Raw genomic sequence first — 287550 nt, forward strand, 5'->3', positions numbered from 1 at the left:
TTGGAGAAGTGCTGCGGTGGGCTAAGAAGACCAAGACTCTAGGTAAAGGGACACCTGGTTTGTGCAGAGGGAGGGCAGGAAGCCCCACAAGCTGAAGGACAGGAGAGGGAAGTAGCCCAGGGGAAGGAACCGCTAGTTCAAGCGGTTTACCGCTATCCCTAGGGCCCCTGGGCTGGGACCCAGAGTAGGGGGCGGGTCTGGGTCTCGCCCTCTCCACTCCCCTCCTCTAGGACACTAGTGGGGCAGTTAATACCCCAGGTGAGGGGTAAGAAATGGTGCCCTGAAACCACCCCCCCCCCCAAGAAGAGAAAGAGTGAGACCCATCGTAGTAGTGCCGGCGATTTGCCACACAACACCAGAGTCAGCTCAGGACCAGCACTTCGATACATTTATAGTGAAAACAAGGATAAGTTTATTATCAAAGAACAGAGATGCAAGTGACACTGAGTACGAATATTGGAAACAAATGGTGATACGTAAAACAAAATCATAACATGCTTTCTAGAGACTACATTTAACTAATACATTACTCTATTGTCTAAAAACATGTATCTCACCCAAAGTTCTCTTCAGAGTTTTCAGCCAAGCCTAGCTAAGACCCCTTTTCCATGAAGCAAAAGCACTGTCCTTTTATTCCCCCAATGAAGGTGCCAGGGTGTTTTCTTTCTTTCCAGTAAATCTTTGATGTATACCTACAGATAGGGTGTCCGTCACCATAACTGTCTCCATCTCCTCATCCACCCCACTGTTACCCTTCCTGTAAGCCCTAGATAATAACATAAGAACGGCCCTACTGGGTCAGACCAAAGGTCCATCTAGCCCAGTATCCTGTCTTCTGACAGTGGCCAATGCGAGGTGCCCCAAAGGGAATGAACAGAACAGGTTATCAACAAGTGACCCATCCCATGTCACCCATTCCCAGCTTCTGGCAAACAGAGGCTAGGGACATCATTCCTACCCATCCTGGCTAATAGCCATTGATGGACCTATCCTCTATGAATTTATAAGAACATAAGATTTATAAGAACATAAGAAATGTATAAGAACATAAGATGTATACCTACAGATGTGTCTGTCATCATCTCCGTCTCTCCCCAACACACACACACACTCACTGCTTATCCTTCCTGTAAACCCTTTCGTAAACCACCTACAGCTAGGGTGTCAGTCTCCACACACTCACCCCACAGCTGCTTTTTTCTTCCCATTTAGTTTCTTTTTAAAAATTCATACAATCCTTCAATTGCATTCAATCCAGACTGGTGATAGGGGGCTTACCATGAAACATACAATACTTAATTTACATTTCTTGTCTGAAGCCTGGTCTACATTACAAAGTTAGGTCAACGTAAGCCACCTTGCATCAAACTAATTGTACGCCTGTCAACACTTTAAGTTGTCTCCTACCAATGTAAGTGTCCCATTACACTGACATAGTAATACCACCTCCCCAAGTGGCGTTGAGTCATGTCTGATGTGCTGAGGTTGACGCAGCATAAATGTAGACAATGTGTTATCTGTGTTGACCCTAACAGTCCTCCACGCACTGTTCCACAATGCCCGACACTGACTGCTCTGGTCACAATTGTGAACTCCACTGCGCAGGGGTAACGTAAACTGGAAAGCACCTCACCCCTTTAAAACCCCTGCAAATTTGTGAAATGTCTTTTTCTGATTGTCCAGCTTGGCAAGCACCTAGCAGCTCTCCACTGTGTGCAACTGCCCAGCTGCCCAGGCCAGCTACATGGGGACTCCTTCCTGGAGTAGACAGGAGATATTGGATCTCCTGGCCTGTGGGGAGAAGAGGCGGTGCTGGTACAGCTCTGAACCAACTGTAGAAACATCAACATCTATGAGCAGATTGCTTGGGAGATGCAGGAGAAGGGGAAGGACAGGGACCAGCCACTTTTACAAGAGCTGCATGGTGGTGGGCAAGACCCCAACACCCCCGCACACACACCACCGTGGATACCTCCAAGAAGCCTGAGGCACAGGCCCCTGCTGTGAACAGCAAGGAGGAGAAGGTGGATGAAGAAGGGTATGGGGCACAGGCGATTGAGGGGATCCTGCTGTGCAGCGAGCCAGGACCTGTTTTTGACGGCCCTGCAGTCCAGCCCATCAAATACAAGTGAGACTGAACCAGGGGAAGGAACCTTGGGTAAGTGTGTAAATAAATTTCTTATTACAGGGATGGCACCCCCAGCTTCGCAGGACACCGATAGCCAATTTTCATTAATTAACTCGTACTAGAAGAAGTAGTGGTACAACAAAGAAAGGTAAAGTTCTTATCTGCTTTTCATTCCCCTCTAGAGTTAGGCGTAGGCAGGCGGCGGAATGCAGAGCAGTTTGTTTATGGATACAGGGATGTCCCTTGAATCCTCCTGAGAGATCTCAATGAAACTTCTATGCAGGTACCTGCAATATTCTCCCGAATGTTTCTAGGGATGGCAGCCTATTTCTTCCTCCGCAGTAGAACACTTTCCTACTACAGGTTTCAGAGTGGTAGCTGTGTTAGTCTGTATCAGCAAAAACAACGAGGAGTCCTTGTGGCACCTTAGAGACTAACAAATTTATTTGGGCATAAGCTTTCATGGGCTAGAACCCACTTCATCAGATGCATGGAGTGGAAAGTACAGGAGCAGATATAAATACATGAAAGGATGGGAGTTGCCTTACCGAGTGTGAGGTCAGTCTAAAGAGACAATTAAATTAACAGCAGGATACCAAGGGAGGAAAAATAATTTTTGAAGTGGTAATGAGATTGGCCCATTTCAGACAGTTGACAAGAAGATGTGAGTAACAGTAGGGGGAAATTAGTATTGGGGAAATTAGGTTTAGGTTTTGTAATCACCCAACCACTCCCAGTGTTTATTCAGGCCTAATCTGATGGTGTCCAGTTTGCAAATTACTTCCAGTTCTGCAGTTTCACATTGGAGTCTGTCTGTCCTCACCCACAACTATTTCAGATTTGGGGACAATGTATACCTTCAAGCCAGCAGGACTGCTATGGGTACCCGCATGGCCCCCAGTATGCCAAATATTTTATGGCTCACTTAGAACAACGCTTCCTCAGCTCTCGTCCTCTTACGCCCCTACTCTACTTGCGCTACATTGATGACATCATCATCTGGACCCATGGGAAGGAGGTCCTTGAGGAATTCCACCAAGATTTCCACAGTTTCCATCCCACCATCAACCTCAGCCTGGACCAGTCCACACAAGAGATCCACTTCCTAGACACTACAGTGCTAATAAGCGATGGTCACATAAACACCACCCTATACCAGAAACTTACTGACTGCTATTCCTACCTACATGCCTCCAGCTTTCATCCAGACCACATCACACGATCGATTGTCTACAGCCAAGCTCTAAGATACAACCGCATTTGCTCCAATCCCTCAGACAGAGACAAACACCTACAGGATCTCTATCAAGCGTTCTTAAAACTACAGTACCCACCTGTTGAAGTGAAGGAACAGATTGACAGAGCCAGAAGGGTACCCAGAAGTCACCTACTACAGGACAGGCCCCACAAAGAAAGTAACAGAACGCCACTAGCCGTCACCTTCAGCCCTCAACTAAAACCTCTCCAACGCATCATCAGAGATCTACAACCTATCCTGAAGGATGATCCCTCACTCTCACAGACCTTGGGAGACAGGCCAGTCCTCGCTTACAGACAACCCCCCCAACCTGAAGAAAATACTCACCAGCAACTACACACCACACAACAAAAACACCAGCCCAGGAATCAAACCCTGCAATAAACCCCGGTGCCAACTCTGTCCACATATCTATTCAAGGGACACCATCATAGGACCTAACCACATCAGCCACCCCATCAGGGGCTTGTTCACCTGCACATCTACCAATGTGATATATGCCATCGTGTTTCAGCAATGCCCCTCTGCCATGTACATTGGCCAAACCAGACAGTCTCTAGACAAAAGAATAAATGGACACAAATCTGACATCAGGAATCATAACATTCAAAAACCAGTAGGAGAACACTTCAATCTCTCTGGTCACTCAGTAACAGACCTAAAAGAGGTGATTCTTTAACAAAGAAACCTTCAAAAACAGATTCCAACATGAAACTGCAGAACTGGAATTAATTTGCAAACTGGACACCGTCAGATTAGGCCGGAATAAAGACTGGGAGTGGTTGGGTGATTACAAAACCTAAACCTAATTTCCCCAATACTAATTTCCCCCTACTGTTACTCACACCTTCTTGTCAACTGTCTGAAATGAGCCACTCTCATTACCACTTCAAAAGTTATTTTTCTTCCCTTGGTATCCTGCTGTTAATTTAATTGTCTCGTTAGACTGACCTCACACTTGGTAAGGCAATTCCCATCCTTTCATGTATTTATACCTGCTCCTGTATTTTCCACTCCATGCATCTGATGAAGTGGGTTCTATGAAAGCTTATGCCCAAATAAATTTGGTAGTCTCTAAGGTGCCACAAGGACTCCTCGTTGTTTTTCCCACTACAGTCAGCGATAACTTCAGCAGTCACCGTCACCTTAAACAGGCTAGCAGCACACAGGGCCGGGTGGCCTCGGTACATCAGCAGCAGCTATGCTTTCTCTGCCTGTGTTACCCTCAGGAGTGAGATAACAGCTTCCACCTCCATTACCACCTGTGGAAAATGGTGCCAATGTCCTATACTCCATTGTGTGCATCCCTGCAATTCCCTCACCATTTTCTCACCACTGGTGGCGGGTCATATTCACCAAGTCTAGAGCTGTGAGTAGTGTCATGATCAAGCACTCCAAAGCAGCAATACCAATAAGCATGTCTTATTTAACACTTTAGGGGAGCAAGAGAAGGGGGGATTTATGAATCTTAAGTTTTGCTTTTTGTACATACTATGCTGAATATAAATCTGTGTGATTTATCTGCAGTTCTGGCATTGAGGGGTTCCTCCTCCACATCAGCAGAACGACTCACCTGGATAAGGAGGAGAAAAAAGGGGACTTAGGAGGACATGTTCTTTGAGATCCTGCAAGAGGGAGCTGCATCAGACCTTGAACAGAGGGCCTGGAGGGTGAACATTGCAGAAAGTCTGGAGAAGGAAAGAGCAGAGAGGAGAGGGACCCAGGAGAAGGAGATGCACCAGGACATAATGGGGCTTCTCCGACAGCAAATGCAATGCAGCAGACCCTTGTGGACCTCCAGGTTCAACAATCGTGGGCCCGACTTCCATCGCACTTGGTAGAGAACGGCAGCTTAGCCCCTCCCTATACACACACACTGAGCATTCTACATGGTCTCAGGGTCAGCGTGCCTCCTCCTACCACTCCACCGTCGAAGAAAGCATGGACAACCGCAGCTGCACATACTCTGATCTGCGAGAGCCATGGTTGATGGATGTGTACCTACACTGTTCCTTTCCCTTGTTTATTTATTAAGGTGCTGTGACAGGGTGAACTCACCCTGCACTGGATGGGGGAGAATTAACTCCTCGCTGTGGGTGGAAGAAGTCATGCCCTCATGTCCCTATTGGGCATGCTCCAGGTGTAGCACCAGTATAAGAGTCTGTGCTAACCACTGGAGAGGAAGGATGTTCCTTGTAGGCTCCCACCTGGGAGCAGTTGGAACCCCGGACCGAGGAAGCCAGAGGCACTGAGACCCAAGCAGATGCTCAGCTGCCTGTGGACGCCCCAGGGAGGTCTGAGTTACAGGGAGTTGCGCTGGCTGAGGAACCCAGAGACCCCAAAGTTGCACAGATATCACAGTGGGAAGCAGCTGGGGGAATAGCCATTGTCCCAATGCTAGTCAGCGTATTGCAGACGGATCCCTGCTGACTCAGTGGCAGACACCCTCCCCACTGACAGGGCCCTGGGCTGGGACCTGGTGGAGCAGGCAGGGCCCAGGTTCCCCTACTCTGGCTGCCACACCTCCCCCCTGATTGTGGTCCACATACCCCAATGGGTCGCCAGGTCTTACTGCCCTGAGGCCCTGGGGAATCTCTATGGACTCTGGCCGCCAGCCAGGCCTTACTGCCCTGAGGACCCAGGATATCTCTGCTAGCCCTTGCTGCCCTACAGAGAAGGGCATTGACGTAGGTCACAAGACCCTAACACCCTATGGATCAGGGCGATTACATAGACTCCAGCCATTGGGCCTTACAGTCTTGCAGATCAGGGCAACTCTATTGACTTTACGCCTTAGGTCTCACTGCCTAGAGACAGAGGGCAGGTCGAAGGATGGGGTGACCTCATCCCGTACTGGATGGGATCTCCCCACCCCATCACAGGTGCCAAAAAAATTAAGTTAAAATGTATTTACTAGTATGTTCTTCAGACTGTTTGTCAGGTGCTGTTTTCATAACTAAATAAAACCCTTTTATTTCTGAATGAGATTCATCTTTATTAGTTTACAACACGTGGTGTACAGTGCCTGCTGGTGTTGTCAGTTAGCTTGCATGTGTGTATGTCCTTTCCATGGGCTGTCCAGCTCTGCGCAGAGAGCTGATTCAGCCGACCTCAATAGTCTTACCCAGCCCAACGCTGTTCAGGCTGCTCAGTGCTTCTGTCCTTCAAGCTTCGATGTTATTAGTAGATAGTACAGCGTGTTAATTCAGCAGACCTTGATGTTACTCATAAAGAAAGACCACAGGCACAGTTCAGTGGCAAGGGTGCTCGACCAAGTTTATTGTAAACAGAGCATGGTCCTAGTGCCCTAGCTCCGTGGTTACAGATACAGTAACACAAGTATGACCATTACAGTGGACTCAGCTCAGTCAGCAGCGGGACATTTCGCTGCCCCCTCGGCTGGACGAAGGGTTAAGGCAAAGTACCCTGCCATTTACAGGCTGAGGCAAACAACTGGAATACACAACACACACACAACCTTACGTATTTCATGACCTCTGTTTGTTACCTCCCCTTGCTCCTGATATCTCGGACAAAACATCCCTATTCCTTGTTCTGTCAAACCACCTCATCTTGTACGAGTTTGGGATGTAGCTGTACTAGCTGGAATATATTTACTTAAATAGCACGTGCTTAGTACACTAGCACCAACTTTGCCAAGTTCATGTACTGGACAGTGAACTTGTAAGCATCTGCTTTCCTACATGGTCTGAAGTTGGTTCATGGCCTCTAATCCTGCACCAGGCCCAGTGCTCCAGGCTCTCTCTCTCTTTCTACTACAGTTGGCAGTGAAAGTAATGGTCTTGTACGCTCACAGCCCATAGGACCAGTGTCATAAATATACAGCAGGTATATGATGGTGCACACCTCTCATGAGTGCCTCTTGTCGGTCAGTGCAACCTGCACTCTCAGCTCATGGTGTCCCCTGCTAGCTGTTGCCCTCGTCAGGTGATGCCTCAGCCCTCCAGCTGAGTCACACACAGTCTAAACACATGAAGGAATCCCTTCCAGGGTAATAGGTCCAACAGGGCCTGTCTCTGTGCCCTTGTTACTATCTTTAGCCCTGTCTCGGGGCTCCGTCCTCAGCCCCTTCTGGGCTAGCTTTAAGTTCGTGTCTGCCCTGGTATAGAGCCGTGCCCCCAGGGCTTCCTCCCTGGAGACTCTTTAAGTCCCGCCCTTCATTTGGGCGTCTAAACAAGCCTTATCTCTTTCCTGGGGCTTAGGCCACCCTGCCAGTGGCCAGGGGGGTGGGGGAACTTGGGCCCACCCACTAATCCAGGTCCTGACCCAGGGTCCTACAATTAGCAGCCAAGTGCTGCTTCCTGTAATAGCTGCTGCTGCTATTCCCTGGGCCACTTCCTGTGTAGCCCCTTCCTCTTCACTCTTACTCAGGGCTGAAGATCTCGACTCCTCTCCTTCCTCACCCTTCTGGTCCCAGCCAGCAACTGACCTGCTCAGGCCCAGCAGCTGCTTTTAACAGAGCCTGCTGCGTTCTGGCTGCTTCCCTGAAGCCTTTCTAGGCAAGTCTGGAGAGCCCACCTTCACTGCCTCTTTCCTGGAGTGGGGTATGGTAGCTGTACTGTCATTGATATATGCACAGAAGTGCTGGAAGCACCAAAACTGTTTCCAACAGGTTCCCAAATTGCAGCACCAGGTTGAGCACGGTAGCCACAGCATGTCACTGTGGCTTGCTGTTAAAGTGCTCTTCCAAAGCCTCCCCAAGCCGTATACCTCCTCGTTCAGCTCCGTCCAACAGCCCTTATGTCTGTCCGTTCAAACTCAGCAGGCAGCCGCCCCACCTCCACCCTTGTGGCAAGTTCTCCCCCTTTGCCTCACAAATATTATGCAGGATGCAGCAGGCAATTATAACCATTGGCATGTTTTGACATTCTTTGGTGAACCAGAATGTACATACCAGAATCAGGAGATTCCTGTAATCCCTCTGTACCCCCTTGTCAGTCGGTATTATGAGGTTCTTGGGTCCACCATCTAGTAATGGATCAATACCATTGTTAGGATGCTTTTGGTTCCTAATATACTTTAAAAAAACCTCTTTCATATGGTCCTTAAGGACTCTGCTGACCATAGATTTCTCCTTGTGTCCCTTTGCTTCCCTTATCAAATTTCTACGATTCTTAGCTTCTGATTTTTTTTATTACTATCAACTTCTCCATTCTTGCATTTGTTATTTTTAATTTTTATAGCTGGTTTCACTTCCCTCTAAACCAGGTCAAAATTTTAACCAATATGGCCTTCTCCTTCAATTGTGGCTTTTAGGGTCTCTAGTTAAGTGTTCTTAAACAATTACCAATTACCATTCACATTTTTCTGATTAAATTGTTCCTCCCAGCTGATTTGGCTCATAACTGTTTTCAGCTTTGTGAAATTGGTCCTTTTAAAGCACCTAGTATCTATATCACTGTTCTGGTCTTTATTCCGTTTGCACGTTATAAATGTGATCCAGTCATGATCACTTATAACTAAATTACCATTAATTTTTAGCTCTATAATCAGTTCCTCTTTATCTGTCAAGAGAAGATCTAACAGAATCCCCCATGCTGGAAGCAATACTTCTTGAATTAGGAAATTGTCATCTATAATATTTAGAAATTCTAAGGATGTTTTAGTACTGGCAGCATGAGACGTCCAGCATGTGTCACTCAAATTGAAGTCCCCTATGATCACTCAACCTTTTTTCCCTACACATTACTGATAGGCATGCAAGGAGCTGGTCATCCTGTTGCCTAGTGTGATTTGGTGCTCTGTAGAAGACAGCAACTAATCCCCCATCTTGCGCTTTATCTGTTAGGACATGGATCCACAAGCATTCAAGATCATTTTCTTGGGAGTTATCAGTGCCTTGGAAACAAGTAATACCATTTTTGATATACAGTGCCCCCACTTGCATATTTTATCCTTTCTAAATAGGTTATAACCATTGATTTTAACATTCCAATCATGGGACTCATCTCAGCAGGTTTCAGTAATACCAGCCAGATCCAATCGATGCTAATAAATGAGCAATTCCAATTCTTCTTGTTTCTTACCCAAATTTGTTTGTGACAAACGGCCACTGTTCCCAAGTCTCACAACTCCAGTTAATTCCAGACATCCCCCCTCTGGACAGAGATCGCCCATGATGAATGGTGGGAGGAAAGGAGCTTTCTTCATAAAGTCAGAGGAGGAGAGGGCCAAACCAGGTATCCAAATTTAACGGTGTAGTCTCGACTGCAGTTCCCTTTGTGACAAAGTGGGAACATTTTTAATGTTTTCTCTGAATACTGTGTGGGTGCCTCAGTTTCCCCTATGCAGTTCTTAAGTATGTAGGTGGTGGGATAAGCTGTGTAATTGTTGCAGAGCCTTAGAGGGCCAGTGTGATGCTGTCTGCACAGAGAATGGCCGACACCCTGTCTCCTGGCAACTGATGACCTGGGCCCCTCCTCTGCAAAGGTGCCAACTGAAGGTGCTGGAGAACAAAGAGGTCAGGTGGTCTCCTGGCCCGGGGAAAGAGACAAAGGCAAGAGGAGGGGCTGGAGAGTTCAGTTTTGGAGCTGGCTGGGGAGAGAGAGGGAGGCTCAGACCTGGGGTCTGGCCTCCCTTCCCCCAAGATGGATCTGACTTAGGGGTCCTGTTTCCTGTACCTACAAGCTCTGTTTTGGACTGTGTTCCTGTCGACTAATAAACCTTCTGTTTTACTGGCTGGCTGAGAGTCACGTCTGACTGTGGAGTTGGGGGGCAGGGCCCACAGGCTTCCCCAGGAGCCCCGCCTATGCGGACTTGCTGTGGGAAGCACATGGTGTGGAAGGGGATGTCCCCTAATGGAGACATTTCTATCTCCTGACTCAAGGTCAGAGGAGGGGAATTCTTTGTGCTCTCAGCACTCTATGCTTCCACTTGCACAACCAGAATTTCTACCTAAACTCCAGCTAATTATTTCCTTTGAGTGTTGTCAGGTGTTTGTCATACAATTCCCCAGAGGGAAAACAAAGAAGGTGTAATTGTAATTAAAAGACGCCAGCTTGAGACTATGTATAAATTCAGAAGCGCAGCAGAAACATGAAAGGAACCATAAGTGTGGCCAGAGGAGAAAGACTGAAGAGAAGGAAAGCTCACTGGATGTATTCAGAGGCAGAGAGACACCTGACACCAAAGTCTAAGGTAGGCGCACACAGCAGCTACTCCGTCAAGGAGTCCCTGCTAATTTTATAATACATTATTTGGAGAATGGGAGAGGATTGAGTGAGAGACACAAAACTCTGCTCAATGGGCCAGGAAAGATTTCTTGATGTTTCCCATCCCCGAGCTTCTCCTGGGGACCTTCTGGCCACCCATAAGGATCTACTTGAGGAACCAAGCATAGGTAGTTTCTAAATTATCCCACAATGACTTTAGTTTGTTTGCAGTGTCTTAAGTTATTGTAGTATCTCCCTGCTGAACAGGAGAATCATGAGACTCTGTTCATTCATGTTTGTGAAATGTTTTCAGAGCCTGGGATGGAAGAAGCTAAAGATATGGAGGCCTAGATACCTTAGGGTTGCAAAAATCAGGCCCTATCTCCCAGAGGCTACTGCAGCCGTACTGGGAGACTTAGGGTGCTAACAGTCTGGCAGCGCAGTGTTGCTCCTGGAAGCAGCCAGCACCGTCCCTGTGGCTCCTGGGGGGTGGGGGCAGGTGGTCTCCGCGCGCTGCCCCCGCCCCGAGTGCTGACTCCGCAGTTCCCATTGGCCTGCATCCAAACTCCCTCCCACACCCCAACTCCCTGCCCCAGGCTCAGCCCGGAGCCACCTTCTACACTCCAAACTCCTCAGTCCCAGCCCGGAGCCCGCACGCTCTCCCGCACCTCAACCCTGGTGAAAGTGAGTGAGGGTTGGGGAGAGAAAGTGATGGAAGAAGGGGGTTGGAGTAAACGGAGGCGAGGCCTTGGAGAAGGGGCGAGGCCTTGGGGGTAGGGCGAGGCAACGGTGTTTGGGTTTGTGCCATTAGACAGTCAGCAACCCTGGATACCATTGTGAATGGTCGCCTACAAATACCAGAGAGAGACAAGAGCAAATGTTATTTTCCGGTGCCAGAATCCAAACCCCAGTCACCTGCTGGGTGGTAGCAGCGCTTTGGAGAGTCACGATGGAAGCGTTTTCTGTTCAGCTTCCTTGGTTGGCAGTTTTGTGGAAGTTGTTTGCTTATTTGCACTTGGAAATTTGATGTTTAGTGTTTTTCTGGCATTTTCTTTTCTGAAGATGCTGCTTTCTGTCTGACCTTGACAACGAGCAGGTAATGCTTTCCTGGAATGTATGCCACGGCAAACTCACGTCTGATTAGAGGAATACTTGAAATACACAAGTGCTTAACAACTGGGGGAGTGGCAGGAGAAAGGGGGCTTCTTGGTAACAGGTCAATCAACAGAATTAGTTTAGCATCTCTGGTTTTCCCGATTTCAGCCCAGTTGAACAGTGCGTGTGAACCTACTCCCAGGTCAGACTGAGACAACAGGAAACTGGTCAGAGAAGGTTTCAGGGTGCTGATGCAATTCACACACAACACATGGGTGGAGGCTACAAGAAGGAATGTGTCACAGCAATCTGATCAGCAAAGCACCACAGCCCATTTGTCTGGTTTTAAGATGTACAGTCTTGTTTTAGAATAGTTGTCACCTGACCAGTACTTATAAAACCAGATGTGGTTATTACACACAGAGAAGGTCATTTTGTGGAAGGCACCACATGCTCCCAATAACTTGACCCTGCACACATGAACAGAGGTGGTGGGGTCATGCAGGCGGAAGAAGCAGTATAAAGGGGATGTCCCGGGGATGCATAAGTGGACACGCCAAATCCAGCAGAGCAACAAACCTGCATGCCCAGTCCTGTCAGTGTCCCACAGTTCAGCCCTATTAGTGTGTCCCACAGCTCAGAGCCCCCCAGCACCACTGTCCCTGTCAGTGTGTCCCACAGCTCAGAGCCCCCCAGCACCGCTGTCCCTGTCAGTGTGTCCCACGGCTCAGAGCCCCCCGCAGTACCGCCGGCCCTGTCAGTGTGTCCCACACCTCAGCCTCCCGAAGCGACTCTTGCCCTGTCCATATTTCACCCCCACAGTGCAGCACCCCCACAATCAGCCCAATATGTTCAGTGATATTCCTCCTACAGCTCCGAGCCACCAATTATCCTCCTGTTTCTATATCCCTGACACAATCACACAGGAGAAATGCCAATGTGTGGGTGGCTGTCGCCTCTATGGAACATTCAGTGTGGGGGTTGAGGAGTGGGTCTTAGTGGTGGGTATCCAGCAGATCTAGGATCTGAAGGTGCCGAGATCCAGAGCTCAGGATTGGCAATCATCTATCGTTAAAGTTAGAGCTCAATTTGAATATCCGGGTGTCAGGAAACAGGGTGTTGGCCATTCTCTGTGTCCAGACCCCTGCACACACCTGCCCTCTAGGGCTCTGCAATGATCATACACCCTTATCCCACCACCTAGATACTTAAGAACTGCATAGGGGAAACTGAGGCACCCCCACACTATTCTGAGAAAACATTAAGAACAGTCCCACTTCGTCACATCTCTCCCCCCTTCGAGACCGAACTGAGCGAGGTCACTTTAGCCAGTGACCTGGGGAAGTTCGACCCCACCAACATTTCCATGGATGCCCCAACATCTCTCCCATTCCTTAGCATCGGCTTGTATCAGCCCCGCACCCAGCCCTGTGTCTGAGGTGTCGGAGAACACTCTAAAGGCCTTGGCAAAGTCTGGGTTTACCAGATTTACCAGGCCCTGGATTAGAGCCTCCTTCAATGTACAGAGAGCCCCCTGGCACTGCTTGGTCCAGACCAGCTCGTCTGGCTTCCCCTTCTTACATAGCTCAGTGATGGGGGCAGCTAGGGAGCTCCAGTGGGGTACAAACCTCCGGTAGTACCCTGCCATCTCAGGTTCACTTTTACAAGCTGTACTCTCAAAGTTCTGTTGTCCTTCCCTTACCAACCTCTGCTTCCACAAGGAACTAGATGTTAAATTCACTGAGAGACTACAAGTCCTATCCAAAGTGTCTAGAGATGAGAGCAGACCTGCCATCCCCTGCATTCTCTAGAGATTAACTACCCAGCTGTTCTGCTCTGCAGACTCAGCTACCCAGTCTTCCCTCTCGCTGGCTGGGCTGGGGGTCACAGCTCCGCTGAGCCCTGTCCCTGGTTGCTCCATCCTTGCCGTGGACTCACTTCCCAGCAGCGCCTCTGGACCAGGGAAACCTGGTTGGCAGCCGACCTGCCCTGCCTGTGTCTCCCCCCATGCTCAGCGCTGCCCTTGCTGTCCCAGTGGAGGAAAGCAGCGAGCTGCATCAGAGCCAGCGTGAGCCCCCTCTCCGGTGTGCAAGGGAGCAGGGAGCATCTCTCTGTCCCACCCAGCCCCAGGGGGCTGGTTACAGGCAGGCAGGTATCCTGAGCCTAGCAGCTCCTCCCTCATGCCAGCCAGGTTATTTGCATTTTCACTGACAATTTCCATCTTAGCCAATTGGTTCCCTGGATTCAAATTCAAATCCTTGGCTGTTACAGGAGCAGGGTCTGGATCCGATCCCAAACAGTCACCCCCCAACAGGGTCTCACAGCTAATACCCTGGAGAACCCCAACGACCAGCAAGCCCAACCCCTCCTATGTCTGCACAGGGATCTGGGCCATAGGCAGGGCAAGGGGTTTCATCCCTGGGACCTTCACCCAGGTCACAGAGCCCCTCAGCATCTGGTGGGGCTGCACCACCCAGGGCCTGACAACGGTTCTCTCTGTCCCAGGATCTCGCCACCCCAGAAATGTCTCCCCATTGACCGTCACTTTCCGCTCCCACTGGAGGTCCGAGGGGCCTGACCCCAGGAAACTCCACACAGACATATAGGTTGGGGTCAGGAGTGGGAGCTATCCACCTCCCCACCCATCTGGCTGACGGAGTCTATGGCCTTGGGACCCAGCAAGGGAGCTAGACACCGGGGCTTTTCCGCAGGGTCCCCCTGGTTCAGGGTCCAGCCTGCTCAAAGGCAGTGAGGTGGGCATCCACACACACCCCCTCCTTAACCAGGGGCAGCAATTTAGTCTCGAGGTTCCCTGCGGAACTGGCACCCCAGGGGTCTATCCCCACTCACCCCGGGGAGGTCCCCTAGGCCGCTCTGCTCCACCACCGCCAGTTCATGCTGCTGCTGCTTCTGCAGCTCTTTCTCGGGCTCTCGCTGTCTCTCACAGTCCTCTTGCTCTCTTGGGCTCAGCTCCAATCCCGTCCGTCTTCGATCCCCCGATGGGGAACCCGATCGTGAAGACCCTCATCTGGTCGGGGACAGGAGTCTTGGGGATGCCTGGCTACCACTCCAGCTGCTCCCAGATCCTGCTGTAGCCCCATTTGGGTCAGGAATCTGTTCCTTAGAGTGGTCATCCTCCTCCAGCTGCACGATGAACTCTGCTTTGGTGAACTTTCCAATGCGCAACCCTCTCTTTTTGCACAGGGTTACAATGTCCTTCTTAAGGAGATGGTGACAGGCCATCACTCCGCTGTTCCCAAGTTGTTGTGGACTCACAGGCCTGTGTGCTCTCAGCTCCCCACGGTTTCCAGGGAGAACCCCTAGTGTGCCAGCCCTTCTCGAGGTCATCACCTCTTTGCCAGGGTCGAGCTGCAGACTCCTCCGCCCCTGGGACCGCTTGCTGCAATCCTTAGGGGAACTCTGTTACTGCAAAAGTCCTTCTCTCTCCCAGGGCCAAGCCACAGGCTCTTCCGCCCCTGAGACTGCTCACCGCAGTCCCCAGGGGGACCCCATTACTGCACAGTCCTTCTCGCTGGTCACACACTCCCAGGGGTTAACCGCCCCCCGAAACTGCTCCTCTCTGAGCCTTCAGCATGCCTGGTCCTTGTCAATCCCCTTTCGTTTTACTGCTCCCCAGTCACTTACTGCAGGAAGCGCCATCCACGGGGTGCAGTACATCCCACCGCTGCCACCAGTTGTCAGGAAACAGGGTGTCGGCCATTCTCTGTGTTCAGACCGCTGCACACACCTGCCCTCTAGGGCTCTGCAACAATCATACACCCTGATCCCACCACCTAGATACTTAAGAACTGCATAGGGGAAACTGAGGCATGCCCACAATATTCAGAGAAAACATTAAGAACAGTCCCACTTCGTCACACTGGGTATTTAGAGTCAACTCTGATTCTGGGCCCAAACTCTGTGGCTTTATGCAAAGAGCAAATGGAAACATAAAGGCCAAAGTGCAGCACATTACAGGCCTCCTAGCTGAGGAGTATAGGAAAAGTAGACATATGGTGCAGAAACTGAGAATGCCTACACGTGAAGGTAACATTATAAGGAGGTACAGGCCTTTGGTAATTGCCAGGACGCTTTTGGCCCATGTATACAACGCAGAAGGTTTGTTTTAAAAATATTTTTACACCTAGTGAAGAATAATTTCTAATTCCAAAACATGAGAGAACCAACATGGGGTGAGGCTGACCTGATTTTACAACACAGTAGATGTGAGGATGGGAGGGACTTTGGGGCTGGCAATCATAAACTCGTCACATTTGTGCTTCAAAGAACAGTTCCAGAATCAGTGGGCAGGACTAGACATAGATTCATACATTCAGTTATTATAAGGCCAGAAGGGACCATTGTGATAGGGGGTTGGACTAGATGACCTCCTGAGGTCCCTTCCAACCTGGATATTCTATGATTCTATGATCATCTAGTCTGACCCAATGTTCCCTCTAATTTTTTACATCCATGTGCGGAATTAATTTTGTTATGCGCATCAATATGGAGGTGGTGTGGTGGGGGTGGGGCCGAGGGGTTCAGAGTGTGGGAGGGGGCTCAGGGCTGTGGCAGAGGGTTGCAGTGTGTTGGGGGGGTTAGGGCTCTGGCTGGGGGTGCAGACTCTGGGGTGGGGCTGGGGATGAGGGGTTCAGAGTGCAGACTGCCCTGGGGTTGCAGTGGGGAGAGAGGACTCCCCTCAGCCCTCTCCCCGGCTGTGGTAGCTCTGGGGCCGGGGCCTGAGCCGGGGGGAGAGGCGCCTCTCCCCACTGCGCACCTGTGCGGCCCTCGATAGCCTGCTGCGTGGTCGTGCAGCTTAGAGGGAATTTAGGTCTGACCACCTGTATGACGGAGTCCACAGGACTTCCGTGAATCAAACTCTGTTTGAACTAGAACATATTTTGGGTCCAAGCTGTGGATTTCACAGCTAGATACCGATTTGATCTTGAATCTGTACAGATTTCCAGGATTGTTCAGGTCAAGGGTTATGAGTCAAAGCCATGACAGATATGGCCTCGGTTGTGAGGTTTGGTTCTGAATCCCAATCAGAATATAGTCTTTCCCAAATTGGAAGGGTTAGATGCTGTGTACTGCATCCAGCCCATCTCTAATTAGGAGACTACCGCTTAAGTTGATGTAACTTATGTCACTCAGGGGTGTGAAAACAACACCCCTCTTAGTGATGTAAATTACATCTACTTAAAGCCGGGTGTCCACACCACACTGTGATGGTGGGAGACCCTCTCCCACCAACGTAGCTTCTGCTTCTCACACTCTCCCATTGGCACAACACGTCCTCACTAGATGCACTGTGGCTGCACCAATGTAGCCTGATAGTGTAGACTTGCCCCAAACCTGAACTCATACATGCAAGCCATCCCCCGAGGGTGGCCACAGGGGCTTCTCCAGAGCTGTTTACAATTCCAGGGACAAGCAACCCTGCCGCTTGTCATTCCTGTAGGAGCTGTAGTAACCCTCCCCCAGGGCGCAGAACACAATCATACTGAAACTATTCATAAATGTCACACAATGGTCCCCACAGACAGTGCACTGTCACTGTATTATTATTATATATTATTAATTCTTACAGTAATACATAGGAGCCCCAGATGTCGACCAGACCCCACGGCCTTAGGCATGGTCCAAAACACCGAACCAAAAGATGATTCCTGCTCTATGAGCAGCTAAGAATAAGACAAGAGACAACAGCTGGAGACAGACAGAGAGAGGGGGGAGCACAAGGAAAAATGACAGGTTTCAGAGTAACAGCCGTGTTAGTCTGTATTCGCAAAAAGAAAAGGAGGACTTGTGGCACCTTAGAGACTAACCAATTTATTTGAGCATGAGCTTTCGTGAGCTACAGCTCACTTCTTCGGATGCATACTGTGGAAATTGCAGAAGACATTATATACACAGACACCATGAAACAATACCTCCTCCCACCCCACTCTCCTGCTGGTAATAGCTTATCTAAAGTGATCATCAAGTTGGGCCATTTCCAGCACAAATCCAGGTTTTCTCACCCTCCGCCCCCCCACAGACAAAAGAAAACCTGGATTTGTGCTGGAAATGGCCCAACTTGATGATCACTTTAGATAAGCTATTACCAGCAGGAGAGTGGGGTGGGAGGAGGTATTGTTTCATGGCGTCTGTGTATATAATGTCTTCTGCAATTTCCACAGTATGCATCCGAAGAAGTGAGCTGTAGCTCACGAAAGCTCATGCTCAAATAAATTGGTTAGTCTCTAAGGTGCCACAAGTCCTCCTTTTCTTTTTAAGGAAAAATGAGACGACACTCGTCAGGAAGAGAAGCCGCAATAGCAGCTGCCTGTTAGCTGCCAACCTGGCTTACACGGCTGTTTGCAGCTGCACCCAGTATGTATCATTTGGAAATGTAATTGCTATGATTTCACCCCTTCCCCCAATCTCTGGGTGTGTCCACACGTCAAGCTGAGGCCGTAATTCCTGGCTCTAGGAGGCAGACCCTCGGTAACTCTGATTGAATTAATGCACTAAAAATACCACGTAGCCACAGCGGTGCAAGCGGCAGGAGGGGCTAGCCACCCAAGTACATACCCATCCAAGACTCTAGCCACGTACTCAGGCGGCCAGCCCCTCCTTTCTGCTCATTCGGCCACGGCTACAGTCTAGTTTCAGCATGCTAGCTTGATCAGAGCAGGTATGTCTCCTCAAGCCAGAAATTACACCCACATCTCGAAGTGAAGATGTACCCAGAATACATGTTACCAGGCCCAACACTGACGCTGGCTAGGCCCCTCCCACCCAACTCAACACACAGTTCTCAATCCCTCCAGAGCCGGCTCTTTCGCCAGTGTGCAGAGCATGGGGCAGTACACACAGCTCACCCAGTCTGAATTCACGTTGCCGGTAGGATTTCGTGAGGAGAGGTATCAAATGCTTTGTTAAAACCTAGTTTTATTCTAGCTACTGCCTTCCCTTCATGCCGTCATACTGTAGTTCCGTCACATTCTAGTTTATATGTAGGGCCCGACCAATTTCACGGCATGAAAAGCATGTCACGGACCGTGCAATCTGATCTCCCCTGCTGCTGGGAGCCCAGGGCTCTTAGTTGCTAGTCTGGACATGCTGGGGAGGGACACGAGTTGCCCTTCCCCTGCATGGCTGCTCTTGGTGAGGAAATCAGACCCACCTCCAGAGGCAGCATAGAAATGAGGGTGGAACACCCTCACTTCTGCGCTGCAGCACGGCTCTGGGCGTCGGTTCGCTCCCCCTCTCCCCGTGGCTCCTGCCGCAGCTCCCAGCGCCAAGGCCTGGGCTTCCTCCCCCAGCAGCTCCTGCCAGGCTGGGGGCTTTTGCTCCCGGCGGCTGCAGCTGGAACAGCCCGGGCTCTGGCCTTCTGCCCCGCTCCACACACACCTTGCGACTCCTGCCATGGCTCCGGGCACCGAGCTCAGGGCTTCCTTCCCCGGTGGCTCCCGGGGCTGGAGGCTTCCACTCCTGCCAGCTGCAGCTGGAACAGCGTGGGCTTAGGGTCTCCCTGCACTCCAGCCAGGGCTTGGGGCAGCCCAGCCTGGGGGCTTCCACCCCCCAACCAAGGCAGCCCAGGCTCTGAGCTTCTGCTCCCTGTCACTCCGGCTGGGGCAGCCGGGGCTTAGGGCACCCCCCACCGCTCCAGCCGGGTCAGCCCGGGATCGGGACTTCTGCGCTCTCCCCCCAACAGCTTCTGCCACTGCTTCGAGCTTCCTCCACCAGTGTCTCCAGCCAGGGGAGCCCGGGCTCAGGACTTCTGCCCGCTGCTGCCCAAGCCGGAGCTCGAGGCAGCCGAGGCTCAGGGCTTCCACACGTGCACACACACCCCAGCCAGGGCTTGGGGCAGTCTGGGCTGAGGCTTCCGCCCTGGGGCTTTTTCTGGGGCTGGGGCACCCATTTTTCCAGGGGGCCCGCCCAGATTGGCCAGGGACCCCTGCCTTCATCTGTCACTGGCCTGGACTAGCAGCTAGGAGCCCCCGGCTGGGGCTCTCCTAGCAGCATAGGGGAGATCCTACTACCCACCTCCACCTCCGGGAACCTACTCTAACTGCAGGAAGCTCAGAGGCTGCTGCCTAGGCAGCACAGAAGTGAGGGTGGCAATCTTGGGACCCCCCCCCCCCCACAACACTTTGCAACACCCCCTCCCCCCCCCCACACACACACGATCCCGTTTTGGGTCGGGACCCCCTAGTTACAACAGGGTGAAATTTCAGATGTAAACATCTGAAACTGTGAAATCGATCAATTAAAAAACCCTCTGGCCATGACTTTGGTGGGGCCCTATTTACATGTTAATCCTGTAATGCTACTTATTGCTCCGTCAGCCCCTCCCAGCTCACAGGCTTTTCCTTTATATATGTGTCCATTACTGATTAGGGACTAAAGGCAGCTATTAAACTAATTGCCAGGATTGTTCTTTTCCCCAGTCCTCTGCCTACCTGGAAAATCTTGTGGACAGATCTCCTGATCTAACACCAATGAGTTGTAATGATGAAGAAAACTGCTGCTTAGAACACGTTGAGGAACCTCCTGGAGTCGAATGTAAAGGCTCGAAGGGGCAGATCAACCTCATGGATCAGGAAACCAACATCAAAGGTACATCAGGATACAGACATGCTGTAATGCCATGTCTCTGTTGTGTTTGGGAAATGGGAGTCCAGGAGAAAGCTGAGTGACTTTACATGCTTTGGCAGTCACATGCAAGAGCCCATCCATTAGCATCAACTTTTCAGTCTCTTTGTTTCTTCTCATTTACTATTTATATGTCTTACCCTCAGTGCCAGAAAAAGCAAAGGCAAAGTTTGCAATCAGGAGAAGATCACAATGCAGGCAGGGGCTTGGGGACAGGATGAGGGCAAAGATGATACGAATGGGTCCTTGCCTGCGTATCTAGGGAGTTTTCCTTTCTTCTTTTTGTAAACTGCTCCAATTCTGGAGGAGTGATTGCGACTCCGCAGTGCAGGTTCCACCGAGGTTTCTGTTTAAAGCTGATTTTTCAAATTGCTCTAAAATCCACATCCATAGGTAGATTGCCTTGAAAATAGCTATGCCACCCTAGAATTTGTGGTGCAGATTTAGGGTCATTTGACCAGGGAGTTCCCAAGATACAGGGCCTCCAAACTCATCATCTTCTAACAACACATTGTGCAGAGGGATTCAGAGACAACAGAGGGGAAGATCCAAACGTATATCGCCGGACTGCCCTTGTGGTGATCTAGTGCCAGCACCAGGCTCAGCTCCAAACAGTCATTATTAAAAGTTACTAGTTGTTTGAGTAACTTCTGCTGAGCAAACCACTTTTGGCTTGGGCTGTGAGCTGGCTCCACACTGAACTCCTCATAGTTACCAGCTTAACAAGCAACCTACAGAATATCCTCTCGCCTTGGGGAAAGTTCACTGGCCTTGGAGACTGTGAGTTTGCTTGTCCTTCTACTGACAACTGTTAGCTGTGAAGTAAACAGAAAGATTCTTTTTATCCAATATGATCTTGTATTCCCAAAGGAAGGCAAGCACCAGTCCCAGATTTTGCAGAGAAGAGATTTTGCAAGGTCAGTTGAGGTAGAGTTAAGACTAGAATCCAGGGATGACAGTCCCTAGACTTTGCCCACTTAGCCACACTGCCTTTTGCAATGCATGGGCTAGATCAGCTAGTCACCTGTGACTGAATATCAAAGTAATGCTTGTGTACAGTGAAGAAGAGAAGGGCTGCAAATATGATTCTTTGGTGAAGGGACTGGATTGGGATACAGAACCCCGGCGTACTGCTGCAGATTATTTATGTGATGTTGGGCAAATCACTTAAACCACAATCTTTCTGAGGTCCGTTTAAAGACACCCACACTGTGGAGCACACTTCAGTTCTGTGCCTGATTCCCCATTTGACCTTATCCAAGTTGTTTAAACTTTCTGTGCTCAGTTTCCCAGCTACAGTCTGTTTTGGCTGACAGTTTAGGAGACAATTTTGGCTGATTCGGCACTAAGAAGCCCTCTGAGGTTTTGTAGAATCATGATCGGTCACCCTCTACTCTGGTCGGAGGGGAGTCTGGGGAGCAGCAGGCCTGGGAGATAATGTATTTTTAGGTTGTAGCCAGGGTAAGAAGCAACAGGAGTTCTGCTATCTCATCCCTTCATTGGGAACCTTGCAGGCTGTAGCTGGGCATGTGAACCTCCTGGGGTTTGCGGGTGTGAACACCTGTGGTTTGTGGGCACTGACAAAACACGGAAGACAGAGTTACAGCCCCAGAGCTGCCAAGTTCTGTGCAGCTCCATGTGCAACATTGTATGCTAATCAGTCAATGAACTAATTTGTACATAACCATAAACTCTGGCTTTATGAAAGCTGTGTGGATTTAGTGCTCATGCAGTCCTGGTGAGTGAAACCCTCGGTTTTTCTACAGGGGAGGAGAAAGGCAAGCTTCCCACACAAATGGCCCTGCCAGTGTGCCCCATCCCTGATCTGGGGGTACTTCCTTTAAGGATCACAAGGTTGATCACTCCCCATGGCCCCAGCAGTTCTTGGCCTCTCTGCTGAGTCTGCAAATTGGTACAGAGCGCAGTGGTGAGTTTGGAGGTGGAACTGAAACCTACCAAACACATCTCATGTAGAGGCCACTAAACATCCATTAAAGGAGAACAACTTTTTATTTGCTCGATGTCGCCCTCTGGATCCCTGATTCTTTACCTCTGACCTCACCCCGCTCCTGTTTTTTCATTTATTGTCCCCCCGTATTCAATTGATGCCTGGGTCCAGCGGTTCCTCCCCCTTAATTGAAGGGGAGAACCTTTAATTTTGGGCGGGCCTACACTCACTCATCCCCAGTACTTCAAATAATACAAACCCTGTAACAGAGCTGCCCTGTCCTCTTCTTAAAGGGACAGCTCCCATTAACCAAAACACAAACACCGCAAATGCAACAATAAAATGAACACTAACACAACATCCAAATTCCCCATTTAATAATACACTTTGTAACATGACGTCATTTTAAGAATTATTCCCAGGCCTTCACAGTAGCTTACAGAGACTTTCATGAGTTATCATCAAGGTTCAAACCACAACTGCACAGCACAGACAGCCTACACCTCTGTGCTAGGTTTCAGAGTAGCAGCCGTGTTAGTCTGTATCCGCAAAAAGAACAGGAGGACTTGTGGCACCTTAGAGGCTAACCAATTTATTTGAGCATGAGCTTTCATGGGCTACAGCTCACTTCATCGGATGCATAGAATGGAACATGTAGTAAGAAGATAGATATATACACATACATACAGAGAACATGAAAAGGTGGAGTAAGAGGCTAATTAGTTAAGATGAGCTATTATCAGCAGGAGAAAAAAAACTTTTGTCGTGATAATCAAGATGGCCCATTTAGACAGTTGACAAGAAGGTGCGAGGATACTTAACATGGGGAAATAGATTCAATGTGTGTAACGACCCAGCCACTCCCAGTCTCTATTCAAACCCAAGTTAATGGTAGCTAGGTTGCATATTAATTCAAGCTTAGTGGGTGAGACAGTCCTGTTGGCTGCAAGGAGCAGTCCAGAGAAAGTGACACCAGGATCGGAGAACTAGCTGTTGGGTACCAGGGTTCTTGGGCTTTGCCTGTGGCAGCAGAATATGGTCCAGTGGTTAGAGACAATATAGTTAAATCTGCCGTAACACCACCCTTCTTTGGGCCGTTTGCAGGAACCGAAGCTAGGATCTCTAGATCGAAAAGCCTGAGCTTTTACCACAAGCCCTTCTAGTGACTGTTTTTAATACTTCTATGCACTGTGCAATCCTTATTGAAAGGGCCTCATTTCCTGGCCGTAAGGAAACCATTTCGTTCTCCGTCTTACAGATAACATAAGTAATAGGTTGGATAGGCAGAACTGCGACTAGAATCCATGTCTCTAAAATGAGAACCCACAATCTTTACTGTCCTGCCTTTCAGGTGAAATGGGCCAAATTATCTCCTTACGTAACCCATGCTAAAACAATGTGTATCTTTGTCCCTCCCTAGTGGCTAGGGGACATGTAGAGGTTTTTGAGTCTGTTTCTGCCATTCCCAATAGCAAAGAGGCAGTGAGGGACTAATGGTTCATGAACCTCTAGAACGGCCGCTCTTGGAACTGTCTCTCCTGTTCCTGTTGGGTCACAGCCTGGGCGTGCTGTCTGCCCAGAAATGGTAGTGACACCTGATGCTGCAGAGACTGGGCATGATGCTGTTTCTGCTGTTCCATCATCCTTTCCGGATGTCACCCACTCTCCCCCTCCTCCTTTGTGCAGAGACATTTTGAACACGAACCCCACCATTGACACCTTATGTGAGCAAGAGCCTTTCTCAACTTCAGCCACCCTGGGTTTGGTTTTATTAATGAAGACATTAATAGCAGGATATCTGTGGGTTCAGCTCTAACCTCCCTCAGCTCACACGCCAGATCCCCTCACTCCAGGGACGCCTCCAAATGGGGTAATAAACCACCTGTTGACTCATCAGGACAGCACTCCGAATCACGCCCTGCTAACAGGATGGGAAACATTGCCAGCCAGCACTGGGGAGCAGAGTAACCATGTATTTGGCCTGGTGATGATATTGGTACGACATTCATCTAGATCAGTGGTTCCCGAACTTGTTCTGCCGCTTGTGCAGGGAAAGCCCCTGCCGGGCTGGGCCGGTTTGCTTACCTGCCGCGTCCGCAGTTTCGGCTGATGGCGGCTCCCAGTGGCTGCGGTTCGCTGCTCCAGGCCCATGGGAGCTGCTGGAAGCGGCGGCCAGTACGTCCCTCAGCCCACGCCACTTCCAGCAGCTCCCATTGGCCTGGAGCAGCAAACCGCAGCCACTGGGAGCCGCGATCGGCCGAACCTGCAGACGCGGCAGGTAAGCAAACCGGCCCGGCCCGGCAGGGGCTTTCCCTGCACGAGTGCCGGAACAAGTTTGGGAACCACTGATCTAGCAGCTGCTCCTAGCCCAGTGGGTAAGCACAACGATTTTCCAGGTAGGCAGAGGACTGGGGAAAAGAACAATCCTGGCAATTAGTTTAATTGCTGCCTTTAGTCCCTAATCAGTAATGGACACATATATAAAGGAAAAGCCTGTGAGCTGGGAGGGGCTGATGGAGCAATAAGTAGCATTACAGGGTTAACATGTAAATAGGGCCCCACCAAAGTCATGGCCAGAGGGTTTTTTAATTGATCGATTTCACAGTTTCAGATGTTTACATCTGAAATTTCACCCTGTTGTAACTAGGGGGTCCCGACCCAAAACAGGATCGTGTGTGTGTGGGTGGGGGTGTGTTGCAGAGTTGTTGTGCGGGGGAGTCCCAAGATTGCCACCCTCACTTCTGTGCTGCCTAGGCAGCAGCCTCTGAGCCTCCTGCAGTTAGAGTAGGTTCCCGGAGGTGGAGGTGGATAGTAGGATCTCCCCTATGCTGCTAGGAGAGCCCCAGCTGGAGGCTCCTAGCTGCTAGTCCAGGCCAGTGACAGATGAAGGCAGGGGTCCCCGGCCAGTCTGGGTGGGCCCCCTGGAAAAATGGGTGCCCCAGCCCCAGAAAAAGCCCCAGGGCGGAAGCCTCAGCCCAGACTGCCCCAAGCCCTGGCTGGGGTGTGTGTGCACATGTGGAAGCCCCGAGCCTGGGCTGCCCCGAGCTCTGGCTTGGGCAGCAGCGGGCAGAAGCCCTGAGCCTGGGCTGCCCTGGCTGGAGACACTGGTGGAGGAAGCCCGGAGCAGTGGCAGAAGCTCTTGCGGCAAGAAGGCAGAAGTCTTCTGCTCCAGCCGGGTCAGCCCAGTTCTCAGGCTCTAGATCCAATGTGCCAGCCTTGGATCTGACAATCTATCAGAGCACTTTCCTTCTCCCCAAGTGACACCTGGTCAGTGGGTTTGCTCAAGTGTAGTCTGTTCAGATTTAGTGCCCAAGTCTCTTGATGACGCACAAGGAGAAGAATCCCACTGTCTCCTTTTTAGCTGTGTTTGCTTGGAGATGCTGACTGGTAAAAACAATAAAGAAGTATGAGTTACTGAAGTGTGCAGCTCTGACTGATAACCACAAGGGGCCAGATTCTCAGTAACAAAGCAAAGCGTCCAGGAAACATTTGGATCTGCCCACCTGAGAATTCTCCAGGCATGAGGGAGCTCTCAGCAGGCAAGCAGCCAGCATAGCCTGTCACTGAGCCACCCCTCTTGGGCACAGAGTGAAGAGGGTGCATGGCCAGGGCTGTGCTTCCCTGCAGTTATTCTCAGCTTCTATATGGTCGCACAGGGACTATAGCCAGCTGGCATTGATTGGAGCAGCCCCCAGGCTGCTTTAACCTACATCAGGGCGCAGGGTAGTATACTCACTTCTGTGCCAAACAGGAACAGAAAATGCAGCCCAAGGAGCAGATCAGCTAAGAAGGGGCCATTTAAGAGAGTCACTCTTTAGAGTGGAACTGCATATTAAAACAACACAGATTTCTTCTCCCACATTCATGGGAGAATTCTGGCAGATACACAACAGATGCCTAACTCATATAGTTTCTGTAGGTTGTATAAAAGAATCAAAGGTCTGTTCAAAGTCCTTTCCCTATCTGTGGTGAGTGGCAATCAAGATCAAGGTGTTCATTACAACTGATGTTCATTTATAGACTTTCATAACCTCAGTAAATGCTGTGCAAACAAAGATCTCTGTACCCAGCCTGTCTGCCTATGCAGGGATCAGCTCCAAAGTTCACTCTATCCCAGAAAGCAAACAAGGCTCCCAGAGAACAACACACCTGCTAATTCATAGCTCTGAGGCCCAGGGCACTAGCATAGCTTCTGGATTTAAGCAAACTCTGCAGAGCTCTGCATTGCCTGTGTGTGGCCTGGTGGGGAGGATTCCCCCCACAGGGCCAGATTCTCTTCTGCATCCAGCTTATATTGGGTACAGCAGCAGTGGGAGCGGTCAGGGAGTCCAGGTCCAGGCCCATTTTAGTGCAGCCCACTGGTCGTGGCTCCCTAGGGACTTTACACCATGTGGGGATTGCCCGGGCACTTTGTGCTCCTGCCACTCTCCCTGCCTGCCCCTCCTGGCTACTGACATGCCTTCTGCACTGGGGGGTTCCAGGGAGGGAGGCGTAGGAGACAGCTGTCCCAGCTGAGGAATTACTGAAGGCTTCTGCTCCCATCGCGCTGCTTGGGCACTGAGAATGGGCCCCTTGGCTGGTTAGCAGGTGCTGAGCTGAGGATCCTGAAGGATGAGCTAAAAACATTTGTTGCTCCGAAGAAAGAGTAAAATGTGTCCCTGGAAAAAGATTTGCTGCGTGGAGCTTCTGATGCTAATAAAGAGACTGAGAACAGGGTCACAGCCACTGGCCCTGAGCATTCCCAAGGGCTCTCACACATCCTGTCCAGCCCAGCCACGCCCTGGTTACAATGCAAACAGCCAAACAGACGGCGGGAGGGGGGGCAGCAGGTATGTTTATTTCTCTGTGTTTATGGATGCCTCCTCTTCCCCAGATTTTCTGACTGAAGATGATATTTACTGCTGCTGCCTCTCCAAGACACTGCTGTACACCGCTACGCCCGTCACCATCGGCTTCTACTGTCCCGCCGGGAGCCGTTTTAATTCACTGCTTGATAAAATTACAGGTGGGCTCAGGGATGCTTTGGGGTTTCCCCCCGCGGGAGAACTGGCGCTTTCAGACCTGCTAGAATACTTAGGGGGCACTGGGTGGAGCACGGCAGGCCGGCACGAGACAGGCTGCTGGGAGAGAGCGAGAGAGGAACACCAGTGTACTCCCGCCCAGCCTGGCAGTGAACAGGTCATTGCGTGCTGCAGCCTGTGACCTGTACCTGATCCCCGCATGCTATGGGAGGTCAGCTCCTCGGTGTCTGGTAGCGTGCTCCGAGGCAAGGGCAGTGAGTGTTCCCAGCAAGGGGCTCTACAGGCCCCTGTCCTCAGGGGGTTCCCCAGAACGTGGGCATGCTGCGCGTCGGAGCGAGGATTCATAGATTCATAGATTTTAAGGTCAGAAGGGACCATTATGATCATCTAGTCTGACCTCCTGCACAACGCAGGCCACAGAATCTCACCCACCCACTCCTGCAATAAACCTCTCACCTATGTCTGAGCTATTGAAGTACTCAAATCATGGTTTAAAGACGTCAAGGTGCAGAGAATCCTCCAGCAAGTGACCCGTGCCCCATGCAACAGAGGAAGGCAAAAAAACCCCAGGGCCTCTTCCAGTCTGCCCTGGAGGAAAATTCCTTCCCGACTCCAAATATGGCGATCAGCTGAACCCTGAGCATGTGGGCAAGATTCACCAGCCAGATACCCAGGAAAGAATCCTCTGTAGTAACTCAGATCCCACCCCCTCTAACATCCCATCACAGGCCATTGGGCCTATTTACCATGAATAGTTAAAGATCAATTAATTGACAAAATCATGTTAGCCCATCGTACCATCTCCTCCACAAACTTATCGAGTTTAATCTTGAAGCCAGATAGGTCTTTTGCCCCCACTGCTTCCCTTGGAAGGCTGTTCCAGAACTTCACTCCTCTGATGGTTAGAAACCTTCGTCAAATTTCAAGTCTAAACTTCCCGATGGCCAGTTTATATCCATTTGTTCTTGTGTCCACATTGGTACTGAGCTTAAAGAATTCCTCTCCCTCCCTGGGATTTATCGCTCTGATATACTTGTACTGTCCTGGGACCCCCACTGTTCCCTCGAAGCTCTGTGTGTGTGCGCACGCCCACAGATCCCCAACCCCGCGCACACAGCGAAACACCACGCACACAACAATTTGCACAGAAGAAATTTTTTGTGCACACGGCCTGTCAAAAATTAGAGGGAACGTTGACTGGGACTCTGGGCACAAAGGTGCTGTTGCCCTGGGCACGATGGCTTCATCAGACAAATGAAACACGATACTGCATACTTCTGGTTCCAGCTGAGGTATGTGGTTGACTGCTCAGTTTGTAACTCTGGTGTTCTAGTGTATATTGGTTTTGAAAGTGTCCATAATGGTAAAACTTATTTCAGTAAACAAAAGTTATAATTTTATATCAGTGTAACTGAAGCCGTGCTGAGGGAAGTATCAATATAGTTATATCCATTCCTAAAGGAGGTATTGCTGATTTTTCTGTATCAGTTTCTTTATTAGTTATAGCTTATTTTTGCCAAAATACACACTACCAATATAAACACTTTTAATCAGCTACCAAGTCACCTTTCAAAATGGGACTTAGGCTCCTCAGTCACTTAGGGCCAGATTTCCAAAGCTATTTAAGCACCTAAACATGCAGATAGGTTGCTAGGCCCAAATTTGTAAAGACATTTAGTAGGACTGTCAATTAATTGCAGTTAATGCCAGCAATTAATGCAAAGCAAATTAACTAGATTAAAAAATAGTTGCAATTAATTGTAGTTTTAATCACACTTAATAATAGAATACCAATTTCAATTTATTATAAATATTTTGGATGTTTTTCTATATTTTCAAATATATTGATTTCAGTTACAACACAGAATGCAAAGTGCACAGTGCTCGCTTTATATTATATTTGTTATTACAAATATTTGCACTGTAAAAAAGAGAAACAAAAGAAGTATTTTCCAATTCACCTCATGCAAGTACTCTAGTGTAATATCTTTATCGTGAAAGTGCAACTTATAAATGTAGGAATTTTTTTTACATAACCACACTCAAAAACAAAACAGTGTGAAACTTTAGAGATAATGTTGCCCACTTCCACCATTTTGAAGTGTTTGGAGGAGAGAAAGGTGATCAGGAACAGTCAACATGGATTCACTAAGGGCAAGTCATGCCTGACCAACCTTATTGCCTTCTATGATGAGATAACTGGCTCTGTGGATATGGGGAAAGCAGTGGACATGATATATCTTGACTTTAGCAAACCTTTTGATATGGTCTCCTACAGTATTCTTGCCAGCAAATTAAAAAAGTATGGATTGGATGAATGGACTATAATGTGGATAGAAAGCTGGCTAGATTGTCGGGCTCCACGGGTAGTGATCAACGGCTCGATCTCTAGTTGGCAGCTGGTATCAAGCAGAGTACCCCAGGGGTTGGTCCTGGGGCCGGTTTTGTTCAACATCTTTATTAATGATCCGGCTGATGGGATGGATTGCACCCTCAGCAAGTTCGCAGATGACACTAAGCTGTGGGGAAAGGTAGATATGATGGAGGGCAGGGATAGGGTCCAGAGTGACCGAGAGAAATTGGAGGATTGGGCGAAAAGAAATCTGATGAGGTTCAACAAAGACCAGTTCAAGAGTCCTGCACTTAGGAAGGAAGAATCCCATGCACTGCTACAGGCTGGGGACCGACTGGCTAAGCAGCAGTTCTGCAGAAAAGGACCTGGGGATTACAGTGGACAAGAAGCTGGATATGTGTCAGCCATGTGCCCTTGTTGCCAAGAAGACTAACGTCATATTGGGCTGCATTAGTAGGAGCGTTGCCAGCAGATTGAGGGAAGTGATTATTTCCCTCTATTCAGCACTGGTGAGGCCACATTTGGAGTATTACGTCCAGTTTTGGGCTGCGGAAAAGATGTGGACAAATTGGAGAGAATCCAGCGGAGAGCAATGAAAATTATCAAGGGGCTGGGGCACATGACTTATGAGGAGAGACTGAGGGAACTGGTCTTGTTTAGTCTGCAGAAGAGAAGAATGAGGGGGGATTTGATAGCAGCCTTCAACTACCTGAAGTGGGGTTCAAAAGAGGATGGAGCTCGGCTGTTCTCAGTGGTGGCAGATGGCAGAACAAGGAGCAATGGTCTCAAGTTGCAGTGGGGGAGGTTGGATATTAGGAAACACTATTCACTAGGAGGGTGGTGAAGCACTGGAATGGGTTACCTAGGGAGATAGTAGAATCTTCATCCTTAGAGGTTTTTAAGGCCGGGTTTGACAAAGCCCTGGCTGGGATGATTTAGTTGAGGGTTGGTCCTGCTTTGAGCAGGGGGTTGGACTAGATGACCTCCTGAGGTCTCTTCCAACCCTAATCTTCTATGGCCTTGTCTACATTTGCAGATGTAGAGTGCCGGGAGTTAAACCAGCCCTCGGAGACAGCAGCAGGGAAAGCGCTTCAGTATGTTCACTCTGTCAGCTGCAAGCTCAGTGGTGTGGCCACATTTGCGGCATTTGCAGCGGCATTCGGAGTGCTGCATTATGGGCCGCTATCCCAGAGAGCACCTCTTCCCATTCTGGTGCTGAGGCTTGTGGGAAGGGGGATGGGGGATGCAGGGCTTCCTGGCTCCTGTCCCAATGTCCCATGATGCATCGCTTTGCATCCCAGCAATCCCTGTGCTTCCGTCCACGTTTGGCGCCATCTTTCAACAGCGTTTGTACGGCGCACTCTGTCTTCCCTTTCGGTCTGCGGGAATGGAGCCCGAACTGCTGAGGAGCATGCTGATCGCTCTCGCCAGCACGTCACCAACTGCAGTCGAGTTAATCCTTAAGCTACAAAGTGACAGTGAGGCGTCCAAAGATGATGTCAGCTCGCATAATGCATACGACATGAGATGGCTTGTGGCATTCACGGACATGCTCACCGCCATGGAACGCCGCTTCTGGGCTCGGGAAACAAGCACTGAGCGGTGGGATCACATCGTCACGCAAGTCTGGGATGACGAGCAGGGGCTGCAGAACTTTCGGATGAGGAAAGCCACCTTTATAGGGACTGTGTGCTGAGGTCACCCCCACCCTGCCGGTGGAGAAGTACATGGCAATCGCAATCTGGAAGCTAGCTACTCCAGCTACCGATCGGCCGCTAACCAGTTTGGAGTGGGCAAGTCTACCGCTGGAATCGTGTTGATGCAAGTGTGCAAGACCATTAATCGCATCTTGCTCAGAAGAACCGTGACTCTGAGCAACATGTGTGGCATTGTGGATGGCTTTGCACAAATGGGTTTCCCTAACTGCGGAGGGGCGATAGATGGCACGCATATTCCAATTTTGTCACCAGACCACCTAGCCTCTGAGTACATAAATCGGAAGGAGTATTTCTCGATGGTTCTCCAGGCGCTTGTGGATCACCGTGGGTGTTTCACGGACATTAACGTAGGCTGGTCTGGAAAGGTGCATGACGCACACATCTTTCGGAACACAGGCCTGTTTAGGAAGCTGCAAGCCAGGAATTTCTTCCCGGATCAAAAAATCACCATAGGGGAAGTCGAAATGCCCATTGTGATCCTTGGAGACCCCGCCTACCCTTTAATGCCATGGCTTATGAAACCCTACACAGGGAGCCTTGACAGCAGCAAGGAGTGGTTCAACAACAGGCTGAGTCGGTGCAGAATGACTGTTGAGTGTGCTTTTGGCCATTTAAAGGCCTGCTGGCGCTGTCTGTATGGAAAGCTGGACCTGGCCAATGACAACATTCCCTACGGTTATAGCCACGTGCTGTACCCCCCATAACATATGTGAAGGGAAGGGTGAAAGCTTCACTCAGGCATGGACCGCTGAGGTTCAACACCTGGAGGCTGAATTTGAACAGCCAGAGACCAGGGCTATTAGAAGGGCCCACCACAGGGCGGTAAGGATTCGGGATGCCTTGAGGGAGCAATTCGATGCTGAAAGCCACCAGTAATGTTTGGTGCCCTGCACGGGAGTGAAGTGCAGTGGTTCCAATGCTCGTAGGCATCTGTGTTTGCTACGTATGATACACTGACTAGCAGCGCCTGTTGCTTTCCTGGGCTATGCTATCTTTTACTTAATGAAGAATGTTTCCAAAACCAAAAAATTCATTTATTGAAAAGAAACACAACTGCTGGAGAAACACACATGGCCTGACACATCTGTGCTATGTGGGAGGAGAGAAGGGGGCGGGGTGGGGAGCGGAACAGTCACAGATTTGTGTATATCCTGTTATCATACTCAGCCTTCCTGTCTGGAGTGCTGTGCAATGAGTGGTGCACTTCAGGCTGGCTAAAATGCATGGTGATGGGGGTTGAGTGCAGTGGGTCAGGGGTCCTAGTTTTCAGGGCTGGGTGGCGAAGCTACAGGTGTTGGAGGCAGCTGGTGGCGATAAGAAACCGGATGTTGGGGAAAATGGGTTGGAGGTGACATGGGGGCGTAAGAGAAAGAGTTTTGGAGTAAGGGATGGGGGGGGGGGGCGCGGGCGCGGATCTGCTCTGTTCACAGTGCTATGAGCGCCTGCATTGAGTCCACTTGGCGCTCCGTAATGCTTAAGAGCCGCTCCGTGGTTTGTTGCCGGCGATCCGCATTGTCCTGGCGGACCCTCCTTTTGGTCTCCCGCCGCTCCTGTACTTTTTGATTTTCAGTAAGGGACTGCGGCATGACTTCATGCAGAAGGTCCTTGCTTCTTCGTGGCCGCTCCCTGAGGCTGCGCAGCCATTCAGCCGCTGATAACAAGGACGGCTGGGATCTCAAGGTTGCATCTGTAAAATCAAAATGCAACATTTAAGAGAGGCAGCATTGTTCACACTAGTCAGAGCAATGATTTGGCTGAACGTAAAGACAAGCACAGTGCACACAATAGCATAATTTGCCCATCCCAAAGCGAGCGCACATAACCCACAAGAGCCCCGAAATGGTGAGTAACCACAGGGACAGGGGGGACTGATTGTTCCAGGGCCATACTGTCCTCTGCAGTCCTGTGCCTTGGGGAGAGCCAACAGCTGCAGGGGGCCCCTATACTCAATACTGTCCCCACATTTTCCATAGGCTGGGTTCGTCCTGGAAGATATCTCGCTGCTGAGGGTGACCTGGGAAGCAAGGGAGGGTCTTCTACAACAATGCGGCTTCCGCCCTGGCCCATATTCTGCTTGCCTGTGTGCAGCAATGCCCCCCCACCCCTTCACGGCACAGTGGTGCAGATACATTAGCCTTACTGGGACAAGGAGCACGGTAGCTCTGCCAAGGAACCTGCATAAACAGATTGCCCAGCTTCTGGATGAGACCTTCAGTGAGATCACTGAGGCCGATTACCGCGATGTGAGAGACTACACCACTGCCCTATTCTGCATCTAGGCATGCACGCAGACCTAACCCTTCTTTCTGCAACCCTCCTTGCCCCAACAGCCCGCACCCAACAACTCCCTTCCCAAAATAAAAGCTGCTTACCGGGCACCTCCTCTGCTATTTGTTCTTCCCCAAGCACCATCTGCTGTGACTGGCTACCTTCCTCTTGGCTTGAAAACAGCTGCTGGCTGCATGCATCTATGGATGCCGAGCTGTCCTCTGGCTCCTGGCCCCCGTCCTCCTCTGCACCCTCGCTCCCGCTTTCCTCCTTCTGCCATGTTGCATTCTGGGCTGCCACGGCCTCTGAAGTGTCCATGGTGCTCTTCGGAGAGGAGGTGGGATCACCCCCAAGTATCTCGTCCAGCTCTTTGTAGAACCGGCAGGTCGTGGGGATAGCTTTGTGGTAGGCATTCTGCAGCTCCTTCCCTTTAACCCTGCACTGCATCCTGGTCATGGCCCCCTTCTGTCATGGCCCTTGATAACTGCCCATTGGTATTGTAATTCCTATGGCTGGAGCGCAGCTGGGACTGGACAGCTTCCTCCCCGCAAACACTGGTGAGGTCCAGCACCTCGCTGTAGCTCCACACTGGGAATCGCCTGGCGTGTGGAGGCATGGTCACCTGGAAAGATGTGCTGACAGCACTCCACGCCTTGCTGAGCAAACAGGAAGGGGACTTTCAAAATTCCCAGAGAATTTAAAGGGCGGCTCTGATGGTTGGTCATCTGAGGGCAGGGCAGTAGACTTCAAAGTGATGACGAGAGTGGCTAGAACAGACATTGTGGGACACTTCCTGGAGGCCGATCAGAGTGCATTAATAGACCAGGGCGTCCACACTGGAGCGCAGAAAGTTCTATGCTTCTTGTGGAGGTGGATTACCAAGGGCGCTCCAGCCGCGGAGTCCAGGTGCTCTACGTGCCTTGCCAGTGTGGACACCTTATGAGTCAAGGCACCGAGGGCTGATTTAATGCACTCCAACTTGCAAGTGTAGACAAGGCCTATGATTCTTATTTACAATGTCACCTGAAAGTGAGAACAGGCATTCATACAGCACTGGTGTAGCCGGCTTGCAAGGTATTTACGTGCCAGATATGCTAAATATTTGTATGCCCCTTCGTGCTCCCATACACAGACAGCTAGTGAGCTGGCAGGGTTAGGTTTGTGCCGCCACAACGTATGTTCTTCCTGCCCAGTTAGAAAGGTTCAGGGATGCTGCAGTCTCTGACAAGGGGGCTGAACAGAGAAAGGAGGTTACTCGGACACTTCGCACGAGGAGGATTGTAATACATAACTAACAGTCCCCTAAACACCCTGTTATCGGAGTCAGGTGACAATCACAGCCCCCAGTCTTTCTGGGTTTTTCAGTGATTTTTGTTTCAACCTACTATATTCTGCAAAGTCTCTGTTTTCATTTCTATAAACAAACTGTGTTCTGCCTTCTTCACTGCCAGGATCCCCATGGAAACTACTTGGGCAGCTGCCTTCCAGCAATCTGTCCCCAAAGACATCACATTTCAGCAGCAAAGACAGGAGCTCATCCCACCTTTCTCACCTGAATAAAATGCACATTTCAGAGCTATATGGGGCCATGGAAATACTAGGCTGGGACCCAGATCCTGGAGACTTCAGTTCTTTCAATTTTCACTCAGGCAAATACTCACTGGAGTCCAAGACCCCAGGACCTCACACATTACATGCAATTTCCTCAAAAGCAAAACAAGGAAGTTAAATATTTTTAAAAAGCCTCCATTAAAACTCCAAAAGGTCAGGAAACACCACAGTTAAGATTCCAGCAGCAAAGTTAATTCAGCTACTTTGCACACCTGTGAACTGAACACAATGTCCCAGGGACAGTTGCATCAAAGCCATGTCCCCCTGCTCTGCAGTGTGATTCTTTGTGTATGCTGCCCACCACATGTGCAATGGTCTCTTCTGCTGCCTTATAACATTTCAAGCTCCTGTCTAATTTGCTGCCCACTGCCACACACCAACCCTCCTTGTCACCCTTGCAGTATGTGTGTTTGGGATAATTTCCCTGGGATGCACTGGCTGCATCTTTCAAGCTGAATCCATTTTATTTTTTCTGACTCTTCTCCAAATCGCCCTAGGTCCTTTCATGTTATTTCTCTGGCCTCCAAGTTTGCAGCACTTCCCTGTTTAAAATCATCTGCCATTTTTTCTAATATGCAATTTATCCCCTTACGTGAGATCATTAATGAAGATGTTAAGTTAAGTAAGACCAAAGCTAGCACAGATCCCTATGGCACCCTATTAAACAATTTATTTCAGATACCCAGCAAGACAACAAATCCGGGCCACATGACCTGTTTGGTAGGGCCTCCCCACCTCCCCTTAATGAGACACAGTACCATACAGCAGGGTAACCAGTTGTTTTTTCTGCTTCTCCAGCCTGCATGCTCAAAGAATCCCTTCAGAGAGAAGAAGAGGAGCTGAGAAAATCACAACTAAAGCCAAGAAGACCTGAAGGTTGGGGCTATTTTCTTCTCCTGTGGTATCTGGTCTTCTACCAGCCTGTGATCACTGAGGTCCACCTGAGGAGGGAGAACATTCAGTTCATCTTCATCAGGTTTAGTGCTTGGCAATATGCTGGCAGCGACAAGCTGTGGGCAGGGCTGGTCACCACGCTCTGTCAAAGCATCCGCAAGCACTTTGGTGCCCTGCCTTTGAGCTTTTACCACGTGATGGGGAAAAGTCCCAGATATGCCTCTGGCTTTAGCCAAGACGAATGGCTTCTCAACAGGCGGACCTGCCTTACACTAGGAGGCCTCGTGTTTGTCCTCGTGGCAGGCATAAGTCTGCTCTCCGTGGCCCTCTTTGTGCCAGGACTAAAAGACAGCAGGGCGTTAAAAGTCATCGGCAGTACTACCACCACCCTGTCTGGATCAGGAATATTAGTGACTGTTATCTCTGTGGTTAAGAACGTAGTTATCAGCCAGAAGCAGAAAATCGAGAAGATGACAGACAGCGAGAAGTTTAGCAGCCACCTGGGCTTCATGAGCCAAGTGAAGAAGGAAATTGAGATGCTGACCAGCTTTGTGTACTACATGGAGATCTATCAGAGACGGCGGCTGCGCATAGTGCTGGAGATCACCAGTCTGGATATGTGCTACCCAGAGAGGGTCGTTGGGGTTTTGAATGCAATAAACACTTTGCTCTCGGACACGAACGCCCCATTCATTTTCATCCTGGTGATAGATCCCAGCATCATTGCATCGTGTTTGGAACAAACCAGCTGCATGAAAGGAATGGCTGACAATGGGTACCTGTTCCTGAACCGCACGGTGACTTTGCCTTTTTCAATGCCAGAGATGGGCACAAAGTCCAAAATCCAGCAATTGCAGGATGCTGTCCAGAGCCGGGAGGACCTGATGTACAAAATCATCACAAAAAACATGGAAAGGGGAGTCAAGAACGTAAAGGGGGAAATGATAAACCTGGAAGATATGGAGATGTCCAGTGAAATGGACCAAAGCCAAATCGATGCTCATGCTATGAGGTATATTCATGAAGCATTTCATGCTCTGCACGATGAGACTGATTGTCTCTGTGCATACATTCCAGACAGCATTATCCAAGTGAAAAGGATAGTCAACACAATTCCCATCACCATCAGACTCATGCTCCAGCAGAACGTTATGAGACACACAATGTCTGCAAGGTCCGTGGCTGCATGGGTGGTCATGGCTAATCAATGGCCATGCCGCTTGAGTTGGGTGCTGCAGTGCCTTCAGGACAGGCAGCAGATTCGACCAATGGAGGAGGAGTTCAGGAACCACTCCCTATGGGGAATCTTCGTGGAAAACTGTAAAGAGCTGTACTCCATGCACAAAGTCCTCGAGAATATCCTGGCCTTGGATGGGGACCCAGAACAATTTGAGAATTTTTTGTCTCATGATTTTCCTTTCACAGTACAGGAGGCCAACACCTTTCTAAAGTCCACAATCAATCTGGACCATTCAATAAGGCAAAAATTGGGTCTAATTCGAGCAGTTAATTCACTGAATAAGGCCAATGATACAAGCGTAACTAAATCTGCCCAGGTGTCTAAGGGTGTGCAGTGTTCTGGTTTAGAGGAATGCAGTTAAACAATTGAAAAGACGTCCCTTATTTGCCTTAGAAAGGAAAAAAGGAAAAAGTTACCATCTATGAACTATTGAATGATTCAGTGAAAATCAGTCCGGTGCTTCTATTGACTAAATTTGCAGCTACCCTCACCTAGGTAGTTAAGTCAAAACTACTTAAATGCTGCCAGCTCTCACGTTTGAGGGTATACAGTGCTCATCTGAGCCAAAATAACAGAATAAGTCCTCCTTTTTAAGAGAGTCTAAACCGGCCCTCTGACATTGCAGGCCCAGATAATGGTGGCCTCATCTCAGCACAGCGATTCTAACTACCTGCGCGCAGCCACATAGCTAAAGCCAACATTTTTTTGAGTGGTTTCAGAGTAACAGCCGTGTTAGTCTGTATTCGCAAAAAGAAAAGGAGGACTTGTGGCACCTTAGAGACTCACCAATTTATTTGAGCATAAGCTTTCGTGAGCTACAGCTCACTTCATCGGATGTTTGAGTGTTCAACTTTAGGTGTTTTAAGCTGGGCACCCAAAACTTGCGGCAGCAAAAGTCAGGGCCCATTTTTGAAAACTTTTCCCTAAATATTTAAGTGCAATAAAATGTCACTCACAATTCTTGTCCCCCACAAAATTGCAGATGTAAATTTGGAAGCAACTTTTCAAAACCAGGCTCTAGACAAACACCAATTGTTTCCTCTAGTATTGTAAATACTAAGCCGAAGCTTTCCCTTAGCCACTCCCACACAGTTTGGCTCTCTTGGATGAAGTATTGAGCAGAACGTGCCCTTGACCAGATGTGGGGTGTGTAAGTGAGCGGTAACTTGTCTGAATTCTCATGTATACTCACGCCACTTTACAGTGCTCTGTCAGTATAAAGGGGCCTAAAGTGGGAGAAACTGATAAGGACCCTTTACACTGCCAGAGCACTATGTCAATAGGAATCAGTTTACTGGGTACGGTGTATGGAGATGTGTCTCTGCAATGGAGCAGGAGGCAGTGATCCATGTGTGTAATAGCAAAGGTGATAAGTAAGTCTGTGACTACGAAGGTTGGTAAATTTGAAGGGATGCTAGTATGCAGGTACAGTATGAAGGTGCCAAGTGTTGTAATTATGGTGCGAGTGTGCTGGTCGAATGATGATCAGCTGTGAAGGTATGAGCTGTGTGTGCACGCACACCACCATGAGTTACGTAAGCAGGCATCAGTGATTTGCGCAGCCCATAGGCATGAAGTGTCGTAGTGTGGCATTAGGTGCATGGAATTATAGCTCTCTACTGGTTTTAACATTATAGTCACCTATTAGCTCCATCTCTGCATCTCTCTCCCTTTGAATTTAGATGAATAGAGTGAAACAAGTCTCAGTCAGGCTTCTGTATAGAACACCTACCAGAGTGTCTCATTTCTTGCCTTATAATGCCATCATGTGGCCGGTTATTTTGCTGATTTAAAGCTACACAAAGCTCCATCCCCAAGTTTTTCTACTCTTTTACTACTTTATTATACTCTCGTTTTCTCTGTTGTTCCAACAATCAGTTTCCCAGCCTTTGGATGTTTGACTGTTTATCTTCCACTGGTACAGATCTGAGGAGCACCAGCAGCCTGTCCCCTCTGTGGAGTGGTGCTGCCCCTATGGGGATGTTACACTCACCCAGGAGGAGCAGAGAACTGTGATTCTGTTAAAGAACCTTTTTTTGCAGGTTTCCCATTGTCCATTGTGGCAGGGCACTGCTGAGGAAGCATGTTACAATCAGGAAATACAACGTTAAGGTTAAATGATCAGTCTCAACTCACTGAGTGCGTGCATTCAAATAAAGGCTCTCTTGATTTCATTGCATAGAACTTGTTAGGTATTAGAATGTAATATTATAGCATGGAAATGGAAAATTTAGGTCACAGATGTACAGATTTGTGTACATGACCTCCTAGTGCAATCCTGTGGCAAAGAGATCACACAACATGTGGATGTATTAGTAGGGGAATTTGAAGTAGGAAGAGGGAGGTGGTATAAAGCAATGAGGAGAGCAGTCCTAGAATACTTTGTCTAGTTCTTGTGCCCACACTTGAAAAAGGATGGTGAAAAATTAAAGAGGGTTCAGAAAAGAGCTATAAGAATCTCAGTGAGACTAAAGGAACTCAATCTACTTAGCCTATTGAAAAGAAGGTCACATCGTGATTTGACCGTGGCCTCTACATGAGAAGATATTTAATCTAGCAGACAATGGTAAAACTTTGCTAAGTGCCTGTGTGACTTAGGAGCCTAAGTCCCATTTTCAATATGTGGGGAGTGGGATCCTAAATTACTTGGGTACTTTTGAAAATTTTATCCATAATCTCATTGAAAATGGGATTTAGGTTACTAAATCACTTAGGCACTTTTGAAAACATTACCCCCATATGTGAATTTAAAGGACACAAGTCATGGAGAATTTCTCACATCCCTTTGCAAACTGTTGCAATGGTTAATTATGCTCATAGTTCAAAATGCGTGTCTTACGTCCTGTTTGAGCATTGCTGACTTCATCTTCCAGCCATTGGATCTTCTTATGATTGTGCCTGCTAGATTAAAAGGCCCTTTCCTATCAAATATCTTCTCCATATGTGGGTACATATAGACTGCAATCAAGTCTTTCCAAACAATCTGTCTCATCCACAAGTTGTTGGGCTGTCTGCAGGAATTACTGAATGGAATTCTCTGGCATGTTATTATTCAGGTCAGACTCGGTGATCACAGTGGTCCCTTCTGGCCTTAAAACCCGATGGAAGAGGGCGCGTTGCTGTAATATGATGATTATGTCTCAGCTGAAATATAGCAATTTTGTTTTTAGAGAACAAAACTAAGTAAGCAAATAAAGCAAAGCCTTGTGATTTCTGTAAATACATGTAAAGTATCCAATCCGTAGTGAAACACACTTTTAAACTCCATAATTTATACAAGAAAATATTTATTTTGATAGCTGTCTGTGCGCTGGTAATGCACCGTGAGCCAGGGTGTACACCTAACCCAGGAGAAGGCACAGATGTCTTCTTTGTTTGCTAGTCATTTGTCAGTCTGAATAAAGAATGTTGGAGAATAATTGTTCACAACCCTTCATGCTTTACTCCTGTATGTGCGGGATGAGTCGAGTCCCTTGCCAGCCATACCCAGTGAGCGGGGAACGGGATCTGCAAACCAGGCCTATTTAACTGCCTCTTCTTTAACAGGCCATACAGCTTGAGCATACCACAGATCATCTCCACAGGCCAACCCCAAGCTCTCTACAGTCAGCCAGGCCCCGTAGAAAATCTTTAGGGGTGAAGTTGTGGCCCTATTAAAAGTCTATGGCAGTTTTCCCTTTGACTTTAATAGGGCTAGAATTTCCTTCCACTTGTTTTCCTCTTCTCCACATCATCCATCCAGCCCTGCTACGCCATGCACTTTCTGTTAGTTTCAGCAAGGTGATTTCTCTGGCACTAGTCTGTTCCCAGCTCTCAGAGTTGGGATGGAGAGGTCTGATTTATTTACACTTGTGAAAGCACTAAAGCCACACCATGGGTCTGGAGGCAGATGTTGCCCTGGAGATCTAAACCAGATTCCTGCTGCTGTATCAAGAAGAAATGTGGCAGGCCCGGGGGAGGAGGCAGGGCCGGCGATTTGGGGAAGGGGCCGAGTTGGGGCGGAGCCGGGGGCAAGGAAAAAAAGCAGAGGCAGCCAAAATTTTTTTTTGCTTGGGGCAGCAAAAATCCTAGAGCCAGCCCTGCACGCAAGCAACTCCCTGGGGACGTCTAGGGCCAGCCCGGCCCCGGGGACACGCAGCGACCCCCCGGGGACGTCCCGGGCCAGCCCGGCCCCGGGGACGCTCAAGCCGCCTCGCGGGCCTCCGGCGCGTGATGGGTTAAAACCGGCCCCGCAGCCGGGACGGGGGGGGCGGGGCCGCGCTGTGGGAGCTTCCGGCCCCCACCGGAAGCCGCCGTCCAAGCCGCTTCCGGGACCCCGGAGGCCCCCGGCCCTTCCCCCTGCGCGCAGCCCCCGCGGCCGGAGCGGTGAGTGGGGGCGGGGCGAGCCCCCAGGGGGCGGTAACGGCGGGGGCTCCCTCGTTAAAGGGCGCCTGCAGCCCCCCCCCGGGAGGGGAAAGGGGAGAAGGCCCCCCCCTCCCCCTCGGTCTGCCGGGGCGCCCCCCCTCGGTCTCCCCTCGCCCCCTCGGTCTGCCGGGGCGCCCCCCCCCCTCGGTCTCCCCTCCGCCCCTCGGTCTGCCGGGGCGCCCCCCCCCCCTCGGTCTCCCCTCCGCCCCTCGGTCTGCCGGGGCGCCCCCCCCCTCGGTCTCCCCTCCGCCCCTCGGTCTGCCGGGGCGCCCCCCCCCTCGGTCTCCCCTCCGCCCCTCGGTCTGCCGGGGCGCCCCCCCCCCCTCGGTCTCCCCTCGCCCCCTCGGTCTGCCGGGGCGCCCCGCCCCCCCCCGCCCGCGGCCCACTTGGGTAAGAGAAGGAGCAATGGTCTGGCAGAGGAGGAGGCAAATGGGACTGGATCAGAAGGAAGGAGCAGGAAGGGGAGGCCAATATGGCTCCATGAGGCGCATGGGAATGAGCTGAAAATCGAAGAGGAATCCCACAAAAAGTGGCCATATGGACAGATTGCTAAGGGGATGTGGGGAAGAGTAGCACAAGCCTGCAGGGACAAAATCGGAAAGGCTAAGGCAGGAAATGAGTTATGCCTAGCAAGGGACATACAAAGGTAATAAGAGGAGTTTCTAAAAATACATTAAGAGGGAGAGAAAGGTGAAGGAAAGTGTAAGTCCGCTGCGTAGCAGGGAAGGAAAGCTAATAACCGGTGACATCAAGAAGGCTGAGATGTTTAATTTGTGTTTTGCGACATTCTTAACTAAGATGATTACTTGTGACCAGATTGTCAGTTTCAAGGTAACTGCACCTGTACTCCCTCTCTGTGGTCCCCCAAGGCACCCACTTAAAAGTTTCTGGCTCTGAGACATCACCTCTTTTGGACAGACATGCATGTCTTATTCTCTCTTGACCAGGGGTTTTAAGGCTGCACAGGTCCCTAGATTACACTGTGATGTCCCCAGCAAACCATCTGCCTGTCTTAACTTTCATAGTCCTTGGAGAGAAAGCAATCACTCAGCTCTTTCTAAGCAAGAATGTTTATTCTTTAGATAAAATGGGGGGGAAGTTACTATTTATTGGGCTACTTATCCAGAAGTCCCCTTTTTGTCTGTTGATTTGTGTAGCATCCGGTTTGAATCAGAATATATGAGCTTCCCTAGCCAGTGGTACCTCTCTGGAGATCTTATAACATGAGCGATTTGCCTTAATCATTTATTACTGTTTTCACTTCCTGGAGGAGCGGTGGTATCCATCTCCCCACCATGGAGTGTATACAATCCCTGGCCCACAAATGATACATAAACCATTTATATACTCAATATGATATGGTCTTCCATAGATATTATGGGAAGTTGCCTTGTCTGTCTCATCTCCTCCCTAAATAAGTGGGTGTAACTGTGGTGCTTGACTGGCATCCTAGAGGAATCCACAGGTTTATTCCCTGAATGGAGTTTAAGCCATTACCTTTCATAAGTTAATATTTCACCTATGCATGTAATAAACATTCTGCTAGCAAGTCAGCATACATCCCTCAAAAACTGTACAGTTGTTTAACAATCATCCTATATAATTTCTCCTGTTAGAACCTACAGGGTGAAGCTCCTGCTTTCCCCCTCTTGCCCTTGTTCCCCCAAAACCTTTGGGTGTGAACTTGAGACCTGGTCCTCCCACCCCCACCTTCCGTCTGGTTTTTAGGGAGGGTGTGTGGTGTCCATTTGTCCCTCAAGGTATCAGCTCCTCTGGCAGTGGGTTCAGTCCCCATGTATTCGTTGGACAAAAGAGAGAAATAAAGAGGGCTGCCTCCCTGTGAAGCGGCTCTCAACCAGATGTTGCTTTTACAGCAGAGGGGTTGGACAAGAGAGAGTCTTGAAACATCCCCCATAGCCAAATTCCTTTCTGGACACCTCCTCAGAGGTTGGGGCCCCGGGGGCTCCTGTGGCTTTACCTCAGCGTCTATGGGGGAATGGGAGGAGTATTGATCCCCCATCCCAATGGGGTGGCCTTTTCATCTCTGTATATTGAGTCAAGGAGTGCAACAGATTTTCCTCCAGCAGGCTCAGGGTCCTTTACATTTTGACAGGTCGTCAGGCAGTCATGGACTCTGGGGAGAATTTCCCCTTCTTTGCTGGTTGTAGTTACCATTGTCATCTCCCAAGCAGCTGCCTTACACTTGGGCATTTCCCACCCTTGGATAGATTGAGCAGTGCACTGCAGCTACTTCAGTGTCCCTACTTTTGGCTGGAGTCACTGTCATCCCCATGCTCTGTACTTCCACTGGCTCCCTGGAAAGAGTAGTCAGAGAAGTTATTTCCCTGGCCTGGGCTTCAGGACCCAGAGGGTTTCCCTTTAATTCAGTAGGTCTCCTCACTCCCCTGGAGTAAAAAGAAAAGGAGTACTTGTGGCACCTTAGAGACTAACCAATTTATTTGAGCATAAGCTTTCGTGAGCAACAGCTTACTTCCTCGGATGCATCCGATGAAATGAGCTGTAGCTCACGAAAGCTTATGCTCAGATAAATTGGTTAGTCTCTAAGGTGCCACAAGTACTCCTTTTCTTTTTGCGAATACAGACTAACACAGCTGCTACTCTGTCCCCTGGAGTAGGCGGCTATCTCACCCACCCTCTTCTCAGGTATTTGTTTGCATATACTGAGAAAGTAACCTGATTCCTCTTGGATACTGGCAGGGTGGATATGACCCTTCCCTTCTCCCACCCCCAACACCACCTTTTCAGCTACTCCTGTTAGCAGTGGGGGGTGAAGGGATAGCTCAGTGGTTTGACCATTGGCCTGCTAAACCCAGGGTTGTGAGTTCAATCCTTGAGGGGACCGTTTAGGGATCTGGGGCAAAAATTGGGGATTGGTTCTGCTTTGAGTAAGGGGTTGGACTAGATGACCTCCTGAGGTCCCTTCCAACCCTGATATTCTATGATAACACAGTCCCTTGAAGGCCTGGAGTTAGCAGAGGGGGTCTGATTCATCCCTTCTGTTTTTAGAGCCATATTATTCCCCAAAGCAAAGAATATGGAATATCTGACAGTACACTTACCCCTTGTGCCCCAGGCCTTCCTGAGTCTGTATAGAAACCTGTGGTGTAGGTTGAGTGAAGGCTCTTATACCAGGAGTTTTTAGCCACGTTTCACACCCTAAGAGCATTTGATGGGGTTTCAGGACATGAAGCTTAACTATCTCTCTTGGTATCTCTCCTGGTCCTGGTATCTCTCTATTCAATTAATGTCTCCCCATTGACTGCCACCTTCCATCCCACTGAGGGTCCAATGGGTCTGCACCTAAGAGGGTGCAGCATGACATATGGGCAGTAGTTTGGGGTGTGATTGGCTCAGCATGAACATTGTATGCCATCAGTGTACTATGTGACTCCCTCCCTCTGGAGATTGTCACCCAGTTAACTCTGTGAGACTGGGGTTGCAGCTGGCTTTTTGAGCATTGTACTGGGCGGAGCAGGCAGTCGCAGGCAAAGTGACATGGCTGATCACAGATGAGACACTGCTTTGTCCCGCCCATCCCAGGGCTTCCCTGCTGCCACATGTGGGCCTCTGCTTGCGCTCAGTCCCTGTGATCTGATCCCATCCCTTCATTGTTAGGTTTTCTATCAAACCCAGGCTGACTCTCCACATAGTGGCCTGCCAATTTCCCAACAACAGTTTTATCTCTATGATCTTTGTCCGCGAACCCTGGTTTTAGGTCAGGGTAGCAGAGTTTATAGAATTGTTTTAAGCCCATTATTTTGTAGGCCTCACTGACTGTGGCAACCTGCCACAACACTTAATACACTTTGGTCTCCCAAAGATATTGTAGAAAGTTGCCTTATGATGCTCAACACAATTTTAACAACAAGGGGGAAGGTACACAAGTCACAATAGGGAAAGAACATGTTAAAGAATATTTAGATAAGTTAGATGTATTCAAGTTGGCAGGGACTGATGAAATGTACCATAAGCCAATGGATGATGGGCTTAGGATCAAGCCTATGGATGATTACTGTGGCTCTTTGGCAATGTACAATGGTAAATTCTGGCTCCTTTTCAGGCTCAGGTTGGCCACCCCCTGAACTAGATGAATCAATCTTAGAGAACCATTCGTGATTATCTTCAAGAGCTTGTGGAGAAGGGGTGAGGTCCCAGAAGACTGGAGAAAGGCATTATGTTTGTGTCCATCTTTAAAAGGGGGAACAAATAGGACGTGAGGATTTATAGACCAGTCAGTCTAACTTCGATACCTGGAAAGATACAGGAATACATTATTAAACAATTTGTAAACTCCTAGAGGAAAATAGGGTAACAAGTAAGAGCCAACATGGATTTGTCAATAACAAATCATGCCAAAACAAACTAATTTCCTTCTTTAATGGGGTTATGGCCTATGGAACATAAGAATGGCCATACTGTGTCAGATCAATGGTCCATCTACCCCAGTATCCTGTCTTCTGACAGGGGCTGGTGCCAGATGCTTCAGAGGGAATGAACAGAACAGGGCAATTACCAAGTAATCCATCCCCTGTTGTCCAGTCCCAGTTTATGGCAATCACTGGTTTAGGGACACCCAGAGCATGGGGTTGCGTCCTTTACATCTTGGCTAATAGCCATTGATGTACCGATCTTCCATGAACTTATTTCATTCTTTTTGGAACTCGGTTATACTTTTGGCCTTTACAATATCCATTTTCAATGAGTTCCACAGTTGACTGAACACTGTGTGAAGAAGTCTTCTCTACGTTTTTTTTTAAAATCTGCTGCCTGTTAATTTCATTGGCTTCTTTTTTTGTGTGAAGGGATAAATAACACTTCCTTATTCACTTTCTCCGCACTATTCGTGATTTTACAGACGGTTGTCGTATTCCCCCGTAGTCACCTCTTTTCTAAGATGAACAGTCTTTTAAATCTCTCCTCAGATGGAAGCTGCTCCATACCCCATATCATTTTTGTTGTCTATCTCTGAACTTTTTCCAATTGTAATACATCTTTTTTGAGATGAGACGACCAGAACTGCATGCAGGATTCAAGGTGTGGGCGTATCATGGATTTATGTAGTGGCATTAGGCTATTTTCTGTCTTATTATCTATCCCTTTCCTAATGGTTCCTAACATTCTGTCCGCTTTTTTTGACTGCGGCGACACATGGAGCTAATGTTTTCACGAACTCCATAGCCGCTCCAAGATCTTTTTCTTGAGTGCTAACAAATAGTTTAGACCGCCACATTTTGTATCTGTAATTGGGATTATGTTTTCCAGTGAGCACTTTGCACTTACCATCATTGAATTTCATCTGCCATTTTGTTGTCCAGTCACCCAGTTTTGTGAGATCCCTTTGTAACTCTGCAGTCAGCTTTGGACTTAACTATCTTGAGTTATTTTGTATTGTCTGCAGTGCAGTGTTCACCTCCGTTTCCAGATCATTTATAAATATGTTGAACAGCACTTGTCCCAGTCCTTGGAGGACCCCGCTATTTACCTCTTTCCACTGTATAAATTGTCCATTTATTCCTACCTTTTGTTTCCTGTCTTTTAACTGTTTACTGATCCATGAAAGGCCCTTCCCTCTTATCCCATGACTGCTTACTTTGCTTAAGAGCAAAGAGTAGATAGCTTGACTTTTGACACAGACCCACATGACATTCCCATAAGGAAACTAGGGAAATGTGGTCTAGGTTAATTTACTGTAAGGTGTGTGCACAACTTGTGGAAAGACAAAACTCAAAGACTAGTTATCAGCGTTTCATTGTCAGACTGGGATAACATTGTCCTGGGTCTGGTACTATTCAACATTTTCATTCACGATTTGGAGAACGGAGTGGATAGTATGCTTATAAAATTTTCAGGCAACAGCAATCTGGTAAGGGTTGCAAGCACTTTGAAGGACAAGATTAGAATTCAAAATGACCTTGACAAACTGGAGTCTGAAATCAGTAAGATGAAATTCAATAAAGACAAGTGCAAAGTACTACACTTAGAAAGGAAAAATCAAATGCACAAAGACGAAAAGGGGAATAACTGGCTAGGTGGTAGTAGTGCAGAAAAGGTTCTGGATATTGTAAGAGATCATCACGTGAGCCAACAATGTGATGCAGTTGCAAACAACACTAATATCATTCTGGGGTGTATTAACAGGAGTGCTGTGTGTAAGACACTGGAGGTAGTTGGTCTGCTCTACTCAGCTGAAATATCGTGTCCAGTTTTGGGCACCACACTTGAACTGGAGAGAGTCCAGAGGAAAGCAACAAAAATGATAAAAGGTTTAGACAGGCTGACCTATGAGGAAATGTTGGGGGGAAAAATCTGGGCATGTTTAATCTTGGGAAAAGAAGACAGTGGAAATATGAGAAGTCCTCAAATATATTAAGGGCTGTTATACAGAGGATCATGATCAATTGTTCTCCATGTCCACTGAAGATAGGACAAGAAGTAATTGGCTTAATCTGCAGCAAAGAAGTTTTAGGTCGGATATTAGGAAAAACTTTCTAACTATAAGGGTGGTTAAGTATTGGAACAGGCTTCCAAGGTTCGTTTCTAAGAACAGGCTGGACAAACCCTTGTCAGGGATGGTCTAGGTATACCTGGCCCTGCATGGGAGGGCTGGGGAGGGGCTGAGCTGAACTAAATAAGCCCTTTAGATCCCTTCCAGCCCTACATTTCTGTGATTCTGTGAGACCTATTGGAAGGGTGGGGGCAGATTGTCCCATAGCTGCTACTGTGGGGTTCTTACACCAAAAAACCCCATCTTTTACTGGCTACTGGCATAGACAGGGAACTGGACTCGATGGACCTTGAGTCTGATCAATTTTAGCAATGCCTAGTTTCTGTATCCATTTTCCCATTTATGCAAATACATATCAACCTCCACCCATGAAAGGGATGAGCCTACATCATGGGCCACAGCAGGTAAAATCTATTTGGGGAATACTGAACCGACTTCTTTGCTTTGCAGTGAGTGGAATCGCTGACTCTGCTGTGCTCATCCAAATGGCAAAATGGGAAGATCTTTGGGTCCCAAGTTTCCAGGACTTCACAGAAAGGAAACTCTCAAAAGACACCCACCCAGGTGAGGAAGAAGTTAAACCAACTGAGAAAACATCTCCCTGCCAAGTATAAAGCTGGAATTCCAGCAAAACTATTGCAAGCACCATAGTTCTGTCTCACTTCATCTTGTTCAGAGATTTTAAGGCTAGAAGGGGTTAAAAGTGAAATAAACATATCCAGATAAAGAAGGGAAATGAAAGCAGCAGTAAAAAACAGATACAAGAAAAAATGAGTAAATTGTTGGCAAAGAGTCCTAGTCTGCAGTTAGGAAATGCAGATGATAAAGGAAACTAAAGGGATCAATGAAAAATATGTAGCCAGGATAATAGGACAATGAGATTTATTTATATGTGTCTGTCAGGAACAAAATTCTACAAAGGATATAGATCCAGTAATAGATAAAGAAAGCAGTGCTGTCAATCATAATACAGAAAAGGCGGAAGTATCAATAAATGTTTCTGTTCTGTATTTAGAAAGGAGTAGAATGATGTAGTCAGAGCTTAGCGTGATAATGAAATATTTTATATTCTATCAGTAACTAGGGAGGATGTTAAACAGCAACTATTAGACATGTTTACACCAGCAGGACCAACAATTTGTAATTAAAACAATTAAGTGATGAGCTCTCTGAACCATTAAGGTTGACTTTTAATGAATCTTAGTACACCAGGAAAGTTCCAGAGGACTGGAAAAAAGCTAATGTAACAATATTTTAAAAGAATAAATAGGATCACTTGGTAAAATAATATGGATTTTAATATAGCTAAATGCAAATGTATACACCTAGGAATGAAGAATGCAGGCCATATTTACAGGATAGGGGACTCTATCCCAGGAAGCAATGACTGGACAAGATGTGGTGGTAGTGGTAGATGATCAGGTGGACATCAGCTCCCACTGCAATGCTGTGACTAAAAGGGCTGATGTGATCCTAGAATGCATACAATTTTGAGCAGCAGTAGGGAAGCTGTTTTCCCTCTGTATTTGTCACAGGTGTGACCACTGCTAGAATACTGCGTTTAGTTCTGGTGTCCACAATTCAGGAAGGATGTCGATAAATTGGAGAAGGTCCAGAGGAGAGCCATGAGAACGATTAAAGGATTAGAAAACCTGCCTTATAGTGACAGACTCCGAGCTCAATCTGTTTAGCTTAACAAAGAGTAGGTTAAGGGGCAACTTGATTACTGTCTATAAGTGCCTACATGGGGAACAATCTAACAGAGAAAAGAATAACACAATCCAATGGTTGGAAGTTGAAGTTAGACAAGTTCAGATTGGAAATTGGCATACATTTTAAACAATGAGGGTAATTAACCGTTGGAACAATTTACTGAGGGTTGTGATGCATTCTCCATCAATGACAATTTTTAAATCAAGATTGGATATTTTTCTAAATGATGTGATCATTTGGCCTGGTTCTCTGGCCTGTGTTATCCAGGAGGCCAGACTGGATGATCACAATGGTCTCATCTTGTCTTGCAATCTATGAACTATATAGGCTAGTTCGTGTGACATTGTCCCAAACAAAATCATGGAAAGGCTGATCTGGGACTCAGTAAATAATTAACGGATTGTAGCATAACAGGGTTTTATGGATAGTAGGCTGTGTGTCTGTCACGAAAGTCACAGATTCCATGACTTTCCATGACTTCGGCAACAGCCGGTGCTGGCTCAGGGGCTGGGCTAGCAGCAGCAGTTTGGGTGTGTGGAAGGGGGCTCAGGGATGGGGCAGTGGGTTGGGGTGCATGTGAGCACTTACCTGGGGGGCGGGGGGGAGTGGTGGCGGTCCCTGGCTCCCACCGCCATGTCCCTGCAGTTCCTAGGCGGAGCGGCCAGGCGGGCTCCACGCACTGCCCGCACCCGCAGGCACCGGCCCCACAGCTCCCATTGGCTGCAGTTCCTGGCCGATGGGAGCTGCAGAACTGCCGTTTGTGGCGGGAGCAGCACACAAAGCCCCAAGCTACAGGGACATGCTGGATAGGGAGCTTGCCAGCCCCGCCAACCCCCAAACCCCCCAGCACCAGTGGGGGTCCTGGGCTACGCACCGCCACCCGCCTCCTCCCCAGCACCAGCAGGGGTCCTGGGCCACCAGCACCCGCAGCACCCCCATCCCGTCCCTCCGAGCACGCGCAGTCCCCTGGCCCAAGTTTTAGTTAGGGGTACATAGTAAAAGTCATAGACAGGTCACAGGCCGTGAATTTTTGTTTACTGCCCGTGACCTATCCATGACTTTTACTAAAAATACCCGTGACTAAAATTTAGCCTTTGGGACGTTGCACTCCAGAATGCCCCCCCCACACACACACACACACATGTTTTCAGGCACCCAGGGACCAGGAACCCAAAACTTCACGAGAACACCTAGGAATGACATCACAGGGTTTAAAGGTACTGGAAAGGTGTGTAACCAGAGACAAACAGGGGTTTTACATGTACTGCCTCCACCATGGACAGTGTCCAAGACTACTCCGGCAGTATGTTCAGGAGGAGGGTGTGACTTTGCACTCCATATGCTTTATAAAAATATGTTTATATGTGTCAATATGATGTAACTGGAATATGCTTTATGCAAAAGGTCTCTTGTAAGATATCATTACAGAGCTTATAATCTACTGAGTGTGGTCATCCTATTTGTATGTATGTATCATTCTTGTGTCTAAAACTAGAAATATGAAGTATAACTCTGAAGTCCTATTGTAATTATGCAAAGTGTGGGTCATTAATGATGGTTTAGAATGTTGATGACTCCCATTGACTAGGACAATTGGTTGTAAATGGCTCTGTTTACTTGCAAGCCTTCCTGTGTTTCTGTGAGTCAGGCTGGGAAGAATGGACGGTTGGGGTCTCACAGGACATGTGACTATGTCACCTGGTACTGGAATCCATCTTAAACCTGGTGCTTTTCAATTTAAAAGGAGGGGTGGGGACTGAGAGAGACAATATTCCCGCCTTATGCCAAAGCTATAAAAGGGGGTGGAACAGAACAAAGAGGGCTGCCAGTCATGAGAAATCCCCTAGTTACAACCTGAACTGGAACTAACAAGGACTGTACCAGGGGAAAGGATTGGGCCCAGACTAGGAAGGAGTCTAGTCTGTGAAAGAAGATTATTGGAACATCTCTGAGGGTGAGATTTACCTGTAGTCAGTGTCTTAATGTATTAGGCTTAGACTTTCGTGTTTTGTTTTATTTTGCTTGGCAACTTACTTTGTTCTGTCTGTTATTACTTGAAACCACTTAAATCCTACTTTTATACTTAATAAAATCACTTTTGTTTATTAATTAACCCAGAGTAAGTGATTAATACCTGGGGAAGCATACAGCTGTGCATATCTCTCTATCAGTGTTTTTTTTGAGGGTGGACACTTTATGAGTTTACCCTGTATAAGTTTTAAAAAGAGTAAAATAGATTTATTTGGGGTTTGGATCCCATTGGGAGCTGGGTGCTGGAGACAAGAGTACTTGCTGAGCTGTTTTCAGTTAAGTCTGCAGCTTTGGGGGCGTGGGTCAGACCCTGGGTCTGTGCTGCAGCAGGCTAGCGTGTCTGACTCAACAAGACAGGGTTCTGGAGTCCCAAGCTGGCAAAGAAAATGGGCTCAGAGATAGTTTCGGCACATCAGGTGACAGTCCCAAGGGGGTCTCTGTGACTGAACCCATCACAGCCTTAACAATAGGTCTTGTCAAATAAGTTTTATCATTTTTTGATGACATTACGTATTTGGTTTATAAAGGCCCTTGTATTGTCATAATATACTTAGACTTCTATAATGTATGTCTTGGAACAAATTTTGAAAGAGAAACTAGTTAAGGACAAAGGTAAACAGTAATTGGGCTAAAATACAACATGGTTTTATAAAAGGTAAATAATTCTCGACCAACCTGATTTCTTTCTTTGAGAAGATAACTGAATTTGTAGACAAAGGAAATACAGTAGATCTAATCTACCTGGATTTCAGTAAGGCATTTGATACAGTTCCACAGCGGATGTTATTAATTAAATTGGAGAAGATGGGGATTAATATGACAACTGAAAGGTGAATAAGGAACTGGGTAAAGAAAAGAATACAATGGTTCATACTGAAAGGTGAACTGTCAGACGGGAGGGAGGTTACGAGTGGAATTCCTCAGGGATCAGTCTTGGGACCAATCTTACTTAACATTTTCATTCATGAGCTTGGCACGAAAAGTGGATAAGTTGGGACATATTGCCAATACGAGGAGGACCGGAATATCATACAGGAAGATCTGGGTGACCTTGAAAACTTGAATAATAGAAATGGAACTAAATTTAATATCACAACGTCATGCCTTTAGGGACTAATAACAAGAATTTTTGCTATAAACTGGAGACGTATCAGCTGGAAGTAACAGAGGAGAAAGACGTGGGTCTGTTGGTTGATCACAGAATGACTATGAGCCACCAATGTGATGTGGCCGTGAAAAAGGCTAATGCAGTCCTAGGATGCATCAGGCAAAGTATTTCCAGTAGATAGGGAAGTGTTAGCACCATTATACAAGGCATTGGTGAGACCTCATCTGGAATGCTGTGTGCAGTTCTGGTCTCCCATATTTAAGAAAAATGAATTCAACCTGGAACAGGTGCAGAGAAAGGCTACTAGGATGATCAGAGAAGTGGAAAACCTACCTTATGAGAGGAGACTCAAAGAACTTGGCTTGTTTAGCCTAACCAAACAAAGGCTATGGGGACATATGATTGCACTCTATAAATACCAGAGAGGGAGAGGAGTTATTTACATTAAGTGTCAGTGTTGAGACAAGAAAAAATGGCTAAACTGGCCATCAGCAAGGTTAGGCTTGAAATTAGATGAAGGTGTCTTACCATCAGAGGAGAGAACTTCTGAAACAGCCTTCCAAGGGGAGCAGTGGGGCTAAAAAACTTAACTGGCTTCAAGATTGAGCTTGATAAGTTTATGGTGGGTATGGTATGAGGAGACTGCCTACAATGCCATGTGGCCCATCTTTGACTGCTGGTAGCAAATATCCCCAATGGCTGGTGGAGGGACACTAGATGGGTAGGGCTCTGAGTTACTACAGAGAATTCTTTCCCTGGTGTCTGGCTGTTGGTTCTTGCTGAAATGCTCAGGGTCCAACTGACTGCCAGATGTGGGGTCGGGAAGGAATTTTCCCCCCAGGTGAGATTGGGTTGGTTTTTTTTGGCTTCCTCTGCAGCATGGGGCATGGGTCACTTGCTGGTTTAAACTAGAATAAATGGTGGATTCTCTGAAAGTCTTTAAATCATGATTTGAGGACTTCAGTAACTCAGCCAGAGATTATGGGTCTATTAAAGGAGTGGGTGGGCGAAGTTCTGTGGCCTGTAACATGCAGGAGGTCAGACAGGATAGTCATGATGGTCCCTTCTGGCCTTCAAGTCTGTGACATTGTGATTTAAAAAAAAAAAAAAGGCATTATACAAAATCATTGTAGCCCATATTAAAAGGATTAAAAATTGGTTAATTGATAGACATCAAAATGTACATGGGAAATCATCATCCAGTCAGCTGTTTCTAGTGGGGTCCCACACGGCTTTGTTCGTGGCCCAGTACTATTCAATATCTTTATCAATGAAGTGGAAGTTGTTAGAGGGATTTCCCTTCACCCCTCCCCTGGTTCTTGTCATGCAGAAAGAAAGCAGAAGACCAGAAGTCCAAAGTGCAGCCAATGTGATGTTTATTGGGGTTAGTTCCAAGCAAACATGACCATAGCTCTACACGTCCGCAGAGTCTGTTTCCCAGGGTTCCATTCCCAGCTCTGACACTGCAGAGCATTTACTCCATGTCCCACTTCCCAGCTCTGACGCCGCAGAGCCTTGGCTGTGTCCCTGTTCCCCATTCTCATTTCCCATTCACCATTTTCCCTATTCCCATCTCCTCTTCCTTAGCAGGCCCAAATCTACCTGCAATGCAAACCCACAGTCCCACACATTACAACTTATGGTCATGTTCCATTTTGGGTCTGGGGTCTTCATCCCACCCCTTTTGTACCCCATGGGAGGGGCGAGGAGTGATGTGCTCCGGTCAGGGATGGGCATTTCTCTGGTCTTTTAGTGTTTTATACTTCCCCTCCCCCCCGCCAGACCCATTGCCCCTCCTGACTGGTTGCTTGACTTTGCCTCAACCCCTATCTCAAGGCAATCTTAAAGTGTGCTCTTGAGTAAGGCTTTCACTGCTCTTGTCTGTTCCCATTGTACTAACAAATCCATCTGACTAGGCAGAAGCAACATCACAGTGCCTTTGTCCCTTTTTTACACATTTTAATATAAGAGTATCAAAAAGTCAAACCCCAAATTCTATCCCAGGCTAACAAACAGACCTATATACTAACAGAAAAAAATATAAAATCCTTGCTGGTGACACAAATTGTTGGAGGGGTAAATAACATAGCCAAATGCAAGGTCACACACTGAGGATCAAAGAATTGTGGTCACACTTATAGACTAGGGGACTGTATCCTGGAAAGCAGTGACTTAGAAATAGTGATAGATAGACAATTAAACAAGAGCTACGAGTACAATGTTGTAGCTTAGAGGGTGAACGCAATCCTTGTATTCATAAGTAGGGGAATATCAGTTAGGAGGAGGAAGGTTCTGTTGCCTGTGTATATGGCATCAGTGAGACCATTACCGGATACTGTGTCCAGTTGTAGTGTCCACACTTCAAAATGAATGTTGAAAAATTAGAAAAGGTTCATTATAGAGCTACAAGAATGAGCCGAGGTCTGGAAAATCTGCCTTATGGTGACAAGCTAAAGAAGGTTTCAGAGTAACAGCCGTGTTAGTCTGTATTCACAAAAAGAAAAGGCACCTTAGAGACTAACCAATTTATTTGAGCATGAGCTTTCGTGAGCTACAGCTCACTTCATGAAGTGAGCTGTAGCTCACGAAAGCTCATGCTCAGATAAAGTGGTTAGGCTAAAGAAGCTCATTCTATTTAGTTTATCAGAGAGACTGTCAAGAAGGGATTCTACATGAGCAGAAAGTTTCTGATCGTTAACAGTTCTTTAATCTAGCATCAAAAGGAATAACAAGATCCAGTGGCTGGAAGCTGAAACTAAACAAATTCCAACTAAAAATGTGGTGCTGTTATTTTAACAGTAAGGGTAATTAACCAGTGGGAGAGTTTACCTAGAGAACTGCTGGATTCTGTATCACTTGAAGTCTTTAAATCAAGATTGGATATCTTTTTAAAAGATATGATATAGCTCATTATATGGGCTTGATGCAGAAATTGCTGGGTGAGGTTCTGTGGCCTGTGTTATGCAGGAGGTCAGACTAGATGATCTAATGGTCTCATGTGACCTTAATAGCTATGAATCTAAGGAAACAGTATGATCAATATACTAGTTCATTACTCACATGGTGACAGGTTTCAGAGTGGTAGCCGTGTTAGTCTGTATCAGTAAAAACAACGAGGAGTCCTTGGGGCACCTTAGAGACTAACATTGATTTGGACATAAGTTTTCGTGGGCTAAAACCCAAGGGGGTTTTAGCCCCCGAAAGCTTATGCGCAAATAAATTCATTGTTTTAGTTCGTTAGTGTAACCAGCAGCTGTCGTGACCTCAGGGTAGACCGCCGCTTTCCACCAACCTGACTGATTTCTGTTAAGAGCCCCTCCTTTCCCTTCATTTCTTTTCTCTGGGTTTTCAGACAGGAAGCTGAAGAACAGCTCTTTCCCTCTTATCTCCCTTGGGAAGGGCCCAGAGTCCTGGCTCCCAGTTTCTACGTTTATCAGCATTGTTTTATTTATTTGCATTTCCCCTTTCTCTGGGTTCATTTTTCCTGAGCTCAGGCAGTTACTCTCTCTTTTTATCCTAGCAGATGATGAGATTGCAAGTGAGAGCGAAGAGGATGACAGTCCTCAGCCGGAAGGGCCTGAGAAAGTGGAGCCTCATGGGACATTATCAAAAAGATCCAAATCAAATGTTTCCCAGAGTCAGCAGAGCTCAGAAAAGCAGCCCCAAAAGCCTGCAGGGAAGAGACGGGGTAAGTCTGCTCCCCAAGAGAGAGCTTTGGGAAAGCAGCAGAGAATCCACAAAGGGGAGGTGCCAAATGCGTGTCTGGAGTGTGGGAAGGTCTTTGGCCGGAAATCACATCTCATTAGACACCAGAGAACTCACCGGCGAGAGAAGCCAACCATTTGTAATGAGTGCGGGAAGAGCTTCAGTCGCAGCTCAACCCTCATTGAGCACCAGAGAACCCACACGGGCGAGAAGCCCTACAAGTGCACTGAGTGTGGGAAGAGCTTCAGCCAGAGCTCCCACCTCATCACGCACCAGAGGATCCACACAGGCGAAAAGCCCTACCAGTGCACCATATGCGGGAAGCGCTTCCACCAGAACTCGCATCTCCTGACCCACCAGAGAACCCACACGGGTGAGAAGCCCTACCAGTGTACCCAGTGCTGGGAGCGCTTCAGCCGCAGCTACACCCTGACCAGACATCAGCGGAGCCACACGGGGGAGCGGCCCTATCAGTGCCCTGACTGTGGCAAATGCTTCAGCCTCAACTCCACCCTCCTCAGCCACCAGAGAACGCACACGGGCGAGAAGCCCTACAAATGCTCTAAGTGCGGTAAGAGCTTCACGCGGAGCTCCACACTCGTCCAGCACCAGAGAACGCACATAGGGGACAAGATCTATACGTGCCCCTGCTGCAACAAGGTGGCCTGCTCTAGCCTGTTCTTCTGAGTCTGGCTGCGGGACCTGCTCCAGCTTGTCCTTCTGAGCCTGGGTGTCAGGCTCGTTCCAGCTTGTCCTTCTGAGCCCGGGCACTGGACCGCTCCAGCCTGCCATAGGATTCCTCTTTTCCTGTTTGTGGATGTATCCTAAAGAGCAGGGACTGCCAAGGCACTTTGAGATGCTTTTCCTGTAGGAACCACAGCGAGCACAGCTCCTCAACAGGGGAAAGTTCACACTTTGTTCACCTTTTGTTTTAGTTCAGCGACTTTCCCTCTTGTGCGTGTGCATGCTGGGGAATGTAATACTTCCCTTACATCTCCCTCCTGATTTCATAATACTGTGCACTTCAATGCATTTAAGGATCTTGGTTCTTCACACACACTAATGAAGTAGGCCTCCCACAGGTTTGAGAGATAGGGACATTTTAAAAATAAAGAAAGGGAGGTGAAGTGACATCAGTGAGTCACCAGCAGAGCTGTCAGCTCCCCAGCCAGAATTCCTCACTTATCCCATATTGCTGTCGTGTTCCCCAGACCTGGTTCTCTGTGTGAGAAAGGAGAAAAGCGAGGGGAAAGCCCCTTTTCGTGGGGTTTGCAAGCTCTGCCAAAATACATTTCTGGGGCTGTTTTGCTAATGAACCTCCCAGCCTTGAGGTTCTGTGGGTGTGGTGAATGTCAGTCCGTATGACCTTCACACAGGGCAAGAGTTTCTCCTTAGTTTCTTCTTCCTTAGTGGGCTAAGGCCAGTGACTAGGGTGTGGAGGGCTCTAAGGAAAGCAGACCAGCCCAAAGCAGAATAGCCTTCCAGAGTTAACACACCTGGAGTTTGTTCCCTGTTTCGTTGGTCGTGGGGAGGAAACCTTTTCCTTTTTGTACGTTATACCTCTTCATATTGTTGATAAAGAAACCTGATAATTAAGCTCAGGAGAGATGCAGCTGTATTCAGTTGTATGAGCATCTCTCTGTCTTGTTTGACCTAATGTGTTTCTGATAGGAATTGCTCATTGTTTCTTTAAAGCCCAAATGAATTGTGTGGACCCGCAATATCATAGAAAAGGCCTGGAAAAGTACCTGCTTCACTTCAGTTTGCAGCCTGCTAGAATGAACTTCAGACCAAAGCTCTGATTCCATTTACAACAAAGTCCTTGTGGAGCAAGTAAATCCAACTCTTTCCTCTGCGGTCAGCTGATCTGCAACTTCTTGAGTATTGTCTTTGCTGCAGAGTTCGCTCTTACCGGGTGTTGCCCCTAATCTCACCTCCCACACAACCCTCTCACACAAGTTAACTGTGCCTTCTGTCCCAGCTAGCTGGCCTGGGTACAGCTGCAGGTTGGAGCCTGGGTACCACTTTCACTTGGGCTAGTAACCCGCCCATTTGCAATGAAGATGCGGGCTAAATCACTCGCGTGCTGATAGTGGAATTATGGGAAGGCATTGGAAGACTGTGTGCCCTGAAGGACTGACAAGTTCTCCCACAATTCACTAGGAAAAAATCCGAGTGGCTGATCTTACTGCAGCTCAAAAAACCATGGGATATAGCTCTAGAAGTCCTAGCAACACAAGTGGGGGAGCGAAGCACCAGTGAGAACATTGTAATGTGGGTGTGGATTTATAGGGTGGTCACTCACGCCCGGCTGTTAATGACCCAAGCTAACTCTGCAGTGAAGACATACTCTAAGGATTTTTTTGAGCTGTGTGTTAAACCAGTGGTTCTCAACCTTTCCAGGCTACTGTACCCCTGAAGCTGAGACCCGCGGCATGGGGCTGAAGCCTGAGCCCTGCTGCCCAGGGCTGAAACATGTAACTTAGCTTCACGTGGCCCCAGGTAACTGCCCTGCTTGCCATCCCCTAATGCCAGCTCTGTACTTGCAACCCCCTTAAACCCATCCCACGACCCCCCTGGGGGTTGCAGCCCACAAGTTGAGAAACACTGATCTAGATGAGTTGACGTACCCCCTGGAAGACCTCTGCGTACCCCCAGGGATACACGTCTGGTTAAAAACCACTGTGTTAAACCATCTACATTTGAAAATGCTCAGTCACCAGCAGGGAGACAGTTCTGAAGGCAAGAAAAGCTTGAGTCTTGACTCAACACTTCACTGCCACCAGGGAACCATAAATGAGCCGCAAACTGTCTCCCTCTTCCTGGCAAGAACTCCAGCAGTTTTCTGCACTCCCTATGTGATCTTTAGCTACCAGCTTAGGACTGGCTTAAAATTATACTTTATCATCTACAAAAACATCAGCTTTGAGCGAGCTGCTAGAAAATGAAAATTAGGTGGTCCTGCAGTTATCAGAAAAGCCTGGAAGGAATTGAAAGAGATGCTTGTACAGGAGCCAGGATTAAAGGTCTGTATAAGTTGAAGGCCTGTACAAATCTTAATAGGTGCCTCGCAATTTGATTTTGGAATAGTGGGAAGAAAGCTGACAGTTTACAGTTTATGCTTTCAGGTCACAGAGATGCAGAAACTAGATGCACAAATACAAACAGAGCTGTTGGGATATTGCTTAAGTGCTAGGAGAAATTTTGACCAGAAAGCAGAGGCTGAAACAGACCCAGGTCTCTATAGCATATTACCTGTTCTATAAGAGTGCAAAGTATGATGATAAAGCTACAGATGTGAGAGAAAGCTGTGTCATAGCAATGAAGTGTTGCCAGCTGATGCCCTATCCATACTTGCTGCGTTAGAGAAAGAAGCTGAGGAAGAGAGAGATGGAGATATAAGCTTGGTGATCCCTTTGCACAGCAAGTGAAAAGCCACAAAGAGGGAAAACAATTATGAAAGGATGGCCAAAGGTAATGCACAGCAGTCAGCAAGAGACTATGGAGGTTACAGATATAAATGTACAGCAATGAATGGCATGATTGTTCATAGGCATAAAACTATTATACTGCAGTGACTTTACCAGTGAATGCTACAGGGAGGCTATTTGGGAATCATATGTAAAAGAAATAAACCCAGAGGCTTCTCAAATGTGAGTAAGCTATTTGTTCTACTTGAGATACAATCTACAGACCCATGATTCCCTGTCTGATACTACAGAGGCTATCAAATGGTCAGAGATGGGCCAAATCAAAACTCTGCATTGGAATACCCTGAAGTTTTGCGGAGGTTCGAATGTGGATCTGAACTGCTTGATTCAGGCCCAGCTATGCCAGTGGATATCATGGATTCTCATGTGGCAAAGAATAAGTGAAGTTCATTACTGATTATTGCTCTTTGCACCCTGAAATGTGAACATTTGAAAGTATCTTTGTAAGACATGGAATTCCAGATTAAAAACCCAGATGTTTAAAGGTTTTTAGGCAGTGTTCCATTCAGCATTGCAAGGCTTAAGGCCCAGATTTCTAAGGGTAGTTAGGGTGTCTAACTTCCACTGGGAGTTAAGGACCTAACTATCTTTAAAAATCTGGGTTTAAGTGATTTAGATGGCTAAATCCCATTTTCAAAAGTGACTTAACAGCCTAAATCATTGAAGGACATTGATTTCAATAGGAGTTAGGATCTGGGTCTTAAGTGTTTGTCACTTTTGAGAGTGTGAATTAGCCATCTAAGTCACTTGGGGTAGATTCACAAAGGGGACTTAGGTGTTTCAACACCTATTTCCCCAGTGCCCTTCCACCCAGTGGAATTCACAGCCCTAAGTTATGCATCCAGGCTCCCCAAGCATTGTATGGGGAAAGTTAGGTGCCTGATAAAGGGATTCTCAGAAGCCAGCAAGCTGAGCAGGGAGCCACCGTAGCCAGCCAGGAGTGAAATGCACAGGAAAGGGCAGGGGTTAGGACCCAGCTCCACAAAGGTACTCCCATTGTTCTGGGCCTTAAGGATCTGACCGACAGGTGGGAGAGATTCTCAGCTGTGGGGAGCTGCGGTGGATGCTCCACCTGCCCTGGGTGTGGCTCTTACCATCAGAGCCCTGCGCAGATACAAAATTTGTGTCCCCAGCCACACTGCTATCTGCAGAAATCGTCCACGGATATAAAGCGGATACCCGTGGGTTTGCAGGGCTCTAGTTCTGGCACTTGCTTGGGAGGTGGGAGACCTGTTTTCAAACCCTTGCCTGATTTGGAGCGGAGATTTGAATCAAGGTCTCTCATCTCCCAAGTGAGCGCCCATACCACCAGGCTATTGGGTATTCTGGGGTGGCTCTTTCTGGCTCTTCTGTTGAACCTGTTCCATTTGGTATTAAATAAATATTCCTGGGGCCAAAGGACACGAGGGAGAGGCTGAATAGCCTGATGATTAGCACACTTGCCTAGGATGTAGAAGCAGCAGGTTCAAGTCCCTGCTCTGGTAAATATACAAACTGGAGTCACTCCAACAGGAGAGGGCTCCAACCCAGAATAGCTTGGTGGTTAGGGCATTTTCCAGTAAGATGGGAAACCTGGCTTTAAGTCCTTCCTTCAAATCAGGCAGAGCAAGCATTTAAAACTGGTAGAAACTGGGTGTTTAGTGGGGACTTAGGCTTAGGTAGCAACTGAGTGGTGATTTTTTGAATGTCTGAGATGCCTAAAATGTTGGATTTATGAGCCTATATCCCTTTGTGAATATAGTTCTACACTTTGCAACAGTGGGCAGAGCAATAGCAAAATACCTTTAAGAAAGTGGGCCAAAGTGTTCAGTGCTATTAGAACAGAATGTTCCCCCCACAGAAATTAAGCAGCTTTCAGTTGGTGTAGATTTTAAGCATATGATTTCAACTTCTAACCATTTTAGATCAAATGGGCTAAACAGGAGCTTAGTACAGATGGTGAAGAAGTGGATGAAGACGCTACAAATCCTTTGGATCAGCTCCATGCATGCATTAGTAGACGAGGGAGAGTCACCAACTCAATTGTTGAGAAGAGGAATGAAAATTTACCTTCCCAGCAAGAAAGAAGCTAAACAAGACTCAGAATGAAGAGAGAATAAGATGAATGAGAACCAGAAAATTAAACAAAGTTACGTTGATTTTTCAAAAAGGAAAGGAGTACTTGTGGCACCTTAGAGACTTACCAGTTTATTTGAGCATAATAAATAATAAATAGCAAATAAATTGGTTAGTCTCTAAGGTGCCACAAGTCCTCCTTTCCTTTTTGCGAATGCACACTAACACGGCTGTTACTCTGAAACCTGTTGATTTTTCAGAAGAACACATTCTTCCATCATTTTAGCTTTGGCAACATCGTGCATCCTTGTGCCTACACCACAAAGAGGTGATTAGAAAAGCAGAGAGAGCTCCAAAATCCTCGCAAGTGTATAATGTGTTTGCTGCCCTTTGATTTAATAAACACGCCCTGAGCTCACAGATACGAAGTCTCCTGCAGATGACCCCTTAGAACTTGTCATTGTGGGACAGAATAGAGAAAAATGGAGAGGTTAATTAATCTGAAGAAGATAATACATTAAGAAACTCTTAAACCACTACAAATTAAAAGTGTCATAAGTCTTTACAGAAATAATTGTATAAGGAGGTAAACGCTTGCTGGAGGGTGAAGTGCAAGTTGCCTCTTCTGCTTGGAGAAGCAGAACATACAAAGTAGCTGATTTCTGAGTATGTGATGTTGAAATGTATATTGTATACATTGAGAGACAGGAAGGCATTGTTTAAAAGAAGGACGAGATAGTGATATAAATACTAGACTTAATAGATGACTCTTAGAATGTTAACAGGTATATGAGAATTTGGAGATGATCCTGAAGAATTATTGATCGAGGGCAAAATTCTGCCCTGGCTTCTGCACCATCCAATCCCCCTGAAGGCAGTGGGGGTTGTTAGGGCAGGACGTGCCATGTTGTTTTGAAGAAAACAATTGACTTGATGGTGCAGCTGTGAATTCAAGCTGAACAATAAACTAGTTATTCTTCTCACTCATGGTGTCGGTATTTAGAGAATGCAAAGAATGTCACACACCCATCCACAGACACCCCTGCAGGATCCCCATTCATCCCAGAGCCAGTCCAGAAAAGACTTCTGCTTACACCTCCTCCATAGTCTTGTGCCAGTCACCCTGATATAACTCATCCACTGTGTGTCTCCTCTCAGCCCTTCCTAAAATCTCACCTCTATCCCTGCAACAGCCTTCACCTCCAAACCTGCCAGGTAGAACAGCCATCTTGTCTCTCTGCAACATCTCTCTTAAGATCTCATCTGAAAACATGTCTTTGATGTTGTACCTTTGGCTTGTTACACAGGAATAACTCTGAAGAAACCAACATGCCAGGCCTCGCTACATATACAGTCAGCTACTGGTATTTTAATAGATTCCAAGGCCAGAGGGGACCATTATGATCATGTAGTGTAACCTCCTGTATTATTTTAGCCACAGTGTTGCACTAGGAACTTCTGTTCAGCTGATTAGCTGCCTTGACTCACAAATCTTTTTCAGAGTAACTGCCTCTGTAAATATGGCTGACATTCTTTGTTCTTAGATGTATACATTTACACTTAAAACACATATTGTTTGCGCCCAGTTTGCCAGCCTATCCAGATCACTCTGAATTAGTGACCTGTCCTCTTTATTATTTACCATTCCCCCAATTTTTGTGTCATCAAATTGTATTAGTTATGATTTTATGTTTTCTTCCAGATCATTGATAAAAATATTAAATAGTCACAATGTTGTGCAATACCATGTCACATGCCTTACAGAAGTCTGAGTATATTATGTCAACACTATTACCTTTATCAACCAAGCTTGTAATCTCATCAAAAAAGGCATCACATTCATTTGTGGCTCTGTTTGCCATAAACTCATGTTGCTTTGCATTAATTGTATTACCCTGCTTTAATTCAAGTCCCATATTGGCCATTCTATTAATTTGCTATAGGATCATTATCAGGCTGACAGGCCTATTACTCAGGTGATCCCATTTACCCTTTTTGACTATTGGCACAACATTATCGTTCCTCCAGTCTTCATGAACTTCCCCAGCGAGCTCTGCAGCCAGCTCTTTTAAAACTCTTGGAACCAAGTTATCTGGACCTGCTAATTTAAGAATGTCTGAATTTAGTAGCTTCTACCCTGAGATAGTAGTGGAATGGAAAGAGGGTTATCACCATATGAGACTATATCATCTGTTTCCCCCTAAATACAGAACAGAAATATTGGTTGAACACTGCTGCCTTTTCTGAATTATTATTGATAATTTTACCATTTCCATCTACTCATGAAGAAATACCATGGTCAGGCTTCTTTTTGTTCCTAATATATTTCAAAAGCTCCTTCTTGTCTTTCATTCTCCTGGCCATAGATGTCTCCTTGTGTCCCTTTGCTTCCCTTATCAATTTTTTACAGTGCCTAAGTTCTGATTTATATTCATTGCTATCAACTTCCCCTTTCTTCTTTTTGTTATATATTTATTTTTTGTAGTTGCCGTCGTTTCCCCTCTAAACCAGATTGGTTTTTAACCAGTACAGCCTTCTTCCTTGATTAGGCTTCTTGATTCCCACTTTTCTGATTCAGTTCTTCCTCCAGATGATTTGGCTCATAATTGTTTCCAGCTCTGGGTAACTGGTCACTTTAAAGTACCAACTCTCTCTGTATATACTACTGGTCTGTACTTTATTCTGCATACACATTATAAATGTGATTAAGTCATGATCATTTGTACCAAAGCTACCATTAATTTTTAGTTCTGTGATCAGTCCCTCTTGATTTGTTAAAAGAAAAGGAGTACTTATGGCACCTTAGAGACTAACCAATTTATTTGAGCATAAGCTTTCGTGAGCTACAGCTCACTTTATCGGATTCATACTGTGGAAAATACAGAAGATGTTTTTATACACACAAACCATGAAAAAATGGGTGATTATCACTACAAAAGGTTTTCTCTCCCCCCACCCCACTCTCCTGCTGGTAATAGCTTATGTAAAGTGATCACTCGCCTTACAATGTGTATGATAATCAAGGTGGGCCATTTCCAGCACAAATCCAGGGTTTAACAAGAACGTCTGGGGGCGTGGGGTAGGAAAAAACAAGGGGAAATAGGTTACCTTGCATAATGACTTAGGCTTGAATAGAGACTGGGAGCAGCTATGTTAATTGTATCCAATTTGCAAATGAATTCCAATTCAGCAGTCTCTCGCTGGAGTCTGGATTCGAAGTTTTTCTGTTGTAATATCGCAACTTTCATGTCCGTAATCGTGTGACCAGAGAGATTGAAGTGTTCTCCGACTGGTTTATGAATGTTATAATTCTTGACATCTGAGTTGTGTCCATTTATTCTTTTACGTAGAGACTGTCCAGTTTGACCAATGTACATGGCAGAGGGGCATTGCTGGCACATGATGGCATATATCACATTGGTGGATGTGCAGGTGAACGAGCCTCTGATAGTGTGGCTGACGTTATTAGGCCTTGTGACGGTGTCCCCTGAATAGATATGTGGGCACAGTTGGCGACGGGCTTTGTTGCAAGGATAGGTTCCTGGGTTAGTGGTTCTGTTGTGTGGTGTGTGGTTGCTGGTGACTATTCGCTTCAGGTTGGGCGGCTGTCTGTAGGCAAGGACTGGCCTGTCTCCCAAGATTTGTGAGAGTGATGGGTCGTCCTTCGGGATAGGTTGTAGATCCTTGATGATGCGTTGGAGAGGTTTTAGTTGGGGGCTGAAGGTGACGGCTAGTGGCGTTCTGTTATTTCTTTGTTGGGCCTGTCCTGTAGTAGGTGACTTCTCTGTACCCTTCTGGCTCTGTCAATCTGTTTCTTCACTTCCGCAGGTGGGTATTGTAGTTGTAAGAATGCTTGATAGAGATCTTGTAGGTGTTTGTCTCTGTCTGAGGGGTTGGAGCAAATGCGGTTGTATTGCAGAGCTTGGCTGTAGACAATGGATCGTGTGGTGTGGTCAGGGTGAAAGCTGGAGGCATGTAGGTAGGAATAGCAGTCAGTAGGTTTCCGGTATAGGGTGGTGTTTATGTGACCATCGTTTATTAGCACTACAATACCCACCTGCAGAAGTGAAGAAACAGATTGACAGAGCCAGAAGAGTTCCCAGAAGTCACCTACTACAGGACAGGCCTAACAAAGAAAATAACAGAACGCCACTAGCCGTCACCTTCAGCCCCCAACTAAAACCTCTCCAACGCATCATCAAGGATCTACAACCTATCCTGAAGGACGACCCATCACTCTCACAAATCTTGGGAGACAGGCCAGTCCTTGCCTACAGACAGGCCCCCCAACCTTAAGCAAATACTCACCAGCAACCACATATCACACAACAGAACCACTGGGGACACCGTCACAGGGCCTAATAATATCAGCCACACTATCAGAGGCTCGTTCACCTGCACATCCACCAATGTGATATATGCCATCATGTGCCAGCAATGCCCCTCTGCCATGTACATTGGTCAAACTGGACAGTCTCTACGTAAAAGAATAAATGGACACAAATCAGATGTCAAGAATTATAACATTCATAAACCAGTCGGAGAACACTTCAATCTCTCTGGTCATGCGATTACGGACATGAAAGTTACGATATTACAACAGAAAAACTTCAAAAATCCAGACTCCAGCGAGAGACTGCTGAATTGGAATTCATTTGCAAATTGGATACAATTAACTTAGGCTTGAATAGAGACTGGGAGTGGCTAAGTCATTATGCAAGGTAACCTATTTCCCCTTGTTTTTTCCTACCCCACGCCCCCTTCCTCAGACGTTCTTGTTAAACCCTGGATTTGTGCTGGAAATGGCCCACCTTGATTATCATACACATTGTAAGGAGAGTGATCACTTTACATAAGCTATTACCAGCAGGAGAGTGGGGTCGGGGGAGAGAAAACCTTTTGTGGTGATAATCACCCATTTTTTCATGGTTTGTGTGTATAAAAACATCTTCTGTACTTTCCACAGTATGCATCCGATGAAGTGAGCTGTAGCTCATGAAAGCTTATGCTCAAATAAATTGGTTAGTCTCTAAGGTGCCACAAGTACTCCTTTTCTTTTTGCAAATACAGACTAACATGGCTGTTACTCTGAAACTTGATTTGTTAAGACAAGGGCTAATAAAGAATTCCTCCATGTTGGCTGCAACACTTTTTGAGTTAGTTAGGAAATCATCATCTGTCATGTTGAGAAATTGCAAGGACCTTTTAGTACTGGCAGTAGAAGACAGCCTGCATGTGTCACTCCAATTGACGTTCCCCGTGAGTATGCAGCTTTTCCTCTTACGCACGATGGATCAGTGCGTAAGGCGCTGGCCATCCTGTTCTCGTGAGATTCAATGAGCTGGAGCAGGCACCAGCTAATACCCCATCGTGTGCTTTCTCTGTGAGGACATTGATCTAGAAGCATTCAAGATCATCTTCCTGCGGGTTGTCAGTGACTGGGAAACAAGTAATGCCATTTTTGAAGGGTGCCACTTCCCCTCCCCTTTTGCCCACTTTATCCTTCCTAACTAGGTTATAACCACGGATTTTAACAATCCGGTTAAGGGACTCATCCCACCTGATTTTAGTAATATCAACCAGATACAGTTCCAATTCCTCCTTTGTTTCCATTTGCATTCCTGTATAGGCATTTCTTATCATTTGATTCCTTGATGTGTTCTCAACATCTTCGGTTTGTATTAACTGTGAGGTGTGTGTGTGAGAGAGAGCGAGAGGCACACAGCGTGGGGTGTGTGTGTGAGAATGAGAGAGAGAGAGAAACAGCATGTTATGTGTGTGAGAGACAGTGTTTGAAAGACAGGGTGGTGGGTGAGTGTGAGAGACACAGTGGGGTGTGTGTGAGAGAGAGAGACACACACACACAGCATGGTGTGTGAGCGAGCAACACACACAAAGTGTGTGGTGTGTGAGCGAGAGACACACACACATTCCCCCTTTAAGTACACTGCCCTTTTAAGTAGATTTGCACTCACCAGGCTGAAGCCTGCTTCTTCAGACCCAGCAGCAGCCACCAGCAAGCTCCATCCCACATCCCACTCCTGAGCCGTGTTGTGTTCCCTCCCCCCCCACTCTGCGGAGATGGGATACATGGGAGGGGGATACCCTGACATCACCGTCCCTCCCCTGCCCCCACTCCGCTCTTCACAGCGAGCAGGAGACTCCCAGGGCCTCAACCCAAGGCAGAGGGCAGGAGCAGAACAGCAGTGCGGGGAGGGGCACCTGAAGGGCACGGCCTTGGGTAGACTGCTGGGCGGCCGTGCAGCTTAGACTGCCAGTCAACTTCTTCAGAGCGCCAGTTGCTCGTGTAGCTTTGTTCTGACCCCATAACAATTTTTCAGATTCTTTTTAAAGTGTGAACCCTGTACCATGATCGGGAACTGGAGGCGGAGGGCCCAGGTTCCCAGGAGGCATCGGTAGTGGCAGGCCACCAGGCAAGCAGGGAATGTGAGGAGATAGGCGGGAAGCCCATGCAGCCACACGGACAGAGCAGTGCACAGGGCTTAATAAAGTTCCACACATGCAACCTCGCTCATTGGTAGTGAAACACAGTGGCGGTACAGGAGGTGTGAGTTCTCTGCAGCTGGCAGCGGGCGCCATGGAACGCACTCTGAAGCGCCCGGGAGCCCTGGATTTTGCAGACAAAAACCTAAACAAGTGGCGGCCATAGAGGCAGGACAGACAAGGTGGGTGAGGTAATATCTTTTATTGGACCAACTTCTGCTGTTGAGAGAGACAAGCTTTCGAGCCACACAGAGCTCTTCTTCAGATCTGGGAAAGGTACTCACAGCGGCACGGCTAAATACAAGGTGGAACATATTGTTTAGTGTAAGTAGTTAACACATATTTCAGGGGACCATTCAAGGTGAAAAGAACAGGAGTACCTGTGGCACCTTAGACTCACAAATTTATTTGAGCATAAGCTTTCATGGTCTACAGCCCACTTCATCAGATGCATAGAATAGAACATATAGTAAGAAGGTTTCAGAGTAACAGCCGTGTTAGTCTGTATTTGCAAAAAGAAAAGGAGTACTTGTGGCACCTTAGAGACTAACCAATTTATTTGAGCATAAGCTTTCGTAAGCTACAGCTCACTTCATCGGATGCATACTGTGGAAAATGTAGAAGATCTTTTTATATACACACAAAGCATGAAAAAATACCTCCTCCCACCCCACTCTCCTGCTGGTAATAGCTTATCTAAAGTGATCACTCTCCTTACAATGTGTATGATAATCAAGGTGGGCCATTTCCAGCACAAATCCAGGGTTTAACAAGAACCACCGTGGGCGGGGTGGGGGGGAGAAGGGTAGGAAAAAACAAGGGGAAATAGGTTACCTTGCATAATGACTTAGGCTTGAATAGAGACTGGGAGTGGCTAAGTTACTAATAAATAAATAAATAAATAATAATAATAGTAAGAAGATATATATACACACATACAGAGAAGGTGGAAGTTGCCATACAAACTGTAAGAGACTAATTAGTTAAGATGAGCTATTATCAGCAGGAGAAAAAAAACTTTTGTAGTGATAATCAAGATGGCCCATTTAGACACTTGACAAGAAGGTGCAAGGATACTTCACATGGGGAAATAGATTCAATATGTGTAATGACCCAGCCACTCCCAGTCTCTATTCAAACCCAAGTTAATGGTAGCTAGTTTGCATATTAATTCAAGCTCAGCAGTTTCTCCTTGGAGTCTGTTTTTGAAGCTTTTCTGTTGCAAAATTGCCACCCTTAAGTCTTTTACTGAGTGGCCAGAGAGGTTGAAGTGTTCTCCTACCGGTTTTTGAATGTTAGGATTCCAGATGTCAGATTTGTGTCCATTTATTCTTTTGTGTAGTGACACCATCATAGGACCTAATCATAGAATATCAGGTTGGAAGGGACCTCAGGAGGTCATCTAGTCCAACCCCCTGCTCAAAGCAGGACCAATCCCCACCTAAATCATCCCAGCCAGGGCTTTGTCAAGCCTGACCTTAAAAACTTCTAAGGAAGGAGATTCCACCACCTCCCTAGGTAACGCATTCCAGTGTTTCACCACCCTCCTAGTGAAAAAGATTTTCCTAATATCCAACCTAAATCTCCCCCACTGCAACTTGAGACCATTGCTCCTTGTTCTGTCATCTGCTACCACTGAGAACAGTCTAGAGCCATCCTCTTTGGAACCCCCTTTCAGGTAGTTGAAAGCAGCTATCAAATCCCCCCTCATTCTTCTCTTCCGTAGACTAAACATCCCCAGTTCCCTCAGCCTCTCCTCATAACTCATGTGTTCCAGTCCCCTAATCATTTTTGTTGCCCTTCGCTGGACTCTTTCCAATTTTTCCACATCCTTCTTGTAGCGTGGGGCCCAAAACTGGACACAGTACTCCAGATGAGGCCTCACCAGTGTCGAATAGAGGGGAACGATCATGTCCCTCGATCTGCTGGCAATGCCCCTACTTATACATCCCAAAATGCCATTGGCCTTCTTGGCAACAAGGGCACACTTGACTCATATACAGCTTCTCGTCCACTGTAACCCCTAGGTCCTTTTCTGCAGAACTACTGCCGAGCCATTCGGTCCCTAGTCTGTAGCGGTGCATGGGATTCTTCCGTCCTAAGTGCAGGACTCTGCACTTATCCTTGTTGAACCTCATCAGATTTCTTTTGGCCCAATCCTCCAATTTGTCTAGGTCCATCTGTATCCTATCCCTACCCTCCAGCGTATCTACCTCTCCTCCCAGTTTAGTGTCATCTGCAAATTTGCTGAGGGTGCAATCCACGCCATCCTCCAGACCATTTATGAAGATATTGAACAAAACCGGCCCCAGGACCGACCCTTGGGGCACTCCACTTGATACTGGCTGCAAACTAGACATGGAGCCTTTGATCACTACCCGTTGAGCCCGACAATCTAGCCAGCTTTCTATCCACCTTATAGTCCATCCAGCCCATACTTCTTTATCTTGCTGGCAAGAATACTGTGGGAGACCGTGTCGAAAGCTTTGCTAAAGTCAAGGAACACCACGTCCACTGCTTTCCCTTCATCCACAGAACCAGTTATCTCGTCATAGAAGGCAGTTAGATTAGTCAGGCATGACTTGCCCTTAGTGAATCCATGCTGACTGTTCCTGATCACTTTCCTCTCCTCTAAGTTCTTCAGAATTGATTCCTTGAGGACCTGCTCCATGATTTTTCCAGGGACTGAGGTGAGGCTGACTGGCCTGTAGTTCCCAGGATCCTCCTTCTTCCCTTTTTTAAAGATGGGCACTACATTAGCCTTTTTCCAGTCGTCCGGGACTTCCCCCTATCACCATGAGTTTTCAAAGATAATGGCCAATGGCTCTGCAATCACATCCGCCAACTCCTTTAGCACTCTCGGATACAACGCATCCGGCCCCATGGACTTGTGCTTGTCCAGCTTTTCTAAATAGTCCCAAACCACTTCTTTCTCCACAGAGGGCTGGTCACCTCCTCCCCATGCTGTGCTGCCCAGTGCAGGAGTCTGGGAGCTGACCTTGTTCGTGAAAACAGAGGCAAAAAAAGCATTGAGTACATTAGCTTTTTCCACATCCTCTGTCACTAGGTTGCCTCCCTCATTCAGTAAGGGGCCCACACTTTCCTTGACTTTCTTCTTGTTGCTAACATACCTGAAGAAACCCTTCTTGTTACTCTTGACATCTCTTGCTAGCTGCAACTCCAGGTGTGATTTGGCCTTCCTGATTTCACTCCTTCATGCCCAAGCAATATTTTTATACTCCTCCCTGGTCATTTGTCCAATCTTCCACTTCTTGTAAGCTTCTTTTTTGTATTTAAGATCAGCAAGGATTTCATTGTTAAGCCAATCTGGTCTCCTACCATATTTACTATTCTTTCTACACATCGGGATGGTTTGTCCCTGTAACCTCAATAAGGATTCTTTAAAATACAGCCAGCTCTCCTGGACTACTTTCCCCCTCATGTTATTCTCCCAGGATCTTGCCCATCAGTTCCCTGAGGGAGTCAAAGTCTGCTTTTCTGAAGTCCAGGGTCCGTATTCTTCTGCTCTCCTTTCTTCCTTGTGTCAGGATCCTGAACTCGACCATCTCATGGTCACTGCCTCCCAGTTCCCATCCACTTTAGCTTCCCCTACTAATTCTTCCCGGTTTGTGAGCAGCAGGTCAAGAAGAACTCTGCCCCTAGTTCATTCCTCCAGCACTTGCAGCAGGAAATTGTCCCCTACATTTTCCAAAAACTTCCTGGATTTTCTGTCCACCGCTGTATTGCTCTCCCAGCAGATATCAGGGTGATTGAAGTCTCCCATGAGAACCAGGGCATGTGATCTAGTAACTTCTGCGAGTTGCCGGAAGAAAGCCTAATCACATCAGCCACGCCATCAGGGGCTCATTCACCTGCACATCTACCAGTGTGATATATGCCATCATGTGCCAGCAATGCCCCTCTGCCATGTACATTAGCCAAACCGGACAGTCTCCACGCTAAAGAATAAATGGACACAAATCTGACATCAGGAATCATAACATTCAAAAACCGGTAGGAGAACACTTCAATCTCTCTGGCCACTCAGTAAAAGACTTAAGGGTGGCAATTTTGCAACAGAAAAGCATTGGCCTGCTAAACCCAGGGTCATGAGTTCAATCCTTGAGGGGGCCATTTGGGATCTGGGGCTTGGTCCTGCTTTGAGCAGGGGGTTGGACTAGATGACCTCCTGAGGTCCCTTCCAACCCTGATATTCTATGACTGCTAACACCGGAGGGCTGGGCTACCCAAGTTTTGTGCCGCTGCAGCTATGTTAGAAACGTGTATGGTTAGAGCTAGGCAGCCCCTACTGCAGACACTGCTAGGCACATATAAGGGTGTTTCTAGCGGCATAGCTTAGCGTGGAGGTTTTTTAATGGTGGGGCCTGCCCCCTATGGGAGCGCAGAGGAACATTTGGGTGGGAGGGGCAAACACCAATGCAAGGCAATTTTTTAAAAAAACACTTTTTAAACTGACCCCCCCCCTTGAGTTACAATTTTTTGTTACTCTCCCCCCCCCACCGCAATCCAGGCAGCTGGGTGGTCACCTGAGGTGACTTAGAGGGCAAAGGTGGCGGTCCTTCCCTGAGCCCTGCTGCATGGGGCTGCTCACCCCCCTGAATATTCCTCCATGCCCCCCCCCATTTTAAAATCTCTAAAAACGGTTGTGAAATGGAAGGCAGAAATCGGGGGGAGCACGTAACCCTGCGTCTCCCCCCCACGTTGCCTATCTCAGATGGGGGGATGCAGTAGATGACATTATTTGGAAAGGGGCACACAGCCTAAAAAATTTTAAAACCACTGATTTGGTTCCTTAAGTTTACAGGACTAAGCTATATTGTGCTCTCAAGTCACCCACAGAACGGGTTACATCAATTTAACTTTCAGGGGAAAAAAAAAAACATTCCCTCCCTAAATGAACTCGTTCCATTGGTACGCACTTGTGGTAGGAGTAGGGTGACTAGACAGCAAGCGTAAAAAATCGGGACAGGGGTGGGGGGTAATCGGTGCCTATATAAGAAAAAGCCCCCAAAATCGGGACTGTCCCTGTCAAATCAGGACATCTGGTCAACCTAGGCAGGAGGGGATAGTTTGGTAAAGGTGGGGAGTGGAAGGCGAGCATCTCCAGAGAGCAGAGATAAAGTTACCATGTGTGGTCTAAGGTGGGTACTTGGGGGTGGAACCATAGAGGGCGTGAACTGGTGGGTGATGCTTTCCGGTTCCTGGCTTTGGTGGATTTGGGTCAGGTATGTTGTGTGTACAGCAACGAAGCAATGAGTTTTGTAAGTTCCTAGGGTGGCTCCCCGCAGCTCCCAGCCCCACGTTTAAGCCGAGGCAGAGGGCGGGGTTGCTGGATGGTACAAATGCAGCAGCTGAAGATTGCGCATAAATGCCTAGGTGCAGCTGTAGCACATACATAGCACGAAGCGTCAGCCCCGCTGATGTCCGTTTGAGCCCATTTCTAACCCAAAAGCAAAGTCGCAGCCAGCCCCCTCTGTAACATTAACTCAATACAACAGATTCCAGCAGCTGTTTCTTAGAAGGGTTCATTTGCATCTCCATTTTACATGGGAGAGTGTAAATACCTAGCTATACTCCCCATCAAGTTCCCTTCGTTTAGCCCTATGACCTCACTCCTGTCCCTGTTTTATCTTTAGTTGTCCCCCATACTCGCTTGGAATCCTGGTCCTGTAGATACTCCCCTTAGGCTGGGGGAGGTCCTCTAGTAGTGGGTGGGTGGATCCCAATAGGATCACTCTCCTGGAGCTATCTGGCCCGACCCTGTCACATAGGGCAGTCGGGCTAAGGTAGGGGCACTCAGGCCTGTTTGGTCCCAGTCCAACAAACAATCATTATACTTCAAGGACTTTACCCTGCTCTGGCAGCATAGAGAGGCCTTAAAGTGGGTGGAAATAGCCCTCTGCTAAAGCCCACTTGCTCAAGGGTCTCGCCACCCAGTGCCTGACACCCACGAGCCCCAGCTCTAGGGGACAGATTGGAGGTGGAGGGTTGGATACCAAGACAGTCAGGGGCAGATCTAACCTCTTCCTGCACAGATCTGTATGCAGTGACCTGTCTAAGGGACAGTATGTGCAAATTAGCTGTGAAAGGGAAGCCTCAGTATTCAACAAATCAAACCACCACTTACCTAAGTGCCTACATTTCAAGAAAGACGTGGTAGAGGGTCAGTGGCACTGCTATGGGTACCCGCATGGCCCCACAGCATGCCACCATCTTTATGGCTGACTTAGAGCAACGCTTCCTCAGCTCTCGTCCCCTAGCGCCCCTCCTCTACCTGCGCTACATTGATGACATCTTCAACATATGGACCCACGGGAAGGAGGCCCTTGACGAATTCCACCTGGATTTCAACAATTTCCATTCCACCATCAACCTCAGCCAGGACCAGTCCACACAAGAGATCCACTTCCTGGACATTACAGTGCTAATAAGCAATGGTCACATAAACACCACCCTATACTGGAAACCTACTGACCACTATACTTACCTACATGCCTCCAGCTTCCATCCAGGACAAATCACAGGATCTATTGTCTACAGCCAAGCCCTAAGATACAACCAAATTTGCTCCAATCCCTCAGACAGAGACAAACACCTACAAGATCTTTATCAAGCGTTCTTAAAACTATAATACCTACCTGGGGAAGTAAGGAAACAGATTGACAGAGCGAGACGGATACCCAGAAATCACCTACTACAGGACAGGCCCAACAAGGAAAACAGAACACCACTGGGCATCACATACAGCCCCCAGCTAAAACCTCTCCAGCACATCATCAACAATCTACAACCTATCCTGGAAAACAATCTCTCACAGACCTTGGGAGACAGGCCAGTCCTTGCTTACAGACAGCCCCCCAACCTGAAGCTAATACTCACCAGCAACTACACACCACACCACAGAAACACGAACCCAGGAACCAATCCCTGTAGCAAACCTCGTTGCCTACTCTGTTCCCATATCTACTCTAGTGACACCATCAGAGGACCCAACCACATCAGCCACACCATCAGAGGCTCATTCACCTGCATGTCTACTAATGTTATATATGCCATCTTGTCCCAGCAATGCCCCTCTGCCATGCACATTGGCCAAACCGGACAGTCCCTACGTAAAAGAATAAATGGACACAAATCGGACATCAGGAATGGTAACACACAAAAGCCGGTGGGAGAACACTTCAATCTTCCTGGACAGTCTGTAACAGATTTGAAAGTAGCTATACCTGAACAAAAACACTTCAGAAACAGACTTCAAAGAGAAACAGCAGAACTAAAATGCATTTGCAAATTTAACACCATTAATTTGGGCTTGAATAGGGACTGGGAGTGGCTGGCTCATTAAAGAAGCAGCTTTGCCTCTCCTGGAATTGACACTTCCTCATCTATTGTTGGGAGTGGACTACATCCACCCTGATCGAATTGGCCCCGTCAACACTGGTTCTCCACTTGTGAGGTAATTCCCTTCTCTTCATGTGTCCGTATATTTATGTCTGCTTCTGAGGTTTTTACCCATGAAAGCTTATGCTCAAATAAATCTGTTAGTCTTTAAGGTGCCACCGCACTCCTTGTTGTTTTTGTGGATACAGACTAACACGGCTACCCCCTGAAACGTGGTAGAGGGTGTAACTCTTCATTACAATGCTAGAGCCCCTTTCTGCATGGGCCACAGCCAGACGTTCCTCTTCAGGGACCTACCCGACTGCCCTCCATCCATGAGAACTACAAAAGAGAGCGGAGGCTGCCGAGCCTGTCACGGGACCAGCTCCTGTGTGCACAGCAGATGGATAGTTTTATGATGTAGCACCAACATTGACAGCCCCCTCTGTGCCTTCCCTGGAGTGCTGAGGGATGGGGCTCCTAAGGTAGACGTGTCGGCATGGTAGGGAGAAGAAGCAGGATCTGGCTCTGCAGACAACTCTTGGTGTGGCCTTGGGGAAGCCAGTCCCTGTCTGTTGTAAAATAGGGGTGATGATACAGCCTCACCTTTAGGAAGTGTTTGGCGCTCTGGCGGGGGAGGGCCACAGCAGTTGTATCAATATCCCCCCCAAGGCTGCATGTTGGTCCACCCCCTCAAAGGGCACTAGTAAGCCCATCTCCCTTGCTTTTGAAGGACTTGCCCTCTGTGTCAATAACCTCTGGGCAGTGGGATTCTCACCCATTTCCTTATCTTCTTCCTTTCCAGGGGCGGGGGGCTCCCCAGCTGCAGGCACCATTAGAACTCTCACGCAGAGGTGGGTGAAGAGAGGAAAGGAAAGAGAGAGGACGTTCGAAGTCTGGGCCAGTCAACCTGCAAAGTGGTCCTTTTTGAAAATGGGGAGGGAATTTACCACAGACAATCCCAGACTAAATTAGGAAACCCTTTATTTCAACCAAGAGTATTACAAGAAATCCATAAATGCGGTAAAACACACATCATAGTTCTCTAGGGTTTGATAACAAAGCAAGTACTGGCCTGATACCAGCCTTTCTAATAAAACTGAAATGAAATATATTAACTCTTTAATACCCAAGTGCTGGTTTACAGGAGATGTCAACATTCAGTTAAAGGCAGGTTACATGGTCTTTCCAAGTCTTTTGGTACCTAAAAACCATCCACATGAGGCAACTGGTCAGTGAGAAAGGAGGTGATCAGGAGCAAATCTCTTTGCTACCAGGCTCTGGGCAGAGGTAACACTCCCATTCGGTCGGAGTTCTAAGCACAGAAGAAGAGTACCTGGTTAGCTGAAAGTTGTGTGTCATGGATTCTCTCTATTTGCTTGGTTATAAAAGATGGAAGGTCCAGTGGGGGCAATTTCTTTGCTGCATTATCAGGGCTGCTGATACAGGCTGTGGCCCCTCTCCCTTTTAGAGCAGTGTTATTTTTTACCCTGGGGAAAAGGTTCTGTGTAATAGTCTATTTGTCCATGGCACAGTGCACCCTGGCAGGCTCAGATAAGTCCATTTATTTTCCTGCTCTCATTTTCAGACTCTGATTGAAAGGGCAGAAATGTGTCAATCTGATGGAAGTCTGAGACACAGGCCCCGTTCAAACATGGTAGCTCTTGGTGCCCCATTGGATTTGTTCTTTTGATGAAGTGCTTTCAATTTAAAATCAAGGCGTCTTTCAGAAAGATCTCTACTTTCCATAATGACAAGCAGCAGGAGTAGAAGAGTTTGATGAGGCATGGGAAGGATTTAGTAGGGGATGACCCTTGATGGTGCTGGGCCCACTTAACTCCAGACTTCAAGGGGAGATCAGGGATTCTATGAACCTTGCAGGAGGCATTCAATGCCTTTCAGGACTGGACTCAATGTCCAGTATTTTCAGACCGAGGTGTCTGAAGTGAAGCAGCTAAGTAAGAGTGCCCTGCTTTTCAGAGGGCCTACACACCCTCAACTTCCACTCAAGTCAATAGAAGCTTATCTGACCATGTTTACATTAGGTTCCCAGCATGGATTCAGGTGCTTAACTTTAGGCCCCCCACATCTGAAAATTCAGCTTCTGAGGGAAGCATCGCTAAGCTAGTGAGATCCCTGCTCTGTCCAAAGTTCCAGGGATGTTCAGTCTCAGCATCGACAATCTGGTCAGTGTTCCCCCATCTGGGGGTTTAAAACATCATATCACACAAGGTCCAAGAACACACAAGGCAGTTTTCCCACTGCCACCGACTGCCTTGCAATACGCATCGTGGCCATTTCAGAAATAGGACACCAGACAAGATGCTTTTGCCATTTTAAAGAGTCTCAGGGGGACAGTGAAGTTTTGAAAAGCAGCTGCTGCACATGCCCTGTAAGACACCTGCAAAAGGTTTCTAATATGGTGTCTACAGTATGACTGACATGTCATGGCTTCATTTCAGTGCACATCAAGTAACATCAACAGGAGATGCATACACCGCATCCAAGGGCAGTTAGACCTTCTGATGTGCCAGAGTGGGTTCTGCTCTGCTTCAAGAAATACGGCAGTGGAAACACCTGCCGGAAGGCTGAGCAGAGGGTTCGACTCAGATCCTTATTCTTAACTACTGAGTCTAGATTTCTGTGCTTTAATATGGGCTGCTGATAGTCCTACTGAAGATCCTCATGTAGCTCTACAGGGGTTTGCCTGACAGGTATTTTACACATCAAAGAGAAAAGCAGAAGGGCAAGTAGATTCTGAACAGGAATATCTGGGAGAGGAGACACAAGCATTTCAGCGGCCGAGCCACTGGACTGAGACTGCCCTATCAAGCTCACACCAATAGGTATGATGCAGAACTTCAAACCACTGTCTGGTTTTCTTAACAGCTCTTTTCGCCGGGGTAGTGGATGGTAGCGCTAGCTCTGCAGAGCTCCTTTGGAAAGGGAATTGCTTCAGATCTATTGAAATCTCACATTCTCTTCTTTGCCATGGACAAAACAAGTGTCATTTGTAGGTACCAAACAGACAGGAGGAGTCAGTGACAAATGCAGTTTTCATTTAATAGAAAACAGTGTTAACAAAAATACACAACAGAAAGAAATGACAAACATTAGCAAATAAATCACCATCCTTTGTATGTAGTGTTAATGCAGCAAATTCCTAATGTGATTCAGTTTCAGTGCATGAAGAGCTAAAATTTCTGCATCTCCAGCCTTGATTCCCATGCAGCGAAGTGCCCTCACAGCTCCCTGATAGATTTATTGCACTTAAGGAGAAAAAAAAAAAAAAAAAAAAGCTTAAGTTCTACCCAACAGCCCCCTCTCTAGGCTGTTTCTCTGGTTAGTTTATACAATAAATTTGTTAAATTACAGATTAGTACCATAGTTTCCTTCCGAGATTTCTCTTCACAGCAGAGCAGTAATCCACATATACAGAAATATTTATCTTCCGATAGCAATTTTTTGGGGCAGGTGGGAAGGTGTGTGTGTCTGCCATTCCTCGTGGATTTGAGCCAAAATGGTAATTCAAGACCTAATTTAACCTACCGAGTCTTCCTTCCTCTCCAACTCAAGGATAAAGATGGCTCAATCTCTTATGACCCACATCATTTACTCTAACAGGCCTTGCTACATGATAAAAAAAAGGTTTGCTGCATACCTTTGTTTCCCTTCCTTGATTGTTCCTCTTGCATGTGCTATATTGAAGCCTTCTGCCCAACACCTCAATGCTGCCTTGGAACTGCTGGTTCCTCCCTAACAGGCCAGCTCCTCTCTCTGGCTGTGGGTACAGGGGCAGGCATTCCATTCATCTGGATTACCAGTGAGGTGATTTGCACTCTGGTAATTCTGGCTTTCATTGTAATAGTGGCTTCAGAATAATGGCCTCTTTGGGTGTCACGCTTTGTGCAGGGTGTGGTATGTTGCAGTGGGACTTTGCAGACTAAAACAATGACCCATTCCACGCTCTCGATACCAGAGTGCTCGGCCAGCAGAATCTCGCAAGCCCTGGGACATTGAGAGAGAACCCTCCCTGAGAAAATTGAACACCTTTTCCAGAGCAACCAGATTCCTTCCCTTGGCAAGAAGAGTAAAGGAAAAGCACCTCTAACGGTAAATTCATCCTATCAAAGGTGTGACAGCCTCTGGGATTCTCTGTATTAAGCACAATCTATAGAATGGAGCATGTTCCACTGCAGAATTGAAAATTCATTCAGAAAAACCTTTGGTAAAAGGGGCAAATATTCTCTAAAGCAAGATTTTACACTGAATCAAAAGGCCCACTGACCAGCTAAATGAAAGCTACTTACACAATCATGAAAAGTCAAATTCCTGTTCATCTTTTAATGGTGTAACATGTCCCCTGAATCTTTCCTCAGCCAAATACAAAGGAGTTGGAAAATTCAAAACAGAAAGAGGGCAGTAACTTAAACAAACCAGGTGATCCTAGACTTCCTTTAATATAACAAAATGTAGAGGATCCAACTACTTCTACTGCATATTTGCCTCTGGCTCAGTATTAGATTGCTAGATGAATCCCCAAATGGAGATGACTGAGTCAGCCCCATCCCACCCTCTTTCTCACACTGTCAGTTCCATGCTATATGGCTTTGAGAAAACCTTGCTAAAGGGGGTAATTTGTTCTTCTCTTTTAAGCTTATAAAGTTAGGAAACTAGAATAGACTCAGCCATGATGATTCCTTCTTCCCCAAAAGACACACAACAATGTAAGGAATTTCACCTGAGCCTCAAGGGTATTAGCCTCTTGAATGCATCACAGGCAGGGAGCTCCCTGAAATGTGGATCTCACAAACGTGTTTGTGTGCACACAAGCACACTAGCTAGTTATGTCATTGTGGTGTTCTGTATAGGGTTTGCACGGGAAGGTATTTCTGATGGTGCTTTTTGGCAGAGTTCTGCAAACCAGGAGTAAAGTTCCAAAAAGGTTGCAGGTTAGACTAAAAGTAATTCTACATTGTTTTCTAAGTTAAATCCTGATCAGTACTTCGAAGCTCATGATAAATATATACCTAAAAAAGGAATTTAAAATAAATAACCATTGTGGCTGTGGATGCAGCCTGTCCTGGACAGCTTGTCTGGCGATACAAGTTTTTCAACAGGTGACTACAGCTTGTCAGTGCCACTCTTCCCAGGGACACAATCATGTGCAACCATTCTGCTAGCAGGTTTCCAGGTTAGAAAACAGTTTTCTTAAACTAGCCTTCAGAGACCTTGGACACTTGTAGTGTGTGGAAAGCAAATCCAGGCCTGAACCATGAGATTCTGGGTTTTTAATCTCCCATTTGAATTGGAGAATATTCCAATGAATAGTCCAATAGAATAGTCCAATGCCCATTCTCCAGGATTGAGGATATCTTCTCCTTACAAATTACTCAGTAACAGTGGTAATTCCAGAGAAACATAGAAAGAAAAATGTAAATGCATCAGTTAGTGTCTACAGAAGGTCAGAAAGTAGTGCCATTTCCATCAGGTGTCAGAGCTCACCTTGGAATCAGGTAGGGAAATCACTCTTTTAGTAAGATTTTCAATCTGTTCTCCTTCCCTTCCTGAATCATCTTGAAAATATCAGAGTCCTTCCTTGTAGGGCAGAGTCAAGAATGTGGGAAAAAGTGTCTAGGGCAGGAAATATCACATTGTTTTGAAAAAAAAAAAAACAACAACCTCTGTACTGCAGACCAAGTTCTTCTGAATCATGTGGAGTGGGAAGGGAATAAAGCTACACAGGCATTTCCCAAGACAGCCTCAGCTCAATGTAGATCAACCCAGAGGAACTGTGAGAAAGAACAAACACAAAGTCAGACATCATAGGAATTGCCAGACAGGATCAGAAGTCTTGTGGCCTCTCTTGTACAGTGCTCAGTACCAGATGCTCTTGAGGAACCTGCAAAAATCTCCATCACCCAAAGCTATCGACTAGCCAGTCCTATAAAGGCAGTGTGCTGCTAACCCCAGCAGTCAGTGGCTGGCTTGTGTCCTGAGACAGGAGGATTTATTTTCCTTATAAATATATTCCATATGTTATTTTACCCTAACTTATATAAAACCACAGAATGGAGTTGGAATAGCTCCCAGCCTCTTTGCCTAAGGCTACATCATCTACCACAGGAGTTTAATAACACCTGCTCTCAAGATCTATTTCAACAACAACTGACATCCAGCTAGGTACCCTACATTTCCCTTTACAATTTTATTTAAATTCAGATACACACACTAACTTGGAGCACAGCTCTTAAGAAAACATCATAACACACAGATGTAAACATACAATACAGTAACTCCTCACTTAACATTGTCCTGGTTAACGTTGTTTTGTTGCTGATCAATTAGAGAACGTGCTCCGTTTAAAGTTGCACAATGCTCCCTTATAACGTTGGTTGGCAGCCGCCTGCTTTGTCTACTGCTTGCAGAAAGAGCAGCCCCTTGGAGGTAGTTGGTGGGGGCTTGGAACCAGGGTGGACCGGCAGCCCCCCATCAGCTCCCTGCTCCCCTAAGTTCCCTGTTCACAATTGCTGGGCAGTTCAGCTGTCCCTCCCCCCACTGCTCTGTGTTGCTCCTGCCCTCCGTCTGGGAGCTGCTCCTGGGAGCCTCCTGCTTGCTGTGCAGGAGGGGGGAGGGAAGGGTGCTAATGTCAGGGTGTCCCCTTCCCCCCGCTTCTTTACCCCACCTCCATAGAGTGCGGGGGGGGGGGGGGGAAGGGCGGAGGAAGAGACACAACAGGGCTCAGGACAGAGGGAGCTTGCTGGCAGCAGCTGCTGTCACAACTTGTTGATCTACTTAAAAGGGCAGTGTACTTAGAGTGGGGTCAATGTACTTAAAGGGACAATGCGCATCTCTCTCTCTCACACAGGGTGTACGTCTCTGTCTCTCTCTGCCATGCTGTCTCCCCTTCCTCCATTCCTGCTGCCTTGTAGAGTGTGAGGCTACATTAACAATAATGTGTTAACCCTGGAGGGCTCAGTGGAGCGCTAGTTCATCGTTTAGCAGTAAGGCATTCCCTTGGGAATATCCCACCCTCTTCCTCCCTCTGACTTTACCACCTCAACCAAGCTTCACAATCATCATTGCTGTGTACAGTATTGTTTGTTTAAAACTTATACTGTGTATATGTATGTGTGTGTGTAGTCTTTTGTGTAGCGAAAAAAATTTCCCTGGAACCCTATTTACATTAATTCTTATGGGGAAATTGGATTTGCTTAACATCGTTTCGCTTAAAGTAGAATTTTCAGGAACATAACTACAACGTTAAGCAAGGAGTTACTGTACTAATCATCATCAGTTACCTAGATAAACCAAATCTCAGTGTTTGCAGTATTTCTTCCACTTAATATAGGAAACCCCTATAGAGTATGGCAGTTACCCTAATAATCTTATTTAGTAACAAAACCTCTTGAAAAGTTTTTAAGGGCAACTACTATGAAAATGCATTATTTGTGACCTCAGTGTACAGCACGTGCGTAATATTCTAAAGCAACACCTCTGGTGATGTCTCAATCTGCAGTATATAACAAATCATACAGGAATCGCATATGCTCCTAACCACCAGGGTTTAAACTACACTTTCTTTTTAATAAAACCTTTGATGCAGATGTATAGCACATTGAGTCCTTCAGAACATCACAACCTGGATTGAACAACTGGGGGAGCCCAGGAAAAAGGTCTAGATTGCTGGGCCTAGGGTGACCAGACAGCAAGTGTGAAAAATCAGGACAGAGGGTGGGGGGGTAATAGGAGCCTATATAAGAAAAAGGCCCAAAATATAAAATCTGGACATCTGGTCACCCTAGCTGGGTCCTTCCAAGGCCGTCTGTGACAAAGTGGAAATCATCTGTAATATTATTAGGAATTGATATGCTTGGAAGTATGCAGTGTACTTGTAGCTGTGTGGTCCCAGGATAGTAGAGAGAGACAAGGTGGGTGAGGTAATATTTATTGGACCAATAAAAGATATTATTTCCACTCACCTAGTCTCTCATGCGGGAAGTGACATACTTGAATTGCTACCCAGTGAGTGCAGAAGGATTAAAATGTTCCTGAGGTAGAAGAGGAGACATGAGGTGCTTGTCTCAAGTAACTATATGGGGCGATATGAATGGGTTGCTAAGGACTGGCTGAAACCAACCCATATCAAAGGAAAGACAACTGAACCCTAAAGTCTGAATAACTGACACCTAACAATGGGAAACTCCAGCAGGCAGAACCTTTGCACTCAGTAGGGATCCTGCAGGAGGAGGACAATGGACCGAAACGGTCAGGTGGCTGTGTTAAGAACTGGCCTTTGGAAGGACACAGAGCTCTCCCCTGGGACTGACGGACAGAAAGAGCGAGTCAAAATGGATTCTAGAGCAGCTTGGCTGGATAGAGCTGTGTCGTTGGCCAGTATGAACTCTGTCTTAGCTTGTACTTCTCTCTGCTAACTTAAGGACTTTCCGATGCTGTATGGCAGTTGACTAATAAACCCCACTCTGTTTTGAAAAGGCTGCCTGGTGTCCCTGCAAATCCTGCTGAGGTGTACTGGTCCCAGAAGAGGGCACAAGTCTCAGAATAGGAGACTACCACAGTGGAACTTGCTGGGCAGAACTCAAGGTGAGAAGCAGGAGAGCTGGAGCCCAGAGACAGTCTCAGAGGCATGGGGCCATGTGGCCTGCCCTTAAGGAAGATTGGGACCCCTTGTGGGTCTGGCACACTGAAGAACCAACAGTTCTGTTTAAAAGCTTGGGCACAGCACAGATCCTGTGGATCCGTGACACCATCTTAATGTCAGGTGGATTAGAGTCCAGTGGTCCCACTACCATAAAGAGAGCACTGAAAGGGCTCAGTAGCTCTGGGAGTGCGATAACGACCCAGGCTGCCCATTCAGGGTGAGGACGACGTGAGAGGTCAGTACCTATCTTTAAAAAAGGAATGACTACAGACCTGTCAGCCTAGCTTTGATACCCGAAAAGATATGGGGACACATTATTAATCAATTTATAAGCAACTAGAGGATAATCGGGTGATAAGTAATAGCCAACATGGATTTGTCAAGAACAAATCATGCCAGATCAACCTGATTTCCTCCTTTGACAAGGTTAATGGTCTAGTGGATAGGTGGGAAGCATGACATAAATGACATAATTTAATTTTAAGTAAGGCTTTTGATACAGTGCCATATGACATTCTCATAAGCAAACTAGGGAAATGTGGTCTAGATGAAATTACTAAAAGGTGGTGCAAAGACCATAATCAAAGAGTAGTTCACTGCCAAAGTGGGAGGACATATCTAGTGATGTCCCGCCCCCAGAGGGTCTATCCTAGGTCAGATACTATTCAGCATTTTCATTAATGACTTGCCTAATGGAGTGGAGAGCATGCTTATAAAATCTAATGATGATAGCAAGCTGCAAGGGGTTTGGAAACACTTTGGAGGACAGGATTAGAATTCAAAGTGACAGACAAATTAGAGAATTGGTCTGAAATCAACAAGATGAAATTCCATAAAAATAAGCGCGAAGTACAATGCTTAGGAAGGAAAAAAATGCACAACTACAAAATGGGAAATAAATAGCTTTAGATGGTCGTACTAGGGGTACGTAGGATCTGGGGGTTATAGTAGGTCACAAATTGAACAAGAGCTAACAATGTGATTGAATTGCAAAAAAGGCTATTATCAGTTTGGGGTGTATTAACGGGAACGTCTTATGTAAGACACTGGAGGTAACTGTCCCACTCTACCTGGTGAGACCTCAGCAGGAGTACAGTGTCCAGGTTTGGGCAACACACTAAGAAAGATGTGGACAAATTGGAGAGTCCAGAAGAGAGCAACAAAAATGATAAAAGGTTTAGAAAGCCTGATCACTGAGGAAAATTAAAAAAAAAAAAAAAAAAAAAAAAAGACAGACAGTTACCTTTTCTGTAACTGGTGTTCTTCGAAACGTGTTGCTCATGTCCATTCTCCTTAGGTGTGTGTGCGCTCGCCACATGCACCGGTGCCGGAAGTTTTTCCCACAGCAGTAGCCGTAGGGGACCGGCTCCGGCAGCCCCTAGAGTGGTGCGCACATGCTGCGGTATATAGGGGCCACCAGCTCCCCCCACCCTCAGTTCCTTCTTGCCGGAAATTCCGACAGTGGGGAAGGAGGGCGGGATGTGGAATGGACATGAGCAACACATCTCAAAGAACACCAGTTACGGAAAAGGTAACCGTCTTTTCTTGTTTGAGTGATTGCTCATGTCCATTCAATCTTAGGTGACTCCCAAGCAGTACCCGTCGGAGGTGGGTAGGAGTTTACGGACGTGTAGACTGCAACACAGCTCTGCTTAACCCAGCGTTGTCCCTGGCCTGCTGAGCGATGGCATAGTCGTCCATGAATGTGTGCACCAAGGACCACGTCACCGCTCAACAGATGTCCTGGATCGGGAAATGTGTCAAGAAAGCTGCCAAAGATGCCTGTGCTCTGGTCCAGTGGGCTCTGATGATTGGTAGTGGAGGGACTCCTGCCAGCTTGAAGCAGATCCGAATGCAAGAGGTGATCCATTAGAAATCCTCTGTGTGGACACTAGGAGGCCCTTCATCCTATCAGCTGTAGAGAAGAAAAGCTGAGTCAACTTACGGAAAGGCTTTGTCTGATCGAGGTAGAAAGCCAGAGCCCTTCTTACGTCCAAAGTATGAAGGCGCCTCTCTTCACTAGCCTCATGGGGCTTAGGGCAGAAAACCGGAAGGAAGATGTCCTGGCTCATGTGGAAAGTGGACACCACCTGGGAAGGAAGGCCGGGTGGGGCTGGAGCTGGACCTTGTCCTTATAGAAGACTGTGAACGGTGGTTCTGAGGTCAGAACTCGCAGCTTCGAGACTCGCCTGACCGACATCACCCCCACCACCAGGAAAGCTACCTTCCATGATAGGTGAGACAGGGAGCACGAAGCCAAAGGCTCAAGGGGTAAGCCTGAGAGCCTGGACAGAACCAAGTTGAGATCCCACTGAGGGGCTGGGGACCGGACTTGAGGAAAGAGTCTCTCGAGGCCTCTAAGGAACCTGACCATCATGTCGTGGGAGAACACAGCCTGGATTGGCCCCTGGATTGGCGGATGAAAGGCCGAAATGGCCGCCAGATGCACCACAATAGAGGAGTGCGCCAGGCTCTGGTTCCTTAAATGAAGCAGGTAGTCCATGATCGACTGCACCGAAGAATGCGAAGGGGAGATGCCCCATTCGGCCGCTGGATCCCTTCCGAACAGGCCCATTCATCTGGGTTCAGCCACACAGCATCCATACTGTAAGGTGGAGGGATGCGAGGTTGGGGTGCAAGAGTCGGCTGTGATCCTGTGACAACAGGTCCAGTCGGTTCAGCAGGGGCCGGGAGGAATCGCTGAAAAGCTTGATAGCATCCCGAACCAGTGCTGGCGAGGCCACGCTGGGGCGATCATGATAACCTGTGCCTTGTCCCTCTTGATTTTCGCTAGGACCTTGCTGATGAGCAGAATTGAAGGGAATGCATACAGCAGGAGGAAGGCGTCAGAGAGGGAGCCTTTGCCCAGACCCCCTTCTGGAGCAAAACTGTGGCACCTCCTGTTCTGCCTGGTAGCGAACAAATCCACTTGGGGAGCTTCGCACCTCTGGAAGATCATGCCGGCTACATCTGGGTGGAGCACCCACTCGCAGTGAGAGAAGAAGTCCCTGCTTAGGTGATCTGCTAGCATGTTCCTGGCACCCGGAAGGTGACATGCTTTAGATGGATTCTGTGGTCGATGCAGAAGTCCCAGACACAGAGTGCCTCTTGGCAGAGGGCCGAGGATTGTGCTCTGCCTTGCCTGTTGATGTAGAACATCGAGGTTGTGTTGTCCGTGAGGATTCTGACCACTCTGCAGGCCAGGTGTGGTAGGAAGACTGCACATGCTCTGCGCACCGCCCTGAGCTCTTTGACTTTTATGTGTGGCATCGATTCCTAGGGAAACCACATACCTTGGGTCTGGAGGGTGCCGAGGTGCGCCCCCCAGCCAAGGTCCGAGGCGTCCGAAACCAACTCGACTAAGTGAGGAGTTCTGACGAAGGGAACTCCTTCCAGGACTTTCCCAAGATCGGTCCACCATCACAGCGAGGTAAGTACCGTCGTGGGGATGGTGACGACCTTCTCCAGGTGGTCCCTGGACTGGGAGTAGACCCTAACCAACCACTGCTGCAGGGGTCGCATCCGGAGCCTGGCATGGCACACCACATATGTATACACTGCCATGTGACCTAGTAGGCGCAGGCAAACCCTGACTGTGGTCAGGGGAAATACAGAGACTTCTGCAATGAGGTCCATCAATGCCCTGAATCTCGCCAGTGGAAGGAACACCCTGGCGCAGATAGAGTCGAGCACCGTTCCAATGAACTCTATCCTCTGTACCAGAACTAACGTGGATTTTGTGTCATTCACCAACAGGCTGAGGCGACGGCTGGTGGCTAACAGCATTGTGACATCCCTTTGGACCTGGGATCTGGCTCTGCCATTAACTATCCCATCGTCGAGGTATGGGTAGATCTGGACACCCCAACGTCTAAGGTAGGCAGCCACCATCGACATGCACTTGGTAAATACCCGTGGTGCTGTCGCTAGGCCAGATGGGAGGACTACAAATAGATAGTGATTGGGACCTACCATAAACTGGAGGAAGCGTCTGTTTCCCTCGAAGATGGCGATGTGAAAGTATGCATCTTTCAGATCGAGGGTGACATACCAGTCTCCCGGATCCAGGGAGGGGATGATGGAGGCCAGGGAGACCATGCGGAACATTAGTTTTGCTAGGAAGTGGTTCCGGTCTCGCAGGTCCAGGATAGGTCATAGACCACCCTTGGCCTTCGGGATTAAAAAGTAGCAGGAATAGAACACTTTGTTCCTAAACTCTGGAGAAATGATCTCCACCGTACCTAGCTGCAGTAACCCCTCTACCTCCTGCTTGAGGAGACTCTCGTGAGAAGGGTCCCTGAAGAGAGACGGGGGTGGGGTGGGTGGGAAGGAGGGGTAGAAAGCAACTGAAGGGTGTAACCCTGCGCCACCGAACTGAGGACCCATCAGTCCGATGTTATAGATGCCCAAGCAGGGAGGAAAGGAGAAAGGCGGTTGGCAAAAATAAAGGGAGGGAGGATCCTGGGAACAGTCCGGTATGTTGCCCTTGGGCGTGCCCTCAAAACGAGCACTTGCCCGCCTGCTTATTGTGGGTAGAGCTTGACTGAGAGGCCTGCGAAGGCTGTTCTCTAGGATGCCACTTGTAGTCTCAGGATTTCTTATGGGGAGGCGCCTGGTGAGGGTGGCTCCCCTGGCCCTGAGGCTGCTGCAGCTTAAACCGCTTTAGGCCACGGAGGTTATTGTCCATCTGTTCTGCAAACAGGGCTTGCCCATTGAAGGGAAGGTCTTGCGTCAACTGCTCTGTGGACAAGTCAGACAGTAGCAGCCAGGATGCCCAGCGCATGGTGACTGCCAAGGCCATGGTTCGGGAGGCAGCGTCCGCCACATCCGCCACCGCCTGGCGCGTCGCCCTGGCTGCAGTTGTGCCTTCCTCCATAGTATAGAATCATAGAATATCAGGGTTGGAAGGGACCCCAGAAGGTCATCTAGTCCAACCCCCTGCTCGAAGCAGGACCAAGTCCCAGTTAAATCATCCCAGCCAGGGCTGTGTCAAGCCTGACCTTAAAAACCTCTAAGGAAGGAGATTCTACCACCTCCCTAGGTAATATAGTAGTAGCCCCGGAACTCCTTCCTAGAAGCCTCAGGAAGAGAGCCCTCGAACTTGCCCATGGCTTGCCACATGTTAAAATCATAGCATCCTAGGATGGCCTGATGCTTAAGAGCGCTGCTTATGGAGTCGGTCCTCACTCTGGCACCGGAGCAACGCTCCGACTCGGCGCTGAGTACCGTGACCTCAGTGTGCAGCGCCACCCTCAACTGGAGGCTAGAGGACGGATAAACCTTACGCTCAAACAAGTCTAGTTTCTTGGAGTCTGTTCTTAGGGGTAGCCCTGGGTTGACCCTGTCGCTCCCTGTGGTTAACCACTTCTACCACTAGAGATTTGGGAGCAGGGTGGGTGTACAGGTACTTGTGGCCTTTGGATGGCACAAAGTACTTGCGCTCAGCCCTCTTGGAGATGGGGGGCAGGGAGGAGGGAGTTTGCCACAGGGCATTAGTGATCTTAGAGATCTCATCATGAAGGGGCCGAGCCACCCTGGCCAGTGCCATGGAGCAGAGGACATCGAAGAGAGAGTCCGAGGGCTCCTCTAGCTCTTCCGCCTGAAGACCCAGGTTGGCAGCGACCCTTTTCAGTAGTTCCTGGTGCACATTAGCGAGATTCAGAGAAACTGGGGGAGGGGGCTCCACTATAGCCTCATCTGGCGACGATGAGAAAGATGCCAGTACCGTAAGGTCCTCCCCAACCATTGGTGGCCCAGGGGCTTCTTCCCCTGCTCCCTCTTGGACTTGCGGGGTCCTTGAGCCCAAGGCTTCGTGCATCGGAGGAGGGTGGGAGAGAGAGACAGCTGGTCTCTCCGAGGCTCTGGACACCAAACAGGCTGCCTGGGAGGGCTGTGTGAACCCCCACAGGTTCAGTGGGTACCACGGCATCGGCTACTGTGCCTGAGGCCACAGGGCTGGTTTTGGTGCTGACAATGTAGCCCGTACCACCAATACCAGAGCTTGTCCCAACGTCAGGGAACCTTGCTCCGAACCAGGGCTGGATCCTGAGTGGTCGCTCCCAGGTTATCAGGCTTGGAGCCGGAGATCTACGTCTCGCGCATGAGGAGCAGTACCAGGATCAGGAACGGGCTCGGTGCTGGGAAGTACCTGCATGCGGTGATGCCCTCCTACGGGATCAGTGACAGTCCGAAGAATAGTACCGTTGATCTCTCAATGGATCCCTGGAGTGGTACCGTGGTCTCAGAGATACCGGGTGCCAGAACTGCTACTCCTGCTGGGGGTGGGGTGAGGGTGCCGCCAAAGGTCTGCTCCCGGTGGCCGGCAAGCTGCGCCTCGAGCCTCTCTACCTGTACCCAAGGTCCGGGGACCGAATAGGGCTGCGCTGTGTCTGCCTATTGCGGTCAGATGCGTGGTGGCTATGGGACGGCGAGCACTGGCGGGACATTACCTGCGACGGGGAACGGTGCTGCTGAGGTGAGAACCGAAATGGTCTGAAAGTGGGTTTATCCTGTGACTGGGGAACTGCTGGAGCCGGTGTGGGCGGCACCAGGAGGTACATGATCTCCTGCACTACCTGCAGGGCCTCCGGCGTGGACGAAACCTGAAGCTGACAGAGGTCTCTTCCGCTATCCAGGGTAGCCAGTGGGGAGCATGTTGGGCTACATCGCTCCCCCCGGAGCTTGGGCCCAGATCCTGACATGGGTGAAGAGTTGCCCGACCTGAGACCTTGCTCACACCCAGTCTTATCCTTTCCCTTGTGGGAGGTTGGAGACTGGCCTCGACCCTCCTTCTTGGTTGGAGCCATGGATGGGGACGGGTGCCGGCTAGTGGATGGTTCTGGTGGGGCGCTGCACACTGAGGTCACGGTACTCAGCGCCGAGTCGGAGCGTTGCTCCGGTGCCGGAGTGAGGACCGACTCCATAAGCAGCAGTCTTAAACGAATTCTGCGCTCCTTCTTAGTCCTTGGCTTGAAGGACTTGCAACTTTTAGCCTTCTCACTAACGTATCCTTTGCCCGGGCAACGCAGACAACTGCTGTGTGGATCACTAAAGGGCATGGGCCTCTTGCAGCGATCACAGGGCTTAAAGCTTGGGGATCGGGGCATGCCCTGTCCTGAGGCAAAGTCCCGTTCGGGACCTACAAAGTCTCTAACTATAGCTAAGGGATTTATCAACACCACTATAAAACTATATACAGTACAATACAGAAGGTAACTAGTTTGTAAGGAAGAGCAACTAGAGTGCTAACTGAAGCAGCAACAGTTCCAGCACGGTCACTGGCGGCAAGAAGGAACGGTGGGTGGGGGGAACTGGAGGCGCCCTATATACCGTGGCATGTGCACGCCACTCCAGGGGGCGCCAGAGCCGGTCCCCTATGGATACCGCGGAGGGGAAAACTTCCAGCACTGGTGCATGTGGCAAGCGCACACACCTAAGTTGGATGGACATGAACAATCACTCGAAGAACTGGGCATGCTTAGTCGAGCGAAAAGAAGGCTGAGGTAAGACCTGATAACAGTCTTCATATATGTTAAGATATGTTACAAAAGTTAAGCTCTGGAATAGGTTACCAAGGGAGGTTGCGGAATCCCTGTTATTGAAGGCTTTTAAGAACACGTTAGACAAAACATCTGTCGGGGATGGCTTAGGTTTACTTGGTCTTGCCTCAGCACAGACGGGTGGACTAGAGGACATCTGAAGGTTCTTTCCATGCCTACACTTCTATGATTCCTCCACCATTTTTTCCCCATAATGCACAGTTGACTAGATGTATTCTCAGTAGGGGTGGCTGGGTTTTCCCCACCTTCTTCTGAAACATCAGAGATTGGCCATGGCTGGAGATGGGACACCAGCTGGGATGGACCAGTGCTCTGAGGCGGTGCAGATAATTCTCTTCTAGATTCCTGGCTGGGGTGCCTTGCTCACATGCTCAGGGTCATACTGATCAACAGTCTGTGCCCAGGTCACATTGGCAGGGATCTTGGGGTTTTTTCGCCTTTCTTTGCAGTGGATTGCCTGCTGAGATCATCTGACCACATCTCACCTAATCAATTCCCTGCTATTGCAGGGGCCTCGGGCATTCGTGGCACCTTGATCATTTCTGCTCTCTTCCTGTGGCACACATCAGTTTAGTCTCCTGAGGACTGAAATACTTTGGGCTAAATATCTGGGTTAAATTTAATGGCCTGTGAGATTAGATGATCTAATGCTCAGCCAGGGTAAATCATATCATCTGGACAATGCCAGTGAACGAGACCAGGATAGGCCACAGCCTCATGAAGATGAAGCAGATGTTCCACTCAGTCTGTACCACTGTTTACTCAGATTGGAGAGCTCTTTGGGCCTGCACCTATCCGGTAATGTATCCTCTCTGCATCACACAGATCTGTATAGCTTCTCCACCTACAGAAGTTTTATGAGTGGATGACAATGGTAACATACTTTTAGAAACATATATATAATACATATAAATCAGTGGTTTTCAACCTGTGGTCCACGGACCCCTGGGGGTCTTCAGTCTGTCTAAGGGGTCCATGAAAGGTTGTCAATGCCATAGAACAGTGGTTTTCAACCTGTGGTCTGCAAACTATATCTAAGATTTCCAAAAAGGTCCACACCTCCATTTGAAATTTTTCAGGAGTTCACAAATGAAAGAAGTTGAAAACCACTGATATAAATAAATTATACACAAAAAACTGCACTGAAACCACGATATTCAGGTTGTAAAGTCAGGCCCTCAGAAGTTAGGAAATACCACAAGGAACGCCTGTGCTACACTAACACTGTCACCTCCTTATGCGTATGCATTCTGATACAATTACATCACATACTATTTTTTGCACAGGGAAAATATTTTGGGTGTGTGAAGTCAGGTTGACCTAGGTCTAGAATTTGTTTTTATTACAGACATGCTTGACTGTGTCTGAATGAAGATAGCACAGATTCACCAGCCTGTCTCACACCCAGAGCTATTCTGGCAACTAGGATGTTGTAGAAAAAATGGTGGAGAAAAAAAAAAAACTTTGTTCTCTTCATCACAGCAACAGCAGCAGCTTTCAAAAACTCTAGTCTCCTTCTGTCTTGATTCTGTTACGCCAGTGACCGGAATACCATTCAAACCTAGCAAAGCTTCCTTACCTAAAGTGTCACAGTGGCTCCTGCCCTGTCTCTTGACTTGCTTCTAGGAGCAATTCCTCCAGCTCCTTCTCATTCTTGGAACAGTTTAATTCTGAAAACAAACAAGGATTAACCTCATTAATCAGCAACCTTAAGACTAATCAATTTTCATTAAGAAACAAACACTATGTCACTCTCCAAATTTGGGATCAATGGGGCACGTAAATTAGGAAGCGTGGGATGGACTAGGAGTAAGTGCTCAAACATAATGCTGTTTCCCTCCTATTGTATTAATTTATAAAAAAAGAGACTGGTGCAAAGAGACAAAGCAATAAAAGGTTATGAGTTTCCTAGCATTTAATGACAGAAGCAACCATTACATCATCTCATCAGACCTCCTATATAACACATGCCCTACAACTTCACCCAAATACCCTATGTGGAGCCCAATTACTGCACAGTAATGCCATTCTCGCTCCGTTCAATAAAAATACAGATCCCTCCCATTTAAAACCAAGTGACACTAGGAATGCTGACTGGAAGGGTCTTCTCTTTTTTTAAATTTATTAAACGTTTTCAATCTTGTTTCTCATAATCAACCAAATTAGTTCTAGGCAATATGCCAACCTATTACACAAGTAAAGAGTACTATACATCAGAAAAAAGAAAAGACCAAGTTATTCCCACATATTAACTGCAGTACTCCAAGCAAATTTTGTTATGGCGCGGTATTTCCAGTAGAGATAAGGAGGTGTTAGTACCGTTATACAAGGCACTGGTGAGACCTCATCTAGAATATTGTGTGCAGTTCTGGTCTCCCATGTTTAAGAAGGATGAATTCAAACTGGAACAAGTACAGAGAAGGGCTACTAGGATGATCCCAGGAATGGAAAACCTGTCTTATGAAAGGAGACCCAAGAAGCTTGGCTTGTTTAGCCTAACCAAAAGAAGGTTGAGGGGAGATATGATTGCTCTCTATAAATACATTAGAGGGATAAATACCGGAGAGGGAGAGGAATTCTTTAAGCTCAGTACCAATGTGGACACAAGAACAAATGGATATAAACTGGTCATTGGGAAGTTTAGACTTGAAATTAGACAAAGGTTTCTAACCATCAGAGGAGAGAAGTTCTGGAATAGCCTTCCAAGGGAAGCAGTGGGGGCAAAAGACCTATCTGGCTTTAAGATTAGACTTGATAAGTTTATGGAGGAGATGGTACGATGGGATAAAGATCAATTAATTGCCAAAATCATGTTAACTATTCATGGTAAACAGGCCCAATGGCCTGTGATGGGATGTTAGACGGGGTGCGATCTGAGTTACTACAGAAAATTCTTTCCTGGGTATCTGGCTGGTGAATCTTGCCCATATGCTCAGGGTTTAGCTGATCGCCATATTGGGGTCGGGAAGGAAGAATGAGGTGGGATTTGATAGCTGCTTTCAACTACCTGAAAGGGGGTTCCAAAGAGGATGGATCTAGACTGTTCTCAGTGGTAGCAGGAAAAACTTTTTCACTAGGAGGGTGGTGAAGCACTGGAATGGGTTACCTAGGGAGGTGGGGGAATCTCCTTCCTTGGAGGTTTTCAAAGTCAGGCTTGACAAACCCCTGGGTGGGATGATTTAGTTGGGGATTGGTCCTGCTTTGAGCAGGGGGTTGGACTAGATGACCTCCTGAGGTCCCGTCCAACACTGATATTCTATGATTCTATTATTCTTAATAGAAAAGTTATGAATTGTTAAGTATGATTATCCTGTTTATATGCATGTATCATCTTTGTATCTGAAGTTATGAATACTGGCTATGCATCTGCATCTCAAACCTGCATTGTATGCCAGGGTGACACCCCACCCCAGATAGATTTACATCAAGGCTAGGCAGCTGTGTGTTGATGACCCACTAAGGACACACAGCTCTTACAATGGGCCTTTGAAGAATCTTATCCTGCCCAGTAGGCCCTTCCTGCAGGTGCCTCAGACAGTGAGGAGTCAGTGACTTCCCTCTCTGATTCAGCAAAACATGTAGTGGCATGTGATTTTCTCATGTGACCTAAGACTCCATCTGGGCCAGTAACTTTCCATACAAAGAGGCTGTGGGCTTTGTTTGGGACAGTACATTTCCATGCACATGGCAGAGGGTATAAAAGACATCTAATACATCTCCATTTTGCTTCTTTCCTGCTCTAATTCTCTTGACTGTGAATTTACAACAAAAAGGAGCATCTTGAACTATGGACCAAAGACCTTCCAATCTTTTGGAAGATACCAGAGAGGCTTTTGCAAGTCAGCAGTCTATTCCATCACTGCTACAAATCTGATATAAGGACTTTGCAATCATTTGTATGCATATGATCCATTAACTATTTAAAATTCTTATTTTTTTAATAAATCTTTACTTAGTTTATTAAAGATTGGCTGACAGCAAGGTATTTGGATAAGGTCTGAGCTATATATTGACCTGGAGATAAGTGTCTGATCCTTTGGGATTAGTAAGAACCTTACATATGGTGAATTGGGTTTTCAGTAACCTCTCACTATATTAGACTTGTTCATCTGGATGAGAGCCCAGGGCTGGAATGCCTCAAGGGGGACTGTATTTGGCTTCTGGTTAACCAGTGTGATACTGCAGAAGCTCTTTTGTCACTGGCTTGGTAACTAAGTATAAATAAACCACCAGTTTTGGGGCTTGTTTGCCCTGTTTCTTGTAGTCTGCCCCAAGTGTGGCATTCTTAATGTGGTCCATCCCAGGCACCTGGTCACACCTGGGTTACATAGTGAACAATTACACATGCTTGCCTTCAGGCCCCAGTACCGATGACAAGCATTCGCACCTGCATTTCTGACCAACCACCACCTGTGGGCATATTTTCATATCAAAGAATGAAAAAACGTCAAGCCATCACAAATAAATGTACTCCTAAAAATCAGTCAGTTCACAGATAATTTCCATGTAGAAAAGCAGGCTAAATTAGCTGAATGAACACTATTTCTGACTAGTCTGAGCAGCTCTAGAAAATAAAAAAATAGAGCAAAGCCCCCCCCCCCCAACAGCATACCATTTTGAAAATTACAGCAAACTGCACACTCAAGCACATAGCCTGCAAACACTTGTATACATGCTCAGCTTCAAGCAAGTGAGCAATCCTTTGAGTTTAATGTGCCTGCTCACATGCTAAGAGTTGATTGTGTGTGTTTTCTGGACTGGGGCCTATGATTCCTAAAATCCAGTTATTGGGAAAAAGTTTCTATGCTTTTCTTTGGTTTACTTTGGGCATTTGACAGCACCATGTGCAGAGGAATGGTCATTATTTCCCTTCTATGGTCAGTTAGGCAGCTTCTCCCTTGCTGAGCAACCCTTATAGATTCAGATTCCAAGGGCAGAAAAGCCCACTATCACCTAGTCTGACCTCCTGCATAACCCAAGCTATAGAACTCCCAAAATAATTCCTGTCTGAATTAGAGCATCTCTTTTAGAAAATCATCATCGAGACGGAAAAAAGCCATCATAAAACTAGTTATAAAAGCAATCTTTTTTTAAAAAATGCTATGAACTGTTTCAAGAGCGAGCTATCAGAAATGGCAATTTTAGAAATTAGTTTACAATTAGTTTACAAAATTGGTTTACAAAACTATTGTATGTTAAGTATGTGTTACTCAGCTTCCCAGGTTTATCAGTAATCTCCCTGCACCTTCCCTCACCTCGCCTTCCCTTCCCATCCCACAAGTCCCTCCTTTTTCTCCCCTATCAGAACATAAGCTCTTGCTGCAGCCTTCTGTTCTGTATTAGAATCATGCCTAGCATAATGGGGTCCTAGTCCTTGGCTAGGGCTTCTAGGTGTTAACATCATACAAATAATATATAAATACTAAAAAGTCATGCACAAGGGATGATGGCATGTATTCCAAGGCATGTGGATAATTTGATTAACCAGTGTATTTACATTTATTTTAATATTGTGTAAGCATCATCCAACCCTTAGAAAGAAAAAGAGCCTGACTTCTGATCCCAGGGCAGACTGGGTCAAGAAATGGGTCATAGGCTTTGACATATGGTCACAGAAGAAGGAATTGCAAACCCCTTGCCAACCGTTCTGCAAGGAAGCTTGAGGAAAGCATGGTGCTGGTCACAGCTAATCTATGGTATTATAACTAATCCCTGCCATTTTCCTGTCACCTGCAACAATCAGTGAAGAATTCGCACTATCATCTCTGCACAGACTAGAGCCTTTGACAGCATGCTAGTGTGGAACATAGCCAGGTAGCTCCCAGGCAGTGGTTTCCCCTGGAATTGAAATTGGGGGATGGGGGGGGGGGGTGTTCGAATTTACGGGGGGGGTGTCAGGGCCGATGAGGGGTGAGATTGAGGGTGAAGGTGGGCTGTATGGCATCATAGTAAAAACTGAAAAATGTTTCATGACCATTTTATTAAATTTAACTCATGTTTTAAAATCATCACACAAATTAAACTTGGCTACTCAAGCCTTCTATGAAGCACTACGTCTTTCTTGGTTTCTTGTTATAATTTTGCACAACTCTGTTAATGAACTTCTTGAATGCAATGTGTTCATCTTTGGTGGCTTCTCGTGTGTCCGGTACTTCCATTCCTTCAATTGATATGCTCATGAGTTCATTCACATGATCAGGCAGAAGGAGACTTCTTTCAGAACACAAAATTCTATTCAAGGATGAAAAAGAACGCTCAACTGTAGCTGTTGTGACTGGGAGTAGCAAGAGATGAATTCCTACTTCTTTCATCCCAGGAAACAGAGCACAAAGATCGGGTCGAGCCACTAGTGATGATAAAAAAGAAGTTGAAGTCAAATCTTCATTCATTCGTCGTATGATATTCCACTCTGTGTTCAAATTCTCTATTCTGTCCTGATCACATGGAAGCCCCATTGCTGGTAGTGCCTCACTCCACTCAACTGTCAGTGTTTTATAGGACAGGCATCTGTAAAAGCTACGTAGAGGTTGAGTAGAATCTAGAAGTTGCTGTTGTAGATTTTTAAGAATCAAGTCTGCGTACTTTTTCAGTTGTCTTAACAAACACTTCTTGTCTTCTTCACTTAAGGATTTAATATAAATGCCTTCATCAGTCAACTTCAGGACTGAAGTCTTTGCTTCTTCCAGTACTTTTTCAATGGATAGCTCTCTGATTGATCCAAATGTAGCTTCTGTTGCTGGACAAAGATCTACTACTGTTGTAGCAGATGCCTGGATGGCATTGTTTAATGACCCAAGTGGTTTCATAGTAGAGAGAGAATGGCAATAGTCTTCTCTGGACGTAGCAGCAAAAGTAATCCACCAGCCTCTCTACTTAGATCCATCCCATCTTGGTAGATACTTTCCAAAGCCAGTAATAACAGCTGGAGTAATTTTAAGACAACAGCCAAGGATCGCTCATGAGAAAGCCAGTGGGTTTTCCCGGGTTGGAGTAATTTGAACTTCAGTCCCAGTGTATCTTCTATATTTTCCAAGATACTCAGTCTTTTTGCAAAAAGAAAAGGAGTACCTGTGGCACCTTAGAGACTAAAATTTATTTGAGCATAAGCTTTTGTGAGCTACAGCTCACTTCATCAGATGCATTCATCCGATGAATGCATCCAATGAAGTGAGCTGTAGCTCAGGATGAATGCATCCAATGAAGTGAGTTGTAGCTCACGAAAGCTTATGCTCAAATAAATTTGTTAGTCTCTAAGGTGCCACAAGTACACCTTTTCTTTTTGTGAATACAGACTAACACGGCTGCTACTCTGAAATCAGTCTCTCTGGACTCTTGCTGAAAAAAGAATATAATGAAGACATTAAATTTATAGCTTTTTAATGTCTTTTGAAGATTCTGCAGCTCGTACTAGTGCTAGTTAGAGTAAATGGCCTCTGCAGCGTGTATAGGAGAGATCAGGGTTAGACTTTTCTCCGAACAAAGCTTGTACTCCACCATGTCTTCCAGAGAAGTTTGCAGCTCCATCAAATGCACAAGCAGCCATCTCTTTGGGGTCCAATTGACAAGCATTTAACTCTTCTAAGATATGGGTTGTCACAGATGCAGCCGATGTGTCTTCTATAACTTGAAAATCTAGAAATGCATCTACTGGCCTACCACTGACATCAAGATAATGTACACAATGACTTAATACTTGATGCCCATTTGCATCAGTGCATTCATCAGCCACATATGCAAATGTTTTGAATGTGGTGAGAGAGTTCTCCACTTTTTCAAATGTTGAGTCTTTCACTGTTGCACCGCATGCTTCTAGCCAGTCAGTTGAGTTTCTTGCAGAAAGATAGTGAACATTTGCTGGTCTTGTTCGGAACCAGTGTTCAACTTCAGGATGAACAAGTGACCATGCACTTAACATTGGCCTCCAGTCTGTAGTGTGTGGTATCTCTTGCTTAAATAGAAAGTAGGATGCCACAGCCATGTTTGTTCACATGAACTGTGTTGTGTCTCCAGCATTCTTAACAGCCTCATTAAGTACTTCTAAAATTGGCTTTGAAAGGGGGCTTATAAGGCTTTCTGCATGTTGATGCACTCCAGAGGCCTGGTGTTTTGCTGCCTTTTCATGTAGTTTGTCAGCACTGGCTTTACTGATCCATCTGACAAACCAAAGTCCTCCACTTTTACCAGTTGTAACATTGGGAAGCTTTCCTTCTTCGTAAGCTTTTTTGCAAGAGGTGTGCCAGTAGCCATCTTTTGTAACTTTAATAAATGGGAACACTTCGACCAACAAACATCTGGAACTGCCTTTAGGTTTTGGAGACACTGTTTCTTCAGTAGGAAGCTGTATTTGTGATTCGGGCTGGCCGGATGTAGATGCACCACTTGACCGGTCAGATGACATGTTGATATATTCTTTTCAGAGTAGCAGCCGTGTTAGTCTGTGTCTGCAAAAAGAAGTGAGCTGTAGCTCATGAAAGCTTATGCTCAAATAAATTTTGTTAGTCTCTAAGGTGCCACAAGTACTCCTTTTCTTTTTGATATATTCTTGGTTCTTGATGTGTTCTTCACCTTGGTTAGTTTTTGAGGCCTTTGAGTAGAAAAATTGTTGTATTGTTTTTTGGTCTTTTCATTTTCACTTTGACCTGCAACATATAAAAGAGATATGAATAAATTAAATGTTTTGTTAGTATAATGCAAATTTAACATAAGAATAATGCAAAATACACCAAAACAAAACAGGTCTAGATTTCTAAAAAACAATTTAAAAAAATGTATTTAATTTAAATTGACTTTTGAAAAGTAAGCCATCATGGGATAAGAGGGAAGTCCTCTCATGAATCAGTAACTGGTTAAAAGATGGGAAACAAAGGGTAGGAATAAATTATCAGTTTTCAGAATTGAGAGACAGAAATTGTGGTATCCCTGAGGGGTCGGTACTGGGACCATTACTGTTCAACATATTCATAAATGATGTGGAAAAATGGGTAAACAGTGAGGTGGCAAAATTTGCAGATGATACAAAACTATTCAAGATAGTTAAGTCCAAAGCAGACTGCAAAGAGTTACAAAGGGATCTCACAAAACCGGGTGACTGGGCAACAAAATGGCAGATGAAATTCAATGTTGATAAATGCAAAGTAATGCACAAAACAATCTCAACTATACATACAAAATGATGGAGTCTGAATTAGCTGTTAACACTCAAGAAAGATCTTGAAATCATTGTGGATAGTTCTCTGAAAACATCCACTCAATGTGCAGCGGCAGTCAAAAAAAGCAAACAATGTTGGGAATCATTAAGAAAGGGATAGATAATAAGACAGAAAATATCATATTGCATCTGTATAAATCCATGGTACGTGCAAACCTTGAATACTCTGTGCAGATCTGGTCACCCCATCCCAAAAAAGACACATTGGAATAGGAAAAGGTACAGAGACGGGCAACTAACATGATTAGGGGTATGAAACAGGAGAAGAGATTAAAATGACTGGGAATTTTCAGCTTAGAAAAGAGACGACTGGGGGGGATATGATAGAGGTCTATAAAATCTTGACTGGTGCGAAGAAAGTGAATAAGGAAATGTTATTTAATCCTTCACATAACACAAGAACTAGCAGTCACCCAATGACATTAATAGGCAGCAGGTTTTAAAAAAAACAAAAGGAAGTACTTCACACAACATACAGTCAACCCGTGGAACACAGGGGATGCTGTGAAGACCAAAACTATAACAGGATTAAAAAAAGAACTAGATAAATTCCAGGAGAATAGGTCCATCAGTGGCTATTAGCCAGGATGGGGAGGGATGCAACACCATGCTCGGAGTGTCCCTAGCCTGTTTGCCAGAAGCTGGGAATGGGCAACAGGGGATGGATCACTTGATGATTACCTGTTCTGTTCATTCCCTCTGAAGCATCTGGCCTTGACCACTGTCAGAAGACAGGATACTGGGCTATATGGACCATTGGTCTGACCCAGTATGACCATTCTTATGTAAAAATTAATTATAATAATAAAAATGTTTAGTACAGAAACTCCCCAACATAATGATCTCTCAAGATGGCAACGATGTGAGATGATAACCTTGGCAAATAATGGATTTTAAAAATCTTGGCCTACTAGGAAACATATTTATATAAAGTTTCCATTCCCAGTCACAAATCTAGCATTCTGGAGCAAAGTCACTAAGATATAGTCCAACAAACAAACATTTATTTAATGTGCCCCTCACTTTTCCCTCCACCGCACCCCACTCACCGGTGTTGTCCTTGGTCAGTGGAGACTCATCGTTCAGAGGTGCTTTCACATGAGTACACCTCCCAGGTGGGGGGGGCAAGAAGGCACCTTGCTCGTTCCTCCAGCTGCTCACTGTTCGCTCTGGCCACTGCTGTTCGTTGTGCCACCGTTCACTCCATCGCTCTGTTGCCAATGGCCCTGCACCGTCACCTTCTGCTGCTGCCTGCCACCGTGACCTCTGCGAGTTGGTCTCTTGAGGTTCCACCCAGCTCTCAGTGATTTCCCCTGAGCTCTCAGTGGGGGAACCTCACAGCTAGTGCAGTCTGGGCTGTGTCTTCCACAGAAACACTGTCCCACAGCAGGACTAAGCACTTAGACCTGATTATCAGTGATTTCAGCTGCAGTGGTCACTTAACAGAACGAAAGAGACTATGGAGCCTAATCAGCTCTGTCTTTAAACAGTGGAGAGGGACCGGTCCCCACCCTCTCTCTTGATGCCCTCAATCAGCACAGGCTAAGTACAGTTCTACTGCCCTTTACTCATACAGTAAGAACAACATTTCATCCCCTCTCCCCGCATTCAAGTGATTGTAACCTAACCCCAGCCAAAATCTATCACTTGGGCATCACAGCTCTGTTTGCTGGATACCTAGGTAGATTAGGTGTGAATGTAAATACAATCTGGTCCTGAAGCTTTCCCCCCCAGCCCCTAGTTCATCACTAGCTGTCAGGGAGAGCTCATTTTGACTTTGCTTACAAATCATCATTTGAAATTATTAGGTTGGCCAACATCACCGAAATGAATGCACTGACACTGTCATAAAAAACAACAGCTGTATAAGGAAGCTAGTCTATGGTCATACTTTTCAAATCTATTATACTTTTTCAGATACACTGTATATGCTTTTAAAGTGTGTATTAATGTTTCAATTTCAATTCAAATTTCCAAACAGTCACTAAATTGGCATGTAACTAGTTCACAAAAATGGGAGGGGGGGAATTCGGGGGAGGGTGTAGGAAAATGACTGCTCCCAGCACATACTTCTCAGGCAGGAAATGGAATGACAGCCTCAAAACATAGCAGGACTTTTGTGGTTGTTTGAATCTTTTTCCCTGTTTGCGTGTTTCCGAACAATGTGACAGTAGTATCTGGGACACAGAAGGAAGAGAAACTATTGCACTGCCAAACGACTAAGAGTCACTAATCATAGCAGTTGGGTTATCCCCTCATGGAAATACTGAAGCTGCCCTTGCTATTCTGTGATCCTCCAAGGTAGCTGAACAATCAGTAGGGGACTTTCTGTTAGGATAACTGGCCCTGTCTGGAGGAAGGTGAAAGGACCCAAACCTACTTAGCGTTCCCGTCCAGGGAGCTTGAAGAAAGGAAGAAGTACTTCCTAACTTCCCCTTGTCTGACTGAGAAGTCTGAAGAACTATTCTCCTCTGTGGTCTCCCCAAACCATAAGGTCAACACAGGCTTTTCTACTACATCTTGCAAACCTTGATCCTAGGGAGCCCTTAACAGGTCAATGTAACAAACCGTATCTTCATGTCTAGAGTAGTAAATCTACAGTACCTTTATTTGAACGGTGTAAAACCAAAACAAAATGAAAAATGTTTAAGAGGACACAATCAGTAACCATTGGAACAGCTTACTGAGGCAAGTGGTCATTTGGAGTCTTTAAATTAAAATTAAAACTGAGTATCTTCCTAAAATAAACGAGGCCTCAACTCTCAGGGGTGACTGCGAACGGGTCGGGCGGGGTGCGGGGGTGAGCACACTCACTCTGCTCTTTGGGGTAGATGTGAGGGGGTCCCAACACTTTTTTGCTTGTAGACATGGAATCATGCTGTGTTAATGGTCGAGAACCATGGACCTAGTTCACAAAATACAACGTCCACGTAAAAGAGAAGCTCCAGAACTAGAGCCTCAAGGTATTAGGACTGATAGTGTTCACTCATATAGAAGGGGGAAATAATTTCCTGCGGGAGTCTCTGATCTGTGTTATGCAGGAGGTCAGACTAGATGATCATAGTTGTTCCTTCTGGCCTTAAAAATAAATTAAAACACATCTAGCTAGGAGTATCAGGATGCAATTCAGGCTGAATTGGGAAAAACCTTTTGACCATGAGACCTATCAGACTGTGGAATAAGTTCAAAGAATAGTGGTGGAAGAAGCTTGGAATATTCAGAATTAGATGAGCTAAAACACTGCAGAAAATAGAATAGGGAACAATCCTGTACTAGCCCCAAGAGACAGACTTTTGAAATGTTTTTTATTGGCTATCAAGAACATGAGCTGAGGAACAAGGGATCAGAAAGCACTTTGTTTTGAAGATCCAAGTTCAGCACAACAGAGAATAAATTCTAGAATAAAGTAAAGCAGTCTTACCATGCTCGACAGCACAGCTCCCCATTTTCCCATCACAACCTAAGGACGTATCTGGTAGAGCATGAACAAATTCTGTCTTTAGCCCATTAGGAAGTGGAGTTTCATGAACTGTATTCTCGCATGGCCCAGAGTTCATCTTTTCTGAAACTGATCCAGGGGTTCCTGCTGATGGTGCATTTTCCAACTTGGCTGCCAACTTGGAAACAGTCCCATTTGCCTGCAAGTCCAAAAATTCAGTCTTCATAGGTAGGGTTTGAGCCATCAGTTTAGACTGTTTCACTGCATTGCCTTGCAGGTTGCTGATATTCTCCTTCAGCCGTGTAGTGTTTTCTGCTGTTTTCTCTGGTAGATTTTCCACTCGTGTCACTACAAAGATTTTATGGCCTCGCCCAGGACTGGAAACAGAAATTCTCCTCTCATTTTCTTGAGTGTTAGCATGTGCCTGAGCCCCTGGTATAGTCCCAATGCTTCCCCCTCCTTTGGGCTCACACTTTGTTTCTTCAGTCATGTTTGAAGGGGCACTTCTGTCCTCTGAGCTAAATGCATCCCTTGTCTTTTCAGGAGAAAGAAATGACTGGGGCACATTATCTACATGAACAGAATCATTTTGTTTCTGTGATTTACTGAGATCTTTAGTCTCTAACCCAGGGTCTACCTCATCATCTGTGTCAGAATCTGAATATATCACCCCATCTTTGTCACTGTTTATTGCCTTGTCTGTATGCCTGTTCTCTTTGGACACCAAAGTCTCCCCCACTTCATCTCCTTCAGGTGTTGCTGCTGTGTCATCACCTTGGCTGTTTTCCACAGGTCCCTCCTCAATCGGCTCAGTGATGGTGATCTCTGGCATAGAGGCAGATTGCTGAAGTTTCTGTTCTTTCTCCTCTTTCTCTTTGGCCAGAATAAAGTTGCGCTTGCAACCATTTTGGATTTCAGCTAAAAGAGCCTTCTGGGTTTCAATAAAACTCTTCACCTGCAAGAGAGAGAGAAACACTGCTGAAACTGCAAATAGTCTGAGATACAGCATATAGCATATTTACAGCTCTCTCGGCACGACTCAATCTTGGTGCAGAAATCCGTTTCTGCATCAATTTTAAGGGCTATCCAATTGCTTACGCACAGAATATGGGAACAGCGATAAAACTTTAACTCCACTTGGGTGGGTAAACCAACTAGTAAACTTCAGCAAACATCTATTGCAGTTATAAGAATAATCGGTCCATCTACTGTATTTGAATGTACTTGATTAAAAGCAAGGAGACTTTGTTAGCAAAGCCAATAGGTTTTGGCTTTAAAAGGTAGTAAAGCTTTCTCATTAAGTGACTACAAGAAATAGTCTGTTTTGCTTTCCTGCCTTGATACAAGATGGAATGAGAAAATTACGTATTTGTAATTGCTGTTCTCCGAGGAGGACTCCTTTTTAAATTGTAACACTGAGGCAGGATGGTCTCTCACTGTGTTCAAGACCCAGTGCGATGGGAGGACCCCCACTCATCCTGATTTGGGGTCTGATTTCAGTGCCATCGCAATGCAAATATTAAAAAAATAACAGGTCAAATCACTCCCATAGGTATAGAAAGGACTGACTAACTCTGTGGAATGACTGGTGGGCAAGTGATGTCATGGGTATCTTTAGAGAACAATTATTACCAGTAAGTAACTATCATTTTGCTAAAGATACAATGACAAACACCACACTGTAGGAAGCGTAGCCAAGGCTAACACATCTTAAAATAGCCAAAATTAACATTTTTTAAAGGTATAAAAAGGTATACATCGAGGTTTTGAAGGATATAGGTATACTGAGAGACTTCGCTAAGAAATTGGAAAGAAGATCATAAAGGTATTCCAAAAACGGAGTAAAAAATAATAAAAGATCAGAGTCTGGATGCCCCTAGCTCAGAAAAATTCTAACAGATCAAATTTTGATTCCTATCTAGAGGCCTAATCATGTTCCATGGCCTGCACTATACAGGAGGTCAGACTAGAGGATCACAACAGTCCCTTAGAATCTATGAATCAAAACAGTGGTGTTTGTTGAATGCATACAAAGAATTCCCCTGTGGCTGCCTTGAAAATTTCCTGGATGGGAACAGATCAAGTCTGCTGAAGCAGACTTGTGCCATACACAACGAGCCTCAATATGACCTTACAGTGAGAGAGAGTCTCGCAGCCATTTAAATACATGGCTTTCTCAGAGAGCAGAAACTACAGAGTTGGCATTAAGTGAGAAAAAGCTTGGTGGATCGTCTGAGTAGATAAGAATCCAAAGGACCTTTTTACAGCTTGTGAAGAGGAGAATCACCTGGACAGGTACACTGATATGGAAAAACATTAGCAGAATGATTGACTGATTAACTCCATTACCATGATATGACCCACTGGAGGGTGTGCAGTCACCAGAGTCTACAGCAAGCTCATTTGCTGTGTGAGCAGAGTCAATGCCACCAGGAAAATGACTCTGCATATTGGAAGCCTGAGCTGAAACGCAAGTGCTCAAAAGGAGCTGTCAACAGCTTAATTAGGACCCCATTAATACGCCATGACATATTATGTGACATGACACTGGGAGCTTTCCAATGGGAGGTTTCAAAGTAACAAGCCCCTGATGAATGTGACAAAGGACAGGCCTACCTTCAACATGTTGCTGTGGCAGATGAGAGAGCCAGGCACAATGACCCTGGGGAGCACAATGACCAAAAAAAGACACCCAGAAGTTTATATCTCTGCTAGACCCAGCATTAGAACACTGAGTTTGGGAGGTTCCTGCTTTGGTTGTTTATAGGAATGGGCTTGGCTATGGTGGGAAGCTTTAGAGAGGGAATGAATATTCTCTGAGACGTAATGTCAGTCTAGAACCACACAAAGGTCATAGGCACAAAAAATGCAGTCCAACTTACAGACTCCTTTTTCGGTTCCCTGTCTAAGTCCAGCCTGAGCAGAGAATGATTGACCTTCAGTGCCAAGGACAATGCCATCAGACCCCCCGTTTTAATCTCATTCTCCCGCAGGTCTAGTCGAAGGAGTCTTGGACTCTCTGCAATGAATTCTGCTACTGCCACAGCACCTGCAGGGGAATAAAGACCTCCGATGATGAACCATGACAACGGAAAAGAAAAAGAAACTGGCTCACAACATGCTCCCCATAAACAACAGAGAAAGGTTCTTACTTGTGTACTTTAGACCAGTGCTTCTCAAGCTACCTGATGTGGGGGACTGGCTTTTTTTTTTTCCAACGTGCGCACAGACCAGCAGCCGATGGCTCGCGGACTGGCACCAGTCCGCAGACCGCCACTTTGAGTAGCACTGCTTTAAGGCTTAGTGAGATGGGGCCCATTTCTCATTACAGAATTTTGTCCAGATTCTTGCTATTGTAACAATCTGCTCTACAAAAATCTAAGTATTAACTCTATTTGTTTTCAATGAATTGAAAATACAACATCCTGGTCACCCATAAATAAAAGACCCCAAGGCACTTTCTGCCGAGTAAAGGTGTTAGCACTGATGCTCTGGCTGTATTTCAATTTTATAATGCCATTTTGCCTTCCTACATTCCACCAATTGCTACAGTTTAAAGATGACAGGTTTCAGAGTAGCAGCCGTGTTAGTCTGTATCCGCAAAAAGAAAAGGAGGACTTGTGACACCTTAGAGACTAACAAATTTATTTGAGCATAAGCTTTTGTGAGCTACAGCATGCATCTGATGAAGTGAGCGGTAGTTCACGAAAGCTTATGCTCAAATAAATTTGTTAGTCTCTACGGTGCCACAAGTCCTCCTTTTCTTTTTGCAGTTTGAAGATGGTATTCTTCACTTCCTGTCATAAACCCAGGTGTTCTTTTACGCATTGTTAAGCGGATGTTTTCTAAACCAAAAGTACCTGACTTTCAGAGGGGACTCAAGTGTTTCCTGTATATACAGTTTATATAGAGTGGGATCCTTTAAGATGAAAGAAACTATAAATCTAACATAGCAACTGACAATTTTCATATTCCCATCAAAGTACAGTTTGGAAAACTCATTCATACATACCAGTAAGTTACTACACGGATTCCAAAACATCTAGATGCTTCATAAGCAAATAGATTGTAGGCTCTTTGTGGAAGAGACCATGTCTTCTAAGACTTTAAGAAGAGGTTACTCACCCTGTGCAATAACACTGGTTCTTTGAGATGTGTCCCCCTGAGGGTGCTCCACTCTTGGTGTGCATGTGCCCTTGATCAGAGATTTTCCTTAGCAGTGTCCGTTTGGCCTGCACATGCACCACTGGTATCCTCATGCCCTTCACCAAGGCTATGTTATTCTGTATGGGTCAGTTCCTTCTGCACCCCCATGTCTCAGAAGCAACTCCAAAGCAGAGAAAAAGAGGGTGGGTCGTGGAGCACTTATAAGGACACACATCTCAAAGAACCACAACTACTGTACAGGGTGAGTAATCACTTCTTTTCTGAGTAGTGTCCCTATGGGTGTTCCAGTCTTGGTGACTTCCAAGCAGTATCCCCAGTAGGAGGAGGGGGCTTCAGAATGGAGTCCATCACAGAAGAGAGATCTGCATTGCCAACTGTAGCATCAGACCTGGAGGCATCCACCAAGGCACAGTGTCTAAAGAAAGTATGTACCGAAGACCATGTAGCGGGTCTGCAGATTTCTGGAATGGGAACATTTTTAAGGAGAGCTATAGATATAGACTGTGATCTGGTCGAGTGTGCCAAAATGCTGGTGGGGGGTGGAATGTCGACAGCCTGGTAGCAAACTATAAAACACTTGGAAATACATTCCGAGAGTCTCTGGGTAGAAATGGTGGAACCCTTAGATTTGTCTGCAATCAAAAGAAATAGTCTATTGGATTTACAGAATGGTTTAGTTCTATCCAGACAGAAGGATAACGCCCTCTTGACATCTAGAGTGTGGAGAATAGTCTTCTGGTTGGAAGCATGCAGTTTTGGGAAGAAATCCGGAAGGTATATGGTCTGATTCAGGTGAAATTCGAAAGTTACTTTCGGGAGAAACCTGGGATGCAGCCATAAGGACACCGTATCCTTGTGAAATGCTGTAAAAGGGGGATCTGCCATTAAAGCCTCAACCTCTCCGACTCTGCGGGCGGAGGTAATCGCCACTGGGAAGGCTGTTTTCTTGATCAGTTCAAGAGGGACCAGGTGGCCATTAGTTCAAATGGGAGCTTCGTGAGGCTTTTGAGAACCAAATTCAGGTCCAAAACAGACGTAGGAACCTTTACCTATGGGAGCAGATTCCCTAAGCCTTTCACAAATCTCGTGGTTGTGGGGTGAGCAAATGAAGAAAAACCTTCAATAGTAGTATAAAAGGCTGTTAGGGCAGCCAGGTGAACTTTGATGCAATTGAGGGACAATTTCTTAAGCTGCAACAGGTACTCCAGAATGAGAGGAACTGGGGCAGATTCAGAAGCAGTACTGTGGAGTTCACACCAGTGGCCAAATCATGTCCAGTTCTGGAGGTAAGTTCTGGTGGAAATTTTTCTACTATTTAATAGCACATGTTGTATCTCCGCAGATCAAGAGGGATCTAGCCCCGAGAACCATTCAGGGACCATGACTTGAGGCAAAGAATGACCAAGCTGGGATGTGTCAGGGGTCTGGCATCCTGAGAGAGGAATTAAGAGACAGTTGAAAGATCTATCAGAGAATAGAGAACATGGTGAAACAGTAAGGGAAAGCGCTTCTCTCGACCACGTCAGGACTATCAGAATGACTCTGGCCTTGTTCTGCTTCATCTTATCACCTTGAGAATGAGAGGCATCAGAGGGAAGGCATAAAACAGTTGTGGTTAGATGTTTGGCTGCATGTGTGTTTTCCCTGTGTGCTGCCCCAGCTCTGTGCAGACAGACAGCACAGCAGACCTTGAGTGAACTGCCCAATGACCACAAGATTTGTTAAGGTACGAAGGCGCCAGGCCAGGTTTATTGTTGATAAAGCACGGTAATAGCACCTTGCAGACTTTACAAAGATACTAAGACATGTATGCCTGTGACAATGGACGCTGCTTAGTGATGGCAGGACTTTCCATTCCCCCCCTTGGCTGGACAAAGATACTCCCTCTGAGATGCATTTTTATACCCTGATACAAACAAGTTAGTACTGCCTCTGACATACTCACTGCCCCCTGACGTGGCTAGTTATTACCTTGTACATATTGGTTCGATCAAAATATTTTTATTACGTAGAGTTATCCTGACGTTATCTTTTAGGAAGGGTCAGTGTGTTCCTGTTATCCTTGGGGAATGTTTTTGTACCATCCTTGATATTGGGGCGTTCTGGTACCACTTGATATTGAGATGTGTTTGCGTAAGTACTCTGTGCTTAGCACTTCTTAGGAACGTGTATTTCTGCAATATCAGCCCTGTTCTTGCCAGATTCTGTGAGCAGGTTCTGCCTCATACCAGGCCTTTGATACAAGGGCTTATGTCTCAGGCGCTCTTCCTACTACAACAGTCTGTCCATCCAAGACAGGAGGAAGGTGTCCCCCAGTGAACTGCAACCTAAACACCCCGCCGCACACCCACACATCTTGGACAAAATGGGTAGCATTTTTTGTTTGTGGGTGTGGCAAAAAGGTCTACTTCTGGAAAAACCCCAAGTCTGAAAGATTCACAGTAGAACCCGAGAATCAAACTCCCACGTGTATTCTTGGGGAAACACCTGCAGAGTGTGTTGTCCATGCTTTTGGTATGCTGGGCAGATACATTGCTGATATCCTTATGTGATGCTTTATGCACCAATTCCACAACTTCATTGTTTTGGCACAATCTTGCCCCTCCTTGCCAACTGATTCATGTAGGCCACATGGTCTGTCCTGACTTTGATGGATCTGTGTCTGATGAGAGGGAGGAAATGAAGACAGGCATTTCTGACCATTCTGAACTCCAGGAGGTTGATATGAAGGGTTGTCTCTTGTGGTCAGACCATCTGTTTTATTGGAATCAAAAGGTTTATTTGTGAGTTGTTTTAATAGTCCCCCTTATTTGCCATCTCAATATTTGGTGTGAAGAAGCTATCACCACCTCTCCTGCAGAATCCCTCAGGTGTTGCTTAGCCATCCTGCAGGAGGAAAGAACTCCAGAAATTCCATGGGAGAGGACAGTGGTTGATGTGGAGGGAAGGGGGGAACAGTGAGGTTAAAAGGGATGCAAGAGTCCAGAGAAAAATCCAAAAAAATCTGAGGCCTCCAATAAGGACTAATTAAGGTAATCTGAAGGCACCAATTCTAGTTACATAACTTTAGCGAAGAGCATCACTGAAGGTGAGCAGTGCTAATAGCCCCATCTGACTGACTAAGGTACAGAGAGACAAAACCATTTATTGGTGGGGCACTAGGACACAAGACATTCCCCAAGAAGTCGAGAGGCTTCACTTAATAAAGGTCGTAAAGTACAGAAAATTAAGGCGATTCAGTGAAGGAGGGTAAATGGAAGTCAGGACCTCGCAGGTCCCAGGCTCATACTCATTCCCTTCAGCCAACACAGAACTTCCCCAACCAGGGAGCTCTTGCAGCCCTTTTGCCAGATTCCTTTCCAAAACATTTCTTTGGCTCAAAGAACTGCTGGCGGGGCTGCAGCAGTTTAAAGAACTAGGAATCCCACTATGCAATCCATTAGTTCGAGATGATAATCTCATGCAGCGCTACTCAAAGTGGTGGTCCGCAGACCGGTGCCAGTCCGCGAGCCATCGGCTGCCGGTCTGCGCGCACGTTGGAAAAAAAAAAAATTGCCGGTCCCCCACATCGGATAGCTTGAGAAGCACTGGTCTCACGCATCCAGTGTTAACATCGTATTTTTAAATTAAGGGACCTTCAGACTGTATGTGGTAGAGAAAACATACAGATTAATATTCGTTAGTGTTATTAGCAAAACAAGCACTACACCTCAAGGATGATATACCCGCCAAATTTCTAGGTCAAAGGAATTCAGGAAATTTTGTTCTATCCTCCCAACTAAAAACACATCATCATAATTTTTTTTTCCCCCACAGTTGAAATACTGTATTTTCCCCACACTCTCCTAGCTTACACATGACTGGAAGGACTTCGGTCAAATTTCCAAAAATTCACCAAGATTCACAGACCAATTCAAAAGAGTTAGGAAAGTTTTGAGCACTTGAAACCAAGGGATTATATATAATGGAAATTGCTTTGCAATCATAAAAGGGACTAGCAAAGACAAAACATTGCATTTGGATACACAGAATGCCTGAAAAAGTCCGCTCCAATGCAAAGAAAGTTTTTTTCTGATTGTTTTCTCCCCCCCATAAAGCTTCAGGTCCTAGCTTGGTCGAAAGACTCTATGGTGAATGGGCAGGGCTGGCGCTAGGTTTTTTGCAGCCCCAAGCAAAAAATTTGCCACCCCCAAGTTCTGAGAGCGCAACTGCCCAAGCAAAAAAAAAAAAAAAAAAAAAAAAAATCCATGGGTGCTGAGGGAATTGGCTGATGTGATTGCAGAGACATTGGCCATTATCTTTGAAAATTCATGGCGATTGGGGAAGATCCCGGATGATTTGAAAAAGGCAAATATAGTGCCCATCTTTAAAAAAGGGAAGAAGGAAAATCCGGGGAACTACAGATCGGTCAGCCTCACCTCAGTCCCTGGAAAAATCCTGGAGCAGTTCCTCAAAGAATTCATTTTGAAGCACTTGGAGGAGAGGAAGGTGATCAGGAACAGTCAACATGGATTCACCATGGGCAAGTCATGCCTAAAAACCTGATTGCCTTCTATGATGAGATAACTGGCTCCGTAGATATGGAGAAAGTGGTGGACATGATACATCTTGACTTTAGCAAAGCTTTTGATACTGTCTCCCACAGTATTCTTGCCAGCAAGTTAAAGAAGTATGGGCTGGATGAATGGACTATAAGGTGGATAGAAAGCTGGCTAGATCGTCGGGCTCAACGGGTAGTGATCAGTGGCTCAATGTTTAGCTGGCAGCTGGTATCAAGCGGAGTACCCCAGGAGTCGGTCCTGGGGCCGGTTTTGTTCAACATCTTCACTAATGTTCTGGATGACTGGATGGATTGCACCTTCAGTAAGTTCATGGCTGACACTAAGCTGTGGGGAGAGGTAGATAGGCTGGAGGGTAGGGTTAAGGTCCAGAGTGACCTAGACGAATTGAAGGATTGGGCCAAAAGGAATCTGATGAGGTTCAACAAGGACAAGTGCAGAGCCCTGCACTTAGGATGGAAGAATCCCATGCACTGCTACAGGCTGGGGACCAACTGGCTAAGCAGCAATTCTGCAAAAAAGGATCTGGGGATTACAGTGGACGAGAAGCTGGATATGTGTCAGCCACGTGCCCTTGTTGCCAAGAAGGCTAACGGCATATTGGACTGCATTAGTAGGAGCATTGCCAGCAGATCGAGGGAAGTGATTATTCCACTCTATTCAGCACTGGTGAGGCCACATCTGGAGTATTGCGTCCAGTTTAGGTCCCCTCACTACAGAAGGGATGTGGGCAAATTGGAGAGAGTCCAGCGGAGGGCAACAAAAATGATTAGGGGGCTGGGCCACATGACTTATGAGGAGAGGCTGAGGGAACTGAGCTTATTTAGTCTGCGGAAGAGAAGAGTGAGGGGGGATTTGATAGCAGCCTTCAACTACCTGAAGGGGGGTTTCAAAGAGGATGGAGTTCAGTGATGGCAGATGACAGAACAAGAAGCAATGGTCTCAAATTGCAGTGGGAGAGGTCTAGGTTGGATATTAGGAAACACTATTTCACTAGGAGGGTGGTGAAGCACTGGAATGGGTTACCTAGGGAAGTGATGGAATCTCCATCCTTAGAGGTTTTTAAGGCCTGGCTTGACAAAGCCCTGGCTGGGATGATTTAGTTGGGGTTGGTCCTGCTTTGAGCAGGGGGTTAGACTAGATGACCTCCTGAGGTCTCTTCCAACCCTAATCTTCTATGATTCTATGATACCACAAGAGCCAAGAGTGACATTATTCCTGTAATTGTCATTATCAACGGCATTCTCAGTAATGACAAAAAGGTTGGGGGCTTCAATGATTGATCATCCTGAAAGTAACGATCCCTCAAAATACAGAAAGTCTGTTTTACCCTCGCATGTTAGTTTAGTAGAAGCCAAGCCTAATCGGAGCACAGAGCGGTTTCCAATGAGTCCATTCTTCAGATTACGAACACCTTCATTCCCAATGGGATTGTGACCAAGGTTCAGGGTCTCCAAACTCTGCATATGAGGCTGTGGACACAAACAGAAAAATAAGGTGAAAGAGATACGTTACAACAGAATGTCAGTGCAAAAAAGTAATGACCCTCACTCACATCAACACCTAGCAACCACAGATAAATAACGGACTCTCTTAGGCCCTTCCAAGTTCAAAATGGGAATTTCTTAGGGAGGCCCTATATTCCCGAGCATACAGAATACCACTGATTTCCAGGGCTGCTAGTTTTACAGACATTACTGTTTTGTCCATGCTTTTTATTTTTCAATCCCCACAGAGCAAAGGAGGCCTTGGTTACTGAGCTTGTGAAATTGACATTGGCCTGGTAGCGCAAACATGTGCCTTGGCAACCAATCCATTCCTTCAGCCTGTCACAGGCTGACTCCCTGCCCTACCTACATCCTCTGCATTAGTGCTAAAGCCTGCTCTTCCAGCATATACTGTCATGGCTTGTGCTGCCATGGGAAGTCTACATGTAACTTAGCCACACAACTACCTGCAGATGGCTACTGACCCAGCCTAGGCTGGCAGCCATAGTTCTCACCTTCCCTCCATCAGAGGTGGGCACTGGATCTTCACTGTGAGGAATGGGTAGAAAGGAGAGTCAATAAGGGAAGCAGAGGAGTGAGGGGAGATGGTAGGCGAGGAGGCAGAAAGACAGGAAGAATAAGCAGAGGAGAAAGGAAAACGAGAGAAATTACTAGCAGAGAGAACATAAGAAAAGATAACCCAGGTGGGCAGGAAAAGAGACAGCAAAAAGGTGGGGCTCAGAGCAGGAAGAGCTAGGCCTGCTGTTACTAAGGAGAACATACCAACAGGGTTGGGATGAACAGCAGAGGACATATAGCACTAAATAGTGCACTCTCATCCTGCCTTTTACTGTAACAGGCCCTATTTTTCATCCTCCTTGTATTCCTGATCCCTTGCAAATGCTGCCTCTCCAGTCTGACAGCTACCCTTTTCCTCTGAAAGACTGCTTGCCCTGACCCCTCCAATATGCTGCATTAATTCTCTTCATTTCTATGCAATAGAAATGCACTTCATGCAGCTGCACAAGAACATTGCATCCACCCACTCTGCAAGCATTAAATTGTCGATGGCTTGATTGGGCTATTGCAGAACAATTATGCCTAGCTCTAGAACACACATCTATAAGATAAGCAAATTGGACTGTTTATATCTTCCTCTCCTCTCCATAGGCTCCCAGTTTAGACCTCAAACTACTCTCTAAATGAGGATCATTCAAAAGCCGCTAATCTTCTCCCCCTGAAATCTACTCACCAGTGTCATCCCCATATAAGCCATGCCAGTGTGAGTCAGCTGGTTATTCCACAAAACCAGAGTGATCAGCCCTTTCCGTTGCTCCTTTAGGCCCTCACAGATGTAGGCCAAGCCTATAAAACAGTATCAGTTAGAGCGGATTTATTCAGTTGCTTTCAGCATTTTACAGGCCAGCACTTCAATAGTCACGATGCCAGCACAGTCTGATGTGAACACACAGATACTGTAGGCTTTAACAGCACTTTTCTTGTCTTATCTAATCCCTTCTTTTCCACAGGCTTTGAATGCTGCCGTCAGTAAACCACAAAATAGAACTTCACATACTGTGCTGGATCAAAAGAACATTACAGGCAACAGCATGCAGACAGGTCTCATTCATTTTAAGCAGCAAGGTGGCTACAATGAAAATTTCTCTCAATACAGAATTTTTATTACAAAAATAAAATCTTTATCCTCTCATGAAAGAGAAATTACTTAAACAGAGACATCCAAAAGCCAAATTCTGATTATCATGTAATAATTTAAATAGTCTGTTTTTAAAGTAGGTTGTGATTGATATTAGGACACAGCAGAATGTAAGTACAGTAGAGAACATTTCTGGTGTAGCTTTATAAAAGATACAAAATCACCAGTTTCTTCATTAACAGTCATTGAATTGGCAGCTTGTCTTTCACCATCCAGCAGGGGCTGGATCCCCCCGCCACAATTCCTCCAATCCACAGGAGGTGAGGTGGGGTGGGGGAAAGTATAGGCACCCTAAAGCCAGCCCCAACTCAGAGTCCTAGAGGTAATGTCGGTGTGTGCAGCTGGCTGTGCCTATATCTGGCTCCTTCCTCCACAGCCCCGTTTCCCCTTTCTTCTCCTCCCGCTGTCTTGCTCCCCTCACTCCCCCTCTCATGGCACCAGCCCCAGCTCTGCTTGTAAACACTGGCGAGGGACAGGCTCGCCACCACTGCACCAAAGTCAGGGCTGGCCACACTCAAGATTGACTCTTCCCGCAGCACCATCCTGTGGCCCTCTGGACTCACCTCGCAACTGAGCTCCGAGGACTCTCCTTGCCCATCCTGCTGCTGGGCAGCCAGGCATCTCAGCACCAAGCTGGCCCCAGTGCTACTGGAGGCAGGGCGTTGCCTGCCAAGCCAGGCTTTACACACTGGCAGTGGAGTGGCTCAAATTTCAGCGGGCTGAGCCCCCTCTAGCCCTAAATACCCGCCGCCTATGGTGAGCGGCCTAGAGAGCCTAGCCTTGAGCTGCATGGGTCCCCAGCCTCATGCTCCTTTGCCACCACCACCCCAGCTCACCATGCCTCTCACTGAAGTGTGACCTGGCCATCCGTCTGTCATGATGGAGAGACAACCGGGCCAAATTACAGTGAGTGGTGTTGCCAAAAAGTTGTGATTGTTGCAGTTTCCAAAACAAAAATTGTGGCCCATGATTTTCTTACAGACCTACTCATAACATGTCCTTATATACAGCTGGAGACCCACTCACATAATTCTGAAGAGGAAATGAGTCACTGCAAAGACCACAACAACTGGGGTGTGTTTCTGAATGTTCTGTCCTGTCAAGGGTGTGAAGTTTAGCCTCCCCAGAAGTTGAGTCAAGCTTGGGGAAGAAAACTAGGAGATGAATCAAATGGTACACGTGGAACTCAAACAACTGCAAGAACCTGAGATGAGGCCTGAAAAGGACCCTGTCCCCTGCATAAAGGGGACCCACCACAAAGGTCTGGCTCTCCCCTTCTCTTTGAGCTGATGGAATGGCTACCAGAAAGGCAGTCTCCAGAGATAAACTGTATAGGAACAGGTTGCCAAGGGCTCAATCCTGCTAATACTACACTGGAGGTTGCAAGAGGCTCCTCAACTGCAAAACCATGAATAAGGCCTTTAAAGAAACCTTAAGATAGTATGATGGGAAAACAGAGCAAGGCCCTGGATAGGATGGGGATGTGCAGATATTGATTTTAGATGGACCCTTTGGGGGCTGAAGAGTGGAGGGCTAGGTAGAGAAGAGCTCCCTCTGGAGGTTCTACCAGGCTCTTGACACCAGCAACATGCCAAACCTGCTGCCTGGTGGAAGATGCATATTGTGCATTAACAGAGGAAGAGGCAGAGAGTTGTCAACACGAGAACATTTATCTCTTTCTCAGAAACTCCAAGGTCTTCGAGGTTGGTAACAGTATTGGGTAGAGGAATGCTGCCTGAAGGAAGCCTGTGGTCTCACTTACTTGGTCCTTGGGCCTGGAATATGGGGCCCAGGGAGCACCAAGTAGTCCTAGAGTCCTTAAGGGGATCAAAGGCCCCACCTATCTTTCAGTTAAATCTCGGTGACCTAAAAAGGAAGGTCCTCAATAGCTGTTTGGACCTTACTGGGAATTTGTGACGATTGAAGCCAGGAAGATCTTCTCACAACCACCAAGGCAGCCAAGGTGTGCATCCAGTACAGCCTATAGGGGATGTGTGGGCTATCAGACACAAGGGTCTTTATCTCCTCTTGCGATTTGTGGGGTACCCCATCCACATATTGAGACAGTTTGTTTCAACTGAAATAATAGTATTTGACAGAAGTACTTGGTAATAAGCCACGTGCAGCTGGAAGCTGGCAGATGAATATACTTTGCATTGACAGGTCTACTCTCTTTGAATCTGATGCTTCGGCCTCCCTTGGACTGCCGATACCAGAAGCAACCCTGATACTCATATCCCTTGGAATAGAGTCTGTCAGCTCACTTGGATGCAATTGGGATGGATGCTGACATGTGCCATAGGTCTTCTGCAAGCTCCAACAGCCTCTCATTTATAGGCATGCTGAGCCTGCCATTCATGAAACTCATGGACATCTTGCTGCCTGAGAGACTTCTGCACTACTTTCTAGAGTCTCTGCCATGCAACTGAAGAGGTCCTGGAACGCCTTGAAGGCATCGACTGAAAGCGGCATACAAGGATTTAGTCTTGTTGGGAAAGGATAAAGAGATTGCAGTGGGGACAAGTTGCTTTTCCCCGTGTAGATGATGTTCATAGTCACTTCCCTTTTTTACCTTTCCAGGATCTGAAGCTGCACTAGCTGACCTGGCCACATGGGTTTAGACCGAACCCTAGAGGGGGCCGATGATGAAAGCTTGCTTGAATACAGCTGCACACCCCAGAGTATCCAACAGGAGCAAGGCTATGATGAGTATGGCATTCAGGTAGGAGATATGGAGAGGCAGGTCTGAGGAAGGATGTTCCTATGAGCCCTATGTCATTTCTTGATGTCCCTTACAGATCCCTCCCCAGAGTCTCTTCCTGACCCCACTGCATTACCCAAGGAGTGGAAGGAAGGTGTGAAGGGGAGGAGTGCCTACTATGCCCCATGGATATGAACAAAAGGAGTACACCTTTTCCAACGGAGGGGTCGTCCTGACTGGGTAGGGGGCAAAGTCTGCAGTGGAGATACGAGAGGTCAAGGTGGTACCAATGACTTGGTAGCTGACACTTAATTATCAACACCCTCAGCCTCTTAAGAAAAGGAAACTATTGTACTGTGCCCAGAGGCAAACCACTCTGTACCATATATGCCCTCGGTAATGACACATTAGGTACCAAGAACGCTGATTCGAGGTTGCTGGTGCAAAAACACCACGTACCGAAGGATCTGTGCCAAGAGACACGTGGCCCACAGGTTTAGTGGGTACTGCCACCATTCTCTAACAGTCAGTAGTGGGGCACCAAAAGAACCCTTCTCAGGCCACTGGCTGCCTCTCGGCTGTTGAGCTCAAGATGAGCCATTTATGAGTCTTGTGTAGGGTGACCTACGCCCCTACTCTACACTGGTGGTGCTCTTCCCTAGCCCTGTCAGAGGTTGTAGGAGCTGGAATGGAGGCAGACAACTGGGGCCTCTTCATCGATGTAGCCCAGGAACACAGGGTGGAATCTCAGCTTACCAGGGCGCTCACAGAGAGGGTGACTGGAAGACTGAGATCTTTGTGTGTCCTTCCTTTCAGCGTCCAAGATGATTTACATACAGTGCTTCAGGAGGAACAATTTTAAGCGGGCTTCTCTACCTTTCTGAGTTTGCTTAGAGAAGAATTGACATATGGTAAAAAGAAAAGGAGTACTTGTGGCACCTTAGAGGCTAACAAATTTATTTGAGCATAAGCTTTCGTGAGCTACAGCTCACTTCATCGGATGCATTCAGTGGAAAATACAGTGGGGAGATTTATAGACACAGAGAACATGAAACAATGGGTGTTACCATACAGACTGTAACAAGAGAGTGATCACTTAAGGTGAGCTATTACCAGCAGGAGAGCGGGGGAGGGGGAAAAAAAGCTTTTGTAGTGATAATCAAGGTGGGCCATTTCCAGCAGTTGACAAGAACGTCTGAGGAACTGTGGGGGGTGGAGAAGGGGAATAAACATGGGGAAATAGCTTTACTTTGTGTAATGACTCATCCACTCCCAGTCTCTATTCAAGCCTAAGTTAATTGTATCCAGTTTGCAAATTAATTCCAATTCAGCAGTCTCTCGTTGGAGTCTGTTTTTGAAGTTTTTTTTTTTTTTTTTGAAGAATTGCAACTTTTAGGTCTGTAATCAAGTGACCAAAGAGATTAAAGTGTTCTCCAACTGGTTTTTGAGTGTTATAATTCTTGACGTCTGATTTGTGTCCATTTATTCTTTTACGTAGAGACTGACCAGTTTGACCAATGTACATGGCAGAGGGGCATTGCTGGCACATGATGGCATATATCACATTGGTAGATGTGCAGGTGAACGAGCCTCTGATAGTGTGGCTCATGTGATTAGGCCCTATGATGGTGTCCCCTGAATAGATATGTGGACACAGTTGGCAACACGCTTTGTTGCAAGGATAGGTTCCTGGGTTAGTGGTTCTGTTGTGTGGTTGCTGATGAGTATTTGCTTCAGGTTGGGGGGCTGTCTGTAAGCAAGGACTGGCCTGTCTCCCAAGATCTGTGAGAGTGATGGGTCGTGCCACAAGTACTCCTTTTCTTTTTGCAAATATAGACTAACACGGCTGCTACTCTGAAACCTGACATATGGTACACACTGCTCAGGAATATGTCCTTCTCTGAAACACAGTAGGCACCTAGAGTGCCCATTATTACGTGGCACTGAAGCATCACACAAAGGACAGGTTTTAAATACCAAGTTTTGTTTCTGCCACTTTTCTAGAGCCCCTGTATGTGGAGGCTAGGATGTGCATTTAATCAAAAACTAGAACCTGACTAAACCAAAGATTTTTGTGTGTGCTGTCAACAGCCAACAAGACTTACCACCATTACAATCTAAACTAGCGCAGTGCACAGAGAAGCGGCGGACCCTGAAAGGGTTGCGTCTCACTGTCCGGGTGGTAAGAAGGAACTGAGGGATGGTGGGGCCCATTCTGTTCTTTGTATTCTTAAATGGCAGGAGCAGGGCGCATGAGGACATCTCGGGCCCAGGCACAGCCCCAGTGAATGCTGCTGGCCAAAATAGTCCAATCTCACACACGAGACACGTGCGCCAAGAGCAGAATCCACATGGACAAGCACAGGCAGAAGAATTTTAGATGATAGATGGATTTGCTGCTGATAAACTGGTATCCTGGCTTCCCCGCCTAACTCTGAAACATTTGTTTTTTCTCCAGAAATACTGATAAGATTCACAACTGTGTGTTCAAATGTAAGTGTGTGGAAGTTGGACAGTTCCTACACTGAGGCAGTGTTCAGATACAGGGGGCTTGGGAAAAAAAAAAAAAAAATCACAAGCACATTGGTTTTCTATTGTGAAACCTCACACTGTCGGTCTTATTCCAATCCCACACTTTGGAAAATCTGTTTAACAAAAATATATTGCATGCTTACATTAGCTACAGAAAGATGTAGGCCTACAATTCCTTCATCTTAACAGCTGGAGTGCAGTCCCATGGTGCGGGGTCACAACAGGCCTGGTAACGGAACATTAGCGGCAACCTTACATACAGAGTCACACCCAGCATCTCCGTAATGACATGCAACCAAAACTAATTAAATCAAAGCTACAAAGAAGGAGCTCCAGACTTCAGGGATTCCAAACTCCAGTGACTCACAGAGAACTGTAAGTGGAACTTGTAAATCCCATAATAGGAAATATTTCGCTTTGAAACCTTTTGAATACAACAGCTTTTGACTGAGGCCACCAGAGCCTTGTTTCCCTTGCCTATAGGCATTATTAGCCCCATTCCACAGATGGCTTTACAAACAGGTAGGTAAAGGGACTTCCCTGGAGGGTCCTGTGTCCAGTGGATAAAATGTACATCCATGACAGGAGCTCTGGATTCTAATCCCAGTGCTGACACAGGTATCCAGTACGACCTTTGGCAAGAGGCTTAATGCACATGTAGTATGGAGAATACCTGCCTGCGGCACGCATCTTTACCAAATATTGTTTGCTAACTGCAGCATATTAATAAGGCCAATTGGGGGAAGAGTTTGCAGCAGATGTCGTTAAGGATGCCAAGAATCAGGGCAGGAAATTCAGATACTTAAGGTTACTTCAACAACCTTAACTCAGAAATAATAAAATAGACTGAGTGTCCAAATTTATGATAGGCACCTCAGCTGACCAGGAAGATAGTACCCAAACATACTTCAGGCCTGCACAAAGGCTGAGCTAACACTGAACTGAAAACACAGAATTTTGTACTGACATTTGTTTCTGCTTTTAATTTCACTGGTGTTTTTTCTTTTGAAAAGTAGAAAAAGAGTAAAAGACACTGAGAAATCTCTAGGAGGGGGTGAGGCACCTCAAGGATCCTATCCTGAAAAGTGTAAAGCAGCCACAGCTCTTACTAACTTCAACAGGAATTGTGGGCATGCGACAGCTTGTGATCAGACCCTTCAAGTGATTTAAGGTGCCTTAACTGGGTCTAAGCTCCAAGCACTTAGAAAGACATAGGCCATGTCTACACTCGCAAGCTTAAAGTGACACAGCTGTACCGATACAGCTGTGCTGCTGAAAGTTCGCTCGTGTAGCTGATGGGAGAGAGCTCCCGTCGACGTAATAAAACCACCTAAATGAGAGGTGGTAGCTATGTTGGCGGGAGAGCATCTCTAACCAATATAAGCACTCGTGTGCATAGTGGTTATGCCAGCAAAACTTGTCACTCAGGGGTATGTTTTTTCACAGCCCTGAGCGACGTGAGTTTTGCTGACACAAGGGGTAGTGCAGACATGGTCTTACAGTGCTATCATTCTTTAAAAAGGCTTAAACTGCTTTTTTAAAAAACTCATTTCAACTCTCAATTTGAGATCAGATTTGGAAATTGTCCAGCCCCCACCGCAACTTTCCCTTTGACAGCAGGAGCTGCCTGCTGCTGTATTGGGCAGGGCTCCTCAGAAAAGTGCAGGAAGAGTTCCAGTAAGCCAGCCTCTTACTACCTCTCCGTCAAGGTGTTCCAGCAGCCCTAGGCCTTTGTCCTCTTGCTCAAAATTGCCTCAAGCTAGCTCCTTGCATGGGGGAAAGAGGAGATGGTACTTCCAGAGACAGAATTTCATTCTAACAGGTAGGACTCTTCCTTCCAACCTGCTGGTGCTGCTCAGTTCCTGAATGGGGCTTTTGTGGTATTACACAGAAGTAGTGTCTCAGAGATAAGAGCAGCATCAGCTGTCCCTGTGTTCCCAAAGAAAGTGGAGGCTGGGGACTGTAACTTCCTATATTCCACCTCATGTTAGAGAATTCAAGTTAATTTATTCATTGTTTAAAGTCTGAGGATTTACTAGACATTCACTGCCTTTATTAAGACAGTACGTTGGGGGTGGGTGGAGGAAACAGTCACTCTTTAAGAGAAAGAGAAGTAAAAATATTCAGAATGGGAAAGGAATGAAGGCTTAGCTTGCTTTTAAAGGGCAAATTTTCCAACCTGGGTTGGAGTGTGACACAGGATCCAATAAGATTTTATGTTTTCAGCTGAGAACATTTAAAATGTAGTTCTCGCTCTGACAACATTTCTCAGAGAAACGAAGTACGAAGACTAAGGAGGATCTCCCACCTGAATCTAAGATGTGGTTGTTCCTCAGGTCCAATATGTGTATATAACAGTTAAATTTCAGCAGATTGCCAAGCTGAGCAGAGTCCTGCAATCCATTCAGCTTGTTATCAGCTAGATACAGTTCCCGTAGGTTCATGTTCATTTTCAGAGCCGTTGCTAAAAAACAAAGAACAGAGAATTACACTTCAGCTCATGTAACACAGCTACAGAACAAAAGACCACAGAGAGCAGGGCACCTGCCTGCAGACCCACAAGGCACCTTGGAACAGCATGTAACCAAAGGAGACGTAACTTTAGGTTTCTTTCATTATTGCTTTAGGTCTGCATGTTTATCCTGCTACTAACTGCTCGTTAATGCATTCTGTAGGGCACACAAGGCCATGTATCGTGGGCTTATTCAAGCTGGATGCTGCAGAAGAACACATGTCCATACAGACCATTCGTAGTGCCATCAATACCTTGTCTTATGCAAATTTCCTACTCATATAATATGTCAAAGTCTCAATATCAGCATAAATTAACGAGGCAGAAAAATCATCAGCAGGACACAAGTATGGCTGTCTAAATGCTTTATAGTGACAAGAAAGTCACGGGCTAACCTGTGTCTGGGAGGCATGACTGTGGAGCTGCAAGAGACACGGGCCCAACGTCTCCAGGGGTGTGTGTTGGGGGGATGGGGAGAGGCACTGCATAATCCTGAGAGAGGGTGACGTATCCACTACCATGGCCTTCGTAGAGGGCAACGCTAGCAGGGCAATGAGTCCTGAGCAGCCCTTGCTCGCCTCAACTACAAGGGCTGCTACTGCACGCAGCCTTACATAACACCAGGCACAGTGCCGTGGCCCCTTGAGCCCTTTCCCCTTTTGTGCCCCCAGAACAACAGTAGGCTATGATCTTGCACTGAATCGACCATTACACTTCTGCCAGCACTAGAGGGATTTGCTAGTCAGCAGCAGTATCAAAGCAGATCAGAGGAGATAAAACTTCAATTTTCCATTAAGTTCTGCATTTCACACCAAGATCACAACCACCCTGTTAACCAGAATGCTAAACCCAGAGTAACAACTTTAGCACTGGAACCTGCAGCCCAGGTGAGAATCTCTCTCAAGTATCCCTGACAGATGTAAGAACATGGTTCAAAGGGTAGCATATAGCAGGGAAGTTACACTAATAGCCTATTAACTGCAAAGCCATCTTTTGCTTTCCTGTCTGCAATATGCCTGTACCTGCGGTCTGATGTGACCACAAAGATGCCTAGCTCCAGCCTAGCAGTGATTCACTACCCAACAGCTGCCAGTGGTGCCTTATCCCCTTCCAGAACACCGAAAGGCCTGAACTTAAAACCTCTGAAACCCAGGAAATGGCTCCGACAACACCCCACCTAACCTTAACTCCGCCCTCCTATCTTTGTTCTCCTAAGGGAGTGCTCAGTGCTGTATCCCTCCCTAAGACTTGGGGCCAGCAGAAAGGGTGAGGGAGATTGGAGAAAGCTGCTTGGAGAAAGCTGCTAAGTTTTTTAAATGTTAATGGATTTCCAGGCCAGAAGGGACATTGCGAGCCTGCAGCCTGACATCCTGCATAGCAAAGGCCAGCGAACAGGAATCTTTGAGCTCTTCAGCTGTAGCTCCAAGCCCCCTTAGGTGGCAGGGCAAGCTCTGGCAACCTGCTGCACTGCTCCCTGATCGCCATGGCTACACTTAGCACAGTGACGGACAAGGGAGCATGGGAATAAAAGCGAGGATTTGGAATTGTGTTGAACACACAGAAAAGGGCAGATTCTTTTAGGGAGAGACAAGATTCTACTATATGCCCAGTGCATGTGGCAATCTCCATGGAGGGCAGGTGTGGTAGTGGTCTGGGGTGGGAGGCATTCCTTTTAACTCTGCATTTCCTGGCGTTCAGAGGCTTAAGTTTAGCCCCCCCATACACACACTTTCTGGAAGGGTATGAGGCAGGGACGGGCAGCCTGAACTCTGCATTTTTGGCTGAGTTTCCCTGGTTTACAAACGTTCACAGAACCCTGCTCTCCCTCCACATTGGCCCTGGCTCCTTTGCGACAGATACTCCAACTACCAAAGGCACTGGCCGTAGATTAATCCATTCCCTGCATCGCAGCCCCAGCTCAGAGAATTGATCTCTTCCTGCCTCATCCTCCCACCCCAGCCCTCCTGCCCATGAAGGGGTCAGCAGTAGTAGGGAGTCCCACAGGTGGAGGAGCTGTGAAGAGGCTTCAGGGACTGACATGGAGTCAGTGGGGGCATTTTGTGCAGCCGACAAATGGGGTCACGGCTGTGAGAAGCTGCAGCACCTCACGTCACAGCTATGACCCACTTCACTGCACGGCTTTGACCTCCTCTTGCCCCAGAGAGCAGCATCACAGGGAAGGGTAAAGTCTGGAGGGAGTGAGAAGGGTAAGGGGAACTTTGGAGTCTCTTCCCTCTACTGTTCCCTAATCAAGGGAAGGAGAACCTCAGGGCCCTCCCCCCGACACAGAATTGTTGTTAGATGAGGGGTATTTGGGAGGGAGCACACAGATGGCTCCATTCCTTGTCCCATCCTCAATTATGTTCCATGCCAGAGGGGGCACCAGCTTTTCCCCTGTTCAGATCCTGGTGTGTCAGAGCTCTGAGCTCCCAGCAAGCAATGATCCCTTTGATAATGATCCCTTATTCTCCAAGAAAACCCAGCTCTTCACCCCCAGTGAATGCTGCTCTCAGTGTCCTCTAGAAACAGGGGCCAGGCTGTGAGCGAGCCTAGGCCTCCCAGGAGGTGGGAGGACAGCAGCTGTGCCCCTGAAGACATCCCCCTTTGACAGGGAGGGCAGTGGCCCTCTCTGGTAGCCTCCCCATGTGAAAAAGCAAGATGGGGATGACCCAGAGGGGCACTCCCATGAGCCGAGGGGGTGAGAATGAGCTTCAAAGTCCCAACCAACCCAGAACTCAAGGGTGAGTCCTGTGGGGGAGGCCTGGAAGAACAGGGCACAGCAGTCAGAGAACATGGGATATTTGGAGGAGGATATCTGTAGGGGGACACAAGGAGGATAGAGCTGGGAAAGCAGTGGGGCTTGAGTGTTAGGATGGGAAGGCTGCCACTGCCTCACAAGCTGGCTCTGCTGCCATGGGTTGCAGGAGCCTCTTATGTCTAGTGCCCTACCAAATTCACAGCAGTAAAAACACATTGCAAATCATGAAATCCGATCTCCCCCATGACATGTAGCTGTTATAGGGGAGGGGTAGAATGGGGGCATCCCAGCTGGGGGCTTCTACCATGCCTGGGGCTGCAGCTGCTAATCCTGATAGGGCTGGTGAGGGACAGGACTTCCTCTTCCCCTGCATAGCCACTCTTGGGAGGGCAGGGGGGAAAGAGAGAGAGAGAGAAAAGAGGGAAACAGACCCAGCTCTGCGTACCTCCCCCAGCTTGTGACCCCTCTACAACAGCTTTGCAAACCCCCACAAGCCCCTTTTGGGTTGGGACCCCTCAGTTACAACACCATGAAATTTCACATTTAAACATCTAAAACTGTGAAATTGACTCATTTTTAAATGCTATGGCCATTAAATTGATCAAAATAGACCGTGAATTTAGTGGGACCCTACCTATGACCTCAGAGTCAGAAGCCGTTCCAGCAGCAGTGCTCCTGCTTGCTTTCCGCAAGCTGCTCCAGGCCCGTCAGCCCATCCCGGGGGAACAAGAGCAGGAAGAAGTAGGGGAACTCCTGATAACAGCAGCAGGACGACTGGAACTAGCAGTTACCCGCCCCTAAGGGTTGCATCTACCCTAGAGTGGAGCTGCCAGCCCTGATCCAGCATTTCTTGCCATCCATGCCCTTTGCTAGTGAGCCTCCTCTAGGAAAAGGAAAGTGAGGGGGTTTTCAGGGAGGGGCTCCAGGCTCCCTCACAGCTGATGCTGCAGCCCCACCTAGGGCTCCTAGCTCCAATCTACACCCAACACGCTCTTCCAGACAAGCCCTGCAGGGCCCCCCAAAGGCTCTTCTCCATTTCAAACTATCCAGCTCCAGCAAAGCGGCCCTCTGATAACGACCCCTTATTTATCTAAGAGATCATTGAAAATCATCATTTTCAAAAAAACAAGTTTTCCCATCTTTAAGAAAAAAATGGGCTTTTGGAAAATGAAGATTTTTGAGGATCCCTTATACAAATAAGGGACTGTCAAAGGGCCACTTTATCAGAGCCAGGCAGCTCCAATCGAGAAGAGCCTTGTGGGATCTAGATGAGCCCCCCCCATTCCTGAGGGTGGGTGTCTGTCAGAGTCTTGATAGGTAGAAGTGCAGAGACAGGCACACCCTTGTATACCTGAATGGGTCTTTCCACCAGTTTAACAAGGAGAGGACTTCTTCTGGGATCTTGACCAGCATGTCCATGTGGTGTCTGCTAGGTATATATACACTGATTTCAAATCACCCTTGCAGATGACCTCTGGCATCTGTGTGACATAAGTGTATGAGGTCATGGGTCCTAGAGATCTCAGACATGCACTGGTGATTCTGGGTGAGCCTGATGTTGGTACCCAGGTAGCAGTGGTGTAAGCTGCTCTACTTCAGTGTGTGGTAGACCCTGCCCACACAAGCTTCGAGTCTGACTGGCCCCAGTCGATAGTACGCGATAAGGGCCTCTGCTAAGGGTAATGAGTGAAGGCCAATGGCAACTCAGCTGACGAGGGCCAAGTTCTAATGGCGATGAAGGTGGATGACCTACAACTGTGGATGCATGGGCCATATAGGGCAGAAGGAGATCTTCATAATGGTCATCCACACCCACAGAAACCAATGGCATCTGACAGGGAAAAAATAAAAAACTCCTCTATATCTCCCCAATCCCAAGCAGGCAGAGTGGGGCGAGGAAGGGATAAAAGCAACCAGCCACGACAGACCCCGACAATAGCACCAGGGTTAAAACCCCTGCTGTTACTGACTCCAGGAGGAGGGGCATGTTCTGCATGCATAGGAGAGAAGCGACCCAAACCCCACTTGTGAATGCACATCCACAATGACCAAACCAGATCAAGGGCAAACCAGACTTCAGAGGCACGTTCTGTGTCGCCACATGGAATGTGTTAACGCTGAATGGCACAGGGTACAAGCACTTGTCAAAGACCTCAACCGCTGTAGACTAACTGCTGGCACCACAGAAAAGCAACCAGGTCACTGAGGAAAAAGCAACGTCCCCCCACTTTCGTGGTCCACACCAAACTCAAGGTGTGGCACTTGTTTATTGGACAAACTTCTAGCACACAATTTAATAAAAAAGAACCCCATCTTTCCATGCTTACTCTATGCTCGGTTCCAGCATCATTATGGACACTTTTGCGTTGGTGCACAGGCCACAACGACAGCTGATGCATCACCCATGCAACAGGATGCATTCTATCACCAACTAGTAGCAAAAATCCAGTGCTTGTGCTTGGAGATTTTAATGCCATGACAGGCTGTGATTGAAGTGGGTATGAATCCATGATAGGTTCCTTTGGTTTGGGTTCACCAAACAAATACATCTCTTGGCTTCTGACACTGTGTGCCACTGAGGGATTGTCTGTTAAGGTGCCTAAACCAGGAGCCCATAACAACCATCGCTGGACCTGAATTTCAAATAATGGATGTCATGAAAGAAACTGACCACATGACTGCCAGATATCGCTCAAAAGTGAAATCTCACGAGGTCTTTGGCGACACAGAAACATCAGCAAACTTAGACCACAGACTAGCTGTCACTCAGTCTCTCTCTGCATCTTTCACCACCTTGCAAGCCAGACATCCACCAACAGTACAATGGCCATTGTCTCTCTGAGGATCCTGTTGATGCCATGAAATATACATGGCCCATTGAGGAGCATATATATAACCTCGGTATCCTTTCGGATGACGTGGAGATCCCTGGAGTGTATACGTAATGCTACATCATATGACACCATTGAATAACTGGCTTCAGACACTTGTGCCTTTTAACATCCCCCGTTATGAAACTAGATGGCTCTCCCTGCTCAACATGGATGAGGTCCTGGACAGATGAAAAACATTATGAAAGCGTGCTGAACCGTGCACCTGCTGATGACTGTCCAAAGCTACGTGACCTGACAAACTGCACAGCAGCAGACCCAGCAACAACACTGATCCTCCATCACTCGCGGACCTGTGAAAGACCAACCAAAAGTTACAGAATGGATGTGCTGCTGGACCAGATGGTATTCTGACCCAGTTGCTGAAAGGTGCCTTGGAACCAGTAAGCATCGACCTACATCAATTCTTTTTAAGCGTGGGCATCAGGCAAAGTACTTACAGAAAGACGGCATCAGAGCGTACCAGGGCACAGGATCTCTCCTCGAGCAAGGCAACTACAATCCGATTTCATTATCATCAGTCCCTGGAAAGGTCTTTGTTTATGTTCTTCTTGGTAGAAGGCAGTCACTCCTTAGTAGACATCGTCGTCTACAGTAATCATGTTTAACTATTAGACAGTTGACAATGGACACTGTTCTTACCCTTTGGCTTCTAGATGAGCTTTACTGAGAAATTAACCACTCACTTCATGTGGCATATATCATCATCAACACATTAGCTTTTGATTTGGTCAACAGGTCAGCACTTTGGCTTGCACTGAAAGAAGTTTCAGTTCTAGATGTTCTGCTAAACCTGGTGTATGATCTTCAGAACAGTAGTGGAGCAAGAGGGCACACTGGTTCATGGCTTTGGTCGCATTTCTACACATCCCCAGGCGTGCGGCAATGATGCAGTCTCATCCCAGCATTATTCTGTTGAGCTGTTGACTGGATATTAGTATTTGCCACTCCACATGTCAGAATCAAGGATGATCATGAAGGGTTTGCTGACCAAGACAACACGAACAACATTCCCTTGTTTGTTGAGAAGTCAGAGAATTTCAGCCCCGCCCACCAACATCTCCAAGACACCATCCACAATATGGGATTGAATGTCTCATGGCAGAAGACCCTGGTCCAGAAATTCAGAACCGGGCCACCAGAACCCCCCAGTGCAGTGAGTGCCGTCAAGAGTGCTGATGAGGTTATCTACCTAGGGTGCAAGCAGAGTTCAAGCAGTCACAGCAAACTGGACATTCTTCAATTACTAGGTCTTGCTGCCTCCTGCATAAAGTCTGTCTCACTTGTGGACACAAGAACATGTCTGTGTTGATCCTGAGCTTTGTGTGTCTATCAAAACTGTGTATTACCTGTATTGCCACAAATGTCAGAAACCTGGACCCTACTCTGTTCAGACTTGGAGCAGCTGGAGGCATTCCATACATGCTGTCAATGCCAAATCCTGAACATAAAAGTGGTTTAACTTAATACAAAATATTTTAATCTCTCAGAGATCTAACCTCCCTTCAATCAGTGATTATATTCAAAAGCAGTGTTGCATGCTCTTTGACCATTTCGTCAAGATGGACAAAAACTCTTCAGGACACTGTGCTCTCAAATTCTCCATCAACACTCAAAAGGGGTGCATGTTGTGACTTGACCTGGCACCGCCTATAGGGCAACCCCAAAGTTTCATAGATTTGTAGGATTGAGCCAGATCTGGAAACTTCACTACACACTGCCCTGTGCATCACCATGGTCACTGTCCGGCGCAACAGTCCTCAGTAGGCTGTCCGTGTTTGATGATGAAGAAGTTGGTTGAGAACAGCTATTACCTATTCCTAAAAATCCTTGATGCTGTAAAAAAGACAAAAGGGCAGGACTCCATATTGGCAGTAGGATGCTCCTGCCAGGAATCATTTCCTGTGGGCTGGATGGATTGATAGCTCTTCACCTGCATGATGCGGATTTCCATCTATGAACTATGGTCATTGTGAGCACTGTAACAGATGTATCAGCACAACTTATAGCAAGTGTGGGCAGTCAGAGGTGTGTCTGCCATGAAAGATGACTTCTTCTCCTGCTGCTCCTTTGGCCATTTGTCTATACACGGAGACACTGTCCCAGTTTAGACAGTCATATTTTGAGAGGAGGGCCTGATAGGAAGGCCAGCCTCAACTGGAGGTTAGCCTACAAATACATCTTGTGGCCGAAGAAGTCCTAAACTGCTATCACCATAGAAGAAACTGGTGCTCAGAAACTGGTGTAAATAAAAAATATATATATTTGAATTCCTTAGCAGGGACTTGGTACCTCCCGTCTGCTTTTTATCACGTGACCTGGATGGATGTAGGTGGATGCCAGACAGTTTTTGCAGCCTTTATTAATGGGGATGGCAAGTCTCCCTGGTGCAGAAGGATGTAGAATGTCCAAGAGTTTGTGATGCTTCTATTGAACCACTTCCAGGGCTACGTCTAAGGCTTCTAGCACACATTTCATCAGGTCCTGGAATACCTTAAAGCCATCAGTGAAGGCCGACATGGATGGATTCACAGATTTGTCAGGGAACAGTGAGAATATTACAGCAGGGAATGGTTGCTCTTGCCCTGGAGCTGATGTTCTTATCTTTCCTCCTGCCTTTCAAGTACCTATGGCTGTACCAACTGGCTCATCTGAAAAGGCTTAATCGTCTCTTTGAAGAGGGTGATCTAGCCCGAGAGTCAATGAAGCAGCCTACCTGAAATATGGCTGTATTTTAATTTTACATGCCAGCAATCTGGTTCTATTTTATTTTAGGTGGACCCTGTATGGGCATCTCCTTCCCACAAAAGGTTCCCAATAAATCTAAAACCCTCCTCCCTACACCATTGTCTCATCCATGCATTGAGACCTTGCAGTTCTGCCTGGCTAAGTGGCCCTGTGCGTGGAGCTGAATGCATGTCAGAGAAGACTGACATGGAGGTGCGGTACTAACTACACTATCTAAATATTCTATACAAGGCTAGGTAAAATCACAGTATGTGCCAAATAAGCAGACACAGCAGGGGTTTCATCTCACTGCCATGGGTGGTAAAAAGTAACTGAGGGAAAGTTGGGGCCACTCTGCCCTTTATACCCTTGGGTGGGATGTGTGACTGCGCAGCCAGTGGACACGGCTGACCAAAAGAATTGGTTCTCACATGCATAGGGCACACGTGCACCAACAGTGGAACAAGTCTGGACAATCACTTGATGTAGAATAGTTTGTCCTCTCTTTTCAAGACATTAAAAACAAAGAAGTTATCCAAGTAAATAAAAGGCGTTTAGATGCAAAGAAGAGACAACCACATGTGATTACTCCAGGAAACAGACCATGCCTTGTGAACAAGATTCTCCAGGTTATTCACCTAGTAACATGAGCGGGCGCCCAGAAAGGCCGGCGTTCTCCAAGTGTAACACTACCAGGGTGCTGCTGATGCGCAGAGCCCGAGCAACAAATGGCGCCGAGTGATCCAGCAGAGGAGTGTTCCGAGCATCCAGGTACTGCAGACAGTTAGTCTGGAAAAGGAAGGCAGAGGGGTGAGATGACAAAACAAAACAAAACAAAAACATGTAGGCACTGCACACTTTCAAAGCACATTTAAGTTCTACTCAAGTCAGCTGGGCACAGACTCTGCACATACTTTGCCTGATCTGCCCTTCCATCTGGGTCTCTCTCAAAGCACTTTACAAACGTTATTGAACTCCCTAGGAAAAATAGTTAGGTTACATATCATGGTTTTAAAAATGAGAAAAAACTAAGGCACAGAGGAGCAATACCTTGCTCAAGGTCATATCATGAATCTGTGACAGAGAAGGGAATATCACACCAATCTCCCTGCCTTAAGACCTGTGCCTTAACCATAAGACCATCTTTTCTTTTTTCACCCACGAAGCAGAATTTGGGTATGTATCTATATCTCAGCAACAAACATTTTAATCCAACTTCTAGCAACTGTTCAACCAGCGGTAAGGGGCATAGACTCTGAAAAAAAACATACCGCATTCCAGAATTCAGCCTGCCAGTAACAAATACAAAATATAGGAATGACAAGCTCCCCTCTAGGCAGTAACACCTAGTGCTTCAAACAGTGGATTGCCAGCAAATTGCCGCATTATGCAATTCAGCCGATCGTGGACTGTGCCTTTTCACTGCTTCAGAGGAAATGCCTTGGAAATATAAAGGGAAGTGATGAGTTTGCTGAAGTGAAGAGGCCAGAACGGCTCTCCAGATTTTCAAAGTAAATAAGATGAGTGATTTCAGACATCCCTGCTTCTTTTGTTAATTCCCCAGGGAACAACTAAGATGCATCTTCTAGGAGTTAGTCATTTTTCGTTTTAGGCTAATTTGTATTTTAGCTGTCACCTGCTCTTCTTCTAGCTGGCCAGGGAAAAGCATCTGAGAGACCTCAACAGTTTGGGACCCAGTTACTCAAGAAACGTGTTCCATCCACCCAGGTTCCATTGGAGCCGCTAAGGTAAGCTGGGCACTTTAGCATGGGTTCCTAGGGTAAAAATCTAGTGCTGGTAGCAGGACATTTTCAGTCAATGGCTCTTGCTCACGGAATTCACTTCCTCTGGTGGCCTTCGAGGCACTCTGTAAGCTGCTAGTTAGGCAAGCTTTGAGGTGAGGAGAGGTACACCAAAAAATAAATGTTGGCATTGGGCTACCATAGCAATAATGATCCATCTGCAGTACTGATTGTAATGGTCTGTTTTTAAATACCGAGAAACTTGATCATCATAGGAACAGATTACCTAGAAAGATCTTTACAAATAAGTAAAAAGGAAATTTTAAGGTAAGAAACAAAATGATACCAATCTGTGAATATCCATCTCAAGCCATCATACCACATCCTGCCAGTCTGGGGAAAAAGAACAAACCTTTTCAGACTGGGATGGGGCTAAGAACTCTATTTGGATTAAGCAGATTTGCCTAGAACACCTCAAGTGGGAATCTTCAGAACATCCTGATGAGGTGCTGTGCCCAGTGCTGGTAGCAGGACATTTTCAGTCAATGGCTCTGAGATCAGGAACTCTGTGCATGAGCCCAGCATCCAGAGGAACTTCATCAAGATTGGTTGATGACTATATGGATATGGCCATCTGAAGAAATGTGGAACCAATCTTTGCATACATTCATTTGAAAGAAACACCGTGCAACAGCTCATGTCTACAACTACAGCGAGCAATCTTCACTGGGGAAAGGGGACTTGTTCCTGGCTGAAGACTACAGGAATGAGATGTTAACTGCTGTACTGCAGTTAGTCTACTCATCCAAATAAGCCTGCATGAGGTATTCCAAAATGAGGGTAAATGCGACACCTTTCCTGTCTCCAAGCAGCCACTAGAACTAATAAATCCTTTATAGATACTCTACAAGGCAAGCAGGCCCAAAGGTAATGATTGGTCTGAAAAACAGAGGCTGTAGTATGAAAATTGGAGGAAGTTTCTTGCAACATTCTTGAATAATATGGAGAAACCCTTTTCACTGGGCCTACTGTAGTTATACAGTGGCTGAGGAAAATGAACACAGAATATCTTTTTCTGATTATCCACCATGACCCTCAAATCTTTTTCAGAGTCACTGCTTTCCAAAGTACAGTCCCCCATGCTGTAAGTGTGACCTACATTCCTGATTCCTACATTTACGGCTTTGCATTTAGCTATATTAATATATGTATTTGCTTGCACCCAGCTTATCAAGTGATCCAAATCACGCTGTTTCAGCAACCTGTCCTTCTCAGTATTTACCACATCCCCACACTTGTGTCATCGTAAACTTTATCAGTAAAGCTGCGAGTTTGTCACAGAGGTCACAGTCATGGAATCCGTGACTTCTTTCCGTGACTTCTGCAGCGGCCGGTGCGCCTAGCCTGGGGGCCACCTGAGCAGCTCAGGTGGCCCCGGGCTAGTTGCACTGGCTGCTGCTGGGGAAGTCACAAGCCACCGCACCCCTCTCCCAGCAGCAGCAGCAGGAGTTTGGGTGTGGGAGGGGGCTGGGTGTTGGGGCGTGGGAGGGGGTAAGGGCTTTGGGAAGCGCTTACCTTGGGGTGAGGAGGCCTCCCCAGAAGCAGCGACATCCCTTGGCTCCTAGGGGGGAGGCGCAGTGCGATCAGGGCACTCTGCACGTTGCCTCCGCCTGCAGGCACTGCCCCCACAGCTCCCATTGGCCACGGTTCCCAGCTGTGGAGATGGTGCTCTTGGCGGAGGCAGCATGCAGAGCTGCCTGGCCATGCCTCCGCCTAGGAGCTGAGGGATGTCGCCACTTCCGGGGAGGCGCAGAGTCAGGTAGGGAGCCTGCCAGCCCCACCAAAATAGGGCCAAGATGATGATTACCTGTTTATAATTATATTTTGAGAATTCTCAGTTAGCCAGATTTTAATCCATTTAATGTGTGCCATGTTGATTTTGAGATCATTCTGTTTTTTCATCAAAATGTTGTGTGCTACCAACACAAATGCCTTACAGACGTCTATTACATCAAAGCTCTGGTTATGAACCAAACTTGTAATCTCATAAAAGAGAATTTGACAAATCTATTTTCAATAAACTCATGTTTAGGTCAGAAAATGCAGAGAAAAAAAGTGAGAACTGCCAAAAGCCAAGCAGAGTTGGATCTTGCAAAGGAAATTAGAAACCAGCAATACAAGCTTCTTTAGCCATATAAATTAAAAAAAAAAAAACAAGGAAAGAAGAACCGGGACCACTATGCACTGAGGATGGGGTAAAGACTAAAGATAACGCAGGTATGGCCCAATACCTAAACGATTACTTTGCCTCAGTTTTTAAATCAGGGTAATGAGGAGCTTGGGGGCAGTGGAAGGGTGGCTAATGAGAACAAGGCTATAGAAGGAGAAATTACCAAATTCGAGGTAGAAACCAAATTCAAGGTTTAATGGGACCAAATTGGAGGGTCCAGATAACCTCCATCTAAGAATATTAAAGGTACTGGCACTTGAAATTGCCAGCCCAGTAGCAAGCATTTTTAATGAATCCACAAACTTGGGGGTCCATATCCTATGACAGGAGACTTGCAAGTATCATACCTATATGCAAGAAAAGAAACTGATCTGAGAAACTACAGGGCCATTAGTTTGACCTCAATTGTATGCAAGGTCTTAGAACAAATTCTGAAAGAAAGAATTAGTTAAGGACAGAGGTAAACAGTACCTGAAATAAAATACAGCATGGTTTTACAAAAGGCAGATGGCCTGGTACTAACCTGATCTCTTTCCTTGAGAAGATAACGGATATTCTAGACAAAGGAAATGCAGTATGTGACACTGCACTCTATATGATTTTACAAAAATATGCGAATGAGTGTGAATATAATGTAACTGGAATATGCTTCATGCAAAAGGTTTCTTGTAAGGTATCATTACAAAGCTTATAATCTACTGAGTGTAGTCATCCTATTTGTATAAATTTATCATTCTTGTATCTGAAACTAGAAATATAAAATACAACTCTGAGGTCCTATTGTAATTATGCAAAGTGTGGGCCATTAATGGTTTGGAATTTTGATGGCTCCCATTAACCAGGACAATTGACTGTAGATGGCTCTGTTTACTTGTAAGTCTTCCTGTATACCTGTGTGCTGGAAAAGTGGGTAATGAAGTCTTACAGTAACATGTGATCATGTCACCTGAACTGGAATCCATCTTTAACCTGGTGTTTTTCCATTTAGAAGGAGGGGTGGGAACCCAGAGAGGGACAAACGATTCCCACCTTGTGCAAAAGATATATAAGGGGGTGGAACAGAACAAAGGGGGCTGCAGTCATGAGAAATCCCCTAACTACCAACTGAGCTGGAACAAGGACTGCACCAGGGGAAAGGATAGTGCCCAGACTAGGAAGACACCCAGTCTGTGATAGAAGCTCATTGGAACATCTGAGGGTGAGATTTACCTGCATTTAGTTTTTACTGTATTAGGCTTTTCTTTTTGCGGATACAGACTAACACAGCTGCTACTCTGAAACTAGGCTTAGCCTTGCGTGTTTTATTTTGTTTGGTAATTTACTTTGTTCTGTCTAAAGAACAGGCGTACTCGTGGCACGTTAGAGACTAACAAATTTATTAGAACATTAAGCTTTCGTGGGCTACAGCCCACTTCATCGGATGCATAGAATGGAACATATAGTAAGAAGATGTACACAAGTTGGAAGTTGCCATACAAACCGTGAGAGGCTAATTAGTTAAGATGAGCTATTATCAGCAGGAGAAAAAAACTTTTGTAGTGATAATCAAGATGGCCCATTTAGACAGTTGACAAGAAGGTGTGAGGATACTTAACTTAGGGAAATTATTACTTGGAACCACTTAAATCCTCCTTTTTGTATTTAATAAAATCACTTTTTACTTATTAATTAACCCACAGTATGTATTAATACCGGGGGGGGGGAGGGAGACGGAGGGGGGGAACAGCTGTGCATACCTCTCTATCAGTGTTATAGAGGGCAAACAATTTATGAGTTTACCGTGTATAAGCTCTATACAGGGTAAAACAAACAGATTTATTTGGGGTTTGGACCCCACTGGGATTGGTTATCTGAGTGCTGGAGACAGGAGCACTTCTTAAGCTGTTTTCAGTTAAGCCTGTGACTTGTGGGGGACGTGGTTCAGACCTGGGTCTGTGTTTGCAGCAGGAAAGCGTGTCTGGCTCAACAAGGCAGGGTTTTGGAGTCCCAAGCTAGCAGGGAAAACGGGCTCAGAGGTAGTCTCAGCACATCAGGTGGCAGTCCCAAGGGGGTTTCTGTGATCCAACCCGTCACACAGTAGATCTAATCTACCCGGATTTCAGTAAAGCATTTGATACAGTTCCACTTGGAAAATTGTTACATTGGAGAAGATAGGGATTAATATGAGAATCAAAAGGTGGGTAAGGAACTGGTTAAAGGGGAGATAACAATAGATCATGCAGAAAAGTGAACTGTTAGACTGAAGGGAGATTACTAGTGGAGTTTCCTCAAGGATCAGTCTTGAGACCAATATTATTTAACATTTTCATTAGGAGCTTAGCACAAAAAGTGGAAGCGTGCTAATAAATTTTGCAGATGACAAAGCCTGGAGGTATTGCCAATACAGAAGAAGACTAGAATATGATACAAGAAGATGTGGACAAACTTGAAAACAGGAGAAATAGAAATGGGTTGACATTTAATAGCGCAAAACGAAAGGTCATGCACTTAGGGACTAACAAGAAAAATTTTTGCTTTAAGCTGGGGATGTATCAATTGAAAGTGACAGAGGAGACTGAATGCATCCGATGAAGTGAGCTGTAGCTCATGAAAGCTTATGCTCAAATAAATTTGTTAGTGTCTAAGGTGCCATAAGTACTCCTTTTCTTTTTGCGAATACAGACTAACACGGCTGCTACTCTGAAAGAGGAGACTATGAACCACCAATGCGATGTGGCCGTGAAAAGGGCTAATGCAAACCTAGTATGCATCAGACAAAGTATTTCCAACAGAGGTAGAGAAGTGTAATTATCATTATACAATGCACTGGTGAGACCTCATCTAGACTACTGCATGCAATTCTGGTCTTCCATGTTTAAGAAAGATGAATTCAAACTGGAACAGGTGCAGAGACGGGCTACTAGGATGATCAAAGGAATGAAGAACCTACCTTATGAGAGGAGACCTAAAGAGCTTGGCTTGTTTAGCCTAACCGAACAAAGGCTGAGGAGAGATATTATTGCTCTCTATAAATACATCACAGGGATAAACACCAGGAAAGGAGGAATTACTTAAGTTAAGAGCCAGTGCTAGCACAAGAACAAATGAATATAAACCGGCCAGCAACAAGTTTAGGCTTAAAACTAGTTGAAAGTTTCTAACCATCAGAGGAGTAAAGTGCTGAAACAGGTGTAGTTAGATGTTTGGCTGTGTGTGTGTGTTCTCTCTGCCTTCTGTGTGCTGCCCCAGCTCTGCGCAGACAGCCGGCACAGCAGACCTTGAGCGAACCACCCAATGACCACAAGATCCACCAAGGTACGAAGGCACCAGGCCAGGTTTCTTGCTGACTAAGCACGGTACTAGTATCCCGCAGACTCTCCCGTAACATTAATACATGTATGCCCGTAACAATGGACCAGCTCAGTGAACTTTCCATTCCTCCCTAGGCTAGACAAAGACACTCCTCTGAGATACATATTTATACCCCACTACGAACAAGTTACATACTGCCCCTCTGCCACAGTTACTGCCCCTTATGTGGCTAGTTATCACTCATCACCTTGTACATGTTGGTTTGATCAAAACATCTATGATGTACTGTCATCCCGACCTTATCTTTCAGGAGGCGTCATTGTGTTCCTGTTATCCTTAGGGAATATTTTTGTACCATCTTTGGATATCGGGATGTTCTGGTACTACTGGATATCAGGACGTGTTTGCATGAGTACTCTGCGCCTAGCACTTCTTAGTAATGTGTATTTCAGCCCTGTTCTTGCCAGATTCTGTGAGCCCAGGCCTCTGATACAAGAGCTTATATCTCAGACTCTCTTCCTATTACATTCCTCTGCTTTTTGTCTTTTTATAGGGAGGATGTTTACCCATCGTCCCAGAAAAGTATAGTGCATGGACTGAAGACGACGCATTGGGCTAAAGACCGCACCTGCAAAGAAGTTTTCCATACATCAGATTGGTACAGACCCTGAGGGCTTTTTGCCTTCCGCTGCAGAGCGGGGCATGGAATTCTTGCTGGTTTGAACTAGAGCAGAGGTCCCCAACTTTTCTTATTGCATATCCCCTTCCAGATTTACCAGCTGCCTACATACCCCTACCCTTCTCATCACTGATACTTTGTGTTCCTTCTTAGCACTACCTATCTTGTCATCTGTCCATACTTCACTGTTACATACAGATATATAGGGAAACAAACAATTGGAATAAAAAAAAAAAAAAATCCTAAATTCTGAGCTCAGTTAGAGAGTTAGAGACTGGCCAGTTACTGGGCAACTGAACCCATGCTGTACAGAGCCTTCACCTCCAATCACAGTACGTCAACGTCTCTGTATCTGTGTTCTCATGGGTACATTGAGGTAAATTAACTATTGTAGTTTATATAACAAATTCCCAGAGTTTTAAAGATTCATCTGAGTGGCCTATTATGAAAATGCAATAAGTTAGTAAATAAAATCCACCATTATACAATTTCTCCTGCATACCCCCAGAAATGACTCTCATGCTCCAAGGGGCACTCATACCCCAATTTGGGAACCCACGGAACTACAGTAAATGATGCATTCTCTGTGATAGTCATTAAATAAAGATTTGAGTACTTCAGTAACTCAGACAGAGGTTTTGGGTCTATTACAGGAGCGGGTGGGTGAGATTTTTGTGGCCTACAATCTGCAAGTGGTTACATTAGATGATCATGATGGCCCCTTCTGCCCCCAAAGCCTATGAATCATCATCAAGGCACTCCAGGGACCCAAGGTATGTTCCTACCATGCTTATGCCTTGATCCAGGCCTGGATACCAGAGTGATGAGCAGAGAATACATTTGTTTTGGTTTTTATGGTCTAAGACTGCTCTGTTGCCCCCACTCTCTAAGGCACAATGAACAATACAATACTTGTGCCTCAAAGGAACTTTCCCAGTGGGGCTAATTTTGATCAGGCAATTTACACACTCGGTCCTGGACTGAATTTCTGAAATCCCGAAGGACAGGTGTGATGAAGTGGGATTTTTCCCCTTGTTATGTTGCATAGGAGTCTTACTGTCCTGTACTAATATTATGTACACCTCAGTTTCCCTTTGTACTACACCAATGCCTAGGTGGTAGGAATTGGGTGTGTGACTTTTGCTGAGGCCCTCGGGGCCAGGTGAGGCTGCCCAGCTGCCAGCATGTAAGCTATGGCCGAAGCCCTTCGTAACCTGAGAACCAGGAGGGGGATGTGTCCAGGTGACATTTTGCCTGGGTAGCAAGACAAAGCCCGGAGGAGGAGCCATGGGCATGTGGGAGGCCAGGCAGCAGGGTCCAGGGCAGTCTCCTGTTTGGAACTCGGAGTGGGGAGTCCAGGGCAACTGGCCCAAGGTTCCGCCAAAATGGGTTTGGCTGAAAGTCACTAATTTCCGTGCTAACAAGTTCTGTTCTACACTGGGTACCTGTCAACTAATAAACCTGTTTTACTGGCTGGCTGAGAGTCATGGCTGACTGCAGAATTGGGGTGCAGGGCCCTTTGGCTTCCCCAGGAGCCCTGCTCAGCCAGGCTCGCTGCGGGAAGTGCACAGTGAACAGGGATGCTGAATGTTCTGAGGTCAGACACAGGAAGGCCAAAGCCATGTAGGCATCTTGCTCTGGCAACACCCAGAGGAGGCATGCTACACCAGATTCCTGACTGGCTGCATTTGGAGCAGTTCCAGAGCATTGGCCTGGTGACTCCATGACAACAGGTTTCTAGTAAGGACTCAAACTCTACAGAATATCCTAGAGAGTTTCCAGAGTTTATTTATCCATGGTAGTTGTCCCCATTGGGTGACAACTGCCTGGCGTCTCTTCCAGCAAGAATGTTTCCCTAGAATTTTTCAGGTCTCCAGTCACATGGAAAGGCTCGTTGGACTGAGGTTTGAGAGACAAGTATTTCTGCCCCTTCCATATCTGGAATACCAGTTCCTTTCTCCTCTGAAACTAGTGGATTCCCAGTGGAATTAACCAAAGTTCCTTGTTTTGTAGGGCTGTGTGCAACCCCCTCCGGCTGGACTCTGGAGCTGAGAGGTGTTAAGAGTTCAGATAAATGGCTGCACAAAGGAACCTATTTGCAGTCTGTAAGTTTCACTGGTCCTACAAACCCCAAGAACTATGCTATTCTTGACTTATCTACTGGCATTTTATTAAACATATGTACAGATATAGAACATATCCGTAACAGCAGGGACTTTTTAATCTTTATCTGCCTCAGCTCTGTCCAATCCATATGAATCATAGAATATCAGGGTTGGAAGGGACCTCAGGAGGTCATCTAGTCCAACCCCTGCATCTGAAAAATCTGGAGGACATGATCAGATTTTCCAGTAACTGAATGAAGATGCCTACTAAATACTGAAGTTGGCTGACACAGAACAGAGAGGCATCTACTCTGAAGGAGAAGCTAGCACAATGAGGCAGAAACATCATCATTTTCTTGCCTTTTGGTTCTGACATCCTGAGAGCTCACTCATCTGGGCTAGAATGGCTCCAGAGAAGCAAGTCATTGCCTATGAGGCTTAAAGCCAAGGCTGCAACTTTTAATTGTTAGAAGCTCAACTCCGTTTTTCTTGATGGCTCTTTGTGAAGACTCTGCTGGACACACAGTCTTTTAGAATTGAGGATCTTACAGCATCTATTTTGGAAAGGGCAATTGTGACTGGGGTCCGAGTGGGGAGCCAGCTGTGGTCACTCAATTAGGGTGAACTGCAAAGAACGGGGCAGACAATCCCCATAAAGCTGGTGGATATTCCAATACTTAGATTCACCAAACTAGCATAAAACAGCTTCTTTATTACCTTACTGGTTACTCAGAAGTCCAAACAACACAGTTCCCTTAAAGTGAGCCAGCCTCAGGCCTCCATCCAGATACCCACATCAAATATGATGAAAATTTCTGTAAATCTTATTTCATCATATAAAAGAAAAGGTTCTACCAATCCCAAAGAACTGGACACATTACCTCCCAGGTTAATGCAGGTTTCAGATCTTACTCAAATACACGCTACAGACATTTCTTATTAACTAAACTAAAATTTATTAAAAAACAAAAGAGAGTATAGTTAAAAGATCAGTATACATACAGACATGAGTTCAATTCATTGAGGTGCAGATTCATAGCAGAGATGGTAAGCTTCGTAGTTGCAAAGGGTTCTTTCAGAAATAGTTCATAGTCCAATATCCAAATATCACATTCAGGGCGTACCAGAGTAATAGGGACCTCAGTCTTGTGACTCAAACTTCCCCTGAAGAAGCTTAAGCAGATCTGAGATGACAGAGTCAGGACCCAAGGATCTTTTATACAATTTCATGTCTTTTGACAAGTTGAAGTTCCTCAGGGAACAAAAGGTAATTAGGATGACTTTGAAGAAGGTCCATCACCGGTACTTAGCTATACGAATTAACATAATGCCATTTGCTTGTTCCTCCACCATTCACAGTACATTTCAAAGAGAGATGAATACGGAGATATCCAGTGTTTACAATTCATTTACATGTGTTCTCTGACCTCTGAATGATCAGAATACAACATAGAGAGGAACTGTTGATTACATTGTCCACCCTACTCATACATATGTAAATACACAAAAACACAAACATTATCTCCCCACATGTCTTCTGTTGGTTATTTATTTTGCAGGATGTTTAACCCTTTCTAGCCATGCGTCACAGCAATAAAAATCAGTTTTGTCCTTCAACAAGGCACAGAACTCTTGTGTTTGGCTGTTTAGACACTGGGGTTTGTTAGAGCATTCCTGTTTTGTTTGAGGAGGTCTCTGAAATCAGGACACAAAGGTGGCATCCTTGTGCCTTCTTGGGAATTACTACTGAACTTGTTTCTTCACATGTATTATTGATCATGTCTGGCCTACCTCCCCCGCCCACCCACCCACCCCCACGCTGGAGAAACGATATCCACATAGTGACATCCTTTTTTGACTAGAAAGCAGAATCATCTTGGACATCATCATCCAGGCTCATAACCTGGTCATCAGCTTCGACTCACACATCTCCCCAGGTCCTCAAAACTAGGCTAAGTCTAAATCTTGACAAATCTTTCTGCATAATATTTTAAAGACCTGGCCTTTCCTATGCATCCACACAGCCAAAATTCTCATCCAAGCTCTCATCTTTTTGGTTCTTGATTACTGCAACATCTTTCTCTATGGCCTTGAAAAATGCAAACTTACCCCACTCTTATCCATTCAAAATGCTACTGTAAAGATCATTTTCCTAGCCTGCCAGTTTGACCACATCACCCCTCTCTTTGCATCCTTCCACTAGCTCCCACTTCTCCATACATCACACAGAAGCTGCCTGCATTCACTTTTATGGCCCTTCATGGTCAATTCCCACCCTACCTATCATCTTTCAATTTGCTATTATCTACGCTTGCCTCTGATCAACCTGTGATGCTAGCCTCCATTGCTCATTTGTAAAATTTTGAAACAAGCACCTTTCTTCTTTCTCCCATGCTGCCCCCTCACTATGGGAGGTGCTCCCCATAAACATCTGTTAAGCTCCCTCACTATCCACCTTCAAATCACTCCTCAAAACTCTGCCTATTTTAAAAATACTTGACAGTCAGACCACAGCCTATCATGCTGACCAATGTTGTCTCATTGGTTACTTGTACTCCCCATCTGTCTGTATCCAGCTGTCTCTTGTCTTATATTTGGACTGTAAAGCCCATGGGGCAGGGAATGCCTTCTGTACTCTTTGTACTGTGCCTATCACATTGGGGTCCTAGGCACTATGGTAATACTAATAATAAACAGCAGCAACAACATCTAGGGATGGAATAATCTTAGCTGGATCTTCTGTTCCATTTCTGATAATTACCCCTCCTCCATGTATGACATTGCTGGAAGGAGCTGGGGGGAGGGAGGGCGGGCAACATTTCATCATCCACAGAATTTCTTAGGTCTTATGACAGGTTTCAGAGTAACAGCCGTGTTAGTCTGTATTCGCAAAAAGAAAAGGAGGACTTGTGGCACCTTAGAGACTAACCAATGTATTTGAGCATAAGCTTTCGTGAGCTACAGCTAGCATCCGATGAAGTGAGCTGTAGCTCACGAAAGCTTATGCTCAAATACATTGGTTAGTCTCTAAGGTGCCACAAGTACTCCTTTTTTTTTTTTTAGGTCTTATGGTGTGGGTTTCCTTTTCGTCTTTTGTTTGTTGGTTACAAGAAGTGGCTGGAGAGTGCTCAAAGCATCACCGGTCCTCTAGTCTTCTGCTCCAACAGTGTGGACCCATGAGTGTTTGACTGGAGCGCTGAGCTCCTTCTCCTGTCTAGTGAAGGGGGACTTATCTAGCCTCTCATACAGGAGTCACCCTGCAACACTACTTCAAGATGACGGTTTATAGGTGGAGCACTCAATAGATTTTCTGATTCATACATTTTATGGCAGAACAGACCCTTATGATTATCTAATCTGACCTGTATCATGCTGGCCAGAGAATTTCACCCAATGACTCCTGCATCAAGCCCATAACTTGTGCCTGAGTTTGACCATATAAAGTTAGAAAGACATCCAGTCTTTATCTAAAGATTCCAATGATGAAGAATACACCACATCCTTTGATAAGTTGCTGCAATAGGCAAGTTCCCCTCACTGTTAAAAATTTGCATCTTATTTCTAATCTGAATTTGTGTAGCTTCAACTTCCAGCAGCTGGATCTTGGTCTGCCTTAGTTGCTAGATTAAAGAGTCCTCTACTGTCAGAAAATTTCTCCCCAGGTACTTTGACTGTGATCATGTCACCTCTTAACCTTCTCTTTGATAAACAGATTTTGTCTTTCACTGTGAGGGAGGTTTCCCAGATCTTGAATCATTTTTGTAGCTCTTCTGAACCCTTTCCTATGTTGTCAACATCCTTTTTGAAACATGGACACCAGAAATGGGCACAGTATTTCAGCAAGGGTCTCATTAATGCCATATACAGTGATAATACCACTTCCCTTCTCTTATTTAGTATTCCTTTGCTTATACATCCAAGGATCACACCAGCACTTTTAGCCACACCTTGCACTCAGAGCTCATATTCAGATGGTTCTCCATGTGGTTCACCAAATCTTTTTCAGAGCCTATGAATTCTAACTATACAGTCCCCACCCCATCCTGTAAGTGTTACCTACATTCTTTGCTCGTAAATATATGACCTTACATTTGTTACTCCTAGGGGAATTCTGTGCCACTGTGCATGTGCAGAATTCATGTCTCCTCCAGATTTTTTCTCTCCACAGAATAATACATTCTTCTGGCAAGGTGCTCAATTGCACCTTTCACCCACTAGAGGCTGCGGTGGCATCAGAAGATAGGCTAGCGGGCTCATGAGCCGGAGCTGCCAGCCACAGCGAGGGAGAGAGCAGGGGCTGCTTTTTCTCACAGTGACATACCTGAGGGGACAGGTGCGGGTGACAGACAGAGTGGGGCACACAGGGCTGCTGGAGGGGTCACAGACTGGGGTTCAGAAGGGTTAGTGGCGGAGACAGGGAAAGACAGACGGGGCAGATGTGCCTGAATGAATGGGAGAGAATAGGGGTCAGCCAGGGTCTTCATGGGGGAGGCTCCCCAACTCCCTAACAATCCCTCCCTCCCCCCGCCCCAAAAAACTCAACTGTTCCATACTCCCCCTCCCTCCCCCCGCCATACCCAAGAACCCTCCAGATTCACTCCCAGAAATTAATTTCCCTCTCCCTAACCTCCTCCGTTACCACTGACTCCACCGAGCGTTTGCACTGTTTCTGAGGGGTGTGGGAAATACATTTCTATATTGTAGTTTAAATGAATTACTGAAAGTGCTGTATTAATATGCCCAGTAAGGAATCTATTTCTCAAAAAACATTTCCTGGATCTTTTTTGTTGTCTGTATTGTTACGGACATACTTGCTGACAGGTATTTTGAAATAAATTACCAAAATAATTGAAAAGGGCATGACTATTGTGTGTTATTCTGACAAGTAAAATATGCAGAATTTTGCAGAATTTAAAAATGTGTGCAGAATTTAATTTTTTGGCACAGAATTCCCCCAGTAGTAATTTGGCTGTATTGTATTTGGTGATTTAGAACGTTGACAAACTAACCATTTGAGCAGAAATTTTCCATGCTGGGTATCTGCCTCAGGATGAATATTTTTGGAAAATTTCAACCAAAATTATTTAGCCTTTTCTAAGAACAAGACCAGAGAAAAAATGTTCTACAATCTTCAATTCTGGTGACCTCTCTTTTCTTTAAGACTCTCTAAAGCAGTGATTTTCAAACTTTTTGTATTGGTGAACCCTTTCACACAGCAAGTCTGAGTGTGCCCCCCCTTATAAATTAAAAATGGGGGGTTAATTTAACTTAATGGGGGCTTGGGGCTGTCAGTCCCATGGAGCTGACAGCTCACAACCCTCATGTAACTACCTTGGCAACCCCCTGAGGGATCGCAACCCCCAGTTTGAGAACCCCTGCTCCAATACCCCCATGCTTTGGAGCAGGGACTTGAAATTAAGCAGATGGCATCCTTTGGATCAGGATATGCCTTTCACTGTCCCCATAAAAAACTGCCCAAATTTAGCCAAGTTTTAAGCTTTTTAAAAAAATGTCAATCCACAAATGAATAAAAGAAACTTGCTAGAACTTCACAGCCAACCTGGAGCTGAACAGGACTTTCCCAGAAATTGCAGCTTGGGGTGGGGGAGGGATACTCTGGGAGAGAAGAAGAGATACACCTGCTAGGCAAGGAGACTGGTAGGCACTTGGGCAGTGGAAGAACAAGGACCTAGGGTACAGGGAGGGAACTGGGAGTAGCTAGGAAAAGACTGGGACAAGAAGCAAAGGGGAGACACTGCAACTGGACACATAGTCCAGAGAGGGAGGGAAGGAGAAGTACAGTTGAAAACATATGCAAATGAGTCCACTTTAATAAAGCAGTCCAGGTCTGCCATATAACTGACGTATCCACATTATTTACCACTCCACTAAATTTTGTGTCATCTGCAAACTTTACCAACAAAGATTTTACTTTTTCCTCCCACAACACTAATATTAAATAGCACTGGGCCAAGAACAGATCCCTGTGAAACCCTTCTAGAAATAGCCCTGCTGGCGGATTCCTAATTTACAGATTTATCAGTTAGCCAGTTTTTAATCCATTTAACAGGGCTACATTAATAGATCAGCATTATACAAAATCAATCCGTATGTTGTGTGGTCAAACATTTAAGTTAATTACACCGGTCTACTTTGTAATCTCAATCAAAAGAATTATATGAACTTTGACATGACCGGTTTTCCTTAAAACCACGCTAATTAGCACTAATTATGCCACTAACTTTTAACTCTTTACTTATTATCTCTCTCGTAACCTTTCCATGAGTTTGCTTAGAATCAATGTCTGACTAACTTACATTCCTCAGGCTAGACGACGCAAAGGCAATTCTGGCTATTAGGTTTCATCTTTCTTCTTTTTCTACATTATTGTCCACCAAGCGGCAGGAGGACGGGAGAGAACAGTAATAGAAACCCTCCAGCCAAACTAAAAAATGACCAAATCCCCCTGGAAAAGTAGGCAAATACATACAAATACATACAAAGTTTCCTGCCATGACTGGATGGTTCTGACTCTATACAAGCAAGTCCTGGGAGAGTTTCACAGAAATAATACTTAGCCCCAGCTAAATCCAAAACTAAGAGGATGTAAGAAAATCCAGGGTAGGATTACCAGATATGGACAGAATGCAGAACATACACGTGACAATTCATTTATGCTGGGTTATGATGCACAGAATGCTGAACAGTTGAGAATTGCAGGAGGAGCTGGTTTAGGCTAATACTTACTATAAAAGATTCTTGTGATTTTTTGAGAAGCTTTAACACCTTCATTGTTTGCAGAAGACCTTTGAAATTTGACAGGGAGAAAGGTCTCAGGCTTGAAAGGTGCTTTTCAAGCTTAGCAGAATTATTAACTGTTAAATTGCTATTTCTCATCTGTTCCTTCCATTCCTCGTGGAAATTCAGTATGTGAACATGAACAATCTAAAGAGACAGGCCACTAAAACAGCAGCAGATACTTCACTAGGAGCTCCCAGAACAGATGTAGTGACAGGGAAAGTGTGCAGGTGCCTTTCACCTCTGGAGAATGGAGAGGAGAGCATGCCTCAAACTAGATTCCCCTCAGTAACTCCCCTGATCCAACACCTGGGGACAGCAGCCCATTCCCCTTTGAGATAGCAGTCTTCTGCTGCTAGCTAATTTAGTACTCCTGGGGGGATTCTGCTCCCATACGGGGGCGAATTCATATGGCCAGCATTTTTCTGTGCCCCCCACGCAGAAAAATGCAAAAATAAATCTGCCGGGGGACATGCGCCTCTTCCCCAGCACCCCAGGCAGCGCGTCTGTTCCAGTGCGCCTGGAGCAGCCTCAGAGACAGGGGCTGGGCGTGGGTGCCTGCGTGATCACCTTCGGGGCTGGGCATATGCGCATGCCAACAAGCGAGAGAGAGACTGTCCCTCTCTCTTGCGACTGCGGCTCCCTGGCGTGTAAGGGTAGGGCTTTTTATTATGCAAGAGGCAGGCAAGAGGCACAAAGGAAGCAGCCTGCCTGAGTTAATTGATCTCATTCTCTGAGGCACAAATGTAGCAGCATGCCTATAGTTAACTGTTCCCCTTCTCAGTAAATTCCCTCAGGAGCATTAAAAATGGTGAAAGTTTTAAGGCCCCTACATTGCCAGAGTGATGTAAAGGAGTCTTATTATAAATGACAGGAAGGGAATCCTCAGGTAGGAAGATCTATGGGCTCTCTCACTTTTTCCCTGTGTCCAAGTGGCAGAATGGGGTTAGATTACAGCTCAGGATTTTTTTTTTTTTTAATGGGTAAGTAAAATAGAGACTGAGGGCAAATAAAGCAGCCAATAAAATGTCAGGAGAATCAGAACCAAGCACTTCCCAAAGTACCCAGCCAGGTCCAGGACAAACGATTAGCAAAACTGTACGACTTTCATGTGTGACAATCTGAGCAATTTAAAATGACATTCTCTTTTTTTTTTTTTTTTTGGGCGCTGGTTGGTGTTCTGTAACGTAATTTAAATGAAAATCCAGCATTATAACTAGAATGCAGGGTATTAGTTACCAAGTGTTTGTAACTTAACTTTCATGTGTTTAGGAAATGCTGAATAGTTAGTGTGACTTTTTTCTGTATTTTAGTTTAAATAAATTACCAAAATAACTGAAACTGGTGTGATATTGCATTATTTTGACAAATAAAATATACAGAATTTTGAATTTTTTGGCACACAATTTTGATTTTTTTTTGGCGCAAAATCCCCCCAGGAGTAGCTAACGTAGTTTTCCTTTTTGTTGGTTCCCTGCACCCCCATTCATTCCAATGCCAGAAGGGACCATTCTGATCACATAGCCCGACCTCCTCTATCATACAGACCACAGAGCTTCCCCAAAAATTAATCCTAATCTTGTAGCTCAAGCGGCCGAAGTCCGTGCTGAAGATTCAATATTTAAAAACCCGATTCATAATGGGACAGTTGTTATAGTTGTTACATAAAGAAGTTGTTTTTCCTTTTGACTTTCAAAAGGAGGAAATTATACACAAAAAGCTACATTAAAAGGAAGTTTATGTTGAAAAGTAAAGCACCTGAAGTTATGCAATGTCAGATTTATTATTGGCCATGCAACTAATTCTGCTCCCTGGTCTGTGCACATGATGATAGTCTACTTGCATGATCATATTTTTTCCACAGAATCCTTGCCTCATTCAGTGAACAGGCTGGATGCATACGGGGGGGGCAGAAGTAAAGCTGCACTGGCAACTATAAGTCTTGTATTTCATAACTTGAGAGCTTGATTGTGCAACCAAATTAATTTTCTTTTTAAAGTCAGAAATATAAGCTTTAGAAGGTGTGAAAAAAGGACAGAACAATGAGACATTACTGTGACATTTTATACCTTGGGGGAGCATCCTGTAACTCCCATATTCCTCATTTATATAGAATTGTGATCTTACATATAAAGCATGCCATCTGAGGTACTGGGGAAAGGTTATGATTAGATTTTTCTATCTAAATATGTACATCATGAATGCATATGAAGTTATGACAGGTTTCAGAGTAGCAGCCGTATTAGTCTGTATTCGCAAAAAAAAAAAAAAAAAAAGGAGTATTTGTGGCACCTTAGAGACTAACAAATTTATTTGAGCATAAGCTTTCGTGAGCTACAGCTCACTGCATCGGATGCATACGATGAAGTGAGCTGTAGCAGAACTGCTGTCTAGCCATTCGGTCCCTAGTCTGTAGCAGTGCATGGGATTCTATGTACTATGAACTGCAATGTCCAGTGGGATGAGGAAAACTGTTTACTCTAGATGTTACCCAGTTTAATATGGTTGAGAGTTTAGACTGAGTGCTTATATTTTATTTTGGTAACCACTCCGACTTTTTGCCTATCACTTATGATCACTTAGAATCCATATTTTCTAGTTAATAAATGTAATTGTTTATCTTTACCAGTGAGTTTGCCTGAAGTAAGAGTGCTTGCTTAGGTTTACAAAGGCTGGTGTATATCCACTTTCCACTGCGGAAGTGGTGAACCAATTAATAAATTTGCACTGCTCATCTTGAGCAGTGCAAGAATGTATATGTCTGAGGTATGAGGATGGGAACTTGGGGGGATTTGGCTGCTGCCTTTCTCTGTGTGGGGGGCATCGGTGAACCCCATAAAGGTCTCATCAAAGTCTGGGTTTCCCAGCACTGTGCCCTTAACCAGATCCTCCTTCAGCATGCAGAGAGCCCTTGGCACTGCCCGGTCCAGACCAGCTTGTCTGGCTTACCCTTCTTGCATAGCTCAGTGATGGGAGCTGACACAGAGCTAAAGTGGGGCACAAATCTCTGGTAGTTCCCTGCCATCCCAATAAAGGCCTGGGCCTGTTTCTTAGTCTGGGGAGCAGACCAGTCTCTGATCTCCCCTGCCCCCCTTAGCTGGCTCTGGCTTTAGACAGTCACTCCCCACCTTGTGGCTCAGGTACAACACCTGTGCCATCCCCAACTTGCACATCCCAGCTTTTACAGTCAGCCCTGCATCCTGGAGGCGACTCAGCCCCCCTTCACCTGGGACATGGGCAGCTCCTGCTGCCTCTGTCTCTCCTGCTGTTCTGCTTCATGCCTTCCCTGTCTCTCATGGCCCTCTGACTCCTTCAAACTCAACTCCAATTCCATCCATCTCAGATCCACCGACGAGGAACTTGGTGGAGACCTCCTGCTGGTCGGGGACACAGGTCTCTGGGACACCCAGCTGCTCCCAGCCCCTCTCGCGCCCCCAGCTGTATCAGGAACTGGCTTCTTAGAGCAATCCTCCTCCTCCAACTGAGCAATCAGCTGTGCCTTTGTGAGCTTTCCAATGCGCAGCCATCTTTCTCTGCACAGCTCCATAATGTCCTTCTTAAGGAGATGGTTATAGGCCATCTCCACGCTGTTCCCAAGTGGTCACGGACTCACAGACCTGTGCTCTCTCAGTTCCCCACGATCCCTGGGAGGAACCCCTTCAATGCAACAGCCCTTCTTGGGGGTCCACCTCTCTCAGGGTGAAACCGTAGGCTCCTCCTGGAAAGGCACCTCTCGGAGCCTCCAGCACGCCCGTCTCTTGCTAATCCCCCTTTATTTTACTGCTCCCCAATCACTTACTGCAGGATGCTTTGTCCATGGGGTGCAGTTTATCCCACCTCCGCCACCAGTTGACACAGAGTCACCAGGGCGATGCTCTGGAACTACTCCATATGAAGCCAATCAGGACTCTGGGGGAGCATGCCTCCTCTCTCTGAGCATACTGTCTCCAAGGCAAGAAGCTTACACAGCTTTGACCTTCCTGGATCTGACCTCAGAGTATTCAGCATCCCCTTCCACACCGTGAGCTTCCTGCAGCAAGTCTACCCGGGCGGGGCTCCTGGAGAAGCCAGGGGGTCCTGCACCCCAACTCCTCAGTCAGACATGACTCTCAGCCAGCCGGTAAAACAGAAGGTTTATTAGTCGACAGAAACATACCGTAGGACAGAACTTGTTAGCACGGAAATCAGTGACTTTCAGCCAAGTCCATCTTGGCGGGAAGGGAGACCAGAGCCAGGGCTCTGGTCCTCCCCGAGCTCCAAGCCAGCCAAAAGTGACTCGCTTCTAGCTATCTAGCCCCTGCCCAGCCCGTTGCTCCTCCTCTGGCCTTTGTCTCACTTCCCGGGACCCAGTGTCACCTGGTTGCATCCCCCTCCTGGGTCTCAGGTTATGAAGGTGTGGCTATAGCATCAGTGCAGGCAGCTGGAGCAGCCTCCACAAAAGTCACACACCCATATTCCCACCACCTAGACATTGGTGTAATACACAGGGAAACTGAGGCACACACAGCATTCATGCAGAACAGTAAGGCTCACATATAACATAAGGAAAAATCCTCACTTCGGCACACTCAGCACTCACCATTTTTCCCCATGGGTGCTCCAGACCCAGAGCATCCACAGAGTCAGCACCTATGTTTCAGGAGCTCTGCCACTGAGTTCCTGTATGACCTTGGATAAATCATATAATCTCATTTATAAAATAAGGATAATACTTCCTAACCCCTACCCTTTGTTAGCCCGTTCTTTCTAGTTTGTAAGCTCTTCTGGACAGGGACTGTCTTACTATGTAAGGGCTCCAATTTCAGGGCCTCTAGGTGCTACTGTAATACAAATAAAAAAAGATCTCTTTCAAAGTACATTTCATGGGACTTTCATATTTCAGAATGAGCAGACATGATAAGCATATCCCATGTCATTCCCACATCCCCAGTTACCATCTCATTAAGTAGAACACTGTGTTGAGACATCTTACTATGAACTATTTTCTTTCATAGGTAATGTCTGCACAAAGCAGAAGTTCCATTTTTATTATGATATATATTTAGTTTAAAACCATCAGCCTTAGGCCTTGGTTATTTCCTTATAAATGTTGGAATGATAATTATCTGAAACATTTCCACATTTTGCCCCACTATGAAACTACAGAGCAAAATCCTCTTAACAGGCCCACCTGTCACAAAACTCAGACACACTGAAACACTTCAATGTATTGTGCTTGGTTGGCAATGAGCACACAGGCACTAAAGAAACTCAGCTGGTGCACAGCAGCCTCCCTGTTAAACTCAGGATTAAGGAAGCACTTCATTCTGGCGTTCCGATCGCTTTTCACTGAATTGCCTTAATACTGATCACACTGATGGAGATTCAATGACTTGGTTACGGTAATACAGGAACTCTGGAAAAGCTGGAAATAGAACCCAGATCTCCCAATCGCAGTCCACAGCCATAAAACACAAGACAGTCTTTCTCCTTCCCAGCACCCCAGCAAGCTACTAGTTGAAGTTTCCCACTGTAGTTTAAAAAGCTACCTGTAATTTCTTGTATGCACATCCCTCCCTCCCCACCACGCAAAAAATGGTTAGATTAACAGAGTTCCAATGGCATTAAAATCTAACCCTACACTAACTTGCAATCATGTTAGTATTACTGGATGTTTACAAGCAGTAAATTAAACAGATGATTAAAATGTTCAAGAACTAACACAAACCTTTCTCATCATATGTGCAGCTGCCTGCCAGCCTCGGGTGCCGATGTGTTTGTTAAATGAGATGTTGAGGTGCGTTGCTGACTCATAATACTCAATCATGTCAAATAATGCTGAGGCACCCTGGAAAACAAAGAGGAAAAGACAAATGGTAAAGTTGACACAATTTTGTGTCAGCATTCAGCAGCATTCTCTGGGAAATAGTCACAGACATCAGCTTCTCATTTCCAGTAAGTGACCTGCACATAAACAACCCATGAAGCTAGCAGCTTGCTAATACATAGGAGACCTGGAGAGAGAAAAAATGGTTACTAACCTTTTGTAACTGTTGTTCTTTGAAATGTGTTGCTCATGTCCACTCCACTTGCACTTCTAGGGTGTAATGACTAAGTTCAAGGAGTTACTGCCACAGAAGCTTGGAATGAGTTCTTGGCTCCAGTCGAGGAGGGCAGAGCAGTGGCAAAAGTGTCCCTTCAAGTAGCATTAGATGTGGTGGACTCTGCTGCATGAACCGTAGCCTTGGCTGTGGTCACGAGGAGGAGCTCATGGCTGTAGGCCTCAGGCCTCCCATATGAAGTGCAGCGGACTATTCAGGACCTTCCTTTTGAGGGCTTGTCTCTCTTTTCAGAGCAAATGGACTCTAAACTACACAGCGTGAACGATTCGAGAGTCACTCTAAAGTTCCTCAAACTACACAGGCCGGCATCGCCAAGAAAGCACTTTAAGCCCCAGCCATTGCCCCGTTTCTACCAGCCTCAGTCAAGACAGGATTACAGTAGGAGGCAGGGTCTAAGCAGGCCTTTTGAGGGTACACCCGAGGATAGCATACCAGGACAGTGTCTGGATCCACTCTCACCAATTTTTATGAACCGGCTATCCCACTGCTATTGGGCGTAGTCCCACATCACCTCAGACTGGTGGGTGTTACGCACAATAGAACTGGGATACACCCTGCAGTTCAGTTCTTCCCCTCCTTCCAACCCTCCTCTGGAGCTAAGGGACAGGGGGTTTTACTCCTGGTATTTCCTAATCCCAAAGGCCAATAGCAGTCTCAGACCCCACCTGGACCTGTGAAACCTCAATATATTCATGAAGAAGCCGAAGTACCACATGGTCTCCTTGGTCACCATTATCGCATCTCTGGATTCAGGGGACCAGTATGCCACTCTCAATTTGAAGGACACCTACTTCCAAATTTCAATCTTCCAAGGCCACAGAAAATTCCTCCGTTTCACGGTGAACCAAGTGCACTACCAGGTCACCGTACTTCCGTTTGGCCTGTCAGCAGCCCCTCAGGTTTCCACAAAGCGTGTGGCAGTTGTCGCAGCCTTCTTGAGGAAGCAAAGGGTTCAGGTTTACCCTTACCCTGTTGACTGGCTGGTCAAAGGTTGGTCCAAGCCAAGATGGAGGAAAACGTAAATGTCAACCTTCAAAGAGTTAGGCCTGTTGATAAACATGCAGAAAATCACCAGTTCAAAAGAACAGAATTTATAGGGGCGGTCCTCAACTTGGTCCAGGCCAGAGCATTTCTTCCAGAGATCCAGTTCCGGGCCCTAGGCATTATCATAGAAAGCCTCAGACACCACCCAACCACCATGGCAAGAACCTGCCTAAAACTCCTAGGACACATGGCCTCATGCACTTATGTGGTGCAGCATGCAAGATTATGACTCAGCCTTCTCCAGCTAGCATCAGGGTACCGGCTGGGCCAGGATCGTTTGGACATGGCTGTCACACTTCCCCATTCAGTAGTTACCACCCTCCTTTGATGGTTGGCCCAAGGGCAGTATGTACAGGTGTCCCCTTCGAGGCCACATCTGGCGATATTTCTAGTCATTGACGCATCTGGACTGAGTTGGGGGGCTCATCTGTGGGTATTCAGGACCAAAGCCTCTGGTCTGAAGCAGAGCTCTCGCTACACATCAACGTGAGAGAACTCAGAGCAGTGCACCTTGCTTGCCCAACGTTCCAGCCCCACCTGGAAGGCAAATACGTATTGATACTTACAGACAACATGACAGCGATGTTCTATATGAACGTACAGGATGGAGTGCGCTTCTCTCACCTATGCCAGGAAGCCCTTTGCCTGTGGGAATTCTGCATAACCCACTCAAGCCACCTCAAAGCCTCCTATTTTTCTAGGGGCACAGAATGAGTTAGCGGATTGCCTAAGCAGGTTTTTTCTCCCATCACAAGTGGTCCATTCAATCAGAAATCGGGAAGGACATTTTCCAGAGGTGGGGAGCTCCCCAGATTTTCAATGAATGAGAGAACAGGAAGCGTCTGCACTTCTTCCTGAATCACAGCCCAGGCTCGCTCACAGATATGTTTCTTCTCCCCTGGAAGGACCATCTCTTTTATGTGTTCCCTCCCATTCCACTCATACACAAGGTCCTGCTCAAGGTCAGAAAGAAAGGCACGAGCCTGGTCCTGATAGCCCCAGTCTGGCCATGTCAACACTGGTTCACCACCCTTCTGGACCTCTTGGTGAAATCACCAATCTGATCTCCCAGGATCACGTCCATCTATGACATCTGAACCTCGAGTCCCTTCATCTCACGGCCTGGAAGTTCCACAGCTGAACCCCTTGGAGCTAGCATGCTCCAGGGCAGTTCGAGAGGTCCTTGCAGGGAGCAGGAAACCATCCACTACAGCTACATACCTGGCAAAGTGTAAAAGGTTCTCAGTCAGGTCAGCTCAGAAAGGTGTTTCACCCACATGGTCATCAGTGCCATTAATTCTGGACTACTTACTACACCTGAAGCAGCAAATGCTATCGGTGTCATCAATTAGAGCCCACGAGGCTGCAATTTTGGCATTTCACCCATGGATAAATGGCCAGTCCATCGTTGCAAACTTGATCTGTGCTCATTTCCTCAAATGCCTGGACAGACCGTATCCCCAAATACGACAACCAATCCCACTCTGGGATCTCAACCTGATATTGTTGAGGCTCATGGGTTCCCCATTCAAGCCCTTGTCAACGTGTTCTTTGAAAGGTGGCATTTCTGGTGGCCATTACTTTGAGATAAGGGCTCTGACTTCAGAACCTCCTCACACTGTATTCTTCAAGGACAAGGTCCAGCTGCGCTCTCCCCCAGCCTTCCTCCCGAAGGTGGTTTCGCAATTCCATTGTAACCAGGACACATTCCTTCTGGTTTTCTATCTGAAACCGCATGCCAATAGCCAGGAGCAAAGGCTTCACTCACTCGATGTCAGATGTGCGCTTGCCTTCTACGTAGAAAGGACTATAATGTTTAGGAGGACTACTCACATTTTTGTGGTAGGGGCAGACAGGATGAAAGGTCTCCCAGTCGCAGTCAAGAGGATTTAATTGTGGATCATCTCTTGTATCTGCACGTGCTACAACCTGGCAAAAGTCCTTGCTCTGGCCCTGATGGCACAATCCAAAAGGGAGCAAGCGTCCTCAGCTGCTTTTTGGCACAGGTTCCCATCCAGAATATCTGTATCGCAGCAACCTGGTCTTCGGTCCACACCTTTGCGACTCACTACGCCATCACTCAGCAGGCCAGAGACGATGCTGGATTTGGCAGAATCATGCTACAGTCTGCTTGCCATTGAACTCCAAACCCTCCTCCAACATCTGCTTGGGAGTCACCTACATTGGAATGGACATGAGCAAGCACTCAAAGAAGAAAAACAGTTACTAACCTTCAGTAACTGTTGTTCTTTGAGATGTGTTGCTCATGTCCATTCCAAAATCCATCCTCCTACTCCTCTGTCAGAGTTAAGGAACTAAGCGGGTGGTGGGTCGGCAGGACTATGTTTTCCGGCGTTATAAAGGCGCAACTCCAGGGGGCACCAGAGCCAACCTGATGGATACCACTGAGGGAAAAGCTTTCCAGTGGTGGCTCACGCAGCACGCGCACACCAACACTGGAACGGACATGAGCAAGCACTCAAAGAAGAACCCCACTGTGACAGGATCCCCAGGGTGCAGCCTGGGACAGTGGCACCGATGTTCCTCCTTAACTCTCCAGTCTGGGCTGTCTCACACAATGCTTTGCGAGTGACAAGCAGCAAACCCCTCCAGGTGCTGTGATCACTTAGAGCCACATGTGGAGCCACACACCCAGCTAGATTGCATGAATGCTCCCAGAGCCGTTCATGAATCACACTGAAAAAGGCACCAGCCAAATCCCCCCAGCTATCACCCTTGTACCTCGGGAATATACAGTCTTGCACTGCTCAAGACAAGCAGTGCAAGTTTATTAATTGGTTCCCCACTTCATCAGTGGAAAATGGATCTATACCAGCCTTTGCAAACCTGAGCAGGTTTACCAAACACTTCAGGCAACCTAACTGGTAAAGATAAACAGTAAAAACAAGTTTATTGACTACAAAAGATAAATTTTAAGTGACAGGCAAAACATCAGAGTTAGTTAACAAAATAAAATAAAATGTAAGCACGCATCTTAAATTCTCAACCCTATTAGCCTGGGCAACATCTAGATTAAGCAGTTTTTCTCACCCCACTGGATACTGCAGTTCATAATACACAGATTTCACCCTTGAAACCTGGGCCAGTCTCCTCTGTTGGAGTCTTCAGTCTTCTGAGAGTCCTTGTTGCTTGCAGCATAGGTGTGGGGAGGAGAAAAGGCCAAGCATGGGGCCACTGTGTTCTGTTTTATACCCTTAGTCCCATGTGCTTTGAGAACGTAAGTCCAGGCATGGCTGGTGGGCAATTTCCCTCGTGTGACCTTGTACAGAGTCATTGCATTGTAGCTCCCTTGCTGGACAATGGCTGATGAGGTCTATTCAGCATTCACTTGGTCACTGGTTACCTCCCTTGTCATGATCTCCGGAGAGCTAGTACCTGGGCACTTCCCAAACCCACAGCATATTTTAGTGACAATCATACAACAATTCTCAAAACTTCCATTTAAATACGTATATCATTAATGCATATGAACAGTGGATTTCAGCGGATCATAACCTTTCCTATGATCCTTACATGGAATGCTTTATATGCAAGATCACAATTATATGTAAATGAGGAATATGGGGGCTACAGGGTGCTCCCCCAAGGTACTGAATGTCACACCCACAATATCTTTAACAATTTCATCCAGCAGTTAAGTCACCAGCAGTTCTTTCCAGAAAAGCAATGAGCAGCACCCCAGAATTACTCAAAATACTGGGAACCTGCCAAGCCAGCAACCCTTCCAAAAATCTAGATTATTCCATCAGACCTGGTGGCTGTACAACCTATCATAGCTAACTTCCCATTCAGCTCTTCTAATCTGGCATACACCAGTAGGGAACACGGGAGCTGCCCAGACTCTGGGCACAGAGCTCGCCGACGGGAGTATGGGAGGGACAGATGGGCTCCCAGTGGCAATGAGTGGGGAGCCAAGAATGTGGGGGGGGGGGGGGGGAAGGAGTGGGGAGCCAAGAATGTGTGGGGGGGGGGGGGCAAGCTGGACTCCTGGTGGTGGGGAATAGAGAGCCGGGGGGGGGGGGGGGGGGGGGAGCGCCGCTTCAGTTGGTGGAAGTGCTCCCGCATGCGGATGCGCACCTCTTACAAAAGAGGGCAGTGTGTACATGAACCACCGCAATAATTGCTGTTGCGTTTGTAAGTCAACTTAACATAGGTCGACTTAAGTTTCTAGTGTAAACATGCCTTGAGAAGAAACCTTTCGCCACCAAACTGGCTCCCTGAGGTATAATGTGCTAGGTAGTCCCCTTTCCCTAGTCATAAACCATGTGCACTTTTATAGGGTAAACCCCATGAAGGACTCAAATCCCCAGATTACACACTGGTATCTAGCCCTCCAGCTCTACAGCTTCTGGGTGCAGTACCAAGCAGAGAAAGAGCATACAATGTGGATTTTTTTCTTCCCCAGGGACATGCTCAAGCAAGAAATCCTTCTGATTTTGGAAGGGAGGTATGTGATTGAACACACCTCCATCCCACTGGTGGCAAGGCTAAGAAGTATTTTGCACTCAGGTAGTGCCAAATCAGGCACACCTGCAGAATATGCACCACCGGGAGAATTGGAGTTTAAAAAAGCCTGGCCACAGAAAAACAAAATTCTCCCAGAAGCAGGGAGGTTGCCAGGGACAGCTAGTGAGCTCTGGTAGCAAGGACAGCTCAGCTTGGGGCAGTTTCTAACTGTGACATTGTCTAATTAAAATATAACCATGCAAATCATTATGGCTACCACTGTTCAATAAATGCAACGGATCTTATACAAAAGGTATAACATGGCCAGAAAAAGTTAACCATCCTGCAGGCTAATTGACCCAGATTCAACCTGTAAAGACTGTAGCTCACGAAAGCTTATGCTCAAATAAATTTGTTAGTCTCTAAGGTGCCACAAGTACTCCTTCTCTTTTTGTGGATACAGACTAACAGCTGCTACTCTGAAACTTGTTAGAAATGGTAATTAGGGCCATTCCCTGGTAAATAGGCTAGAACTTTGAAATGCAAAACTATATTGTTAGAAGTGATACTAATTGCATGTGTGTACTCACAAATGTTAACCATGTAAACAGACAGTTCTTGTCTGTCACTATAGCTGTTGATTCAGAGATCAAAAGTGAATATTAACATTTAGATGAATTTTGAGTACAATAATGTCATTGTCTATGTGTCTCTTTAAAGTTTGTGATAATTTATCCATTAAGCAGTTTATCTTATGTTAATCCATATAGTTAATGACCAGTGAGATTTAGGAAACAGAAGGTTCCATCAAAAGCCTATTGTTCACCCAGGACTGTATGGTCAAGTGGCTGCTATAAAAGACCCTTGGTTCCTGATCCTGTCATCTTAGATCGGCTTGAGGGGAAGCCTAAACCATAAGGACTGAGATCCCAGTTCTGACTGGACCACCCTGAATATAAACATTGGACTATAACCTATGAACTATTTCTGAAAGAACTCTTTGCAACTACAAAGCTCAGCATCTCTGCTATGAATCTGAAACTCAAGAATTGAACTCATGTCTGTATGTAAACTGATCTTTTAACCAATTCTCTTGCTTTTCTTTTTTAATAAATTTTAGTTTAGTTAATAAGAATTGGCTGTAAGCGTGTATTTGGGTAAGATCTGGAATATTCATTAACCTGGGAGGTAATGTGTGATCCTTTGGGATTGGTAGAACTTTTTTATATGATGAAGATTTTCAGTAATCCTCATCATATTTGACTTGGGTGTCTAGGTGGAGGCCTGAGGCTGGGTTACTTTAAGGGAACTGGGTTGTTGGTTTCAGGCTAACCAGTGAGATATTATAGAAGCTGTTTTGTGCTGGCTTTGTAAATTTAAGTACAGTAACTCCTCACTTAATTTCATCCCAGTTAACGTTGTTTCGTTGCTGATCTATTAGAGCACATGCTCGTTTAAAGTTGCGCAATGCTCCCTTATAACGTTGTTTGGCAGCCGCCTGCTTTGTCCACTGCTTGCAGAAAGAGAAGCCCAATGGAGCGAGCTGGGTGGCGGGGGGGGGGGGGGGGGACGACACGGCGGTGGCCTTGGAACCAGGGTAGGCCGGCAGCCCCCCTCAGTTCCCTGTGCAGCTGCCACCCAGCAGGTTATTAATTGCCGGGCAGCTCAGGTGACCTTCCTCCCACTGTCGTGTGCTGCTCCTGCTCTCTGACTTGGAGCTGCTCCTGGGAGCCTCCTGCTTGCTGTGCAGGGGATTGGGGGGGGGGGGGGGGGAGGAAGGGAGGAGGAGGAGGAGGAGGAGGAGAAGAAGAGGGGTGCTGTCAGGGTGTTCCCCACTCCCTGCTCCTGTACCCCACCTCCACAGAGCAGGGAGGAACATGACAGGAGACAGGGCTCAGAACGGAGGGAGCTTGCTGGCAGCAGTTGCTGTCTCAACTTACTGATACTTAAGAAGGCAGTGTACTTGGAGTGGGATCAGCGTAGTTAAGGGGGCAAGGCGCATGGCGCTCTCTCTCTCACATTCACACTTTGGAAAGTGGAGGGAGTGGTGCGTTCTAGTGGGATAGCGTGGGTTCATCAACACATTCAGCTTCCGCAGGGAATGTTTGCAGCCACTGTCATTTGTCTCCTCCCTCCATTCGTGCCGCCTTGTAGAGTGGAGGCTACAGGAACAACCTGTTAACCCTTGAGGGCTCAGCCGAGTGCTAGATCATCATTCAGCAGCAAAGCATTCCCTGAAAAACATCCCACCCTCCGACGCCAAGACCTCAATCAAGCTTCACAATCATCATTGCTGTGTACAGCAGTAAATTGTTTGTTTAAAGCCTATACTGTGTATATATGTATAATGTCTTTTGTCTGGCGAAAAAAATTTCCCTGGAGCCTAACCCCCCAACTATTTACATTCATTCTTATGGGGAAACTGGATTAGCTTAACATGGTTAAAGTAGCATTTTTCAGGAACATAACTACAACGTTAAGCGAGGAGTTACTGTATTGGAACATCCATCAGCTTTGGGGAGTGTCTGCCCTATTCTTTGCAGTTCACCCTAATTGAGTAAACTCAATTGCCTCCCCTGGGACTCCAGTCACTAACCTTTTCCTTCAATCTCCCCTGTTTGGGGGAGATTGACACAAGCAGCTCAGTATGAGCAAAGGCTCTGGAGGGCTGCTTCCAGATAGAGACCTGCAGTCGGTCCTGGGAGGCGCTGCCAGAAGCTAGGAGGCAAGGGGACTGTACACTGGACTCTGAAAAGACCCTGGGAGTGAGCTGAACTCCTGCCAGGAACAGTAAGATTGCCCAAACTGAGGGTCAGCCAACTACTGGTCCCATCTAGTTCATGCCCAGAATTGGGGCAGGATTATTCCCTACAGGACTTCTCTTTATCCAGTCTAGTTTTAAATGTCACATGCAACAAGGCTACCAGTTCTAACTGTCAGAAAACAGTCATGATATTTAGCCAAAGTTTATATATATATATATATTATATAAAATCAAATAATCACAGCTGGAAAGGACCAGTGGGATTTCTGGAAAACAATGCAGTAGCAGATGCAGCAACAGCTACTTAATAAGCTAATAAATATTGTTCATGATCCTCCTTTAGTCTTATTATGACATCTGCTTGCAACATAGCCAACCAAATGGAATAGAGAACTCCTGCAGAAATGTGACTTGATCAAAGTTTACAAGTACCTACAAAGGTAACAAAAATTTGATAATGGGATCTTAAATATAGAAGACAAAGTTATAACAAGATCCAATGCCTGGAAATTAAAGCAAGACAAATTCAGGCTGGAAATCCGGCACAAGTTTTTAATTGTGAGGACAACAAACCACTGACCAGTTTACCAAGGATTGTGGTGGATTCTCCGTCACTGGAAATTTTTAAGTAAAAATTGGATACATTTTCTAAGAGATCTGCTTCAGTTCAAACGAATTCATTAAGGGAAGTTCTGTGACCTGTGTTATACAAGTCATCAGTGGTCCCTCTGGCCTTAAAATTATGTGGTATTTTCATAGATTGTAAGAAAAGTCTGACTCCTTGGAGGTTACCTTTTTTTAAAAAAAATAAATATTTAAGTGCCGCAAGTGTGGAAAGTACTATAATAATCTTAAATCTGAGAATCTCAAAATACCAGCCCTTCCCTTAACTATGCAAATGTTGCTGAGGATAGGCAACCGTGCTCTCTTTTCTGCAGCTGTTCTGGCTGCAACATAACTGGCAGGAGCGAAAACCTGATTTACAAGAAAAGCCATATATGCAGCAAGGACATCCAGAATTACCTTTTCACCAAAGGTACCCACAATAGCTTTGAAGCCATGCAACACTTTTTAATTATTCCCTTAAAAGGACAGTTCTTTGGGATAATGAATTGTAGGCCTAGACCTTCACAGTTCTTTACCGTTTAACTTTACCGTTTTTACCTCATCTCTCGTCAAATGTGATTAGGAAGTCGAGTATTAATTTATTATTATTATTGCTAAGCATTTCTGAATAGCTCCTAATGTTCAAGGAACCGTACAACACATAGTGCCAGACTCCGCCCTCAAGAGCTTCCAATCCAGCAGAAAGAAAACATACCAAAACAAGTAGGGCTGTCGATTAATCGCAGTTAACTGACGCAATCAACTGTGATTTAAAAAATTAATCGTGATTAATCACACTGTTAAATAGAATACCAATTGAAATGTATTAAATATTTTGGATGTTTTTCTATATTTTCAAATATATTGATTACAACACAGAATGTAAAGTGTACAGTACTCACTTTATATTAGTTTTTATTACAAATATTTGCACTGTAAAATTGATAAACAAATTAGTATTTTTCAATTCACTCATCCAAGTACTGTAGTGCAATCTCTATTGTGAAAGTGTAACTTACAAATGTAGATTTTATGTGTTACATAATTGCACTCAAAAAACAAAACAATGTAAAACTTTAGAGCTGAAAGTCCACTCAGTCTTACTTCTTGTTCAGCCAATTGTTAAGAAAACAAGTTTGTTTGCATTTATAGGAGATACTGCTGCCTGCTTCTTATTTACAATGTCACCTGAAAGTGAGAACAGGCATTTGTATGGCACTTTTGTAGCTGGCATTGCAAGGTATTTACGTGCCAGATATGCTAAACATTCGTATGCCCCTTCATGCTTTAGCCACCATTCCGGAGGACATACTTCCATGCGGATGATGTTAGTCAAAAAAATAGTGCGTTAATTAAATTTGTGACTGAACTCTTTGGGGAGAATTGTATATGTCCTGTTGTGTTTTACCAGCATTCTGCCATATATTTAATGCTAGAGCAGTCTCAGACGATGACTCAGGACATGTTTGATTTACAAACACTGGCACTGAAAATTTGACAAAACGCAAAGAAGGTACCAATGTGAGATTTCAAAAAAATAGCTACAGCACTCAACCCAAGGTTTAAGAATCTGAAGTGCCTTCCAAAAATCTGAGAGGGACGAGTTGTGGAGCATGCTTTCAGAAGTCTTAAAAAAGCAACACTCCAACGTGGAAACTACAGAACCCGAACCACCAAAAAAGACAATCAACCTTCCGCTGGTGGCATCTGACTCAGATGATGAAAATGAACATGCACCAGTCCGCTCTGCTTTGAATCGTTATCGAGCAGAACCCGTCATCAGCATGGACACACATCCTCTGGAATGGTGGCTGAAGCATGAAGGGACATATGAATCTTTAGTGCATCTGGCACGTAACTATCTTGCGACGCCAGTTACAACAGTGCCATGCGAACATCTCTTCTCACTTTCAGGTGATGTGGTAAACAAAAAGCGGGCAGCATTATCTCCTGCAAATGAAATCAAACTGGTTTGTCTGAGCGATTGGCTAAAGTAGGACCGAGTGGACTTGTAGGCTCTAAAGTTATACATTGTTTTATTTTTTAATGCAGTTTTTTTTTGTACATAAATTCTACATTTTTAAGTTCAACTTTCACAATAAAGAAACTGCACTACAGTACTTGTATTACGTGAATCGAAATAGTATATTTCTTTTGTTTTTTACAGTGCAAATATTTGTAATCAAAAATAAATATAAAGTGAGCACTGTACACTTTGTATTCTGTGTTGTAATTGAAATCAATATATATGAAAATGTAGAAAACATCCACAAATATTTAAATAAATGGTATTCTATTATTTTTTAATCACTTGCAATTAACTTTTTTTAATCGCTTGCGATTAATGGCTTGCAATTAATCACAATTTTTTTTAAATCGCCTGACAGCCCTAAAAACAGGTCATGGGATCAGAAGTCAGGGTCAGGTGGGCATGCAGGGATTACCTATCAGTGTGGGACTAGGAGGAAATAATAGCAGAGATACAGACAGAGGTAAAGGGAATAAGAAGGAGCTTGAATTTGATGGGGGTAAGATGAAGCCAGTGATCTGTCTAGAATAGCAGCAGAACAGGACTTCAGTTTATCCAAAACACCACCACTAGAGGGGGAAAATGGGCAGCAGGGAGCTGAGGTCAGAGGGAAGAGTGCAGCGATCAGGAAGAAACAACCAAGGCATTGACAAAAGTTTAGCAATGGGGGGAGGGGAGAATTTGGGAGACTGTACACTAATGGTAACAGAAAAAAGAAGAGAAGGATTGAGAGGTAGAGAAGGAAGATAAACAGTTCTACCTCTGGAGGTAATGAGTTTGAGAGGGTGGAGATTTCATCTGTCTCTCACCTGATGTGAGGCAGGACATTTGGGAACCAGCTACATAGAGGAAGAAGAAAAGGTAACTAGAGAGAGCACTCAGGGACAGGAGGGGACCCAGAAGCAGATGGATAACGAGCAGGCATCTGGTGCTTACAATTTTCATTCTTTATTATTTAACAGAGTTAAGGAAATGGGCTAATGGTGAAATAAGTTACTTAAAATAAACACAGTTTTAGATACCAAGCCGTTACTGTAGCACACTGGGTTCACTGCACCAAAACTGTTTAAAATGGCAGTTCCTTCTTCACTTACCTGTTGGGACCTGTTTTCAGGCCTTTGGGGTTACTTTAGAGCCAATGGCATTGCTACAACACACCTACACAACATAAAGAATACACTGCGCAGGTTAGCGTAGCATAGGAAGTTCAGAATATAAAGCCTGAACCCAGGTCCGGCAGGGAAAAAACATTCCAGTTAACATTACATAAAACATGAGAAAGGTTAATCCTCAGATGGATTTTTAAACAAGTTTATTTAAGAGACTTCCAGGTCCATTTGAATTATGGCAATTTGGAACCTGGATATCGAGGATTCATTCTATTTATTACTTTCTGAAATAGCAAAAATGCAAACGAAGACATAAAATAAAGTGTCCTTATGAATGGAGAGGGTAACAGCAATGGCAAGTATAGGTCAGATTTTGGAGGACATCCCTTTAACTGCTCACTAACCTCAGTGCATGAAGAGAAAGCTCAGAACAGAACACAAAACCGTACCATGCAGAGAAAATTACAGAATTTTTGTTAATCTTGAAACAAAAAAAGTCAAGGTAAATTACATAGCATTAAATGAAACTTACATCTTCGTCCAGGTTTGTTTGCTCCAAATCAACCATTTTGAACTGGACCCTTTTGAAAATCTCTTCCAGTGCCTCACAGGCCTTATAGTCAAGTTTTTCTCCTGGGGGAAAAGAACAGAGTGAACTCAGAAGACGCAGTGTTAAGTGTTTTGTACATAAATATGCACCATATTAAGAGAAATACATTTCTGTGAGTTCTAGAACCCTAGGCATTGGGACAGAAAACAAGGCAATGCAAGGAGAGATGGATCTTGTTTTTCCTTCAGTTGGGGTAAGCTACTTCCTGCTCTTGCAGACAACATTTATTATTTGCAAAGTTAAACATTTAAATCCCCCCACACAAAAAAATTATCTTGGACTGGTTTCCAAGCAGATGGACTAGATAACCCATTAGGATTTTTTCCACTGCTAATCTTTATGATACTATGAATTCAGAATCAGCATCTGCTTCTTCCACAAGCTCCAGACCTAACCCAGCAGGGCGTGTAAAACTAAGACTGCCCAAGAAGCTAGGGGACTCAACCTAGCCCTCCAATGCCCTGGACTTTAATAAATATTTTCCACGTTTGAATTCCTCACCTGAACAGATATGCGGAAATAAATTGAAACAGATAATGAACCAGCCCCTAAAATACATACATGATTAACATGCCTCCAGTCTTGGCCTTTTCATTTCACTATTTTGTAATCATATTGTCCAAATGTTCCTTACACATTTTCTACTTTCAGAGGTTTCACTTGTAGTATTCAGAATTATTTAGAAATATTTGTACAAGCATTAGAGATTCCTGCGACAACCGGAATGGCTGAAAGCCAACGAGCAGCTTAGGTCATCTCAAATGTCTTCAGTTAGTTTAAACAAATGTTATTAAAAAAGCAGGAATAATTTTCTGATGCAAGAGCTTGATTTTTAACTCTAATACTGACTGGTAAGAGGAAGTGGCAGCAAAGAAGGCTGTGTATGCTAGACAGGTCAACTGGCAATTTTGAGCTCCAGACTGTATAAATATTGGGAAAGTGTAAACAGCAAGAAAGGGCAGTGCTTCTGGAGGCCTATCACTGTAATGTAATAAAATTAAGAATGGAAAATGTAGATTGTATATTAGTAAGGCTACAATTATGTCACGGAGATCACTGAAGTCATGGAATCCATGACTTCCAGAGACCTCCGTGACACTGGGGGGGGGCTCTGTAGCTGACCACCCTCTGTGGGCAGCGAGGGGACCCTCCCAGAGCTGCCCAGCCACTGCCGGGGAACCCTCTCTCCCCTCCGCCCCCACAGCTGACCAGCCAGTGGGCAACAGGGTCCCCACAGCTCCCAACCACTGCAGGCAGGGGGCAGGATGCTGGACCCTCCTCCCTCCCCATTTTGTCAGGGATATTTTTTAGTATAAGTCAGGGACAGGTCATGGGCTTTGAATTTTTGTTTATTACCCGTGACCTGTCCCTGACTTTTACTAAAAATATCCCTAACAAAATCATAGCCTTATATATTAATGACACCCAAGGAGATATATTCAGAGAGCCCTGCACAGATACAAAATGTGTATCTGTTTCCGATCTGCAAACATGGTCTGTGATATAAAGTAGATATCAGCAGATTTGCATGGCCCCATGTATTCAGCTAAAGAATAGTAGATCGAGTGACAGAAGCCACATTAGGATGTTCTAAAAAGATTGATTCAACATTAGAAAATAATCTCACAGAGCAAGTCTTTCACTGACAGAGATGGAATCAAAAATGGAAAGATGGAATCTTTGCCACCTCTAACGTTTATAATTCTTTAGATTCACAGGTAATCTTAATCAGTAGGTAGGGAACTAGAGCTTGACATTTTATTTCAGTTTGCTTTTTAACTGAATCAACTATACAAATGCAACATGCAGTACCTCTCAGTTGTATGCAACCTTCTTCTAGTCGTATTTTTAATTTTGTATCTAATAACTCCAGCACACAGTTTTGAAAAACTAAAACTGTTAACATTGTAATTCACGTAATCTGAATAAGCATAAAAGGTATCAGAAAATCCATTACATTTAAAAAATATGGCCAAGATTTTCAAAACTAGGAGCCTGAAGCCAGGCTCCAAAATCCATATTTAAGCTCAGCAATAAATGGCCTGGTTTTCAAAATTGCTGAGCACCCAGCTTTCTGCTCTAATTAACGTAGGTTGTAGTGTTTCTAGTGGAGTCCCACGGGGGTCTTGGCTCTATGATATTTAATATTTTTATCAGTGACCTGGAAAAAAAAATAATTCTGAAAGTTTGCAGATGATACAAAGACTGATGGAGTGGTAAATAATGAAGAGGGCTGGTCACCTAAGTTCCCTCTAAGGTAGGGGTGGGCAAACTTTTTGCCCGAGGGCCACATCCAGTTGCAAAACTGTATGGAGGGCTGGGTAGGGAAGGCTGTGCCTCCCCAAACAGCCTGGCCCCCGCCCCCATCCGACCCCTCCCACTTCCTGCCCCTTGACTGCCCCCCCCAGAACCCCTGACCCATCCAACGCCCCCGGTCCTTGTCCCGACCGTCCCCTCCCGAGACCCCCCCAACCCTGACCCCACCCCCTATCCAACCCCCCTGCTCCCTGTCCCCTGACTACCCCGACCCCCATCACAGCCATGCCGACAGGCCCCCCGGGACTCCCATGCTTATCCAACCCCCCCCCCCCCCCCCGAACCTCCACCCCCTGTCCCCTAACTGCCCCCCGGGATACTCTGCCCCTTATCCAACCCCTCTGGCTCTGGTGTAGCGGCACAAACAGCAACCCTCCACTCCGGCCCCTTACCATGCCACTCAGAGCAGCATGTCTGGCAGCCGCGCCGCTTGGCCGGAGCCAGACACGCTGCCGCGCTGCCCTGCAGGAGCGCGCAGCTCCACCTCCCAGAGCGCTGCCCACGCGGCCACATAGCTGCGGGGGAGGGGCCGGGGGCTAGCCTCCCCAGCCGGGAGCTCAAGGGCCGGGCAGGATGGTCCCGCAGGCCGTAGTTTGCCTACCTTTGCTCTAAGGTGTGCACCTGCGTAGCCTTGCAGGAAGCTGCTAAGGGCCACGCACTTAATTAGCACAGCTGCACAGGTATGCACACTTCACTCAGGGGTGTGGCCAAAGGTGGGCCTGGAAGATGGCAGTATGGTAAGGTGGGGAATAGAGGTAGGTCGGGGCAGTGAGGTGAGGGATGATGGGGGAGCTTGGGGTATGCAGGGTGAGAAGCCTCTCCCCTGTGGCCCAGGTGCTGCTGCAGATAGAGAGGGCTGGGGGGGGGGAGGGGGTGTCAGACTCCACTGAGTCTGCCCTACAGCCCCAGGACAGACCAAACCCTTCATCCTGGGCCCCATCCCAGAGCCTGCACCCCCATCCAGAGCCCTCACCGCTAGCCCCCTCCCACACTCTGAACCCCGTGGTCCCATCCCAGCCACACATCTCCATATTGGTGCACATAAAATTAATTCCGCACATGGATAGGAAAAATTAGAGGGAACATTCCAGGTCACTGATACAGAGCAATCTTTATCGCTTAGTAAAATGGGCACAAACACACAAACATTTTAATACGGCCAAAAGTAAAGCTATATATGCAGGAACAAAGAATGCAGCTCATTCTTACAGGAGGGGGGGACTCTATCCACCACAACTCCCTAAACTTTTTCAGAGTCACTGCTTCCCCAGATAATCAGCTCCAAGTGCGATGCTGGGGTCAAAAAGGCTAATGGGATCCTGGGATAGGAGAATATCGAGTAGGGGTTGAGATGTAATAGAATGTCTTGATTTGGCACAAGTGTGATCACTGCTGGAATACAGTGTCCACAATTCCAGTAAAATGTTGATAAATTGGAGAGGGTTCAGAGAATAGACATGAGAATGATTAAAGGATTGGACAACCTGCCTTACAGTGATAGACTCAAGGAGCTGAATCTATTTAGTTTAACAAAGAAAAGGCTAGGGCGTGACTTGATCACAGCCTGTAAGTACCTGAAAGGGGAAAAATATTTGATAACGGACTCTTCAATCTAGCAGACAAAGGTAAAATAAGATGCAATGGTTGGAAGTTAAAGCTAGACAAATTCAGACTAGAGATAAGACATAAGTTTTTTGTTTTGTTTTTTAACAGTGAAAGTAATTAAACCACTGAAACTATTTACTAAACATTGTGATGGATTCTCCATTACTGGCAATTTTCAAAACAAGATTGGATTTTTTCTAAAAGACACACACTAGGAATTATTTTGGGGAAATTCTATGGCCTGTGTTACAGGAGGCCAGACTTCCAGGTCATTAATAAAAATAACGAGGAGTCCAGTAGCACCTTAAAGACTAACAGATTTATTTGGGCATAAGTTTTTGTGGGTAAGAAACCCACTACTTCAGATGCTTGGAGTGAAATTTACAGATGCAGGCATAAATATACTAATACATGAAGAGAAGGGAGTTACCTTACAAGTGGAGAACCAATGCTGACAGGGCCAATTCAACCAGGGTGGATGTGGTCCACTCCCAATAACTGATGAGGTGTCAATACCAAGCGAGGGAAAATTGCTTTTGTAGAGAGCAAGCCAGTCCCAGTCCCTATTCAAGCCCAAATTAGTGGTGTTAAATTTGCAAATGAATTGTAGCTCTGCAGTTTCTTTTTGAAGTCTGTTTCTGAAGTTCTTTTTTGTTGAAGGATGGCTACTTTTAAATGTGTTATTGAATATCCAGGGAGATTGAAGTGTTCTCCTTCTGGCTTTTGTATATTACCATTTCTGATGTCTGATTTGTGTCCATTTATTCTTTTACGTAGAGACTGTCCGGTTTGGCCAACGTATGTGGCAGAGGGGCATTGCTGGCACATATCACATTAGCAAATGAGCAAGTGAATGAGCCCCTGATGGTGTGGCTCAGGTGGTTGGGCCCTCTGATGGTGTCGCTAGAGTAGATATGGGGACAGAGTAGGCAACGGGGTTTGTGTTTATGTGACTAGAACTTATTTGCACTGTAGTGTCCAGGAAGTGGCTCTCTTGTCTGGACTGGTCCCAGGCTGAGGTTGATGGTGGTATGGAAATTGTTGAAATCCAGGTGGAATTCTTCAAGGGCCTCCTCCCGTGGGTCCATATGATAAGATGTCATCAATGTAGCACAAGCAGAGGAGGGGCACTAGGGGACGACAGCTGAGGAAGTGTTGTTCTAAGTCAGCCAAAAAATGTTGGCATACTGTGGGGCCATGCACCCTGACTGAATTGGCCCTGTCAGCACTGGTTCTCCACTTGTAAGGTAACTCCCTTCTCTTCATGTATCAGTATATTTATGCCTGCATCTGTAATTTTCACTCCATGCATCTGAAAAAGTGTTTTTTTTTAACCACGAAAGTTTATGCCCAAATAAATCTGTTAATCTTTAAGGTGCCACCAGACTCCTCGTTGTTTTTGTGGATACAGACTAACAGCTACCCCTCTGATACTTGACACCATTAATAAAAAGGTTAACTGGGGAAGGGGGTTGCAGGGAGTCCCTGAAATAGAGGGGGATGGGAAGGTGGAACATAGGGAACTTGTGAGGGGAATGAAGGAATGCAAGAAGCCCGGGGGGGCAATTAGTTTGGCCTACGGAAGTGACGAAGAGTGCAACCGTTGAGTAATACTACACGTTGCAGAAAGCCCCTTAAGCAGGAGCCTAGGCTCATTCAGAAAGCCCCTTAAGCAGGAGCCTAGGCTCATTCATACAACTGTCCTCGATGGAAGCTGTTAAACATGCTTATTTGGCCAGGTTTTTTCTTAAGCAATGCCTCAGCCTCCCCTATTTTTCATGTATCTCCCTCTTCTCCATAACTTTGGAGTCTTTGTATCAAGATCAGAGAACATTCCAAGGCTTGGTCTACACTTAAAAATTAGATCGAACTAGCTACTTAACTCATGGTTGTGAAAAGTATTGCGCCCCGAGTGCCATCATTAGTGCAGTGTAGATGGAACAAGGTTGATGGAAGAATTCTTCTGTCGATCTAGCTACCACCTTTCAGACAGGTGGATTAATTACATCGATGGAAAACCCCCTTCCATCAGGGTAGGAAGCATCTACACTATGGCACTGCCGCACCGCAGCTATAATGCTGTAGCATAGACATGGCCTGAAAGATACGCTCTAGTTCAACCACAACATATTAACCTCAATAGAGGAATCAGTCGGAGAAGTGCCATGTCCTGCATTATGCAGGTGGTCAGACTATAGAATTGCAAGGGTTCCTACTGGCCATATGAGAAAATGTAATGACTCAGGTTTTCATAAGAGGGTGGTAAAGTCAACTAAGCCCTATCTATATCCATGGCCTGACAACTACCCCAGCAGCAATTTTTGCAGCATTGCTGGAACATGGGTACATTTCTCACGCAGAATCCCCTACAAAATTAACTTTTCCTGTTTCCTCAGTATTAGCATTATTTGTACTGCATTAGCACAGCAAGTGCCCTGTTCAGGATCAGGACACCACTGAGATAGGAGCTGTACAAACAGTACAAGAGAGTTTCTGCTCGAAGAATTTCCTTTAAAAAGCTAAGTCACTAGGGTTATGAGAAAGAGGCTTACCTTTTAGATCCAAGCAATCTATCCTGGGAGATATATCTTTAAATTCCTGTAAGAGAAATAGTAGCACGTTATTATACTCAGGAGAAGACAAATCCCTCCTCTAGGATAATACAGAAGTGGAAGGTATGGTAACACTCCCCCACAAATATGAGGGAAGGGCATTACTCCCAGCACCCTTCCGTGAGTTCACTAGAAACCTGTACATACCCACAGCACTTCTTAGGGCTTGTCTATATGAGGGGATTTCATCTGCAGCTTTTTTCTGCACGTCAGGTAACGCGCATTATGCGAGCTGTAGTAATATCATGCACGCAGAACAGTGTGCCCTCAGTCAAGGCACATCATGTGTACACACAGCAGCAGTTTGCTGCAAATCGAGGGCATAGCATTCTCAAAGCAGATCTTATGCTCCTTTGCTTTGTTGCGGAGCGGTATGCATTCGGGGATTTTTCTTGCTGTGCATTGTGGGATACATAGCAAGATGGCTAGTTCAAGTTTTTTAAAAATCCCCTGATTCATCCGTATCCATCCCATACTTCCTTTATGGGCAAACTAACACCATTTTCAAATTGCTGTAAGCCAGCATGGACCCAACGGCGCTCTGTATCACTATGCTGGCAACCTCAAATACGCAAGGGCTACTTGGACTGTATTTCAGCATTCGAAGCCAGATGAATTCGGCTTAGGACTTTGCTCGCTGCACCACCGAGCGGATGACGTGGCGGCAGCAGCAGCTCCACCAGCAGGAGGATCTTCAGCAGCGGTGGAGCTGGGACATGGATGAGCAAGAAGAGGAAGTGATAGCAATTGATAGAGGACCAGTTCCGGGAGCTGCTGCTTTACAGCTTCAGTGCTGTTTCTAGGTTCAGGAAACCAGCACAGATTCATGGGAAAGGACTGATCTGCAGACCTGGGATGACCAGCAGTGATGAGAGAATTCAGGATCGGGGGTGGAGGGGAACGTTTTTGGAGATATGTGCTGAACTAGCCCTGGAGCTGCAGTGGCAGTGTACCAACATGCGGTGCCCCATACCTGTGGGCAAGCAGGCCACAATTGCCTCCTGGAAGCTGACCACCCCAGAAAGCCACTGGTCCATAGCCAACCAATTCAGAGCCGAGAGAATGACTGTAGGAGCCACTGTCATGCAGGTGTGCGATGCCAGAGAGGTACTGTAATACGAAGTTATAAAGTTTGGTAATGCTCAGGAAGTTCTTGATGGTTTTGCACATATGGGATCCCCAAGCCATACTGAGGCCATTGATGGGACTCGTGCCTATTATTTCTGAAAGTAAATTGCACTGTGTGAAATACGTTGGAAGTAAGACAAAAAACATCCCAAAGATTATAGTTGCAAGTTGCATTTTGCACAGTATTAGTGAGAATTAGGGAGAAAGACTTGGCGATAGGTGGAAGGCTGACGTGCAGAGATTGGCTCACCCCGGATTGTGTAGCCACCTAGGCATTCAATACAGAATGCAAACAGCCGGGGCAACAGCATCCAGGATGCCTATCGCTCTTATTTGGAGTCTCAGGCCTGAAATTGTGCAGCTGTGAATCCTGCTATTAACCTATGCATGGACTGAGGCGGGGGAGAGATTTTTATGCATTTCAGTGTTGTTTATGGGCAGTTGAAGTGCAACAATGTGGCAATCCCTGTTGTACCTTGTGTCTTTGCCTACACGTGTTTGTAAAAGCTTAAGAATTAATGCAAACAATTATTTGCTGTGTAAAATGAACTGTTGACTGCTTGTGAATGAAATTATATAGGTTTTCATTGAATAATCTATTATGTAACAAACAGAAATGAAGCTTCAACTGAGACAAAAATTTTAAAAATGCTTTTAATTATGAAACAAATTAACTAACTACAAAGAACTGTTTCATTAAACCAGCACTGGAAACCAAAACAGTAAAGTACAACAGTTCAGCGCAGGGCATAAAGCCAGGAGGCTTAAAGTTACAGGCGAAGGTATGTCTTGGTTATGCTTCTTCTGGTTCATGGGATCTCTGGTGTGGAGTGCCCAGGCTCAAAGTTACCAGGGGCAATAGAGGGCTCAAAAGAGCTGGAGTCTAAAGAGCCACTGCTCTCTGTGTCCTGAGCTGGAGTCTGGGAGGGGAATGACCTCTGGGTGCACTGTTGCAAGGGTACAGTCATGAGGAGGAGTTGTTCCCAGTAGCCTGTATTGTCCAAGGGCTGCAAAACATGGCTGGGTGCTAGTTTGTAGTACTGCCTTGCCTGGTGCCCCAACAGTAACATGTGCTGCAGCAGGGCATTTCGGCTTTGCATTGCCCCCAGGAGTTGCCTCTGCATCTTCCTCCATATTATCTTTGGCCATGGCAAAGCTTTTCCTGGCAACTGCCTCGCTGTCCTTGGCCACTGCAGTGATCTCCCTGGACAGCTCCTTGTCATATTCCATTGGTCCTCAGTTTTCTTCATTTTTTGGGTAGCGGGAGGACTCTGTAGGATGTCCATGAATTTTTCACCACAAATTTTCTGTTTTCTCCCTCTCAGGTTTCCTCGCCATTCCGTTGCTGTTAAGGACCCTCTCCTTGAGAGTCTGGCCACTACAGGTGCCATAGCTGTGGGGGTATTAAAAAATGACAAATGGTTATTCATATTCTAGAGAAGCTGTGGTGTTCTTAACATTCTTTCTTGGCTTTACCTCCTTTAGATTCTTTCCAGTATTGAGGAACCTTGGAGATGGTAAGTGGTGCGTGCTTTTGGACTTTTGTCCATGCACTATATGGCGTTGTGCCTCGGAGCATGGGGGTGATGGGAATTATGCAGTTCAGGCTGTGCCTTGGAGAGGTTTTACATGGTGTTTTACATGGAGGCGTTAACAGGGTGAATCTGGGGATCAGCTGAAGAGTAATACCCTTGAGGCTGTCCTGACTCTGGATCACGTGACAATGAGCCGGGTGACTAGGAGGCAGAGAATGGCCTAATAAAAAAAGGCAAAGGGCAGAGCAGCAAGATATGCTGTGAAGTTATTCAACAAGATAGTCCCCCCAGTGTGTTACAGGAGTCATGAGCAATACTGGTGGGACTGGCCATGTAGCTATTCCTTCATCTATGAGCAAAAGTGGAGCAATTTCTCAGCCTTGCTTTATCTCCCCTGCAGACATGTTAATAGTGCAAAGAAAAATAGACAGGGTTCTGCAATGACTGCCTAAAACATTCACTGTTACCAGTCTGTCAGAATGGCCCTGTAAATGCATATTACAGGGAGCTGTCCTCTTTGTAGCCTTATGGGCATGCAATGTCCATGTCTCTCCCCTGTACGGTGAGAACACTAACCAAACTTCTCTTCCTGTAACCACTGTCACAATAAACTTCTGTATTTTGCACAAAAGAAAGAATGTTTTCCCTATTTGACTCTGGCATGGGAAGGCCGCACAATGCTGCCAGCAAACTGTTTTGGTGACCGTGAATGGGGTTTGAGGGCGGGGGGTGGGGCGAAAGGCACATTCACCAGGCAGGATGCTAAGGAAAGGAAACATAAGTCAATAGGTACACAGGCATGTGCCTTCCATAGCACAGGCCTGAAAACAGTCGGTAACCAGGGCTTTAGCACATGACAGTGACTGATGGCGACTATTCCAGCTGGGCAATTTTGGAAAAGTGTATGGGAGGGGCACAAAAGGACAGTGTGGGCCAATGGAGGGAGGGATGGACCTTGCACTTGGCCATGAGGCACTTGGAACAGAAGCTAGTAGTGCCATACAGCAGAATAGTAAGTTATTTAAAAAAATGTTTAAAAAAAAAAAAACACACCTTGCATATGCGATGGTTCCATCCACAGGATCCAGCCTCCTCAGCTGCTGCCTGGGAATCAGGGTTGGTTGCTTCAGGGCAGGAATCCAGTTAGTCTTCTAAATGGCTGGCAGCAGGTGCCTGAGTTCTGAACAGACGCTGGCTCTCTCAGATCTCTTCATGGCCTCCTCTTGCTCATGCGCCGCTGAGTCTTCCTGGTCATCCGGGGGGAGGGTATGACCTGCAAGCTTCTCACGTTGCCTGGATTAGGTAAGTGGTCATATAGTTATGCATGTCCAGCTCCTCAAAGAAATGTTCTCTGCACATTTCTTCCTGTTGTTCCTTATTTTAACATAGGTGCTCCTCAGCTGTTCGCTCTTAATCCAGTGTTGTTCGGCATTCTGGTCATAGCCCCTCGCCAGCACGTGCCTCGCAATGCCCACAAGCAGATCTTTTTCCAAGTGGCTGGCAACAAGAGCTACCTGCACCAACGCTTCTCCCCAGATGGCACTGAGATCCACAGTCTCAGCCTGGAGACAAGGGCTGCTTGAGGCATGCTGTAGGGCATCTGGAGTATTAAGCACATCTACCGTGATAAACTGGAATCCAGGAGCAAATGAACAGCCACCTTATAAATGAGGAAGGGGACATCCAATCAACTTGATCCCAGGGCAGGAGAGGGCACACAGGTAAACAGACAGGTCAACAGTCGACTACAAAGCATCGTGGGATAGGCACCGAGAGACTGTGAAACCTGTTTGCAGTAGCACTGGGTGCACTCAAACAATAGATCAGACTAAGGCTTTGTCTATACTGGCAAATGAAAGACAAAACTTTTGTAATTCAGAGGTGGTGTTCACACACACACACACACCCATCCACCCCCAAAGACGAAAGTTTTCTCGATGACAAGCGCTGGTCTGAACAGCACTTTGTCAGCAGGACCGCTCTCCTGCTGACAACGCGAATGCCGCTGCACTCGTTGCGGGTGGAAGTTTGTCAGCAGGAGAGCACTCTCCTGCTGACAAATAGTGCCTCCACTGTGTGCTTTTTAGCAGCATGGCTGTAGTGGCTCAGCCATGTCGCTAAAAGCTGCGTAGTGCAGATGTAGCCTCACTCGCTTTGCAGCAAAGTAAGTTCATTTTGAAAGGGGACTCCAGAGTTTTCAACAAATGCGAAGTCAGTGAAAACAATGAGTTGTCATGTGCACACAAGCGTTTTCAAAGCAGATTAACGTAAGCTGGTAGAAATAAAGCTTAGGGGGCTTCCATGCAGGTCCCCACATCTGTATCCTAGAGTTCAGAGTGGGGAGGAAACCCTGACACCTTTCATCTGTTTTGTCCATTTAGATTATAAAACAATACAGTTTCCCCAAGAAGAGTTTATGTTTATAGTGCCTAGTACAATGGGGCTCCCTTCTCAGTTAATCCCTATGCACCACCATCATACAAATAAATTCACAGGCAGGCAAAACTGCTAGAGCAGTATGGAAAAAATGGTTACCTACCTGCAACTGTTGTTCTTTGAGATGCAATGCGGATGTGTATCCTAGGTGGGTGTGTGTCCCATGCACCAGAGCCGGAAAACTCTGCCTAACACTACCTGTAGTGGTGGCTCTCATGCCCTATGGCTGTAGCCTCTCTTTCCCCCAGACATACAAGGGCAGCGCTGCCCTGACCTCCCACTTCAGTTTCTTCACACTGAAGGTCAGAAGTACAAACTTTGATACAGAGAGAATGGAAGAAAGGTCATGGAATACATATCTGCATCACATTGCGAAGAATAGTTACAGGAAGGTAACAGTTTTTTCTTCTTTGAGTAGATGTAGCTGTGTAGTCTGTGTAGGTGACTCACAAGCAGTCCCCGCACGAGGTTGGGCTTGGAGTCTATTTAAAGAAGAACTGCCTTCACAAAGTCTGCATCTGATCTGGATGCAGCCGTAATGGCATTGTGCATACTTCTCCAAACCACTGAGGACCAAGAGGCCATCCTGCAAATGTCCAATATAGAATTGCTGTTGTTGTCACCTGAGCTTTTGTGGAATGAGCTCATAGCCCTTGAGTGGGCACAGCCTGGAGCTACTTCATATGCTGTAGTGATAGTCTCCTGGTGGATACTATCCTGGTGGAACGAGGAGTAATGGTCTCAAGTTGCAGTGGGGGAGGTTTAGATTGGATATTAGGAAAAACTTTTTCACTAAGAGGGTGGTGAAACACTGGAATGCGTTACCTAGGGAGGTGGTAGAATCTCCTTCCTTAGAGGTTTTTAAGGTCAGGCTTGACAAAGCCCTGGCTGGGATGATTTAACTGGGAATTGGTCCTGCTTCGAGCAGGGGGTTGGACTAGATGACCTTCTGGGGTCCCTTCCAACCCTGATATTCTATGATTCTATGATAATCTCGTGTATCTGTGAAGAGACCGCTTGACCCTTCATTTGGTCTGCATATGAAACACAGACATGGCGAGGAATAGAAAAATGCTAGACATTGCCTGACATCCAAAGCATGGAGATGGTGCTCCTCTGGGGTTAAATGTGGCTTAGGGAAGAACATCCTTAGATATATAAACTTGGTTCAAACGAAACTGAGAAATCACCTTTGGTGAAAAGTTAGGGTGCAGCCACAAGGTCACTGTGTCTTTGGAAATTTGCATGTAAGGAGGCTCTACCACAGAGGTGGGCAAACTACGGCCCCTGGGCCACATCTGGTCCACGGGACCGTCCTGCCCAGCCCTTGAGCTCCTCACCAGGGAGGCTAGCCCCTGGCCCCTCCCCCGCAGCCTTAGCTTGCCATGCAGGCAGCTCCGTCCGGACAGCAGGGCTGTGAGCTCCTGCTGCTCTGAGTGGCATGGTAAGGGGACAGCTGGGGGGGAGTTGGATAAGGGGTAGGGGGTCCCAGGGGGCAGTCAGGGGACGGAGAACAGGGGGTGTGGATAGGGCGTGGGAGTCCCGAGGGACCTGTCAGTGGGCAGGGGTGTGGATAGGGCGTGGGAGTCCCGAGGGGCCTGTCAGTGGGCAGGGGTGTGGATAGGGGTCGGGGGGTGGGGGAGAGCAGTCAGGGGGTAGGAAGTGGGAGGGGGCGAATAAGGGGTGGGGGCCAGGCTGTTTGGGGGCATAGCCTTCCCTACCCTCCATACAGTTTTGCACCCCAATGTGGCCCTTGAGCCAAAATGTTTGCCCACCCCTGCTCTACCATCAAAGCCTTCAACTCACAAACTCTCCTTGCAGATGTTATCGCCACAAGGAAGGCAGTTTTCTGACATGGAAGAGGAAGTTGCCAGCGGCTCAAATGAACGTACCAAAAGAACCGCTAAAACAGTATTGAGGTCCCACAAAGGAACTGGCTCTTTAACCAGTGGGTGGAGATTAGGGACTCCTTTCAAGCTGCACACTGCCATGGGGTTTGAAGACACAGACTTATCATAAATAGGTGGACGAAATGCCAAAATTGCAACAAGGTGGACTCAGTGAACTAAGCGCAAGGCCAGATGACTGAAGGCGTAACAGTCAGCCCAAGAGGTCCTGGATACAAACCTGCACTGGCTGAACTCCCCAGGCTAATGACGATAGACAAAGAGGATTCCACTTGGCCAGACAGACAACCCTGCTGGAGGGCTTCCTACTGTTAAGCAAGACCTGGCGGACTGCCTCCAAACACTGTGCCACCTCCTCCACATCTAACCATGCAGCGTCCACCCTGTGAGATGCAGGAGCTGAGTAAGGGATGCAAAACCTGATCATGACGCTGAGTCAGGAGAAGAGGGGGAAGGGATATGGGAGGCCAGATGATAATGTGAGGCAATCAGAGAACCCACATTTTCTTGGCCATGCTGCAGCAATCAGAACGAGCCTGGCATGGTTCAATCTCAGCTTGAGAATGACCTGTGGGATGATCAGAAGTGGAGGAAAGGCATACAAGAACGCCAATTCCCAGCTCAAGAGCAAAGCAACAGTCCAGGAGCTCAGGACTGAGACCCCCTCAGCTCGCATTTCTTGTTTGTTCTCATGCCAAACAGATGAATTGTCAGAATGCCCCAGACTGAAAAGACAGATGGCAGGACACTGGGCTCCAGAGACCATTTGGGATTCTGAGAGAAGCTCCGGCTGAGGTGAGCTGTCAGGTGATTATGAATCTCAGAAAAGAGACTGGCCCTGAGGGCAATGTACTCCCTGATGCAAGACTAGCAGCCTCCCGACAAAGCATGTTGGAGTGAGCTTCCCCCCTGCCTCTCCACATAATACATGGTAATGGTACTGTCATGAGTATGAGAACCACTGAGCCCCGATGTGATCTTGGAAGGTCTGACAAACACTGCAGATGCCATGAAGCTCCAGACTATTGATATGTAGAAAAGCTTCCTGTTCCGACCACAGGCCTTGAACCTTCAGCGAATCCAGCACTCCCCAGTTTATTAAGGAGGCATCGGTGACAACTGTTCTGGTTGGTGGAGACAGAGCGAAGAGAATGCCCTGGCACACATTGACCTGAACCATCCACTACCAAGATTGGTGGAGGAAGACAGACCAGTCTGCCCAGGGGATGACAGTGCTGACGACAGATCGACAACTTCAGTCACATTTGAAGAGACCAAGGTGCAGCATGGCATATTGGACTACCTGTGAACACAAAGCCATAGCCAAGGCCTAGCAACCTCAGTCATACTCAGACTGCAGCTGAGGATTGGGACTGCATGTCCAGAGTAAGCGGCAAATTGCCTGGAATCATTCAGTCAGTAGAAATGCTCTTGAATTCAAAGAGTCTATCACAGGGGTGGGCAAACTTTTTGGCCCAAGGGCCACACTGGGGTGCAAAACTGTATAGAGGGCCAGGTAGGGAAGGCCATGCCCCCCAAACAGCCTAGCCCTCACCCCATATTCACCCCTTTCCACTTCCTGCCCCCTGACTGCCCCCCTCAGAAGCCCTGACCCATCCAACACCCCCCCCCCCACTCCTTGTCTTCTGACTGCCCCCTCCCAGGACCCCCCACCCCAAACCACCACCACCCCGGGACCCCACCCCCATCCAACTCCCCTGCTCCCTATCCCCTGACTGCCCCCCTGACCCCTATCCACACCCCCGCCCGCTGACAGGCCCCTCGGGACTCCCACGCCCTATCCAAACCCCCCCGTTCCCCATCCCCTGACTGCCCCATGGGACCCCCTACCCCTTATCCAACTCTTCCCCCGCCCTCTTACCATGGCACTCAGAGCAGCAAGAGCTCGCAGCCCCGCTGCCTGGACGGAGCCAGCCACACTACCCGCACAGCAAGCTAAGGCTGCAGGGGAGGGGCTACAGTGGAGAACGGGCTGGGGGCTAGCCTCCCCAGCCAGGAGCTCAAGGGCCAGACAGGACAGTCCCACAGGCTGGATGTGGCCCACGAGCCATAGTTTGCCCACCTCTGGTTTATCAGGTCCACAACAAACTAAATTCTTTGAGATGGAACCAATATTGATTTCCCACTGTTAAGGATGGGACCCAGATGATTGAGTGGGTGTACAGTGAACTGGACATAAAAGAAGAGACTTGCCCACTCAGTAATCAATCATCCAGATACAGGAAGATATGAATTTACCTCTTCCTGAGGTACATGGTCACTCGCCATTACCATGCATTTGGTAAAGAGCTGGGGGGTAGAAAACAGGCTGAAGGGCAGCATGATGTATTAGTAGTGTTGGCCCACCACAACAAGCCAGAGAAACCTCCTATGGCTTGGGAGAATTGCTACATGAAAATAAATGTCCTGAAGGTCTAGGGCTGAGAACCAGTCACTGATTTAAGGCAAGGAGTATAATTGCCAGGGCAACAATCCGGAAACTCATATCTGAGGTATTTGTTGAGGTGGGGAGGTTGAGGATAGGTCTCATCCCTCCCTTGGGCTTGGGAATAAGGAAATACTGGGAGTAGAATCCCTGTCCCCGATGCTGCAGGGGGACCTCCTCCACAGCCCCAAGGCCAGTAGAGACTGAATCTGCTTGAGAAGCAGTCTCTCATGAGAGGCGTCCCTGAAGAGGGACAGGGTGGAGGGATGGAGAGGAACGGTACGACATTACTGGGTCTGAAGCATGTCAGATCAGGTTGTCTGTTGTAATCAAATCCCAACCACTGTAAAAGCAAGCCGGTCTGTCCCCAAACAAGGGGCCTGGTGAAAGAGGTTACCACTGGATCACTGTCCTGGACACACAACTAAAAACAGGTGCTTGCTAGACCCTAACATGGGGGTGTCAGGGAGTGGGGGGGCACGAGAAGGAAGAAGACATGCGCCAGCTGGCTGAACGCCAGAACCAAAGGACCTCCTTCTTTGGGACCTGTGGATCTTCTGCAGTAGTCCTGCTGCTGCGCAGGAAGGGAGGACTGTCTCAAAAACACCACCTGAGCGGTATTGCGATGGCTGCTGACCGCTAAACACCAAATATCAGAGTTAGTCTCAGAGTCATCCTGGAAGGGGATTATGCTGCATCATGCTGCGGGCAATCTCCATAATTGGAGAACAGCGACTCCACAGAGTTTAATTCCCTTTGGGGACAAGTTCAGAGCAGGATGGCTTGCCAGCCAACTAGCTGCTGCCTCTACTAAGCGAGTAAATCAACGCGTCTTCTATTGTGCTCTAAAAAAGAGCAGACATATCCCCTCTGCATCGCTCCAGAATATTCCTATCAGTAGGGACAAGTGGTCACTTAAGAGAGCAGTACCCTTGGCTGTTAAGGACTTGAATAGGAGGTCCAGGATCTTTAATTTGATCTTGTGTTGGTCCCATTACGTAACGGGATGGCTGAATGAACAAGTTCTTGTCTAGTTGATTTACTGCTAGTAGGTTGACACTTTTAGTCTACTTACGTAGACAATAAATAACAAGAACATAGCTTCTGTATTTCACAAAAATTGAACCCAGGAAGTTTAGAAAGGACAGTCATTTTGATTAACTATTATTAATGCCAATTGGAAACGTGTTTACATCACAGTATTTTCTTTAAGACACATTTGTGATGTCATTTGTAACAGTAATTCAACAAGATGTTTGATTTGGTATTTCTAAGCTTAATGCCAATGGTAATTAAACTTAAAAATATATTTCACAGTTTATTTATGGTGATAAGTTCTTCTTGAAATTTCAATTCTGTATTCCAGGTCCAGCAGCATGCAGTTTTGTTCACTGAAAGTCATCATGATCCGACACACCAAATGAATGCATTTCAAAAAAAGAAGAGTATGTTAGTCATAACCCTACAGTCCCTGGATCTTTAAGTCACCTCAATCAAATAGGCTGAACACAGAAATAGAAAAGAGATACAAGAAATCTTTTTAAAGACTGTTCCTCTTATGATGAACATGCAGACTGTTACGCTAGCAATAGGGAGAGAAACCTGTGGAAGATGCCCTAAACCACTGGTTCTCAAGCCATAGACTGTCTGCAGCCCAATTAGCACACAGCTGCAGTCCAGCTGTACGCTAAACAAAAAAAATTCAAAGTCTGCTGCTCTGGTCTGGCAGGGGGTGGGGCCGGCTGAGGAGACGACCACATCAGGCAGCCCTGCTGGAGCGCACCTCCCAGTAGTGGGCCAGTGAGTGCCACAGGGGACAGGAGTAAGTCTCTGGGGAGGTTTGGGGGGGGGTTCTGGGCAGCATAGGCAAGAGAACTAGGGGTATGCAGGGGTGCTGCAGCACCCCTAGGTTTTACCTGGGGATCAGCTCCTGGCCCTGCTCTGTGAAGGGGGTCTCTGGGAGGGGGGCACTGCGCATAGGGGTTTGTGGGGGAATTTGGGGGAGGTGGCCCACTGTGGTTCTCAATATGTGGCCCACAATAATAAATAGGTTGAGAACCACTGCCCTAAACTGACTTTTCAGAAACATTTAGCATTAAGATTGCACAACCTCTGGATACCCTCAGCTCAGTAATCTGTTCACACATTCTGAAAGTTTACAATGTAATAATATCCATTTAAAACATTCCACCCTACTTCCAAGTGTCAGTGCAAGTATATTATGAGAAACCCAACTGATTTTAAAATACCAAAATATTTAAGAAATTAAAACCTCATCTGTACTTCCGTACACTGCTGAATTTGTACTACATGGCAACGTAATCCTAGTAACCTTCTGTATAGTTCTAAGTAAGACTTTATACACAATTCCTCTGTCTACAACACACTCCTAAGTATGCAAGCTGATTGGTTCCGTTAGTACCATCCTGTACTATCTAGAAAAGTACTGTAGCATCCCCCGTGAAATTTCACTCCCAAGAGCAGTTGTCATTTCCCTTCGGTCCTCTACTGCTTCCACCTCCCACTCCTGCCACAGTCTTTCATATATTTTTTACATTAAACATTTATGCTGCATGCTCCTTTTCCTTCTCTTTCTCCTCATGTAGCACAATATACAATCTCTGAAAAAAATATACCTGAATTTAAACCAATGTAGGGTTAATACTCAACCTTTTAATTATCCCCACACTTGAGAAAACAAAAAATAATTAACATAGCATAAAATAGAAAACAATACATAAGCCGTGTTGGAAATCTCGTATCCATCTTATTTAAGCTGAGCACAAAAAGGAGCCCATCTGTAAGCACTATTCAGAAAGAAAACCATTTAAGAACTAAAGGCAAGAACCCAGACTTCAGTAATATTTTATTAAATAATTTATGCATAGTATTTTGGTAACAAATACTTTAGATACTAGCATCCTGTAACAGTTTTTCATCTGCTAAAAAACCTGCTCAAGTTGTTAGAAAACAATACTATTGTTTTTCCATATTTGACTGGCATGAAAATTATTCTAAGTATCAACACAGTTTATTTTCAGTTCTGATATGACTGCAGATGATTCTTCTAGAGTTTCCATGTCAGTCATATTCCAGGAGCTAAACAGGATTAAATTTTTGTGCTGCATATGTAAGAATATCCACAATACCTGTATCTGCTTCAGTAGTTTGGATATCTGTTTGCAGTTTAATTTCTGACAGGCTTGTTTGTAGGCAATGATAATTTCCTCAACAGTCACATTCTGGGCTGAAAATGTAAAGGGCAGAGATTAAGATTACATTGACACTCATATTTATTCAAACTCAGCTACACAATAAACTGTGTGTCAGGCACTTACATTGACGAAAGTGTGAGAGAGTTGTGTATAATTAACTAATGCTGTTCCCACCCAGAACCATTTCAAATGGCAAGGATATGAAACAGGCAATTTATGTTCAAAGCAAAATGAGAATCTAATTTGATATTTCATTGTAAGAGTTGAACAGCTACATTACCAAAATGTATATATTGACCCTACACATTTTGTCTGTGCACTATATCGTGTTTGTGAACTTTGTTTTCTGTGTGGCTTTTTAACCATTTTATTCAGGGGGTCTCAAAGTCCCGGCCCGCGGACCATCTGTGGCCAGAGAGCCTCCCCACTGCAGCCCGCGGAGGAGAGATGCATGCAGAGACGCTGCCGGCAATGTTGGCTGCAGGTACCGCCCCCGGCAGCTCCCAATGGCTGGGGGAGATGGACAGAGCTACCATCACTAGTTCCCGGGCAGAGTCAGCCATGGAGGCAGTGTAACCTTTTTCCATAATGAATATAAACAGTCAAAATACCAAACACAACTATCTGATGCCCACCTTGCTGCAATCCTGAATGTTTCAACTGCTCAGTCACTGAGAACAAACATCAACAAACTGACAGAACTGAAGCATTGCCAGGTGTCTGGCAAACACTAAAAACTCTCTGGCAGGAGAAGAATTGTATAAAGTTGTATGACAGTTTTATTATTTCTAAGAAATTCGAAATAAAAAATACAATATAAACATTTTCTTTTCTAAACACCATCTTCAGTGATATTATTGGCCCACTTGGAGGATTTGAGGACTGGCACTGGCCCTAAGGTAAACTGAGTTTGAGACCCCTGATTTTATTGCTTTAAAAATATCTGAACATAAAATCAAGAGCATGATATATACAGTTTTAATTCACACTGCCACCAACTGATATATATTTAGCAAAATATTGAGATAAAAAGGAAATTATTTAAGGCTGCTAGGCTAAGAAGTCTAACAAATAATGCATTGAACCAAAATACAGGAAAGATTTTAGAAGCCCCTTCCAACAGCAAACAAATGAAACTAGATTTGAATAAATCTAAAAATAGATTTGCAAGGACTTCATAAATTTCACTTCTTACGATCCTATAGTATGACCTCCTGCATAACACAGGCCAGAGAATTGCATCCAGTGATTTCTTCTTATGAATAGACTTTAATGTCAGAAGTTAAGTTTAGAATGGACCATCGTGATCATCCAGTTTGACCTCCTGCACATTGCAGGCCAGAGAACCTCACCCACCCACTCCTGTAATGGACACCAGTAACTCTGCCAGAGGTTAGAAGTCCTCAAAATCATAATTTAAATGACAGAAAATCTGCCATTTACACTAGTTTAAACCGGCAAGTGACCCATGCCCCATGCTTCAGAGGAAGGCATGAAACCTTGCTGTTAAATTAGAGCTTATTTTAGAAACAGATGTAATCTTTAACGATTTCAAGTGATGGAGAATCAAAAGCATCCTTAGGTGACATTTCCAATGATTAGTTATCCTTACTATTAAAAATGTGCATCTTGTTTTCATTTTGAATTTTTCTGACTACAACTCCTATTGATCAGATCTAGTTACGCTTTTGTCGGCTAGGTTAAAGAACCCTCTGCTATCAGATATCTTGTCCTTGTGAAGGTAGTTTTAGATCATGATCAAGTCACCTCAATCTTCTCTGATAAACTAAATAGACACAGCTCCTTAAATCTCACTGTGAAGAACATTTTCTAGACCCCCCCCCCCCCCCCCCCCCCCCCCAAAATCTGTAGTTCTTCTCTGAACCCTTTCCCATGTTCAACACCTTTTTTACAGTGTGGACACCACACAGTATTCTCGTAGTGGTTTCACTAATGTCATGTGCAGATGTAATACCACCACTTTACTCTTGATCAGTATTCCTGTGTTAATATAGCCAAGTAATAGGTCAGCCCTTTTAACTAAAGCATCATATTTGAAAAACTCAGGTTCGGTTGTTTATCTACAGGCCAAAAGTCCTTTTCAGAGATGCTGCTTTTTAGTCTGCAGTCCTGTAAGTATGGCCTACATTTTTTGTCCTTAGATGTATGACCTTGCATTTGACAATATTAAAATACAAGTTTGATTGTACCTAGATTACCAAGTGATTTGATAAATCATTAGTACAGAACTATTTCATTATTTGCCAAATTAACAATCTTTGTAGAATTTGCAAACCTCAGCCATGATTTTATATCTTCTTTCAGATTGTTGAGAAAAATACTGAATAGTACTGAAGCGAGATCCATTCCCTGTGGAACCCCACTAGAAACACCCTGCTAGCTGCTATTTCACAATTAACTACACAGACTATCAGACAGACAACTTCTACTCTATTTAGTTGTGTGCAATATTGATTTTGCACAGTGCTAGTCTGCTTTATTTTTAAATTAGAATGTCATGTAGTATGACACCAAATACCTTACAAAAGTCCAAGTATAGTGTAACAATTACCCCCATCAAGTACACTTGCAATTTGGTCAAGGAACAACATGAAGTTCATTGGACAAGACCTATTTTGTCTTGTTCATTGTTCTTCTTTAAATTTCTAGCCTTTCAAGTCCTATATCACCTGTCACTGCTCTGGGTCAAGCTCCCCTTGCTGGACACTCACCAGGCTGCTGTGTTTGGACCAATATGCCAAGTTCGTATGCTTTTAAGCTCCCTTGGGTCTGGGTAGCTTCTAGGTGCTCAATCTTTCTTTGGTCTCTGGTTTGGTCCCTGGGCATAGATTCGTTTGGCACCCTTCTCAAAAAGGCCCTGCAGCCTAGCTGCCCTAGGCCCTAAGACCAGTGCCAAATCCCTCCAAGACTCCCCAGTAGTTAAGCATACCCTCTCCGGAGCTCTACCTTAGTGGGTACTCTTATTTACTGTTTAGCTCTTCGGAGACATAGTTGAAGGCAATATTTCAGACTCTGAGGGATTTCTAAACCACTCACTCTTTACTTTTAGACAACACAACTGATATATATGCCATTCCCTGCCTTGGTTCTCTGCGCACTCCTGAGTGTTCTTTGGGACCTGGTTAGTGTCGTTTCAGGGGTCAACGTCCCCTCTTCTTGACTTCAAAAAGAGAATCCTGGGCTGGGTAAGTGTTCTGGAGTGGTCAGCGACCTTGTCCTTATATAGCTTCCAGTACTCTCTCTCGCAGGTGACTTAGTCAGCTTCAACCCCCATCAGATGATCTATTCTTTGATTCCCAAAACATCTAAGACAGTAGGGGTTTTCCTTGTTGGTACCAGCTCTTCATCCAATGGTGTTTCCACTTGAATAGAAGGTCATCAAGGTTTATGCCCCATCACTCTTAATCCTCTGTTAGGTGCAATAATTTATTCTGACATGTCCTGTGTTTTAGCTCAAAATGGAGGCTACAGAGCCAAGGTGAAGGCACAGAACAGTTTTATAAACAAGTAGCTTTTCAGAACAAAATGGCATTTTCAGATTATACAGATAAATCCAGACATACACTTGTCACCCATTCCATTGTTTTGCCCATGCCTGCTGTCAGGCTAATTGGTGTATCTGCAAACTTTCAATAATGATTTATGTTTTCTCCCAGGTCATTTACAAAAGTGTTAAATAGCATAAGGCCAAGAACTGATCGCTGCCCCACCCCAGTAGAAATACACCTACTTAATGATTCCCAATCTACAGTTAAAAACTGTCTGACATGTCTCAATGTAATTAATTTAATGTGTGCCATATTAATTTTGGTTGTTCTCATTTTTAATTAAACTATTGTGCAAATGCCATAAGGAAGTCTAAGTATATTAAATGACCACTATTACCTATATTTTATAACTACATTCACTTCTCCTATAAGGCAGGTTGTTTTAACAAGTGTAGTAGCCTTTTCTGATTGTGGCCTTTGGGTCATCTAGTAAAATTTTCTTAAATAGCTTCTAATTAGCATTCACATTTTTCTGTTTTATTTCCCCCCCCCCCGCCCCAACTGATTTATCTCATTTTTTACACCTTCGTGAAGTTGATTTTATATACAAGTTTGGCCTTTATTCATTGATTCATAAGCATTCAGGAGTCTGTTTCTGAACTGTCAATAACGCATCACCACATATACCATTTACTTGTTTAAAAGTGCTACCATACTCACCCTTTTTCACCCGCCCTACCCTAACCCTAAAATCAGCAGCGTGATCTCCTGAATATTTCAGTCATGTGAATCCTCCTCCCAGGTTTCAGTAATGCCAGTGACGTCAGAATTTCTCTCACCTCGGAAGCATTTCAAATTCCTTTCATTTACTGGTCAAACTGCAACCAACCAAATGGTATACCGGCAAATTAAAATCACACGTTACCTTTGTATCCCTGGACACCTTTGGTATGTCTGTTGAGGGCACCATCCATTAAGGAAGTCAAAAGCAAACTAAATGAAGAATTTAACATGTTCAGTGTAGAACACAATCCTAACTAGTACTAGGGGACCAGAATAATCTACAAGAGCTCCTTTGTAAATATACTCTGTAGGATTTCATGATTCTATATCCCATTAACATCGGTCTTCACAGTACATTTTGCATTAAAAATTCTGTTGAATTTGTCACTATGTGGCGGTTTGTATTTTAAGTTATTCTGTTTGATAAAAACAAAAACATTTTAAAAGTTTAATCTAAAGCTTTATGAAAGGCACAATGTATTGAAGTCAGAGTGCGCAAACGCATGTACGTGCATACGTACATGCTAAGCTATCCTGTGGTTCAGCAAAGGAGAGTTCTGGTGCTACATACCAGACAGACCTTGAGAAGATCCGGAGCATAGGGCAACTGTATGTGAACTGGCCATTATCATCCAAAACTATCCCCTAATTAAGAGCAACATCTTGACCGCAGTTCACTCTGGTGCCAATGCCCTGTCTACAAAGGAAGTTTACACTAATGGAACTATATAGAGGCAAATCACTAAAAGCTACATGCTGCACCAGTGCAAAATGTGTCTTGCACTGATACAGTTTAATGTGGAAACATGCCATTGGTGTAAGCCATAGTTTGCAACACTGCTGTGTGTCCACACCAAATGATTTGCGCTGGTGGGAATTTCCTTAATAGACTACATCACTCAAAAGTTAGGAGCACTAGAGAAATAACATCCATCACATCTATACCAGATGCAAAAAGCAAAATTTTATTTTTTCTGGGATTCCATATGGATCAAGTTCATGTTACACATTCATGGAATTTTTAAGGCCAGAAGGGACTATTTCCTATATCTCATCTGACGACCAGCACAGCACAGTGACAGAATTTCACTCTGTCATACCTCCACCAAATCCAACAACTTGTGGTTGAGCTACAGTGTATCTCAGACATCCAATCTTGAAGACTCCAAGTGATGGAGAACTCACCATATCCCTTGGTAAGTTGTTGCACTGGTTAATTACCCTAATAAATGCTTGCACCTTATTTCCAGTTTGTATTTGTCAAGCTTCCACTTCCAGCCACTGGATCTTATTAGAACATAAGAAAAGCAATACTGCATCAGACCAGTGATCCATCTAGCCCAGTGTCCTGTCTTCTGACAGTAACCAATGGCAGGTACTTCAGAGGGAATGAACAGAACAAATAATCAAGTGATCCATCATCAGTCGCCCATTCCCAGCTTCTGGCAAACAGAGGCTAGGGACCCTTGAAAGCATGGTTTTGCATCCTTGCTAATAAGCACGGATCATAGAATATCAGGGTTGGAAGGGACCTCAGGAGGTCATCTAGTCCAACTCCCTACTCAAAGCAGGACCAATCCCCAACTAAATCATCCCAGCCAGGGCTTTGTCAAGCCTGACCTTAAAAATATCTAAGGAAGGAGATTCCACCACCTCCCTAGGTAACGCATTCCAGTGTTTCACCACCCTCCTAGTGAAAAAGTTTTTCCCAATATCCAAACTAAACCTCCCCCACTGCAACTTGAGACCATTACTCCTTGTTCTGTCATCTGCTACCACTGAAAACAGTCTAGAGCCATCCTCTTTGGAACCCCCTTTCAGGTAGTTGAAAGCAGCTATCAAATCCCCCCTCATTCTTCTCTTCCACAGACTGAACAATCCCAGTTCCCTCAGCCTCTCCTCATAAGTCATGTGTTCCAGTCCCCTAATCATTTTTGTTGCCCTCCGCTGGACTCTTTCCAATTTTTCCACATCCTTCTTGTAGGGGGGGGCCCAAAACTGGACACAGTACTCCAGATGAGGCCTCACCGATGTCGAATAGAGGGGAACGATCACGTCCCTCGATCTGCTGGCAATACCCCTACTTATACATCCCAAAATGCCATTGGCTTTCTTGGCAACAAGGGCACACTGTTGACTCATATACAGCTTCTCATCCACTGTAACCCCTAGGTCCTTTTCTGCAGAACTGCTGCCGAGCCATTCGGTCCATAGTCTGTAGCGGTGCATGGGATTCTTCCGTCCTAAGTGCAGGACTCTGCACTTATCCTTGTTGAACCTCAGATTTCTTTTGGCCCAATCCTCTAATTTGTCTAGGGCACTCTCTATCCTATCCCTACCCTCCAGCGTATCTACCTCTCCTCCCAGTTTAGTATCATCTGCAAACTTGCTGAGGGTGCAATCCATCCCATCATCCAGATCATTTATGAAGACATTGAACAAAACCAGCCCCAGGACCGACCCTTGGGGCACTCCACTTGATACCGGCTGCCAACTAGACATGGAGCCATTGATCACTACCCGTTGAGCCCAACAATCTAGCCAGCTTTCTATCCACCTTATAGTCCATTCATCCAGCCCATACTTCTTTAACTTGCTGGCAAGAATACTGTGAGAGACAGTGTCAAAACCTTTGCTAAAGTCAAGGAACAACACGTTCACCGCTTTCCCCTAATCCACAGAGCCAGTTATCGCCTCATAGAAGGCAATTAGATTAGTCAGGCATGACTTGCCCTTGGTGAATCCATGCTGACTGTTCCTGATCACTTTCCTCTCCTCTAAGTGCTTCAGAATTGATTCCTGGAGGACCTGCTCCATGATTTTTCCAAAGACTGAGGTGAGGCTGACTGGCCTGTAGTTCCCAGGATCCTCCTCCTTCCCTTTTTAAAGATGGGCACTACATTAGCCTTTTTCCAGTCGTCGGGGACTTCCCCGGATTGCCATGAGTTTTCAACGATACTGGCCAATGGCTCTGCAATCACATCCGCCAACTCCTTTAGCACTCTCGGATGCAGCGCATCTGGCCCCATGGACTTGTGCTCGTCCAGCTTTTCTAAATAGTCCCGAACCACTTCTTTCTCTATAGAGGGCTGGTCACCTCCTGCCCATGCTGTGCTGCCCAGTGCAGGAGTCTGGGAGCTGACCTTGTTCGTGAAGACAGAGGCAAAAAAAGCATTGAGTACATTAGCTTTTTCCACATCCTCTGTCACTAGGTTGCCTCCCTCATTCAGTAAGGGGCTCACACTTTCCTTGACTTTCTTCTTGTTGCTAACATACCTGAAGAAACCCTTCTTGTTACTCTTAACATCTCTTGCTAGCTGCAACTCCAGGTGTGATTTGGCCTTCCTGATTTCACTCCTGCATGCCCGAGCAATATTTTTATACTCATCCCTGGTCATTTGTCCAATCTTCCACTTCTTGTAAGCTTCTTTTTTGTGTTCAAGATCAGCAAGGATTTCACTGTTAAGCCAAGCTGGTGGCCTGCCATATTTACTATTCTTTCTACACATCGGGATGGTTTGTCCCTGTAACCTCAATAAGGATTCTTTAAAATACAGCCAGCTCTCCTGGACTCCTTTCCCCCTCATGTTATTCTCCCAGGAGATCCTGCCCATCAGTTCCCTGAGGGAGTCAAAGTTTGCTTTTCTGAAGTCCAGGGTCCGTATTCTGCTGCTCTCCTTTCTTCCTTGTGTCAGGATCCTGAACTCGACCATCTCATGGTCACTGCCTCCCAGGTTCCCATCCGCTTTACCTTCCCCTACTAGTTCTTCCCGGTTTGTGAGTAGCAGGTCAAGAAGAGCTCTGCCCCTAGTTGGTTCCTCCAGTACTTGCACCAGGAAATTGTCCCCTACCCTTTCCAAAAACTTCCTGGATTGTCTGTGCACCACTGTATTGCTCTCCCAGCAGATATCAGGGTGACGGAAGTCTCCCATGAGAACCAGGGCCTTCGATCTACTAACTTCCGTTAGTTGCCAGAAGAAAGCCTCGTCCACCTCATCCCCCTGGTCCGGTGGTCTATAGCAGATTCCCACCACGACATCACCCTTGTTGCTCACACTTCTAAACTTAATCCAGAGACTCTCAGGTTTTTCTGCAGTTTCATACTTGAGCTCTGAGCAGTCATACTGCTCCCTTACATACAGTGCAACTCCCCCACCTTTTCTGCCCTGCCTGTCCTTCCTGAACAGCTTATATCCATCCAGGACAGTACTCCAGTCATGTGAGTTATCCCATCAAGTCTCTGATATTCCAATCACATCATAATTCCTTGTTTTTGCCAGGACTTCCAGTTCCCCCTGCTTGTTTCCCAGGCTTCGTGCACTTGTGTATAGTCACTTGAGATAACCCGCTGATCATCCCTCTTTCTCAGTATGAGGCAAGACCTCTGCCCTCTTACACGCTCCTGTTCGTGCTTCCTCCCGGTATCCCGCTTTCCCACTTACCTCAGGGCTTTGGTCTCCTTCCCCCGGTGAACCTAGTTTAAAGCCCTCCTCACTAGGTTAGCCAGCCTGCTTGCGAAGATGTTCTTCCCTCTCTTCGTTAGGTGGAGCCCGTCTCTGCCTAGCACTCCTCCTTCTTGGAGCACCATCCCATGGTCAAAGAATCCAAAGCCTTCTCTCCGACACCACCTGTGTAGCCATTCGTTGACTTCCACGATTCGACAGTCTCTACCTAGGTCTTTTCCTTCCACGGGGAGGATGGACGAGAAGACCACTTGCGCCTCAAACTCCTTTATCCTTCTTCCCAGACCTATCCTCCATGAACTTATCTAGTTCTTTTTTGAACCCTGTTAGTTTGCTGAGTTTGCCAAGACAGCCTTATGGTTGGCTTTAGATCCATGCACTGGTATTATAATGGACAAGAAATTCATTTCTTAAAAATAAAGAGAATGTATGCCAAGTTTCTGATGCACTGGAAGCTGCTGAACAGAGCATTACATTAAACAATGCAGTTTATTTTCCATGGATCCAATTACAACGTAGTAATAATCCACTGGACTGCTGGGGCAGAATGATCCTCATTTAATTATGAAGGAGGATAATTATATCACTAATATAATTGTCAGGAAGCACTAGAAATGTCCTGTTACATCTGCCACACACAAATTCTAATGCTTTCTCTGAAAGCCAAACAGGAGGAATTTTGGAAAATCCAGGTAGTAACAGGGTTCTGGTTCACTAGGATTTTATCACTGCGTATAAGAAAGCCACGTTACAAGCATAATACGATATTGTTGTCATCCCTCTTGCTGCATAACAAGTATATGTCCAATATGAGGAGAATACATAACATCTCCCTCATAATATCTCAGAATAATCTATTTGTATTCCAATTACCATGACTCTGCAACTGCATAAGATCAGAGTGCCACGAGTACAATTAGAGTTTAAGAATATTGAGTCTGTTCACTAGGTAAGCCTACGTACTGTAACTTGACTTCCCCCCCAAACTACAGTTAGCATTGGTTTGAATTCCTCATCTGAGGATGAAAAACAGTAAGCTACTTGTGGTTCTAAGGTTACCTACGTATGTTTCATGCACATGAACAAGTCTGAGCTTCCTTGCTCCAAAAGCACTAGCGCAAACATGCAACACAGAAAGGCACACTAACACTGTCTGGGAAGATTCTGTTAAAGAGAACCTACACTTTCACCCTGCTGTTTGAGGAAACATTGCTAAAATGACCAAGAACTGGTTTTGATTTTATTTTGTTTTAGTAAACAAGTTCATCTGACAGAGACCAGGAGTTTGTTTTAAAGACCAATTCCTTTTAGCATGATTTGTTTTCTGTGTGTAGGCTGCTTTAAAAAAATCTCTCTAAAGTGTTTTGTTCCTATTGTAAAAAACAAACCGTGTTTTTGCTTTAAGAAGGCTGCCTCGTCACTTTTTACACCAATGGTTACAGACTCCCAAAGGTCAAAACCACAGCAGCCGAACCCAGCTGGACCCGTTGGGTAAGAACAGTTGATATGCAGGGCACTGTAGTCGAGAGCTCGGTCTAATAGTAGAAGAACTGCATAATTCTACCCCTGAATAGGAAAAAGCACAAGGCCTGACACACGAGGGATGCAGTCAGAGAGTCCAGAAAGGAGATGGAGGGTAAAACTAGTCCTGTAACTTTGCCATACACAGAGCCATTTATACAGAGTCACTTTTCAGATCAGGACTGTGACCTGTTGTGCTTTTGATTTGTAGTCCAGACATAGGAACACGTCTGCAAATCCACAAGCCTGGGTTTTAGTACACTGCAAGTCACACTTTTTCCCATCCTTTTCAGCTACTAATTGCTGCAACCTGGTTACAGATGGACATTTGGCACAATGTTTTTATATTTTGTCCTTTTACCCAGACCTTGCAGAACATTCAGGCTAATGCGAGTGTTTGGTAAATTTTCCATAGATCTGCCAGTGACATCTCAGCGGCTAAGAAATAAACTCTTCTCCCACAAAAACAAAGCCAGCAATCCCATACAGGCAGTCCAGCAGAGGATCAATCACCTGCTGCAAGACAGCTATGATTTTAACTCATACATTCATCCCAATTCATAGAATCATAGAATACTAGGGTTGGAAGAGACTTCGGGAGGTCATCTAGTCGAATCCCCCGCTCAAAGCAGGACCAATCCCCAACTAAATCATCCCACCCAGGGCTTTGTCAAGTCGGGCCTTAAAAACCTCTAAGGATGGAGATTCCACCACCTCCTGAGGTAACCCATTCCAGTGCTTCACCATCCTCTTAGTGAAACAGGGTTTCCTAATAGCCAACCTAGACCTCCCCCACTGCAACTTGAGACTATTGCTCCTTGTTCTGTCATCTGCCACCACTGAGAACAGCCTAGGGGGGAGGGATAGCTCATGCGGGGAGGGATAGCTCAGTGGTTTTAGCATTGGCCTGCTAAACCAAGGGTTGTGAGTTCAATCCTTGGAGGGGGCCATTTAGGGATCTGGGGCAAAAATTGGGGATTGGTCCTGCTTTGAGCAGGGGGTTGGACTAGATGACCTCCTGAGGTCCCTTCCAACCCTGATGTTCTATGATTCTAGCGCCATCCTCACTGGAACCCCTCTTCAGGTAGTTGAAGGCTGCTATCAAATCCCCCCTCACTCTTCTGCAGACGAAATAACCCCAGTTCCCTTAGCCTCCTCTCGTAAGTCATGTGTCCCAGCCCCCTAATCATTTTCACTGCCCTCCGCTGGACTCTCTCCAATTTGTCCACATCCCTTCTCTAGTGGGGGGACCAAAACTGGATACAATAATCCAGATGTGGCCTCACCAGTGCCAAATAGAGAGGAATAATCACTTCCCTCAATCTGCTGGCAATGCTATTACTAATATAGCCCAATATGCCGTTGGCCTTCTTGGCAATACGGCCACACTGCAGACTCATATCCAGCTTCTTGTCCACTGTAATCCCCAGGTCCTTTTCTGCAGAACTGCTGCTTAACCAGTCGGTCCCCAGCCTGTAGTAGTGTATGGGATTCTTCCATCCTAAGTGCAGGACTCTGGACTTGTCCTTGTTGAACCTCATCAGATTTCATTTGGCCCAATCCTCCAATTTGTCTAGGTCACTCTGGACCCTATCCCTACCCTCCACCATATCTACCTTTCCCCACAGCTTAGTGTCATCTGCGAACTTGCTGAGGGTGCAATCCATCCCATCAGCCAGATCATTAATAAAGATATTGAACAAAATCGGCCCCAGGACCAACCCCTGGGACATGCCGCTTGATACCGGCTGCAAATTAGACATCAAGCCGTTGATCACTACCCATTGAGCCCGACAATCTAGCCACCTTTCTATCCACCTTACAGTCCATTCATCCAATCCATACTTTAACTTCCTGGCAAGAATACCGTGGGAGACCGTATCAAAAGCTTTGCTAAAGTCAAGATGTAGCACATCCACCGCTTCCCCATATCCACAGAGATGGTTATCTCATCACAGAAGGCAATAAAGTTGGTCAGGTATGTCTTGCCCTTGGTGAATCCATGGCAACTGTTCCTGATCACCTTCCTCTCCAAGTGCTTCAAAATGGATTCCTTGAGGACCTGCTCCATCATTTTGCTGGCAACTGAAGTGAGGCAGACCACTGTATAGCTCCCCAGGTTCTCTTTCTTCCCTTTTTAAAATATGGGCACTATATTTGTCTTTTTCCAATCGTCCGGGACCTCCCCCAGTCGCCACGAATTTTCAAAGATAATGGCCAATGGCTCTGCAATCACATCAGCCATCTCCCTCAGCACCCTTGGACACATTAGATCTGGACCTATGGACTTGTGCATAGCCAACTTTTCTAAATAGTCCTTAACCTGTTCTTTCACCACTGAGGGCAGCTCACCTCCTCCCATATTGTGTTGCCCAGTGCAGCAGTCTGGCAGCTGACCTTATCTGTGAAGACTGAGGCAAAGTAGCATTGAGTACCTCAGCTTTTTCCACATCATCGGTCTCTTTTTGAGAGAGACCAGAAGACAACATTGGGATAGTGTTTCTTTTTCCTACAAAGTTAAGAGTTCACTCCAAGGCCAAGTCATTTCTCTCATGAGGCCCTATGCAGGCCACAACACTACTGAAGAACATAAAACACATTTGCTTGAATAATAAGTCTACTAGGGTTGAACTGTGAAACACACTTCAAGAGTTTATACAAAGTACATAAGGGATTTTTCTTTTATTTAAGGCTGAGTTACTTGGACAAAAAACTTGGTTACAGATGACTCTTGGAGGGGTCCCTTCTCCTTCACTGGGTTTTTGTTCCCTCCCACTTTAAGGCCTACTCTTTACATGTAAAGCTAACTGCAAATGAATAAAGTTTGTCCGCAACAATTCAGCCTTTGGTGCCAATATTTGCAGAAATATTTCCTGGTTGAATTCCATCTTGTGGCTTAATGGCAAATATTTGCCACGTCAATATAATCAGTACTCAAGAACTTTAAAGTTCCAAAGAATAATTATTATCAACACATGTCCTTGTAGGATGGGCTATGTCCTTTCCAGGCCCCCTTATTACAGTAGGCTAACAGACTGAACTGCAATCTTTTTGCTTGCTGTAAAATATTCATGGAGTGATTGTATTATATTTCCTGTTTTAAAGGCAAACTGATTTTTTTTTAAAAAAATCCATTAACTTGAACAAGATCTATAAATACCTACATGAGAAGATTTTTGATCTTAGAGGGTTCTTTAATCTAGCAGACAAAGACATAAGATGAAATGGCTATAAACTGAATTTAGACAAATTCACTCTGGAGAGAAGGTGCAGATGTTTAGCAAAAGCAGTAATTAATCATTGATGCAAGAATTGCCAGACTACATGGTCATAATGAGCCCTTCTAGTTTTAATCTAGGGAAGTCTGAAATCATTAGCAGAATATAATACAAATAAACTTTTGACCAGAATTAAATTGCAAATATATAGTTGTATAAAAAGTTAAACTGAAAAGATATTTTTATGAGAGAGATCAATGTTCAGTGTTGGACTAAAGTAAAATGGCATCACTAACACCAAAGCAGTATACAGAATACCCCTATGTAAGTGAAAGTGAGGATATGAACTAAAGCAGTGTTTCTCAGACTTTTTGATACCAGGGATCGACTTGCAGCCTTCCTAAACTGTCGGAGTTCTTCAGGACTGGGGCATGCTGATGCACGGACCAGTCATTGAAAAAACACTGAATTAGAGCATTGGGAATAGAGAATGCCAAGGGCATAAATTCCAGTCATGGCAAACAAAATACCTTTAAAAAAAAAAAAAAAAAGGTCTTAACAGTGAATTTAAAAAAAAAAAGAAAAGGAGGACTTGTGGCAATTTAGAGACTAATAAATTTATCTGAGCATAAGCTTCCAAGGGGAGATGGGAGGGCTGGGCCACTCAACCCGGAAAAAAGTGCTCCAACAGAGGTCAAACCTAGATTCACGACATGATGTTGAGTCCAAGGAATAAGGTCTTGAAAAGTTACATGGAGTGCTGTTGCTGGGACCTGTTCAACTAGCCCTGACAATAGCTGAGTCAGAGATGTTAACCTTCCCTCTACCATACAATGCCCCTATCAGCAACATCTCTGGGGTCAGAGGGAATTAACCCCCACCTGCCACCTTGTGGCTATCTTTCGACTTTGAGAGATCCTGAGACTTCAGTTGTTAGAGATTTAAGGTTATTTTGTCTTTTCGCTGTTCTTAGATTTGACCTGATCCTACAAGTTTTGTATGTCTACTTCGGGTAGTGGCTTGCAACTGCAGTTCAAGACTGCATCAATTCCATATATATTACACACCTGCCTGCCTTATATGTATATAATTTTAAAATGTGAGTATCTAGGGTTTTATATGGAAAAAAAAAGCGTTGAGGTAATCAAGAATAAGTCTTTCAGTTGCAAATATAAAATGCAACTTTTTTACTCCAAGGCGCTCAGACGCTACAGTGCTATCCTGTATTAAGGTGACCAGATAGCAAGTGTGAAAAATTGGGACGGAGTGGGGGGGGGGGGGGGGGGGAAATAAGCACCTATAGAAGAAAAAGCCCCAAATATTGGGACTGTCCCGATTTTATAGGGACATCTGGTTACCCTATCCTGTATTCAGGTTCTTATACCAGGCCCATCACTACGATATCCAAGTACCTCCTTCAAATCCTCAGCATAGTCCATCTTGGGGTTTGCTGATTTTTCTCCACTCCCATATTTAGAGTGCTTCCCAAACAACCTTCCACAACAGAAACCTGATTGTTTGGATTAAAGACATTTTAGGAGCACAAAAGGTATGATGACAGCCTGGGGTACAGGAGCAAGTGCTCCTCATCCAATGTCCAGAACACACAGTAAAGTTTGGTATTTTCAGGGATCCAAATACCCTGGGATGGAACCCCTGAGATAGCTACCTCTCTGTGAGCATGCATGTGCTTATGGTTAGCACCATTTGCACAGGAGAAATGCAGAACTCTTATTAATTCAGGATAGTGCATCTCTGAAAGAGTCACATGGCTGTGGTAGGAAAGTCCATGTATGACTGGCCTGGGTGCAGTGAGACTGCAGGATCCATCGACGTTACCTCAGTTTTTCCTAGTACACACAACATGCTTCTAGCTGCCATCACCCAGTCACCCAACATATGCAGCAGCCAGTACCAGCTGCTTTGATGTGCCCTTCCTGCCATACTTGTGATCTCTTGGGTTTGCACAGGGAAACGGAAAGTTTTCAACTGACCCATGTCTTGTTCAAGTAGGGCGCCTAAGCATTCCAAACTTCTTGCAGAAACAGAGATTCCCTTTCTTCTAAAGCAAAGAGTGTGCCAGGACGTTTCGTTTTGTGGCAATAGCTAACTTTTGTGATTTGTCAGGAACATCATGCAGATGAAAGACATAGATTCACCGTGTGCATTTGCACCTGACTTTTGTGCTCAACTGTTATGGGACAGAAGTTAATAAATTTACAAAGAAATTTTATAAACTTCTGCTAATTTACAATGTAAATTATACAGGGAAATGCACAATTTAGTTTAATACACTTTACAAGTGTTACAAAAATTCAGTGTCATTTTCAGTATTGCCCATGATATATCAATATTAAAACCAGAAGTGAAATGTTCAGTTTCCGAAGACTTCTCTGTCCAGTTGTTTAAATCCCAGATGTAGGAAAACAATTTAACTATGGTAAGTCACTTTTGTTTTAAAGACATTGTACATTCAGAAAAATTCCATTCCTTTCTTAAATGAACAGAGACCATTTTGGCTAACAAAACTAATTAAAGCCTCAATTTTGCAGCTATTCAAATAAGGGAGAAGGAGGAGAAGTTACTTTTTAAACCCTGCAATACCCTTGAAAAAGCTGGGTCGATTGTCATTATGTAAGATATGTAGAAAATAGCTTCAAAATTTAGCTGCCAAGGTTTCTTCAGCAAGTCAATGGCATTTGACGTGACAAAGAATACTATAAATTAGCTTCAAAGAACAGTTATACTCACTACATTCATGTTATTTAAAACCACAAATTAGTGAAACAATTTTTATCTAAATGTGTCCAGAACGTCATCACGATTGCCTCCACGTGTCTCTAGTACTGACTTGACAGTTTCCAGCAAGTTTTCCTTGAAAATCAAAGCAAGAACATTTAAACGGAAGCTACTCCCTTTGAACTAGGACAACAACAACAGCCATGCCTTCTGCTCAAGCTATATTCTAATAAGAGTAATTACGATTTAGTAAACTCCCGAACACTTTCAGAATGAGCAGGACACAAAAAAGGATAGGTGTCTTTAGAGCACTGTCTGTGGACCACTGTGCACAGGAGACAGATTCAAGAGTTCAGTCTTCCACCCAACGTACAATCTGTAGCTACAGCTGGTTTACCTGAAGCCAGATCTTAATGTTTTGAAGTAATAGAGGGCCCTTATGGGGTTTTTTGTTTGTTTGTTTTTAAAAATACCTCTTTCTTCCCTGTTCAAATTTTTGAAAAATTCCCAGCCTTAAAGTCCTTACTAGTATAATGTTTTAAGCCCAATAACCAATAAATTTCAATGAGAGGTGGATCTTTAATTTATGTAGATTTTAAAAATCAGAATAATGGACCACTATGATCTGGTCTGACCTCCTGCATGACTGATCGCCATATTTGGAGTCGGGAAGGAACTTTCCTCCCGGCCAGATTGGAAGAGGCCCTGGAGGTTTTTCGCCTTCCTCTGTAGCATGGGGAACAGGTCACTTGCTGGAGGATTCTCTGCTCCTTTAAGTCTTTAAACCATGGATTTGAGGACTTCAATAGCGCAGACATAGGTGAGAGGTTTTTCGCAGGAGTGGGTGGATGAGATTCTGTGGCCTGCGTTGTGCAGGAGGTCAGACTAGATGACCATAATGGTCCCTTCTGACCTTAATATCTATGAATGACACAGGCCATTTCATCCAACAGTTAATGCATCAAGCCCATAATGTTGTCTTTCAGAAAGACCTCCAATCTTACAAACATTCTAGTGACAGAATCCACCACAGCTTTTGTTAAGCTGGGAAATTCCAATAACTTAAAAATGTGCACCTTATTTCTAGTCTAAATGTATCTAGCTTTGACTTCCAGCCGTTGGCTCTTGTCACACCTCAGTCTGCTAGACCAGGGATTCTCAAACTTCATTGCATCACGACCCCCTTCTGACAACAAAAATTACTACATGACCTCCTCCTCCACCCACCCGCCGGGGCTGTGCACCTGTGATTGGAGCTGGTACTGTGTGCCCCTGCCCCGCAGCTGCAGCCAGTTCTGGAGCCAAGGCTGGACACCTCCCCTGCGGCTACAGCTGCTGGAGCCAGGGCAGCGGGGCTCGGCATGTCAGGTCCCCGCCCCACACACACACACACAGGACTCCAGTGGTCATTCGTCCCCCCTACCTAACCCTTCCCCCTCACTTATTTTAGTAAAGTCACAGACAGGTCACAAGTTCCTGTGAATTTTTCTTTGTTGCCCATGACCTGTCCATGTCTTTTACTAAAAATAGCTGACAAAATCTTAGCCTTACCAATACGTGAAGTGAATCTGCTGCTCCAGCAGCAAATATAAAAGCCAGTCAGCAAGCTCTTTATAAGATTTTATTCTTCAGGGCCAGTGGGAAGTGTGTACAGGAAAACAATGGTTTAACTTAAAAAGAAAGATAACATGGGCTACAATTCAGTCCTGTACCCCTGAATGGGTCTCTTCTCCCCTTCAAATCACCAAGTACCTGTCTTTATGGAGCTATGCTACTTGTATTTCCTCAGAGCCCTAGAACTGCTTCTCTTTTTCAAATTCAATAAAATAGCAAAAGAACATTCTTTAGAAGGCCTGCAAAACATTTCTAAGTTTATATAGGAAGGAAAACAGGGCACTAACTCTTTATAAACCAGCTCAGTTGAGTTGACTTGCCACTCCTAGTATCTGTAAATATTATCAAGCCCAAACACTAACATCTATTTACTTTTAAACAGATTAAGGAGTCCAATCCCCAGGGTTGGATATAATTGCAAAAATCAAATGCATCACCCAAGGCTGTGGGAAGCACCTGAGGGGGCATGGGGCTTCAGACCTGCTCCTGCTGAAGCCCCAAGCCCTGGCAGGTGCCCCCTGCAGGGCTGAAGCCCTGAGACTACCCCCGACATTGGGCAGGAGCCCCTACCCCACTACCCTGCTGCAAGGCAGAGGTCCCAAGCTTCCCCGCAAGTCTGGTAGGTGGGAAACAGGGATGGGGGGTGGGGGGGTCAGCAAGCTGCATTTTAATGGTAAAAGCCGCATGGGGGTCATGAGCCAGAGTTTGGCCACCCCTGCCATATGCCAACCCCCTGGGTAATCGGGAGAGAGAGGGCCTAGCCCAGCTCCGTAGTCTACCCTCTGTACAAACACTCTGGCAGCTGCAGCTACGTGGTCTTCCCAGGCGGTGATGTCAGCCTAGCTTTTTAGAATGTTCATGTTCAGTCATTCTGGCAGGTTACCAAAGTTTTCCTGAGGAATGGAATTTGACAATTTATACCTCAACAAAACCTGTAATAAATTTCACAGGGCAAAAAAAAAAAAAAAAAGACACTTTTTGCCTGCCAAATTTCAGAGGCCTGCTGCAAACAACGGAGGTATTAGAGGGTGTCAAGGTTCCTCCCCCACTCTGAACTCTAGGGTACAGATGTGGGGACCTGCATGAAAAACCTCCTAAGCTTATCTTTACCAGCTTAGGTCAAAACTTCCCCAAGGTACAAAATATTCCACCTTTTGTCCTTGGATTGGCCGCTACCACCACCAAACAAATACTGGTTACTGGGGAAGAACTGTTTGGACACGTCTTTCCCCCCAAAATACTTCCCAAAACCTTGCACCCCACTTCCTGGACAAGGTTTGGTAAAAAAGCCTCACCAATTTGCCTAGGTGACTACAGACCCAGACCCTTGGATCTTAAAAACAATGAACAATCCTCCCAACACTTGCACACCCCCCTTTCCAGGGAAATGTTGGATAAAAAGCCTCACCAATTTGCATAGGTGACCACAGACCCAAACCCTTGGATCTGAGAACAATGAAAAAGTATTCAGTTTTCTTACAAGAAGACTTTTAATAGAAATAGAAGTAATTAGAAATAAGAAATCCCCCTGTAAAATCAGGATGGTAGATACCTTACAGGGTAATTAGATTCAAAACATAGAGAACCCCTCTAGGCAAAACCTTAAGTTACAAAAAAGATACACAGACAGAAATAGTTATTCTATTCAGCACAATTCTTTTCTCAGCCATTTAAAGAAATCATAATCTAACACGTACCTAGCTAGATTACTTACTAAAAGTTCTAAGGCTTCATTCCTGGTCTATCCCCGGCAAAGACAAAATATAGACAGACACACATACCCTATGTTTCTCTCCCTCCTCCCAGCTTTTGAAAGTATCTTGTCTCCTCATTGGTCATTTTGGTCAGGTGCCAGCGAGGTTACCTTTAGCTTCTTAACCCTTTACAGGTGAGAGGAGATTTCCTCTGGCCAGGAGGGATTTTAAAGGGGTTTACCCTTCCCTTTATATTTATGACAGAGGGTCTCAAAAGATTATTTAAAAAATTGTGGAAAGCGTTAGGAAACTTTAATATAAAGGATGCTATCAGCTTCCCCAATCGGTTTGTAGCAATGACATTCAGAAGAATCTCACTATTACACCTTTTTCATTCTTGATCAAATAGTAAATCTGAGTGTATTCGAATGTGTGTCGCAGGCATTTTCAGTGGTTGGTAGTCTAGTGGAGACCAACTTACAGTAACTGCACCTGGCCAACTGCACAGAGCCGCTCAGCCACATAAGCTAACTCTGAGGATCAATGCAAAAATGGTTTTTGGGGGCTTAAACCTATGCAGTATTTCCTTTTAAGTTTCAAATGGCTCTCTTTGGCAGGCTTTATTAGGAAATATGTATATAAAAATCAGAAGAGCTTGTTTGGCAAGCTTTAAAAATATGCAAGGGAAAAAAAGAGCTTTCATTCTGCTCAATGAAGGAGGCATGTATTTCTAGCTCACAAAAATGTGAGAGTGGAGTTATTTCTCCATTCCCGCATCTCCAAAATCACCATGGCCACAGTCACTAAGGGATCCTTCATCATTAGTGATTTCTGCTTCTTTTGACATTCTCCACCTCTCTTGCCTTTCATGACTCTGCTTTTTGGCTCATTCAGTGTCTCCTTGTCTTCCCCCCACCTGTCCTCCTTTCCCTCCTCCTCTTTATTGAAGAGATCGCTTGCTACCTTTACCCCAAGCATGGCATACTCCTGCTTTAGGTAGGAATTTTGGTAGACCTACCTAAATCTCTGCTCTGATTTCCTCCTACTCTCACACTTTATCACTCACTTTAGCTCTCTCTCCTATGCAATGCTCTGTATTATCAGACTGCCCCCTACACTTCTGCATTAAGTGCCCCATTTGTAAGGCTGCAAGTTTGTCACAGAGGTCACAGATTCCCGGCCAACGGGAGCTGTAAAGTCAGCAATCTGGGTGGAGGCAGCGCACAAAGCTGCCTGATCATGCCTCAACAGAGGAGCTGAGCGAGGGTGATGTCGCTGCTTCCAGGGAGCCCCACAGGTATGCACCCCCCAGAGCCCACCTCACCCCGTCCCGTACCCCAACCTCCGGGCTCCCCCACACCCAAACTCTGCTGCTGTGGGGGGTGGGAGGCGTGGAGCCAGGCACCAACCCCAACTCCCCAGCACCAGTGGGGGATCCCGGGCCACGCGCCACCACCCGCCCCCCTCCAGCACCAGCAGAGGTCCCGGACCCACAGCCCCTGAGCACATGTGGCACCCGCGGGCAGCCGCCCTCTGCCCAAGTTTTAGTCATGGGTATTTTTAGTAAAAGTCACGCACAGGTCACAGGCCGTGAATTTTTGTTTACTGCCCATACCTTTTACTAAAAATACCGATGACTAAAATGTAGCCTTACCCATTTCCTCCTTCCAGGAAGGCTTCCTTTCTGCTACAATATTCTTTCTACATCCTTCCTTCTGTACCCCTATAATATTGAAAGGACCTCCATAATTTGGAAAACAAAGCAGCAGCATGAAGGTGGGTGGCAGGCAAAGAAAGGTCAAATCAGCACAATGCTAACTAAAAACTCAAAACATTTTCTGTTCAGGTTACCCTTCCCCCAAGCCCTTTCCTAGCTCAGGCCATTTTTAAAAGGATGTTAAAAAACTGGAGAGGGTATAGAGAGAATCACAAAAGTGATGAAGAATGATGCCTAATAGTAGAAGACATACAGGGCTCAATCTGTTTTGCTTATCAAAAGAAGATCAAGAGGTGACTGATTACAGTGTTTAAGTACCCTCGAGGGGAGAAAATACTCGCTACTAAACAGCTCTTTAGTCTAGTGGAGAAAGGCATAAGACCCAGACAAACTCAAAATTAGAAATAAAGATATGTGCATTAAGAGTGAGGGTGATTAACTACTGAAAGACTAGATAACAATGGTTGCTTCCAGTCTTAAAAAGTCTATGAAATCAGTTTCTGTGGTGCCCAAAAATGGAGTATGCACCACACTAGTGATGTGATGCTACAGACCCCCACTGGAGCAAACCTATTGGAACATGCATTTCTACTGTGTTTTATGTGATTATAGAGGTCAGTGACCCTAGAAAGTCCACCATCGACAGATAGCCACTGCCTTTGAAGCCAGGCTAGCTGACACAGACTCTACACCAGATGCATTACCCCTTTTTTGGCATGGATAAAACAAACAAAACCTCTGTGAACATACAGGGCAGGTTTTGCAGTCAAAAACCCATTAATAGAATCATAGAAGATTAGGGTCGGAAGAGACCTCAGGAGGTCATCTAGTCCAAACCCCCGCTCAAAGCAGGACCAACCCCAACTAAATCATCCCAGCCATGGCTTTGTCAAGCTGGGCCTTAAAAACCTATAAGGATGGAGATTCCACTACCTCCCTAGGTAATCCATTCCAGTTTTTCCTAATATCCAACCTAGACCTCCCCCACTGCAACTTGAGACCATTGCTCCTTGCTCTGTTAATACCCATTGTCAAATGTCCTGCTCCAACATTAGAACATGTACCACAAAGAATACCCACCTCACTTGGTTTGCCAATATCAGTACATATGCTTCAACATTTTTCTCCATCTCCACAGAAAAGGATTTGTTGTATAAACAATTTGACAGAATAACCAGAAAGCTACCACCGGCGAAGCAACTCTCTGCTGGGACACTTCAATGCTAGAGAATCAGCTCACATCATGAGATGTGCCTACTATGCACCGGCCACCATGAGTGGGAAAAGTGAACGACAATGGCCAAAGCATACTGGAGCTCTGCACCCACTGAGGACTGAATTACCAACATGTATCTCCAGAAATCACTGCCAGGTCTTGTGTAGACACCCAGAGCCAGACACTGGCACCAACTGGATTTAATGGTCAGCCACAAAAAATACTTACAGGACATTCTCCACACTCGCAGTTTTCACAGTGCACACTGACAGACCATGCTGCAAAATAAGATTTCACTACAGAAATTCCATCGTACCGAACAAAGCTGTTGCCCACACAAACATCAATGAAACAATTCACTGTGAATCTCAGGGAAGCGATCATCAACTGCATCTTTTTGAATGCTGCATGGAACACACTCAGACTGAATATCCTTACAGCTGTAATATCAGTTTTTGGTAAAAAGACTGTATGAGATTAAGACTGGTTTGTAGCATACTCTGAAGAAATGCTTCCAGTTATTGAAGCAAAGTGCACAACCTCCCTCCATCACAATAGAGACGGGGAACACCTCTTCTGAGAGATGTGCTAGCCTCTGAATGGCCAAAAGCACATTACAATGTATAGCAAGACAAGCTCAAATCATACTGGATTGATCTGTGCGACAAAATACAAACAAACATCCTTTGAGAATGGAGATCTAAGAGAGGTGCGTGACAGAATCAAGAAAGCAATAGAAAGTAAGAAAGCAATTCTTCAGCCAAAAAGATGCCCCCCTCAAATCTCTTAATGGATACCATTTTTTTATCCACCCTGGTCATCAGCTGATTTTTTAAAAACTATTATTCAGTAAAAATGTAACTTAAAACCAGAAGCATAAAGTTCATCAATAGCTACAATAGCAGATAGTGCAGAACTGATAATTCAAACATTGAGTCAGGAAATATTTTCCAGCTGTGGAGGGTTTAAAAACAAAAAAAAATTAACAGTAACAGCCCACAAAGCAACCACATCACTCAAGCGCAAACCCTGTAATCTACTGGCTTCTCCAATTCTCCCACATTCCCACTCAGCCTTCACACGATCCTTCAGTATTTTGTTCGAGGATCCTCCTCTCCAACTTTCTGTCCTTAGCCCCCTCTTCTCCCTCTACAATCATGTCCATGGGCAAATTCATTCAGAGAACTTCAACTATCATCCCTATGCTAACATGTCACAGATCTAGCCCTCAATTCTGGACCCATCACTTTCTGGCCAAACTAAAGTCTTGACTTACCTTTCTAACATCTCATGCGTGTCTAGCCAGCTTATGTTTCTGACAACTCCCCACAGATGCCCTGCTGTCAACTTAAAGAGAGCATGATCAAAACAGAGCTTTTGACCTTCCCTCTTCTGAAGCTGACTTTCCTTTTTTAGCCACAATGGACAACACACCATCCTCCTTCTCACTCAGGCCCATAACCTGGGTATGGTCTTTGACTGTTCCCTTCCTAGAGACACACTTGCAGGCTGTATCTAGATCTTGCCTTTCTTCCTGAACAAAATTTAAGATCCAGCCTGTCCTCTCTATCCACACATCCAAAAGTCTTATCCAGATCACCACCATCTCACATTAACTGCTGCAACATCTTGTTCCTAGCTGGCCTTGACAAATGCCATATTACCTCACTTACATCCATAAAAAATGTTGCTTCGATGATCGTTTTTCTACTTCAACCATATCACCACCTTTCTTGCATCCCTCCATTGGCTCCTCTCTCCCTCCACATCAAACAGAGGCTTCTCTTCTTCACTTACACAACTCTTCCTGGCCTAACTCCACCCTATCACCTTATATGCTACTGAGAGGTCAAATCAAGCCTCCACTCTGCCAATTATGACAGTTTCAACTGTTCATTTGATTGTCAGTTTTGTTGTTAAATTTTCAGACATTTTCTCCCATTCCACATGAAAGTAATAACTCAAATATCCACCAGATCAACCTAACAGCCCTTCATAAAACTCTCCTCTGACATGATGCCTACAAAAACCTCAACAATAATACGGCAGTTGGTGTGCTTTGACTACTGCTTCTTTGTTACAATAAAGAGATGGGTGGAGGGGGGTATCTACTGGTTACATTTTGTCATATATCTTAGATATGTTTATGCAGATACAGAACAAAAATATAGTCCCCGCTCTAAAGATGTCTGTAAAGCACACAACACAATCAGGCCCTGAGCTCTATCTGGAATCCTTACATGCCACCTGTGATGGGGCAGTTGCCCCTCACTGGCAGAAAAGGGGTTAAAAGCAGCCCTAGGGAGACTGTGCTGGAGGCAGCCAATTAGAAAGGTGTGAGAAGAGCACATGGTGGAGAATGCGGTCAGCATGGTCACCCTGATATAAGGGGAGGACAGAGGACTGTGAGGATGATTGCCAAGATACAAGGGGGTTTGACAGATTGAAGGAGAGATATTGAAGGTGGGGGACAATGGATCCAGAGTATGCAGAAGTCTTCTTTGCTGAGGGTTCTTGTGCCATCCCAGACAGAAAAAGACTGAGATAGCAGGAAAGGCTCAAGACCCTGCTGCAGGAAATCCTGGAGAATGAGCAGAAGCAATGGCAGGCACAGGGATACCTCCAGACTTATTTGGGGCAGCTGATCAAGCAACAGCAGGTCTTGGTAAAGCTCCTGCAGAGAGGAGGAGGAGGAGGAGAAGTCAGGCACCAGGGCCAGGAGGCCGGTGGCTTGACTGGGTGAATGTTATGCCTGCGAGCAACAGGAACACTGGAAGGGAGAATGCCCCTACCAGAAAGGGGAACACAAGCATCACCCTGAGAACAGGAAGTAGTAAGAGCCCAAGAGAGTCCCCCCGTGAGGATAAGTTGGCAGCTGCTGAGGAGGCCCTGCAATAGCCAAAGGGAACTTAGAGTTCCAGAGAATCCAGGCCCAGTATGGATAAGAAGGAAAATGTGTGTTTCCTGCTGGAAGGTGCAAAACAAGAGAGGGATAACCTGCGGGAACAGCTTAGACAGATGCAGGGCAGGAGACATCCCTACCCCCAAGGGTTGCAGTCTTAAGGGGAAGGTGTGTGATGGAGCGGCTGCCCCTCACTGGCAGAAAAAGGGGTTGAAAGTAGCCCTATGAAGGCTGCAAGAGAGGCAGTCAGTTAGAAAGGTGCTGAAAGGAGCAGCCAATCATGGCCCGGCAGGCTCATATAAGAAGGGCTGCAGGGCAGAGAAGGGGAGAAGACCAGGCTCCTAGCAGGAGGAAAGAGCACCAGCATCAGGGACAAAGCAGCGCTGCAAGCAGGGGGCTGGGGAGCTAGAGAGACCTTCTGGCTGGCTGCTAGGGCCTGCAGGCCGAGGCCCTGAGGTAAGGATAGAAGAGGGAGTTGGAGCCACATGGGAAGCAGCCCCAGGAAAATGGACTGCAGTTGCCACTGAGAGAAGTGGCTGGACAGAGATTGCAGGTCCCTCAGAAGGGCGGGGGGGCACAGAATGTGGTACAGCTGGAGGGCAGAGTCACTGAAGAGAACACCGCAGTCCTGGGAGTGGCTCGGGTCCTGGAACAAAAGTGACAGCAGCAAGGCACCACCAGAGGAGGGGATGCTAGTGAACAGAGCTAATCCCCAGGACAGCCAGCAGGAGGTGCCATAGTGCTGAGTGAGCCCCATCACACCACCACAAAACCAACCAACCCACCCTTTGGGAAGAGAAGCTAAAAAAGAAAGTTAATTCACTCACCCGCTGTGGTGTTCTACCTGCCATGCCAGAAGTCCTGCCTTCGACAAGAAAACGAAGGCAGAATTTGAACATGGAAAACACAACCTAAATCACAAACAGTTAGACACAATGTAGGTATGGTGGTTTTTACTTTAACTACAAATGGCGATTTCAGAAACACATGGTGTGATTGACAAGAAGTGTAAAATAAATATTGATAAGCTTTGGTTTGGTGGTCTCTCCTTGTTAGAATTAGTTACTACTGAAGACTGTTCATGTTGCTAACAACAGACAATACATCAAGAATACGAATACTAGATAGAATCAATTGCAACAAGCTAAGGTCTCATTTTACCTCACTATCCCATGTGTCTACTGTACAATATTTAACAGGGCATTTGCAAACGTATCATTGCCAACTGTTTACATCACTGTACCCAATCGATATACAACAGAATATAGCAGCTGCCAAAGTAACCAGAACAGTTATTTATTAACTTGCTGCATTAGCTCATGTTTTCTATAAGAGCATATCCACCAAGTCCCAGATTAGTTTCTCACCACTGCACCACAAAAGACAAAGACATGGTTCTAGTATAAATTCATGTAATGCTGATGCTTTAACTTCTACCAGCCTTTCTAATGTTTATTCTGTACACCTATTTCTGAATACAATTCCAAGGAAACAGAACCAAAGGAGAATGTGCTGTATAGTAACATACAACCACCTTAGAAAGAAAAGGAGGATTTGTGGCACCTTAGAGACTAACAAATGTATTTGAGCATAAGCTTTTGTGAGAAGCACTGCAATCACTACTCACATCCGGGTGACTTAAACGTTGAACAAACCAAAACTGAAAGACTTAAAACCTCTGTTACTACAACATGTAAGGAAAAGCAGTGTTGCTACCTAGGAGTACTTTTGTGATCAATTAAAATAGTTTAATGTAATCTTAACAGCAATATCCTGGATCACACAAAGTAAGATCATAAGAATCTCTAAAATTAGCATGCTCCTCTCTTTTTCAGCAAGCTCCTCCCAGTCTTCAAAAAGACAGACAGCTACACTGGAGACAGATGGTCTATGCTAGAAGGATCCAGTAATTTTACTTTTATTTAAACTAGATTCCTTTTTGTTCAAGCTAGAAACTACAGGTTTAAAACAAAGATGTTAACATGAATTAACCATATGTCAAACTGCTTCCTCTAGAAAATTATGCACTAAAAACTAGGAATCAAAAGTGGGAAAAGTTTAAACCAATACCTACCTAAACACACACAAAAAAAAGCCACATGTTAAGTAAGGAAGTTTCTCTTTTCATTTTGTTAAGGAAAGTCATCGCTTTCATTCACAAAAATTTAAATGCATCTTTTTTTATAGCTTGAGTACAGAAAATAAACATGCCTCTCAATATGTAATTATGGTTTTCATAAAACCCAAGCTATAAAGTCAGGAACCACAAATCACCAGCCAAACCAGCAGAAGCATGCAAATTGTTCACGTACAGTCAATAAATACCTAGATTAAGCTCTGAGGTCATAGCAGTTACTCAAGAATACACAGCACCAATCTGCCACAACAAGCAAGCTATTTTGGGCTTAGTATTTGCAAATTAATTCAACTGTGCCAGATGGTTTCTTCTACTTTGTTTTTATTTTAAAAACCACATTTCTGGGTATAATTCTACAGACAAACAAAATCTGTCAAGGAAGCAGACATTTAAACATGAAACAGGGAAACTACATTTCAGAAGGTTGGCCATTTTGATTTATAGGGGCAATAAACAAGCCCTTCACCTGTGTTGCCATTCAAATAATTAAAAAAAAAAAAAAAAAAGTTCCTCGGGTACTATGTAAATTAAATGCATAGATGAAAAAAAGATTCTCCAACTCAGCTTTATATGGAGTAAACAATCTGTTAAAATCACTCAAGTTACTGAAATCAAGCGTCCACATGGGAGTTATTCTCTAATAGCTTGTTTCAGTCAATTTCCCTGTGCAGACAAGATCTACGTCATTGATTTCCCAAGCCAGAGGAACAGGAACTGCCCTGGGAAGAAGAAAATAACCTTGCTCTCTATGGAAAGAGGCAAATCTGATAAAGAAGCTTGTTGGTTGTGGCACTATACCTTTGCAATCAGTATTGAATCAGTGACAACATAGGCGTAAGTGAAGATTAAGAGAAGGATCTGTAAAACCTGAGCTGACTACGTGAGGTAACTATTGATCTTTAGGTTTGTTTTTCCTAAAGGGAGGATCAGTAAACTCAACGTCTTAGACAAATTTAAGACCATCTACATTCACCTCTTGCCTGGGAAAAATATTTTGTTTGATCCTACACAAGAAACTTAAAAGTTACTTTTCTTTCTGAACTCATCAACCAGACACTATGGCTCATATGGTAACTAACTCTTCCAGTTCTCCTTGCTTTTCTCTTTGCCAGTCTGCAAGATCAAATTCTTTTCTAGCAAACTGTTCCTCCAAAAGTGAATTTGATTCTGGCCAAAGCTTCTGGAAGAGAAAACTAAGCTACAGGAAAGCTGCAGCTTTGAAACCGCATTGGTGTCAGGAATGCCTCTACCTTCTTCTATCCTGGGGTGGAATCTCATTCTTCTCTCACTCACAGACCAGGTCTCTGAGCTATAACATCCCTGTTTACCGACTGTGCTTCCCTAGCAGACCCAACTGGGTTTGGCACCTGCAGAAGAGCCTTCCCTTCATGAGTGGTGACCAGTGAGTGATTATATAGCAACACAGCTCAGCTACTTCAAAACAAAGTACTGTTTATCCATCCACAGGAACACAGCAATTGGAGAAAAGGATTAACACAAAAGTCTACATGCATCTCTTCTTACCTAAAGATTAGCATTTCCTGCAAAGCTTTGTCTGGCCCCACTTATTCCAGGTACGAGTGCATTAAGTCTGCTTCCCTACAATTACTGCCTCTGGTTTTTATCTAGTCTAGAAATTCTTGTTTTGGGTTTCTTGCCTGAAGACCCCTGCCCCTGCCCTTCATGGTCTCCTTGAGGGCACCAATAACTCAAGCCATTAGCCATCATCTTCTTTAGGCGGGAGCTCACATCTCTCCCTCCAGACTAGGGATTTAGGCTGACATTCCCTTGCAATTTACTGTGATTATCCTAACAGGTCTGACTTTAGCCCAGTGCCCGCAGTTTTGCTGTTTCCCAGGGGAAGGGGCAGGGTGTACCAGTGACCAGCCAGCTTTCACAAAGCAAAATGCATTTATTTAAGACAAAAGCATTAGAGAAATCATCATAAAAACAAACACTACATCAGCAGTGGGAGAACTACGGCCCACGGGCCGGACCTGGGCTGCCAGCCATTTTAATCCTGCCCTCGAGCTCCAGGGGCCAATCTGTGCAGCTCCCGGAAGTAGCGGCATGTCCCCCCTCTGCTCCGCATGCTGCCCCTGTCCCAACTGCTGCCCCCACTGGCCAGGAACCGTGGCCAATGGGAGCTGCAGGGATGGTGCCTGAGGACGGGGCAGCATGCAGAACTGCCTGGCTGCACCTCTGCATAGGAGCCGGAGTTTGGGGGGGGGGGGGGGGAAGGAGAAGGACATGCCGTTGTTTCCAGAAGCCTGCACCCCTGAGCCACATACCTGCACCCTAACCCCCTACCCCAGCCCGATCCCCCTCCCGCCCTCCAAACCCCTTGGTCCCAGCCCGGAGCACCCTCCTGCACCCCAAACCCCTCATCCCCACCCCAGAGTCCTCACTCCCCACACACACCCTGAACTCCTCATTTCTGGCCCCACCCCAGAGCCCACACCCCCTCCCAACCCCAATTTCGTGAGCATTCATGACCTGCCATACAATTTCTATGTTCAGATGTGGCCCTGGGGCCAAAAGGTTTGCCCACCCCTGCTCTACATGTATGCAAAGCTTAACAGGTGTCACCCATCTTCCACATGGAGACCCTGGTAGGTTTCAGAGTCCTTCAAACCTTTCCAGCAAGGTTTTGCCCTCTTGGTGAAGTCTCGTGAAGCTCTTTCATACAAAAACTGACATAAGTCAGTTCAGTCTGATCCTTTGTACACCTAAGTTCTTTGTATGCTGGGGCTCTTGAATCCAGTCAAAATGAGTATATGCAGTTTCCTCCATGGGTGACACTTCTACAAACTTATTTACTTGTCTAGGGATTTGCATTAGTTATCTCCAAGTGATTTTAGTTCCTGCAGAAAGCTCTGTAACCACCCCCCATAGAGCCAGAATACCCTAGCACACAAAAGATACAAATAAAACATTTATAGATACAATATTCCATGAAAATCCCTTGGGACCATAGCATCAGGACCATCTCCACACAATAGTCTGAAGTTTCCATGCTTCCAGCATCTCACATCTAAACCTTCCTGCAGATAGAGGTAAGGTACAGCAGAAGTTTGCTACATAAGTTCAAAAGGCTAACAGCATAAACATAATATTCATAAAAATATTACCAGAAGCTCCCATGTCCTTCATACTTAGTAAAAGGAAAAAGTGACCCAGAGGAAAGTGCTCCCCAAAGACAGCAGCTTAATGCCCTCAACAGTAGTAGTAGACTAGCTAGGTCTACTACTTCTAGGACAAGTCTAGACCTTCCCCCCTCACACCATGACTAACATAGTGGTCCCCAAACTTTTTATCCCCCCGCCCAGCCAGATCCAGAGCCAGAAGCAGGGCCACAGATGGGGTAAAGGAGCTGAAGCTGGGGCCAGCAGCCAGGGCCAGGAGCAGAGCTGGGTGGCGCTCCCTCTCCGCTGCCTGAGGGGAATGTGCCCTCCCAAACATGTCTCCCTCGGGTAGCACACCCCACAGTTTGGGAACCTCTACTCTAACAGCATCCCAATGCAAGAGGCTCACTGGTATCTAGGGAGTTTTAGCTAGCCTGACCAGTTCAGCGTGTCCCAATTCATTAATTGAAAACTATCTCAGATATGCATCATGTAAGGGTATCCCTGGAAAACTTAACACACTGATCACTAATATTCTTACATGGTATATGTATAGTAAATGCCCAAGGGACCATACAAGAAATGTGGAACTAAAGTGTGTTTACCAGACAAGTCTGGGGAGCAAGGAAACAGGTTTCTCCCAAAGGACAAGCTGATGCCTCCAGTCAGGTGTCATCTGAGTCAATCAGCAATCACATGTCAAGTGACCATTCATTTGCATTGGAGAAGGTAAGAACAGATCAATTTGCATTTTAGCAAACAGCAGTGGGGGATGGAGTACTTGTGGCACCTTAGAGACTAACCAATTTATTTGAGCATAAGCTTTCGTGAGCTACAGCTCACTTCATCGGATGCATACCGTGGAAAATGTAGAAGATCTTTTATACACACAAAGCATGAAAAAATACCTCCCCCCACCCCACTCTCCTGCTGGCAATAGCTTATCTAAAGTGATCACTCTCCTTACAAATGTGTATGATAATCAAGTTGGGCCATTTCCAGCACAAATCCAGGTTCTCCCCCCCGCCCACACACACACACACCAACCCACTCTCCTGCTGGTTACTCTGAAACCAGCAGTGGGGGATGAAACCAGCATGAAACTTCCTTCTCCAGACTCCACATCTCCTTCCTCACAGCTTGAATGAACTTTATTTTTGGGAAGGGAGGAGGGGCAATCCATTTCACTGGATTAGAACAGAGGTGAAAAGAACCCCAAGCTACCTTTCATCTAAGAGGACAAGGGCACATAGCACCCTGTTCGTCTGTGGAAAGTCCTGACAGTCAGTCATGCTGGGCAAAGAGAGACGCCATCTTAAACTGAGTCTGTACCTTCCTAGATTACCTTTCTTTTGGATGTGTATTTTTCACTTTCAGTATTTTGCTTGTAACCATCTTCACCTTTATTTCTCTTACTTGGCATCACTTTACCTATGTCCCGTTCTTAATAAATTTGTTTTATTTAAATCTACACAAACTCAGTGCTGTACCTGAAGTGACTGTTAACACCAGTTACTGTGGCAAGATGTTCGGTATAGACCCTTTAAAGCATATTGGTTCCCAAACTTTTCAGCATCATGTCCCCCTTTTTAATTTTTGAGAAACCCTCATGCCCCCCCACCTCTCCTTTACCATCATCCAACCCCCCTTTAAACAAATTCAGTTCATAATTTAAACCCCCTGCTCGCCCCCTCCCAGGACCCCCCACCCCCCTGGAACTCCATCCCCATCCAACCCCCCCTGCTCCCTGTCTCCCGACTGCCCCCTGGGACCTCCTGCCCCTTATCCAACCCCATCCCCCTGCTCCCAGCCCCCTTACCATGCCGCTCAGAGCGGCAGGACAGGCTTATTGGAAAGCCTGGGAGGTGGGCGGGCACAAGCTGCGCTGCCCATGTGGCAGCACAGATAAAGGGGAGGGGAGACAGCAGGGGAGGGGCCGGGGGCTAGCCTCCCTGGCCAGGAGCTCAAGGACTGGGCAGGATGGTCCCGCGGGCCATAGTTTGCCCATCTTTGGTCTACTAAAAAATTAAAAAAAAAAAAAAAAAAAAAAAAAAAAACTAAAAAATGTTTACACTGATAAAAAAAATTGTTATAAAAATTTCACAGCCTTGCACCCCCCCTTGGAATTTCCTGATGCCCCCCCACCCCCCCAAAGTTTGGGAAACAATGCTTTGAAGGAGCAAATGAACCTTATTATTCCTCCAAACGGTGCAGGAAAGGGCTGGACATTGCAGAACACATGGTTTTGGGAAAATTCAGGACTGAAAGATGCTGAAGTCACTTGGCTAAGTTGCCATCAAGGCTGGTAGTTATTACAGCATGACTGAGGTGTAACAAGCAGGCTGCTGGAATCAGAGTGCTGAGTCATAGCTGATTAACAGAAAGACACTCAGTGCATACTTCTCTGTTGGCTGTCCATGTTCAGGCTGTGAGCCACAGCAGCAGAGCATTTAAGGCACCCAGGGTTACTGGGCAAGCGGTGACACAGCCCTACATTGGTCTGGATTGCGCCCCAGAACATGACACACACCCAGCAGAGATTCCTCACAGCTGCCTCCTACCCAGAAATGAGCAGGTGTTTCCAGACAGCCTGTCTCTGAATTGGCAGATGCAGTCTACCAAAGAATGGAAACCGAATAGAGCCTAATGACTCTAGAGATTGCTCATAAATATTCCACACTCAATGAAAAGGTAGTAAAGCTAAGAAGTAGCCAAAATCTTCCAAATAGCAATCAAAAAAACAAGATGCTGAAAAAAATATACTTCACAAGGGGCACAGTAAGTGACCTGGACCATCTGTGACTATAGTAAGAACAGAACGGGAAGCTGCCTCCTTGGTGCCAGTGAAAAGAATGGCTTAGAAATTAAAGCTGTGTCTCAGACTTAGGAGACCTGGCTTTGGTTCTCCCCTCTGCAACAGACTTCCTGTGTGACCTTGGGCAAGTTATTTATTCTCTGTGCCTCAATTTCCCAAAAATATAAAACTGAGATAACAGTACTTCTCAAATAGCTCTGCAAGTTATGAATACTTACATTAATGATGGAGAGGTACTCAAGATGGCAGCGGGCACTATAGATAGAATGTTAGGGAATTTCCCCACTTATAATTAAGACTGCAAGTCTGTTACGGAGGTCACAGATTCCGCGACTTTCTGTGACCTCTGCAGTGGCTGGTGCTGGCTCAGGGGCTGCCTGAGCCAGGCAGCCCCTGGGTCAGCAGCAGCAGTTTGGGTATCGGGGGGGACGGGACAGGGACACTTACCTGGGGGGGGCTCCCTGGCTCCCACTGGCATGGTCCTGCAGCTCCTAGGCAGAGGAGGGGCCAGGGCGCTCCACGTGCTGCCTGCAGGCCCCGCCGCCACAGCTCCCACCAGCTGCGGTTCCCAGCCAATGGGAGCTGTGCACGGAGCCCCCTGGCCCCTCCGCCGTCTAGGAGCTGCAGGGACAGGCAAGATCCAGGTAGGGAGCCCATGCAAGCCCTGCCAACTCTCCCCCTGCAACACCAGCAGGGTCCCAGGCTGCCCCCCCCAGAGTACCCACATCCCACCCCCCCGGCCCAAGTTTTAATTGGGGTATATAGCAAAAGTCATGGACAAGTCACGGGCCGTGAATTTTTGTTTACTGCCTGTGACCTGTTCAGGACTTTTACTAAAAATACCCTTCACTAAAACGTAGCCTTACTTATAATCAATTACCTAAAATAAACACTTGTTAAAAGAATATTAAGAATGCAGAATCAAGAGCTCAAAAAAATTAGGAAATACCAGAACTAAGATTTGCCATAAAATTTTAATTCAGTATATGCATTATGAGACAGTCTTTAGTAACAAGACCACAAACTACTATTTCCACAGGACCCCTGCCTAATTAATTTAACAGGACCAACTGTGCTTTGGGAATGAGTCAGGGTTGCCTAATGAACGAGTCTTATGCCTTCGTACTCCTCGGGGAATTCTGCACCAAAAAAATTAAGAATTCTGCACACATGATTTTAAAATTCTGCAAAACTCTACAAATTTTATTTGTCAAAATAACACTACATAATCATGACAGTTTCAATTATTTTGGTAATTTATTTCAAATTGAAAAGGAGTACTTGTGGCACCTTAGAGACTAACCAATTTATTTGAGCATGCATCCGATGAAGTGAGCTGTAGCTCACGAAAGCTCATGCTCAAATAAATTGGTTAGTCTCTAAGGTGCCACAAGTACTCCTTTTCTTTTTGCGAATACAGACTAACACGGCTGTTACTCTGAAACCTGTCCTTATTTCAAATTACTTGTCAACAAGTATGTCTGTAACAATACAGACAAACAAAAATTCCCCCAGGAGTAGAGAGTTAAAGAAACCCCTATCACAACCCAGTCCTGTCTCTCTGCCCCCGCCACCCCCAGGGGCCCCCCCCTTGCCCAGACACCCGCACCCCCTGACCCTCCCAAGAGCCCAGCTGCAGGATCACCCCCGCCAAGACACCCACATCCCCTTTCCCCAGAGCCCAGCCCCTCCCCCCCCCCAAGCCCAGGGATCCAGAGGGATAAACAGGCTGATGCTCGATCCCAGGCTTGCACAGAGTTTCCTGCACATCACCTTTCCCTTCCCTCAGGGCATGCTGGGAAGCGCAGCTGCCAGGAACCTTCTAGCTTCCTCCCCCGTGCCATGTCTTGTGTGCGCGAGCTGGGCTCTGCCAGGGCCATCCTGTAGTGGTGGCTAGCAGCACTGCAGCCTGTATCTGTGCGGGAAAGAAATTCTATGCGCACGTTAATTTCTGCAAAATTCTGCATTGCGCAGTGGTGCAGAATTCCCCCAGGAGTAGCCTGTACACACTAGCACTTACTTTGGTATAACTTAAGTCACTCAGTGTTGTGGAAAAGCCACCCCACTGAGCGATGTAATTTACACCAACCTAATTGCTGGTGTGGACAGTGCTCTGTCGGCAGGAGAAGCTCTCCCACTGACATAGCTCCCGCCACTCAGGGAGGTGGAGTAATTATGGTGACGGGAGAGCTCTCCAACTGGCATAGAGCAACTGCACTAGCAGAGTTACAGCAGCTCAGCTACATCGATACAGCTGCACTAGTGTAGCAATACTAGTGTAAACTAACCCTCTTAAATTGGCCAAGTTTTCACAGAGAACGTGAAAGACACATCCCTGAAATAAGCACAACCCCCTGCCAAGTGTCAAGTCCCTGCTCCAAAGCATGGAGACACTCTTCTTCGCGTATGCACAACGTGCCTCAGGTGGCATGTGACCAGGATTCACCACCAAATTTGGTCTGCTGGTTGGATCATTAGCTTCCCTGGCCCAGACCAGGTACTATCAGGGAGTGTGACATGAACACTGATCCATGCCCCTATGGAGAGACAAAAGCATCTCGAACAGTTTAAGAAATTTTTTTTTTTTAAACAGACAAAATAAATGTATTTTTTCTCATCCCTATTCTGAGGAATAACCACCATTTTAGCCGAAGCTTTCCAAAAAAATCAGCTCCAACAGTTTAAGACTGGCAAAGTTATAAGCCACTGAACACACAGCCTTATAATGGAAAATATAGTGTAATCTTAACTGCGTCTGTGGTAACAACCATGTAGGAAGGCATAGCAAATTGAATGAGATTGGACACAAAGAAACTATAATGGGGTGGAAATGAGACAAGCTAACTTCTTGGAGATCCTTCTACTGGGAATTATCTCCATCATATCAGAATGCTTTAAAATGTGTACCCCATAAAAGTGTATCCTCTAGTCCAAGTCAGCAGGGACTGAACTTCAAAAAAAGTGCCAAAGTGCAAAGAAGGAAGACCAATATTGGAGACCAAACAGCTAATGGTATAGCAAGCAGAGTTTCAAAGATTGTTTAGGTTAGAAGACCTCCACTTAAACAGGAGGATTTCCAGGTTTAACCAAAGAGGTCGGCAAGGTCTGTCAGGGAGAAAGAGAACAGAGAAGAAACTTTTTTTTACAATTTAGTTTGACATCTATCCCAGCAAAACAGACTAGCCAATACCAAAACTCGGTCAATAAAGAATTAAAGGACAAAATAATTAATGCCAAATCGATACGGTTTCATTGAAAATAGGCCTTGTCAAATGAATTTGATATTAAATTGACATGATTACAAGTCTGGTCGATAAAGGTAACTGTGCTGACAGTACCACGTGATAGTCTCAGTAAAAAAAAATTAGCATACAAAAAAATCAATGCCACATTTTAACACAATTTGAAGATGAGAGATCTCCATTAACAATTACATACTGAGATATATCACCCAAGTGGCAGCATTTCGAGTGGAGTCCTGCAGAAATCAGTTCACTGCCCAACACTATCCATTTTTTTTTTTTAAATCAACAATCTGGAAGAAAAAGTCATTGCTGACAGAGTTTGTAGATGACAGAACCTGATGGAGTCAGGTTGTTGATAGAGTGATCCACATCATTTGGTAAGCTGGGCACAGACAGACAACATGCACTATAATACAGTCAAATGCAAGGACATACATGTGTCTAGGAACAGAAGTTATATTTAAAGAATGGAAGATTATGCCTTGGAAAGCAATGACTTTGTAAAGGACTTAAGGGTCACTATCGATAGGAGGCAGGGGGGTTGGATAGGCGTGGGAGTCCCAGGGGGCCTGTCTGGGGGCGGGGGGAGTTGGATAGGGTGTGGGGTCCCGGGGGGGCAGTTAGGGGCAGGGGACAAGGAGAAGGGGAGGTTGGGAAGTGTGAGGGGCGGATAGGGAGCGGAGGACAGGCTGTTTGGGGAGGCACACCCTTCCCTACCCGGCCCTCCATACTGTTTCGCAACCCCGATGTGGCCCTCAGGCCAAAAAGTTTGCCCACCCCTGAAATAGAGGATCATAAATGGTCCCTATGATCTGCAAAGAACTGAAATTCTACAAACAATTAAGAAATTAAACAATTGCAAGGCATCCACATTAGCAACTTAAGACTACAAACAGAGTAAAGAACTAGTAGCATGTAAATAAAAAACCAAGCCAATTTAAATCAAAAATTAATTTAAGAGTAATTTTTTATCCAAACTAGTCTATGCACAAGTGTGATGAAGAGAAAAATCAAAATGCATGAAAAGTTACATTAATTGACAGGATGGGATTTAGTAATTATAACTGAAGTTTAGCAACTGAAACTGTGTCCCCAAGTCAACTAACAGATCATCTTTTTGTGGACTCACTATCATACACAGGATAGGGCACTCAGACTTCAATTACCCATACACCTGAGTGTCAAATATATGAACTTAGAGAATACTTAGTTACAGAAAACAGGAAAATAAACCTACCAAAGTAGAAAAGTTGTATATAACTAGAAGTGTGTCCAATCATGAAATCTAAAAACTTAACATCAGTTAAAGTCCAACACTCAAGAATTAGGAAATGCCAGAATTTAAGTTGCTTGTGCAGTCTTAATTCTGTTCCGGGTGCGTACACATTATGATAAAGTCTTTAATTACATTATCACATTTTTTTCCACAGTACCCCCTTCCTCATTCAATTCACAGGACCGATGTTGTTCTGAAACAGTTGTAAAATTTCTTTTTATCCTCATCGTTTGAGGATAAGCACAAGCATACAGGGTGGGAATCAGGAGTCCCTGAGTCTGAAATCTACTTTTGCTGTTAACTCAACTAGTGGCCTGTGGAAAACCAGTCTTTCTGTAGGTTTCCACATCTGTAAAATGGGGTAGTAACACATACACAGGGGTGTTGTGAGGATTAACTAATGTCTATAGTCTAATGTCTGATTCCCACCCCATATGCTTATTCCTCCAGACCACACTGCCTTACTGCCAAAGGTGCTGAGCATCAACAGTTCCCATCAAATTCAGTTACAGCTGTGCACGCTCAGTCCTTACACACACACAAAATCGGGCCCAAAGGTCACAAAATGAGTATACATTCAATTGACCACCTGAGAAAAAACTGATCTAAGTGATTTGCCCAGCACCAAACAGGAACACTGTGGCAGAGGCAGGGATAGAATTCAGTTCTCCAGGATGGCATTCAACTGACTAAACCATTCTTTATTATTTGTATTGCAATAATGCACAGGTACCCTAGTAACAGACCAGCACCCCATTGTGCCAGACGCTGATCAAACATATAAGACAGTCTCTGCCTCAAGAAGTTGACAAAGTAAAAGACAGAAGAATGATGCAAGTGGGGGGACAACAAAGAAATAATTTCTCCTTCCTACATTCCACTATCTCATTCTCCATACTTTCCAACTTTGTAACAGAAGAAACAGGGTCCTACAAACAGATTCCTTCATTCTAAGCACTGTCCACCCCCCACCCCATATTTTAAGTGAGGCAGGGATCCTATGGAATAAATAATGTGTGAGCATCCCTTGAACCCATTACCTCCTCACTCAGGCAATGTACCTCCCAAGTACGTGGATGCCCACACAAGCCATTCAGCCATAGCTGACCACTGTTATGAGTCTTCTATTCCTCCTCCCTCCTACACAGGATAATGTAATTAATAGCTTGGAACTGTCCTGGGGATGAAGCTTGGAAACTAATTGGTGCAGCATATAGTGTGCTCCACTTCTATCAAACCCAAAACAAAAAAAAGGAACAGATTACAGAGGACACCAGCTAGTAGACAGGATCACCAATTTATCACATATCCTTTGGTACTGTCTCATGATAGCTCCTTTCACCTCAGAATCATTTAACTACTCCATTGCCCTCTGCTGAAGTTTACTATTGCTTCCTGAATGAGGATAACCCCTTCTCATATCCTCCTCTCCCAAAAAGTATCTTCACCACTCCTGATTTACACAAAATCTGACTGAGGCATTAGAAAAGAGCCACATCCTCCTTGCTAAAAGAGAGCAAGATTTAACATCTACCCTCATAGTGGGGAAAAACGCCATCCTCTCTGAACAATTCGGGCTTGCTCTCCTGCTCCTGGAAGATGCGGCAAGACATTTTCACCATAAAAGCCCTCTAACCACATCTTTCTGTAAATCCATATTATGCAAGCTAATTTGTCTTCCTTTGATTTCCTCCCCATCCCATTCTAATTCCCTCACTTTCTAGGTCTCTGTATTTTCACTTATTTTCCTTTTTTCTACTAATTTTCTAAGGTGTTAATTAAGTATTGTTAAACCGTGCTCTGATAAAATTCAAACGTATGAAAAATTTAGTGAAAAACCAATTAAGGTGGCTACAGGCAACCCCCATCCAATTCACAGAATATAGAAAATTCTGTGTTTACTCTGAAACATAATGACAGGACTCTAGATGCCAGAGTTAGAAAAACAGTGAGATAATCAATAAAAAAAAAAGAAAAAAAAAAAAAAAAAAAAAGACAAGCTAACGTGTTTATTCTACAATTCCAAAACTTCCACCCCTTTCTGGGTGTCAAACCCCTCCCCCCAACTTACCAAAAAGTTCCAAGTTTACAGGAAAGTGTCCACAAACTTTGAAAGAAGATTCCTGTGATAGCATAAAAATGATTTAAAATAGAGAGGTTTATTACGCTGACTATATTTTGAATTCAGTAGGAAAATAAAGGTTTGTTTGTTTTTTTAATTTAAATGCTACCTCAGACTTCCATTCTACAGCACCATAGTGCTATACCTCCCAGGGAACCTTGCTGCAGAATTTAGAATCATTTTAATACAAACTAGAAAACGGGAGGCCTCTTAACTACATGAAAGCCCACCTCGCTACCACATGCAATGCAGTTGTGATCAGTTAAGCCAGTGGTTCTCAATCAGGGGTACATCAACTCATCTAGATATTTGCCTAGTTTTACAACAGGCTACATAAAAGGCACTAGCAAAGTCATTTTTCAATAATAGTGTGCTGTGACACATTTTTAGGTCTGATTTTGTAAGCAAGTCATGTTTGTGTGAGGTGAAATCTGGGGTACACAAGACAAATCAGACTCCTGAAAGGGGTACAGTAGTCTGGAAAGGTTGAGAGCCACTGAGTTAAGCCACTCAAAGTTAATTTTTGAAAGGAGGAGCTCAAAGATGAGGATCAATCTGACTGTTCATATAGACCAGAATTAGTGTTAAGAAAGTTATTTCTTATGAGACCTCTCTCTTTTTAAACTCAAAACATAAGGTAGGCTGTGAGCTGGATTTTAGGTTAAACACTTCCAGGCAGGACAATTAACCTGCAAAAGCATGATTCTTAGGTTAGAACAGTGAGCAGATGGAATGGGGGAGAGCTCATCTGGAAAAAACATGCAATGTATACAGAAAAACAGGAACCTGAACCATTTAGCCAAGTTAATTATTATGATGAAGGACTTTTGAAAGCATATCATAGATATGGCATGAGACAAGCAGTGCATCTCTGTCTACAAAAAACACCAGGGCACAGCTCTTTGAGGGGCGGGGAGTTAAGATAGTAAAATAAACAGAGAAACATGAAAAGTACACAAAGGCTGCTAAGTGAGAAAGGGTGACATGAGACACTTGAGACTAAAGGCTCTGTTCTTGACATGTTGTCTGCCAAGAAGATCAGAGAACAATGAGATATGCTGAATCTGAGAAGATCTGGTCTTCAAGGAATCTCTTTTTATTTCCCTACAAAGATATGAGCGGAACCTAGAAGAGCTTTGGCAGACAAGATATGTTGTGCATAACATTTATTTTGTTTGAATCAGATTACCTTTGCTCCCCAAAAGTCTAATTTTACTACAGCCAAGACGATTTTAGACAATGAAATTTTGAAATCTGTATGCAATTTTTAAAACACACTGCATGGACACATTTTAGTTACATAATTTCCATGTATAAAAACAAATTAAAAGTTCTGTTTTGCAGAAAAGAACCAACTCAACAAGATATGCTACAAACTTCTGGGAATCAGAAAAGAAGGTCTCTAGTTATGGACTCTAGATTCACCTACAAAGCCACTACATTATCAGTACATAATAACAGGTTTCAGAGAAGCGGCCATGTTAGTCTGTATCCGTAAAAAGAAAAGGAGTGCTTGTGGCACCTTAGAGATGAAGTGAGCTGTAGCTCACGAAAGCTTATGCTTTAATAATTTGTTAGTCTCTAAGGTGCCACAAGTACATAATAAGTCACTAAAAGAAACTGACCTTCTGATACATCAGTATGAAAGATGTTTAAAAAAAGGAACTCTAGCGTAGTGAACTGTTTAAAAAGGAAAGTCTCCTTAAATGTCTTGGGAAATATGCACCATGCTTCAGATTAAGATTTTACCACAGAATTCCCCACAGAATTTAGAAATTCATCTAAAGAATTAAATAGTTATCCCAATGGTTACAAAGAACCATCTGAACGTGACCTTGGTGCTGTATTGTTTCTCTGCAGACTTTGCTCCTGTGGGAATTCTGCGCCACTGCACACGTGCATAATTAATGTGCCGTTCATATTTAATTTTTTCACAGAAAATAGCTTCCGCTGGAAAGTTCTGCAGCTCTGCTTTTGCCCACCATAGAACGCTGTGGCACTTGAACAGAACACTGTCCTGCCAGCTAAGGAAGAAAAAGAACCTGCAGTGCCTTCTTCACAATGCCTGTCAGGCCAGGTCAGGAGACAGGGGATACAGTATGGGACTGTTGGGGGAGAGGGGAGAAGGGGGCCACAGACAGGGGCTCATAAAGGCTAGTGGGGGAGGACAGACCAGGGTAGGGGCTGAATGGGAATGGAGGCGCAGGGCCACAGGGGGTGGCTGAGTGGGGGCACAGACATATGGGGAAGGAGCTGCAAGGACACATGGGGGTGCAGGAACACATGGGATTGACTGAATGGGAGAGGCTAGAGGTCAGCCAGGGTCTGCATGGGGGAAGCTCCCTAACAATCCTTTCCTGTCCCCCCCAAAAAAACCTGTTCCATACTTTTCCCCACCCATACTCAACAACCCTTCAAGTTCACACCCAGGCTCCTTTCCAGCAATTACTTCCCTCTCCTGCAGCTACTCCATTACCCCTGACTCCCCCAAGCCTTTGCATTGCTTCTGGGGGATGCAGGAAATACAGTTCTGTATTGTAGTTTAAATGAATTATTACTCAGAGTTCTGTATTAATATGCCTAGAAAGGAATCTATTTGTCAAAAAACATTTCCTGAATTTTTGTTGTCATCTGTATTGTTACAGACATACTTGCTGACAGATATTTTGAAATAAATTACCAAAAAAATTGAAACTGGTGTTAGGGATGTAAATAGCATTTTAAAAAAGTAAACGTTTAAACTACTAAGAGTCTACTGGTATAACGTTTAACCATTGGGCTCCACTTCCGCCCCACACCCTGGATGCCAGCTGCCAGCCCTGTGCCCAGGTACTCCGCTCATTGCCGGCCCCGCACGGCTCTGCTGCCGCCCTGCGCAGGGACCCCGGGGGCAGGGCCAGTGGCAGAGTCTCGCAGCTCAGGTTAAACATCAACAGGAATACCTTACCGATAACAAGGATGCTTATCGGTTAACCAGTTAACATTTTACATCCCAAATTTGGGTGATTATATTCTGTTATTTTTACAAAAGAATATGCAGAATTTTAAAATATTGTGTGCAGAATTTTTAACTTTTTGGTGCGGCATTTCCCCATGAGTAAGACTTGAACAATAGTTCCAAGACGCGAATTGCCCAAGTTCAGTAGGGAATTCATATTGAAGTCTTCTGTTGACAACTTAAACCACTGACATTACTATTTCCAGGGTGGATAAAAATAAATGATTTTTAAAAATAAAAAATAAAAAAAATCTATTTTTTTTTTAAATCGGATTTTTTTGATAAAATGCTTTGAGGAAAAAACGTATCTAAAGACAGTTTTAATTAAGGTACATTATAGCCCAAAGATATCTCATCATGGAATAGGGATTATAAATTCTAATTCTATAGTATGAGACAATATATTTGTGTAATGTTTAAGAAAAGTTTTGTAAAGCAGTTCCAATAGTTCATGGATTAGGGACCCAATCTTATGGGGTTCCAGGGGCTTCTATATAGATAATTTAGGTTAATATTTCTATCTACCTAATGGGACTCAGTGCTCAGTCTAGAAGATACCATCAGAGATGCTTAGTTTTGCAGTTCTCAAACTGTGGATTTGTGTCTCCAGAGGTAACATGCCTGTTAACAGCAAAAATGTTTTAAAATAAATATATAGGTGAGAAATAACACACCTCAACCCTATTGTCCCTCTGCAATTTTGTGTATACAGAGTCAATCCCTTACCTCTCTCTAAAAGTGCAAAGTTTCAAAAAGTTCAATGAATAGAAGATTGTTAGGGGCGGAATAGATCTGGACAAGGAGAAGAAGTCTGGAGATAAATGTGAGAAGCAAGGGACAGGCAGTAGAAACAAAAGGGAAACTGTTTGAGCAGCATATTCCAGAAGTCTTGAGGTCTTTCTGAGTGTAGCCTTCATTGATTTGAGATCTACTATACCATTCTCTCACTAGAAGGGAAAACCTATAAATGCAGCAGTCCGTAAAAGAGACCCAGTTTGGGAATATGAACCATTTAAGAAATATATGTTTCATGATGATGTTTTAAAGAAAGTCACACCAGTGAACTGGTGGAAGTCACTTAAGCACTTGGATTCAGAGACTGTTGAAGTGACAATCTCACTTAACAGCAGTAGCTTCTTCTGCCAGTATAGAAAGAATATTTTCTTCCTTTGGACTAATTCATTCCAAATTGAGAAATCATTTGGGACCTGAAAAAGCAGGAAAGCTTGTTTTTCTTTTCCAGATTATGAACAAACAGGAAAATGAAGGTGAAGATGACTGAGTTAGCTGCAGAAGCCAGTATTTTAAGTTGCCCATGCTGACCTGGCTGACATTTTTTAAAAAACCCAACCAATTAAATCAACTATTTATATATTTTAGTTTAAAACAATTGTAACAAAAACAAACCTGATTGTAAAAAACTTGAATGTTTAACTAAATTCAAAAATGCATATGCTTGTTTTGTTAAAATGTGTGTTTGCTGTTGAAGAAAAAAAACCAGAATACATAATGTTGTTGTTTTAGTTAAATAAAACAATTTAAATGTCTGGTGATCTTCTCCTCCTAATACAGCATGGAAAGAAAATCCTCCAAATATTAATGATTAACCTGTTGAATTGGAGATAGATATTTATGAAGTCATTGGGAGATGAACTGCTTCAATTACCTTTGGTAAATGAAAAAAACAATCATTCATTTATTTTCTGATATAGCTGTAAAACTAATCTGAAAAGTTTTCAAAATAAATCACTTTAAGAATGTATTGTATGTACCTTTTAAAAATGAAACTTACATCTCTGAGTTGTAAAGACTATGTATTAAGGTTATAACAACCAACAAGAATGAACTTTTATGTAGAAATCCATGATTAAACCAAGTCTTCCTGACTAGTGATTTTAAATCAAATTGATTTAAATCAAATCCACCCTATTTCACTATTAATCATTTTAGCAGAAACACCTAGAATCACAGAACAGATTAATAGAATATCAGTGTTAGAAAGGACCTCAGGAGTCCAACCCCCTGCTCAAAGCAGGACCAAGCCCCAATTTTTGCCCCAGATCCCTAAATGGCCCCCTCAAGGATTGAACTCACAACCCTGGGTTTAGCAGGCCAATGCCCAAACCACTGAGCTATCCCTCCCCGCTAATATTTGGCTGCCCTAGACTGAAATAGCAGGTTTGCTTCTGTTCACCCCAAACCTAGCTCACATGGTTTATACATGGTGGATGGATCTATCCGATTCCATAAGCCTAAGTAAACATTTTAAAGTAATTACATTAGCTATCAAATTTTATGGAGGAGGGAAGGGTTGGTCCTCAAAGAAGTCATTCTTGGAGGATTATAAATTGTCAGTGCTTAAAGCACCCATTTCTTGAGTAATGGAAACTGGGATATAAAGAAACGGGAAAGGAAGACTTAAATATTAAGGAAAAATTAGAAATTAGATGAGCAAGTCGACTTAGAAATTACTCAATCAAAAAACCAAACACAATTATGTTAGTGTTTCCATATATCGTTAGAGCAAATTCTCTCAGAAAAACACCCCACATTGTCCCATCAGTTTTCCTATAGTTTCCACAGATTTAAAAAGTCAAAATGTAACTGAAAGGGAAGCTGACAAACAACGTACAAAAAAAGTTTTCCACAAGAAACTGGCCCAGGTCTTCATCCCATTCCTGTTGTTTATCTTTGTCTTCCCCAAACTCTTTATGTGTGTCATTTCTGTTAGAGATCTAGCTTTAGGGCTTATGTTGCTGACACTACCAGGAGTAGTGTTTATACAACTTACTGCCAAAAAACTTCATTAATGCAGAGTTAAGAGTGACTCACCCTGATGAGGCATAGCCATTTTCAAAACAATATGAGCAGGCATGTCAATTTTAGAGCACTAAAAAAAAAAAAAAAAAAAAAATCTAAAAAATCAGCTTTTCAAAATAAAAGCTCAGCTCTTGGGGCAAAACTTGTAAAAGAACTTCCTTTAAAGCCTTTTAGGCCAAATAGAATCACATCAGAGAGTACTCATGCGCACAGCAATCATTCTTGGAAACCTGACAAGGGAAGGACTGTCTATCAAAAATCTCTTCCCTACCTAGGTACATGTAGCCCATAGACTAGAGGTGGTCAAACTGGGGCCCGTGGGACTGTCCTGCCCAGCCCTTGAGCTCCCAGCCAGTGAGGCTAGCCCCAGGCCCCTCCCCCGCTGTCCCCCAGCCTCAGCTTGCTGCGCCACCCGCGCTCTGGCCCGCCGCTCCTGCCAGGTCCCATGGGGCAGTCAGGGGACGGCTGGATGGGGCGGAGGTTCGGGGCAGGGGGGGGAGGGGGCGGGGTCAGGGGACAGGGAGCAGGGGAGGTTGGACAGGCGTGGGAGTCCCGGGGGCCTGTCGGGGGGGGAGGGGGGGATAGGGGGCAGGACAGTCAGGGTACAGGGAGCGGGGGGGGGGGGGGGGGTTGGATGGAGCGGAGGTTCTGTGGGGGATGGACAGTCAGGTGACAGGGAAAAGGGGCAGTTGGATAGGCATGGGAATCCCAGGGGGCCTATCAGGGGGTGGGGGTGTGGACAGGGGTCAGGGCAGTCAGGGGAAAGGGACTAGGGGGGCTGGATAGGGGGTGGGGTACCAGGGTTCGGTTAAGGGCGGGGGTCCCAGGAGGAAGCTGTAAGGGGACAAGGATCAGAGGTGTTGGATGGGTCAGGGGTTCTGAGGGGGGCAGTCAGGGGTCAGGAAGTGGGAGGGGGCAGAGGCCAAGCAATTTGCGGAGGCACAGCCTTCCCTACCTAGCCCTCCATACAGTTTCGCAACCCCGATGTGGCCTTTGGGCCAAAAAGTTTGCCCACCCCTGCCACAGACCCTGATGTGTGCCAATTTATAGAACCAGACAGAACCGCTAATAAATCGGTTTGGTGCACACTAGTCTCATGGTCCAAGCTCCAGTGTTGGGGGCAGAGGAGTGTTTGAATGGAACCCCTGAACCAAATGAGCCCACTAACCCTACCCTCAGGCCCTGATGAGGTACAGCGGATTTCAAGGTAATTTGAATATGCATGTGGATTTAGAACCATTTGAAGCATTGATTGTTAACAAGGTTGAACTAAATTCAACCGCGTTAAATCAAGCTGCCTAGTAAAAGCCATCACATAATTAGTAGCCAATATGACCTACAAACCATGCACCCCTATTGTATAATAGATGTATAATTAGAAGTACTGAGGCTCATTCACACTTGTAAGTCATTTCTCTGGAGTGAAGCAACTCAGTTGTACAAGGGTCCTGTCCACACATATTCACTGTGTGCTCTGTCTTCAAGGAGGTTCAATTAAACACAATCAATTTCCTGTGTTCAGTTTTGCCAAGCACAGCAAGTCAGCTACAGAAGTTAGTAGGACCAAAGCCTTAGGAGACTAGAATGTACCTTATCCTAACACAATTCCATGTGATAAAGCCATTACAAGTAAAACATTTAAAAACGTATTTAGCTCATTGGTAACATTCTGTTAAACAAGTGCATTACTTTACACACATTACTACAATAACTGCAGTATATATTAAAATATTTTAAATGTAAATGTCAGCCTGTTACTACAAAGCAAACTGATCCATTTACATTCCAAAAATCCTATCAGATTTACACAAGAGCTTCAGATTTTCTTATGCCTGAAGTGAAGTGAAGTCCATCACCACTCTTGCCAAAGGTTAGACTCAATTTTCAAAAGATGAGTTATACTAAAACTAAAACATTTAGCTATATAAAGAGGAGGGAAGACTGAAGTCTTAAATATTTCTTCCTCCCATGTATATACAACAACTTTTTGTGTATTCAGTAAATTTATTAGAGAAGTAATTACAAGGATACAAACCATTAAGAACAATGACCAAATTCAGAGATTAATTTGACCTGATACTTTCAGTACCATCACTATACTGGATGACCCACATCTCTTTCTGTCATGCCCTCACCACACATACAAACCCACATCTTTAACCGCTCTAAAATGCCCAATATGTTCATTAAGATGTATGGTAGTTGAACTTTACGAAGTCCAGAGATTACTATAAGACTCCAACTGTTTCATTAGTCAGAAATGCTGACAGAATTAGCCCTTTGTGCCCTTATCACTTTGAGCACAATGGGTAGAGACAGTCTCTAGACAATGACACACCCCTCACATACCACATTAAAAACAAATGAACCTTATTTCCATTGAGAAAAAGTTACTCTATGTCTTGAGCTTCAGGAGTACCAGCCAGTGGCCAGGTTTAATGAATATAATAGAATGCAATATCCTTTGCACTGATTTGAAATGTCATTTTTAAGACACTGAACACACCATTCTTTACTTCAGCAACTAGATACCAGAATCCTGTCAAAAACTGAATCCCTGCTTCAAAAAGCTACACCCAAAATCCATTTCCAGAAAATAATGTGAAGCAATTCTATTTTAGCCACTTTGGAATTCCATTAACCTGGGTAAAAGCAGAAAGCAAACACTAAGTAAAATCTGGTTGATAAATATGACAAATGCACTGAAAATACAAATTTAATATACACTATAAGGTGAACTTTGGTTTTGCATTACTAATAGTCATTATTTCTGAAAATTGTTTAAAGATATTAGCAGTTACTGTCAAATAAACATATTTGCATTAAATAACAGTTGCAATCTCTCTTTGTAATGCTATGATAAATAATCACAAAGTGGAGAGATCACTAGTTTCTTTACATTTCTGGGAGGACGTATTTGCTCGTTTCATAAGTCAGTGATGCAAAAAAATGGAGAAAAATAACATGGGGTCTGCTAAAAATGGTGTATCATTTCTACAGCTCCACAATGCGAAAAAGGTGTGCTGCAGACACAGGGTTATATTACTTCAAGGCTTCAATCCTACCTGGATCAGAAAAGTGCTTAAAAACAGTGCAGAATGTTCAGGAATGTTAAAAGGTTTGCATATAACTAATAAATATCAGGTTAGCACTCAGTTCTTGCCATTGGATCCTAATTATTGTTTGTAATTTTTATAAAGTTCATGTGTACACTCAAAGTACCAGATGCATATATTTTTAGGAATTGAAACAAACTGCATAGTTTTGTTTAAATATGCTTAATATTTAAACATTTCATAGAAAAGTAATCTTTGAGTATCCTGTTATACCACAAATGTCAAAAAGAGAGTGTGTCCTGTTTGGGAACAACTCTGCAAAATCTTTAACATGTGAATAGACCTTCAGTGAAGTTAACAGGATTATTCACATGATATACAATTTCCAGCCCCAGGAGAAGAGCAAAGTTAATTGTAAAGCATTTAAAAAGTTTACCATGTCTCCAAGGATCTTTAGGCTCCAGAGATCCAGACACTAAGTCCTCATCCGAGGGAAATGTTACCCGCTTTGCCCCATGCTTGAGTTTTCCATCTTCAGAAGGTGGAGAAGCCTCCACTTGTTGATCACCCCCTGGACTGGGGGCTTCTGAGTCCAAAGAACAGTTATTGGAAGGCGGAGATGCCAACTTTTCCTGTGAGGGGGAAAGAGGGGCCTGCAGCAGAGATTTTTCATTTCCCCCGGGACATCCTCTGGCGGCAGCTGCCATCTCTGGCAAGTTTCTCCTCTCTGCAGCCAAGTGAGGGTTACCAGAGGCGTCCTCATTCGCTGACAATGCTTCCTGAAGTGGATGGCTCACGACCAAAGAAGTCTCTTTCCCCTGCAACCGCTCCTCTCCCAGATCTAAGCCCTCGGGCTCCTTCAAGTCCCTCTTTGCAGAGAGCACAGTTGCATGGTCCACCGTTTCCCCGCTGGGAGCGTTTCCTGAAGCCGGTGCGCTGGGTTTTGAGGGGAGGATCTCGGCATCCAGATGGGAGAGGAGAGCCATGCCCAAACTTTCCTGGAGTTTCACCCCCAAGTGGCCTCCCGCAGCATCCTCTCCCGCCTGCGAGGCGGCCCAGGGCTCAAAGCCGCCCAGTGTCTCCTCTTCCTTCGGCGGTCCCGGGGGCGGCAGCAGCAGCAGCCGCCGCCGGTCCCGCTCAGCGGCACTCCCCGGCTGCCTGGGGGGGACCTGCACACACTCCATGGCTGCACTGGCGGGGCAGGCAGGGCGTGCGGGGGGCCCAGGGGCTCCCGCTCCCTCTCCCCTCCTCATGCGGGCCCAGGAGGCATTACTCCCGGGGCGCCCCCTCCCCCGCACCGCCGCTCTGGGCCCGGGCCGCTCCCGCCCTGCGCGCCGAGACCCGGCAGCGCCCAAGCGGCCGGCGAGGTCTCCCCGGCCGGGCTGAGGGGCCGCGGCTGGGCTCGGCCGGCAGCGGGTGCAGAGCAGGCCGCGCCCCGGAAAGCCGCCGCCGCACCCGCCGAGCGCAGCCCGTGACTGGTGCGGACCCGGGAGAAGCCGCCACCGCCAGCCGAGTGCGCCAGCGACCTGCCCATCCGCGGCAGCACTTTCTCCAAGGACTTGGGCCCGAGGCGCTACTTCCACCCCACGCGGCACCTCGGACGGGCTCCTGCGGCCCTGGCTTGCTCACAGAGCCAGACTGCCGCCGCGGGACGCTCCGGGGACTGCTCCGCCTTGTGGCGAATCAGCGGCTGGAATTCCTTATACACACACGGCGGCGGCCGCCGTGGCCTGGTGAAGATGTCTGCCGCTTCGGCGCAGCACTTTCAACGCAGAGACCCCGGGATGGAGCCGCGTTCAGGTGTGGGGGGGAAAGCTGAGCGCCCCCTACAACAGCAACCCACGCGGCGAGCGCTGGTCTCCGCTGGAGATCGCGGACAGGGCGAATCTGCTGCTACTAATAAACAGAGTGTAGCCAGTACCCAGCCTCACGTGATACTCCCGGCATTTCCCTGACCCGCCCCACGCGGGCTGCTGGCCCTTTAAATTCACTCGCGGGGCGGGACTGAGGCGAGCTCACCCGCTGCGTAGCTCACTGTTCCGCGGCGCGTCATGAGGCTCCGCCCTCCCCAGCTCGCGCCCAGCGGGGACGCGAATGTCGGGTCGGGGGGGTGTTATATAGAGCCGGGGTGTGTGTCTGGGTGTGTGTCTGTGTCTGGGGGGTGTTGTGTATATAGCCTGGGTGTGTGTCTCTGTCTCTCTCTGGGGGGTGTTGTGTATATAGTCTCTGTGTCTCTCTCTCTCTCTCTCTGGGGTGTGTGTCTGGGGGATGTTGTGTATATAGCCTGGGTGTGTGTCTCTGTCTCTCTCTGGGGGGTGTTGTGTATATAGCCTCTGTGTGTGTCTCTCTCTCTCTCTCTCGGGTGTGTGTGTGTCTGGGGGGTGTTGTGTATATAGCCTGGGTGTGTGTCTCTGTCTCTCTCGGGGCGGGGGGGTGTCTCTGGGGGGTGTTGTGTGTATAGCTGGTGTGTGTCTCTCTCTGTCTCTGGGGTGTGTGTGGTGTGTATAGCCTGGGTGTGTGTCTCTGTCTCTCTCTGGGGGGGTGTTGTGTATATAGTCTCTGTGTGTGTGTGTCTCTCTCTCTCTCTGGGGTGTGTGTCTGGGGGGTGTTGTGTATATAGCCTGTGTGTGTGTCTCTGTCTCTCTCTGGGGGGTGTTGTGTATATAGCCTGTGTGTCTCTCTCTCTCTCGGGGGTGTGTGTGTGTGTGTGTCTGGGGGGTGTTGTGTATATAGCCTGGGTGTGTGTCTCTGTCTCTCTCTGGGGGGGGGGTGTCTCTGGGGGGGCGTTGTGTATATAGCTGGTGTGTGTCTCTCTCTCTGTCTCTGGGGTGTGTGTGGTGTATATAGCTGGTGTGTGTGTGTGTCTCTGTCTCTCTCTGGGGGGGGGGTGTCTGCGAGGTGTTGTGTGTATAGCCTGTATGTGTCTTTCTCTCTTGTGTGTGAATTCCCTGTGTGCGTCTTTCTCTCTCTGGTGTGGGTATGTTGGATGTAGGCAGTATGGCTGTGTGTCTCCCTCTCTGTGGTGTGTGGCTAGCGTGTGTCTCTGCGAATCACTGCATGTCTCTCTTGTGAGGCCAGTGTATGTGTGAATCCCTGCATGTGTCTCCCTCTCTCTGTCTTGTATATGTGTGTGGGTGAATCTCTGTATGTTGTGTGTGTGTCTGTGTGTCTCTCTCCCCAAGATATGTGAATCCCTGTGTGCATCTCTTGCTGTTGTCTGTATGTTGTATATAGCTGCTATGGCTCTGTCTCCCTCCCTCTCTTGTGTGTGTGACCAGTGTCCGTGAAACGCTGTGTATCTGTTGTGTATGGCTTGTGTGTGTGTCTCTCTCTCTCATGTGAGAATCACTGCATGCCTCTCTCTCTCTCTCCCGTCTTGTGTGTCTGTCTCTCTCGTATGCCTTCCCCTCTCTGTGGTGGTGGGGGGAAATGTGTGAACCCCTGTGTGTGAATCCAACTCTCTATGTATCTGTGTGTGTGTGAGAGAGAGAGAATCCATCTGTGTATGTGTCTCCCTCCCTGTGTGTGAGAGAGAATGCATCTGTGTGTCCCCCTGTGTGTGTGAGAATCTGTGTGTGTGAGAGAAAGAATCCCTCTCTGTGTTTCCCTCTTTGTGTGTGTCTCTCTCACAACCCTTCTCTGTGTGTGTGTGTGTGTGTGTTTCCCTGTGTGTGTGTGTCTGGGAGAGAATCCATCTGTGTGTCTCACACAGAGGGAGACCCACAGACATTGTGTGTGTGTGAGAGAGAGACACACACACACAATCAGTGTGTGTCTCCCTCTGTGTGTGTGTCAGAATCCTTCATGTGTCTCCCTCTCTATGGGGTATGTGAGAGAGAATCCATCTCTGTGTGTGTCTGTGAATCTGTCTGTCCCCATCTGTGTGTGTGTAAAAGGTCAACGGGTGACCATGGAAACAAATGTTTTACTGCTTCTTTAAACAATCCCAACATAAAGGAAGCACAGGGTAAGGCAGCTGAGTTGCAGGGATTGTACTTGGTAGCTAAGCTGTTACAAGCAAAATATACCACTTTAAAGAATTAAATGCACAGGTAAGTAATTTAAAGTAAGCAAAAAGTTACAAGTAGCCTTTATATGATACTACAAAATTTAAAAAAAAATGGTTGGTAGTTGTAAAAATGTTACAGTAACAGTTATGGTGTTACACAAAAAAAAGTTTTGTAATTTAAAAATCCCAGTTATGTAAATGTAAACATATGTGCAAGTCGGTACAGTCACATTGGGTGAAACCCTGGTAATTAAATCAATTATACAAGCGGATCAAGTGGCCACTACTACCACTATGTTTTTGTCCCCAGGAGCCTTTACAGCTATTCTTAGGGGAAATGGGACCTTTCCCCACGGAAACGGTCTCTTAAAAAATTGCTGCAGGCAGCAATCGGCCCAATACCCGGATCTATATTATTAAACAAGTTCATCAAAATCACTGAAAAAATGTAAGGGGTTTCTCGTAAAACTTGACTATCTTTAATTGTACAAAATAAAAATGTAATCTAAATACAATTATATAAAAATAATAAAAGCAGTGCAAGGTGTGGTAAGCAAAAAAAAAAAAATTGTGTGTAAATCTTTTTATATAATGTTTTAAGGACCTAAACCAGCACTCATGGCTTATAAAATTCTGTTTGTAGGTTTAAAATAAACTGGTTTGGATTTATTTTTAAATTAAAAAAAAAATCAATGCCACTAAAATTCCATTTCAATCTCTCATTCAAAGTTGCAACACTGACAGACCTTTGTGCTAGACATGGGCAAATAGTGTAATGTGGCTGTAGTATTTAGCATTTAGCCCTTTGGGTACTTCCATGTTTTTTTATAAAGTATATTATATTTTAAAATAAGAACCAGATAATATGTTCCTGGCTGGAGCAGCCAGAACTAAAATAATGGGAAAAAATTCTAATTTTTTTTAATAAATGGCAGCTAAAAACTGCACCCCCAAAAATAAATAAATAAAAAACAGTGTACCTCCTTTATTACATAAAAAAAAAGGGGGGGGGGTAAAATGTATAAGCAGGCAATGTTAAAAACACTGAGCCTTGGGGTGGCTTTGAGTAATCAAACTGCTGCTTTAGTGGGGGTGCATAAGAACTCTGTGGGCACAGGGAAAGCAGTTACACCTTCTGTAAAAGTTAATGTGGCTAATATAATGTTGTAAAGTTAAACTGTAAAGGGGGTGTGCTTTTTCCAAAAATATGTGCAGTACATATTATAAAAAGGGTAAAAAAAAAAAAACCGCAAACAAAACATGCTATGTATTTAAAATTCTATTAAGGCTCCAAAAAGAGCCACAATAGGCTGTAAAAAGAAAAGGAGGACTAGTGGCACCTTAGAGACTAACCAATTTATTTGAGCATAAGCTTTCGTGAGCTACAGCTCACTCCATCAGATGCATGAAGCTCACGAAAGCTTATACTCAAATAAATTGGTTAGTCTCTAAGGTGCCACTAGTACGCCTTTTCTTTTTGCGAATACAGACTAACACAGCTGCTACTCTGAAACCTGACAATAGGCTGTGTTTCTTTTTCTAATGGCTGTGTGTTTTAAAAGCAAAAGTTAAAAATAAAAAGTAATCAAAACTCTGGTAAAAAATTGTCCCTTTTAAGACCGAGCCTCTGAGCTGTTAATAGCTTTGAATCCAAAAGCAAGCCAGACAGCGCTTATGTAAATGTAAATCACCTAGCTAATAGGGGATGGAAAAGACTGCCTATAAATGGCAGCACAAAGGAGCTGCAATTAATAAATAAACAAACCTGGTCTGTTGTATAAAAGGGGAAAATGAGGTACACAACTTCATGAATTTCAAAAATGAATAGTGGAATAATTCATCCTTTCCCTTTAAGGTTAAAATCCTGGCCTGCCTATAAAACAAAAAGTATAAAGGTAATTCTTCTGTTTTCCTGCAGTCGGCAAAAAAAATTTGTTTTTATTTTAAAAAAAGGGGGGGGGCGTATTTATTTTGTTTTTTCAAATACTGTGGGTAGTCTAGCACCAGTGAAAGAACAACCCAGAACACCATGGGTCTACGGTCACAACAAAAATTATGTTGTGTGTTTTGTGCTGTTTTGTCTTATTATCAAAAAGAAAAGGAGTACTTGTGGCATGTTAGAGACTAACCAATTTATTTGAGCATAAGCTTTCGTGAGCTACAGCTCACTTCATCGGATGCATACTGTGGAAAATACAGAAGATGTTTTTATACACACAAACCATGAAAAAATGGGTGTTTATCACTACAAAAGGTTTTCTCCCCCCCCCCCCCCCACCCCACTCTCCTGCTGGTAATAGCTTATCTAAAGTGATCACTCTCCTTACAATGTGTATGATAATCAAGACAACAGACAGACAGCCCCCCAACCTGAAGCGAATACTCACCAGCAACCATACACCACACAACAGAACCACTAACCCAGGAACCTATCCTTGCAACAAAGCCCGTTGCCAGCTGTGCCCACATATCTATTCAGGGGACACCATCACAGGGCCTAATCACATCAGCCACACTATCAAAGGCTCGTTCACCTGCACATCCTCCAATGTGAGATATGCCATCATGTGCCAGCAATGCCCCTCTGCCATGTACATTGGGCAGACTGGACAGTCTCTACATAAAAGAATAAATGGACACAAATCAGATGTCAAGAATTATAACATTCAAAAACCAGTCGGAAAACACTTCAGTCTCTCTGGTCACTCGATTTCTGATCTCAAAGTGACTATCCTTCAACAAAAAAACTTCGAAAACAGACTCCATCGAGAGACTGCTGAATTGGAATTAATTTGCAAATTGGATACAATTAACTTAGGCTTGAATAGAGACTGGGAATGGTTGAGTCATTATAAAAAGTAACCTATTTCCACTTCTTCCCCCCCCCCCCCCCCCCCCCCCCCCCCCCCACTGTTCCTCATACGTTCTTGTTAAACCCTGGATTTGTGCTGGAAATGGCCCACCTTGATTATCATACACATTGTGAGGAGAGTGATCACTTTAGATAAGCTATTACCAACAGGAGAGTGGGTTGGGGGGTGGAGGGATAGCTCAGTGGTTTGAGTATTGGCCTGCTAAACCCAGGATTGTGAGTTCAATCCTTGAGGGGGCCATTTAGGGATCTGGGACAAAAATTGGGGATTGGTCCTGCTTTGAGCAGGGGGTTGGACTAGATGACCTCTTGAGGTCCCTTCCAACCCTGATATTCTATGATTCTAAAACCTGGAATGTTTTGTGCTGGAAATGGCCCACCTTGATTATCATACACATTGTAAGGAGAGCGATCACTTTAGATAAGCTGTTACCAGCAGGAGAGTAGAGTGGGGGGAGAGAAAACCTTTTGTAGTGATAAACACCCATTTTTTCATGGTTTGTGTGTATAAAAACATCTTCTCTATTTTCCACAGTATGCGTCCGAGGAAGTGAGCTGTAGCTCACGAAAGCTTATGCTCAAATAAATTGGTTAGTCTCTAAGGTGCCACAAGTACTCCTTTTCTTTTTGTGAATACAGACTAACACGGCTGTTACTCTGAAACCTGTCTTATTACCATTATTTTGGTAAATTATTGTACAAAAAAAAAATTATGCATATAGCAGCAAAAATTAGTGCATGGTATAACCTCCCTAAAAAGCACAGTCTACCCAACGGGGGGAATCAAGTAATGTACCGCATTCCAGGAGCATGTTGGATCATATTAAAGAAATTCTGTATTAAAATCACAAATGACTTTGATTCCCCATAGTTTAAATTCCAGGGTATTACTAATTAAGAGGTCTCTTGGTTTTTGGTACTGTTTCTCTCCCTTTCTGTGTGAAACTTGCAAGCTGCTAATTGTGTTAGTACATTCTAAGACAGAGTCTGTTCTCAAAGCAATTCTTTGTAACAACTGCTCATACAGATTTCAGAGTAACAGTGTTAGTCTGTATTCGCAAAAAGAAAAGGAGTACTTGTGGCACCTTAGAGACTAACCAATTTATGCTCAAAAGCTTATGCTCAAATAAATTGGTTAGTCTCTAAGGTGCCACAAGTACTCCTTTTCTTTTTACTCATACAGAGACAGACTCAAAGCAATACTCTGTAACAATAGAAACAGCACCCAGAGACTCTCCGCCCTTTTGTTGTATTCATGTCCCTTTGTTAACAATTGTGATTAAAATAGAGATAGAGGATGTATGTGGATGGATGCGTGGTGTGGATAATATATGAATGATCAGGGAGGTGCCAGCCTAAGAATCCAGTGTCCATCGGCTGAAGAAGGCGTCGAGTGGAAATAACCAGAGGATCCCCGGAGGGCAGACTGGAATCCACCCAACAGCCTCAAGGATGGGAGAACCAAAGAACAAGATAACATCTAGCAGCACGGAGCCGTCAGGAATGTGCTATCTGCTGATTGATTCAGCAACAGCATGAAGAAGCAATTCCCATAGATTGGCATAGGAAGACATTCCTATAAAAATGGACTCTAGAAAGTGAGAACTTTGGGGTCTGATTCTGCAAACCAACTTCCAGGAGCATCAGATGACAAGGCCCTGCTCCCTCCTCATGTCCAGGCCACCTGGCCAGTGGCTTGGCACGAGCAACTCTAAGGCTGGTAACTATGATAAAAACCTTGGAGAACCTGTCTGTGTGTGTGTGTGAATAAATATGAAATTGAATGGAATGTTATAGCTATAACTAACTGCTTACTATGATTCTGTATTCACAATAAATGTGGTATTTTGCCTTTTCCCCTTTAATGAGATCCTGCTGGTTTTTATTTTATTGGTATAACAAGAATCCATTCCCAGTTCCTAAATAAAGGGTTCCTTACCTAGTCTTTAACCGGTTGGGGCCCAGCCTGCTGCTATTAAAAACAAAAAATGAAAGATGGAAATGGGTTTATTGCATGCAAATAAAAAGGCACAAAATAGGGGTTAAAAATATATATATATATATTGTTACGTGCATATTACAGGTGAACCTACAATAAGAAAACCAAAAATTCCCTAGCCTGGAATGGAATGATCGTTGCTAATTACAGTTGTCACCATTGTAAACCCTGCCCAGATCTCGCAATGTAAAGTAGCAAAAGAAGGAAACGCATGAACGGTTACACCCCCAAGTGGTGGTAATGAAGCAGGGAAGAACTTTAAGGATTTACCCGTGGAAAAACTACTACTAATCCCCCATGAAAATTTAGCAATGTTAGGATTTCCACTTTAATTTATACACTACATACTATCCCAATAAAAAATCTAATTTATCAAAAAATATTGCATAGTATTCCTTTAAAATATGTCATAATAAATAACAGTGGGAAACACAGTCATCTGGACATGTGGTTTGTCACGGAGGGCCCCAAAAGCATATAACCCTTTGGTCTCCAGGGGTCTTTGGGTTATGGGGTTCCACAGTTGAGGTGTGGTGTTACCAGGTGTAATCATAATGTTACCTCCATAAAGAACAATCCTTAGGCTTGCAGTTATGTACATACCAGACTGGGCATAAAGTCTCCCCTGGAACATTGGGAATATAACAATTTAACCACTTTGCAGAATGTTACCTTACATGGATGGGCGGTGCAACCCACAGAATGGTTTGGTTGCTGCAAAAGAAATTATGGGCAGTAGGAACCACAGGGTTGGGTGTATGGAATTTGGGGAACCATTGGGTAACTAACTAAATAATTAATAAGCCAATATGTAAAATTTCAACAACAAATCAATGAACTACGGGCACAGCAACTATCTGCAATTGCAATGAAAAAAAAAAGGTGGCAAAGGTAAACCTGCAGTTAACTCAATAAACAGGAAACCTTGTAACTTGGGTAAAAATAGCTTTAAGAAGCTAACTTTTAAAAAACAAAAGTATATATAAAAATGCACAATGCTCAACTAGGGGAGCTAGCACCTGAATACTAATTGCAGTAAAATAAAACAGCAACTAAGGGGCTCCCCATAAGCCCTATAAAAATAATAAAAAAAACCTCACTAAAAAATAAAATGTAAAATAAACAATAATTCAATTAAGTAATTGTTCAAAAAAATATTTAAATGTGCCCCTCCCCAATGGCCATAAAGGAGCAAACCCAGTAACCTGTGCGAGGGATGAACAGTTAGGTATAATGTATATGGGGTATAAAGTGTTGTGATAAAAATCCTGCACAATTCTGTAATATAACACTTAAAAGTACTAGTGCACCAGCATCTGGCACAATTACACATATCTACATGCTCCCATCGAAACTTTAGTGCATAAATGAATCTGTGGCACTCATTGCTGTGGACAATTGAACCAGTGCATTACCCAATTCCATACCAAGTGGTCAAGCTGGTTTGGACAATACGTCATTTCTCTGTAAATATTCAATATACTCATGATATGAACAAGAGCACATGAACACTGTAGGGGCAGCTTGCTGCAACTGCCAACAACTGGACACATTTAAAATATACACTCCAAAATGGTGTTACAGAATTTTAACCCTGTCAAAGAAGAAGAAGCAGTGTTTCTGGGGGTGGCCCAAATATTGGACTCAAGTCTTAAAAATCTTGGAATGCCTTCCAACTGGCTACTAAACTGCCTGCTGATTGTACTTGGACTAATGTAGCTGGTGCCCTTCGGACAGGCCTAATGGACACCCATTCGTTTTCTTGGTGATATTACTCCTGTTGTAAAAATGCTATTAATTATGTTTATGGGGTGTTTAAAATTATGTGCTGCCTTAGCCTCTCCCCAAAAGCTAAAAGAAAAGGAGTACTTGTGGCACCATGAGCTTCATCGGATGAAGTGAGCTGTAGCTCACGAAAGCTCATGCTCAAATAAATTGGTTAGTCTCTAAGGTGCCACACGTACTCCTTTTCTTTTTGCGAATACAGACTAACACGGCTGTTACTCTGAAACCTCCCCAAAAGCTGTATTTGTAAATTCAGCGGCTTACCCCTTTTATGACCTGCCTTCTCTCTCTCCTCATAGCATAACCAGTGGACCGGCTAACTCGAGCCAGGGCCTCCAGCCTGAATGCCCTGCCATTCAGTGTGCAAAAAGGAAGGGAGCCTGGGCCCTTCTTTAAAAAGAGTGGGGGAGTGTTAAAATATGCAAGGGTTAAGTAAAGACATGGAAAACCACCAGTGTGCTGGCATGGTATCAGGAAGTAGGCACAGGCACGCAGTATTCCTTTGCTCAGTAAATATAATGTTACCCCTTTCCCTTCCCTTCTCCTTGTTAAAAGTTAATAAGTGTTGCAGCTGCATTAAAAAATGTAAAAATCTAAAAAATACCTTTTGGGTAAAGAAGTGTTCTCTCCTCCTCCTTTCCTTTCCCAGCTACAGAAGCGAGCCCTGGGTCATGGCCCCTTCCTCCCTCCCCTAAAAACTGCAACTTAAAAAAACTTGTAGCAACAAATTACTGCAAAAAAATATATTTTCAAAATAAAAATATGTATAGAATATGCATAATGGTGTAATCAATCAAAAGGGATAAATATAATCCTAATATAAAAGTTTCTATTACTTAATAAAGGCTTTTTAAATGTTGTAGCAAATGTAGGCATTTACATACTAACTCAAATGCATAAAATGTGCTGTAACTAATCCAGTGCTTACTAAACAATTGGGTCTAAAGGAACAAATATCGCCATAAAAAAGCCTGTACTCCTATCCGCCTCTGGATCAACCTGTTCCTTCTTCTTCTAACAAGTAGGTCTGGGTAATTTGCATGCAAGATTCCTAAAAGCATTGGCTGAGGCAATTTTGGAGCCCTGGGGCAGTTCCAGAAGACTGGAAGAAAACTATGCTGTGCCAAAGGGTAAATGGGATTGTGACATTCTGTGCCTTGAGGGAGCACCCTGTAACCCGCATGTTCCTCATTTATATATAATTGTGATCTTGCATATAAAGCAGGCCATGTGAGGTCTCAGGAGAAAGGTCATGATCTGGTGAAAGTCACTGTTCTATCTATGTATAGCATTAGTGCATATGAAGTTATGAAATTGTGTTGTATGGTTGTGCGTAAAACATGCTGTAAGTTGGGGAATTGGCCGTATATTAGCTCTCCAGAGACAACAGCAAGGAAAGTAACCAACGCCCGGGCAGGTGTCAAACAACCATCAACAGCCATTGTCCAGCAAGGGAGCTACAATGCAATGACTAAGGCTATGTCTACACTACCCCGGTAAGTCGACCTATGCTACGTAACTCCAGCTACGTGAATAACATACCTGGAGTCAACGTACCTTAGGTTGAGTTACTGCAGGGTTTACACCGTGGGGTGTTGATGGGAGAAACTCTCCCGTTGACTTACCTTACTCTTCTTGTCAGAGGTAGAGTACAGGGATCAACTGGAGAGCGATCTGCTGTCGATTTGGCGGGTCCTTACTAGACCCGCTAAATCAGGGGAGAGCAAACTATGGCCCACAGGCCAGATTTGGCCTGTCAGGGCTTTCAATCCAGCCCGTGGGATTGCTAGCCTCGCCTGTGGCCCAATGGGGCTAAGGCAGGCTCCCTGCCTGCCCTGGGCCTGCACCGCTCCCGGAAGCGGCCAGCACCACATCCCTGCAGCCCCTGGGGGAGGGGGGACAGAGGGCTCCGTGCGCTGCCCTTGCCTGCAGGCACCTCCCCCCGCAGCTACCATTGGCTGGGAACGAGTAACCACGGCCAATGGGAGCTTTGGGGGTGGTATCCACAGGAGAGGGCTGCGCACGGCGGAGCCACCTGCCCCACCCCAGCCCTAGGAGCCACTGCCGGACATGCTGGCCACTTCCGGGAGTGGCGTGGGGCCAGGGCAGTCAGGGAGCCTGCCTGAGCCCTGCTGCGTGCTGCTGCCCCCCCGGAGCACTTGAGGTAAGTGGCACCAGGCCAGAGCCTGCACCCCAACCCCCTGCCCTGAGTCCCCTCCTGCACTCCACCCCCTCTCCCATACCCCACACTCCCACCCTCACCCCCACCCCCTTGCCCCAGCCCTACATTCATGGCCCTGCATACAATTTCCTCACCCAAATGTGGCACTTGGGCCAAAAAGTTTGCCCACCTCTGCGCTAAATCGACTGCCGGTAGATCGATCTCAGAGCATTGATCCTGGCTGTAGTGTAGATGTAGCCTTACTTGCACAAGCCCACCCTAGGATAATTGCTCAACCTTGCCCGGGGACTCAGCAATGCCCATGAGACATGCCTGGACTTGTGTTCTCCAAACACATGGGACTGAGGGTATAAAACAGAACACAGAGGCCCCATGCTTTGCCTTTCTCCTTCTCCCACACCTACACTGCAACAAGGACACTCAGAAGACTCCAACAGAGGAGACTGGCCCAGGTTTCAAGGGTGAAACCTGTGGACTATGAACTGCATTATCCAGTGGGGTGAGAAAAACTGCTTAATCTAGATGTTGTCCAGGCTAATAAGGCTGAGAGTTTAAACTGCCTGCTTACATTTTATTTTATTTTATTTTGGTAACTACCTCTGACTTTTTGCCTATCACTTATAATCACTTAAAATCTATCTTTTGTAGTCAATAAACTTGTTTTACTGATTATCTTTACCAGTGAGTTTGCCTGAAGTGTTTGGTAAATCTGCTCAGATTTACAAAACCTGGTGTACATCCACTTTCCATTGATGAAGTAGTGAACCAATTAATAAATTTGCATTGCTCATCTTGAGCAGTGCAAGACAGTATATTCCTGAGGTACAAGCCTGGGAGCTAGGGGGTTTTGGCTGGTACCTTTCCCTGTGTGATTCATGAGTGGCTCTGGGAGCATTCATGCAATCTAGCTGGGTGTGGGGTAATCACAGCACGTGGAGGGGTTTGCTGCTTATCTCTCCAGCCTGGGCTGTCTCTCACAATGCTTTGCGAGGGACAAGGGGGCACAGTTGTCCCACAGTCCCAGGCTGCACCCCGGGGATCCCGTCACAGGGATGACCTGGGTAATTCTAGGACTGCCAGTCTGACATCGATCCCAGGCAACATAATGGAGTGGCTGATATGGGACTCGATTAATGAAGACCTGGAGGTGTTGTAATTAATGCCCATCAACAGGAGTTTATGGGAAACAGATCCTGTCAGACTAACCTGACATCTTTTTTTGATGAGACTACAAGTTTGGTTGATAAAGGTAAGAGTGTTGACATAATATCTGCTCTCTTCTGTAAGGCGTTTGACCTGGTGCTGCACAACATTTAGACTAAAAAACTAGAATGATAAACCATGAACACGGCCCACATTAAATGCATTAAAAGCTGGCTGATGGACAGGTCTCGATACCTAACTGTAAAGAAGGCATCCTCCCTGAGCAGCTGTGTCTCTATTGGGGTCCTGCTCAGTTGGCTTTTGAACACTTGTACCAGGGCCCTGGAAGCAAACACAAGATGTTCACAGCGGAGATAAGACGTGGGAAATGAGGAAGAGGCCAGGGCTCTGCCCCAGAGCCAGCTGCATTGCACGCTGGGCACAAGCAAGGTGAGTTTTCATAGCCTAGGAACAAAGCCTGCAGGCCATGCTTAGGGAGGAACTCAGTCCGGCCAGGAAGAAAAGGACGCGGGGAGGGATGTGGCTAATCAGCTCCCAGCACCAGGCTGGGGCCACAGGGGCGAGGGCGAGCTCCCGGGCTGCACACACAGCGGACTGCCGCTAGGGGCAAGGGCGGCGCTGTTCCCTCCGCGCGCGCCGCTGGGGAGGCAGGAGACTTTGCCGAGGGCTGAACCAAGAGGACACGGCAGGGGTCGGACGGACACCCCGCCCAGAAGGATGGTCCAGGCCGGGACCGTACCAAGCCCCAGCAGGCGCAGAGCGGGGGAGATCGCGCTCCCCCCTGCCAGGCCAGTGAGTCGGCCCGGCCGGGGCGGGGCCACGGAGCGGTGGCCCCACGTGGCTTCTTCCGCTCGCTCGGCGCCTGCAGCATGGAGCGGGTGGCGCTGGGGGGTGAGTGGGGCCGAGGGGGGGGCCGGGTCGGGTCGGGTCGGGGGGTGTCCCGGGCTCCCTCTCTGTGCAGCCCCCCCCCCGGGCCCCTCTAACTCGCCCTTTACCGTGTCCTCCTGGCAGAGCTGCCGCGGTTCCAGTGCCCCCCGGATTTCTCCCCGAGCCCCTTCGCCCCCGGGACGCCCTTCGCCCCCGAGGAGCTGCGGGGCCCCTCCAAGGAGCTGTGGCTGATCCGAGCGCCGGCTGATTTCAGCCCGGACAGGTGAGGGGCAGGCCGGCCCTGCCGGAGGGGGGCTGGGAGCCAGGACGCCTGGGTTCTCTCTAGGGTTGCCGGTTTTGGTTTGATGTATTCCTGGAGGTTTCATCACATCACATGACATAATCTTTAATTCCTGGCGACTCCCAGGCCAGTCCTGGAGGGTTGGCAACCCTTGTTCCCTCCCTAGCTCTGGGAGGGAAGTGGGGTCTAGTGGTCATTCACTGGGTGAACTTGGGCCAGACTCTTCCCCTCGGTATGGTGAGGATGATGTTCCTGCCCCCCTGTGCGGGGCTGGGTGGGGTGCTGTGGCTTTCCTTGTAATCTATCCAGCATGCCAAGCCCCTTGGTGGGGGCCTGTTACCTTCCTGTCCAGTGCTTTCTCCCTTGGGTAGGGAGCGAAGCCTAGAAGGGCCCGCAGGACTGTGGCGCGGTGAGGTGGGGAGATCGCTCCTCTGCCCCCAAGCTCTGTACTGGCTTTGGTCCTTCAGAGGCTTGTGCAAAGCCTGGGACTCACAGAGTAGCCAGTTCTGAGCCCTAGTCTGCTGTGGGGGCACGGAGCCAGGGGCCTGGCCTGTGGGTGAGGCTGCCTCGAAGCTCATGCCCCCGGGTTACGGTGCTGTTCCAGCCCAAGGCTCACCTGAGGTTCTCCTGCTTCCCCCTCAGCCTGGATGGCTGCGCTGTGCCCCTGGTCGGGTTCCAGACGCTGAAGACAAAGTTTGGTGGGACACAGCGAGTCTTTGACATCCACAGTACCTTGGGGGAGCTGGGCAGTCCCTCCCTGCTAGCGTCCTCCACCCATTCTGGCCAGCTCTGCTGCGCAGCCTCCTTCCACGGCTGCATGCGCATCTGCGAGAGATTTGGGGATCCCAGCAGCAGGAGCCCTGGCCAGGCTGTCGCAGCCAGGCCTCCCCTCCAGGTCCCAGAAGGCCTCCGGCAGCGTTTCCTGCCCTTTGGGGGCAGCCCAAAGCAACGATGCCCAGAGGCAGCCTCATCCATGCCAGCGACAGATGTGCTGGGGTCTGCCAGGAAGAAGAAGAAGAAGAAGAGAGTGAAAGAGGAGCCTGTGGAGCTGCTGGTGTCGATAAAGCAGGAGCCTCCCGAGGAGCCCTGGGGCTGGGGGAGTGGTGATCCTGGCCCTGAACCCCTCGGAGGGGAGGATGATGGCTTGAGGGGGGCAGAGGGGCCCACTCTGGGGCATCTGAGCCCCAAGCACAAGAAGAAGAAAAAGAAGCACAAATACGAGGCTTTGGAGGGGGCAGTCTGGCTAGGCAAGGCCGAGCTGCTGGACCCCAGCTCCATAAAGCAGGAGCCTGCGTGCTCCCAGGAGTGAATGTGTCTGAAGCCTGGGGCCAGGGGTTTGACTCAAGACATGTGTGGTGAGGACGGCCCATCACTGCTCTGACCTGCTGCAGAGATGGGAATGCCAGCTTCATATGGGGTGCCCCAGACTACCCTCTAAAGTCCCAGCATCCCTCCATAGGCACTGGGTGCATTGGGCCCCCTGCTCCTCCAGGGCCACCCAGCGGTGCCAGTGCAGTGCCTGCTGCCACAGGAATAAGGGGGAGGCCTTGGTGGCTCCAGGCAGAGCAGGACACGTTCTGGGCCCCAGCTGGCGACTGTGGCTAGGCTGCTCTGGGTGCGCCTGGTGTTTGTGGCGGGTACTGGCTGAACCCTGCTGGCTGCCGCCTGGGTGGCTGCAGGATCCTGGCCAAAGCTGGGAGGGGCCACAGGGAGTTGTGTTGTGTCTCTGCCTTCAGTTATAAATGCAAGTACGCATGGGGACTTGTTCTGTCTCCTTTCAGCGCCGTGGCTGTAGGGTGCCCCTCACCACCAGTGACTGTTCCCTGGCGGGGAGGGGAGAAGGCAGCTAGCTCCCCATGAGGCCAGGCACCCCCACCTCTCCAACCATTCCTGTTCTTGTGCTGCACCACCACCACCACCACCCTGGAAGTAGGGTTGAGTCTGGTGCCTTGTACTGGCTTTCCCCAGGGTTCCTGCTGCAGGAGCTGGGAGGTCCCCAGCAGCCCTGGGGCTAGGGCTTGGGGGTCACGGGGAGTCACCCAGCTCATGTCCCCATTTATCCAGCTGCCAGGGGCGGTGCTTTACTGAGCTCCCAGGCAGCATGGCACAGCTGGGCATGGGCCTCCCTCAGTGCCTCCTGCCTGCTTGTCAGGGAAGGTGTAGGGGACCGGATGGGAGATGGAGGCTGGCTGAGGGGAGGGGAGTTCTGCGGTGTGCCAGAGCCAGGGATTGGGCGGCAGTGCCTGGTGCGTTCCTTTCTGCTGCTGGGGCGCAGGGGCCTGGCTCAGTGAGCCCCTCCTCCCCCCCCCGGGGGAGCATCAATGCCCTGTGTGCTGAGGAGCTTCCCCATCCCCTGCTAGGCTTCTCACTTAGTGCCCTGGCCACAGGGAGAAGGGTGTTAGCAGGGGAGCTGGGTGCCAGTGGACCTCTACCTTGAAGGTCCTGCCCTGGTGTGGCTCCCAGGGCCCATGTGCCTGCTGGGAAGCTGGGCCAGGGTGCTGGGGGTGAGTGTGACCAGGCCAGTCACCCCAGTTGTGGGGGGGAGGAGTGGCAGGCCAGATGGCAGGGCAGGTTCTGGGCAGTACTTTGTGTGGGGGGAGGTAGAGGGGATTGGGAACAGACTCTGCAGAAGCTGGAGGTGTGGGGTGCAGAGCTGCTTCTCTCAGCAGCTCCCCAGGCTCTGCGCACTCCCATGTGGACACAACCACCACCTCGTTGACCTGGCTCCATGTCTGTGCACATGCAGGGGAGCGGGCAGGGCCTGTGTCCCTGGGGGAGAGGAGCCAAGCAAAGCCATGGGAGTGGCAGATGCAGCCATTTTGGTGGGTGCCCTGGTGGGGCCCCAGTACTGGAGAGGGGCTGTCAGGGGCACAGACACCTTTAGTGGCAGGCTCAGAGACAGTTGGCAGGGAAGGAGTGGGGTTGGCAGGGCAAGGGCAACACCCCTGGCATGAGCCCCAGTGACTCACTGTGCTCCCTCAGAATCCTGCTAAATCACTGCACCCCAAACCTCAGAGACCCCCAAGCCCCACTGAGTCATTGCACCCCCAAACCTCAGAGATGCTGCCCCCACTGAATGACTGCACCCCCAAACCTCAGGGACCCCCAAACTGTAGCCACCATTGAATCAGTGCACTCCCAGATGCCACTCTCCCAAGCTAACAGGAGGTATTTTATTTAACTTGCCTCATTTAAACCCTACCGCTCCGTCGGTGTAACTTTGTGAGTTAAACCTGGGATGCTGTTATAGTGTACCGTGTGCTGGAATTGAGAGGTCCCCTCCTGCAACCATCCACTTGTTTCAGCCCTGGTTCTGGAGCTGTCCCTGGAGCCTTACGCTGCTCCCATGATGCCTGTGACTTGCCCCAGCCACTGCCCTTCTCTCAGGTCTGGCAGCTTGAACAGCTCCCTGGTGTGTGGGGGACCGTGGTGTCTGGCAGTGGCCATGGTTGGAGTTAGTGACTCCTGAGACAAAATGGGGATTTTTTGTAATAGTTTTAGAAGGCCTGCTTGTGCTTCAGTTTCCCCCATGGGTGGAAAGGGACTGTTTGCTCCCAGGGCAGGGTAAGCCACAGGGGTGAATAGTAACCAGTTGTTAGGCTGATTGAGGCCCACATAGAATCATAGAATATCAGGGTTGGAAGGGACCTCAGGAGGTATCTAGTCCAACCCCCTGCTCAATGCAGGACCAATCCCCAATTAAATCATCCCAGCCAGGGCTTTGTCAAGCCTGACCTTAAAAACTTCTAAGGAAGGAGATTCCACCACCTCCCTAGGTAATGCATTCCAGTGTTTCACCACCCTCCTAGTGAAAAAGTTTCTCCTAATATCCAACCTAAACCTCCCCCACTGCAACTTGAGACCATTACTCCTTGTCCTGTCATCAGCTACCACTGAGAACGGTCTAGATCCATCTTCTTTGGAACCCCCTTTCAGGTAGTTGAAAGCAGCTATCAAATCCCCCCTCATTCTTCTCTTCTGCAGACTAAACAATCCCAGTTCCCTCAGGCTCTCCTCATAAGTCATGTGTTCCAGACCCCTAATCATTTTTGTTGCCCTTCGCTGGACTCTCTCCAATTTATCCACATCGTTCTTGTAGTGTGGGGCCCAAAACTGGACACAGTACTCCAGATGAGGCCTCACCAATGCCGAATAGAGGGGGACGATCACGTCCCTCGATCTGCTCGCTATGCCCCTACTTATACATCCCAAAATGCCATTGGCCTTCTTGGCAACAAGGGCACACTGCTGACTCATATCCAGCTTCTCATCCACTGTAACCCCTAGGTCCTTTTCCGCAGAACTGCTGCCTAGCCATTCGGTCCCTAGTCTGTAGCGGTGCATTGGGTGCATAGACCCTATTGGTGGAGCATCTGAGCAGACAATAGCAGATCCAGGGGCCTGGACACTGACACCTAGCAACCAAGGACCCAGAGAGAAACAGACTCCCCAGCTTGGCGAGGTGGGGGCTAAGTGGAGCCTGTGGGAAGCTCTTAGGGGCACACCTGGAGTCTGATGGGGCGTGTGGGACAACAGAGCTTGAACAAGGGGATTCACTATAGCTTGGCGGGGCTCTGGTTACCCCCCTATGGACTATGCTTCAACCCAGTGGTTTTCAAACTTTTTCTTCAACTGGGTTGCCAGAAAAAATTGTTGATGCCCATAACCCAACAGAGCTGGGGATGAGGGGTTTGGGAGGGGCTCAGGGCTGGAGCAGAGGGTTGGGGTGAGGGCTTTGGGGTGGGGCCGGGGATGAGGAGTTTGGGGTGCAGGAAGGGGCCCTGGGTTTGGGGGGGGGCATGGCTGGGGCAGGGGATTGGGGTGCGGGCTTACCTCGGGTGGCTCCCCGTCAGCAGCACAGCGGGGGTGCTAAGGCAGGCTTCCTGCCTGTCCTGGCACTGCGGACTGCACTGCACCCCGGAAGTGGCCAGCAGCAGGTCCAGCTCCTAGGCGGAGGTGCAGGCACACCCCCCTCCTCCCCCGCAGCTCCCATTGCCCGGAAATTGGCCAATGGGAGTGCAGAGCCGGTGCTCGGGGCGGAGGCAGCATATGGAGCCCTGTGGCCCTCCCCGCCTAGAAGCCAGACCTGCGGCTGGTTGCTTCCGGGGCGCAGCGTGGGGTCAGAACAGGCAGGGACTAGTCTGCCTTATCCAGGCAGCACCACGGAGGGGACTTTTAATGGCCCCGTTGGTGGTGCTGACCAGAGCCACCATGACCCGGTGCTTTACGTTCCGCAACCCGGTCCCACAGTTTGAAAACCACTGCTCTAACCTACACTTCTCTCTGCTAACCTAAGGACTTCCTATGCTGTGTTCCACATGGCTACTAACCCCTCCTGGTTTGAAAGCGTTGTGAGTGGCTTGCAGAGGTGTACTGATCCTTGGAAAATGTGCACGTCTCCTTCAGGGGTCTGCCTCAGTGGGACGTGCTGAAGGGAGCTCATGGGGTGAAGCAGGGGTGCTGAAGGCCCAGAAGCCCAGTCTAAGGAGATGGTGAAGCCACAGGGCTAGCCCTGGAGGAAGAGTCAGACCCCCTATAAGGTTTCCTCCTGCAGACTGTTTCAAAGCTGAGGCCATAGCACTTACTCTACGGAACTGACAGCTCCCTGCTGGGGCCGTAACACACAGAAAGGTGAGCAGCTTTCCCCACCCCCACTCCAGCTCCTGGCATCAAGGCAGTGCTCTAAACCCAGAGACCTGGAGTCCTTGCTCTAGCAAATCTCCCCTGGCTGCACTAGAAGCTATTGGCTGCTCCTTCCATGTGGCAGTGGGGCAAGGGAAGGGGCTGGGAGGGTCCCCAGCAGGGGACTCCTCCACATATGCGCAGGGAGTGCCAGGTTGGCATGGATTCCTGCACCTGCAGTGCATGCCCTTGAGGCTGCAGGCTACAACGCATGCTGTCAGTGCAGTGGGTGGAGGGGATTGGAACAGCTCCCTCATACTTCCCCAGGCTGAGATTCCTGAGCCAGCCAGCACCCCTCCCCGGGAGGACGTGGGGAGCCTAGATGCCAAAAACTCCTGTCCAGCTACCAGGTGGGGCTGTGTCCAAGTTTCTGCTTTACCCATCATCTGGCCCCTGGCAGGGAGGTTTGATGAGCCCCCCACTCCCTGCAGGCAGACACAGCTTGGGCAGGAGGACTCCATGAGCCAAACCCGCATGAGATGCTGTTTGGTGGCCAGGCCCAACTGCAGCTTTATTGTCGAAGTCCAGACTCGCAGAAACAGCTGGGCTTTGGTTCCTGGTGCTGCTACGTGTCCCCCGAGGCCCTGGCTTCCTGGCAGACAGCATACGGCATGCTGGCAGGGACATGTGGCCTGCTGGGAAAGGGGGGTTGTTCATTCCTGCTTGTCTGTGCTGCTGGCAGTGCTGTAGGGGAGTGGCTCCGCTCATTTGGGTATCTTCAGAAAGGGCTCGTGGAGGGTGTCAAAGAGCCTCTTGGCCTGTAAGGAAATCAGAGGAAAGCCCTGAGCCGGTGAAGGCTGGAGCTCTGGGGCCAGCATCCTCTGCTGGGGCTTTCACCCAGGAATGCACCCAGCTGGTTCCATGCAGCCCCTTGGTGCACAGGTAAGGCAATGGGGGAGATGAGCACCTAGCTGGTGCATCAGAGAGAAGTTCTCCATCCTGCTCCTACTCACCTTCTGGGGCCCGATGCCTGGGCAGAGGGAGAGATCCTCCTTGGATGCTTGTGCAATGTTCGCCAGAGACTGAAACAACAACGTTCAGAGTCAGAGGTGACCCCAGAAAGCCTAGGCCACAAGGCGTGACCCTGCCGGGTCCTTCCATTCGGCCCCAGCACTCTGCCCCTCACGCTCATTGGGAAGTAGCGTCCCAGTCCTGCCGCCACACTGCAATATGGTGTGTGGGCTGGTCACATGTCTCCTCCCAGGGGGGCTCCTGCAGGCTGGCAGCTCTAGGGGGTGGGGGTTCAGCAGCTTGGGCCAGGCTGGTTTGCCATCCTATTCTTTCCTGCAACTCGCATGCCTCTCTGGGGGCAGCATCCGGCTCTGATAGACAGCGCTCATGCACTGCAGGGAAAGCCCAGAGACCCAGCTGGGGACCTGTCCTGCATGAACTGATACAAAGAGAGCAGTGGGCCTAAGTAGTCCCAGAAGGCAGCCTGCCCTGCTCAGAGCTAGCAGTGGCAAGGCCCAGTTTGCACCCTGATGGGCAGCAGGTGGCTCACCCCAAACGTTGAGAGAAGGCTCAGTGTGTCCGTCTTGTTAACTGACTTCACGCTGGTCAGACAATCTGTCACCTGGAAAGAGAAACAGCTGCTACATAGAATCATAGAAGATTAGGGTTGGAAGAGACCTCAGGAGGTCATCTAGTCCAACCCCCTGCTCGAAGCAGGACCAACACCAACTAAATCATCCCACCCAGGGCTTTGCCAAGCCGGCCTTAAAAACCTCTAAGGATGGAGATTCCACCACCTCCCTAGGTAACCCATTCCAGTGCTTCACCACCCTCCTAGCGAAACAGTTTTTCCTAATATCCAATCTAGACCTCCCCCACTGCAACTTGAGATCATTGCTCCTTGTTCTGTCATCTGCCACTGCTGAGAACAGCCGAGCTCCATCCTCCTTGGAACCCCCCTTCAGATAGTTGAAGGCTGCTATCAAATCCCCCCTCACTCTTCTCTTCTGCAGACTAAATAAGCCCAGTTCCCTCAGCCTCTCCTCGTAAGTCATATGTCCCAGACCCCTAATCATTTTAATTGCCCTCTGCTGGATTCTCTCCAATTTCTCCACATCATTTCTGTAGTGCAGGGACCAAAACTGGATGCAATACTCCAGAGGTCGCCTCACCAGTGCCGAATAGAAGGGAATAATCATTTCCCTCGATCTGCTGGCAATGCTCCTACTAATGCAGGCCAATATGCTGTTAGCCTTCTTGGCAACAAGGGCACACTGCTGACTCATATCCAGCTTCTCATCCCCTGTAATCCCCAGGTCCTTTTCTGTAGAACTGCCGCTTAGCCCGTTGCTTCCCAGCCTGTAGCCATGCCTGGGATTCTTCCGTCCTAAGTGCAGGACTCTGCACTTGTCCTTGCTGAACCTCATCAGATTTCTTTTGGCCCAATCCTCTAATTTGTCTAGGTCACTCTGGACCCTATCCCTACCCTCCAGACTGTCTACCTCTCCCCCCAGCTTAGTGTCACCCGCAAACTTGCTGAGGGTGCAATTAATCCCATCATCCAGATCATTAATGAAAATGTTGAACAAAACCAGCCCCAGAACCGACCCCTGGGGCACTCTGCTTGATACCTGCTGCCAACTAGACATCGAACTGTGCAGGTGACAGCGCCCCTCCTTGGCCGGGGAAAGTGCACTCACACCAGTCAAACTTAATTCCCCTCTCCCCTTCCCACTGCATGTTGCTGAGAGACACTTCTGCTACAGGAGACCTAGTGAGGACACTGCTGTGGGGAAGCTCACCACATTGTTTGGATGCTGCCATGAGACTGCTGTGGGGAAACTCATGGCTTAGGGGTCCCTGGCAGGGCACTGCTGTGCGGAAGCTCAGCACAGGGGTCCCTGGCATGGCACTGCTGCAGGGAAGTGCACAGCGGGGTAGCCTTACTATGGACAGGAAGTCCTGATCCACCTTCTCCTTGAGCAGGTCAGCTGGTTTCTGCTCGTAGGCTTTGTACGTTTCCAGGTAGCGACCGGCCTCTTCGGGGCTGAGGGGAAGCGGAGACCCAAGAATTAGCTCAGGAATCATGAGACTGGATTGAACAGGCACAGTGCACACCAGGAAGGGTTAACACCACAATGCTGAGCCCCGCTGGAAGGTGCCCCAGCTGGCAGGGGGTGGTGTTCAAAGCCAGGCACAGGCAGGGTCCAGCTGCCAGGCTGGCTGAGCAGCTGCTAGGGCCAATGTTCAGCTCCATGCTTAGGCCCCAGCCGCGCTCCTGTCATCGGCCTCAGAGGGTCCCTGGGTGCTCCCCAAGGCCCACGGGGGGCAGTCGAGCGGAGCTTTCAGCACACAGGCCTAGGCACACGCTGAGGATGATGGGGAGCCTTTGGGCAGTGCTTGAAAAATGAAACATGCTGCCCTGAGAGGACTCACCACCTCCGGCCAGCCGGGCTTGATCCACCCCTCACTGGGGAAGGGACCTGCCCACGGTCACAGTGTTGGGAATGGAACCCAGGAGTCCAGTCACAATGGCAGCCAAATCCCCAGGTTACCCACCAGCTCCATCACATTCCAACAGAGATGGGAGCAGGGGCCTGGGTCTCATGGCCCTTAGCAGGACACACCCAGGCTGACCTGACCCAGCCTCCTGTTCCCCCACACATCTTGCCCCTTGGCAAAGCACTCCCAGTGCATCCCACCTGGCATGAAGCCCATCTGGCCCAGCCTCTGACTCCCCACTCCCTGGGTCTGGGTGTCACCCTCGATGTGATGGGCCCAGCCTCCAGCTCTCACCTCCAGGCCAGGATGAGGGTGCAGTCGGCCAGGATGCACAGCTTGGCCAGTTCCTTCAGTGACTGGTGTGGGTCCTTCTGCAGCAAAGGAAAGCAATTCCCCTCTGAGATGGGAGGCAGTGGAGGAGGCAGGGGGTATATGACGAGGGATGAAGGGGGAATTGAGCTGGGGAGGAGCAATGGGAGTGGCTGGGTGAGGCCATGGAGGCTGGAGAAGCAGGTGGATCACTGTGCAGTAGGATGGGAAACTGGGGAGGTGGCTGGAGGGGAGGGTGCTGGTTCCAGGCCCCCTCCCCCAGCCCTGCAGCAGGGAGGGAGAAGGCACAGTTGCAGGAGAGGGTCTGGTTCCGGCTAGGAGAGGACCGAGGCACTGGGGCTCCTTACCACATCGACCTGCACCAGCAGCACCTGCACTGCGTACGTCTTCCCCAGGAGCTGCAGCCGCTCATGGATGTATTTGGGGTTCAGGTTGTGGTACCGCAGGCTGTGAGGGGAGCAGAGAGCAGCGGACTCATGGGCAACCCCTCTCCTGCCCACCACACTGGCAACCCTCCTTGCCTGCCCTGCAACCCCAGCTCTCTCAACCATCGGCCTGCTCCCCAACTCCCCCTCACAAGAGCCCAGCTCTCCCAGCCATCTTCCTGACCCACCCAATCACCCCAAGTGCCCAGCTCTTCCAGCCATCAACCTTCCCCACCAACCCCGACCCAGAGCCCGGCTTTCCCAGCCATCAGCCTGCCCCCCAACCGGCTCTCCCAGCCATCGGCCTGCCCCCCAACTCCACCCCCAGAAAGCCCAGCTCTCCCTGGCATTGGCTCACCCACCCACCTCAGGAAGAGGGCACATGTGCTCTGGCCCAGCACATAGTCAGGGATGATCTCGCCAAACTCCCAGGGAACGTTGCGCACAAATTTCAGGATGGGGTTCCCCCGCTGAGAAGAGAGGGGGAGTCCTCACAGCATCAGAAATGGGGTGCCAGCTGTGACGGGGCACTGTTAAGAGACTGGGAGGAGAGACTCGGGAGCCCCCGATGGGGGGGGGGGGGAGCCCTCAATGTGAGCGGCTGGGAGAGAGGGGGTGGGTGAGTCCCTGACAGAAGACCTGGGGAGAGGCAGGATGGGCAAGCCCTCAATGGAGGAGCTGCGGAGAGGCCAGGGGAGGTGGGGTTGGGCAAACCCTTGACAGGGGCACCCGGGAGAGGATAGGGCAGGGCAGGCAAGCCCTTGATGGGGGGCACCAGAGAGAGACCCAGAGTGGGCAAGCCCCCAATGGGGATGGGGGGCACTGAACCATGCAGCACAAGACCCAGGGCCTGGGGAGACCCTCACTCCACAGACCTCTCCTGCAGAGAGAGACTGCCCCCTCTGATGCCAAAAGAGAGTGAGGAGATGTGCCCCTCAGGCAGCCACCTCACGCCCACTCTCACCTGGCGAGCGCTGACGATGATGCAGTTGCTCTTGGCCCCCGGTTTCAGCATGGGACTGGGGTCTGAGTCCCCACTGGCAGCAGGGGGTACAGTGCTGGCCTCACTGCCTGGAGGGAGCATTCCTGAGGCAGCTCCTGCTCTGGACCCCGATGATGCAGCTGTCACCCTGGCAGGCGGGGAGACTGGCATGGAGGCCGAGGACACAGAGACCTGTGTGACGACGTATTCAGCATAGGAGGTGGCCCCAGGCAGGGCAGGGGCCCTGGGCTCTGCTGCAGAGCAAGAAGATTTGAAGAGGGGTCTCACCTGGCGGGAAGCAACAAACCCTGGGTGAGAGGGAGACAGAGCCAGCTGTGTGTGGGCAGTGACCTCTCAAGGGGAGCTGGGTGTGAGTTGGAGTGACCCCAAGTGTGCCAGGGATTCCCTGAGGAAGCAGGGTATTTCTTGGGGGAAGCACTGAGCCAGCTCTGTGCTAGGGCCCCCAGAATGAGCAGCGTAGTAGAAAGAGGGAGCCTGACACATGAGCCTGGTGCAAGGCCTGAAGCCTGAACCAAAGTTAGCAAAAGTTATGCTATGAGCAACAGCCAGGCCCTGCAAATGCAGATACTTGCCTGCAAGTCAGTGCCCGGCACACAAACGCAGCACCGGTATTGCTAGCATTGCTAAAAGACACCGGCAATGTAAACATGTTCCAGCAGGCCAGCACAAGAACACCCAACCTAGCACTTGATAAAACGGTTTGAGAAAAGTAATAAATAGGGATATTTTGTCTGAAACATCACAAGTAAAAGTACAAAGACAGGTGGTGAATAGAAATGTTTTGTCGGAAACATCAAGAGGAAAGTATAAGGGGAGGTAACAAACATGTCATGAAACCCCTAAGGTGATATGTAAGTTGTTTATCCCAGATTGTTTGTTTTCATTTATAGATGTTGGAATACCTCACTTTAACCCTTCGTCTGGCCTAGGGGGCAGTGGGAAGTCCTGCCACTAACTGAGCTAGTCCATTGTCACAGGCATACATGTGTTAGTGTACTTGTAAGCATTGGGCCGGGGCATTAGCACCATGCTTTGTTGGCAACAAACCTGGCTGGGCACCTTCACTACTAAACCAAGTCTTGTGGTCTCATTGGGCAGTTCAATTGGAGCCTGCTGTGAGGGCTGTTTGGCCAGGGCCAGTGCAGCATGTGAAAAAAACACGCACACAACTGAACATCTGATGACAAGCAGGGCGTGCCTCGGGGTTCCTGGGGAGAGGCAGAGCCAACTCAGTGCTGTGTGTGTGAATCTCAGCGTCCCTGGACACAACCAGCTACCTATCAGGTCCTCTCCAAGAGCCACCCCTGCCTCCTTTCCTACCATGGTATGTTCAGGGTCCTGTGACTGCACGGTGAATCTCTTCCTCCCCTCAGGGGCCTGGGCTGCTTCCGTGGGCTCCATCCTTCAGAACCCAGCCTGGAGTGATTCCTGGGGAGAGTCCAGAGCAGATACCAGCAGGGACCAGCCTCACCCAGCGGCCTGGTTATGAAGAGTTCATAGTCCTGTGGTTACGCACCAAATAGCTCTCAAGGGCAGGGGCTCAAGGCAGCAGGGCTTGAGCCCAGCACAGCACAGCATTTATCTTGCTAGCCCGTTCAATGCGGCCCATTCCTTGGGGTTACAGTTGAGGTGCCCCAGGGGAAAACGTTGCGATAGTGTCCCCTGGGCATAAGTCAGTAACAGGTGGCCAGGGGAGGGGGGGTTTGTCCTACACTGCTGTTTGGCTGGTGCCAGGAGCCACTCGCTTGTACAGACTTATCTGTCAGGGGAAATACTGGATGACACAGACTCTCCCAGCCTGGTGTTTGTGACCCCCCGAGGTCATGGACAAGTTCAGGAGACTGTCTTTATGGCTTGATGGGGATGGGGGGTGGAAGGTCAGCATGGCAGGAGCTGAGAGGCCCTATTTCCCAGGGGGCTCTGGGGCACCTTACACAGTTCAGGGCTCCCAGCAGTAGGGCTAGTGCTGGCTCCCCCACTGCAGCCCACGAGTCAGGGCCCAGTGCCCCCTGCCCAGGTCAGGGCTTGACGCCCCCTGCCAGAGTCAGGGGGCCAGGGTCAGGACTAGGGTTGCCAGGAATTAAAGATGAATCGTTAAAGGTTATATCGTGCGGTGAAATCTCCAGGAATACGGCCACTCAAAACTGGCAGCTCTAGTCAGGCCTGGGTCACGGGTTGAGGGTCGGGGCTTGAGGCCTCCGCCAGGGCCAGGGTCAGGTCTGGGGGAAGGTGCCTGGAGAGGGTCAGGGTTCGGGGCTGGCTCAGGGGTCACTGCCCCCCCCCGCCACCAGGGGTAGGTGCTGGGGTCAGGATAAGTGTCGGGGTCAGGGGTCGCCGTTGGGGTCAGAACCTGGCGCCCCGCCCCCCTTCCCGCCAGGCTCAGGCCTCGCGCCGCCCCTGCTGCCGCCCAATCACGTGATGCTTTTCAGCAGGGCGGGGGAATCACCAGCAGGACCGCTCCGCCCCGCCCCCTCCGCCCTGTGATTGGCTGTGGCGCCACGAGTCAAGAAAACGCTCGTCTCGGGGTCCCCGCGCATGCGCATTAGCCTTCGTCCTCACCAGCATCACGTGACGCGTCCCCCAAGGAAGGAAAGAGCGGAGGGGTTCCCCCGTTGAGCGCGAGCTGGGAGTTGGCCGCAGCCCCGCGGGTCTCTGTGGTGTCCAGCGCTGGCCCGCAGGGAGGACAGCAGCTCCGCCGCGCCTCCAGACTCTATGGGTGTGGAGACCAGAGGGAGCGGCTTCCCCCGCTGGCCGCTCTACCCGCGGGGCCGCCGGGACTCTTTGGTAGCGAGAAGCGAGATGAGCTCACTGGGGCCTGTCTAGCCTCGGGTCCTCCGGACTCTATGGTGTGGAGCTCGGGACTGCTCGGGCTCTGTGGTAGCGAGAAGCTGGAGGAGGCGTCGAGATGGGCTCATTGGGGCCTGACTAGCGTCGGGTCCTCCGGACTCTATGGTGTGGGGGAGGCTGGGGCCCCAGATTACTGGTGGGATTAGTGCGCAGAAGGCCACTGAGCTCCTTGCCGGGGCGGGGGAGGGGGCGAGATGCTGCTTGGCAGGTCCCACTCCCCCTACCCCTTTTTGATTGCTAGGTTCTAGTTTTGCTGCACGTAACAGTGTTACACATTAAAATTATTAAAATAATACATTTCATAGAAGATTAGGGCTGGGAGAGACCTCGGGAGGTCACCTAGTCCAACCCCCTGCTCAAAGCAGGACCAACCCCACCTAAATCATCCCAGCCAGGGCTCTGTCAAGCCTGACCTTAAAAACCTCTAAGGATGGAGATTCCACCATCTCCCTAGGTAACGCATTCCAGTGTTTCACCACCCTCCTAGTGAAATAGTGTTTCCTAATATCCAACCTAGACCTCCCCCACTGCAATTTGAGACCATTGCTCCTTGTTCTGTCATCTGCCACCGCTGAGAACAGCCGAGCTCCAGCCTCTTTGGAACCTCCTGTGACATAACGGACATGAACTGTGACCGTTCAGATCATTATTGCAACCAGGGTCCTATGGTTGCACCAGGTCTTATACAGAGGAGGTCAAATGGGGTGTCTATGGAAAGGTGGTAGTTTGCTGGTTACGATTATGCTGCTGGTATGTATCATTTTTGTATCTGAAGTTATGAATATTGACTATGTACTTGTATCTCAATGTGTTTGATTCTAACTAGCCTAAGTGAAGCATTTGGTCAGCTTCTTGAGAAAGGACTATTCTCAGTAAGTGCCAAATCAAGAAACACTTAACTGACAATGGACTTTGGAAGATGCCAATCCACATCTGAGCTTTCCTGGGAATGTTCAAACTAACATGTAAACAATTGCATCGGCCTGCAAAAAGTTGAATCATTCACGGACAGGTGACTTGCCAGGTGGCTACAAACTCCATCTTGTTGCTTTGACTTTGCACAGAAGAACAAAGGGGTTTCCGGCAACAAGAGAGAGACTATAAAAGGCCCTGGAAACCCCTCCATTTTGTCTTCAGCTGGCTCAAGAGATGGCCTCTCCACCCCAAAGAGATGCCTGAAAGAAACTGGAACAAAGGACAGTAACTACGGGGGGCGTGAGTGATTGCTGGACCCAGACTAGGAAGGAGTCCAGTCTGTGAAAAGCTTATTGGAACATCTCTGAGGGTAAGATTTAATCTGTAACCAGTTTCTTACTGTATTAGGCTTAGACTTGCATGTTTTGTTTTTTTTGCTTGGTAACTTACGTTGTTCTGTCTATTATTACTTGGAACCACTTAAACAGGGCTGTCCTTAGGCATACGCAGCTGTGTAGGGCACCATGAAATTTGGGGCACCAAATTGCCCCAAATTTCATGGTGCTCTAGGCAGCTGCATGCTGCATACGCGCCAGCACCAGCCCTGGCGACAAGCCCTATCCCTCGGCCCCCCCCCCCCCCCCGTAGGCTGCGCCCACTGCAAGGGGGAGAGCCGTCCTTAGGGGTGTGTGGGGCCCCGGACAACTCCCTCTGCCCTGTGTCTTACCCTTCCCCCCTGCTCCACCCCCAGCCCACCCCCATTCCACCTCTTTCCCCAGCAACCCTGTACTCACCAGCAGTGGCAGGAAGTGGAGCAACCCAGACCACTCTACTCTGCCAAATCCCAGCCATGGCGCTCCGCTTCCTGCCGCCAGCGAGTGCAGGGAAAGGATCACCCCCCGCACTCATCATCAGCAGGAAGCGGAGCGACGCTTCCCTTGCCCCAGCCCCAGCCATGTTGTTCTGGTTGGGGAAAGGACCGCCCCCCGCTGTCACCGGCGGCGGGAAGCGGAGCGTCGCAGCTGGGAGTTGGCTGGGAGTTGGCGGAGTAAAACGGGCTGGGGCCGGGCTGCTCTGCTTCCTGCTGCTGTCAGTGTGTGGGGGGAGGATCCCTTCTCCCAAACCCCCTCCCCCGAGAGACATGGCTGCTCTGAGTGGTGTGGTAAGGGGGCTGGGGCCAGGGGTTGGATAAGGGGCAGGGGGGCAGTCAGGGGACAGGGGGATGGGGTGGAGGTTTGGGGGGGGCAGTCAGGGGACGGGGAGCAGGGGGGTTGGTTAGGTGTGGGAGTCCCGGGGGGCCTGTCTGGGTGCGGGGGTGTAGATAGGGGTTGGGGCGGTCAGGGGACAGGGAGCAGGGGGTGGTGGATAGGGGGCGGGGGTCCCGGGAGGGGGCAGTCAGTGGACAAGGAGAAGGGGGTTTGGATGGGGCGGGGGTTCTGAGGGGGACAGTCAGGGGGTGGAAAGTGGGAGGGGTTGGATAAGGGGTAGGGGCCAGGCTGTTTGGGGAGGCACAGCCTTCCCTACCCAGCCCTCCATACAGTTTCGCAACCCCAATGTGGCCTTTGGGCCAAAAAGTTTGCCCACCCCTGCCCTAGAGCCTGGTCGGAGAGATGCATGTTGACTGCCAGTGACAAACACCCTAACACCATAGAGCCTTGCACACTGGGGGCTGGGCTAGCTTCACCTAGAGCTAAGGACAACCCTCCATGGTGACCCCAGCATGTCCCTCATCTAGCCACCCTTCAATGTGGGCTGGGGCCCTCCACTGCATGCCTACAGGGTCCAAATATAGTGTGAGGGCCCTGTACCAACCTACAGGGAGGGGGCCCTGGCTATGGCAGTCACAAGGCCAGGCCTGCAGGGGCTGTATTCCTGGGAGCTGGCAGCAGAGCGCCATGCCTGAGACAGCCTGTGTGCCGAAAGCTGTAGGGGCCCCTGGGCCTGCCAGGACGAGGGGGTTTAGCTGCCCATTCAGTAGCCCCAAGGACGGCTGGTACTTCAGCCAGCCTGAAGGAGGCACTTCTCCCCCGTGCCCCTCACTCCCAGGGCCAGCCCCTCTGGCAATGGCTTTGGCAAAGCCATGGTCTAGGTGGGGAGAGCACAGACCTTGCAGCTTCCTCCGGGTCAAAGGAAAGGTGCGTAGTGCAGATGGAGCCACAGGGCAGCAATGGCACATGCCAAAGGGCCTGGCAGGTGCCCTGAAAATCCTAGGAAGCCAAGTTGGTGCCACTCTCTCATTTGTGCCATCTGGCCAAGACTGGTGCTGGGAGGACCCAGTGCTGGGTCAGTGCCCATGGCTGGAGAAGCCAGTGCAGTAGAATTGCACCCTGGGCCATGCTGGAGGACCCAGCCCAGCTGTGCTCTGGTTTTACTGCATATACGGGAGAGTGCAGGGGAAGGGTCCTGACCCCACAGGCTCAATGCCCAGCTCAAGGTTGGTCCCTGCTTTCAATTGGTCCTGGCCTCCTTCCAGGCAGGAGGAGGGGACGAGGCCAAGCCCCATGTCGGGGAGTAGCGTGGTTCTGCTCGGGCTGCCCAGAATATGCCCAGCGCCTCCATGCCAGGAAAAAAACATCCCTGCTGCACCAACAGCTGAAAAAGCTGCAGCCAGAGAGGAGGCAGAGCAGGGGCTGCAGGAGCTTCTTCTGGGGCCTCCTCAGGAGGAGCTTTCAGTAGGGTTGCCAACTCTGACTCAAGTTATTCCAGGAGGTTTTTCCCCCACGATGTAATGTCATTTTCTTAAAATATCCTATTAAAATCCCCTGGATTGCTTTCAGTAGTAACCAGGAGATCAATGCAGATTCCGGGAGACTCCTGGCCAACCCTGGCCTTCACACTGGCCACCAGGCCAAGGCAAGTGGGCTTTGCCCCCCGCGCACACACCCCAGCAGGGGCAGCGCTCGCCTGTTAGGTGTTCCCTGAGGCTCTCTCCCATGTGAAGGGATGCAAGGTGAGCACACATGCAGGCCAGCAGTGAGCCTGGCCCGACCCTCCCTGCTCCTTCGGCCCCGAAGGCTGGACCTGAGCAACCCCGCCAAGGAGCCGGCGTGCTGGGTGCGAAGGGGCCCAGGAGAAGCCAAGCAGCTCCTGAGGCAGAGCCACAAGGGTGGGGTGGCAGCAGTGGCTCACTCCAGGGTCCCCTGGGCCTGCCCCCCAGTAACACTGGCATTGTCTGACTATGGGAGATGGGCCATCTTTCCATGGAACCCAGACCCTCTCTGAGCATCCGTGGCAGGTGCATGGCTACAGCCCTGCACCTACCCTGGCACAACCCCCAGCTCCCCAAAGTCAGCAGTGACGGGCTGGGGGAGCCTCTGTCTGGGGCTATGCACAAAGCCCCGCTAGAGTCAGAGTGGTCCCTGCCAACCAGGGAGCTGCTCGGCTGAGGTGCCTGGGCTGATGGCAAACTCAGTGTGGGCAGGGACAGCTGCCATGAGGGAGGTGCACATTGGGGGCGAGGGGGCTGGAGCCATATAGAGCAAGCAAGCTGTTCACCCGGTGGGAGAGGGGTATGGTGCAGAGCAGAGGGAGGAAGGAGCAGCCCTGAGCAGGGGGCTCATGGGTGGTGGGCAGCAGTTCCCACCCTCAGCCGCACTGGCACCGTCCCAGGGTCAGTCTGCAGACCAGGTGGTGCGGGGGGAGGGGAGAAAGGGGTGCAGGCAGACCAGGTGGTGCAGTGGGGAGGGGGTGCAGGCATTGACCGGGCATTGCCAGGGGAGGGGAGCAGGCACATCAGGTGCTGCTGTGGGGGAGGTGGACAATTACTAGATTCTGCAGCTGTTTCTGACCAGGTCACGTGTGGGGGAGGAGAGCACCTGCCTGGCCAGGCTCTACACCCCTACCCTTGACCAGAAGCCCACAGGCATGGGCCTTGAGCATGCAGAGACTGGCTCTAGCCCTGCTTGGGGCACCTGAATCCCCGGCCCCTCTTCCCATCACACATGGCCTTGAGGAGGCAGCAGGAGAGAGCCCTTCCTTGAGGCCCCTGCCAGCCTGTAACCCAGATGTGCACCAGCCCAGGGCAGAAATTCTCCTGAGGCTGGAGCCCAGCTGCTTGTAGGGCATTACAGAGCACCGCTGCCCTGGCACAGGAAGAGGCTATGATAGCCACACGCACACATGGCACCGAGCTGTCAGCTCGCCACCGCACCCCCTAGGGGAACGGCCAGCAGTGCCCAGCCTGGCACACAGCATCGTAGCTTATGTGGCCTGGAGGCTGGGCCAGGGGCTCCAGGTGGCCCAAGGCAGCAATGCAAACCACAGGCAGCCCCCGCCAGCTAGCAGCCAGGCTCTGAGCAGGGACCAGTTCCATCTCCCTGCCTATCCCACCAGAGAGGAGCAGGGCTGGCCATGCCCAACCAGATGGACTGGGCCCTGCTCCAGAGCCAGCTGGCCCTGGCCTGGGAACTCACTCACAAGTGGTGTTTGTTCAAAGCAGGTTTATTTGCTGAGTGAGCGGCCGTGCTAGGGCCTAAGGCAGGGCCGTGTGTGCTGACAGGTCCGGAGTGAGCACCAGGCTCATGGGGGAGCCAGGCAGGGACTCCCCACTGAAGTCTGTGGGGGGAGTGACCGCCTTGGCAGGCGTGTCGGGGCCTGTGCCTCTCTGGGCCCAGTAGGAGGCAGACAGGCTCATGGCTGCCTGGAGCCGGGCCCAGGTCTGAGAGTTGTTGCTCTGCATGGCCTCGCAGAAGAGCCGGGCATGCTCCCGCAGCTCTGCGATCTCCCGCTGGGTGCTGCTGTTCTGCCGGATCAGCTCCTTGGTCCGCAGGGTGACACCCAGCAGCCCAGACTTCCTCAGGATCTCCACTGTGTTGTGGAAGCGCCGCTGCTTCCCGAGGCTCGAGCCCAGCTTCTTGGAGGCCTTGGCCAGGATCCTGCCCTCAGCCAGGTCCAGGAGTGCTGTGCTCCCCTGGGCTGCGATGGAGCTGGGTGCCGGCCGAGCCAGCTCTGTGGATGAGGTGACAGTGTTCTGGGACAGTGGCTCTGAGCTGCCAGCAGAGAGCACCTGCAGGGCACCCCCTGGGCACTGTTCCTCCTGCAGCCCGCTGCTGGTGGGGGCGTCCAACTCAGAGGACGACACCCAAGCCTCCTCCAGGCAGAAGCGCTTGCTCTTGGCAGGGCCAGCACTGCCACTTCGGGGCGGGGGCCCAGCCGCAGCCTCATTGTCCTGGCTGTGGCCTGGGTGTGGGGCGATCTTGGGGTAGGCGTTGAGAATGGGCAGGTAGGTGTCCTTGGCCTGTGGCTTCCGGCCAGGCAGCAGCGGCTTCAGCGTGGCCGTAGCCACCGGCTGCGGGAGGAAGATGAGCCGGGCCTGGCCCTGCACACTGTCTGGGGGGTCTTGGCCACTCCAGGTCAGAAGCTGGGTGCTGGAGGAAGCTCCCAGGGGCTGCAAGGGAAGAGCAGGAGAGGAGGGTGAGCGCCCAGGCAGCTCCGAGAGCTGGGGACATGGGCCACAAGGAACAAGGGGGCACGTGGGTGCTGGCTCTGCTCCTGCGGGGCCCCCTCACCTCGCAGCTTCACCTCTCCCTCTGGCATGACGTGCCGCAAGTGCTGCTGGGGAGAAAGCACAGCCGTGTCCGGGGACAGCCCTGCGTCAGGCCCAGGGCTGCTTTCCCCTCCTTCCCCAGCGACCATGAGGGACAGCTAGCCCCGTCCCTGTGACCTTGGGGAGCAGCTGATCTGCTGGGGCACGTCCGAGCCCCAGGGACTCGGGGGTCTGGTGGGTTTGGGGCAGGAGGGCTACCTGTTTCAGGATAACGTTTTTGACAACGTAAAGAGGGGTGAATCTGGTGAACGTGCTGTCGAGATGCGGCGCCGTCCGCAGCCTGGGCCCATTGGTCGCCCAGTGTGAGGCACAGATGGACGGCTCCTCTGCTTCGGCGTGATCCAGCGTGCTCAGGGACTCTGAACTTGTGTCTGCACAGGGGGACAGGAGCAGAGCGTAAGGGGCAGTGGGGGGACAGGGGCTGGGCTACCTGGGGCGACACTAGAGCCACAGGGAGGGGAGCAGGCAACAAAACCCCCAGCTGCTGTCTGTATGCCCCCGCCCCCACCCCCAAATGGCTTCAGCATCTCACGGCCAGCCCTGCAGCTAAGTCTGGCTGTGGGAGCCAGACATGGGGCCAGGAGAGCCCTGCCAGAGCCCCATGCATTGGTCCATTCCTGTCTAGGCTGGAAGAGTCTGGGGCCGGGAGAAGCGGTGCCATGCAGAGCAGCCCAGAGTTGTGGGGTAGAGTCTCCCCAAAACCCACTGCTCAAGAGCTTGCTTGGGGTGCAGAGACCTACTAGGGATGAGTGCCCAGCCCCTGCATTGCAGAGTGCCCCCCATGGAGACTGTTCTGCTGAGACAGGACAGCGCAGGGCAGGCCTGACCTTCCTGACGCTCCTAGGACACAACACGAACTGGGAGCCAGCTTCTAGCCCCACTGTAACTCCTGCCAGTGGGGCAGCCTCCAGATGAGAGGAGCACAAGGGCTCCCCAGGACCCCCGACGCTGCTTTCCCAATCCTGCCAGCTGGCCCCATCTCATGGCTGCCCCTGCAGTCTCACAGGGGTTGGAGGCTCACGTGCAGGTTCTCGGGGGCTACGAGAGGCTAATGAGGTGACATGGAGCTGGGGGAAGAGGACGCAGTTCAGGCCACTGAGTCAAACGCTCAGACATGAGGAAACCCCAGGCCCAGCTGCCCAGGCCCCGGCCCCCTTGTGCGTCTGCATCGCGACACCATCTGTAACTGCAGGATCATGCGCTGGTTCCCCAGGACGGACGGGGATGAGGCACTAGCAAACAGTCCTTGTTATCCTTCTCATTCAGCGTGGGGCGTTGTCTTACTGCCTGCCACACAGATGGGTCCAGTCCCCAGGGGCCTCTGCATGGCTCCTCACCATGGTGGCTGGGCGCCTGCAGGACACATCACCCATTATCTCTGAGAGCGCAGGATCATCACCCCCACTTTACAGAGGAAGCTGAGACAAGAGACCTCCTGAGACATGCAGAGTCAGCAGCAGGGCGGGGGCTGGGTGGGGAAGGGCAGCCAAGCCACGTGGCACCCCCCACAGGACAACAGGCCACTGGGACCACATGCTGGGTGGGGGAGGGTGCAGGGCAGCCCAGCCATATGGTTCCCCCACAGGATGATGGGCCGCTAGGACCACATGCTGGGGGCGGGGAGGCCCAGCCGTGTGGCTCCCCTTGCTGGACGACTGGCCACTAGGGTTCGGCAGGGCATCTGGGCAGCCCAGCCCAGCTGTCTCTTCTCACCATGGGGAAAGGCCAGTGGCTGCACCTGCTGCTGCTGATTTACCAACAGGGTTGGCCTGGCCTCCCGTGCCCGTAGCACATTATTATTGTGGCTACTGCCGAAGATTTGCTGACAACACACGCGGGGGAAGGGAAACGGTGATTTTCCCACAGCTCAGCTAAACGTGAGCAGAATTTCATGGGGAGAGGCGATGCTCTTCTCTAGCCCAGGCTCTCTCCCTGCCCAGCATCAGAGGCCTGCTGCAAACACTGAGGGTGGCAGAGCCTCTATAATAAGGCAACGAAAACCTTTTATAATGGAAAGCATCAGGCAACTGAACGGCAAGGTCCCCACCAGCTCCCCTGACAGATTGGCTCTGAAACAGCCCCTGCGGGGTTGCAATAGGAGACAGTATTCACCCAGAGCCGCTAGACGGCAACAGGGAATCGGCGACAGGAGGCACCAAGGGACTGACCCAAAAGCTGCTCCCTGGCTGGCCAGAGGCCCGCCCCACCCTAGGACCTACCCATAACACTGCACAATGGGCCTGGGGAGGAGGGGTCTGTGTGCCAGGGAAATGGGGGGCCACCCAGCTGCATGCCAGGGAGGAGCTGGGGGGGCCCTGCGGGGAGGGGGGTCCGAGGCTCCCTAACCTGAGGCCCTAGCAACCCCAAGGCTCTCATCCCCAGACTGTGGGGTGCACTGGGCAGTGCTGGGGGACCAAAGCGTTTGTGCATGGGGCCTGGCTCCTCCCAAACCCAGCTTAGCCCAACTCCCCCCTGGTCCACTTGGACCCCACCTCCACCCCCACTTCCCATGCACACAGCGCCCTCTGCTCCTAGGGGCAGGAGGGGATGGGGGGCAGGCTGGGCCCAGCTCCAGGCTACCTGCTGCCTCCACCCCAGGAAACCAACTGGACAGCTCCAGAACCCAGTCCCTGGAGTGAAATCCCGGGCTCCAACCAAAGAGTGGGGCAAAGAGATGGGGATGCAGCAGGGAAGGCCCAGAGATCGCTTCCTACCCCCAGGATACGTCTCTACCTGAGAAGCCAGAATCCTTCTCCGACTCGCTGGCTGGTGGGTGGGAACCCGGGGACTTCCTGGTGCCCTCGCCCCCCACAGCTGTCTTCTCCAACATCCCGGTGCGCCCCTTGGAGCCGGTGGTCACTGCTGCTGTACTCCCCAATGCCATGCCTCTCTCCATGAGGGGCTGACACGACCTCTCTGTGTCGGGGGGCTTCTCCGCAGGCATCTCCAAGCCTGAAGGTGAAGAGCAAAGGATCAGGTGCCAGGGAAGGGCTCCCCCATGCTCCCACCCCCAGCTTCCTGCTGCTTGAAAGGACCCCTGAGATAGCAACTCCCCTTGTCCTGCCCCCACCTGCAGCACTGCATGGGGGGGCCCGGCCAGATGCTACCCAGCAGGCGCTGATCCCCCCCCCCCCGCCCCGCTCAGTTCCCAGGGTCTACAAGGGGGAGGGGCAGAGATGCTTTCTGGGACATATGTACCCCCCACCCAGCCCCTCCCCTGGGCAGACTCCCTCCCACCATAGCCCCACACAGCCCCCTCAGACTCCTGCCACACCCGCTATCAGCTCACTGGCCCCCCCACCACAGCCCCATCAGCCCCCCCCTACCCCCCAGAGTGGGAGCAACGTCTGCTCCCTTCAGCAGCCCGAGAAAACCCACAACAGGGCTGTGCACCCTCTGCCCGCGCCCCCCTACACCCCTCCCCCCACAGCCTTCTCCAGACACGCACCGAACCGCCCCCGTTCCCCCGGCAAGTCCAAACGCGCCCAGCCGCCCGCCTCCCCCACGCCTGCACCGGGGCCTCCCCGTGGGGAAGAGGCGGGGTCCGGCCCCCCCGCCGTGCATGTACCGACACGTGCGCACACTCCCGCCCCCAGCTCAAGGGTGCGGCCCCGCAGCGCGCCCCCGCTCCGTCCCTGACCCGCCCGGGGAGCCGGGGCGGGGAGCCCCAGCCGCCGCTAATCCCGGCGGGCGAGTCTTGCGGGAGCGGCCGCGGGCTGGCGGCGCTGCACGTGCCCGGCCACGCGCTCCCTCCCCGCGCCCTCCCACGCGGGGCGCCACGCGCCAGCCCGGAGACACGCGGCGCCCCGGGCGGGGAGGGGCAGGCGCGCTCGCGGACACGTGGTGGGGGCACCGCACAGGAACCGCGGGGGGGGGGGCTGGGGCCGTCCGCGGCCAGAGCCGCATTTCCCGTCCTCCCGCCCCGTCTGCGTCCCACACCGCCCCGGGAGCTCCGCGCTGCTGCCCTCGGCATTAAAAGGGGGCCACAGTCCAGGGTGCCAGCCCGAGCAGGGCACCGAGCAGAGCCCTGGCGGGGCCAGGCAGGGCACAGGGGGCACAGCAGAGCCCTGGCGGGGCTGGGAGAAGGAGCCAGGCAGGGGGCACAGCAGAGCCCTGGCGGCGCTGGGACAAGGGGCCAAGTAGGGCACAGGGGAGCCTGGCGGCGCTGGGACAAGGGGCCAGGTAGGGCAGAGTCCTGGCAGGGCTGGGATGAGGGGCCAGGCAGGGGGCACAGCAGAGCCCTGGTGGGGCCGGGACAAGGGGCCAGGTAGGACACACGGGAGCCTGGCAGGGCTGGGACAAGGGGGCATGCAGGGCAGAGTCCTGGCAGGGCTGGGAGAAGGGGCCAGGCAGAGTCCTGGCAGGGCTGAGAGAAGGGGCCAGGCAGGGGGCACAGCAGAGCCCTGGTGGGGCTGGGATAAGGGGCCAAGTAGGGCACAGGTGAGCCTGGCAGGGCTGGGACAAGGGGGGCATGCAGGGCAGAATCCTGGCAGGGCTGGGTTAAGGGGCCACACAGGGTGCAGGGGAGCCAGGCAGAGTCCTGGCGGGGCTTGGAGAAGGGGCCAGGCAGGGGGCACAGCAGAGCCCTGGTGGGGCTGGGACAAGGGGCCAAGTAGGGCACACGGGAGCCTGGCAGGGCTGGGACAAGGGGGGCATGCAGGGCAGAGTCCTGGCAGGGCTGGGTTAAGGGGCCACACAGGGTGCAGGGGAGCCAGGCAGAGTCCTGGCGGGGCTTGGAGAAGGGGCCAGGCAGGGGGCACAGCAGAGCCCTGGTGGGGCTGGGACAAGGGGCCAAGTAGGGCACAGGGGAGCCTGGCAGGGCTGGGACAAGGGGGATGCAGGGCAGAGTCCTGGCGGGGCTGGGTTAAGGGGCCAGGCAGGGTGCAGGGGAGCCAGGCAGAGTCCTGGCGGGGCTGGGATGAGGGGCCAGGCAGGGTCCTGGCGGGGCTGGGATGAGGGTTGGGTAGGGCACAGGGGAGGCATAGCAGAGCCCTGGTGGAGCTGGGAGGAAGCTTTGGAGCAGCTAGACAGTGATGAAGGAGGTTCTACGCTGGTGGGCAAGGAAGCAGGGACACTTGATTTAAGAACACCCAGTGGTGGAGACCTGCCCGTAGCTCTGGGCCTTACGCTCGCCACAGTGGCTTTCCAGACTGAGGTTTCAGTCCAGCCATTGCAGCAAGCAAACCCTTTGCAAGATGAACCAGTATCAAATCTTTGGGCCCTTGGTCCTTCCACACTGATCGTCACCCCTTACCCATCTCCTTGCTAAGCTCCATACGCTGAACTCCATGACCCCCTCAATCCTTCCATCATCCTCTCTGACCCTCTCCGCTTTACCAACCTCCATTGGGAATCGTGGACACAGAACTGCACCCAGGAGCTCAGCAGTGGTCGCACCAGAACCCACTCCAGAGGGAAACGAACCTCCCTGCTCCTCCTTGAGGATCCCATTTGTGCCTTCCCAGATCACATTCGCCCTCTGGGCCCACAGGGCATGTGCTAACAGGGACACAAAACCCCCCATCAGCCCTTTGATCATCTTCAGCCTCTCTGGGCCTGTCCCCATGCAGACAGGGACCATCCTGCATAGGATTCAGACAGGAGCTGGAGGTGCCATCAGGGGCACTGCGCAGCTAGAGCGGAGCCAACCAGCCTGGCCAGAGAGAAGGGACTTGGTTTGGAGCTCAGCGACTGAGCTATTTCAACCACTGCCAGCCATGGGGTGCTGAGAGGGCACTGTCCGTGGAAGGAAGCGTGGCCCAGTAGGGAGGGAACAAGCCGAGAAGACTGGTGACCAGGCCACTACTCTGCCACCATGAGCACTCTGTCACTTAATCTTTGTGCCTCAATCCCCTCTGTAGGAGAGGCGAGCAGCCTGGGGGCACAGGAGGATACAATGCACTGGGAGTGGGCAGGCACTACCGTGATGGGGCCCAGAACAGGACCATTGGCACAGATTAAGGAAATGCAGCTGCAGCGCCAGCCTCCAAACAGTGGAGCAGAGTAAGCGGCAGGGCTGGCGTGCGCTCTTCTGAGCTATCTCAGAGCACACAACAACCAGCAGCCCCACCCCTGGACGCTGCAGCTACAAACCACGAAGGGGCCAGTCAAGGCCAGGAGAGACCATTGTGATCACCCCATCTGACCTGCCCCGGAACCCCAGCCAATGCCCCGATGGCTCTTTGGGAGAATCCCTTGGCTTGCAGCAGCTGCAATCCAGTGGCGCCAGTCCAGACCAAGGGGTTATTTCTTGTGGAATTCCACCCTAGTTCAGCTTTGTACCGTGCTCATCCTCGTGGCACCTGGGCACCTACCTGGCTTGGAGAACCATGCTGCCAGGTGGATGACTGGAGAAGGGCAGCAACCCAAGGGCAATGCTACTGGCACAATCTCGAGGGGGCTTGGGAGAGGGCATCTCCCACACTTCTGCAGGACATTTCACCAGCAGGACGGCCCAGGGTGGCTCCCACAGGGAAATCCCCACCCATTTTCAGCCAGGGAGGTGAAGCCACTTGCCAAGGTCTCACACACTGGGGCAGATCTTCTGCAGCTCTGCACCCAGCACAGCCCACTGGGGAAAACACAGCCCAGCGAAGCTGTGATAAAGAAAGCAGGAATCCCCTGCTCTGACCACAGGACCCCCTCCCCCCTGCCAGTGACACTGTTGAAACACACCAGGTCCCGAGAAGGAAGGAGGCACAGACAGAACAAACGTGGGTGAGAGCGCGCGCCCGGAGAAAGGCAGCTGATTTCCCAAGCAGAGAGCAAATCCACAGCAGGGCAAGCAGTGGGATCTGGCCCTGGCTGTGATGGGCTGCAACAGCAGAGTCCCCGCCCTCCCTTCACACAGCAGAGCCCGTCCCCTGTCCTCCACCGTCCCCTGTCCTCCACCCGTGGGAAAGCCCACACCACCTTTGGGATGGGCTCTCCGAAGAGGTCTGAGCCCTCTCACCGACCCCCAAGTGCCACTCCCCAATGGTACCCTGCAGCCCCACGCTCCTCGGCCTCCCAGTGCCCAGGCCTCACCGGCACGGTGGGATCCTACGAGCAGCAATACCCTGCCTCACGGCTGCCAGGTGTCAGGCGTGGGAGGAGGGCCACCCTCTCTACCCACCCCAGAGCTGCCGCCCTGAGCTCTGCCAGCCACACAGGGCTAGCAGCTGCTCTGCACAGACACGTGGGCGGTCGCTGGGAGCGCTGCATCAGGTGCAGGGCCACGTGTGTGTGTTTACACCATGCCTCCTCTGAGCCCAGAGATAGGAGTGCTCCCAGCTCATGCCTAGGAAACACCTGCAAACACCTAGGAATGGGCAGGGCTGGGACTACCCAGGGAGGGGCCTCGGCCAGTGCCCCAAATAAGGTGCGACAGAGCTAAGGCAAGGGGAGCAGACAGCCCCGAAGCTGCCGGCAGGGGGTGGGGAGGACATCCTCCTGGCCTCCCCGGGGCTGCTGCTGCCCCCATCCTCGGCTAGGCCACAGGAACGGAGCTCACCCCAAGCACCTTGCCAGCTGGTCCAGCCCAGCAGTCACTCCCGGGCTCCCCATTTCCAGCTGCTTCAGCCCCTCTGCCTGCACAACACCCCCACACAGAGGAGCATGCCCAGCCTGATGCAGCTTCTCCTGGGGGAGCCAGGCAGGCAGTGCCCTCCCAGAGACCAGACATCACCAAACTCAACACAGGGACCGCAGAGCAGGCCGCGAGAGCAGGGAGGCCCAGATGGCCCAGGCGCTAGGGGACAATGCCCACCGAGGACTAAGGGTGCTCTAGCCTAGGTGCACTCACGCTCCCCAAGAGCCCACAGCTAGTGTGCCCAGACAGCAGCCACCTCACCTCATCCTACATGAATGGGAGGGGAGTGGGGCCTAGTGGTTAGAGCAGTGGGGGCTGGGAGCCAGGACTACTGGATTCTCTGTCGCTGACTTGCTGCGCGTCTTTCCACTAGTCCCCTCTTTGTGCCACAGGGGCAGCCCCATTCCCCAGCATAAGGATCATCCCCTCCTTCCTGAAGGGACTCCAGCCCCGCAGGGAACTGCTAGTACTGAGACTCTGCACCCATATTCTTCACAAAGATATTATTAGGACATGATTAGGACACAGTTATGATGTATTTTATGCAAGTCACCTAGGGCCTGTCTTTCCCCAAGGGGCTGCCCCCAACCCCTGGAATCGTGAGCCTTGACCCTGCATGGTCTCAAGCTGAGCCCCAAGACCCAGACGCTGAGATCAGCGACCCCTTGAGCATGAGCGGCAGTCCCCATCCCTCCGCGCGAGGCTCCTTCCCACGCAGCTGAGCAGGCAGACGCAGCCAAGACCTGCTCGCGGTCTCCTGTACTGTCTCGCGTATCAAGAACACAGAAACCTCACTGTTCAAACTCAGCAGCTGGTCCTCGGCACATCTCAGAGCTGGGCCAGCAAAGCCAATCCAGCGGCAGCGCTCCCATCACAGCATGGCACACAATGACCCAGGGCCAGCGATTCAGAGAGCAGGAGAGACTGAGGGGGCACGAGCGACGTGGGACCCGAGAACACAAGGCAGGAGGGCAAGACAGACTCTGGGGGCTGAGGCAGCACGGGCTGTGGAAGCCACTGGGTCCAGGGATGGGCTCTCAAGCTGGCTTTGGGGGGACCACACTTGTGGCCCCTTGTCAACAGAGACCCCAGCAACCTGCAGGGAGCTCCAGGCACAGCCAGCATGGGACAACCTTGCTCTGCCACAGCACAACCTGGGCTTCTGCAGGGAGCCCCTGGGGGCAGGAAGGGCCCAAGCAGAAGCAGCTACCTCTGTGCCATCAGCCTCGAGCAAGGCAGCAGCGGGACAGGCTCTGGCAAGGGCTCCTCTTCCAGTACACAGGCACACACCACCTGCCCCCAAGCCTCCGGGGGGAGGCTCCCCAGCTCGCACTTCCCCACCCAGTTAGCAGGAGCAGGGGGGGACAGCAGCAACAGTCACCAGATGCCCCTCCAGGGGACCCCAGGCCCCCATCCTAGCAGCAGAGGAAGCCTGTCATGCCCTGGGCCCAGCACCCTGCTTTGCCACTCATGCTCTGGCCTGGCTCAGCCATCCCAGGGAACCCCTCCCCCTCACTCTCACCCCCCACCCTGCCAGCTGCCCCCTCCACAGCCCCTGCCCTGCAGCCCACCCCACCTGGCCAGCAGCCACACCACAGCCAAGCTCCTGCAACGCCATCAGAGCCCCACGGGAGGTGGGGAACAGTATTCACCCCATATCACAGCAGCCCACGTGGGGAGAGACCCACCTCTCCAGCCCGCCTCCCCCAAGCCACACTGCTACCTAGTCGGCTCTGCCCCAAGCCCTGGGCGACCGGGGAAGGCCACAATGGGTTGCAGCACAGGGGGAGGGGAAGACCACCCAGAAAGGGATTTGGTGTCCAGATTGCTCAGGGAGGGGGCTGTGGGTGGACAGGGGCAGTTCAAACTCCATAGCTGTGGCGAATGGAGTTTAGAAAAGGGATTGGGGGTGGGGGGGCAGAGGAGGAGGGGACGTGCAGCCCAGAGGATTGAGACACCTGAGGAGGTGGGGGCTGCAGAGCCCTCCAATCATGCCACAGCCCATGCCCGCCTCTGCCACCTGCAGCCCACCCTGCAGGCTGCCTAGCTCTCCCCGTGCCCACTCCAGCCCTTCAGTGGCACTGCTGGGGGAGGGAGATCACAGCCCTTGTCCTGCTCAACCCATCCCTACTCCTGGCTCTGCTTCCCCGCCCCACCCAACCTGTGGGTCACTGCCCCTCCCCATGCTGGGAAGTATTCCAGGGCCAAGTCAAGGGACTGTTCACCCTGGCCAGCCAGGCGAGGCTCCCAGCCTGCAGTCCCAGCTAGACACGGTTTCAGACACAGCTCTCATACTCCCCAAAGATGCTTCTTTCTGCTTTCTGTTTAATCCTCTCCAGGGGCTTCCCAGCCGCCCAACCCCAGCTGTCTGGAGAGCATAGCAGCCGTGCAATGGAAAGGCCCAGCTCTGTCCACGTAGGAAGGGTTGAGCCACACCACACGTAGGGGAGGCTCCTCCTTCACCCCACTCCAAGGTACTGCACCTTTCAGACATGAGGAATCTCAGTGCCGCCACCAAGGAGGCCCAGGTGGTCCCTGTGTATGGACACCAGGGAATTCAAAGGGGCTGTGAGCTCCACAGGTGATGCCTTGGGGCTTCGCATATAGCCCCCGTGGGGAGAGAAAACCCAGCCTCCAGCTTCCCATGTCCCAGCCAGGAGCCAGAGATCAGCGGTAGGCCCCATCCCCTCCCAGAGCTGGGAACAGAACCCAGGAGTCCTGGGTCCGAGCCCCAAACTCCCACTGAAACCACCAAACCCCACCACTCCCCTCCATAATGTCACTAGTTCATTCAAGCCCTGACCACACCCAGATCTCACGCTCGCTGTTCAGTCCCACTCGCTGTTCAGTGATGGGACGTACCTAACACAGGTTGGATCCACACAGAGCAGCCACCCTGTCTGACATATGCAGCAAGAGGCCAGCAGCCAGGCTATTCCAAAGGGTCCCATGGCTCTCACCTTCCCCAGACATAGAGGGCTGCACTCCTGCCCTCAACGCTGGCACACCCTGCCCTCGAATTCTGTCTGGGGGAGGCCAGGCTGCGAAGCTCTGGCTCTCTGGGCAATGGAGCTGCCCAGACCTTGTGGAGGGAAACAGGATTGTGGGAGGCAGGGACAGGGGCTCCAGCTGCAGGCAACACAAACAGCAGCATCCTCCAGGGAGCTGCCCTGGAACCAATGCCACAGGCCCCCCGAAGACAGCCAATGCAAAGCCTGGAGAAGCAGCACGGCCCGGAGCAGAAGGCGGGCCTGGGAGGCAAGGCTCCCAGGTACTGTCCCGGCTCTTGGATCCTGCCCCAGTCCCTGGGCTAATGCCCTCTAGGCGCCAGTCCTGGGGAAGGAAGTGCCCAGTGCACGGTGGGGCCTGGACCAGAGGCTGTGCAATGCTGGACTTGGTGGCAAGGGCTTGGTTGCCACTCGGTTGGGTGAGCGAGTTTCATCCCCTCCGCGGGTGGTTGTCTCTGTCTAGGGCACGAGCTAGTGGTCATGGCAAAGGCAGAGGCTCCCCCAACTCCGCTGTCCAGTTTCACCACAACTTGTGCTCCAGGGAGCATCTGGATTCCAATGACAACCCATCAACATTAACTACTGCACTGTCCTCTCAAACCCGTGGCAATTGCTCCCACAGAGCAGGGGCGAGCAGTCCCCCCCTCCCTCCCCGCCCAAAGTATCCAGTCATCTCTACACAAGTGGCACAATGGAGATATAACCCCTCTCCAAGGCCAGACCTACAACCATGGCCTAGGAGCCAACACAACTCCGCCCACTGCCCAGTCCCCAGTGCTTCCCAGCGGTCTCTTGGCAGCACATGGGAGACTTGGGGCCGTGCAGAAAGGAGCACACTGCTTAGCAGAGTGGATGGTGCAGACAGGGCAAAGCCTGTCCCATGGCTTTGCCCAAAGCCCTCCAACCCCAACAGGCAAAGGCCGGATTTCCCCGGAGCTGCACCTTCCTCCTCCCAGCAGAGGGTCCCTGGTGGACAGTCATCCATCGTAGTCCCCAGCCCCAGCACATCAGCCATACTAACAGCCAGCTCCCAGAGCGTCTCCAGCCTAGCACCTGCTGCGGGGGTGGCTATACAGACCGCACAGTGAGTTCAGGGCTGGGGGGCGGGGGGGGGTTTGCAGTCTCATGGCCTGGTACTGAGCTGGCACAGGCCTCCTCCCGGCCCCACCAGCCTGCCCTCCACACCTGTGCCCACCAACACCTCAGAGGCACTGAGGTGTCCAGCAGGTGCCTCGGATTTCCGCTGGCCGAGGGGTGTTTGGCGTTCAACTCATCACCGCTCCCAGGACACACTTTTCCCAACCACAAGCTGGGTTGTTCCCCGGAGGAATCTGCCTCCCCCACAAGTCACTCCTCAGGGGTCCCAGCCAGGCCGAGACTGAACCCCAGCAGGGACTCCTGGGCCCTGGCTTGGGACACACAATGGCTGCCCCGAGAACACCCAGATCTACAGCAGGAGGGGGGCCAGGAATGCAGCCAGGCCCCAGGCCCTCACTCTCCCTGCACTGGAGCAGCCATGGCACAGCCTGTACCCCCCGCACAGCACAACCTGGCCGGTGCAGAGCGCCCCAGGAGCAGGGGGAGGGCACCTTTCCTGGCAACGGGTCCCTAGCTGAGCGAGGCCCTTGGCTGTACTCTGCAGAATCACCCAGGGGCTGCAGGGCCTGGGTTACGCTGCACGACACAGAGTCCCTCTGGAAAGGCAACCAGCATGCCCTCCCCCACCCACAAGGCAGAAATCCTTCCACTGTTTTACAGTGTGGGGGGGGATCTGACACCCCCCCAGCTCCACTGCCCCCACCCCCACCGGTCGGAGCCATGGCTAACCGGTGGCAATAGCACCCCCAGGACTCAGTAATGGAGGCTGAGCTGCCTTCGGCCTGGTGTGCGAATGGGGGTGAAGCTTCTCTGCACCATGCAGCCAGCCCTGCATTGGACAGGGCCCTGGAAGTGTGGGCCTCAGACAACCCCCATGGGGAGGGTCCGCTCCCTTGCTCACCCACCCCACAGCTCAGCCCCACACACCACAAAGGGCATTTCGACCTGCCAATGGGTGCCGCGCGTCCGGCTCCAAACTGAACAAAGCAACAACCCCATGACCTGCGATCCACCCCGCAATAGCCTCAGGCCAGCTTCCAATGGCCCCACAGCAGATAACCCCTGCCACCCACACTCCCCATAAAGCAGCAAGTGTCAGTCCTAAAATGTCCCCCAACATCCCCATATCCCAGGGGACACCAACATCCTGAGCACCCCACCCCATAACCCAGGGCATCCCCCACACATGCACCCTCATCCTGAGTACCCCGCCTCCACATCCAGGGAGAGCCCCATCCCAGGAGGAACCCAAGCAGCAGAACAGGTGTTGGGATGGGGGGTGGGGAAGAGGAAAATTACCCAGGGCACACTGGCATCTATTGCTCGCTCAGGTAGACTAGAGTTCCCCAAGAACCAGGCCAGGATTCTGGGGGGAATCAGGTTCTGACAGGGAGGGATTAGGGGGATTCCAGGCAGAGTTGGGGGCTAGGAGCAGTCAGGGGAGTCCCAGGGGCCCAATAACTGCCTTTTTCCCCAGGGAAGTTCAGGGGGGCAGGGGGTTGGCAGGTTTGTGGGGGTTTCAGGAGGGTCACGGGTTCCCTGGGGAACAGGGAGGTCCCTTTGGGGCCAGTATCTGCTTTTCACCCCAGCGGAATTCGGAGGGCAGGGGTGTTGGAGGTTTGGGGGCGTTCCAGGGGACTAGGGTGGTTGCTGGGGAGGAGGACGGGGCATGCGTACCTGCCTCTCGCCCCAGGAGAATTCAGGCGGGCCCAAGGGGTTCGGGGGAAGAGGATTGAGGGGCCCCAGGGGGCAGGGTGGCCAGTACCTGCCCCTCACCCTGGGAGAATTCAGGGGACCCAGTGGGTATGTGGGGGTGGAGAATTGGGGGTCCCAGGGGGCCAATACATGCCTCTCGCCCCAGGGGAGTTCAGGAGAGCCCAGGTGGGTTGAAGAGGGGAGGACTGGAGGGCCCCAGGGAAGTTCAGGGGGGCCAATACCTGCTTCTCACCTCAGGGGAGTTCAGGGGGACCCAGGAGGTCAGGGGGCAGAGGAATGGGGAGGCCTCGGGTGTGGGGAGCCAATACCTGCCTCTTGCCCTGGAGAGTTTGGGGGGCCCAGGGGGGTTGGATGCAGATGATTGGGAGGGCAGGGAGTTAAAGGAAGCTAAAGGGAGCCCAGGGGGGTTGGAGACAGATAACTGGGGGGGGTCCCAGGAGGCAGGGTGGTCAATACCTACCTCTCACCTTGGGGGAGTTTGGGGGAACAGAGGACTGGGGGGATCCCAGAGAATTGTGGCAGAGGACTAGGGAGCAGCGGGGGGAGTTTAGGGGCAGAGAACTGGGGTGTACCAGGGGATTGGGGGCAGAAGACTGGGGAGGGAGCCTGGGGGGTTGGCGGCAGGGAACTGGGGGGGGAGCCAGGGGAGTTCAGGGGCCTTGGGGGGTTGGGGACAGAGGGGGGCCCAGGGGATTAGGACTAGGGGCCCTGGAGGAGTTCACGGAGCCTAGGGGGTTGGGGGTGGAAGACTGAAGGTCCTGGGGGGCACAGGGGAGTTGGGGGTGGAGGACTAGGGGTCCCGGGGGAGTTCGGGGAGCCTAGAGGGGTTGGGGGCAGAGAACTGGGGGGGCAGGAGAGTTCAGGGGGCCTAGGGAGGTTGGGGAAAGAGGTCTGGGGGTGTTCAGGGGGCCTGGGGCGGAGAACTGGGGCAGGGTGGGGGAGTTCAGGGGGCTTAGGAACGGAGGACTGGGGGGGCCCGGGGGAGTTCAGGGGGCCTAGGGGGGTTGGGGGCGGAGGACTGGGGGACAGGAGAGTTCGAGGAGCCCAGGGGAGTTGGGGGAGGAGGACTGGGGGGGCCCGGGGGGCCTAGGGGGGTTGGAGGCGGAGGACTGGGGGGACCCGGGGGAGTTCGGGGGGCCTAGGGGACTTGGGGGCGCACAACTGGGGGACAGGAGAGTTCGGGGGGCCTGGGGGGGTTGGGGGGGCCCCGAGGGGATTCGGGGGGCCTGGGGGCGGAGGACTGGGGGACAGGAGAGTTCGAGGAGCCCAGGGGAGTTGGGGGGAGGAGGACTGGGGGGGCCCGGGGGGCCTAGGGGGATTGGAGGCGGAGGACTGGGGGGACCCGGGGGAGTTCGGGGGGCCTAGGGGACTTGGGGGCGCAGAACTGGGGGACAGGAGAGTTCGGGGGACCGGGGGGGGTTGGGGGGGCCCCGAGGGGATTCGGGGAGCCGGGGGTGGAGGACTGGGGGAGCCCGGGGGAGTTCGGGGAGGCTGGGGGGGCCCGAGGGGGTTCAGAGTAGCCGCGGGGTCAGTACCTGCCTCTCGCCCCGATTCTTCCGCCGCACACACTCAGACACAAAGACTCAGCGGTAACCCCACCCCTCGAGCGCACTGACAGCGCCGGCAACCAATTGGCGCCTCCGCCGCCCAAGGGGCGGGGCGAGCGGCGCGGCCCCGGCGCCACGTGCGGAAGCGGAGCCTGGTCCGTGTCCACGTGAGGGGCGTGGAGAGAACGCGGAGACATGTGCGGGGGCGGGACTCGGGGCAGAGTGGGCGGGGCCTCTTGGTCACACCCAGCGTGGGGACCCGGCCCCTGAGGGCGGCGCTG

The 287550-nt window shown here is 47.7% G+C and overlaps 6 protein-coding genes across 15 annotated transcripts; 3 read left to right on the forward strand and 3 right to left on the reverse strand.

Annotated features, from left to right (window-relative positions):
- Positions 1-10325: 10325 nt before the first annotated feature.
- On the forward strand, positions 10326-40763 carry NKPD1 (NTPase KAP family P-loop domain containing 1). The gene is made up of 4 exons (XM_027832090.3): positions 10326-10544; positions 20092-20260; positions 27118-27249; positions 36014-40763. The coding sequence occupies exons 1-4, from the start codon at positions 10443-10445 to the stop codon at positions 37708-37710; spliced, it is 2100 nt and encodes a 699-aa protein (XP_027687891.2). The 5' UTR covers positions 10326-10442; the 3' UTR covers positions 37711-40763.
- A 716-nt stretch (positions 40764-41479) lies between these two features.
- Positions 41480-63365, forward strand: LOC114021879 (zinc finger protein 436). The gene is made up of 3 exons (XM_037884332.2): positions 41480-41714; positions 48730-48843; positions 56655-63365. The coding sequence occupies exons 2-3, from the start codon at positions 48765-48767 to the stop codon at positions 57521-57523; spliced, it is 948 nt and encodes a 315-aa protein (XP_037740260.1). The 5' UTR covers positions 41480-41714; positions 48730-48764; the 3' UTR covers positions 57524-63365.
- A 13889-nt stretch (positions 63366-77254) lies between these two features.
- Positions 77255-238890, reverse strand: PPP1R37 (protein phosphatase 1 regulatory subunit 37). Of its 4 annotated transcripts, none has more exons than XM_037884720.2 (13): positions 237388-238890; positions 187916-188013; positions 175255-175300; positions 168704-168804; positions 155759-155878; positions 133845-133995; positions 124627-124782; positions 116621-116733; positions 115212-115353; positions 108038-108204; positions 105138-106110; positions 94088-94178; positions 77255-79556 (listed from the first exon to the last, which is right to left on the reverse strand). In XM_037884720.2, exons 1-12 carry the CDS (start codon positions 238202-238204, stop codon positions 94096-94098), a joined length of 2967 nt encoding a protein of 988 aa, XP_037740648.1. In that variant the 5' UTR covers positions 238205-238890; the 3' UTR covers positions 77255-79556; positions 94088-94095. The 4 variants fall into 4 exon arrangements, with proteins under 4 accessions (XP_037740648.1, XP_037740647.1, XP_037740649.1 ...); XM_037884719.2 differs by having other exon boundaries at positions 77255-82079; positions 237388-238889; XM_037884721.2 differs by lacking the exon at positions 155759-155878 and having other exon boundaries at positions 77255-82079.
- Positions 238891-251090: 12200 nt separating this feature from the next.
- POLR1G (RNA polymerase I subunit G) lies at positions 251091-253891 on the forward strand. 2 transcript variants are annotated; one of them, XR_006287263.1, is made up of 3 exons: positions 251091-251391; positions 251974-252112; positions 252773-253891. XR_006287263.1 is itself a non-coding variant. In XM_037884663.2 (3 exons), exons 1-3 carry the CDS (start codon positions 251832-251834, stop codon positions 253437-253439), a joined length of 828 nt encoding a protein of 275 aa, XP_037740591.1. In that variant the 5' UTR covers positions 251447-251831; the 3' UTR covers positions 253440-253891. The 2 variants fall into 2 exon arrangements, 1 of the variants encoding a protein (XP_037740591.1); XM_037884663.2 differs by lacking the exon at positions 251091-251391 and adding an exon at positions 251447-251853.
- A 1392-nt stretch (positions 253892-255283) lies between these two features.
- Positions 255284-267745, reverse strand: ERCC1 (ERCC excision repair 1, endonuclease non-catalytic subunit). Of its 3 annotated transcripts, XM_027832101.3 has the most exons (11): positions 267580-267745; positions 265583-267055; positions 264344-264502; positions 262985-263290; positions 262387-262490; positions 261943-262042; positions 261560-261636; positions 260711-260810; positions 259314-259385; positions 258766-258834; positions 255284-258570 (listed from the first exon to the last, which is right to left on the reverse strand). In XM_027832101.3, exons 3-11 carry the CDS (start codon positions 264422-264424, stop codon positions 258517-258519), a joined length of 963 nt encoding a protein of 320 aa, XP_027687902.1. In that variant the 5' UTR covers positions 264425-264502; positions 265583-267055; positions 267580-267745; the 3' UTR covers positions 255284-258516. The 3 variants fall into 3 exon arrangements, with proteins under 3 accessions (XP_027687902.1, XP_007070024.1, XP_037740552.1); XM_007069962.4 differs by lacking the exon at positions 267580-267745 and having other exon boundaries at positions 264344-264451; positions 265583-266222; XM_037884624.2 differs by lacking the exon at positions 267580-267745 and having other exon boundaries at positions 264344-264525; positions 265583-266220.
- Positions 267746-271209: 3464 nt separating this feature from the next.
- LOC102940703 (CLOCK-interacting pacemaker) lies at positions 271210-287392 on the reverse strand. 4 transcript variants are annotated; one of them, XM_037884660.2, is made up of 4 exons: positions 287258-287392; positions 275064-275282; positions 272529-272701; positions 271210-272171 (listed from the first exon to the last, which is right to left on the reverse strand). In XM_037884660.2, exons 2-4 carry the CDS (start codon positions 275272-275274, stop codon positions 271257-271259), a joined length of 1299 nt encoding a protein of 432 aa, XP_037740588.1. In that variant the 5' UTR covers positions 275275-275282; positions 287258-287392; the 3' UTR covers positions 271210-271256. The 4 variants fall into 4 exon arrangements, with proteins under 4 accessions (XP_037740588.1, XP_043390768.1, XP_043390767.1 ...); XM_043534833.1 differs by lacking the exon at positions 287258-287392 and adding an exon at positions 285306-285636; XM_043534832.1 differs by lacking the exon at positions 287258-287392 and adding an exon at positions 275899-276036.
- Positions 287393-287550: the final 158 nt, after the last annotated feature.

The sequence above is a fragment of the Chelonia mydas genome, chromosome 23, assembly GCF_015237465.2.
Source record: "Chelonia mydas isolate rCheMyd1 chromosome 23, rCheMyd1.pri.v2, whole genome shotgun sequence".
Taxonomy (NCBI): Eukaryota; Metazoa; Chordata; order Testudines; family Cheloniidae; genus Chelonia; species Chelonia mydas.

Bases quoted from the DNA above. Each gene is read 5' to 3' on its own strand.
- NKPD1 (XM_027832090.3), top strand. From the start codon at position 10,443: ATGAAAGGAACCATAAGTGTGGCCAGAGGAGAAAGACTGAAGAGAAGG. The intron at 20,261-27,117 runs GTACATCAGGAT...CCTCTTCCCCAG, and splicing joins TCAGGAAACCAACATCAAAG to ATTTTCTGACTGAAGATGAT. The intron at 27,250-36,013 runs GTGGGCTCAGGG...CTGCTTCTCCAG, and splicing joins ACTGCTTGATAAAATTACAG to CCTGCATGCTCAAAGAATCC.
- LOC114021879 (XM_037884332.2), top strand. From the start codon at position 48,765: ATGGCAAAATGGGAAGATCTTTGGGTCCCAAGTTTCCAGGACTTCACA. The intron at 48,844-56,654 runs GTGAGGAAGAAG...TTATCCTAGCAG, and splicing joins CTCAAAAGACACCCACCCAG to ATGATGAGATTGCAAGTGAG.
- PPP1R37 (XM_037884720.2), bottom strand. From the start codon at position 238,204: ATGAGGAGGGGAGAGGGAGCGGGAGCCCCTGGGCCCCCCGCACGCCCT. The intron at 168,805-175,254 runs GTAAGCCTCTTT...CTTTTCCCCCAG, and splicing joins AGATTGCTTGGATCTAAAAG to GAGAAAAACTTGACTATAAG. The intron at 155,879-168,703 runs GTAAGTTTCATT...TTTGTTTTCCAG, and splicing joins AAACAAACCTGGACGAAGAT to GGTGCCTCAGCATTATTTGA.
- POLR1G (XM_037884663.2), top strand. From the start codon at position 251,832: ATGGAGCGGGTGGCGCTGGGGG. The intron at 251,854-251,973 runs GTGAGTGGGGCC...TCCTCCTGGCAG, and splicing joins GGAGCGGGTGGCGCTGGGGG to AGCTGCCGCGGTTCCAGTGC. The intron at 252,113-252,772 runs GTGAGGGGCAGG...CTTCCCCCTCAG, and splicing joins GCTGATTTCAGCCCGGACAG to CCTGGATGGCTGCGCTGTGC.
- ERCC1 (XM_027832101.3), bottom strand. From the start codon at position 264,424: ATGGAGCCCACGGAAGCAGCCCAGGCCCCTGAGGGGAGGAAGAGATTC. The intron at 263,291-264,343 runs GTAGGAAAGGAG...GCTTCCCGCCAG, and splicing joins AGGACCCTGAACATACCATG to GTGAGACCCCTCTTCAAATC. The intron at 262,491-262,984 runs GTGAGAGTGGGC...CTCTCTTCTCAG, and splicing joins TCATCGTCAGCGCTCGCCAG to CGGGGGAACCCCATCCTGAA.
- LOC102940703 (XM_037884660.2), bottom strand. From the start codon at position 275,274: ATGCCTGCGGAGAAGCCCCCCGACACAGAGAGGTCGTGTCAGCCCCTC. The intron at 272,702-275,063 runs GTAGAGACGTAT...CCCCCTGTGCAG, and splicing joins GAAGGATTCTGGCTTCTCAG to ACACAAGTTCAGAGTCCCTG. The intron at 272,172-272,528 runs GTAGCCCTCCTG...CTTCCCTTGCAG, and splicing joins AAAACGTTATCCTGAAACAG to CCCCTGGGAGCTTCCTCCAG.